At 54.7% G+C, this 288,358-nt stretch overlaps 2 protein-coding genes and 1 long non-coding RNA gene across 9 annotated transcripts; 1 reads left to right on the top strand and 2 right to left on the bottom strand.

The window, feature by feature from the left end:
* The first annotated feature begins 72,973 nt into the window (after positions 1-72,973).
* LOC133349799 (zinc finger protein 385D-like) lies at positions 72,974-207,191 on the top strand. Of its 6 annotated transcripts, none has more exons than XM_061563565.1 (9): positions 72,974-73,215; positions 159,746-159,885; positions 182,788-182,895; positions 191,766-191,967; positions 193,367-193,776; positions 194,536-194,752; positions 196,288-196,466; positions 199,409-199,510; positions 202,324-207,191. In XM_061563565.1, the coding sequence occupies exons 1-9, from the start codon at positions 73,200-73,202 to the stop codon at positions 202,528-202,530; spliced, it is 1,581 nt and encodes a 526-aa protein (XP_061419549.1). In that variant the 5' UTR covers positions 72,974-73,199; the 3' UTR covers positions 202,531-207,191. The 6 variants fall into 6 exon arrangements, with proteins under 6 accessions (XP_061419549.1, XP_061419548.1, XP_061419547.1 ...); XM_061563564.1 differs by having other exon boundaries at positions 193,364-193,776; XM_061563563.1 differs by having other exon boundaries at positions 193,361-193,776.
* On the bottom strand, positions 121,494-144,879 carry LOC133349800 (uncharacterized). Its single transcript, XR_009755983.1, has 3 exons — positions 144,730-144,879; positions 142,892-142,984; positions 121,494-121,628 (listed from the first exon to the last, which is right to left on the bottom strand). It is a non-coding gene; the product is annotated as an uncharacterized LOC133349800 (long non-coding RNA).
* A 4,020-nt stretch (positions 207,192-211,211) lies between the features above and the next one.
* On the bottom strand, positions 211,212-286,796 carry LOC133349798 (basal cell adhesion molecule-like). Of its 2 annotated transcripts, XM_061563561.1 has the most exons (16): positions 286,542-286,796; positions 238,536-238,651; positions 228,303-228,501; positions 228,095-228,162; positions 226,842-226,932; positions 225,517-225,699; positions 224,731-224,858; positions 224,082-224,241; positions 223,446-223,561; positions 221,042-221,183; positions 220,391-220,506; positions 220,063-220,198; positions 217,910-217,948; positions 215,760-215,898; positions 213,673-213,769; positions 211,212-212,633 (listed from the first exon to the last, which is right to left on the bottom strand). In XM_061563561.1, exons 1-15 carry the CDS (start codon positions 286,597-286,599, stop codon positions 213,688-213,690), a joined length of 1,773 nt encoding a protein of 590 aa, XP_061419545.1. In that variant the 5' UTR covers positions 286,600-286,796; the 3' UTR covers positions 211,212-212,633; positions 213,673-213,687. The 2 variants fall into 2 exon arrangements, with proteins under 2 accessions (XP_061419545.1, XP_061419546.1); XM_061563562.1 differs by lacking the exons at positions 238,536-238,651; positions 286,542-286,796 and adding an exon at positions 228,955-229,133.
* Between the last annotated feature and the right edge of the window lie 1,562 nt (positions 286,797-288,358).

Here is a 288,358-nt window from a genome sequence, read left to right as displayed (position 1 = left end):
TATTCGCCTGTGGAGGACGCGGGGATCGATCCCGCGACCTTTGGCATGGGAAGCGAGGGCGCTACCAACTGCGCTACTCCGCCACGGCCTGTGGAGGGGTTACGCTCTGGGCTCCTATACTGTGACGTTCAGCCAAAGCCAAGAATGAGTTCTTTTGAATATATGTAAAATACATTTTTTTTGCCTAAAAAGTGTAAAATTTTGGGAATTTTTTTTCACGAACATTAATTGTCTGGCACAACGAGTCTGTGTGGAAAATGTCAGCTCGATTGGATCACGGGAAGTGGGTTAAAAAACGACCGAAAGATTTGCACGGTCCTAAGCAAGCAAGCAAGCACGTGAACTTAATATAAAGGATTTAAAAACAAAGTTTTTAAATCCTTTATATGCGTGGCGGCTAGATTCCTCTCGTCCTCTGGCTTGAGATGGCTGCAATTATGGGTCAGATGATTGTCTGCCAGTATTAAGCAATTGGTAATTAAATATTTAATTTCTTTTCCCTAAACAGTGTAAAATTTTTGGAAAAAAATTTCACGAACATTAATTGTCTCGCACAACGAGTCTGTGTGCAAAATGTCAGCTCGATTGGATCACGGGAAGTGGGTTAAAAAACGACCGAAAGATTTGCACGGTCGTAAGCAAGCAAGCTAGCACGCAAGCAAGCAAGCAAGCGAACTTAATATAAAGGATTTAAAAAATAAATAATTATGAGTTTTTTTCATTTATTTTATCTTTCATTTAATATTTTTACCTACGTGACTTCACCGAAAAAACCAAAGAGTATCCATTCCATTTTTTATTTAAAGTTTTCGTGACTGCAGGGATTCATATTTTTTGTTATGTCGGTAAAGTCACGTAGAAGGGAAATAAATAAAAAATCCACAACAAGAAAAATTTCTTGTTGTGGATTTCACACCTGATGATGATTGCTTTTTTGCAGTCGAAACGTCGTGAGAATTTTATTGTTTTATATATTTTTTATTCTTTTATTTCCCTTCTACGTGACTTCACCGAAAGAACCAAGAAGATGAATCCCTGCAGTCACGAGAGCTTTAAATCGACACATGGTATCCATTCCCCTTCGTTTGTGTGTGGCGATGGCCGTCCGTGGCCGCGATGTCCCGGCGACTTCAGCCCGAGCTGTACGTTGGGCAAAATGCTGGGACCCGCGTTTGAGGTGTTCTGCTGTTGTCTCATGTTTTTACTGTTCACTTACACCACACATTGGGATTTTTGCACACTGCGTTTTAATACGGTTTTTTTGTGGGGGGGATATTTGCTGATTTATTCCAGGATGTTCCTGTTGCGCGTCGTCGCTTTAAGATGTTCTGTGTTCATATTTTGTTTGTTGCGGTTGCACTCGACTTAAGAGCCGCATGGCTCACAGGGCTATACCTAATAAATAAAACTTGAAACTGTCGTCAAAGAGGGTTCAGGCCGAGCGGCAAGTGGCGCCTGCACAGCGGAGAGGGGGGCTTGATGCGCGGATTGCCCCCCGAGAATGACATTGCCCGCGTGGAAGTCATCTCGACGCGTCGACGGTGGTGCTGTCGCCACCATTTAGTATCCATAATAGTTCGCGTAAATATACATGCGTCGTTATATCCGCCACCACTCGACAGCCAATCAGTAGGATTTGTCACGTGAACAGAACGTGCTAATTCGTTACTAGTGCAGCGTTGGAAAGTAAACTCACAACATTTACAATTCGAGTACTGTGACGTTTCGCCGGTTAAATTAAAACAACAACAACCACAACAACAACCACAACAACAACAATCATAACCACAACAACTGGCCTCATCGGGCGACAGCCACAGTTGTGGACAACGCCGGGTGATGGTGATGGGGAGCGGTGGCGGAGCGGTTGGCGCTGTGAATGCGGCGACCAGAGTTCGAGTCTCGATCGCGGCCAACACCAGTGACGAATATCTGAACCGGTCCTGGGCTTCCCCTAGGTCGATTCAGCATCAAAGGCGGCCAGGCGTGGTGCCGACCACACCACCTCGTCGTGTGCCGTTCCGTCCTTCATAGGTGCTCGCTAACAGCACTTGCCCCAACAGTCTGTTAAGGCTATACGGGGATCTTTGTTTTGTTTATTTGATAGTGGTGGTGGTGGTGGTGATGGTGGTGATGGTGATGGTGGGAATGGTGGTGATGGTGGTGATCGTGGTGGTGGTGAAGGTGGTGGTGATGGTGATGATGGTGGTGATGGTTGTGATCGTGGTGTGGTAATCGTGGTGGTGAAGGTGGTGGTGATGTTGGTGGTGATGGTGGTAGTGGTGGTGATGGTGGTGATCGTGGTGGTGGTGAAGGTGGTGGTGATGTTGGTAGTGATGGTGGTGGTGATGATGGTGGTGATGGTTGTGGTGAAGGTGGTGATGGTGGTGGTGGTGATGGTGGTGGTGGTGACGTGAAGACACGAAGCTAAGAGGCGGCAGCAATATCGGCCGAGTGTTGGCGCGTTTCCCGGGGCCGGCTACTGCGGCCTCCTCCGTCTCCCTCTGTCACCGCTGCCTCTGCCGCCACTCGATCCCCCCCCCCCCCCCGTGTGCCCTTTTCCATCTTCACGGGTCTCAATTCTTTCTCTCTCTCTTGTCATTTCCTCGGGGTGTCACCGGTCTGTTCGGCATTAACCCTGCCTTCTAATTCCCTTTCTTTCTTTCTTGCAGCAGCAGCAGCACCAGCAGACCAGTGGGAATTGTCCCGATTGTTGTTGTTGTTGTTTTTGTTGTTGTGAGTGAGCGATGTGGCCCAACGTCTCCATCAAAACCCGACAGCAGCAGCGGCAGCGGCGGCAGCGGCGGCGAGGTCTTGCTCGGGTTTCTGCGGCGTGATGTCGGAGTTTAAGGAGGCGCACACTCCAAGCTGGAGTGCACGACGACTTGGGCCATCGGGAATGTCCCGTGGCTTGGAGGAGAGAGTCAACGGGAGCACAACCGGCAACGGTGCTGATTGTACCGGAGCTCGGCTGCTGAGAGCCTATTCTGCGTGTTGTATGTATATGTGATGAACTTCTTTCGCCCCGTACGTAGCCAAACCAAGCAGTTCTAAAGAAATGCGTCTTCAAGCGAGATACGCGCCACGTGAGCCGCCACGGTCCAGGTTGAGAGTGCCGGAGTGGAGTTTGTGTGACGTTTATCCGGACAAAGTGAGAACAAATCCCAAGTGAGGCCGCGTAACAGCAGGAAGCGAGGCTCACACTCCCTAGGATGAGCAAACTCGACTCTCAGAGACGGCCACTGCATGGCGCGCTTCCAAATGCGCTTCTGCGGCCGTCTGGAACGCTTTTCCTTCCGATACGAGAAAGCCACTGGGAGCTTACACACTTTTAAATCTCGATTGAAAACTCAATTCTTTAGAACTGCTTTTCGCGTTTAGTTTGTAGCCCTTTCCCCACACCTCCTATTGCCAGGGTTCGATACGTACGGTGCAAAAGAAGTTCTACATAGACACATGCACGACGATTCATTCAATGCAGCACAACAACGGCATTCAATCAATTGCGAGGTCTCGTCAGGGAAAATCTCTCCGCGCTCCACCAGCCGGGGTCGATGGGTCCCCAGGAGAGCCCGCGATGAGCTGAGAGCCCCCTGAGGTGTCTTTGCCCCAAACTTATCAGCACATTGGCCACGCAGGCCCCACAGCGGCCATCAACTAGCAGCTAGGGGGCCCATCCAAACACACACGCACGCACGCACGCGCACACGTGGCGACGCACTCGGCCACAAATGCCGGTGGAGCTCAGCGAACAAACTCTGGTTCCCGTAGACGACAAAAGGTCGCCACTCGGCACAGCCCGCGGGCCACTTGTTCGCGCGCGGCCCTTGAGTCGACGGCGGCTGGCAGGAGGCAGCGTCCGTGAGAGGGAGCGGTGGCGGTGTCGTCGGGAGAGAGAGAGAGAGGTGCCCGGAGGTGGAAGCTCCCCCATCGCTGGCACGGCGAGACCGACGGACGTGGATCCCGGGAGAGGGGCTTTCAGTCACGGGCGGGACGGCTGTAATTTATGAAGCGTGCGTCGCGGGGCCGGCGAGCGGCGCTGTCAAGACGCCAACCCCCCCGTGCCGCCCCCGCGTCCCCGTCAATAAACTGCCACGATGAGAGAAGTTGAGATCAATCCTCTTTGAGACGGAATCAAACTTTCGTGCGGCTCTAGGGAAGGCGCTGCCCTGGCAATCAAACGTCAAAGGAACCCCCGGTCTGCTCCTCCCCTCCCCTCCCCTCCCCTCCCCTCCCCTCCCCTCCACTCCCCTCCCCTCCCCTCCCCTCCCCTCCCCTCCCCTCCCCTCCCCTTCACTCCCCTCCCCTCCCCTCCCCTCCCCTCCCCTCCCCTTCACTCCCCTCCCCTCCCCTCCCCTCCCCTCCCCTCCCCTCCCCTCCCCTTCCCTTCACTCGCCGGATCCACGATCCGAAGTCAGCCGCTCCCAGGGGCTACTTTAGCATCCGTCCGTTGCCGGAATAACTTTCGACCCAAAGTGGAGCGGAACGCACCTCGTGTTGACTTCTGTCACAACGCTGCCAGCGGTGAACTGCGATGCTGGCTGCAGGCCCGGCCCACGCGTGCCTCTCACTTAGGCTGTTGAATCGAAACGTCGCGCGGTGATTTCTCGTTCGAGTGTTCTTCGAGGCAGTGCTGAGCTACACCTTTTACAGCGCTGAGAGAGATGTGGAAATTCCACGTTCATGTGGCGGGGTCGGGCATCCGCTGTTTACTTCTCGCACAGGTGGTACCAATTTATCGAACCAGCTTTGTCGAACTGCTTTTCGTGTTTAGTTTATTGTCCTTCTTCCGCACCGCCGATTCGAATGGTCGACTACTTGCGGTGTGAAAGAAGTTCAACATGCATCCTCGATAGACGATGGGCTCAGTCAACCCCGCACCAGGATTTGAACTTACGACCTTCCAATTACGAGCCGCTATCTTTTTTCTCTCCGCTGAATCACCTGGCTATTGAGTGCTTTCCCTCGCAATGAAGGTCAAATGGTCATTCTGCTGCGTGATGCCCAAAATGGGGTCATCCAGTTATCGTTCCAACGCAGCCGCCGATTTGGAGCCTTCATCCGCAGCTCATCCAGAAGAGGGCCCGGCGGCTGGAGACGCGACTCCCGCGTCGCCTCGCGCGTGCCAAGAGGACGACGGTGGCGGCGGCTGCACCACGCGAGCGAGCGGCGCGCGTCCCAGCGGCACCGAGACGTCCGCAAGCAGCGGCCGGCGCCGCTTGTGGCCACGTGCCTCGCTCGCTTCCCTGCTGGGCTGGCACGGGGTGATGCGGGGTCACGTGGGGTCACGACGCGAGGTCGCGACGTGGTTCTCACGGGGGAAATTCATTTTTTTAGAGATAGGGGCACGACGCTCCATTCGTTCATTCATCGCGCACAGTCGGCGAAGAACCGTTGCGCCAAACGTGTGTGCACGTGTATGTTCAACATCTTTCGCGCCACCGTACGTAACCAACCATGCTCATCGGAGGTGCGGGGGAAGGGCAACAAAAAGCGTGACCTCTTGCGACAGTATTTGCATAAACTGCTCTTGCGGCCAGACACCGGCGTCTCGAGCGATTTCTTTGATCTACGGATCACGGGCGGGCGCAGGGGGGGGGAGGGGGCGGAGGACGCGGCGTGGTGACCACGCAGTTATTAAACTGCGATTGTCGTGGCCGCGGTGAACACCCGGCGAGGCCTGCGCCGGGCAAAGAGGCGAAGAAAATCCAAGCGGCGGTGGCGTAGCCGGGCGCTGGGGAAGGGGATGGGCACTCGCAGGGTCAACGGGCCGGGCAGCGTTCACGTGGCGCACAGCGTGGCGGGGCGCTTCAGCGCTGTGTTATCTGGCTGTCGCTGGGCAAGGCATGTCCATGTACAGAGTGGGCACCGCATTTCTGTTCGAGTCGTGTTCCACTTTTATCAATGTTTCTGTCTCATGTATGTACCCAGGAAAGCCGAAATGAGCTCTTCTTCAAGAGGGTCTCGCTAAGTTGTCTTAGGAAGGGGGTGACAATTGTTAAGTGTTTTCCCAGCTAAATAAGTTGTTTTGATATATTTTCTCGTCAAAAATTTCCAATTGGGAGCATGACGCCGGCACACGTTTCCTCATCTCTTTCAAAGAACGCCACGGACTCCGTTCAACCACCAAACGAATGAAGAATATCTTCATCAAACTTCCGAGTCTTCTGGAACGATCTATTTAACCAGAATTGTTGCAGGCTGGCGTCGACATTCTGAATTCCATCAGCGGCGGCATTGCCTCTCCACGTGACCAATGCCTCTCCACGTGACCAATGCCTCTCCACGTGACCAATGCCTCTCCACGTGACCATTGCCTCTCCACGTGACCAATGCCTCTCCACGTGACCATTGCCTCTCCACGTCACCAATGCCTGTGACCGCCACGGCCACATTTCTGACGCATCAGTTTGGCCCCCTCTGCCACATCCCCCCATCGTTGCGTGTGCAGCAGCGATATGTTTGGGCGCCGTGGTGGTGATATATTAACTGTCCCGCTTGGTATGAAGAATATCGTTGGTTCGATCCCGACCCTGACGTCTGCTGTCTATTTTTGAGTTTGCATGTTCTCTCTCGCAGAGGTTGTGGATTTTTCTCCGGGTCCTCCGGTTTGTTCCCTCCTCATTTGGAATCAACATGCGTTCAGAGTATTTGGTTTGATGTGCATTTCCACATGCTGCAACGCCACTTCGTTGAGCTCTCATTTGTGGCCAGGTTGGTCGCTTTTGAAAATTGAGCTATGCAGTTCAGTGGGCCTTGCCTGGTAAAACTAAAAAATAGTTAAACGTTTTTATAACCGGCCGCGTCTCCTACACGTCCTGGACTGTGTGGATGGAATCGCCGCCCCCCTTTTAGCGCTGGGAATGGACCTGGGGGATGTCCTGTTCAGCACCCGCTGGGCACGGCATCTCATTACTTCGCTTTGGCGTTTTGTGTGAAGGGCTTGTGGGAGAGATTCCGCGTCAATATTCAATCATTTAAAACACTTAAGAGAAAGCGAGATCGCCGTTTCACAATTTAAATTGCGGCCAAATGCCACGGCTGTTACCGCGGTGAAAATACGATGGCTGACACCGTAGAGATGATACCACGGTTGGGACCACAGTACATGTACCATGACTTGGACAATCGTGAATGTGCTGGGGATATAGTACACGTAGCACAGCTGGCACTGCACGGAATGTAGCACATTTTGAAGTGTAGCGAATGTACCACGGCTTGAATTCACAGTAAATGTGGCATCGCTGAGAGACCGGTGCTCGGCTTCTGAGAGCTCTTTGCACGGTGTATGTTTGTGTGTTGAACTTCTTTCGCACCGTCAATAGCCAACCGTGCTAATCGGAGGTGCCGGGGAAGGACAGAAAACTAAACACAAAAAAAAGTGTTCAAAAGAAATCACTTTTCAATCTATATTTAAAAAGTGCTTAGCTCCAATGGCTTCCTAATATTCGAACGAAGAGCATTCCAGACGGCCGCAGATGCCAATAGCTAAGTGGGCTTTACCTGGTAAGATAAAAACAAAGTGTAATTTTATTTGTGTATTTTAAAAAGTTATTTGTTTCCCTTTCCTATGTTTTTCACTGCTATTGTGTTTTCGTGTTGTCCGTTGTTGTGACGTTCTGACCCCATGCCCATACCGGACATCTGCGAGAAAGAGCTTTATAGCTCATCGGATTCCTCTTCCAGTATGAAGACACATTTTGATTCCGATGCTTCTGCATCATCTGAAAGCGCACGATTGCGGCGATCTTTTGCGCTGAGTTCACGATTTTGGGGGGTTGGAGCGAACCGGTGCATGCGTGTGTGTGTGTGCGTGTGTGTGCGTGTGTGTGTGTGTGCGCGTGTGCGTGTGTCCGTGTGTGTGTGTGTGTGCGCGTGTGTGTGCGTGTGTGTGTGCGTGTGGTGTGTCCGTGTGTGTGCGCGTGTGTGTGTGTGTGTGCATGTGTGTGCGTGTGCGCGTGTGCGTGACCGTGTGCGCGTATGTGTGCACGTGTGTGTGTGTGTGCGCGTGTGTGTGTGTGCACGTGTGTGTGTGCGCGTGTGTGCGCGCGTGTGTGCGTGTGTGTGTGCGCGTGCGCGTGTGTGCGCGCGTATGTGCGTGTGTGTGCGTGTGTGTGCGTGTGTACGTGTGTGCGCGTGTGTGTTTGTGCGTGTGTGTGCGTGTGTGCATGTATGTGCGTGCGCGTGTGTGTGCGTGTGTGTGCGTGTGTGCGTGTGTGTGCGTGTGTGCGTGTATGTGCGTGTGCGCGTGTCCGTGTGCGTGCGCGTGTGTGCGTGTGTATGCGCGTGTGTGCGTACGTGCTTGTGTGCGTGTGCGTGTGTGCGCGTGTGTCCGTGTGTGCGTGTGTGTGTGTGCGTGTGTGTGTGCGTGTGTGTGTGCGTGCGTGTGTGCGTGCGTGTGTGCGTGTGCGTGCGTGTGTGGGTGCGTGTGTGCGTGTGTGTGCGTGTGTGCGCGTGTGTGTGTGCGTGTGCGTGCCGCCAGCTCCGGCCGTAACGAGCGGCGCGTTCCGCCTCGGAGCGGCGCTCGGGCTGCTGGGGCCCCGCGGACCGTGAACGTCGCTCGCTAACGAACCCTGGCACGCGCGTGACACGATGGCCATGCCGAAAATAAATAAATAAATAAACATCTATTTTTATATAAATATCTTTATAGGGCACGCGGGAGGCCCCGCGGAAAAAGAAAAAACAACACATTGATTTAAACGCCCGGCTAAGAAAATGTAAAGTGAATTAAACATCATTCTGTCTCGGTGATAATGAAGAGATATTGTTGATAATCTGTAACGATGCAAATCCGGTGACTCTGGGTGCGAGAACGGCTCATTGAGATTGATTGTAATGGATTGCCGCTGACGATTCACACCTCGGTGGCCGCTTCACTAACAACACCAATAAGCGTGCACAAACAAACCCCCGGCCATGTAAATCAGACACCGGGATGACTCGAGTGACACTTCTTTGCTGATGAAGCAAAAGCCATCGTCCCCCCCCCCCCCTCCACGCCCTCTCCTCCCCCGCTAAAAACTGGAAATGTTCATAATAAATTAAGCGAGTAACGATAATTTAGTATTTACAAGGCTTCACCCAAACACCGTAAACCACGATGACAGGGAGACGCGGGTGGGCCGGGCTGCCGGGAGCCTCTCCGCGTCCCCACGATCAACCCGACACGCGCTGAGCGCAGGCCCCCAAAGAGACGGAATGTCAGCGGCCAGCCACAATCAGCACCGTCGACGTACTATTTGGGGAGGAGTGGAACATTAGAATTAGAATATTTATTTTTACTGGAGGAATCCGATGAGCTGCAAAGCTCTTGTTTCTACTCTGTGTATTGTTATTAAGAGCTTGGGGAAAATAGATAGGAGGCAATTCCACTGTTGAGCAAGTGTTAGGAAATCAATCTGAGAAGCCTTACAGGGTGGTAAGTGAGCGGGTGAGTGAGTGGGTGAGTGAATGAGTGGGCGAGTGGGTGAGTGAATGAGTGGGCGAGTGGGTGAATTCGTTGTTGTGACCCGCAGTGTGGTAAGTGAGCGGGTGAGTGAGTGGGTGAGTGAATGAGTGAGTGAGTGGGTGAGTGAATGAGTGGGCGAGTGGGTGAATTCTTTGTTGTGACCCGCAGTGTGGTAAGTGAGCGGGTGAGTGAGTGGGTGAGTGAATGAGTGAGTGAGTGGGTGAGTGAGTGAATGAGTGGGCGAGTGGGTGAATTCGTTGTTGTGACCCGCAGTGTGGTGAGTGAGTGGGTGAGTGAGTGGGTGAGTGAATGGGTGAGTGAATGAGTGAGTGGGTGGGTGAGTGGGTGACTTAGTGAGTGTGTGAGTGAGTGGGTGAGTGAGTGGGTGAGTGAGTGAGTGAGTGGGTGGGTGGGTGGGTGGGTTAGTGAGTGAGTGGGTGGGTGGGTGGGTGAGTGAGTGGGTGGGTGAGTGAGTTAGTGGGTGAGTGGATGAGTAAGTGAGTGAGTGGGTCGGTGAGTGAGTGGGTGGGTGAGTGAGTTAGTGGGTGAGTGGATGAGTAAGTGAGTGAGTGGGTCGGTGAGTGAGTGGGTGGGTGAGTGAGTTAGTGGGTGAGTGGATGAGTAAGTGAGTGAGTGGGTTAGTGAGTGAGTGGGTGGGTTAGTGAGTGAGTGGGTGAGTGGGTGGGTTAGTGAGTGAGTGGGTGGGTGAGTGGATGAGTGAGTGAGTGATTGGGTGGGTGAGTAAGTGGGTGAGTGAGTGAGTGAGTGAGTGGATGAGTAAGTGAGTGGGTGGGTGAGTGGATGAGTGAGTGGGTGAGTGAGTGAGTGAGTGGGTGAGTGAGTTGGTGAGTGGATGAGTGAGTGGGTAGGTGAGTGAGTGAGTGGGTGAGTGAGTTGGTGAGTGAGTGGGTGAGTGAGTGGGTGAGTGGATGAGTAAGTGAGTGAGTGTGTGAGTGTGGTCGACGACCCAGTCCTCACCGAGTGCCGGGGGTGTTGGGGCCACGCTCGCTGTGAGCCACGCGCGGCTGCTGTGGCCGAGGCGACGTCGTCCTCGCCGCCGCTCTTCGCCTCCCCCAGATGTCTCGTTGACCGAGGCGCTGCCTCCTCCTCCTTGCACCGGAAGTTAGTAATCAGCTTGACAAGCAATAGCTAGCTGCTGCATAATATATACGGGCCTATCATAAGCACATTTGCAGTGCACGATGTGCCTATATTCTAAAGGCGCATCAACACAGGCGCTTAAAATGAAGATGCGGTGTCATTTAATAGAGCTGGACGTGCGTATGCTGAATTATTAATAATTGCTTGTCGAGTCCCATAGCACATTCGCACCGCTCCTGCCATCGCGCCGATCTGAACAGAGCGCGGTCATCACCGCACCGCGAGCGTGGCCCCGTTGGCAGTCCACATCAGAGAGGGCCGCGTGAAAGCGCCACCGCTTCGTGGTGTTTGCGCGCAGCGCGGTACACACTTTGCCAGATTTGTTTTGTACGCCACGGATTGTTGTAGGAGGGCATTTGACAGAAGCCCGGAATTTTACACTTCAGGGATTTAATTGGGAAGGGGGATGGTACGGGGGGAGGGGAACGTGGGGTGTGCGCTGAGATGATAATTATGTGACAATGATTTTTACCCCACCACATTTACAACGAATATCATCGTCGTCGTCATAATTAAGGGTTCGCGGCTGTGTGTAATTTTTTCTTCTTCTTCTAACGTGTGCTGGCAGCGAGTTTAAGCGACAAATGATCATGTATATTTTAGGCCCTAATGCAGGGCTACCCATTCATGAGATTACAATTCATGTATTATTACCCGCAGATCCGTGGAGGCCCAGGGCAGAATGCCACTCGAGGTGTCCCCTCAATCACGAGCGACGGGCCACATCCCCGTTGTGGGGGGGGGGGTCCCCTCTTTAGTGCGAGCCCAAGAGAGAAAATTGCCCATTTCGTAGTCCCCTATTGCTGGTCAGCCTCCCCGCCCTGCACCAAAGAGTATCAAACAATTACGCGTCATTTGTTCAACCGTAAACATTAAATAGAAGTCGTCTCCTGTGAACGTGGCCAAATGTGCCCCCATACACCGTTAACAATTCACAATTGTCGCGAGCGCTAATAGCTGAGTAAAGTGCATTGTTAATTTGATAACAGATAGTAGTTGCTGCTGCTGCAAGTGAAACTGTCAAAATCGCTGTGTTCTTGTTACTCATTTTCAGCCGCAGACAGCTGCCCGCCTCGAGTCAGACCTGTGGACCGCCCCGTGAGAACCGACCTTGGTTGTGCGTTTGACATTTCTAGATATTTTTTTGGGAGTGGAGGCGTGACTTGAATCCAGAGCGAATGCGGGGTGGGGGGGGGCAAATGCGGTCCGCGGTTTGCGAGGGTCCGTGCCAGGCGAGGTGAGCGGTGAGGGGTGAGTGGTGAGGGGTGAGCGGTGAGGGGTGAGCGGTGAGGGGTGAGCGGGTGGGCGGGAGGAACGCGGCCACGACGCCCACGGGGGAGGCGTGCGGAGGACGGACGAGGCCACGGGCCCAGCCGGGGCCCAGCCGGGGCCCAGGGCACGAGGCCTTGGGGGGTGCGGGACAGACCTCGTAGTTACTCCACTCGGCGTCAGCGATTGTCAAGAAATTCGACGGACATGCAGAGCGTTCCAGCAGGGCACCGGTGAATTCCAGCACGAACTTGGACGAGGTGGGGCATGGGCTCAAGGCCTTTGCAGTGCCATGCAATCATTTACTTGCTCACCCCCCCTCTCTCTCTCTGCAGACATTTCTGGAAATGCATTATCTCTCAGGGTCATGTGAGTTCTCGGGTAATTTTATTATTTTCGTTTTGGTTTATTCGTTCAATATTTATGGTGTCCATATCACAACAGGACCTGTCCTGTAGTGATCAAAATGTGTTATAATTGGATCTTAAAAGAAGACAACTAAATCCCCCGGGGAATTTAAAATGTTTTAACGATTTAAACTGTAAATTTTAACTCTAAGCCCTCTTAACTCCCCAAGCCATATACACCTCGCTAATCCGACGCTCTCTGCCAAATACTGAAATCAGCGCAGCACGCGCAGCGATTAATTGTACCGCTCTCAACGATATTTTGACTTTGCCTTTAATTATTTCCGCTCAAATAAATGAAAGTCAACGATCGTGACCGTCCGGACACTTATTTGTGATGAATATTATTGAGTCGGTGACAGTCAGAGCCATCGGCACGGTCAGACCCCTGCCTCCATACTTCACCGCGATCTGGTCCACGGCTGACGTCTCAGCGTTTTATCCCCGAGCCTCTTAATTAGATTCCCTCGCTCCAAATAATAGTATTAAATCTGTTATTACTCCGGTGGCTATCCGGGCTCGCCAAGCAGTGCCACCCCCACCACCGCCCCCTCCTCTACCCGCCTGAATTCGCGAATGAAATCTAATTTACCTGCGCCGCCTCTCTGAAGCATCAAACCGCTGCTCGTTGCCGGGAGTCGCCGCGCCAACGACGGCGCCGTCAAGAGGCAGCGGCTCCGTGGACGGCCACGGGCATTTGTGCCGCCCGGGAACAATTTTTCGTGCAAAATTAACCTGCGACGGAATTTACTATCCCCCCCCCCCCCCCAAAAAAAAATAATGAAAAATAAAAAGCTAATTTAAATGTAAAGCATTCATAAGAATTGTAAAAAAAAAAAAACAAAGAAACGTGCAGAAATTACCCATGAAATGTACCGTAAAAGCATATAAATCCGTTCCTTTCTTAAGGGTGGTAAATGAGATGCGTTCTGAGATGAAATATGCTGTGAATGTCTGTAATCTGTTGGGTGGGTGCGTGCGTACATACACACACACACACACGCACTGGCCTGCGTTCACACTGCTGCCCTGCCCAGGTCATCCCAGCCGCTCATTCCCCCCTGCCCCCCCCTGTGAGGGTCGTCACGTCACGTGTGTGTCTTTGTCTTCGTGCGTACGTGAGGGAGCGGTGGTGCAGCGGTTAGCACGCTGCGCTTCGAAGTCGGCGTACCCGGCGACCAGGGTTCGATTCCCGCTCACGGTCAACACCAGTGAGGATTGTCTGAGCCTCTCCTCGGTCGACTCAGCCACAAATAAGTACCTGGCGTGGTGTATAAGCATCGCTACTCGGAAGACAAAGGTGGTCGGGCGTGGTGCTAGCCACCCACCCCCTCGTGTGCTGTTTCCGGCCTTCATAAGTATTCACTAACTTGCCCTTACAGTTTGTGAAGGCTATGCGGGGGATCTTTTGCGTACCTGTGTGCGTGTGGGGAGCGGCAGCGCAGATCATCAATCGCTGCACTGCAACCCGGCGAGTTAGATGTTTTTGAACCGGTCCTGGTCCTCCCCTAGGTTGACTCAGCCTCAAATTAGCATCTGTAGTGGCGTGTAAACTTCAGCATCGGGGAGACAAAGGCAGCCGAGCGTGCTTCTGGCCACACGACCTCCTCAATCGCCGTCCCGGACTTAATATCGGTCACCCATGAACAGCGTTGTCCCCAACAGTCTGTTCAAGGCTACACGGGGAGTATCTTTGTCTTGTTGGTCGTGTCTGGTGCACAGCCCTGCTCAGTAATTATTGTACCCGGTGGTGGTGTCAAGGCTCACTCAAACGTCACGTGCGCTGGCTAGATTAGACATCACGCGTCAGCCCCTCGTGCGTCCTCGCGTGTGTAGCGTGTGTGTGTCGCGTGTGTGTGTGTCACGTGTGTGTGTGTCGCGTGTGTGTGTGTCGCGTGTGTGTGTGTAGCGTGTGTGTGTCACGCGTGTGTGTGTCACGCGTGTGTGTGTCGCGTGTGTGTGTGTCGCGTGTGTGTGTGTCGCGTGTGTGTGTCGCCTGTGTGTGTGTCGCGTGTGTGTGTGTCGCGTGTGTGTCTGTGTGTGTGTGTGTGTGTCGCGTGTGTGTCTGTGTGTGTGTGTGTGTCGCGTGTGTCCTGTGTGTGTGTGCCACGTGTGTGTGTGCCGTGTGTGTGTGTGTCGCGTGTGTGTGTGTCGCGTGTGTGTGTGTCGCGTGTGTATGTGTCGCCTGTGTGTGTGTCGCGTGTGTCCTGTGTGTGTGTGCCACGTGTGTGTGTGCCGTGTGTGTGTGTGTCGCGTGTGTGTGTGTCGCGTGTGTGTGTGTCACGTGTGTGTCGTGTGTGTGTGTGTCGCGTGTGTGTGTGTGTCGTGTGTGTCGTGTGTGTGTGTGTCGCGCGTGTGTGTGTCACGTGTGTGTGTGTGTCGCGCGTGTGTGTCTGTGTGTATGTGTGTGTCTGTGTGTGTGTCTGTTTGTGTGTGTGTGTCGCGTGTGTGTGTGTGTCGCGTGTGTGTGTGTGTCGCGTGTGTGTCGCGTGTGTGTGTGTCGCGTGTGTGTGTGTCGCGTGTGTGTGTGTCGTGTGTGTGTGTGTCGTGTGTGTGTGTGTCGCGTGTGTGTGTCGTGTGTGTGTGTCACGTGTGTGTCGCGTGTGTGTGTGTGTGTCGCATGTGTGTGTGTAGCGTGTGTCGTGTGCGTGTGTCGCGTGTGTGTGTGTGTCGCGTGTGTGTGGTGTGTGTGTGGTGTGTCGCGTGTGTCGCGTGTGTGTGTGTCGCGTGTGTGTGTGTCGCGTGTGTCGCGTGTGTGTGTGTGTCGCGTGTGTGTGGTGTGTGTGTGTGTGGTGTGTCGCGTGTGTGTCACGTGTGTGTGTGTGTCGCGTGTGTGTGTGTCGCGTGTGTGTGTCGCGTGTGTGTGGTGTGTGTGTGTGTGGTGTGTCGCGTGTGTGTCGCGTGTGTGTGTCGCGTGTGTGTGTGTGTCACGTGTGTGTGTGTCACGTGTGTGTGTGTAGCGTGTGTGTGTGTCGCGTGTGTGTCTCGCGTGCGTGTGTCGCGTGTGTGTGTGCGGTGTGTGGTGTGTGTGTGTGTCACGTGTGTGTGTGTGTCGTGTGTGTGTGTGTCGCGTGTGTGTGTGTCGCGTGTGTCGCGTGTGTGTGTGGTGTGTGTGTGTCGCATGTGTGTGTCGCGTGTGTGTAGCGTGTGTGTGTGTGTCGCGTGTGTGTCGTGTGTGTGTGTGTCGCGCGTGTGTGTGTCGCGTGTGTGTGTCGCGTGTGTGTGTGTGTGTGTGTGGTGTGTGTGTGTGGGTGTCGCGCGTGTGTGTGTCGTGTGTGTCGCGCGTGTGTGTGTCGCGTGTGTGTGTCGCGTGTGTGTGTGTGGTGTGTGTGTGTGGGTGTGTGTGTGGTGTGTGTGTGTGTGTCGGGGGGGTTTGGAGCGGGCGCGTCGTGGTTATGTGCAAAGCGCTACAAACCCCGGCAACCCGTGTTCGATTCCCACCCACTGCCAACATCAGCGGCAAATTATCTACACTGGTCGTGGGCCTCCCCTAGGTGAGCTCAGCCTCAAATGAGCACCTGGTGCGGTGTGCAAACATCGTCCCATGGGGAGACAAAGGATGGTCAGGCGTGGTACTGCGCCAAGCCAAAGCCTTGTGCGTCGTCGCGGCCTTCGAAGGTGCTTGCTGACAGCACTTGCCGCAACAGGCTGTGTAGGCTCCACGGGGGGGGGGGACCTTTGCCTTTGTACGCGCATATCCCGTGCCTCGGGCATCACGGTGTGAGTTAGTGTCGTGTCGCCGGGTACTGCGAAGGCGATTGACACTCTCCACCCACGGCCGTTTCGCCAGAACGCGGCTCCGGTGGCAGAATTCCGGTCACGGGGCTGCGTGAACACAGTCCGGGCTGCGTGACGCATCGGGGGGTGGGGGGGGGTATGTGCCGCTGCGATGCTGATGTCTTGCGGGCCCGTCGATTCCAAAAGCGGACGCGGCTCATCGCGTGAAACATATTTGTTTTTAGTTTTTTTTTTTCCGACGGCCTAATTGACGCTTCCTCAACGTGGCTCCACGTCAAAAAAAATGTAATCCGATTAACGCGTTGCCGGCTATTTTAAGAGGCGGGCCGCGCCGCCGGTGGCTGACCGCGCGGCGGTCTCGCGGCGAGCGGAGGAGGTGGTCTTCGTCTCGGGACGTTCGTCGGTGCGGCGGTCGAGCGCAGCTGCGACGGGGATGTCGCGGAGCCGGGACCCGGCGCGATACGAAAGCGCCGCCGTCGCCGCCGCCGCCGCCACCTCGAAAGCCGCTGACATTTTTGGCGACAAGCCCGGCTCGTTGATGAATGAATTCCCGTCCTCGGCGTGCGTCCGTTCACAGGCGAGACCTGCAGCCACCGGCGTTTCGGGATAAGTCATCGTGGGTTGGTTTTTTTGTGCTTGGCCGAGATGGGGAAAAAATGGAACGGCACGGAATTAGGGGATTCGTGGTGAGGCTCGAGGGGGGGGGGGGGCGATCCCAAAATTGTTCGCGTGCTTAATCCAATTTGGCAGTGCAATTAAATTCGAGATGTATTTTGTTGTGTTAATTTCATAATTAGGAACGACATTTCTGGTGGATAAAATCCACTGAGATGCAGTCATCTGTTGTCCCTGGTGTCTGTTCCCCGCAGCCGAGGAACTGATCTGAGAAACGCGCCAGGAAGGGGAATATTTTGGCTCAGATCTGACGAAGCTATTTTGGTGGACGCTCCATGGGCCAACGGTTCGACTCAGTTCGTGAAGCCACAGCATGCCAAATGCTCACAGCATTCACTCTCAATTGCGATGGTGGTACCACGAAAAGGCCCTTATCTTGGGACCCCGTTTGGCAAGGTGGCTTAGCGGTCGCGCAAGTGGCTCTCAATCGGAAAGGTCGCGCATTCAAATCATCCCCGCTTTGACTTGACTCGACCCATCATTCCCCGCCCCGGATCGATAAAGTGGGGGACCATTTTGTGCAGAAGACAACAGTGGTTGTCCTCTGCATAGACTCGCTGCCCCCATCATTGGATGCGGGAATTTCCACCACTGCCTCAGTCCTCTTAACGGGAGATGAGCAACGCGTCGATGCTCATTTGAGAAGAAGGACATCGCCTGGACTTTGACTATTTTTTTTTTACCAGATAAAGCTCACTGAGCTACATAGCTCTTGTTCAGCAGCGACGTAGCCACAAATAATAGGTGAAAGATGTGGCTTATCATGGGGATGCATAGCAGCCAAATCGTCAAAGTCCGTGTTGATTCTAAATGTGGAGGGAAAACCCGGAGGACCCGGAGAAAAATCCACGCGACTGCGTGGAGAATATGCAAACTCAAAATATACAGCAGCAGGCGTCAGGGTGGGAATCGAACCCACGCCCTCCTGCATACAAGGCGAGGGAGTTAACATCTCTTAGCCACCGCGACTGACACCAAGAGGGGAGACGTCCTCCTCTCTGCTCCAGAATCCGCTGCTGGCAGCTAAAGAGATGTCCTCAGCGGCAGCGATGGTCCACGTCTCTTGGTTGAGGAGGCCACAGACGCCACCTCACGTCCTGCAGTATCAGGTGATACCGCGTTGCAGGAGGATCCACTGCTTCACCGAAGTGCGCTGGCAGTGGCTTCACCGTGAGCGCGTTCTCCACCAGACGGGCGCACGCGGTCTCATTTATGCAGCTTCCCACGGGGACCGGTCACGTGGGAGCCCGGCACTGGCGTAGCATCACCACCATCATCACTCGCAGCATTCACGAGGCATCTACGAACTCATCTCCCTGCATGAATAACCTGGAAAAACTGACTGCGACTATGTATGGGTAGTTCTGGACGGCGTGTGTGTTCTGGGCTTCCACTAGATTAACTCAGACAGAAATGGGCATCAGGTACAAAAAAAAGAAGATGGCTGGGCCATGCTGCTCGCAATGCCACTCCTTCACTTTCCGTACCGGTCTTAATAGGTGCTCGCTAACAGCACGCGGCCCTCGATCAACAATGAACAATGTTTATCTATGTTGATTAAAGAGAGAGAGAGAGAGAGGCTGCGTCTCTCCTTCCTCCGCAAGGCTTGGAAGGCTGATGCGAGAGGCTCGCGGATGAATCACAGATCGCTTGCACATTAATTCCAGTGCCGCTGCTGTCTGGCAGCCGCTGTATTTATGAAAATCCCTTGGGCCCCGATGTTCTTTGGAGACTTCAAAGATATTGGTCCCCATATCACATGTAGGGAATATGGTGAAAATCCGAGCTATGGGTATTGAGTCATTGTGTCCGCATCAAGACGGATAAAGACACTTCACTGGTTTTGACCATGATCAATAATGGTATCCTTGAGATGTGTACGAAATTAAATAGAGCTCAGAGAATGCAGCTGCATGGATTGTACGGACCGCTGCTGAGCACGAAGCGAAAACGTATTTTGGCATTGTTATATAACAAGCAGTACATGTTCTACAAAGACAAGGATCCCGCCATTTAGTCTCAACAAGTGCTGATAGCGAGCACATATGATGCACGAGGGTGTGGGTGACCAACACCAGGCCCGGCCGCCGTTGTCTCCCTAAGTGGCAATGATTACACACTGCACCAGGTACTTATTTGAGGCTGAGTCAACCTCTGGGAGGCCCAGGATAGGTTCAGATATTCGTCACTGGTGTTGGCTGTGAGCGGGAATCGATCTCGGGCCGCCGGGTTTGTAGCGCAGCGAACCGCGATGCGAGCACACCCCAGGCATGTTACACACACGCACACACACACGCACACACACACACGCGCGCTCACACGCACCCACGCTTTAGACCCGCTTTGCGAAATGTCACCGTTGGATCCCACCCTTAGTCTGCCGGGCCCTGCCATATTAAACGATACATCGTGGACCGTTGTTGCGCTGGTGCTGGCGGTGGCATTTTCGTTATCATCTGACCGCATCTGCCCTGGCGACGAGCCCTCGTGTATATCCGGATCTTTTCCCGGACCATGAAATAAGTAGTGGAAGCGCCGTTTGTCCTAGGGGTTTTGTAAATTGAAAGCAACAATTTTTTGGCGCATCTTGCTGCCTCGTTTTCCGACAGCTGTGTGCTATAATTGTCAATGGGTTAACAACAGCAACAGCAGCATCAGCAGCAGCATCAGCGAGGCGTCATTTCATCCAATCCCGCAGCCCAGAGAAGGGCTCACGGCGTACGCATGTTTATTGGTAAGAGGTCAAACGCGCGCGCGCGCGTGAGTGTTGTGTGTGTGTGTACGTGCGCGTCTGATAGGTCGCCTGCAACACTTGCACCCCAAAACAGTCCGTTGAGGCTATACGCTTTGGATCTTTGTGTTTCTGAATGTATCCTCGCAGAAGGCAAAAAAAATAAACCACGCACATGGTTACAAAGACACAGTACCCCCGTGTAGCCTCAACATACTGCTGGGGCAAGTGCTGTTCGCGAGAACCTTTGAAGGCATGCACGGCACACGAGGCGTTGGGTGGCCAGCACCACGCCCGGCCCCCTTCGTCTCCCGAGTGGAGATATTTACACACACCGCACCAGGTACTCATTTGAGGCTGAGTCGACTTAGAGGAGGCCCAGAACCGGTTAAGACAATCGCCACTGGTGTTGATCGTGAGCGGGAGTCGAACCCGGGTAGCCAGATTCATGGCGCAGCACGCTGACCGCTGCGCAACCGCTCCCCAAGTATCACCTACGCACATAACAAAGACAAATATCAACCTCTAGCCTTAACAGACTTTTGGGGCAAGTGATGTTAGCGAGCACCTATGAAGGGGGGGTGGGTGGCCAGCACCACACCCGGCCGACGCTATCTCCCTCGTGGCGAGATTTACTACACACCGCACCAGGTACTAATTTGAGGCTGAGTCGACCTTAGGGGAGGCCCAAGGACTGCTTCAGATCATCCGTCACCGATGTTGGCCGTGAGCGAGCGGGAATCGAACTCGAGTCGCCGGGGTTTGGAAGCGCAGCGCTCACCTGCGAACCCCCTCCCCCGCCACCGCGTGTTTACGGGGGACTTGCGCTCGGACACTGTATCCCTTTGGAAATCGAACACAAAGTCTGGGATCCTTGAGGCATTGTGCGCGCGCAGGGTCACCCCCACGCGCGCGCGCGCATGCCGCCACGCGCCGCGAACTGGGCTATTCGTTGCTAGGAAATGTGCCGCGAGAGAGCGGAGCGCGCGGGGACGAGGGAGCCTCTTCCACACACTGCCCGAGCAGCGCTTCCCACTCTCGACACGTTTTGTTTTCTTCTTCTGCTTCTACTTCTTCTTCCTCCGGACGATTCGCAGTTCACCCGGAAAAAGTTGCACATGATCCGCGTTCATGCAGCCTCACGCGTTGACAAATGTCTCTACGATTTAGCGCACGAAAGAAAAAGATCCCCACCCCACCCCCGTACAGCCTTGCCAGGCTGTTTGGGGCAAAGTGCTGTTATCGAGCAGCACCGATGAAGGCCTGGACGGCAACACGAGGGTGGCCAGCACCACGCTCATTTGAAGCTTGGTAGACCTAGGGGAGTCGCAGAACCGGTTCAGATAATCGTCACTGGTGTTGGCTGTGAGCGTGAATGGAACTCGGGACCCCAAGTTCGTAGCGCAACGCGCTCAGCGTTACGCTACGGCTTCCCAGGTCAGCGTACAAAGACAAAAGACAAAGATCCCCCACGTAGCCTGTAGCAGAGTGTTGGGGCAAGTGCTGTTAGCGAGCACCTATGAAGGCCGGCACGGCACACGAGTGGGTGGGTGGCCAACACCGTGGAGCGATCGGCTCGCAATGGAAAAGTTGCGAGTTCAAATTCTGATCGCGGGTTGACTCGGCTCATCATCCCTCCTGGGTCAAAATAAATACCACTTCGTGGGGAACTTAACTGCGGTTGTTCTATTTGCATGCTCGCTCCTGCCATAAGAATGAGGAATTTCCACCACTGGCTACTGACCAGAGATATGCACCTCCTTAATGCTCATTGGAGCGAGGAAACCACTCCGAGTTTACTCTTTGAACTCAACGCCAGAGGAAATGTTCTCGAACCAGGCTTTTAACGGATGTAAACTTTGACGCGTTGAGGAGAGGTCGTGATTGTTGATCTGGAAAAGCACGCAAATTCAAATGCAGGAAATGCCCCAAGATCAAACACACGTGGGGGAAGGGATGATCGCGACGATGGTGCGCTCACGGCAAAAAAAAAGTCTGTAACAAAGCGGAGTAGACATTAAAGCGATTCTCATCAGGAAGCAACTGAATATTTCAGGAAGGCCCAAACAGCATGTATTAGGCCAGTAAATAAATAAGCAAATGTACAGTGGAGATGACGCCTATTTTGATGGCATATTCAACAAAAGCAATGGGACCGTAACGCCCACGTCGAAATATTGGCAGTGTGCCTTCGCGTGAAACACGGCGACACGAAAAGACTGAGACCAGCAGCCTCCCAGACAGCGCGCCCCGCTGACGTCTAAAGCACGAACATCCGCAAGCCACGGAAACATCTCCGCCCATTGATGTCCCCCTTTGTGGCGTGGCAGCAGCTAACATTTAACTTGGCGCGTGGAGTGCGGGAAAATGCACTGATGGCGTAATGAATCGTCCCCCCCCTCCCCCCCCCCCCCCCCCCCGTCGAATAGGGTTAGGGTTGAAAATGCCGGACGGGTTATTATTGTATTATCGCCTCCCCATAAAAGCACCGCCCGCAGTTGTCCGTCCGGGTTCGCTCGGCGGCTCGCGATGTATTCTGAGCTCGGAGAAAGCGGGGAGGGAGGTGGCGGTGCGGGGCTCGAGATTTGGCCGGCGACTGTGAAATCCGCTGGAAGTGATTATTAAATACGAGCCGCGCGTTGCTTTGGGCTGGAGTTCCACGGTGCGAGCGCGTGCGGGTAGCGAGCCGCGCGTGGTAACGCCGCAGATCCGCGCTCGTTACGGGGCGACTGTGCAAAGGCGGCGAAGCCCCATCAATCGCGCGCCGTCTTTCACGGCCGCTCATTAACTTCACGCGCGCCCGCAGCTGTGCCACGTTCCTTTATTTCCATATTTGTCTCGTAATGCGCGCGCAAATATAATGAGTGTGTGCACTGCCGGGATTATGTGCGAGTCTGGGTCTGTGTGTGTGTCTGTGTGTGTGTATATACACACACACAGCGATAGTGCAGCGGTTAGCGCGCTGCGCTATGAACCCGGCGACACGAGTTCAATTCCCACTCACGGCCAACACCAGTGACGATTATCTGAACCGGTCCCGGGCCTCCCCTAGGTCGACTCAGCCTCAAATGAGTACCTGGTGCGGTGTGTAAACATTGCCACTAAGGAGACAAAGGCGGTCGGGCGTGGTGCTGGCCACCCACCCCCTCGTGTGCCGTGCCGGCCTTCATAGGTGCTCGCTAACAGCACTTGCCCCAACAGTCTGTTAAAGGCTATACGGGGGTTCTTTGTTTTTTTGTGAATGTACTGTGAGCGGTAATGTAGCGGTTAGCGCGCTGCGCTACGAACCTGGCGACCCGAGGTCGATCTCCACTCACGGTCAACACCAGTGACGATTATCTGAACCAATCCTGGGCCTCCCCTAGGTCGACTCAGCCTCAAATGAGCACCTGGTGTGGTGTGTAAACATCGCCACTGTGGAGACAAAGGCGGTCGGGCGTGGTGCTGGCCACCCACCCCCTCGTGTACCGTTCCGGCCTTCATAGGTGCTCGCTACCAGCACTTGCTCCTACAGTCTGTTAAGTCTATACAGGGGATCTTTGTCTTTGTGTATATGTAGTGGCGGTGCGCGCCGACAAGGTGGGGGCGTGGGTGTGCGCGCGCCGGGCGTGGCTACATCGAGTGTGGGGGGTGTTGACGCACACTGACAATGATGGATCACGGGGCGGCGCTGGGTGCGTGGTTGTGCACGCAGACACGATATGGGAAAGAGGATCGTAGAGAGAGCGCTGGGTGATTGGTCAACTTGGGTGGGTGCTCTCAGCGACGTCCGCATGGAGGACTATAAAGGGGGACGCGCGAGAGCACTCGGGGAGTTATTACCAGCTGAAGATCGAAGACGGAGTTGAAGAGATAGGGCCCTGAGACCCCTAGCCCCGCTGTCCTTGTAAGGGCCGGGACCCTGTGCGGCTCAGAGGCGAGGCTGTGGGACCCGGGGCCTGGGGTCCGTGTGGAACCAGGTTGTGGGCCCAGAGTCGAGACTAATAACCCAGCCGGGTGTGTCCCAAGAAGCTACGGGGCGTGAGAGCCCGTGTGGGTATAGCTCAGGGGAACCTCGTGGGTTATGTGGCAGTTGCCACCCGTGTAACAGTTTGGTGTTAATAAAAAGGTGTGCTACCCGTCAAAGTCGTCTCCCGCCAAGTGACTACTTTACAACTGGCGTCAGAAGTAAACCTGTCTTCACAAACGATGGATACCAGGAAGACTACCCGAACCCACGACCGAGATCGGGGAGACGACGACGTACCGGAGCCACAAGCATCGGGAGGCGAGGAAGATGAGACGCCACCGATGCAGCACCGCGCGGCGATGGACGACGCTCCGCTCGCCTCCAACACCGGCCTTCAGGAAGCACACTCCCGCCTGGCGGAGTTGTTGCTCGCCGCCGCTTTGATTTTGTCCGAAATCACGGCTTCAGGAGCCGGGACGGCGACTACGAGGGTGGAGGAGGGAGTGCGGCCGCCAGGATCCCGCCAGAACGCGCTTCGCGCCAAAAGTTTTGAAATTGGCGCCATTTTCGAGGGTCCACCTGCAATTGGCGGGAAGCGTGGACACCACGTGCTCGGGGACATCCACTCCACACAGCCCGCGTCATTGGCGCGCGACGAGACTCTCCACCATGCGCCTGCCGACGGAGCCGACATTTTCATTGACTACAGCGGTGCGCGGGAAAATCATTCATCGGGGGACGACGACCAGGTCCTCCAACAGAGACTGCCCGCGCTCACGGCATTCAAGGCCGACGGGGGCGACTGGGGGGCCTTCCAACGAAGGTTCCTCGCGCATCAGGAGATGTCGGGGTGGTCCGACACCACTGCCCTACGCGCGCTGCCGGCGATGCTCGACGACGACGCACTTGCGGCCTTCACATCCGCCCCAAGGTCGTCCTGCTCTACGCTCCAGGCCGCGCTACATCTCATGGCTAAGGTGTTCGGACCGCCCTCGACCTGTCGCCACCAATTTTACGAACGACGTAAGGTTGATGGAGAAACTACACTCGCCTATCGCACATCGCTGCTCGCCCTGGCGGACGCCGCCTTTCCACGCATGGACAAGGAGGGGAAGGACGCCATGGTGACGGAGCAGCTGCTGGCGTTGGCACACGGGCTGGGAGTGCCCATAAATACGGCCGACGAGATGGACATCTGCTCCTTGGGGGTGGCGACAAGTATTCATGCACACGAGGTCCTCAAGCGAAAGCGGCCAGTCACCTGTGCATCGGCGGGGATCGCGACACCAGCCGCGACGGGCGCCGAGCCTCAGACTGCGACGGTTCGGGAGGAGGCCTTCACCGTCTCAAGACCGGGGGAGTGGAGATCGGGGGGTCGTTCGCCCGTACGATCCCGCAAGCTGGAGCAACCGAAACCTACGACGTCCATGGTCTTGTGTTACAACTGCGGCCTCCGGGGTCACGTCGCGTCCGGGTGCCGGGCTCCGCGTCAGCGCGCCTCGGGACCATGTCCGGACGACGACCAAGGCCCCAAGTCGTCCCAGCAAACCCCGGCAAGTCGCGGCACCCCACACGCTCGGTCCACATACACGGCACACTCGGGTCGCCGCTTTGCGGTGGGGGGACCGCGTATGGGTACCGGGGATTCGGTTCGGCGAGGGGGGTTCGTACACGGGCCGGGGGCAGTCGAATGGTCAGAGTTGGCCCACAGGATAGTGGCTGCGTCGGCCGGGTCGTCCGTAGTAACGGGGTTTATTGACGGGGTCGAGGTCCGGGTGCTGGTGGACACGGGTGCGTCGGCCACCATCATTTCGGACCTTATTTATAACATCCTTCCCGTCCAATGCCGACCCCTTCTCCCGGTGGACGTACCGTTTTACGCGGCGAACGGAGGATCCTTGGGAATAATCGGACAGATTCGGGCCACTATTTGTATTGGTGATATCAAATTGGCGGGTCCCATTTTTGTGTCATCGTCTCTGGCGGTTCCTTGTTTACTGGGCACGGACTTTTTGGCTAAAATGCCCATTAAAATTCTCATTGATCAAGCCTGCATTGAACTTCCGTCGGGTCGGCGGGTTGCATTTTTAACGAGTCCTACCAAAATACGCACGGTTTGTGCAACGGTTCAGGCGCTGGCAACTCAGACTGTGCGGGTGCCCCCGGGATCGCAAATGTTGGTACCCCTGCGGTTGCGAAAACCCCTGGGGATCGACGGGGGGGACCAGGGAGTCCTGTTAGGGCCATCTAACAGAGCAGTTGGGGGCCTCGACTTAGCAGTAGCTCAGACCATGGTGCGGGCGGACAGAGATCCGTTCGTGATGGTTCTGAATACGGGGCCGCGGACGGCTGTAATTACTCAGGGCACGGTGCTGGCTCACGCGGCGCCGCTGCCCGTTGACGGAGGGCTCGTTGCGCATGCCGACTCCAGCCTCGATACACACCCTCCATCGGATGAGGGGACAGAATGGCTCGACTCGTTGTGTGCTGGGTCTAGTGACTTGTCTAGTGTGCAGTTGGGAGCGTTGAGGGGCCTGCTACTCGAATTCGCCGACATCTTTAGCAGACATAAGTACGATATTGGCTGCACGGATTTGTTGCGCCACCACATAGCGACCGGTGATGCGGCCCCTATTCGGCAAAATCCCTTCCTGCTCAGCCCGGCCGAGAAGGAACATGTGAGATCGGCTGTTAACGACATGCTTGCTGCCAACATCATTTCGCCCTCTTCCAGTCCGTGGGGGGCTCCCATTGTCCTTGTTAAGAAACAGGACGGCTCCTTGCGGTTTTGTGTGGATTTTCGCCACCTAAATAAAATCTCTATGGCCGACGCGTATCCACTACCTAGGATGGATGAGTCGCTGGATGCCCTGGCGGGAGCACAGTATTTTTCGACGCTTGACCTGCTTTCAGGATTTTGGCAATTGCCCCTCGATGAGGAATCAAAACCTAAGACTGCTTTCCGGACACCAGGAGGCCTATTTGAATTCAATCAATTGCCCATGGGCTTACATTCCGCTCCCGCCACGTTCCAGAGGCTCATGGAATTGGTTTTGTCAGGACTCCAATGGGACACCTGTTTGATCTATCTCGATGATATCATCGTTTTCAGCCGGACTTTCGAGGAGCACCTCCAGCGGTTGAGAGGGGTGTTCCTCAGGATGCGTTCCGCTAAATTAAAATTTAAACCCGCGAAATGTCACCTGCTCCGGGAATCGGTCCGGTACTTGGGCCACATTGTTGGCCATTCAGGGATATCCACGGACCCTGCTAAAACGCACTGTGTCAGCTCATGGCCAACGCCAACCTCAGTCACGGAAGTCCGCAGCTTCATAGGATTCGCCTCCTACTACCGCCGGTTTGTCGAACATTTTGCCACCATTGCCAGGCCCCTACACGCTTTGATGGCTAAAGGGGTAAGGTTTCACTGGGGCCCAGATGAGGAGGCCGCATTCTGCTCCATTCGGGACGCCTTGGTGCGAGCTCCCCCCTTGTGTTACCCCGATTTCACGCAACCGTTTCTGCTTGACACGGATGCCAGTAACACGGGTATCGGGGGAGTGCTCTCACAGGTGGTCGGGGGGGTCGAACGGGTGGTCGCCTACAGTAGTAGAGTTCTGTCACCTGCGGAACAACGCTACTGTGTGACTCGTCGTGAATTGCTTGCGATCGTTTTCTTTATACAGCAATTCAGACCGTATCTCTACGGACGTCATTTTACTGTTCGTACGGACCACGCGGCTCTCCAATACGCAATGCGGGTGGCGCAACCCTCCGGCCAATTGTCCCGATGGCTGGAGGTCATACAAGACTACCAGTTCACGACGATTTACCGAAAGGGATTGCGGCACTCGAATGCGGATGCCTTGTCGCGGTTGCCGCCTCGCTCGGAATGCGCGTGTCTTCTGGGATCGGCGCGGTGTAAACCCCCTGTCGCCGCTCGCGCGGGAGTTTTGCTCACCGCCACTGATGCTCCAGAGGTTGTTTTGACCGCCGCTCCCACGGGCGGGGACTCGCTGCTCGCGTTACCTCTTATCGAGTGGGGCCGTCTCCAAATGGCCGACAGCTCCCTACTCACGCTACGGCGGAAGGCGGAGGCTCCCGAGGGGGGGAGGGGACGCGGGTCAGTTCGTGGGTGGTCAGACAAGGCCTCCTGATGAAGTGGGACAATATGTCCCGGCGCCATACGCTCGTTGTGCCATCTGCTTTACGGGGTAGGGTCGTTCTGGCTGCTCACGAACGCCTCATGCATTTGGGATTTCACAAAACGCTTGCCCTACTCCAACGGGACTATTATTGGCCGGGTATGGGGAGCGACGTGGAGAACAACCTCAAGGGATGTGTGGGGTGCGCTCGAAGGAAACCGCCACAGATTGCGGCTAACCCACCGCTACAATCCATTCAGGTTTCGCGCACGAACGAATTGGTTGCGCTCGACATTTTGGGGCCCTTTCCCGCTACACCTAGGGGTAACAAATACCTGCTGGTCGGCGTAGAGTACTTCACCCGATGGCCTATGGCGTGGCCACTCGCCAACCAGTCGGCTGCGGCGGTGGCGAACGCCTTTGTCCAGGGCTACGTTTTGGACAAAGGCGCCCCAGAACGCTTGCTGACGGACCAAGGAAAGAATTTTTCGAGCGTTTTGTTGCGCAAGGTGTGTGACCTGTTGGGTAAAAAAAAGTGCGTACCTCCCCGTACCACCCGCAGACTGATGGAATGGTTGAACGTCTGAACAGAACGATCACTTCTATGCTGTGCCAACAGGTCTGCAATGATCAGGTTGATTGGGACTTACAGGTACCCGGGGTACTCGCGGCCTATCATATGGCCCCCCATGCGGCAACGGGGTTTTCCCCATTTTTTCTCATGTATGGGCGGGAGGCTGATCCGCCTATGGATGTCCAACTGGGGATTTCCCAGCCACGTGCGAAATCCAAATTGGCCGACCACATTAAATTTAATATCGCCAAGCTGGCTGAAGCGCGAGAGGCTGCAAGGTTAAATTCAAGGTCGCGCCAGGTCGCTAACGAAAGGTTGCATGAACGGAAGGTGCATACACACGATTGGAAAACAGGCGATAAGGCCTGGCTGCATTGTCCACATGCACCGTTGGCCACGTCCCCTAAGTTGTTGAGACCATGGAGGGGACCGGTGGAAATCGTGCATGTTGCGCGACCCCAGTGTATCCAGATTAAATGGGGAAAACGCCGTTGGTACGTACACCCCTCCCGGCTGAAACCTTTCGCGGAAACCCATGACCTCCCTGTGTGCCGTAACGACCGAGCGTGTGATGGGGCCGTCGGCTCGGGGTGGCAGGTGTCGCAGTCTGATCCTCACGTGTCTCCGCCTGACCTACTCCCAGGTGTCGCGGACCTGACGGCGGCTGACCACCGAGAGCCGGAATCCCGAGGCACGCACGGATCTACAATACTTGCCCCGTGCCTCCCTGGACTGCCGGCGCCACCGGACGGTCAACCGCGTCTGGCTCCGTATGACGGACCGGCCAGACGGACTCGTGCTAAGACTAGCCACTTTTCCTGAAGGGGGGGGGGGGCCCGAGATTGCGGCTCAGCGCCACGTTCCCCTTCTGCCCAGCACATTGCCCCGTTCAAGGGGTGATCGGAAAATGAAGGGACGCTGTACGAGTCATTTTTGTATATACGTTTATTGTTGTCTCTCGCCGCTTGTATATATTGTTCTGTTGTTGCGGTGATATGCTCTGCTTACGGTGGGCGGAGTTCTTATTGTGTTGTTGTAATTGTTGTTGATGTTACGGGGCACACACTAATTGGGGGGGGAAATAAAACATTTTTTAGCAGCCGGGTCGGCTGCGAGCTATGTGGTAGGGGGTGATGTAGTGGCGGTACGCGCCGACAAGGTGGGGGCGTGGGTGTGCGCGCGCCGGGCGTGGCTACATCGAGTGTGGGGGGTGTTGATGCACACTGACAGTGATGGATCACGGGGCGGCGCTGGGTGCGTGGTTGTGCACGCAGACACGATATGGGAAAGAGGATCGTAGAGAGAGCGCTGTGTGATTGGTAAACTTGGGTGGGTGCTCTCAGCGACGTCCGCATGAAGGACTATAAAGGGGAACGCGCGAGAGCACTCGGAGAGTTATTACCAGCTGAAGATCGAAGACGGAGTTGAAGAGATAGGGCCCTGAGACCCCTAGCCCCGCTGTCCTTGTAAGGGCCGGGACCCTGTGCGGCTCAGAGGCGAGGCTGTGGGACCCGGGGCCTGGGGTCCGTGTGGAACCAGGTTGTGGGCCCAGAGTCGAGACTAATAACCCAGCCGGGTGGTGTCCCAAGAAGCTACGGGGCGTGAGAGCCCGTGTGGGTATAGCTCAGGGGAACCTCGTGGGTTATGTGGCAGTTGCCACCCGTGTAACAGTTTGGTGTTAATAAAAAGGTGTGCTACCCGTCAAAGTCGTCTCCCGCCAAGTGACTACTTTACATATACTGTGAGGTCTTGGGGGAGGGGAAATCTCTAGGCCTGGAAAACATGATGGGACAAAGTGGGGATGACCCTGCTGAGGCTGCCGTGCCTCAAATATTGGAAGAAGAAGAAGTCATCCCTTTTGTGTGGCTGCTTGAAGTACCATCTGTTGAGGAAGTACGGAAAGCGATCCAGAGTCTGAGACCAGGAAAAGCGCCGGGCAGAGATGATTTTCCAGGAGAAATGTTGAGTGAGGGTGGCGTTTGTGTTCAGACTGTCCTATATAACATCCTAATAGCAGTCTGGAACGCAGGATTCAATGGATGTAACAACTACAGGGGCATCTCCGTCCTCGATGTGCCGGGAAAGCTCCTGGCAAGGATTATTTAAAATCTCCTTGGCAGGCACGCAGAGGAGAGGATTGCGGAGCCCCAATGTAGTTTCAGGACAGGGCGATTCTGCACAGATGCCATATTTTGGTCCGTCTATTACAGCACAGCTGTAGGGAATTCCAACAGGACCTACATCGCTGTTTTATTGACCTGGTCAAGGCCTATGATACCATCAATACGCCTGGGAACTGGTTGTGATTCGTGCTTACGGAGTCCCTGACCCTCTGCTCACGTTCATTAAGGACCTTCATGATGGTGAGCGGGCCTGAGTAAAACTACGTGGCCGGGAGTTGGAGACATTCCATGTTTACCTTGGGATACGACAGGGATATAATCTAGCTCCCGTATTATTTTAAATATTTTTCGACCACGTAGTTCGTGAAGCCTTCTATGGCTGTACCGGAGGAATGTCCATCTGGTACAGATACAATGGGAGGCTGATCGATGCCCGGGTGCGGTCAAAGGATGGCTCACTATTGGTCAACCATGTTATGTATGCTGATTATCTGGTGACAGCTGCTCACTCGGAAGAGAAGTTGGAGGCGCTGCTGCTGAACCTGGAGTGTGCTACTAAGAGGTGGGGTTTTACCATCAGCCGCACCAAAACTAAGCACCTGCCTGGATATGTTGTGCCATCAAACACTCCATCCCCTCAACTCCCCATTGGTGATGAGGTAGTTGTGGAGAGTTTTTCATACCTAGGCAGTGTGCTTGTGACCAGCTCTGGTTTGACAGCATGACATCCCTTCTCTATGCTTGCGAAACGTGGATCCCCCTAATCGAACATTTTCGCAAGTTAGAAATATTTAGGCTGGCCTGCCTACTATCCATCCTAGGTTTAACCAGACTGAATTGTGTGAGGAGCTCACGAATTCTTGAAAGATCTGGACAAAGTCACATCGGTGAACTCCTCCGGCAGGCAAGGCTGCATTGGCTGAGTCATGTAACCCGCATGCCCAGCCACCGCATGCCGAAACAACTTTGGTTCAGCCTGATAGAGGCAGCTAAACGGGCACGGCACGGGCGATAGAAGAGATGGAGTGATGTGGTACAAGATGAGTGGATTTGCCGATGATTGTTACCAGCGGTGTCACGCACGGCCTCTTTGGAGGAGACTCGTGGAGGACGCTATTGGGTAGTTGGAGGCAGTCGCCCTCCAGCAACAAGGTCGAGACAAAGGCGGCCGGACATCGAGCTTGCCACCCACCCCATCGCGTGCCGTACCGGCCTGCATAGGTACTCGCTAACAGCACTTGCTCCAACAGATTGTGAAGGTTTCACGGGGGCTTTTTGTCTCATATACAAATGCGTGCGGGTTGTTCGTCTGGTACACATGGAGTGCTCAACGTCCAATCTGCCCAGGCGCTAAGGGCCCAGGTTCACTCCCCCATTGAAACGACGCAAACCACACGGCCCCGTGGCACTGTGGTGAGCATTTGCTGGGAAACGGGCTCAAACACGTTCCCTTCCGCTTAGCGGAGAAAACATCTGTCATCTCGTTTTCTGCACGGATACTGCCACCCGTGCAGTCAGGGCGCGCATGCGCGTCTCGTGTCCTCGAGGATGTGAACTCCCCCTCCCCCCCCCCAATAATTCTCCCCCCTCCCGAATTTGAGAATTCTGTTCGACTTGCACACAACGTTGGCTCTTGAGCTGCGAGACGGTGCAACACTCTCGGCTCCTCTGCCTTCCGACGACTCCTATTCTCGATGTGGCCCATGTCGCCGTTGGGGAGAGCGAGTTGTATGTTAGGAGATTGATTGGCAGTCTTTGATTGGCAATTGATCGTCGAACAATGTCTCTATATATACGGCTGGAAATCTAAATTCGGTTTTCTGGGTTTATAAAAATAATGTTTAAAGCGGCGCATTTCATCCTTAGATCCCAATGCGCGCCGTGTGTGCAAAGCAGGGAATCAAGAGGACCTGCGGGGTAAATGGGCAGAACTCGGGGGCGAAGGCCAGTTTACAGAGGTGAGTTCTCAAGACTCAAACATATCTTACGACTGTTTGTCTTAGGGGCCGTCCATAAATGACGTCACGCGATTTTGGACGATTTTTGACCTGCTCCCCCCTTCGTCACACGGCGTCACAAAAAGTCAGATTCCCCCTCAAATATGACGTCACAAAGCTCTGCCCCCCCCCCCCAAATAAAAATGCTTCAAATCGCTTTAAACTATTGTCATTGTATTGCGTATTTAATGTGGCGCTGCACTCTGATGTTGTAGGAGAAAACATTGATTAAAAAGTATTCAATTAAGTAGAACGTGTTGTCTATATTTATTTAAAGTTGCGCATTTTGATGTGACGTCACATTTCTCAACCCACCCCAATGTCGCACATCGACACAAATGTCTGACACCCCCCCCTAAGTGCGTGACGTCATTTATGGACGGTCCCTTATGAGCAAAGGCGAAGCGTTCCACGGCATTGGGAGCTGCGCGCTGGCAAAGGCACGATGGCCCGTGCAAGGAACGTGGCCTTGGACTCGGGCTGAACGATTAATCGATTTAAAATCGAACTCGCAATTTGAAACAATGCGATTCGCAAATCGCAAAGGCTGCGATTATTTGCGATTTGAAAAGTCCTATTACTTTATTATTGGAATTGTTTTATTTTTATTATTATTACTTTATTTATTTAACTTCATAATTGTTCTATGTTTGAGTGTTCTATTTCATTTTAAACATTTTAATAAATACATGTTGGAAGCATATTTTAAGTTCTCATCCTTGCATTAGAATATATAGAGCAGTTCATACTATGATGGTATCATGTGGTAATGCTCCATCACATATTTGTAATCTATTACACAGTGATTATTGAACCGAAGCTTGACTTAAAAAAATTAATCGCAAATCAAATCGCAATCGCAATATCTGTCAGAAAAATCGCAATTAGATATTTCCCCCAAATCGTTGAGCCCGACCCTTGACCTCGTGTCGATCGTCTCTTGCTCTCGAACTTTCGCCACGCGCTGCTCGCTTCGGGCATCTCCCGCTGCCGAAGGTGCTCGCGCTAATGAGCGGCGAACGCTTTGACGGAAGCAAAGGCTCAACACGAGGCCTGGAAAGCCGCACTCGGATCAGAAGTGGCCGCAAAGCCTTCGGCGATCAATTTAGCAACGGACTGCTCAGATTCACGCCGTGCGTCACGTGCGCCGCCTGAATTAGATTTCAACTAAACCAGGCGGTTGTTTGACCAGGTAAGGCCCGCTGAGCTACGCAGCTCTTGTTCAGAAGCGACGTGGATATCAGAAATTATCGCTCAGCGAAGTGGCTCATCGTCATGTGGACATGTTGCAGCGGCGCCTATCAAATTATATATATAAACTAGCCTTTTTCCCGTCCAAGGACGGCTGTATTGCAGTAAAAATGAAACTTGCAAGCGAAAAGCAGACCGCGACGTGATATTCATTGCATCAATGCGTGTGCAGTTTGTAAGGGCGCGGTGACACAGACCTATTTCAGTGAAAGGTTATAATCCCTTGTTCATCATGACGTCCTTTTTACTTTGATGTCTCAACAGCGTTAAGGAGATCGCGAGACGTGAGGGTTCTGCCTTTGTAGTGAGGGTTATTAGCTCTATTACTATAGTACTATCCTGCCTTCAACTTTTATGAACGACTGGGTGTTTAAGGTTAACGATTTGTCGTATTATCTGGCTGTATAGCAAATAAACAAATTCAATCACTTTACTATGCAAGTTAAGCATTTGTGTTTTAATATTTACGTTTTTTTTTAATTCAGTGCCCCTTTATAACATCATAATGCTACGGGCCCCGCACTAGCTTGATCCGGCCCTGCACGTGGGAGTTCGTCGGCTGCCCCTGGACGAACGAGAGCGCGGTTGGTGTCCGCCTTTGTTCGAGCGCGTTCATTACACCTTCAATGGGAGCTCGGGCACGGTAATGGGGAAGTGGTTTGCCCCATTGAATAGCTCAGCTCATAACACGATTGCTTCGTATCATATGCGGCGGAAGGAGAAGTTCCCTTTAATTAAGTGCGCTACGGCGTCTTGGTGGCATTTTCCAAAGGCTTACAGATGATGCAAGCGCAGATCTTCCCATTGATATAACCGGCGTCATGGTCTATGATAGTAACTAATGCTCCCCCGAGTGATTTTTATTTTTCATTTGCACAGCGGCGGTAGCAACGTTGACGTTAAACATAAGTGGCTGTGTTCATGCCCGGGCGCACAGGGAACGCGTAATAACAGCGGGGATGTACATTGTTTAGCAAACAGCCGCGGCGCATAAGACACTCGTCTGTGTCGTTGCCAAAATTAAATTAAAAATAAAAATCACGCGTGAGGATTTAGGTCCGTCGGCGTCCGTCAGCCGAAAGCAATTACGAGTAATTTGCTTAAGCGTCGTCTAATTTACACGACCAGATCACCGCGGCCGGGTTCAAACGTCAACGGAGCCTCCGTCAGCACGGATGCTTGACCGTTCCATAAAGATTGCGCCGGTTGTGCAATGTCACCACTTCAGGAGTGCCTCTGTCAACATTCCCAGCGCGTTCTTTGGGTGGCGCAACCAAATAGCGGCGCACAGCGATCGCGCTCCGCTCCCCCTCGGCGGAAGAGCAGAAATAAACACGCCGAGAGGATTGCCAACGTCTCATCACCGATTTAATAAACTCTGACGGCGAGGAGGCGTCCGTGGGCCAGGAAGGTCGCAACGCGCTGCGCTGCGGCGGCCCCCGCTCTGTCGTGGAGTGGCCCCCTGAGTGACGGGAGCGGCCTCGACGGCGTTGGCCACCAAAGTGGCCCCCGGGCCTCCGATCGCGAGGGCGCGCGGGGCCGTCACCCCCCCCCACCGCCCACCGACCCCGGGGTGCGCGGGAGCCGTGGCTGTGACGCGGCGGTTGACATCACCGCGGAAGGCGATGTGGGATAGGGGGTGGGGACGTGGTGGGGGGAGGTGGGGACGTGGTGGGGGGAGGTGGGGACGTGGTGGGGACGTGGTGGGGGGAGGTGGGGACGTGGTGGGGGGAGGTGGAGGAGGGCAGGTGGGAGGGGGGGGGACACAGTGGAGACGCGGGGACTTGGAGCCAAGGCACCGTTTTGTGTTGTTTGCTAAGCGCAGGCATCCAAAAGTGGCCAACAACAACACCATCAACAACAACACCATCATCAACAACAACAACAACATCAACAACAAAAAACACAGCACTGGCAGTGTTGTGCTCGATAAGAGGCAACGAGGTGACCTGATTTGAAGATGGCGATGAGAAGAACGAGGGGAAAGAGACGATGGGGACGGGATCCAGAGTCGAGCGGTGCGAGGGAGCAAGCGGAGAGCGAAATGTTGTGACCAGCAGTGTGGTGGGTGACTGAGTTGGGTGGGTCAGTGAGCGAGTGCACCTAGCCTGGCACAAAGCAAGCGTGGTGAGTAATTGAGTGGGTCAGTGAGCGAGTGCACCTAGCCTGGCACAAAGCAAGCGTGGTGAGTAATTGAGTGGGTCAGTGAGTGAGCGCACCTAGCCTGGCACTTAGTGGCCTGGCACAAACAACTGTCAATGCCATTGAGTGGCGACTGGTGGCTGCTGTTGTTGTTGTTGTTGTGTTATTGTGACGTGCGGTGTGGAGAGCGCGTGAGTGGCTGAGTGAGTGAGTCAGCGGACGCGTGGTTGTGACTCGTGGTCCTCAACATCGGTCGGAGGGAGGAATCGACGAGCGGCGTTCACGGCAACGGAGTGACCGCGGCCCTAGCGACGGGAGAGTGACGAGGAGGCGACGGAGCTCCAGTGAGCGAGTGACTCGAGTGGATCGATTCGCGGTGAATGCGGCATCAATCGCCCCCGCTGCTTTTACGTTGAATTCTATCAATAACGGCGAGGTACGAGCTGGGAGCTCCAGCCCAGATACGACAACTTGGTGTGGCGATGGGGGTTTCGTTTTGCTGCCTGCCAAGGAATGTGTCTGAAAATTGGAGGCAGGGCAGCGGAGGGTGATTGGCAGAGCACGGGGATTGCTCGGCTGCCTTGAAATTGCTGCTGGACAATTTTGTTTTATTTAAACTAAACAATTGTTGATAATTGTTTTTTTTACCCTTCTATCTGGCAACAAAACTGACACCTTTTTTTTTTACAAGGAGTCATGTTTGCATAGACCACAATACCTGCAGTCGTAATGCAAACAAAAAACATAACGACTGCAGGTATTGTGGTCTATGCCACAATACCTGCAGGTTCCAATGGTGTAAACAATTGTTTATTTTACCAGGTAAGGCCGAATGAGCTGTGTAGCCCGTTTTCAGAAGCGCCCTGGCCACAAATGATCGCTCAACGAAGTGGCTTTTCGTGTGGAAATGTCATCATGTTTATCATCACGATCCATGGGCAGATAAGCTCCGTAAGTGTCCACTGCACAGGTCGTGATTTGTTTCAACTTTCTGTCTTGTGCCAATATGCTCAAGTAGTTCTACATCTTTCTGGCACCAACATCTTATCATGTCGTCGTCAAGCCTTTCTCTGTTCGGTCTCCCTCTCTTTCCGGTTCCTTACATTTTTCCAAACCACACACTTTAAATTTTCCTGAAGGACCAGGAGGAAAATAAAACACGCGACCACGAGGAGAGAGAGACATATACAGGGACGGGATCGAACCCACGACCTCCTGCATACCAGGCGAGGTAATTAACATCTCATTGCCACCGACGTGTGTGCTAATCGGGGAACATTTGATTCCGATGCTTAAAAGCAAATACCTTGCGTAATCATCGCGGGGCACTCCGGGATTGTGTACCTTGTTAAATGTACCGCGTGGAGACATCAAACAGCGCTATGTCGATTTACAATAAAAGGTGCACGAAACATTAAAACCTTGCAATGACTGTCTCCAACTTTCCCAAATTAGTTTTTTTGGATTATTGGAGACGCATGTGCCATCGTCCCCTTAAAAAGCCAGGAATTAAAGTGGTCGGAGCTCATTCTCACGCGGCAGGTGCCACTTAATTAACGCGCTCCGCGAAGTTGTGAAAGGGAAAATGCTGCTTCTAAATCTACATCTGCTCACGACCGCTTAGATCTCTCTCTCTTGGCGAGCTTATTTTTGATTTCGCATGGCTGATGATGTTCGATGCAGAGCAACAACGTACGGATTTTAAATTCAGGTGGTCTCAAGCTCAGATAGCCACGGCGTCAGGAGCAGCGGTGGTGGTGCCTCGCCGTTGTGCCGTCTCCTTTGTATTTGTGGATCGAGGCATTGCGTCGTTATATGTTGCACAGCGGTCTCTGTTCTGGACAACCACAGTCGCACCACTACGGCTGGCGAGAGTTTTTAATCTTCTTGCTTCTTTCGGTAAAGTCACGTAGAAGGGAAATAATAAAATAATAAAAATTAAACATAATAAAATACAATTCTCACGACGTTTCGGCCACAACGCAAGCAGCCGTCCTCAGGTGAAGAACAGGGCTGTCGGAAAGACGGCATCATTCAGACGCTGTCTTCAGACACTGTCTTTCCGATAGCTCTGTTCTTCACCTGAGGACGGCTGCTTGCGTTGTGGCCGAAACGTCGTGAGAATTGTATTTTATTATGTTGAATTTTTCTTATTTTATTATTTCCCTTCTACGTGACTTTACCGAAAGAACCAAGAAGATGAATCCCTGCAGTCACGAAAGCTTTCAATCGAGAGTTTTTAATTTTACATTTGTGCATCAGGTATCCGCACCTACTGCCATGCTTTGTGCAGTGCATGATGCGCTTTAGGGTGGACCGTGAGCTTCCTACCCCGCTGTGCAACCATCGCGTCCGTCTCTGCTTTCCTTTCAACTGCCGATGTCACTGTAATGCACTGCAAGAGCTCGCGTCTATTACAATGCGTCTGCTTTCAAGTATTCTACACAACGTAGAGTGCACGCGTGACGTCTCTGTTCAACCACAATGACATCTGACTCATAAATCACAATCTCTATTTCGACTAGACAAATCCGATGAGCTATGAAACAATTTTTTTCACAGTAGGAGCGGGTCAGGACGTTACAACGACAAACAATACAAAACAAAGACGTGAGTGCAGAGTATGGGAAGGCTGAACATGTCACTAAAGATAAATCAAGTCCATGAGTTCTAGATTTGAAGCTTTCGTGACTGCAAGGATTCATATTCTTAGGTTTTTTCGGTAAAGTCACGTAGGTAAAACATTAAAATTAATAAAAGTAAAATAAAATAAAATAAACGTCGTGATTTTTATTTTATTTTTCGGTAAAGTCACGTAGGTAAAACATTAAAATTAATAAAAGTAAAATAAAATAAACGTCGTGATTTTTATTTTATTTTACTTTTATTAATTTTAATGTTTTACCTACGTGACTTTACCGAAAAAACCTAAGAATATGAAGTCCATGAGTACAAATTGCATAATTACATAATTTTTTTGCGATTTTTCAACAGTAAATGCACTCTGGGGCAGGGCAGCAGAAACTTCAACAACAACAACAATCCCAGACCACACCAAGACGTACGGGAAGCTGAGTCACAACGTAGGAGAGGCTGAGTTACACGAAGCGAGAGGCTGAGATACACCGTGCAAGAGGCTGAGTCACACCGCACGAGTCACAACGCCACGTCGTTCACGTTGACGAGACACAAGATACGTCAGAATCAGGAGGCGTGGGCTCCATGGTGAGAACGGGGGGAGGTGAGGGGTGAGGGGTGAGGGGCATCCTCAACATCTGGGAAGGAGGAGGGGGAGCGCACGTGTGAGAGGCGCGGAGTCAGTGCTCTGGGTGGGATTTACAGGAAACGGGGGGGGGGGGGGATATAGAGAGCAAAGCCGCGCCCGGCATCGTTCATTTTTAAAACACCATCAATTGCCGAGAGTCTCAGCGGAGGGAAATATCGCGGCGGAATAAACGAGCAGCACGATGCAGGGAGATGCAATTACGGCGCCTGCAGTGGGCCCTGGCGATCCATCACCAGCTGACGGGGGGGGGGGCGGTGCGGGGGAGTCCGGACTTTGCCCCCCCCCCCACTGCACTCTGGGAAGAGAGCAACGATTGGGGGGGGGCAGCACTTGGAGCCTCTCGTCACGTGAAACAATATTTGTGGATAAATTTTATAAATGTTGTGATTTTCTGTTGCGGGAATGCCAAGTGGCAATCAAATCATATATATACATTTGTAGTGACAAAACCTGTTGGTAAGCTACGTGGTTTGTTACACTTACACTGTTATGCCGGGCTATGTTGTTGTCATCTCGTCGACTGCGAGCTGATTGTAAAATCGTTGAGGGTCTGTGTCCTGGTGGAAACCCCACAAACGCGTGGCACACGAAATAGTCACGATCGTGAATGTCCAAAGCAGTGCAGAGTTCTGCACGTGCTAAACCAATGCGGCTGAAACTATACACATCCAGAAGGCCTTGTGCCTGATCAGACGTGTAAGAAGGACAGATCTGTGAACGAGGAATATTGTCTGCGTATTTTATTTGGTCCGCAATAATTTTGTCGCGTGTCTGAACTAAAACTATGCAATTTTATTTTATTTTACCAGCCAAGGCCCACTGAGCTATGTAGCTTTTTTTCAGAAGCGACCTGGCCACAAATGATAGCTCAACGAAGTGGCTTATCACGTGCAAGTTATTAGCAACCAAATACTCTTATCGGAGCGTACGATGAAAAGTAATCCTCTCACTCAATTGAGCATCGAGGCGGTGCCCATATCTCATTCATATTCCTGTGGCGGAAATTCCACGTTCCTATGACGGAGGCGAGTTTTGACACATCAACCGGCTGCGCGATCAGCAACTGCATTTGTACATCATTTGCTCCTCGGCACGAACGCAGTTTTTGTTTACCGTTTAAATAACGGCGCAGCAACTGGCCCTCTCGGTACGGCGAGCTCCGATCCACACGCCACACGCACGTTCTGCTGCGGTAAAAAATACCAGCCGATGGGGTCCACGCCTCCTCTGTGTCTGTGCGTCTTTCCTTTCGTCCGCCCGATGGCTTCAACTATTACTCAAAACGCGCGCAGACACGGAGTTCGTGCAAAAGACGAGCAGCGTCTTCCCCATTGCAATTGTTTCGCCGTCGACAGCTGCAGGGTCGGCGTTTGCATGAAGACATGTTACACGGCCTGCTGGTTAGAAGGAGAACTCCTTAGAAAAGTCGCTCTCGGAAACAAGGGAGCGCACACGCAGCGGGCACTTCGAGCTGGAACCTGTTGTGGCACGAGCAGCGGGCTGACTTTGCTTGCGAGCCATTTCAGACACGGCCATGCGTGGTGGGACAGACGCTGCCGTGTACCTGCAAGACTGAAATACCCTGCCAGCTGTTAATCTGGCGTTTGTGTGTGCGCGCGTACGCGATGCGCGTGTGTAAATGTGTGCAGTGGGGAGCGGTCGTGTAGCAGTTAGCGCTACGCTGCGCTACGCTGCGCTATCAACCCGGCCATCCGGGTTCGATTCCTGCTCACGGCCAACGCCAGTGACGATTATCTGAACCGGTCCTGGGCCTCTCGTAGGTCGACTCAGCCTCAAATGAGTACCTGGTGCGGTGTGTTAACATCGCCACTGGGGAGACAAAAGCGGTCGGGCGTGGTGCTGGCCAACCCACCTCTTCGTGTACCGTTCCGGCCTTCATAGGTGCTTGCTAACAGCTCTTGCCCCTATAGTCTGTCAAGGCTATACGGGAGATCTTTGTCTGTGAGGAGCAGTGGCGCAGTGGTTAGCGCACTGCGCTGCAAACCCGGCGACCCGAGTTCGATTCCAGCTCTCTCGCATGTCAGAATGTTGATCTCATTTCGCAACGTGCTTCTAGCCTGTTGTTTTTCTCCCGCAACTCCGTAGCCAGCTTCGTTGGCTACGTACGGTGCCAACGAAGTTTAACGTGCACACCGTATATAGGCAGCCGTGCTAATCGGAGGTGCGGGGGAAGGACAACAGACGAGACACAAGAAGCAGTGGCGAATATGTGAACCGATCCTGGGGCTCCCCTAGGTCGACTCAAATGAGCACCTGGAACTGTGCGTAAACATCACCACGAGGGAGACAAAGGCGACCGGGCGTGGTGTTTGTCACCCACCCCCTCGTGTCCCGTGCCGGCCTTCATATGTGCTTGCTAACAGCACTTGCCCCAAAAGTCTGTTAAGGCTATACGGGGGATATTTGTCTTTGAGGAGCGATGGCGCATTGGTGAGCACGCTGTGATACGAACCCGGTGACGAGAAGGTTCAATTCCCTGCTCACGGTCAATACCAGTGACGAATATCTCATCTTGTCCTGGGCCTCCCCTAGGTCGACTCGGCATTAAATGGTTACCCTGGTGCGGTGTGTAAACGTCAGCACGTAAATAACTCTGTACTGGTTTGGACATTCATGATCGTGATTATTTCAGTTCAGTTCAGTTTAATTTATTAGGTATTGCCCTTGAATCGGGTGCAACCGCAACAAACAAAAACATGAACCAGAAACATCTTAATGTGACTACGCGCAACTAAAAAAAATCCAGGAAAAAACAGCAAAGTCTTGCAGAAAAGGCACCGTACATCAACGCTGTGTCACTTGGGAGATTAATGCCAGGCACAGCACTTGCCCCAACAGTCTGTTGAGGCTATACGGAGGGTATCTTTGTCTTTGTGTGTGCGTGTGAGTGGTTTTTCCGTGCGAAGCGTGGGTTTGAGGGATTGTGTGTTCTGAGACTGTTTGTTTGTGTACCATGCGAGATTGTGTGTGCGCGCGCGCGCTTGCGAGCGTGCAAACAGCAGCAGAGTGTCGAGAGTGCGGCTCGCAGGGGAATTTGCGAACAACAGCCTCCCTCAAGGGCTCGCCAGCGGCTCGATTGAACATAATACGGCGATACTGCGATGTAGGTTTCCTCCCCCCCTCCCTCTTTTCGCAAAGACGTCGTCGCTTCATGAGTTCACGCCGCCCAGGCACGTTGCGTCGCCTCGACCCCCACGCTCACGTCAGCGTGAGTCGCCGTCCGTTCCTTGCTCGCGAATCCGTCCCCTCTGAGCCGTCGTCTCCTCCACCGCGGCACTTGAACTGCGCTGCACAATCGCTTTGATTCACGTCGTTTCGATAATCGTCGGCGCACCTTTATGGAACGCATCCCCGACGTAAAACGGGGTATCAGGATGGTCACGTCTATGCGCCGCTTCTCGGTGGCAGCCCCAACAGTCTGGAACGATATCCCTCTGCACATTCGCAGCATCACCTCAGTCGCCTCCTTCAAGATGACACTTAAAAACTCACCTCTATAACCACGTGCTTTCGAGTGACTCTGAGCTTGGCTCCGCGCCTCTGAGTTGCGGCCACTACGTCTGCAAATTTGCGCGCGTTACAAATTGAACTATTATTATTATTGCGCCGTTTTTATATATAAACGTGACCGGCCATGTACATCACCTCGCAAGTTCCATATATGCAGATGCCACAGCCCTTGATACACAGGGCACACACTTAGAGAACATCGCCAATACTCTAATAGCTGATCTCACTTCATTGGTGGGCGCTGGGGTGGCTAGGAGATGTTAACTTCCTCGCCTGCTATGCAGGAGGTCGTGGGTTCGATTACGACCCTAACGCTGCCTGCACATTTGGGGTTTGCGTGTCTCTGCCCGTGGTCGCGTGGATTTTTCTCCGCGTCCTCCAGTTTTTCCCTCAACGTTTAGAAACACGCGTTTCGAGAAATTTGGCTGCTGCTCTACATTTCCACGTGATGAGCCACTTTGTTGAGCTATCGTGTTGTGGAAGGGTCGCTTCCGAAAAAAAAACTACGGATCTCAGTGGTGGGCCTCGCCTGGTAGAATACAAAGTGGAGTTTACCTCCACTTTGGTTCTTTCGGTAAAGTCACGTAGGTATAAAATAAAATACAAATAAATCACGACGTTTCGGGCGCAACACAAGCGTCCGTCATCAGGTGGGAAAGCATGGTCTGCTGATGAGGCAGACTGTTTTACAGTTACGTGCAAATTTTTCACATTAACATCACTAGCCCCGGCCACTTCTTTATGACCCTTGGGCTACACCCATTTCAAACCTTTAAAAGCAGTCTGCCTGAGCAGCAGACCATGCTTTCCCACCTGATGATGGACGCTTGTGTCGCGCCCGAAACGTCGTGATTTTTTATTTTTTATTAAATTTTACACCTACGTGACTTTACCGAAAGAACCAAAGAGTATGGATTCCTGCAATCGTGAAAGCTTCAAATCAAGATAAGTTTATATCGCTGGAGACTCCGAACAAATCATTCCACAACCATCACAAGCGCTCTCCACCTCAACCGAAATGCAGCAGACGCCACCCTTGATGTGCCCTTCTGTCGTAGCCGCAGTGCGCTCTGATCCCGCTGCAGGATACCGAGGGGTCACCGTGGATTGAAGCCCGACCTTAAAGCCTCACATAAAACAGGTCTGTGAAAGAAAAAAAAAGAACCAACAAATCAACCATCGCCCTGCGAGAGAAACTTTGCAGTAACGACCTGGGGCGCCTGGCCACTCTCTCGCCGACCCAGTCCGTGTTGTGCTCCCGTCTGGTCCGCAGAGACGTGCTAACCGCAAGGGAGCTTCACACATTGTTTTGCTAATGACAACCACCATCATCAACCAAGATCGCTGCAGAGGGCACGCCACAGTGGCGAGATGTTAACAACCTCGCCTGGTATACTGGAGAACATGGTGTGTGATCCCGACCCTGACGCCTGCTGTATGTTTGGGGTTTGCTTGTTCTCTCCATGGTAGCGTGGATTCTTCCTCCGCGTGCCAGAATATATGGCTGCTCTAAATTTGCTCGTAATGAGCCACTTCGTTGAGCCATCGTTTGTGATAGCCAGGTCGCTTCAGAAAAATAGCCACATAGCTCAGTGGGGCCTTACCTGGTGACATAAAATAAAAATTGTAAATTACAACGCACCTCCCGGTCCCCCTTCTACGACCGCGCTGTCGACATCCGAGAATTTCACCCCAGATCCAGAAGAACGCCGGCGGGCAAAGCAGAGCAACGCAGACGTCCAGGACGAACGCCCCACGCGCGAGGGCAAACATCGCACCTCCTGGCGTCGACATTCCTCGAAGACACGAGCGGAGTAGCCATCAACTGCATCGGAACATCGACGGGCGAGTCGAGGTGGAGAATTCAAGGCAATTCGCAGTGCGATTGTTCCCATGTGGCCCAAACTGCGGACCCACGCGGTCAACCGTTGCAGTCGGCGCTCCTTCAATGCAGAAGGATGAACTTACAAACGACACGAGGTCTCACTCCTGAAGCCCTCTCGTTGTGGCCTGCAGAGCTCGACATTGGCACTGATCTCCTCAACAGACTGCCGCAACGCAACAATAGAAGGGGCAGCTGTGAAAACGGGCTTCATCGTTACGTCGGATTCCTAAAGTCGAAATCAAGATCGTGAATCGGAATAGGAGAGCGCGTGCGTGTCTCCGAAAGAGCCAAAAGTGAATTCCTGTTCACGGGAGCATCCAGGCAGTGCTCATCTCCTGCTTGAAGGCTAGTTGTGTAAATTCCACATTCCTATGGCGGGGGTGAGTCTCCCTCAGGAAAACCACTGTCGACTTCTCCAGAAAGTGGTTGTGCATTTTATTGACCCATAAGGATGATGAGCTGAATCTAAACAAATTATTTTTTTATATCACCAGCAAAGGCCCACTGAGCTATACAGCTCTTTTTCAGAAGCGACCAGGCCACAAATGATAGCTCAACTAAGTGGCTTATCACGTGGACATTTGTTGCAGCCAAATACTATGACACGCATATTACTAAATGTGGAGAGAAAAACCAGAGGACCCGGAGAAAAATCCACGCGACCACGCGGAGAGAGAGACACGCAAACTCCAAATATCCAGCAGCAAGCGTCAGGGTCGTGTTCGAACCCACGACCTCCTGTACACCAGGCGAGGTAGTTAACATCTCGTCACCATTGCGCGCATCCAGAAGTGGATTGCCCAACGTGGTGTAAATATGAGGCACAACGTCTCGACACAGCGTGCCACCTTTCACGACAAATCTCAACGGGTCTCACAGTCTGTGATACCAACTTGCTCCGCGTAACTCCACAACACGGCCAAAGTCACGACGCTTGGGACGTGCCAACATTCACAAGCAAGCGTCCGATTTATCAGCACGAATTGACTGCGAGTCCCCGATTAACTTGGTGGTGGTGCCTTCCACGAACCCAGGATGATCGTGAACACGACACGCACACACAGAGAGAGAGAGAGCGCAATCCATCACACGAGGCACATGCTCCGTCCACTGCTGTTAAACTTCAGCCGGCGTTGCCCTGAGAGAGACAGGCGCGTGCTGCACGGTCAGCAGCCCCGCTCGCCGCGAGGCTGTTTTGCATTCACTTAGCGGAGCGTTGTCGGCGCTGGCGGCAGACGGGGAGACCGGCGTCAGCGCCTCGCCTTGAGCAGCGCCCCTTCCACCGCGGGCACTGCCCGGCACGGCCACCCCTGACCCGCGTGTGGGGATGTCTCAAAGCGTTCGTCGTTTGAACGCGGTTACAACGAGCTGTGCATTCATTTGGTGAGCCGCGGTGCTAATGGTTAGCACGTTGGACGTTCAGTCCGGAGGTTCACCGGCTCAATTTCATCTCCCGGCCGCCTCAGTTCGAATACGCGGGCAGGTTTCTCATTTGTCCTCTTGCCTCTGTCTGTCCAGCAGTCTGCATGGGCGCTCCGCTCGGTTCGTGGATCAGCGGGTTGGCGTGCGGTGCGGTGAGGTGTGGGTGCACCCACCTCTTCCAACACGTGTGGACAACGTGCAAGAGGAGTCGGAATATCCCCTCGAGTTCTAGTGGGGAGCGGCACGGGGGGGGGGGGGGTCCTTCCACCAGCAGTGCCGTGAGTTGGCAATTGCAGGGCTGCTCCTTTACTTTTTCTTGGGCAAAGATACGCAGGTAATTGTGATGGTGGCCGACACTCGCTGTCGCCTACAGGGCTGTGGGCAGCGAGGGGCAGCGAGCGAGTCGCGTGCTGGCGCGGCAAGGCGAACGAACCCGCGTCGTGCGGGCCAATCAGTTTCACAGACAACGCAGACGATGAGAGCGCGTGCTGGTTTGCGTGTTCTCTATGGGTGGTTAATGCGGACTTGATTCCGAGCGAAATGTTTCTATTTGGTGTTTGAACATCTTACCGCCTGCTGTTTGATTGCCAGAAAGGGTAAATCCCATTTTTATTTTTTTAAAGCCGCAGTGTTTATGAGTGGCATCCCCTGCGAAGGGGAGGCTCAAGGTACAAGCGCGGTTTGTGGAGCGGTGCACAGGGCACAGCCAACAGCAGCTCGGGACGTGTGTCAATAAGGCTGCCTTACACAACATCACAAGGACTTTACCGAAAGAACAAAAGAGTATTATAAACAATATAGAAAGCCATAACAGAGTAGGGGAAGGGGGGAGGTTATAATAACATTTGTCCTAGACGACACACAATCAGAAGATGAATTCACACAGGAGGAATCCGATGAGCTATGAGGCTCTTTTTCACAGATGTCCAGTAAGAGCACGGGGTCAGAGCGTGACGACAACAAACGGTAAAACGAACACGAGAGGAGTGGTGAGTATAGCAAAAGTAAACAAATCACTTTAAACAATATACATCTAAACTCTATTTTTTTTTATCGTACCAGGTAAAGCCCACATTGATGTGCTATGAAGAGAGGCCAGTGACCGGAACGTCGGGCTACATAATCGATCCACTGATATGATCCACATGAACGATTATCTCCGTGACCCCAACACCCGCCCATTTGTGTTCCCTCGGAACGTCACCCCTACCCTCTCGCCCGTTACGGCAGCCCCTCCCCTCCCTCCCCCCTCGGATTAGCCGAGGTATGCCAAGCTCTGCGATCCTACATTTACTTGCAAATTCAATCTCTAGCCCCGCCCACTTACCCTTGCGTTGTACCCATCTAAAACATATTTACCCTCTTGCTGCAGTAGCTCTCTCGCTACATTCCTTCCTGCCTCAGCAGTCCGCCTGCTGTATTTTTCACCTGAAGACGATTGCTTGTGTTGCGATCGAAACGTCGTGATCTATTAGTTATGTTTCTACCCACCTGACTTTTACATAAAGAACCAACGAGTATGAATTCCTGCAGTCGCGAAAGCTTCGAATCAAGATGGTTTATAATACTTTAGGGCAATTGATATGATTGTTTTGACCAGCGGTTGCTCCCACGGGGTTTGTGGACAGATGCGGCCAGGAACGTGTGAGCGCCTCTTAGTCACGTGCGACCAGGTTACACGCGTGCACAGCCTCGCACGCAACGGGACACGCGTGAACGTGCGTCTGGGACCACACGTGGACACGTGCCTGGGATCACACGTGGACACGTGCCTGGGATCACACGTGGACACGTGCGTCTGGGACCACGCGTGGACACGTGCCTGGGACCACACGTGGACACGTGCCTGGGATCACACGTGAACGCGAACGCCTGTGGAGGTCGCCGACTCTCGCACGCTCGGCGCGCCGCGTGCGCTTGGGATCAGAGGCGAGCCCTTCCCCAATTCCCCGTAAATCCGAGGCGGGGTTGTAGCTGCGCGCGAGCGGAGCGGCGAACAGGTTTCGCAAGGTACTCCGTGGCAAGGCACATTCGCAGTAATTGCTTTTATAGGGCAGCTGTGTGAAAAGGGCAACGGGGTTTTTGCGCGTGTGTTTGGTTAATCCGTAATGCCGCACTATTACTTAACGAGCGTAACATTAATGTCCACCGTTCGCATGCAAATGCACGATGACTGTGTATTTAAATGAGAGTCCTTCGTGAACTTTAAATAAAAAAAACACTCGCACGCAAAGTTACATGCAAAAATATGACGAAGTCCCAAAAGGGCACTTCTTAATTTGATTATATCACCTGCTAGTAATAAAAAAAGAAACCTCTCACTTAATCCGCTCTCCGTTTCATAAGGACGTCCAAAGGGAAGAAAAGGGACTGTCTGGTTCAATATAAATTCATGGCGTTCCCTGCAAATCAATGTCTTGAGAACATAAAAGAATTCAAAAAGGCGGCAAGGAATAACAATGTCAACCGAGGATTATAAACATGTCGTGGTGTGGTCCGATTTGCCTTAAGAGCGGCTCTGTGTGGCGGTGAGGCGTATCGACTGGCGCACTGTAATGGCATGCGCAGCCTCCACGCGTGCGACGGAGTGTGTCGTTTTTAATTTACTTTACAGCGTATGGGCCCACTGAGCTATATGGCTCCTGTTCAGAAACGACCTGGACACAAATGATAGCTCAACGCAGTGGCTTATCGTGTGGGAATGTAGAACCGCGGCGGTTAGCGTGCGGCGCCGCGAATCTGGCGACCCGAGTTCAAAGCCCGCTCACGGGCCAAGATCGGTGACGATTTTCTGAACCGGTCCTGAGCCTCCTCTAGGTTGACTCAGCCTTAAGTGAGTACCTGGTGCGGTGTGTAATCATCGCCACTGGGGAGACAAAGGTGGCCGGGCGGAGTAGTGGCTACCCACTCCCTTGTGTGACGTTCCGGCCTTCATAGGTTCATGGGTGCTCGCTCAAAGCACTTGCTCCAACAATCTCTTAAGGCTATACGGGGGATCTGTGCACGTCCGTGTGTGTACCATTGCACGCGTGTGATGATTGTTCGGTGTGCTGTTGACAAGGAGCAGGAACCTTAACATCTCGCGGTGGGGAGATGTTAATTACCTCGCCTGAAATAGGTTACATCCCGACCGTGACGCCTGCTGCTGTATATTTCGAGTTTCCATCTCTCTCTCCCCGTGATCGCGTGGATTTTTTTTCCGGATCCTCCAGTTTTTCCCCTGCACATTAAGAATCAACATGCGTTTAGAGTATCGCTTCTGAAAAAAAAACTATATCGCTCATCAGTGGGCCTTACCTGGTAAAAATAAGTTTTGTTTGGGTCTATGGGAGAACAAAGATCCCCCATATAGCCTTAACAGACTGTAGGGGCAAGTGTTGTTAGCGAGCACCTATGAAGGCCGGAACGGTACACGAGGAGGTGGGTGGCCAGCACCAGGCCCGACCGCCTTTGTCTCCCCAGTGGCGATGTTTACACACCGCACCAGGTACTCATTTGAGGCTGAGTCGACCTAGGGGAGGCCCGAGACCGGTTCAGATAATCGTCGATGATGTTGGCTGTGAACGGGAATCGAACCCGTGTAGCCGGGTTCATAGCGCAGCGTGGCGCTAACTGCTACGCTACCGCTCCCCACCTATGAGAGAACCCCCTTACACGCACAAAGAGCACTCGGGAGCCACCAGACCCGCCTGTGATGTGCCAGTGTTTGGCGCGATGCCCCCCGTGGTTGGTCTGGCGCTCGTTTCGCAGAGTTGCGATCTCTGGACTTCGGCCTCCGTGACCGACCCCGGGTCGACGGTCGTGCACAGTGTCTCCACGCGGTCACAACTCAGGGGCAGGGCTCCTCGCCAACGTCAACACAATGGGCGGTGGGGGTGATGGCAGGTGGTGGAAACTCAGCGATGTAATCGCAGCCGAAGGAGAGAAACACTGCCGAGATTGAGAACGAGCGCGTGCGTAGGGGCGAGATGGATCATTGCTTGGGGGAGGCTTTCACCTAGCAGTGGATACATCATGGTAGGTACGAATGATGGTGGTGGTGGGGATGCAGCCATATTGCTGTCTGGAGCCCACTTAGCTGCAGGAATTTAAACCTTGCGAGGGAAAAAGTACAAAACAATCGGCGCAGCAAAATCCCAGTCCAGTTCGGCACAAACACACTCGCGCGCGCTGGTGGAGCGAGCGACATGCAATCAAACGGGTTGCCAGCCGCCACTGAGCCGTGAGCGCTGTTGTGAGATGGGCCATCAATAAACAATGCGGGTCGCCGCCCCGGCGAGTGGCCGGACACGGCGTTTGTAACTCGCTCGCTGCCCCTCGATGCCCACAGCCCTGTAGGCGACCGTGAGGGCAGCAACTAAAACCAGGCGGCGAGCGTGGTAACCCACGCGAGTGTCGGCCACCATCACAATTACCTGCGTATCTTTGCCCAAGAAAAAAGTAAAGGCGCAGACCTGCAATTGCCAACTCACGGCACTGCTGGCGGAAGGACCCCCCCCCCCGCCGCCCCCCACTAGAACTCGAGGGGATATTCCGACTCCTCTTGCACGTTGTCCACACGTGTTGGAAGACGTGGGTGCACCCACACCTCACCACACCGCACGCCAACCTGCCGATCCACGAACCGCGCGGTGCACCCTTAAGTAGTGACGAACTGGGAGACGGTAAGATTTGGAGGCACCTCTTTATTAACAAGCACCATCGGGGTTAACACTCTGAGCCAGGACAGTCGGTAGGCTGCCTGACCAGCGGTGCCCCGAGACGGTAGAGGCGGAGACGACGACGAGAAGGATGGTGAAGACGACGAGAAGGATGGTGAAGATGACGATAAGGACGGTGAAGACGACGAGAAGGATGGTGAAGACGACGACGAGAAGAATGGTGACAAAGACTTGAGCAGCACGAGGGGGATCCCACTCCAACAACAGCCCCGAGGTCCCCTACAGGGCCCCTCTTATACTGTCACGTGGCCTCGCTCCGCCCCCGGCCACGCCCCCTTTCTAGAACCTACCAGCGGGTTCTTGATGTGCCTCTTCTAGATCGCCCTCTCGTGTATCACGTGGCCTGCTGACGTCAGGGCTGCCGTATGCCGCATACCCCCTTCCCAGCCAGCAGCCAGTGCTATGCCACTACACTTGCACACTGCTGGGCAGACAGAGGCAAGGGGACACATGAGAACCCTGCCCGCGTATTCGAACTGAGGCGGCCGGAAGATGAAATTGAGCCGGTGAACCTCCGGACTCAACGTCCAGCGTGCTAACCATTAGCACCGCGGCTCACCAAATGAATGCACAGCTCGTTGTAACCGCGTTCAAATACGAACGCTTTGAGACATCCCCACACGCGGGTCAGGGGTGGCCGTGCCGGGCAGTGCCCGCGGTGGAAGGGGCGCTGCTCAAGGCGAGGCGCTGACGCCGGTCTCCCCGTCTGCCGCCAGCGCCGACAACGCTCCGCAAAGTGAATGCAAAACAGCCTCGCGGCGAGCGGGGCTGCTGCCCGTGCAGCACGCGCCTGTCTCTCTCAGGGCAACGCCGGCTGAAGTTTAACAGCAGCGGACGGAGCCTGCGCCTCGTGTGATGGATTGCGCTCTCTCTCTCTGTGTGCGTGTCGTGTTCACGATCATCCTGGGTTCGTGGACGGCACCACCACCGACTTAATCGGAGACTCGCAGTCAATTCGTGCTGATAAATCGGACGCTGCTTGTGAAAGTTGGCACGTCCCAAGCGTTGTGGCTTTGGCCGTGTTGTGGAGTTACGCGGAGCAAGTTGGTATCACAGACTGTGAGACGCGCTGAGATGATTTGTCGTTACGTTGTGCCGCATATTTACACCGCGTTGGGCAATCCACTGCTGGATGAGGGCCTACACCTCGCCGCGCTCGTCCTGGGGGTTATTCTGACCATACTTCACCACTGTGATGAAGGTGGTGAGCACACACGCTGGAGCATAGTACAGTACAACAATGTCTGTACCTGCACTGCCCACTGCTGACAAAGTATCCACGCAGCAGCGTCTAGGCGCCTCAACACATTCGTGAATTCCACCGCCATAAAATGAATAAAATGGCGTGCGAATTACAAAACATTGCATTCAGAGAACGCTATGGGTCTGACACGCGGGCTCAAACGTTTGTCAATGCCAAGCTATGGGTCCCGTGACTCGGCCCCACGCCCAACGTGCTCTGTCCTTCCACCAGGGAGCCCTCGTAGGTAGAAAATTAAAGAGATTCAATCACGACGTTTCGAGCGCAACACAAGCGTCCGTCATCAGGTGGGACAACCACAGCAAGAAAATTGCCCACCTCAGCAATTGTTTAATTTATTAAATTTTTTCTACCTACGTGACTTTACCGAAAGAACCAAAGAGTATGGATCCCTGCAGTCACGAAAACTTCAAATCTAGAAGGAACCATCGTCTTCCCATTGACATCATCATCATTCCACACCGTTACGCGGCGTTGAGGACGTTACAATTCTTCAATTCGCTGAGCGTGCCTACAGAGAGCATTGGGCGCCATAGCGGACAGATGTTAGCTACCTCGCCTGGTAAGCAAGAGGTCATGGGTTCGATCCCGACCTCCTGAAGCCTGTAAATTCGGAGTGTGCGTGTTCTCCCCGTGGTCACGTGGATTTTCTCCGGGTCCTCCGGTTTCCCCCCCCCCCCCTCCACATTGAAAATGAACACGCGTTGACAGTATTTGGCTGCGATACAGCCACCATTTGCGATAGCCAGATCTTAGTGAGCCCTTATCTGGTAAAAATTAAACATTCTATTTTAGTGATTTGGCGGCCCGCGGCAGCATTCTCCAAGATGAAGCTGTTAAGGGAGCCGGTCCAGGCGGCAGGGAGCCGTTTGCTCCGAAGACCTCACCTAGGTCGACTCAGCCTCAAACGTGTACCTGGCACGGTGTGTAAAAACATCGCCACCGGGGAGACAAAGCCGGCCGGGCGTGGTCCTGGCCACCTACCCCCCTCGCGTGCCGTTCCGGCCTTCATAGGTGCTCGCTAACAGCACTTGCCCCAACATTCTGTTAAGGTGGTGAACGCGCTGCGCTACGAACCCGGCGACCAAAGTTCGATTCCCGCTCACGGCCAACACCACCAGTGACGATTATCTGAACCGGTCCTGCGCCTCCCCTAGGTCGACTCAGCCTCAAATTAGTATCTGGTGAGATGTTTAAACATCGCCACTGGGGAGACAAAGGCGGTAGGGCATGATGCTGGCCCCGCACCCCCTCGTGTACCCTTGTCGGCCTCCACAGGTGCTACTCACGAACAGCACTTGCCCCAACAGTCCGTGAAGGCTACACGGGGGCATCTTCTGTGCGTCTTTGTTGTGGGTGATAACGCGTGCACGTTAAATTCACGGTCTCGACTAATTCCGCACGCCAATTAATTATTGATCAGCACATTACAATGCGAGCGGGAGGCCGCTTTAACAGGGCGCTGTCGTTGGCGGTCGCGCATGGAAACGGCAAATCCGAGTTTGTGAACTCGGATTTGGCGGCACGGGCCGGCACAGAAGGAACTAAAAGCTACGAACGTGTATTAGTTTATTGTACCAGGGGACGGTCTGCTGAACTATGTAGGTCTCTTTCAGAAGCGACCTGGCCATCACAAACGATAGCTCAGCCAAGTGGCTTATCGCGTGGAAATTTGGAGCCGCCAAATCCTCAAGACGCACTTTGATTTCAAAATGTGGAGGGGACAAAACCCGGAGGGCCCGGAGAAAAATCCACGCCACTACGGGGAGAGGTGCGGACTCCAAATATACAGCAGCAGGCGTCAGGGTCGGGATCGATCCCACGACTTCCTGTATATCAGGCGAGGTAGTCAACATCTCGTGACCACGGCGGACTCACCCAGACGACCGGAGCGAAGTCGCGTGGGCCCCCAGGAGCAGCGTGGGGGTCTCGGTGCGGGGGGGGGGGTCTCGGTGCGGGGGGGGGGTCTTGGTGCGGGGGGGGGGTCTTGGTGCGGTGGGGGGGTCTCGGTGCGGGGAGGGGGTCTCGGTGCGGGGGGGGGTCTCGGTGCGGGGGGGGGGTCTCGGTGCGGGGGGGGTCTTGGTGCGGGGGGGGGGGGTCCTTGGTGTGGTGGGGGGGTCTCGGTGCGGGGAAGGGGTCTCGGTGCGGGGGGGGGGGTCTCGGTGCGGGGGGGGGGTCTCGGTGCGGGTAATCGTTGGCGGGGTTGGGTCCCTCGGTGCGGGGGGGTATCGGTGCGGGGGGTCTCGGTGCGGGGGGGTTCTCGTGCGTGGGGGGGTCTTGGTGTCGGGGGGGGTCTCGTGTGCGGGAGGGGTCTCTGTGGCGGGTGGGGGTCTCGGTGCGGGGGGGGTCTCGTGCGGGTGGGGGTCTCGGTGGCGGGGGGGGTCTCGGTGCGAGGGGGTCTCGGTGCGTGGGGGGGTCTCCGTGCGGGGGGGGGGTCTCACATTGCGGGGGGGTCTCGGTGCGGGGGGGGTCTCGGTGCGGGGGGGGTTCTCGGTGCGGGGGGGGGTCCCTCGTGCGGGGGGGTCTCCGGTGGCCTCGCGTTGTCGTTCCGCCGTGCGGCTCGGTGCGGTCTGTGGGAGGATCTCGGTGCGGGGGGGGGTCTCGGTGCTGGGGGGTTCTCGGTGCGGGGGGGGTCTCGGTGGGGGGGGGTCTCGGTGCGGGGGGGGGTCTCGGTGCGGTGGGGGGGGGGGGTCTCGGTGCGGGGGGGGGTCTCGGTGCGGGGGGGTCTCGGTGCGGGGGGGGGGTCTCGGTGCGGGGGGGGTCTCGGTGCGGGGGGGGGGTCTCGGTGCAGGGGGGGGTCTCGGTGCGGGGGGGGTCCGGTGCGGGGGGGGGTCTCGATGCGGGGGGGGGGGGTCTCGGTGCGGGGGGGGTCTCGGTGCGGGGGGGGGTCTCGGTGCGGGGGGGGGTCTCGGTGCGGGGGGGGGGGTCTCGGTGCGGGGGGGGGTCTCGGTGCGGGGGGGGGTCTCGGTGCGGGGGGGTCTCGGTGCGGGGGGGGGGTCTCGGTGCGGGGGGGGTCTCGGTGCGGGGGGGGGTCTCGGTGCGGGGGGGGGGTCTCGGTGTGGGGGGGGGTCGGTGCGGGGGGGGGGGAGTCTCGGTGCGGGGGGGATCTCGGTGGGGGGGGGGTTCGGTGCGGGGGGGGGGTCTCGGTGCGGGGGGGGGGTCTCGGTGGGGGGGGGGTATCGGTGCGGGGGGGGTCTCGGTTCGGGGGGGGTCTCGGTGGGGGGGGGGGTCTCGGGCGGGGGGGGGTATCGGTGCGGGGGGGGTCTCGGTGCGGGGGGGGGTCTCGGTGCGGGGGGGGGTCTCGGTGCGGGGGGGGGGTCTCGGTGCGGGGGGGGGTCTCGGTGCGGGGGGGGGGTCTCGGTGCGGGGGGGGGTCCGGTGCGGGGGGGGGGTCTCGGTGGGGGGGGGTCTCGGTGCGGGGGGGGGGTCTCGGTGCGGGGGGGGGTCTCGGTGCGGGGGGGGGTCTCGGTGCGGGGGGGGGGATCTCGGTGGGGGGGGGGTCTCGGTGGGGGGGGGGTCTCGGTGCGGGGGGGGGGTCTCGGTGCGGGGGGGGGATCTCGGTGCGGGGGGGGTCTCGGTGCGGGGGGGGGTCTCGGTGCGGGGGGGGGGGGTCTCGGTGCGGGGGGGGTCTCGGTGCGGGGGGGGGGTTCTCGTGTGCGAGGGGGGGGGTCTCGGTGCGGGGGGGGTCTCGGTGCGGGGGGGTCTCGGTGCGGAGGGGGGTCTCGGTGCGGGGGGGGGGGTCTCCGGTGCGGGGGGGGTCTCCGGTGCGGGGGGGGGTCTCGGTGCGGGGGGGTTCGGTGCGGGGGGGGCCTTTCAGGTGCGGGGGGGAGGTCTCGGTGCGGGGGGGTCTCGGTGCGGGGGGGTCTCGGTGCGGGGGCGGAGTCTCGGTGCGGGCGGGGGGGTCCTCGGTGCGGGAGGGGAGTCTCGGTTGCGGGGGGGGGTATCGGTGCGGGAGGGGGTTTCTCGGTGCGGGGGAGGGGGTCTCGGTGCGGCGGGGGGGTCTCAGGTGCGGGGGGGGTTCTCGGTGCGGGGGGGGTGGGGTCTCAGTGCGGGGGGGGGTCTCGGGTGCCGGCGGGGGGGTCTGCGGTGCGGGGGGGGTCTCGGTGCGGGGGTAGGGTTCTCGGTTTGCGTGGGGGGTGTCTCGGTGCGGGGAGGGCTTCCGTGCGGGGGGGTGTCTCGGTGCGGGGGGGGTCTCGGTGCGGGGGGGGTCTCGGTGCGGGGGGGGGGGTCTCGGTGCGGGGGGGGGGTCTCGGTGCGGGGGGGGGGGTCTCGGTGCGGGGGGGGTTCCGGTGCGGGGGGGGGTCTCACTGCGGGGGGGGTCTCGGTGCGGGGGGGGGTCTCGAGTGCGGGGGGGGGTCTCGGTGCGGGGGGGGTGGTCTCGCGTGCGGGGGGGGTCTCGTGCGGGGGGGGTCTCGGTGCGGGGGGTCTCGGTGCGGGGGGGGGGTCTCGGTGCGGGGGGGGTCTCGGTGCGGGGGGGGGGTCTCGCTGTTGCGTGTGGGGGGTCTCCGGTTGCGGGGAGGGGGTCTCGCGTGCGGGGGGGGGGTCTCGGTGCGGGGGGGGGTCTCGGTGCGGGGGGGGGTCTCGGTGCGGGGGGGGGTCTCGGTGCGGGGGGGGGGGTCTCGGGCGGGGGGGGGGGTCTAGGTGCGGGGGGGGGTCTCGGTGCGGGGGGGGTCTCGGTGAGGGGGGGGGGTTCTCGGTGCGGGGGGGGGGTCTCGGTGCGGGGGGGGTCTCGGTGCGGGGGGGGGCGGTCTCGGTGGGGGGGGGTCTCGGTGCTGGGGGGGGGAGTCTCGGTGCGGGGGGGGATCTCGGTGCGGGGGGGGAGTCTCGGTGCGGGGGGGGGTCTCGGTTGCGGGGGGGGTCTCGGTGCGGGGGGGGGTCTCGGTGCGGGGGGGGTCTCGGTGCGGGGGGGGTCTCGGTGCGGTGGGGGGGTCTCGGTGCGGGGGGGGGGTCTCGGTGCGGGGGGGGGGTCTCGGTGCGGGGGGGGGTCTCGGTGCGGGGGGGGGTCTCGTGCGGGGGGGGGGTCTCGGTGCGGGGGGGGGTCTCGGTGCGGGGGGGGGGTCTCGGTGCGGGGGGGGTCTCGGTGCGGGGGGGGTTCTCGGTGCGGGGGGGTGTCTCGGTGCGGGGGGGGGTCTCGGTGCGGAGGGGGGGGTCTCGGTGAGGGGGGGGGTCTCGGTGCGGGGGGGGGTCTCCGGTGCGGGGGGGGGGTCTCGGTGCGGGGGGGGTCTCGGGGTGGGGAGGGTCTCGGTGCGGGGGGTGTCTCGGTGCGGGGGGGCGGATCTCGGTGCGGGGGGGGGGTCTCGGTGCGGGGGGGGTCTCGGTGCGGGGGGGGGGTCTCGGTGCGAGGGGGGGGTCTCGGTGCGGGGGGGGGTCTCGGTGCGGGGGGGGGGGTCTCGGTGCGGGGGGGGGGTCTCGGTGCGGGGGGGGTCTCGGTGCGGGGGGGGGTCTCGGTGCGGGGGGGGGGTCTCGGTGCGGGGGGGGGTCTCGGTGCGGGGGGGGGTCTCGGTGCGGGGGGGGTCTCGGTGCGGGGGGGTTTCGGTGCGGGGGGGGGTCTCGGTGCGGGGGGGGTCTCGGTGCGGGAGGGGGGGTCTCGGTGCGGGGGGGGAGTCTCGGTGCGGGGGGGGTCTCGGTGCGGGAAGGGGTCTCGGTGCGGGGGGGGGTCTCGGTGCGGGGGGGGGGGTCTCGGTGCGGGGGGGGGGTCTCGGTGCGGGGGGGGGTCTCAGTGCGGGGGGGGGGTCTCGGTGCGGGCGGGGGGGTCTCGGTGCGGGGGGGGGTCTCGGTGCGGGCGGGGGGGTTTCGTTGCGGGGGGGGGTCTCGGTGCGAGGGGGGGGTCTCGGTGCGGGGGGGGGTGTCGGTGCGGGGGGGGGGTCTCGGTGCGGGGGGGGTCTCGGTGAGGGGGGGGGGTCCGGTGCGGGGGGGGTCTCGGTGCGGTGGGGGGGTCTCGGTGCGGGGGGGGGGTCTCAGTGCGGGGGGGGGTCTCGGTGCGGGGGGGGGGGTCTCGGTGCGGGAGGGGGTCTCGGTGCGGGCGGGGGGGTCTCGGTGCGGGGGGGGGTCTCGGTGCGGGGGGGGGGGGTCTCGGTGCGGGGGGGGGGGGTCTCGGTGCGGGGGGGGGGGGTCTCAGTGCGGGGGGGGGGGTCTCGGTGCGGGGTGGGGTCTCGGTGCGGGGGGGGGGTCTCGGTGCGGGGGGGGGGGTTCGGTGCGGGGGGGGGGTCTCGGTGCGGGGGGGGGTCTCGGTGCGGGGGGGGGTCTCGGTGCGGGGGGGGGGGTCTCGGTGCGGGGGGGGGTCTCGGTGCGGGCGGGGGGGGTCTCGGTGCGGGGGGGGGGGGGGTCTCGGTGCGGGGGGGGGGGTCTCGGTGCGGGGGGGGGCCTCGGTGCGGGGGGGGGTCTCGGTGCGGGGGGGGTCTCGGTGCGGGGGGGGGGTCTCGGTGCGGGGGGGGGGTCTCGGTGCGGGGGGGGTCTCGGTGTGGGGGGGGGTCTCGGTGCGGGGGGGGTCTCGGTGCGGGGGGGGTCTCGGTGCGGGGGGGGGTCTCGGTGCGGGGGGGGGGTCTCGGTGCGGGGGGGTCTCGGTGCGGGGGGGGGTCTCGGTACGGGGGGGGGGTCTCGGTGCGGGGGGGGCGGTCTCGGTGCGGGGGGGGGTCTCGGTGCGGGGGGGGGGTTTCGGTGCGGGGGGGGGTCTCGGTGCGGGGGGGGGTCTCGGTGCGGGCGGGGGGGTCTCGGTGCGGGGGGGGGGTTTCGGTGCGGGGGGGGGTCTCGGTGCGGGGGGGGGTTTCGGTGCGGTCTCGGTGCGGGGGGGGTCTCGGTGCGGGGGGGGTTCGGTGGGGGGCGGGTCTCGGTGCGGGGGGGGTCTCGGTGCGGGGGGGGGGTTTTCGGTGCGGGGGGGGTCTCGGTGCGGGGGGGGTCTCGGTGCGGGGGGGGGTCTCGGTGCGGGGGGGGTGTCGGTGCGGGGGGGGGGTTTCGGTGCGGGGGGGGGGGTCTCGGTGCCGGGGGGGGGCTCCGGTGCGGGGGGGGTCTCGGTGCGGGGGGGGGTCGGTGCGGGGGGGGGGTCTCGGTGAGGGGGGGGGTCTCGGTGCGGGGGGGGGTCTCGGTGCGGGGGGGGGGTCTCGGTGCGGGGGGGGTCTCGGTGCGGGCGGGGGGGTCTCGGTGCGGGGGGGGGGTCTCAGGTGCGGGGGGGGGGGTCTCAGGGCGGGGGGGGGTCTCGGTGCGGGGGGGGGGGTCTCGGTGCGGGGGGGGGGTATCGGTGCGGGGGGGGGGGTCTCGGTGCGGGGGGGGGGGTCTCGGTGCGGGGGAGTCTCGGTGCGGGGGGGGGGGGTCTCGGTGCGGGTGAACCGCGCGGTCGCGTCGACGCACCTCGCTCATCGCGGGGATCGATGGGTGGTAGCAACCCGAGGAGCGGATTTCGAGTTCCTCCCGTGGCCGTGCACGAGGTGCGGGTTAGGGGTATGGTTCGCAAGGGGATGTTCGCCCACCACCTTTGCGTGCGTGTGTGTTTGCCCGGACAGAGAGGGCTAAACGGGCACGACACGGACTGGAGAAGAGATGGAGTGATGTGGTACGGGAGGATGTGGAGCTGAGTGGACTTGCCGATGACCGGTACCAGTGGTGTCAAGATCGACCTCTGTGGAGGAGGCTCGTGAAGGACGCTACTGGGCAGTTGGAGGTAGTCGCCCTTCAACAACAACGGAGGGCAGAGGAGCGACGCTCACAACAACGAGCGGAGTGCCGGGTGGCTAAAATTAAAACAAGTTGCCACAATAGGGGGTACAGCTGGTGCATCTGCCAGTCATCTCATTCAGTAAATCCATGGCACCTGGGTCTGTCCCGTAACCTCCTGGTCAGCGAGCCTTCGTCACTTCACGTGGCCTCAAAGTGCACCTGGCCTGGCACAGGCGCCGTGGTGAGGTCACTGTCACTTAGTGGCGAATAGCGGGAGTTGATATTGGTGGCTAGTGGGGAGCGGTAGTGTAGTGCCTAACGCGCTGCGCTACGAACCCGGCGACCTGAGTACGATTCCCGCTCATGGTCAACACCAGTGACGATTATCTGAACCAGTCCTCGACCTCCCCACTAGGTTGACTCAGCCTCAAACGAGTACCTGGTGCGGTGTGTAAACATCACCACTCGGGAGAGGCGGCCGGGCGTGATGCTGGCCACCCACTTCCTTGTGTGTGGTGCGGGCCTTCATGTGTGCTCGCTAACAACACTTGCCCGGACATTCTGTTAAGTCCACACGGGGGATCTTTGTTCAGCTGTGGGAGGAAACCCACGGGAGGACGAACAAACGCCACCCAGGAAAGGCGCCCGAGTCGGCATCGAACCGAGACGCGTTGTGCTGTGCGGCACGAGCGTTGCCAACCAAACCAGGCTCCCTGACCTTGAACGCAAACAAGTCAACACGCATAGTAGGAGTACTAACACGAGGACTTTCCAAGGGACACGCACACACCAGCAGTCTGGCCAATGTGGACATTAGTGCTTAACATCGTATACGCCTACGTTACACTTCCCTAACTGTATCCACGCTGTGTGCAATACAGGGCGGGGAGCTTCAGAGGGCAATACATCTGCCATGTTAAACGCTGCCGATGTTTTCATCACATGTCGTGCAGTGACCACGTGGTCAAACATTAAATCCACTATGCGGTGAACCTGTGCTGTGTGCTGTGTGTGTGTCGGTACCAAACTTGTCTGTTAAGGCTATACGGGGCATGTTTGTCTTTAGAGGCCGTCCATAAATGACGTCACGCGATTTTGGACGATTTTTGACCCCCCCCTCGTCACACTTGTCTGACCCCCCCCCCCCCCAGGTGCGTGTTGTGCACGTGGATGTTTCTTTGTGTGCCTTACTCGGGGAGCGGTGGTGTAGTGGTTAGCGCGCTGTGCTATGAGCCTGGCCACCAGAGTTCGATTCCCGCTCACGGCCAACACCCAGTGACGATTATCTGAACTGGTCCTGGAACTCCCGTAGGTCGGCTCAGTCTCAAATGAGTACCTGGAGCGGTGCGTAAACATCGCCACTGGGGAGACAAAGGCGGTCGGGTGTGGTGCTGGCCACCCACCCCATCGTGTGCCGCGCCGGCCTTCATAGGTGCTCGCTAACAGCACTTGCCCCAACAGTCACGGGGGATCTTTGTCTTTGTGTAGAGTCCATGCATAAGCATGTTGTGCATCTGCCAGTCAGCTTCATCGCAGTGAACACGGGACATGTGGTCTCGTCCCGTGACCTGCCAGCGAGCCTTTGCACGACAGCCTCAACGTTCATCTCGCCTGGCACACGGGCAGCGGAGTGGTGACATCACCACCATGAACCGCATGGAGTTCTTGTCGTACGCGTGCGTGTGTGTCTTAATGCATTGCGTGCACTTGCACGTGCGCCTGTATCTGCACATATGTATGTGCACGTGCCTTGGGGTGATGGGGAGGGGTGGGGGGCGTCTGGGGGCTTGCCCCAAGCCCTCGAAGCCCACGCCTTTACGCGATGTTCGAAGGGCGGCAGGGCGAGAAGCGGCGATCGTCACCGGCTGCGTGCTGATGATGCAGTCGCAGCGGGCGGAACAGTTCAGAAGCGCTCCGTGGCGGAGATGACGCGTGCTGCGAGGGTGATTTTAGGGTGGCAGGAGTTGAGAGTTAAAGAGAGACATTAAAACTATGAAAGTAAACTATTTTTATTTTTCATTTTACCAGGTAAGGCCTACCACTGAGCTGCGTATCTCTTTTTCAGAAGCGACGTGGCCACAAATGATAGCACAACGAATTGGCTTGTCACGTGGAACCAAATACTCTAAAGGCGCGACATCGATTCTAAATGTGGAGGGAAAACCCCGGAGGACGTGGAGAAAAATCCACGCGAACACGGGGAGAGAGAGAGACACGCAAACTCCAAATATACAGCAGCAGGCGTCAAGGTCGGGAGCGAACCCACGACCTCCTGTACACCAGGCGAGGTAGTTAACATCTCCTAGCCACCCTGATGATGATGAGAGAGAGAGACACTGCAAACTCCAAATATACAGCAGCAGGCGTCAAGGTCGGGATCGAACCCACGACCTCCTGTACACCAGGCGAGGTAGTTAACATCTCCTAGCCACCGTGATGATGATGAGAGAGAAAAACACCGCAAACTCCAAATATACAGCAGCAGGCGTCAGGGTCGGGATCGATCTCCTGTATTACGAGGCGTGGCAGTTAACATCTCACCACCGCGGCGCCGCTAAGGCGCTACGTTTTACCATTAAGGAGGTGGTCAGGCGTGCGATCGGTTTAACCAGGAGAGTCGGTGGTGGAGTTTGGGGGGGGGGGGGGGGTGCGGTGAGCGGAGGGGTTCTGCCTGGGTCCAGAGGGGGGCCATGACCCCCCATTCAGCTGCTCGGTGCTCATTTGCATGTGGAGAGGACACAACGTCGTGCCCACTGCGCAAACCCCGTTATTTATTAACGCCTGTAAGTCACGGCAAATGTCATGTTTAATTTACGTGGCGAGTTAAATAATTTAGGGTAAAACATTCTAATAATTTCACAACTATACCCGACGTCGTCACTCGGGGGGGGGGGGGGGAGCCTGGCACGGGGAGTTCGAGGGGCGCGGTTTGGGGGGTGCCACCGAGCACACGGCCTCCTCCAGCGCCCACTGCTCCTTGAAGGCCGGCACGGCGTGGGTCAGCCGCGCATGGCGGAACTCCAGCCCACACACCCTGGCTCCGACCAGAGCGCGGAAGATGCCCAAGCTGCTGGCCCGACGTTTCCCCTCCAGGGCCACCTTCCTCGCCCTGTAAATGGCTTCCGTCATCACCGGCCACGGTCAATCCACTGCTGGATGAAGGCCTCCCCAGGCCGCCGCCGCTCGCCGCCTCTCGTGATCCCTCGAAGCAGCGATCCAGCTCCGCAGCCTGCTCCGCTCCCCGACCCTGATCACAACGTGGCGGGAGGGAGCCCTGCTGCATCCGTGGCTCATCACGAGCCCACTCAGCGAGGTGTCAGAAGCAGCAGCAGCGGCGGTGGTTGTGGGACCACACGCAAGTCCCGTGGCCTCCTCAACAATGCCCAGGCGCGTCCACGCGGTTCGCGTGCGAACATTGAACGCGAACCAACACGCACCGCGCGCTCAACGCACGGGCGTTTAAAAGATGTAAAACGCCCGTGCGTCGAGCGGAGTGCTCACAACGCGACACCCGTTCTCTGACAGCCGAGGCGGACAGTGCTGTGAACATCGCAGGAACGTTGTCAACGCACAATGGCTGGTGTGTGTGTGTTTATTTATGAAAGTGTCTGCGTGCCCACGCGCCGCGCGAAATCCGCACTCGAGGGAGGGGAACGGCGATCCGGAGCGTTCCCGAAGGGAGCTCCACGGGGCGCCCAGAAGTGGGATCCCCAGAGACGAGTCAACCCACGCCAGGCCACGTGGTCCCGGAGATCTTCACTTCGCCGTCTGCTAAGGACCCCGAGGTCGAGCCTCTCTGCCCCTGGGGTTATCGGGTTTTGTGCCAGCGCAGCTCGCAGACTGTGGAGGAACGCTTTGCCTTTGGTCACCAGGCAATCAGTCGTGAGAATTTATTGTTGTTTTTAATCTGTCTCAACAAATCTCACCTCTTCAAATTGCCCCTCGCCCTTTTGTTCTTTGGCCGTTTGTCCCGGTTCTGTTTAAATCCCTGGCGCTTTGGGATGTACGGGTGAAAAGCGCTTTACATATTCAAACTATTATTGTGGTGATGATGATGATGATCACGAGTATGGCGGCATCGCAGTGGTAACACTCGTGCCGCAGGACAAACAGCGCCTGGGTTGAATTCCCGACTCGGGCACCTACCTGCTGGGCGTTTGAACGTTCCCCCCCATTGTTGTGCGTGTGGGCTCCCTCAAGAATTGTCGGTTTACACCTACTGTACAACTAACAACAACCGCCATTCGCCACTAAGTAACGGTTACATCACCATGGCGCCCGTGCCAGGCGACGTGCACTTTAAGGCCACGTGAAGTGTCGAACGCCTGCTGACAGGTCACCGAACTAACCCAGGTGGCAATGGGTCGACTGACTGAGATGACTGTTACATAAGAAAAAACACACACGATGTAACCGGTACTGGTCAAACATTTCAATTAAAAAAAGTAACCTGCAAATTACTAAATTTGGGGAATCACACCATACAACGAAACTGGCCCCGACCGCGAAACCCTTGGCAGGACCCTCATGAGCAAGATGCCTTGAGACTCAGCGAAGCTTGACTGGGGTAAGCAAGCGTCATAATAAAACGTCATCGAAATATAATAAATGAACACACGGATCATTTTCTTTAACCGAGGCGAGAGAACCGCTGTCGCCTAGTCCGTGAAAACAAACACATAACAGAACACATAACAGCCGAAATGTAAAGCTGTAACATCAAAATAAATCAAAACATCAAAGTAATTTCCTGCTCAAATGAGCGGTGTTCATCTCCCGCTTACAGCCATGATCCAGTGGTGGACATTCCTCGTTCCTATGGCAGGGGAGAGTCTACATCCACAGGACAATCAACATCAACTCCCCGAAATTGGTACTGATTTTATCGTCCCTGAAGGGATGATGACAGACTGAGTCAACCCCTCCCCCCACCCCAAACTCGGAGTTGGACTTGGAATCTTCCGATTGCGAGCCACTCGCTCTGCCACTGAAGAGCCACTGAGCATGCAAGAGGAATTCGCATTGTAGCGAAACACTTAAACACAAGGGGCATAAGGGGGCGGTTTCAAAAGCACGTGCATCCATAGATCGCCGTACAATGAGTGCAAGTTGCCAATCAAAGCGGACACGGAACGGTGTTTATTAAATTAATCGAGTCGCGATGTTGTCGTCGTTGTTGTTGTTCAAGGTATACACGAGCATCGTGGTTGAAAAGACACAATTCCAAATTTGGTAGGGGCCACGCAGAGAAGCGACTGGTTGAACGACCAAATATGCGACTTGGCACCTCTCGGCTGCAGCAAAGTTGGCTTCAGGCCATCGGGCCAAATAAACTTCCCAGGCATGCCACGTGCCGCGTGAGCGCCGGAGACGGCGGGGCTCGGTGAGGTCTCTGCGGAGGTGTGACCCGCAGCACGAGCGATGGGTTATACTGGTAGGAACGAAGTGGACCAGACCACCAATAGATTATTGTGTCCGTCCGTCCGTCCGTCCGTCCGTGGGAGGGGTGGTGTTGAGGGAGGTGTTGGAAATGAAAGACTACGAGTCTTTAAATCTCACAGCGTTTCTTGTCAAAACAAACACTTTTAATTAACGTTACACTAGAATACAGTAATTTTTTCTTTAACTCCTCTATACCCGGTCAATATTTCTGTACCGGTACTAAGTATTATTCCTACCAGCCCACCCCGCAGGGTCCTGTTTATTGTAAGCGGTGGATACGTTTGTAGTGACTAGCTCGGAGACGATAAGACTTGGAGGCACTTCTTATTAACAAGCACCATCGGGGTTAACACTCTTACAATTAAATCTTGATTTTAAGCTTTCGCGACTGCAGGAATCCATACTCCTTGGTTCTTTCGATAAAGTCACGTAGGTAGAAAATAATAGATCACGACGTTTCGATCGCAACACAAGCAACCGTCATCCGGTGAGACCAACACAGCATTTCCCCTGCTGTGTTGGTCCCACCTGATGACGGTTGCTTGTGTTGCGATCGAAACGTCGTGATCTATTATTTTCTACCTACGTGACTTTACCGAAAGAACCAAAGACCATACTCGTACAATAAGTCCGTCTATTGTCGGCGACGCTCCTCAGTCAGGACAGTCGGTAGGCTGCCTGACTGGTGACGCCCCGAGACGGTGAAGACGAAGATGACGACGAGAAGGATGGTGAAGACGACGACGAGAAGAACGGTGACGAAGACTTGAGCAACACGACGGGGATTCCACTCCAACAACAGCCCCGAGGTCCCCCACAGGGGCCCCTCTTATGACGTCACGTGGCCTCGCTCCGCCCCCGGCCACGCCCCCTTTCTGGAACCTACCAGCGGGTTCTTGGTGTGCCCCTTCTGTGACCTTTCCCCCCTAGATCCCCATCTGGTGTGTCACGTGGCCTGCTGACGTCAGGCCTGCCATAAGCCGCAGATACCCTTCCCTGCCAGCAGCCAGCGCTATGCTACTACCCTATGCCACTACACTACTATTCTATGCCACTACACATGTGTGCAGTGGATAATCTCAGTGGAGGATATTGTAAGTGGTCGATTATCTGAGTGGTGGATATTTTGAAAGGAGGAATATTCCAATGGAGGACATTGTAAGTGGTAGATTATCTGTGTTGTGGATATTTTGTATGGAGGAAGATCTGAGTGGTGGATATTGTAAGTGGTGGATGATCTGTGCGGTGGATAATTTTAAATGATTGTATGTGTTTAAGTGATTTGTTTACCTTGAATATAATTTGCAATCTATTGTGCATTTTTTTGTATTATTTGTTGTAATAACCTTCTGACCTGCCCCTACTGGACTTCTGTGAAAAGACCTTTAGAACTCATCAGATTTATCTGGTATAAATACATATTCTGATTGTGAGTGGTGGGTGTTTTGAATGGTGGATAATCTAAGTGGAGGATATTGTAAGTGGTCTATATTTTTTTAGACGTCGTCTGCTTCAGAGATGAAATGTGCTGTTTATTATGGATTTTGATGTGCTGAATTCACTGGGGAGGTGATGAACTGGAACACGTACACCAAGCTCTGAAGATGAATGGATTTTCAGACTTCGCAGTCCGTCATGCTATCACCCCAACTGTTGGGAAAGAACTATCTGAGGACCCAATCAAAACCATCATCTTGCCATACATAGCAGGGGTCACAAAAATATTTACAAAACCATGAGTAAACACAAGTTCCAGGTTCGATTTAACAGAGTACATAAAATGTGTGATCTGATCTCATCTGTGAAGGATGTAATCCCTGACATGCAATACTCCGGCATCTATAAACTAAGCTGTGTCTGCAGCAGTAGTTACATTGGGGAAACTAAGCGACATGTCTCGGACCGTGTTCGTGAACATAAGGTAGATCTGAAACACGGTAGGACCAATACCTCGGCCGTGGCTGATATTTAGTTTAATGCGATAGACTCACACGAAATTGATTTATCTAAGACGAAGGTACTTTGCAAACCCACTGGCTATCAACTAAGATTCGTTCATGAAGCCATCCATATATACAGACATAGACACAATTTCAACCGAGAAGATGGGTACAAATTGAGCAATCATTGGAAGGACGTTATCAACCAGTATAAGTCATAACTGGCTGTGATGTGCTACCACCTTCCGATGTTAGTTGTTCATTAACAGGTTCACACTAACACAGCCACTTCGCGTGCCGACCTAGAGGTTGCTGCTCTGCGATCTGCCATTAACATGCTAATCTCTCACATTAACACAGCCACCTCAGCGCGCGTGTCGTGGAGGCCGCTCACCGATCTGGCATTAACATGCTAATTTTCACATGGCAGCTCTTTGATTGGTGGAAAACCAACGACCATCGTGGTTGCTGCCCACCACTTACATTAACATTAGCTGCTGACATTTGGGCTACGCCCATTTCAAACCTTTATAAACATTTTGCCTTTACAAGCTAACCCCCTTTTCCTGATGACGACCGCTTGTGTTGCGATCGAAACGTCGTAGTTTTTGTTATTTTCTTTGAACCTATCTACGTGACTTTACCGAAAGACCCAAAGAATATGAATTTCTGCAGTCACGAAAGCTTTAAGTCAAGATTTGTCCAGCAATAGTCTGCAAGCATTGATGGGCTCCATTTGCTTTGATAGCGTTTCTCCATTGTCGCAATGTCCTGGTGACATCGCTCGCCATGCTCGTCGCTCACTGCTCCGCAGTTCGGTGGGAACAAATCTAGACGAGAGTGCGAAAAATGTATCTTTAGTGACATGTTGCAACCAAGGCTTTTGTATACTTTGAGGAGGTTTCCACCAACTCCCTGTAGTTGTCTGCCTTGTTGTTTCCGAGAAAATGTGTTGCCACGAACTGGAAGGCGTTCCATGCCGTCTTTACCTTGCCAAGCAGTGCACTGTCAAATGCATGATCTCGAAGAAGTTCACGAATCTGAGGACCAACAAAGACACCTTCCTTTATCTTATCTTCACTTAACCTTGGACATTTTCCACGGAGGTACGTGAAAGCTGCTTGTGTTTTGTCAGACACAGCTTGATGTGAAAGAGTGGTAACAAAATCATCCTTGATTCAACAAGTGGTGGATGCTGAACACTTTTCCTCGCAGGCTCCAATGACTGTCGAAGTGGCCAATATATCTTGATGTTGTGGGAATCTCTCGCACGACTACCTTATTCGCAGATAAATCAGCAGTACTTTATGTATACAGTCTGCAGACCAAGCAAGAGAGCAAGAACCTTCAAATCGCCACAAAGCTGCCAGTGATGTGGGTCACAGTTTATGCACCTCAAAAGTTGTTTCATGTTACACTATGAGATCTCTTTTACCAGTGGCAAAATATAATAGTAGGTTTTTACCCTTTTAACTGGTACAAAACTGACACCTTTATTATCAACTTCAAGGACAGTGCATATTATCATCCTTATCAGAGTTGCTTCTTTTTGTTTGCTTTTTTGACTACTTGTGTTGTGGTCATTGCAAACATGATGCCTTGAATAAAGGTGTCAGTTTTGTACCAGTTAAAAGGGTAAAAACCTACTATTATTGTTTCATGTTGTCGTAGGTTTCCTTCATATGGACTGCATGACCAACTGTAATTGATGGCAAACATTGCCATTATGCAGCAAAACAGCTTTAAGACCCTTCTTCGATGAATCAATAAACATTCTCCACTCATCTGGATGATGAACAATGTTGAGGGCTGCCATCACACCATCGATGTTGTTGCAGGCTACAAGATCACCTTCCATGAAGATGAATAGGACAATATCCTTTTGACAGCCAAGGAACACGGAAACCCTGACATCACCTGCCGGGAGATCCAATGCTGCAGTCTGGAGCCCAACAACTCTGCCTTACTCTTGGGTAGTTCCAAATCCCTGACAAGGTCTTTCAGTTCACCTTGTGTTATGAGGTGTGGTTCAGAGGAGGAGGATGGGAGAAATTCTTAGTCATGTGACCTTAATGGTTCAGGGCCAGAAGTTTCATCCTTTTCCTCGTCTGACTCAAGTGAGGATGATTCTGGTGCACCAGGAACCGGCAGTCCTTCTCCGTAGGGTAATGGGCGTATAGCTGATGGAATGTTTGGATAATGCACAGTCCACTTGTTCTTATTTGACAAACCTTTCCCAACTGGAGACGCCATGCAGAAGTAACAATTGCTGATGATGATATGTTGGCTCTCTCCAAATAATTGGCACTGAAAAAGGCATAGATTTCCTTGTCCTGTTCAACCACTGGCGAAAATTTGTTACGCAAGTGTTGCCTACATCTTGTCCTGATCTACAAATTTGCAGCCAAACTAAAGCTGATAGTCTTTCTTAACTAGAGTGGTTATACTGCTTTTTTGTGATGCAAAAGTCACTTCATCACAAACATAGCAGAAGTGATCTGCTTTTTTCACACAAGTGCGAGGCATCTCTGCTCACTTTCACTAAACAGAAATGTGTCCTTTTGCAAAATCAAACACTTACAAATGAGAGAGCACGACACTGTATGATTTCTAGAGCTGAAAAGGGCAATTTGTTCAGCAGAAGAATGTAAGGATAGTCATCATTGCATCATCCATGACTTCTCTGAATAACATGCCACAATTCATATCATGTATGACACAATACCAGGTTCAAATTGCATCATTCATTGTTTTGCTCAAAAAGAAAGCACTGCCCAGACCCAGACATGGATTTATTCATAGATCCCTTCCCTCTATAACTCACTTATCCTCCGCCATTCCCAAGTCAAGGGTCGTATATACTGACCCAGTAGCATAGATTAAAAACTAGAGCCAATCAACAATTGTAAGCATCATTTTCATTCTCGGTGACCCAGAATGAGTAAAATTGGACTACATTTATTTCGGAAGCATTTTGGCTGCAGACCAGTGTTATCTAAGTAGTGGATATTTTGAATGGCGGATGGTCCGAGTGGTGCACATTCTAAGTGGTAGATTATCTGAGTGGTGGATATTTTGAATGAAGGGTGATCTAAGTGGAGTATATTGTAAGTGGTAGATTATCTGAGTGGTGGATATTTTGAATGAAGGGTAATCTGAGTGGAGTATATTGTAAGTGGCAGATAATCTGAGTGGTGGATATTTTGAATGAATGGTAATCTGAGTGGAGTATATTGTAAGTGGTAGATTATCTGAGTTGTGGATATTTTGAATGTAGGGTGATCTAAGTGGGGGGTATTGTAAGTGGTAGATTATCTGAGTGGTGGATATTTTATATGGAGAAAGATCTGAGTGGAATATATTGTAAGTGGTAGATTATCTGAGTAGTGGATATTTGGAATGGATGATCTGAGTGGAGCACATTCTAAGTGGTAAATTATCTGAGTGGTGGATATTTTGAACGTAGGGTGATCTGAGTGGAGGATTTTGTGAGTGGGTAATGGGTATTTTGGATGATCTGAGTGGAGTATATTGTAAGTGGTAGATTATCTGAGTGGTGGATATTTTGAATGTAGGGTAATCTAAGTGGAGGATATTGTAAGTGGTAGATTTTATCTGAGTCGTGGATATTTGGAATGGAGGATGATCTGAGTGGAGCACATTCTATGTGGTAGATTATCTGAGTCGTGGATATTTTGAATGTAGGGTGATCTGAGTGGGGGGTATTGTAAGTCGTAGATTATCTGTGTGGACCATATTACGAGCGTTCGATGTTTACATCATTGCACTAGCATGTTTTTCTTAAGGTTGCCCCGCGACACTGCTGCGCTTACGATTCCACACAAACCCACTCCCTGGCACCGCTTGCTGACATTTACGATCCCACCAGGGAGAAGAACAACAACAACAACAGACAGTCGCTGCACCAGGGCCTGCCGCTCGTGTCGCGTCGCCTGCGCTGTCCTCCACAGCACCGGCAGTGGCCAGGGGGGAATGGCTGGGCACCGCCCGAGGCATGAATTTGGCAATATCTGTGGGAAAAAAAAACGCAAATGCATCTGAGCTGCGCCGAGGTCTCCAGACCTCTGCACGGAATTATTATCCACAGACTCTCTGCCAGTACAAATAATCAAATCCAGACCCCGGGGGGCTCAGCCTCCATTGTGTGTGCGAGTGGTGTGTGGCGGCACACGTGAAGGCGGGCATTTGTCTACGTGTGTGTGTGTTTCTTCGTGTGTGTGTGTGTTAACATGGGGAGCAGTGGCGCAGTGGTTAGCGCACTCCGCTACGAGCTCGTCGACCCGCGCTAGATTCCCGCTCACGGCGGCCAACATCAGTGACGACCTATCTGAATCGGTCCTGGGCCTCCCCTAGGTCGACTCAGCCTCAAATGAGTACCTGGTGCGGTGTGTAAACATCAGCATTGTAGAGACATAGGCGGCCGGCCATGTATCTGGCCACCCACCCTCCTCGTGTGCAGTGCCGGTGATCATAGGTGCTCGCTAACAGCGCTTGCCCCAACAGTTCGTTAAGGTTTTACGGGGAATCTCTGCCTGTCTCTGTGTGTGTCCGTGTGTGAGATTAGCGTTGTGTGGTGGTTCGCCCACTGCGTTATGAACCCTGCGACGTAATTTCACTTCCCGCCCATGGCTAACATCAGTGGCGATTCATACTTGAAGTGGTTCTGGGTCTCCCTTAGGCTGACTCGGCATTAAATTAGTACAGTGCCTCCTAAGCACTGCGGAGACAAAAGTGGACCGGGCCACAAGCACCCTTTCACGTGCTGTGCTGCCTGTAATAGGTGCTCGCTAACAGCACTCGCCCCCAGCATCCCATTAAGGCGATGGACTGCAGGTGGCTTGTTGTCGACCACGTGTCTGCATGTCTGTAAATGAACGTGCGAATGTATGGGTGAATGCGTCTTGTGTATGCGTGCGTGTGCGATCTGTACCCTGCGTAGTCCACGTTTATGTCACCCAGCAATTCGAGGGTAAACACGACGATATAAAAACAACTCGTTGAAAACGCCGACGAGTCGTTTTGCAATTACTTGGAACGGCGTCTTGCTCAGGGACACTAAAAGAACACAGGCTGATGAAATGTCTTGGATTCTCAAAGCCCTCTCAGCAATACGAAGATGAGACGTTGTAGCGACAGGCTTGCGTGCCTCTGTCTCTGAGTGGCCTCTGTTCTGAGCCCAGACAACGCTGCACCAAGACCCCGCCGGTGCATGCATGCGCATACCTGGACTTCTGCATCCACGTCCGTGCATATCTGTATGCGTCTGTGTGCTTGTCCGCATTCGCCAAAAACGTGCGTCTTTCTGCCTGCAGTGCGTGCGTGCGTGCGTGCCCGTGCACGCATGAGTTGCGGGGAGCGGTGGTGTAGCAGTTTAACGCGCTGCACTACGAACTCGGCGACCCGAGTTCCATTCCCACTCGCGGCTACCACCACCGGTGACGATTATCTGAACCGGTCCTGGGCCTCCACGAGGTGGACTCAGCCTCAAATGAGTATCTGGTGCGCTGTGTATAACACATCGCGACTAGGGAGACAAAGGCGGTCGGGCGTGGTGTTGACCACCGACCCCATTGCGTGCCGTTCCGGCCTTCATGGGCGTTGCTCGCTAACAGCACTTGCCCCAACAGTCCGTGAATGCTATACGGGGGATCTTCGTCTTTGTTTTGTGTATGTGCGCGGGGAGTGTAACGTGCCGTGCCCATTATGCAAGTGATTGGGCGAGGTGGCGCGTAAAAGGCACGGCATGCGGGAGCATGAGCAAAGGCCATCCTTCACCGTGCACCTCACACCCGCTTTCCACGATAAAATATTCTCGGTCATGGTTTTCGAATTTCCATAACGGGGGTAATGCATTTTTCATGCTGCGGCTTTGGGCAGCGGGGTGCTTAATAAGTAAGGCAGTGCAGCCCCATCGGTGATCATAACCGAGCAACAGAATGCAATAGTAGTCCGTGGCTAAGCTGTTTCGGGCGATGATGTGGCGATTAAACGCGATATTTGTCAGCAACGCGCGGCCGGCGCGCGTGGCCGCCCGGCGGCTCTGCGAGCGGCGCGCTCCGGGCGTCGTCGCAAGCGGCGTGCGGGTTGGCTGCAGAGGCATCGCTCCCTCCTCCTCCTGCCTTCCTGCCCAGCCCCCCTCCACTCCATCCCTTGATTTAAAGCAGCCAGGAGGAGGGTAGGGGGGGTTGGAGCAGGGGAGATCCGCGATATGCTCTGTCTGCTGTTTGCTTAGTGCGATTGACTGCGACTAATCGGCGGAGCGAAGGAGGCGCGCGAGGCGTGAGCGCTTCCACGGCCGCCGCGGAATCCGCCGAGCGCCGGGAAGGGGGAGAGGAGGAGGGAGAGGAGGAGGGAGAGGAAAGTCGCCGGGCTCCGCTGCTACCACCGCCGTCTCCCGCGGACGCGCGAGCGGCATCGCGGCCGCCGCGATGCCGTTCATCCCAGGTACGAGATCCTCCTCCGCGCCCATTGCTCTTCCGCGGTGACCGCACCGCGGCGCGACCCCTCCGAGCCGAGCTCGGGGCTGCGGGCTATCTGTGTGTGAAGTGGGAGGAGTGGCAGTCACGGACATCCCCATCCCGGCTTCTGTCGTTTGAAATGTGCGTTCCACCACCTGATTTCACTGGGACGAGGCTGGCGATCGCGACCTCTGAGTCCCCATCGACAGGTGATGCGCTCCCGCCGCGGGGAGAAGTGGTAACTTCGCCGTGAGATGTCGGGAAGGAACAACACAGCAACAGGTGTCGTTTGTTTGCAGTGATTGTCGCGTTGTTCATGTTCGGTTGTCGAACGCGATGGATGTGCCAGTCGCTGGCGATCCTCGACCTGTCCGTCGTGCGTCCCTGGCACTTTCGGGCGACGTTTTGTCGTCCCCTTCATTAGCGACGGACCCAAGGGGTGCCCAAACGATGCTGAGTGTTTATCCATCGAGACGTTTTGTTGACACAAAACAAGCATACAAGCGCTATTTTTCTTTTTTACAGCCACTTAGTGAACGTCGTTGTTTTATTGTACAAAGGGCTCTCGGCTGAACTCAATTGAACTCGACCAAGAATGAACTTTGCACACATCGACTCTCGCGTGAAGCCCACTAAGAACACGATGTGGGCTCGGTGCTGACCAACACCGGGACGGGGCAGTGGCCGCGTGGGTCGCCTTCAACCACCGGCGTGGCAGGCAGCAGCGGTAGCAGCAGTAATCGCAGCAGGAGCAGCAAAAGCAGCAGCAGGAATAGCAGCAGGAGCAGCTTAAGTAGCAACTGCAGCAGAAGTAGCAGCAGTAGTAGCAGGAGCAGCAGAAGCAGGACCAGCAGCAGCAGGAGCAGTAGGAATAGCAGCAGGAGCAGCAAAAGCAGCTGCAGGAATAGCAGCAGTATTAGTAGCAGGAGCACTAGAAGAAGCAACAGCAGCAGAAGTAGCAGCAGTAGTAGCAGGAGCAACAGAAGCAGGAGCAGCAGCAGCAGCATGAGCAGCAGCAGCAGGAGCAACAGCAGCAGGAGCAGCAGCAGCAGGAGCAGCAATGCTCGAGGATTGCTCTGCCCAGAAATGAGAGCGGCGCTCTCCGTGCGTCACCGACGCACCGCACCCGTCGGCACGCGTGTGCAGGTCGTGGGCATTTCCCGTCGTAGAATTTAATTTCATTGACACAAAGGAAAGACAATCTCTTGATATCATTAAAGGGGGATTGTGGTGGGGGGGGATTCTTCTCTTAAACTCTGGTGGGGGCTGGCACGAGCCGCCACTGCTGCCTGGTGAGGAGTGTTCGCTGACGCGGCGCTATCTCAAGTGGCGCATTTGTCGCCGTGAGTGTCGCTTTTGTCACCACGCGCGCGCGCGCGCCTCGGTTCGCGTCGCATTCCAGAGACTGCGAAGCTGCCGCGATCTCGCCAGAGATCACCCGCGCCCCCCTCCCCCCGCTGCCTAGCCGGCTCAAAGCCCCCACCCCACCACCACCCCCCCCCCCTCGGGGCAGGGAGCCTTAACCATCATCCCCCACTCCCTCGAGAAGTCCTCCGATCAGTTCTCATTGCGCTCACACCCCCCCCCCCCTTCAGCTAGACCAGAGGAAGAGAGTGATGGATGATGTTAAGCGAACCATCCTATAAAATATGAACGACTTTGTAAACTCGCATCCTGTAAATACGCCTCGGTCCGCGCGAGCGAGTGAGTGAGGATGCGAGCACGCGAGGCTGCGCGCCGTACATTGCCGACTTTTGCTGATATTACGAAACAACAGCAATCACCAACACACACACGCGCGCCCATATTGTCTCATACATCGCTGATATTGATCGGTATGCAAACTGCAGCGTTACAGCGAGGCGCACGGAGAACGCGATTTGTTGAAGGAAGGCGCGACGGGACGGGTGCCGCTCATGATCAGCAGAGATCAGAGGCAGCGCGCGGAGGACCAAAGCGCGAACGAGGCTCCTCGCAGCGCGCCCCGGCGCCCGCATCACTCACGCGGCAGAGTCCCCGCTGCGTCTCCTTCCTCCACCCCTCCACGTCCCTCTCCCAACCCCACCACCACCGCCGCCGCCGCGCCTGTTTGATTATCTAATCGCAGTTGAATTTCTGATATTCGGAGGCAGGGCAGGCGCGGGTTGGCGGCTGCGTGGGTAAACCTCCGAGCCTTCGCCCTGTCCTCACATCCCCCAACCCACCACCACCCCCATCTCGGTGGCGCAGAGGAGGCGCGGGTCACCAGGAACCGACGCGACCCCGGGTGAACCCGACGCGGCGCGGCCCCACCGTGCCGCTGCCCCGCCGGCCCGAGCGTTCGGCCCCAAGGTCCCGCTGCTCGTCGTCCCGACATTGCGGCGACACGCACGAGTCCCTCTGTTCCCGAACGCGGTTGTCGAGGCTTGAGACCACGTGAATGTGAATTCGCAATGCCGTTGCTCTGCATCGACGCATCAGCGGCCGTACGACGAGACGACGAAAACGTTCTCGATGGAGCCGCCGCCGCCACCTTTGAGAGCGGATCCCCCCCCCCCCCGCCGCCTCACCCGACGCCTTGCGCCGTGGTGTTCGAGGTCACGCGGAAACATTCCCCGTCGCAGTGTTCATTGCGAACTCGCGCACGCGCGTCACCCCCCACGCGCCTCTCTTTACCTGCAAAAATCTCGCGAAGCCGCGCGCACCTACGCCGCGCTCGCCGTGAACCACTACCAGGACGCCTCTCTCCCCCCCTGCCCCCCCCCCCCCCTGTGAGCAGGCGAAATGAAAGGCGTTTGTTCCTCTGATTACCCAGGAGGAATTCGTGCCCGCCCGACCGCTCGCTCGCTCGCCCGCCCGCCGGTCGGTCGGGCGGGCGAGTGGCGATGGGGAAATCCGTTCTGGTGAAAGTGCGTTGCGAGTCGCGCGGCGCTCTGACAGGGTCTTCATCACGGTGTTTATTCCGGCTCTTTAGTTATTCGTTTAATATGCAACCTGCTGAGATGCGCTGCGGGGTGCCTCCGCTGTGCCCACGTTTCATTTGTTGATGTTAGAATCAAACGGGCCTGCTGCTCGTTCTTTTGTTTTGACGTCCAGTGCAGCTGCCTGCAGCTTCTTTGCAGCTGAGAAACTCAGAGCCCCTTGCCATCAAGGCCGGACAAGGCCCATGAGCATCAAGAGACGAACGAGGAGGTGATGTTGCACCAGCCTCCGTCTCCACACCATCATTCCGTCCTTCGGTTTGCAAGTAGGCTTACTGGTATGATTGTGACTCTCCACGCCATAGTAATGATGGTGGTAGTCGTGGTGGTGGTGGTCGTAGGGGTGGTAGTCGTGGTGGTGATGGTGGTAGTCGTGGTGGTGGTGGTAGTCGTGTTGGTGGTGGTGGTAGTGGTCGTGGTGGTGGTGCTTTCGCGGCCAATATTATCTATAATAAAGGGTTTCTTTGGGGGGGTTACATCGATAAAAATATGAATGCGCTGTTCAAGCTGCCACCACCCGACGCAGCCAATCAATACGTTTTGTCACGTAAACAAAGCGTGCCTATTGGATACTACTTCAGCACACCGGTCGGTGTGTGTTGGAGACTCAACCCCCGACATTTACAATCCCAGTCCTCTGCCGTTCCGCTGGTGATTACAACAACCAGCTTCATCAGGCGATGGCCAGAATGGCGACGCCGTCCTCCTGTTTCGGTCTTCTTCTGAAGAAGTTGGGTGAAATATCCCATCTGTCCCGCAGCACGACGGATATAAACGAATGTGTGTTTTTGATTGCGGGGGAGGGAGGCGTTAATAATGCAACGCGGTTATTTTAATTATTTCAAAGTGTTTACGTGCTGGGAAAACATTTTGAAATGAATATTTAAAATTTGAAGGCCATGCCTGAGCTGGTCGAGTTTCTAATGAGATTAAGGCAACGGATACATCTCGCCACGGTAGCTAAGAGATGTTAACTACCTCGCCTGGTATGCAGGAGGTCGGGGTTTCGATTCTGCCCCTGACGCTTGCTGCTGTATATTTGGAGTTTGTATGCTCTGCTCGTGGTCACGTGGATTTTTCTCCGGGTCCTCCGGATTTTCCCTCCACATTTAGAATCAACATCACGCGTTTAGAGTATTTGGCTGCTACAAAATTCCACGCGCTCAGCTACTTTGTTTCGCTATCGTTTGTGGCCAGGTCGCTCTTACAAAGAACTCAGTGGGCCTTAACTGGTCAAAAAAACTACGTAGTTTTTAGTTTTGTATGGCCACTAAACCTCATCGCTTCCCACCAGCCGTCGGTGAAGCCGATAGATTTTCGCCCAATCGTAACCGCTCTGTGGAGATTGTAATAATTGGGATAACGTCGGCCGTGGGACTTCATCAAAGGCCATTTTTTAACATCTCTCCAGATCACAGCATCGTGCCGCTTCAAGGCTGCGACGTGTGGGAATTTTGCTAAATTAAGTCGTCGAATTGCGCCCATGAATGGTTAAACAGGGGTCGTGGTATTTATTTCAGCACATCGAACGTGTCTCGTTTTATTTTGTGAAGACCGCTTGGTGCCAGCGCTTTATGACAATAATACACATGTACAGCACGTCACAGCACGACGAGGTGATGTACGTGTTCCTCACTGGTACCGTGCACAACACCGTCAACTCAACGCGTTCGTCAATAGGCACCACGTGGCCCTCATCGGACGAACGCAAAAATATCACGGGTGACATTTCAGGCAATGGCTCTTGTTCACCGTAGATCGTTCTATCGTAGGAGACACAGCCGAGTAGCGAGTGGACCCGACAGGAGGGTGTCTGACGGACTTGGCAGTCGCGTCGGACCTACAGCTTGCGAGCAGCAAACCCCACTCCCCCCCCGCTCTCACATTTACAGCATTTATTTTTCTTGTCGCTTTTCCACCATCGTTCGGTCCCCACGGGGCTCGAGTTGAGAGAGCAGGCGAGCTTGACACGTTCCCCACGTCCGCTCAGCCACGGCGCCGTTTCACCCCCTCCACCACCACCACCACCCGCACCCCCACTATGCTCAGAGCTCTCCACTGCGCAGCGTGGGGCCGATCGTTGTGTCCTGCGTCCTAATATATAACGGGGATGTGGGACGTGGTGTAAACTTGGGCGCTTGTGTTAGCGCCGCGGAGATCACTTGCACCGTTTAATGTCTATGACCCGGGTCATCATTTGAGGCCAAAATTCCCGACATCGAATATATGCGCGCGTACAAAGACACAGATCCCCCGTGTAGCCTTAACAGACTGTCGAGGCAAGTGCTGTTAGCGAGCACCTATGAAGGCCAGAACGGCACACGAGGGGGTGGGGGGCCAGCACCACGGCCGGCCGCCTTTGTCTCCCCATTGGCAATGTTTACACCAGGTACTCATTTGAGGCTAAGACGACCTAGGGGAGGCCCACGACCGGTTCAGATAATCGTCACTGGTGTTGGCCGTGAGCGGGAATCGAACCCGGGTCGCCGGGTTCGTAGCGCAGCGTAGCGCTAACCACGACGCCACCGCTCCCCACACGTGCACACGCACATAGACACGCGCTCTCGTCGCTAAATATAAGTCGTGGCGATGAAACAGCGAGCCTGTTGGGCTGGCCACGCTCCAGATTTCCATGTCTACCAATCAACAGATATGTTTAATGTGCGATACAATTAACATATGAAGATTGCCCGCCAAGAAACGCCGACAGGTGGACACCCAACGGCTGAAGTTTGCCAGCGCTCTACTCACCGCCGATAAATATAAAAGGAAGCACACAACAAGAACACGCGCAAGTGCGTGCGTGCGTGTTCACACATCTCGGGCAGGTTGTTCGGTCGGAACGTTGCGCTGACAGGAGTTGCTCTTTACGAATCGTCAAGTGCGGCGGGAGCGAACGAGCGACGCGCGATCAAACGCCCCCCCCCCCCCCCCCGCATCTCCTCCTTGACCTTTAGACGAGGTTTTGGCTTGAGACCGTCGGATGTGTCCAGGCGGGGCACGCGGGGCAGCCGTGGCGGGATCTTTGCCACCCTGCGTGGAGCTCGGCAGGAGAACCCCCGTGTCGCATTAGGAATTCAGAATCAATTAATTATGAAGGAGCCGTCACCGCGGACGCTCTTCTGCGATCGCGCCAATTGTCACCCCTCGTCAAACGCGACCCACATGTTTTACTTCATATCTACAAGAAACGTGTTGCAGGGCGTGATGCATCGAGCAACATTGATTTTTCGCCGTGGTTGAGCCGCTAATGAGCGGCGGAGCTGGGAATCTCGCTGCCCAGCTTCGTGCTCGGTCGGAAGCGCGCTGTTCCTCCTGAAAGGGATGTTGTCAAACGATAAACGGAGTGCGCCCTGCCGCGGAATGCCTCCCGTGCGAGTGGGACCTCGTCAGCTCGCGTGAGCCACGCGGGGCCCTGAGCCGTGGCTATTGCTTGGGATGGGTGACCACGGGGCGCAGCTCGTCTTCGGGTTCATCGCGGCTACGTCGCGAGCAGCAGAGGGCGATGCACCACCAGCGATTGTTGTACTACATTTCTATGCTCCCACCTTACACTTTCGCCCAACCGCATTGACCGGATCAATAACCCCCCACGCGCACCGCGGGGAGGCCCTCATCCAGCAGTGGATTGACGCGAGGGCCGTGCACGTGGGTGTGGAGGCAGCGAGGTGTTGTTGTGTGTGCGTGTGTGAGGGAACGCGGGAGCGAGTCGGGCCACCGAGCGGGCGGTGTGCGGGGTGACGCCGGTGGACAAAGTCAACGCCTTCGCTGCGACGCGCGGGGGAGACTCGAAACGCAACTCGCGTTGCACACGCGCAGCGGCACGCGCGCACGCGGCACGTGAGCCGCCACTGTGGAGGCAGCGAGGGTTGTCGGATCAGCGCGCGCACGTTGTGAAACTCCCTTTCCTGTGGAGGGGGTGTAGAGGGGTCCAAGTCGCCATGTCCCCCCCAGCTCACCAGGAAATGGCAGTAGAGCAAGTGAATTGATTTCCACGTCTTTCCATCCGTACGGGGATGGAGGGTTGTCCCCGTCGCTCGGGGTTTTCCTCCCACCCATAGAAGTGACTCGTTGTACGGAGTTGGGACCGCACGTCGCACGTTGGGGCCACAGCGCTCACCGGGAATTGTTGGTGGCACCGGGGCTTGTGGCTGCTGTGCTCTTCGCGCTCGTCGTGCGGTGAAAGAGAAGCTGCAGATTTGTAACTTCAGCTGTCTTTCCTTGTTGATGCGGAGTCCGTTCCCAGAACCGTGGTGATGGACACGATTGCTGAGTGACAGAAAGTGGAACCCACTGACACGTGCACTGTAAGATTATTTGGGGATTGAGGGGGAGGGGAGCAGAGGGTTCAGCCTGATGAGGGAACCCAGGGTGAATTAGAGTTTGCGGTGTCTCTCTCCCCGTGGTCGCGTGGATTTTCCTCCGGGTCCTCCGGTTTTCCCCTCCACATTTAGAAACGCGCGTTTAGACAAATTTTGCAGCTGCACATTTCCACGTGATACGCCACTCCAATGAACTATCATTTGTGGCCAGGTCGCTTCTGAGAAAGAGCAGTATATACTCAGTGGGCCTTAACTACTAAAACAAATAGTACTTTAAAAACGATGTGGAAGAGCGATCGTATGCTTTACCAAACGCTCAGATGTCACTCACAGCTGCTGTTAGCCATGGCCGGGATCTGTCACCGGCTTCGTAGCTCAGGGCACTGACCACTTCGCCACCTCTCAAAATCACGCACGGACTGCGTGGTGAAGTTCAGTCAAACACAACCCCCAAATCACCAACACGGAGGTGGGGGAGGGGGGGGCAGACCTCCATCCGTCAGTGAATCCTTTGAAAAGGGCCGACAACGTTTTGTTTAATGGGCAAAGAAGCAGAGACTGAGATGGACGGACAGTGTCGAAACACGTAACCGGCAAGACAATGATCATACAAGTGATTCGAAAACCCCAGAATCACGGAGAGAAAGGAGTCTTGGTCGGAGCTTCGCGAGTGATCGTTCGTGAGTAGAAGGAGGGACATGACAAGTTGGGAGGGAGGGGGGAGCGAGGAGGGCACCACTTACACGCACAGAGCTGCACCAACAAGGCAGCCCGTACCACGGGGAAGGCAACATTCCGCTGTGGCGTCAGCGCGTCTGGTTCCCATCGAGAAGCCGCGGGGCAAGCGCCTTGCTCGCGAGCTCTGGTGATAAACGGGGATGATTCTGGATGCCATTCCACGGAGTGCTAAGTGCTCATTAATACCGGCGTCGTAAGCAAAGGGCAGTTTTGGAACAGAGGGAGAGAGAGAGAGGCCTTAAGGTGGCCCCCAGGGTACAGCACGACACGGCGCGCGCGAGTTGTGGTCGCTACAGTTAATAAGACAGAAAACTCCATCCATGGTCTCGCGTGTGACACAGCTGGCACGGGTAGCCACACCGCCTCGCGTGTGGCACAGCAGGCACGGGTGGCCACACCGCCTCGCTTGTGACACAGCTGGCACGGGTAGCCACACCGCCTCGCTTGTGACACAGCTGACACGGGTAGCTACACCGCCTCGCGTGTGGCACAGCTGGCACGGGTAGCCACACTGCCTCGCTTGTGACACAGCTGGCACGGGTAGCCACACCGCCTCGCGTGTGGCACAGCTGGCACGAGTAGCCACACTGCCTCGCGTGTGGCACAGCTGGCACGGGTAGCCACACCGCCTCGCGTGTGGCACAGCTGGCACGGGTAGCCACACTGCCTCGCTTGTGACACAGCTGGCACGGGTAGCCACACCGCCTCGCGTGTGGCACAGCTGGCACGGGTAGCCACACCGCCTCGCGTGTGGCACAGCTGGCACGGGTAGCCACACTGCCTCGCCTGCGACACAGCTGGCACGAGTAGCCACACCGCCTCGCTTGTGACACAGCTGGCACGGGTAGCCACACCGCCTCGCGTGTGGCACAGCTGGCACGGGTAGCCACACTGCCTCGCGTGTGGCACAGCTGGCACGGGTAGCCACACCGCCTCGCGTGTGACACAGCTGGCACTGGTAGCCACACTGCCTCGCTTGTGACACAGCTGGCACGAGTAGCCACACCGCCTCGCTTGTGACACAGCTGGCACGGGTAGCCACACCGCCTCGCGTGTGGCACAGCTGGCACGGGTAGCCACACTGCCTCGCTTGTGACACAGCTGGCACGGGTAGCCACACTGCCTCGCTTGTGGCACAGCTGGCACGAGTAGCCACACCGCCTCGCTTGTGACACAGCTGGCACGGGTAGCCACACCGCCTCGCGTGTGACACAGCTGGCACGGGTAACCACACCGCCTCTGGTCCTAATCGAGCATTGTCGTTATGGATGAGGATGGCTGTGGCTTGTCTGATGTTTCATGGGAGCCGGCATCCTCGGCAATCTGTGTTTGTGTGATCTTACACGAGTGAAGTTCGAGACGGAAAAAAAACGTTCCAGCGAGCGTCTGCGATTAAACAAAAAAGAGAAGAAGGAAATTGTATACATAAAAAACATATGTATACATTTTAAGATGTGTGCCAGGGGCCGTGAGCCAAACATAGCATTGTCAGCAGGGAGACACCGCAGCTGAGACGCTTTTCTTGGGAACGTGAGCGAGCGAGGAGGGTGAAGGAGGCGAGGGTCCGCTGGAGGTTGGGCGGTGAGTGGCGATGCAAATCGGCAGGTTCGGGCAATGTCAAATGTCACGGGGGGGGGGGGTGGCCTTGGATCCCCCCTGCCCCACGTGGCGAGCCCTGCGTATAAATGATGAAGCCGCGCCGCGTGAGGGTTGGGGGGATGGGGGACATCCAAAATGTAATTTTAACACTCTTAAGATGTCACCAAAGGCCCGCGCGTCTTTTAATGTGTGGAGCTGGTCTCGCTCATAAAATATGCATGAACGTTTGTAAATGATTACCGTACTTTTTAATTATTTATTCGGCTGCTAGAGCCTCTCCTTTTGCATTGTTGAGTTGCCGCCACGGCGATCGCGCGAGAGTTTGGAACCCGTCCGAGAGCGGCTCGGCCCCGAGAGGTCCCCACCTCGCTGCGCTCGACACAGATCGCTCCACCGCTCCGCGCGGCTGCGTGCAGAGCCGTCGAGCCCAGAGCTGCCTCGGGGCGAGGGCCGTGCCATCCACCGATGGCACCGCGTCCGACCTGGCTGGAGGAGAAGGTGGCAGGCGCGCAGGGGGTGGTTGCTGTTGCCTCATTGCCAGCAACAGCAGCACCACCACCAACAACAAGCTCACGACTGCAGCTGTCTTGCACCGGAGTTTGCTCGAGCCGACACCGCAGCTGACGCCTCTGCTTCCCACACGAAAGCCCCGCAGCAGAACGGCTTCGGCAGCTAGAGAGAGATGGGGCGGGCCGGGGCGGGGGGGGTCGTGGCACGTTGTGGGAGTCTGTCTCTCGTCGCCGTCAGTCCAGAATCTCCCCGCGCCTTGTGCTGCCTCCTCTCTCTCCCTGCCTCCCCCGCCAGGCCAGACGCGGCATGCCCGGGCCCCCACCACCGCCCACCATCACCCGCCCCGCGCGCACGCGGAGACGGCGAATTCTCACGACGCAGCCGAGTGCCGATGATTTGCCGCTTCGTGAAAACAACCGAATAATAGCAGCACGTCGTGCCAAAAAGCAACGTGTGTTTTTACGCGAATTAAACCTGTGCCAAGGATAATGGATTTTAAGCGGCTCGGTTTATCTCAACTTGAGCCGAGCTCAAGCCCGAACCATCCCCGTGAGCACGATTCCAGCCTCTCATCCCCGGCAACACGTCCGCTCAGCACCACCACCAGCACCACCACCAGCACCACCACCAATACCAACACACCCGCCATTCGCCACCAAGTGACGGTGGCGTCAACACGGCGCCTGTGCCAGGACAGGTGCACTTTGAGGCCACGTGAAGTGTTGAAGGCTCGATGACCAGAAGGAGATGCACCAGCTATACCCCTACTGTGCCAACTTGCTGCGTTTTAGCCGCCCGGCGCTTTGCTCATTGTTTTGAGCGTCGCTCCTCTACCCTCAGCTGTTATTGGAGGGCGACTGCCTCCAACTTCCCTATAACGTCCTTCACGAGCCTCCTCTATAGAAGCCGATCTTGACACCGCTGGTCCCAGTCATCAGCAAGTCCACTCAACTCCACATCCTCCTATACCGCATCAGTCCATCTCTTCTCCAGCCCATGTCGTATCCGTTTAGCCCCCTCTATGCAGCCAAACAGAAGTTGATAGGGCATGCGGTGGCTGGGCATACGGGCTACATGACCCAGCCAACGCAGTCTTGCCTGCCGGAGGGGCTCACTAATGGGAATGTGTCCAAATCTTTCAAGGATTCGTGAGCTCTTTACACAATCCAGCCTGGTTAAACCCAGGATGGATCGTAGGCAACCCACCCTCAATTTTTATAACCGGCGCAGATGTCCCATTAGAGGGATCCACGTTTCACAAGCATAGACAAGGGAGAGCGTGACTGTGGCCGAGAATACCCGAAGTTTCGCGCAAAGTGACAGACCAGGAAGCTTCCACACAGCATTATGCAGCCGATGAAAAGATAATGCTTCTCGGCTGATTCTGAGTTAAACCTCTGCTGTCAAATCGGAGCTTGTCATAATCACACTGGCCAGATATGGGAAACTCTGTGCTCTCTCCACAACTGCTCCATCACCAATGGGGAGCTGATGGGGTGGAGTGTCTGATAGCACAAAATACCCAAACAGATTCCAAAGAACACAGGATGAGATGTTACTATCCTTTGTGCAAGCACTTCCAAGAGTTCATGAACAGTGAGCCTGGTGAAATTTGGGGAGCGCATCGTCAGTAGTGAACCTTTGGGTCCTAGGGTGTTTCGGCCTTTCATACTATACACCCTCCCCAAAGGCGGCCAGCGACAGGGTGATCAATCCTACGCTTGCGTCCCATTCCCAATTAGTCATAGGAGTTGCCTTGTTGTTGATAGCCAACATCCCATGGGACTATGCATGGCAGGGGCGTCCTCCTCCCTGAGTCAAGCATTGTTGACTGCATACCTTAGTTTGGTGGGGCTGATGGTAAGACCCCACCTCTTAGTGGCACACTCGAGGTTCAGCAGTAGCGCCTCGAATTTCTCCTCTGAGTAATCAGTTTTCACCAGATCATCGGCATACATAACATGGTTAACCAATAGGGAGCCATCCCTCGACCGCACCCGGGCATCGATCAGCCTCCCATTGGATCTGTAACAGATGGAAATTCCTCCGGTATAGCCATGGAAAGCTTCTCGAACTACGTGGTCAACGATAATGCTAAATAATGTGGGAGCCAGAGGACATCCTTGTCGCACCCCAAGGTGAACAGGGAATGGCTCCGACTCCTGGCCGTGTAACTTTATCCAGGCCTGCTCACCATCACGAAGGCCCTTAATGATTGGGACTCCGAAATAACTGCCCATAGCCCTAGCCTGTTGATGGCATCATAGGCCTTGACCATGTCAATAAAGCAGAGATGTAGGTCTTGTTGGAATTTCCTACACCTCTGCTGTAGCACCACCACCACCAGCACGATCAGCACCACTACCACCATCACCACCAGCACCATCACCACCAGTACCACCACCAGCACCACCAGCACTACCACCATCAGCACCACCAGCATCACCAGCACTACCACCAGCACCACCAGCACTACCACCACCAGCACCACTGCCACCATCACCACCACCGGCACCACCACCAGCACCACTGCCACCATCACCACCACCAGCACCACCACCAGCACCACCAGCACCACCACCACCAGCACTACCACCACCAGCACCACTGCCACCATCACCACCACCATCACCACCACCAGCACCACCACCAGCACCACCACCGGCACCACAATCAGCACCACCACCAGCACCACTACCAGCACCACCAGCACCGCCGCCGCTTACTGCCGAACGCAGCAAGATTAATTTTTCATTCGCGCAGACACCTCAGCCTCCCCAACAAAATGTCACATCCCCCACGGGCCGAGATATTGCGCGAGCGCGAGAAGGTGAGGGGCCACCCGCGGCGTTTCCGGCAGCGTCCGTCACGGCGCGATCGATCCGCATCGGCAGGCTCCGCTCAGATATCGAATGCTGTAATATTGTGATGGAGTGGCCACTCCGTTGGAGCGAGCGAGCGAGGAAGACATTACGGAGGCAGCCTCCGCCTGGATTAAGGGCCACGGAGCCAATAAATGTCTCTCTGCCGCCGTGGGGCAGTGACGCGTCGCACGGCAAAGCCATTTCCGTCGAGAGGCTCTCCACGAGGCGCGGCCCTCTCGACTGCCACAAGTGGCCGCGCGCCGCCAACACTCGCGGGCGGCTGCCACGGGGGAGGCCGCTCGGCGGGTGCGGAGAGCGCCCTGAGTGGCACTGCCACGAGAGGCTGCGGGGGAAGGGGGGGATTGTTGGAATTGCTGAGTGCGAGGCTGGGGAGTGGGATGAGGCTTCTCGCTACAGCCCAAGATCCACCCCACGCGCGCACACGCTGAAGGGTGGGGGGGGGGGGGGTCAGAGCTCAGAGGCGATCAGAGTGAATATTGAACCCAGGCAGAGATGCTGGAGGGTATTGTTTTCCTTCCAATTCTGGGTGTAGCCACTCTATAAAATGTCAGATCAATTTTGTTGTCTGAAGATATGATTAAAAAAGGAGAAGTGAGACCTTTGAGTGCGGGTCTGGCTGCCAGACGCAGTGACTGAAGGCCGGTGCGAGGTGGTGGCGCGGTGGGGGGGGGGGATGGTCACGAGCTGGTGGTGAGGAGGAGGATCCGTGGCAAGTGAATATGAAGAGGAGGGAGTGAGAGGGGGAGGTGGCCCTGCTGAGGAGGTGGCAGTAACAGAGAGGGGCCCGCGAGACGTAGGATGTTTGGAGTTTACCGCTGCAGTGGCGATGTAAATGAAATCTCGCGCAAGGAGGACAACCGTGGGGCACTGCCAACACGCGCGTGTAATTAAACAAACCCAGTGCTGTGTTACAGATGGACGCAAGATACATGATGCATGCGCCTCCGTGGTATTGCTCATCGGACAGGCAGCGGCGAGAGGGGGTGAAAAAGCCATTAGATGGGGCTGACATTACGGCTCTAAGCTCGTCTTACTGATGAAGGCCTCATTTGTTTATTTATTGGCGTCCGCTTAAAATGAAATGTCCTGCAATGTGCCTCTCCCATGGGCGGAGGGGGTGGGTGGAGGCGCTCGGCGGCCGCCGCTGCCCCCGTGTGTGGAAGACCCCCTGCTGGGAGCCGCCCGTCCTCTTCTTTATTGCGCTGGGGGCCGCGGGGGGCTTGGGGCTCGCATTTGTTTCAATCAAAAACAAATTCCCGAGCGCAGTCACAGCAGGGACATCGGTTCGCTCTGCGCCCCCCTCCCCCCCCCGCGTCGCCACTCGCAGGCTGCAAACAAAAAATTCCCCAATAATCGGTGCGTTCTGGCCGAGCTCTGAATGCTCGCGATCGCTGTGGGGGGTGGCGGTGGGGGGGTGGTCGACTACAGGGGAGCGCCGCCGACGAGGCCAACCCACGTTGTGCGTTCGTGATGTTGTTGTTGTTGTTTGTTTGTTGTTTTTGTTGTAATTAACAAACAAACGGCGAGCGCGGGAAAGTTGGTTAAACATGAGTTGCGCTGTCATCATCAGGTCCCCGTGCCGTAATTGCCGCGCACGATGGCTTCCTCGCGCGCCCTTTAAAGGTCGCCGATGATCAATCTCAGCGAGGGGTTTCTATCCGAGACCAATCATGTTCAAATGCTTCACCTGCATAACAAGGTATCGATCGCCGCACTCATTTGTTACCAGATTAACAATTAGATGAACATTTCAACCTTCTGGCAAATTACACCGTGGGCCGGGTGTTGCTTGTGGCCGGAGACGGTCACGAGAGATTCTCATTTCGCCTCCGGCGCGCGCCGCTGTTGGGGCCAGACCACGGCGGCGCGGCTCTGACTTGGCTGGGCTTGTGACCGAGTTCGCTCGCTGCGATGGGCGTGGGCCACCCGTCGTTTAGGCCCCGTGGGCAACGCTTCAGCAGGCCACCGTGCACACGGAATCGCTCAGCTCGTGCAAGTGGCGGACGACACCGGCACCGCGGGAGGGAGGAGGGGGAGGGCAACGTGAAACTCAAATCCAAACAATAAAACACGCAGCCCTAATCTTGATCATTGTTAATGTCAGCCTGAGACAATTGCGGTAAACAAACCAGACCAATTTCACACCAGACTCTCTTTGGGAGTAGATACTTGTTTTGTTTAGCTCACGTCTTTGCAGCTACAGACCCGGGCTGTGTCCCAAAGCTGTCTGACATTAACATGAACCGTCATTAATGGATTTATAAAAGAAAACTACTTTAAAGTTACAGAAAAGTGGCCTCGTTCTACCTTTGTTGCATGGTGGAGGGTCGAACAAAAGTTGCCTCCACGTTTTATCGAGGTCGGTGAGTGGGCGGCTTTCAGGAGGAATGCGCAAATAAGCAGTGGGCAGTGGTGGTGTCGCTACTTCCCGTGACGCCGAGCAGGCGTTCCGTGCCACGTGACGTCCCTGGAGGCCGCGTGTTTTGCGTTTCTGTGGCCGTCTGGAACGCTCTTCCTTCCGATATTAGGAAGCCACTGGAGCCGTGCACTTTAATATCGTCATCAAGATTGAACACGACTTTCTTTATAATTGCTTCTTGTGTTTAGTTTGTTATGCCCCCCCCCCCCGCCGCACCTTCGATTAGCACGGTTGGCTATGTACGGTGCAAAATAAGTTCAACATACTGTACGTGCGTTTTCACGGCGGGGGGGGGGGGGGTTGGAGGCACCGCCAAACGGGACCCCGCGTGACCCCGTGTGACCTCTCTGCTCTGGTGACCGCGAGCGGGAGACATCGTGCCGCCATGTGACTCTAACGTGGCGTTTATGTATCTCTAACGTGGTGTTTATGTATCTCTAACGTGGTGTGTATGTATCTCTAACGTGGTGTTTATGTATCTCTAATCTGGTGTGTATGTATCTCTAACGTGGTGTTTATGTATCTCTAACTTGGTGTGTATGTATCTCTAACGTGGTGTCTATTTATCTCCGTGCTCGTTTGTTTATTTTACCCAGCGCACGGTGAACCATCGCGCTCGCAGCAATTAACTCAGTGGCGGTGTTTACAGATGGGCGCCTAATTTGAGGGTAGAAACACTAAATATAACCACGAAACCAGCACCCCACGTAGCCAGCCATAGCAATCAGTTTCATTCAATTAGCGTTCATTACAGGAACTACAACATATCCGGCAATGCCTCAGGGTTTAAGCCCAAGCCTGGGTTGAAATCCAGATATGGGCTTACATATAGACCAGTATTTAAATCCAGACCAGTGTTTAAATTAATCGAGACGAGGGTTATAATTCTAACTCTGGTTAGAATCCTTGCCGAGATTTAAACGCAGACGTGGGTTTAAAATCCAAATTCGACCACCAAACGATCATCGTTCATGCCCAGACCAGGGTCTAAACCCCAGACTGGGAGGCAAATCGCACTTGGCCCTCCTCCTCAGTGACACCATTGTTTGTAGGAAAACCGGAGGGTTGGTGCGACACGGGCACGTTAATAATGTTTGGATCAAATAATAAATTAAGCAGTTTCGTGCATCAAATGTGATAATTACACAGCACCCAGTGGGGCACATCGAAGACCATAATTTCAGGAGCTCAGCGCTTTTCATGAAACATAAACCACGGCCACAGCCCTGGGCCAGCTCTCGTGCGCCTTCTCACCGGAGCTCCAATTAAAGCTCCCCTCCCTCCACTGCTGTCATTAGCGTGGCCTGCTGCACGGCGCCGAGCTGCGCAGAGGCAGCCCCCACGGTGGAGCGGCGTTCCGTGGTGGTGGTGGTTGTGGAGGAGGGGGAGGATGGGGAGGGGGAGGATGATGAGGGGGAGGAGAGGGAGGAGGAGAGAGGGAGGAGAGGGAAGAGGAGGAGGAGAATAAGGGGGCAGAGAAAGAGGAGGAGGGGGAGGATGGGGAGGGGGAGGATGATGAGGGGGAGGAGAGGGAGGAGGAGAGAGGGAGGAGAGGGAAGAGGAGGAGGAGAATAAGGGGGCAGAGAAAGAGGAGGAGGGGGTGCGGAGGAGGAAGACGACGAGGAGGAGCCCCAGGGCGGAGCTCACCGAGGAAGAGGTCCCCACCACGGAGCTCATCGAGGAGGCTCTTCCGTTGGCCAGAGTGCGGCAGTGTGCCCGTCGGCGTTGTGCCGTGCAGGGCACGGTTAGCGCCGCGTCAAGCGAAGTGGTGGGGGGGGGGGTCACTCGGGGGCTTTGCCTCTCGAGCGCCTCCTGAATTATTAATGGAACCATTGTCTGCCTCGGGAAAATGGAAATGACTTTTGTTAACGACGAACAAAGACTCGCGGTTTCAGCAGAGAAGACGCGTGCACCCTCTCCGCCCCCCCACCCCACCCCCCCCCCCCCCCCGTGTATGTGGCGCACCTGTTTCTGTTGCGGTGTTTTCTCGCGTGTTGCTATCAAGCCATCGCGATCCTCCGCGCGGATCCCTCCGGTTTGAAGGCAGAGCACGCCGGGGGAAATTAGTGTTGCTGAGTAAAGGTCACGGGGGGGGGGGGGGGTGGGTGGGGTTTAGCTATTCCGGCAAAAATATATAAATAAAAAACTCCTCCTTTCTTCCACGGCTCGCTCCGTGTCTTGAGACGCCCCGCGCGGATGATGTTCGCGCGCACACGAAGATCCGCGCGTGCGCGTGAAAGAAAATAAACCCACCCAGCGATTTCTATTTGCGCGGTGCACGATTTTTTTTAATTTTGCCCGTTTGAAAATGTTGTATCCCCGGGCGAGGCGACGCGCTAGCGCTTGGAATGTTCCGCGAGCCTTCAAGGAGGGCGCTGCACAGCGGCGGTGGCGACGCGTGGCCCCGGCCGGCGCTCAACGCCACCGGTCGCCTGCGCGGGAGGGACCCAGGGCGGCTCTTTTCTCACGAGCCCACTGGCACCACCACCACCACCGCGAGACGGGCACAACATTACGTATTTATTGTAGCAGATAAGGCCCACCGCTGAATAACTAGAACTAAGCTATAGTGTTACATTTGTTTTACCAGGTAAGGGCCCGCTAAGTTACATATCGGTCTTTTTTTTCATCATCATCATGGTCATCGTCATCGCCATCTTCATCGACGTTATCATCATCGTCGTCGTCATCATCATCATTCCAGACAAGGACAACACAAAGCCACGAGTGTGAACGATAATTTGGTCAACGCTTTTAAAAAGCTATACAACTCAAAACTATTATTTATTTCACCAGGTAAGGCCCACTGAGCTATGTAGCTCTTTTTCAGAAGCGACCTGACCATCACAAACGATAGCCAAACGAAGTGGCTTATCAAGTGGAAATCTATAGCAGCCGAATACTCTGAACGCGTGATGTTGATTCTAAATGTAGGGGGGGGGGAACTGGAGAAAAAAATCATGCGACCACGGGGAGAAAGAGAGACACGCGGGACTCCAAATATACAGCAGCAGGCGTCAGGGTCGGGATCGAAGCCACGGCCTCCTGTGTACCAAGCGAGGGAATTAACATCTCGCCCCTGTTGGTGGTCCCGCGAGTGGCGAGCAACGTCACAGTGGCGGTGTCACTGCGTGCTCCAAGGGCTGAGATCGCGAGTAACTAGCGACCACACCTACAGGTGTAGGCAGACTGCCCTCGCTTGCATTCTGAGACCAGAAGCGTCACTTTGAAGGAAGACCAGCGATAATGTGAACGCATCAAACGGAAAAAACAGAGGGCAAGAATTAAACGAGATTATACCAGATCGACAAAGTAAGGAAATATTCCAAATGTAAAGCGAGAAAAAGACGCGAAACATTCAGCGAAACGGGTAAAATGCAATACAATCTGAACTAAAAATAATAAGCGGAGCTAAAGACGCAGTGAAATAAAGTTCGGAATGAAATGCAACAGCGAAGGTCAACACGTTAACCGTGCCGCAGGTGAGGCCCTGGCCGTTGTCCGAGGCCACGAGAGGTGTGGAGTGGACGCGAGCATTCCCCTTGTCCACGAAGTGGCTTATCACGTGGTGTCCAAGGGGAACGTCCGGCAGCCCGATCTATCCAGATCCACTTAGATCTACCCCGATCTACACCGATCTACACCCATCTACACCGATCTACCCCGATCTACCCCGATCTACACCGATCTACCCCGATCTACCCCGATCTACACCGATCTACACCGATCTACCCCGATCTACACCGATCCACTTCTATCTACACCGATCTACACCCATCTACACCGATCTACCCCGATCTACCCCGATCTACACCGATCTACCCCGATCTACCCCGATCTACACCGATCTACACCGATCTACCCCGATCTACACCGATCCACTTCTATCTACCCCGATCTACACCGATCTACACCGATCTACCCCGATCTACCCCGATCTACACTGATCTACACCGATCTACCCCGATCTACACCGATCTACTTCGATCTACCCCGATATACACCGATCTACACCGATCTACACCGATCTACACCGACCTACACCGATCTACACCGATCTACACCCACCACGAGGGGGGTGACTTCGAGTGCCAGGCGGATGCGATGCTGCTTCCAAGTGCGGGGAGCGTCCTGGGTGAAGCCGGAGTGTCTACGCATTTGGCTTGGCCCGTTTTTAAAGTTCTTATTCGGAACTTGACTAAGACACCCGCATAGCCTGGGGCAAGTGCTGTTAGCGAGCACCTATGTGGGTGTAGGTGGCCAACACCACTCCCGGCCGCCTTTGTCTCCCCAGTGGTGATGACATTTGAGGCTGAGTCGACTTAGGGGAGGCCTATGACCGGTTCAGATATAATCGTCACTCGGGTCTGCGTGTCCATAGCGCGGCGCGCTGACCGCTACACTCCCGCTCCCCACGAGCAACTTGACGCACACACACAAACAGCCGTGGATCGCGATGTCTGCCTCCAGGTTTAGGCAATTAGAGGCAACCCAATCATTAGAACATCCCAGATGCTGCTGCAGCTGCTGCTGCTGCTCCTGCGCTTCCGTCGTTCTGCTCTATGTAAAGTGGGAGTCGGAGTGGCAGGAACCCACCACGTCAACTCTTGACCCACCGCGCCCCGCGTGGTCACTCAGTGCTGCCGCTCGTCAGGGGGAGATGTTTGTCTCGCATTATTGGTCTGAGGGAGGCGACGTAGTCCGCCCCAGGTTTCCCAGTCTCAGGTGATGATGTGTGCAGGTGCGTGCGTCCTTCCGTGTCTGTTGTGTGTGTGTGGGGAGCGGTGGTGTAGCGGTTAGCGCTACGCTGCGCTACGAACCCGGCAACACGAGTTCGATTCCCGCTCACGGCCAACACCAGTGACGATAATTATCTGAACCGGTCCTGGGCCTCCCCTAGGTCCACTCAGCATCAAATGAGTACCTGGTGCGGTGTGTAAACATCGAGGAGACAAAGGCGGTCGGGCGTGGTGCTCGTTACACACCCCCTCGTGTACCGTTCCGGCATTTATAGGTGCTCGCTAACAGCACTTGCCCCTACAATTTGCTAAGGCTACCCGGGGGATCTTTGTCTTTGTCTTTGATCTTTGTGTGTCACAGGGACGCTACGTTGGTGAGATGTTAACTTCCTCGCCTGGTATGCAGGAGGTCGTGGATGTGATCACGACCTTGACGACTCTACTGTATATTCGGAGTTTGCGTGTCTCTCTTTTTTTCCGTGATCGCGTGGATTTTTTCCTCCGGGTCCTCTGGGCTTTCCCTCCACATTTAGAATCAACATCACGCATTTAGAGTATTTGACTGCTATAGATTGCCACGTGATCAGCCACTTCGTTGAGCGATCGTTTGTGGCCAGGTCGCTTCTGAAGAAGAGCGATACAGCTCAGTGGTCCTTACCTCGTAAAATATATTAAACATTGTTCAGTTTGACACTGGACGCGAACTAGATGTTGCATATCGATCGATGTCTAGGTAAACTATTTTAATCAAATAATTTTTTTTGAAAAATTTGAAATGTGCTGGCAGTGGCTTCATCATCAACGCTATGTCGCATAAACACAAATAGCCTCACACAGATACCCATAGACTCACAAAGAGACCCATAGACTCACACAGAGACCAATAGACTCACACAGATACCCATAGCCTCACACAGATACCCATAGACTCACAAAGAGACCCATAGACTCACACAGAGACCCATAGACTCACACAGATACCCATAGACTCACAAAGAGACCCATAGACTCACACAGAGACCCATAGACTCACACAGATACCCATAGCTTCACACAGATACCCATAGACTCACAAAGAGACCCATAGACTCACACAGAGACCCATAGACTCACACAGGGACCCATAGACTCACACAGAGACCCATAGTCTCACACAGGGACTCATACACTCACGCAGAGACCCATAGACTCACACAGAGACCCATAGACTCACATTTCGATCATAGACTCAACAGTTACTCCAAGAGTTCGCACCTCCGATTATCACGGTTTGCTATGTAGGGTGCGAAAGAAGTTATAATACATACCAGAGGTGGGACAAAGTCATTGTTATGCAAGTCCAAGTCGAGTCTGAAGTCATCAAATTCATGACTCGAGTCTGACTCGAGTCCAAGTCACATGACTCGAGTCCACACCTCAGAGGTGGGACAAAGTCATTGTTATGCAAGTCCAAGTCGAGTCTGAAGTCATCAAATTCATGACTCGAGTCTGACTCGAGTCCAAGTCACATGACTCGAGTCCACACCTCTGATACATACACATACATACACATACATACACATACATATGACGTCCATAGAAACCTCGAGGCTCACATAGAGACTCAATGAGTAACTGGAATGCACTGGCGATGGCTTTATCATTCGCACTTTTTCAAACAGACAGCACAGGGCCATCACCACCACCACACGTTCTCATCACCACCCTTCACCACCACCACCATCACCACCACCACCACACGTTCTCATCACCACCCTTCACCACCACCACCATCACCACCACCACACGTTCTCATCACCACCCTTCACCACCACCACCATCCCCACCACCACACGTTCTCATCACCACCCTTCACCACCACCACCATCACCACCACCACCGCACCTTCTCATCGCCACGCGTTGAGAGGCTCAGGCGGTGGAACTTGGAGCCACGGGGTGATACCGCTCGTTACGTGGACCCAGTGCCGGATTATCCCAGTAGTAAAAGTAGCTACACATGTAGTAGCTACGGGCCCCGCACTTTCAAGGGCCCCGCGCTAAATGCTTTCAAGCTATCAATTCCGGTTCAGTGATTCAGCATTTGCTCTATTACTATAGTACTATACCGCCTTCAACTTTTATGAACGACTGCGTGTTTAAAGTTAGCGATTTGTCGTATTATCTGACTGTATAGCGAATGAAAACAATACAATTACTTTACTATGCAAGAAAAACATTTGTGTTTTAATATTTACGTGTTTTCTTATATTTAGGGTCCCTTTATAACATCATATGCTACAGGCCCCGCACTAGCTTCATCCGGCACTGCGTGGACCCACACTCTCTCGCGCGATCTCGCGTCTCCCCCTGGGAGCAGAGGGCGACGGAACCAATCAGCCCTCACTCGGTCGCTCTGGATAAATCGCGGGGTCTTCACCCGGTGTCCACTCACGCACCATGCGGCTTAAGGTTCAGGGTATGAGGCAGTGAGGAGAGGGGGAGATGGGGGGGCGGAGGAGTTTGACATGAAGAGCAGCGAGAGATTGAGGGGAGGGTGCCATGGAGGGGAGGGGCGATGGAGGGGAGGGAGCGATGGAGGGGAGGGAGCCATGGAGGGGAGGGGGAGATGTAGGGGAGGGAGCGATGGAAGGGAGATGATTGATTGAGGGAAGAGAGAGACGGAGGGGAGGGAGAGAGGCGAGAGAGCACGGGGTGAGAAGCGAATGTGGAGGGAGCGGCTCGCGCGCACAATTGGTCCTGGGAGACCAAGTCTGACGATTTCATCTCAGCTGCGTACCCCGCCCGGGGCGCTGCGTCTCGGCGAGTGGAACCCTTCCCGTTGCTCAGGTGACTCCTTCATCCGAACATCTGAACCTCTTAACAACAACTGCTCCAAGCGCGCAGGAGCCGGTGCTGCTGAACGCTTCTGGTTTGTTTCTCGTTTTGTTCTATATATATATATATAATTATTATTATTACTACAGCATCGGTCACAATGTGTGGGTTAGAGACGGCGCGCCACCACGTCTCGGAAGCGGCTCCCATCCCCGTGCTACGATGCCTCTGCCAAGGAGGAGCGGCGAGTTTGGGCTTCCTGGGGTCATCGGCAGGCAGCACGAACAGCTGGATCTCGTCTTTGTTTCCGTCTCCCGATTTTCTCACGGCAAGGCATTTCAGAGTCATTTGCGGTTTAATGTGAGCGGGGAGGGAGGGTGTGGGGGGTGGGCGGTGGGGGGTGGAGTACACTCGTGGGCTGTGCGCGCAGTGAACACCGGGCTGTGCGCGCGATGAATGAAATTTGCAAGCGATGGCGATCGCCTAACGCGTGTCGGCAACATCTGTTGGCGTTGAAATTGTCGAGCATCGTCACTGATCATCGTCGTGGTCGGCCTGCACCTGAGACCAGAGCGCTCATGTGGCCAAGCCCCCACTGCTCGGCGCCATCGACGTTGCAAGAGCAAAGAGTGACCCACCCACGTGTCTTGAATTAAGCGAGGGCTTTGCGAGAGTTTTGCGCTGCTCCAGAGTTGAGCGGTGCGGAGGGAGGTGCAGCGTTGTGACCTGCAGCCGCGGCATCTGTGGGCCCTTTTTTTGTGTGCCAGTATCAAAACAATGAAAAAATATATAATAATAATAATAGGGGTTTACCCTCTGTTGGCAATTAAAACAGGAGGTGTGAAGATTTTCAAACACCAAATATGCACACTTATTGCAAGGCATCAAGTCTGCATTAAGCACACATACGTGTGGCAAAACATGCAAAAACATGATCTGGTAATTATATATGCACAGTGTTTGCAGAAGCGTGGTGGTTGAAGACAGTGGATCTGTGAAACTGCACCATTATAACGTTATTCAGTTTAACACGTAGCAGGATTTCGCGACCAATATTATTCATAATCGAGGTTTTTGGGTTAGAAGTATAAATGTGTCGTAACCCTCCACCACCCGATGATGTTGGATGTACTTACCAGCGAAACGTCGTACTACTCAAATTGTCAATGTTGTAGATTTACTCTCCAACACACCGATGTGCTGAAGTAGTAACTAATTGGCGTTTTGTATACGTGACAAATCTCTTACTAATTGGTTGTGTCGGGTGGTGGAGGGTTACGACACATTCATACTGACGCGATCTAACCCAAAGGACCTTCATTATGGACGTTCCTACCCCCCCCCCCGACTGGACATCTGTGAACAAGAGCTTTATAGCTCATCGGATTCCTCCCGCGGTATAAATACACATTCCTATTCTGATGATTCTGAGGGTGGTGCAATGTGGGGGAAAATATCGGGGGTAGGGTGTGCCGTCTCAGCCTGAAATGAGTACCGGGTGCGGTGAGCAGTAAACATCGCCACTGGGGAGACAAAGGCGGTCGGGCGTGGTGCTGGCCACCCACCCACCCCCTCTCGCGTGCCATGCCGGCCTTCATAGGTGCTACTCGCTAATAGCACTTGCCCCGAATGTCTATTTAAAGGCTATACGGGGGACCTTTATCTTCCGTCGGTTGGCATAGGAGATGGTGACAAGGAGGGTAGCTGCGGCGGTCGATCCTCCCCACCACGAGCCTCGGGAGGCTTCGCGCTGCAGTTCGACTCCCGCCCCTGGGCGGTGGGGCCTGACGCACCGGCTCCTGGCCAAGTGCCCCCCCCCCCCACCGCGAGCGCCCCCCCCCACCCCCCGGGTAATTAGCGATGATGACAGCGCGCGTTGCGTGCGGTGCGATTAGTGCAGCGAAACAGGCTGCCGCCTTTTCAATTGTGTAATTAGGCAAGAAAATTAGGGAAAAGAATAATTAACACGATCACAGGATCACAGGGCTGTAACTCGACAACGAAAAAATTATGTTATTATTGCAATTAACGTAAGGGCTACCTCGCATCCGTCGCACTAATTACGTCGCTCTCAATGCAACAGAGTTGCTCGCCCTTCTCAACGCGTGTAACAGATCTCATATTCACCCGCTGGTGAATGCCCCCCTCCCTCCGTCACCAGATCTTTTGGGCGAATGCAAGTAAAAAGTCTCCAACACCAATACAATGTTTTACTAAATGCCAGGGAGCGGATTTTTTAGGATTTTTGTTAATCTCTCAAACGTAAATTTGGCCGCAGAATCACAAATCCTGCCCGAACCCCACCCCATCCCGAATGGGAGGATATGGAGAAAAGGGGCAGATGCCATCCAAGGATGTTGCACAAAGGGCGGACTCCGATGATAAAGGCGGATTAGCTGCGATTTCCTTCGTCGGAACGAAAGGTCGATGAGCGATTTTCTTAAAGTCGCATCATTGCGAGATGCTCCCCCTGTGATTGGGTGGCAATGGATGGCGACGCGTCACTGCTCTCATCCGGGCCCTGTTCGACCACCCCCATTGCACACTGCTCCACTTTGGAATTCCCTCCCATTGTCTCCCCCCTCCCATTGTCTCTCCCCCCACCCCCATTGTCTCCCCCCAGCCCATTGTCTCCCTCTCCCATTGTCTCCCCCCCTCCCATTGTCTCTCCCCCCACCCCCATTGTCTCCCCCCAGCCCATTGTCTCCCTCTCCCATTGTCTCCCCCCCTCCCATTGTCTCTCCCCCCAGCCCCATTGTCTCCCCCCAGCCCATTGTCTCCCCCTCCCATTGTCTCCACCCCTCCCATTGTCTCTCCCCCAGCCCATTGTCTCACCCCCTCCCATTGTCTCTCCCCCCACCCCCATTGTCTCCCCCCAGCCCATTGTCTCCCCCTCCCATTGTCTCCACCCCTCCCATTGTCTCTCCCCCCAGCCCATTGTCTCACCCCCTCCCATTGTCTCCCCCCCTCCCATTGTCTCTCCCCCCAGCCCCATTGTCTTTCCCCCACCTCTCCCCCCATTGTTTCTCTCCCCACCCCCCACCCCCAGTGTCTCTCCTCCCCCCCCCCCCATCGACTGCCCATTTGTTTGTCCCCCCACCCCCATTGTCTCCCCCCCCCCATCCCCTTGTCTCCTCCCTCCCATTGTCTCTCCCCCCACCCCCATTGTCTCCCCCCCACACCCCCATTGTCTCACCCCCACCTCCCCATTGTCTCTCTCCCTATCCCCCTCTAGTGTCTCTCCTCCCCCCCATCGACTCCCCCATTGTTTGACCACCCACCCCCATTGTCTCCCCCCACCCCATTGTCTCCCCCTCCCATTGTTTCTCCCCCCACCCCCATTGTCCTTCCCCCTCCCATTGTCTTTCTCCCCCCCCCAGTGTCTCTCTTCCCCCCCATCGACTCCCCCATTGTTTGACCACCCACCCCCATTGTCTTTCCCCCCACCCCCTCTCCCCCCACTCCATTGTCTTTCCCCCACCTCCCATTATCACTCCCCCCATTGTCTCTCCCCCATCCTCATTATCTCCCCCCCCTGCCCCCCATTGTTTTTCTTGCTCCCTGCCCGCCCATTGTCTCTCTCCCATGCACTCCCCCACGTCTTGTTTATAATGTTGCCGTGCTCATTTCACGGTCCGTGCTAACTCGTGTCTACTGCACCCACAGTTCGCTTCCAGCTGCTCCACCGTTTGAGCCTTTGGGCCCTGTGCCCAGCAACCAAGCAACCATGAACACATTATATATAACTATTTATATTTATTTATCATGAGCGGAGGTTGGGGAGAGGGCACGGTGGGACAACGCCCCCCCCCCCAACTGGACGCATTTATACAAAAGATTTCCGTAGTTTACAATGTAGAAAATTTTTGAATTATATGTGCAAGATTTAGAAAAATAAATATTTAAATTCACTCGCGATTCCTAATGTGAGAGACAAAGCGACGCCCCACCCCGACACAGATAAGTCAAACTCCGCACTGTGAGTGTTATCCTGCGTTCGCAATTAGCCGCAACCTCAATCCGTTTCTATAAAAACAAACAAACAAACACAAAAAAACACAACCGATGTGATCCGCGTCAATGCTGATCATGAGGAGCGCACGTCTGTGCGAAGGAGAGATGTTTACACGTTATTTACCAGTCCTGTCCGTTTCGCGTTGTGGTGTTTATTCAGGGCAAAAAAAAAGGAAGTGACTTGGAAGCCCACGGGGTGTGTGCTGTCAGAGGCCGTGCCGGGCAGCCGAGTGGTCTCTGCGGGTTAGTGAGTCGGTGCATCCCGCGACCTCCAATGCGCCTCTGCGAGCAACTTGGGCCAGCGTCTGTGGTGCCCAACCCACCGTGGACTTGGTGATGATCGGAGGACATTGACCGTCGCGTGCCCGGTCCGCTGTGAGGCAGATATGGAAGATGAAGTTATGTCGCTCGCACATCACAGACGGGCAAATATGATCACAAAATAAGCGACGGGCTGGCTCGTGACTGGACACCCAAACGCATCTCGTGTTTCCCTCTTTCAAAGGAGAAATTGATCTCATGAATGCACTCTGCTGCGGTGTTTTCATAAGGATAGTGATTGACTTTCATTGATGGATCCCACCCATTCCCGTAAAATGTTACGAGCCGCGCGCCGCCTCTTCCTCCTCCTACACTCCCTCCACCTCCACCTCCACCACCTCCTCGTCTTCCACCTCCCCCACCTCCTCCACCTCCTCCACCACCACCACTACCACCTCCTCCTCCTCCACTTCCTCCACCACCACCACCACCTCCTCCTCCTTTACGTCCTCTTCTTCAACCTCCTCCACCTCCTCCACCACCTCCACCATCTCCTCCTCTACTTCCTCCACCTCCTCCTCCACCTCCTCCACCTCCTCCACCACCTCCTCCTCCTCCACCGCCGCCGCTGTTGCCTCTCCCGACACTGCGGGCAGCGTGGGCCGTCCATAATTCCAGACGCCCTCCGCGTGCCACAGCGCGCCCAAAACAAATGCTGCAGCGAATAATTTATCAGGCGGGGGGAGTTTTTTGTGTGTAAATAAATAAATATTATATTAGATATAAAAGTGCTAACGCTCGGGAGATGTGAGACCAGAGCACTCGCTCACTCGCCGCATAGCCGGGGCCCTGGGAGGACGCGCGGTGCTCGCAGCGGCGATTGGGCGCGGGGGGGGGGTGGCGGGGGGGTGGTGGTGGGGGGGTGGTGGTGGGGGGGTGGTGGGGGGGCGGGGGGGGGGTGGTGGGGTGGCGGGGAGGGGTGGCTATTTTTGCTCTGCACGAGTGAGACGCTGCGCTGACGTCACGCCGGCCTCGCCACCTTCGAGACGCGTCGCGACCGCCGCCTGGGATTCTTCTCGCGGCGGTAGCGGCGGCGGTGCCCGCAGTGCCCCTCAGTGCGGCAATGAAGGAGAGCGCGCGCCCCGTGCACCGGGCAAAGCGAGTGAGCGGTGACGCGCAGGGCAGCATTGGATCTCCAGCAGCCCGGGTTTAACCCGGGGTGGCGGGAGAGGGGGGTGGGGACAGGCGTGGTGCGTGCGTGGGTGGTCGACTCTATCTGAATATTTGAAACCGGTCCTGGGACTCCCCTAGGGCGACTCAGCCTCAAACGACTACCTGGTGTGGTGTGTAAACATCGCCGCTGGCGGCGAGAAAGAGGCCTTCATCGGTGCTCGCGAACAACACTTGCCCCAACAGTCTCTTACAGGCTATATGGGGGAATTGCCCGATGATGCTGGATGCAATTACCAGCGAAACGTCGTACTCAAATTGTAAATGTTGTGGTTTCGCGCTTCAACACACCGGTGGGCTAAAGCAGTGAACTAATTTGTCTTTTGTCAACGTGACACTTTTTTTACTGATTGGCCGTGTCGGGTGGTGGAGGGTTACGACGCATTTATAAATAACGCGATCAAAACCCAAAAACGTTGATTATGAATATATGGGGGATCTTTGTCTTTGAACGCATGCATTGCCTCTGCCCAGGAACCTGTATCCTAGGTAGGCGTCTGTGCGTAAATCAACCTTCCACATCCATCACCGGCGCGCAGGAACAAGAGAGCCCAACGATCGCACCCCCAATTATCCGGCTGTAATGTCGCGCGTGGTGGTGGTGGGGGGGGGGGCTGCATCACCGTGGAATGTGTTCCTGGGAATTTGAAAATGACGTGGGAGTCACTGGCCCTGAAACATCTTACAAATGAGTCACGAGCATTTCTAGAAAACATAATTTAAATACGTTAATCATTTCACATATTCGTGTGTGTGTGCACTGTATTTAAAGTTGTCGCAGTCGTTAAGCAGAGCGACTGCGCTAAAATCGTAAATAAATCACGGCAGCAACGATGGTTTCTGATTTGAAACTTCTCTATTTGATTCTGGCTCTGACCTCCTCTGTACTTAATTACCCCTCCTTAACCCCCCCTCCCCACCCCCTATCGCAGAGATTTAAAACCTCCCCGTGCGCCGCTCTTTTTGTGTGCGGCTCACAAAGGGCGGCAGTGACCCGGGCCGGATTAACAGTGCCCGTAATATCCCATTACCATTATGTGACGACATGATTGCCTTTCTCTCTCTCTCTCTCTCTATCGCCGGTGCAATCTGGAAAATCCGTTTGGTATTTTGGCAATGGTCACATCAGCGGCAGTCCCGGCAGGGCCTTTGGGTGGCTCTCAGGTTCAGTGGCTCGGAGCCCAGAGCCGCGGCGCTCGTGAGAGTCAAGCACGAATGGCAACACGCGGGGTCCACGTGGAGGCCACTGTGACCAGAATGGACCCAGGCATTTGTAAACACACGGGCCCAAATTCGGGCTATGGGTATTTTTTTATTTATTGTATTTTTAAAATTGGTTGTGCCACAATTGTGGCTAGATTTGCCATGTGCCGACGTATTGGAGTGGTCCATTTGGTCCTGGGTCATAAACAAAATGGGGGGGGGGGGGGCGGTGAGGAAGAATCTTTGGGTGCTGCCGAATCTATGGGGACTTAATGCCAACTGAGAGCGTAAATAAGCAATGAAGCGTACATGTTATAGGTAATAAAATATTTTAATTATATTTTTTTTTTTACCCTGATCGCATTTGCAATTTCCCCCCACACGGACCGGCCCACCGGCCCTAGAAATGGATCGGATTGCTTAAGGCCAGTCCGGCCTGCGTGGAGGCCACTGTGGGCCCTCCTCGCCCTTTGCGTCGCACACTTCCTCTTCTCTCGCATGGCGGGTAGACGATCAGCAGCGTTTGTGTGTTTGTTTGTTTGGTTGTTCATGACGAGGCTGGTGAAGTGAGTCGGTGAAGAGGCTTGCATCGAGTCCCATAGACGTACGTCAACACGCGCAGACCCACACGGACACACCTGGTGAATGTTTGGAAAGGCTGCTGGCGAATGATTAAGCGGGCAGGGGTGTCGTCCATATGGCTTAGAATAGAGGCGACACGCGTGGTGGTTCAGAGACCGATAGAGACCCGCGGACTTTTATAGAAACCCACAGCCTCACGAAGAGACCCATAAACTCAAGCGCAGTGGTGTTACTCCGCTGTCCATAACTTGAGATTGGTGACTGCAATCACAGTGTGGCATCTTTTTTTTATATGTGAGAGCTCCAGGCCGTGTGATCGCCAGGCCGTGAGAGCTCCAAGCTGCGAGGGCTCCAGACTAGAGTAGCTGCAGGCTGTAGACACGAGTTACCATACTTTATCCCGTGAGAGGCGATCCAGGAGGCTGTGTCATGGCTGTACGAGGGTGGAAATTACTGCTGGGGGTGGTAATGCTTTAGCTCTGTAATTAAAATCCAGGCACGGTCCCAGCCAACATCTAAACATTGCCCCCGTGAGCAGCGTGAGCAATTTAATTATACCTGGCCACATTGCTTTTTCTGGTCGGCTTCCTCGTGGATAATTGGAATACGCAAATCTTTGCACAATGTAAGCAGGAATGCTCCATGCGTGATGTGTTTTTGCCCTTAGCGTGGCTCTATTGTCCGTTCGGCACGGTGGGCGAATTCGCTATGAAATGGTTTTTACCTTTTTTTTTCTTTTTGGAGACCATACAATATTATTTAAACTTGTTCTGCAATGTCTTAAAGCACGTGACATAATTTTTTTTAATGTAGTCATCCCAAAAATATATATATATACACGTTGCAGGGGTGCACATAAAATATTTACCCCGTCTCTCGGGGGCTGGCGGTTTATTGGGCTTCTAACCGATGGAGGACGCCATCAGAAAAATGCTTCGGTAACAAGGCTCAGAACGCGCACTCCACAAAGGTGCGCATGGATTCCCACCCAGGCCGGCGTGGACACGGGAGGTTACGGGTGGAGCCCTCAGCGCTCGCCCCAGCACCCCTCATATCGGGTCAAGGTGAGGGGTGGTTGACGTGACGGGAACAACAGCGCCTCTGTGCGGTCGATTTGTCCGGCGGGTTCTGTTTCAGTTGGTTTTTGCGCCGATTTCCATTCCCAATCTCACTCGTTTCATTCTTGCGCTTGTTCTTGACGTTATTCGTTTTTTGTTGTCCTCTTGGTTGACCCAGGACATTCTTGCAGATGCGATTCTGTCCCCTGCATCGAGTGTTCTCAGCCGGCTAAACAAAATCATAAACCATCATCACGAGAACTCTGGTGGTCATCCTCGCAGCAGCGGTTGTTGGCTAACAGTCGACCAAAGACGGCCACTGCATCGCGCGATTTCAGATGCGCCCGTCTGGATCTCCTTTCCTTCCTATATTAAGAAGCCACTGGAGCTATGCACTTTTAAATATCGATTGAAAACTCATTTCTCTATAACAGTTGTTTGTGTTTAGTTGGTTAGGCACGGTGCGAAAGAAGTCCCACATACATACAAACAACTTGCAACTTCATCCTCACCCGACAGGCAAAGGCATTGGGAGTTGTGCAAAGTCTGTGCAATGGTGCTCGTACGTTGTGCCGTGATGTGATGGTGTGTCTGCTGTGTCGTGGTGAGCTGTTATCGTCTATATTGTGTTTTGGTATGTCGTTGTTCGGGTGTCTATAATGTGGCGATACCACAACACACCTATATACACTGTTTAACAATTTAGTTTGTGACTCATAGCACGTGCATGATAAGCATCAAATATTTTAAGGCTGCGATGGTTATAGACGCCGCGGTGGCGAGAAAATGTTCACTCCTTCGTCTGGTATGCAGGAGCGCGTGGGTTCGATCCCGACCCTGACGCTTGCTGCTGTATATTTGGAGCTTGCGTGTCTCTCTCTCTCTCTGTCTCAGCCGTAGTCGCGTCGATTTTTCTCCGGTCCTCCGGGTTTTCCCTCCACGTTTAGAAACATGCCTTTAGAGTATTTGGCTGCTGCTATAATGTCCATGTGATCGGCCACTTCGTTAAGCTATCATGTGTGGCCAAGTTGCATCTGAAAAAGAGCTGCGTAGCTCAGTGAGCCTTACCTGGTAAAATAAAAAAAAATTGTTTAGTTTAGACTCACAGGAAATGTATGTTGAGTGATACACCACTGAGGTTTCGTAAGAATTTTTATCCAAAAAAGCAATGCTAAATACAATCATAAAGGTACGGGAAATTGATATCGCGGTAATAGTCATATCATGGAAATGCATATCGTATCGTGAAACGATATATTGCGGCAATCCTAGTTGTTCTGTACGTTATGTTTTGGTGAGCTTCGATTTCATTAGTTGTGTTTTGGCGAGCTGCTGCGATGAACGTGTTGTTGTGATGAGCCGCTGTCTGTGCCACCGTGCTTCGCCGCCCTGAGTCTCAACCCCTGGAAGGGACTTGCCACGGACTCAATGGGGAAATAAAACATCGTTCTCGGTGCGACCGACCGTGGCCGCCCAACTCAGAACCATGGATCGCCTCGTGACGCGACTGCTCGCCTCCTCCGGCGTCGGATGAACACGTGGTAGGCTTTCGCGAGCAATATCCATAATAAATGTGTTGTTGGGGGGTTAGAGCCCGTAAATATAGCAGTGCCCTCAACCCACCACCACCCGACACGGACAATTTGTAATGTTTACCTCGTAAACAAAACGTGTCGATTAGTTACTCCTTCAGCATACCACTTGTGTGTTGGAGAGTAAACCCACAACGCGTACAGAGTTGGAGTACGACGTTTGGCTGGTGATTGCAACCAGCTCCATCGGGCGATCTGCCAGAATTGTGAAGAAGCTTTCCTGCGTCGTTCGCTGGCGACGTTTCAGACGAATTCGCCCGGCCACCGCCGAGACCATCCGCCGTCTCGCCAAACTTGGGACGTGAAGCTGCCCATGCCGCCGGGCAACTCGTCGCCACGCGAAACGAGGAGACACCGCCAACTTTGCCCGGCACAAGGTCTGTGGGCCTCTCACGGTCGCCCGGCCACGGATACGTCCCTTAATTCACTTCTCTGAGCCTCAGGCGTGTCCAGCAAATCCTTAAAAATCCTAATTAAGCCTCACGCCCAAATGAGTGGGCAGCGCATTACGTAGCCGTTAACGCGTAGAGCCATTAGTAACGCGACGCGTCGTGTGAGCTTTAGTGCTCTCGATGCGTTCTGTTTTAATTTGCAGTAAAACTACGGGCGCGAGAGATGTGGCGCACGTGGGTGGCCAGACCGGGGGGGGGGGGCGAGGCTTGTAGCACGGGGAGCTCAACCGGTCCTCCTCCTCCAACGCGTTGCTCGTCCACTGCCGCTTGGGATGCAGACAGTAATTGCCGATCTCCGCTCAAAAATATCCAGCGTGGGTGTCATCAGGACACGGACTTCAAGGAGAGTTGCCCTTGGGATGCTGTCGCTTCTTCTGCCTCCCTCCCTCCCTCCTCCTCCATCGTGCTGCTTCCCGGCTGCCCCTAGACCCGTCAGCTATAGGCAGGAGCCCGGCGCAGAACCGCTGGCTGGCTCTCGCTCGCTCGCTCACACGCGGTGGTCTCGGTGAGCCTCTCAATATTTAATCTGACAACTTCCAAACAAGACCAGTGTGAGGTTCAACAATTCAAACGAGCATCCCCCTCTCCAGGAACACTCGTGCAAATTAATGTGCGAAATTGCTTGCCCGAGCGCGCCGGAAGCTCCCTTCGTTCAACGTGGGTGGAGGTTTTTGTGTGTGCGCGTGTGTGTGCGTGCGCGGAGTCTTAAGCGCACACCTCATCATTGCGAAAGAGGTGCGGCCGTAATTGCCGAAGCGTGGGACGTCACCCGGGGGGAGCTGGGCAGGCTCAAGGCAAATGAAAGTGGGGTCGTCCACCTTGCTCGCGCGGGAAGCCAACGCGCAGCGTTCGTAATTAAAGAGCGGCGAGGGTGCTGGTGTGCGACCTGGAAGGTAGTGTGGGTGTTCGGGTGGAGGGGATAACCAAGAGGGGGGGGGGTATCCCCTTCGGAACGCTCGCTACCCCTCACCTGCTCAACCGCGGCAGAGAGGAGGATCTTATTTGTGCTCGAACGCAAAAAGATTAATTCTTGTGATTACGAATCCTCGGGGAAATATACGAGACTCGCCGCGCGTCCCGATCACGCTGACGCGCGGGACCGTGGCCCCTGCTATTGCCCGCTCTCTTTATTGCACGGCTGCCGCATTAACTGTGCTGTGAGCCCTCCCCCGACCGCGCCCCCTGCGCCCTCTCCGAACCATCAGCCCCACAGCAACAGGAGGGTCTCCCGTGGCCAAACAGCTCAGTGAGCTCTGCGAGCAATTACACGAGGCTGTAGCGGACGCCATCGCAGCCCGAACGGCGATCCACACACTCACACACAGACACAGCGGGCGCACGGTGGGTGCACGCCCAGATTCGCAGTGCAGGTAATCCTCGCCAATCGATGCGGATAATTCACACGAACGCACGCGCACACACCGTGAGTTGCGAGTGTCTGTGCGTGCGTGTGTGAGAATCGTGGGGAAGCAGTAGTGTAGCGATTGGGGGGCTTCGCTATGAACCTGGCGACCCGGGTTCGATTCCCGCTCACGGCAATCACCAGTGACGATTATCTGAACCGGTCCTGGGCCTCCTCTAGGTCGACTCAGCCTCAAATGAGTACCTGGTGCGATGTGTAAACATCGCCGCTAGGGAGACAAAGGCGGCCGGGCGTGGTGTTGATCACCCACCCCCTCGTGTGCCGTTCCGGCCTTTATAGGTGCTCGCTAACAGCACTTGCCCCTGCAGTCTGTTAAGGCTACACGGGGAGATCTTTGTCTTTGTTTGAATTATGCTCACAATCGGGGCGGAGAACGCACGCGCGCACGCTGCGCACGATCAGACGGCACCTCGAGTCACGACGCGGACGACCCGTGCCGTGTGAACAAACGCGCGCACCCCCCACCCACTCAGCCCCCCCCCCCTCGGTGCGCGCGGTGGCGTCTGCGGTGCGCACACGCGGGACAATGGGGGGGGGGGCGACTCTAGGCTTGCCGCCCGCACTCGCCGCTTCGTTGTCCGTGAGATAATCGGCCGCTGCCTCGCTAATCGCCACAATTTGACGATGAATATTGAGTCGTGGCGACGTCACGTGGAAGGTCGATCCGGGGGTGATGCGTTTGTTGTGAGCGCCTCGGCGCGCTCTTTTACTCCACTTTGCTTGGCCACGCTCGCGCGAGCACGTGAGGACTTCGCTGCGGTCGTGATTTCTGTGTTTTTGTTGCGTGGAAGGTGGCCGCGAGTGCCGTGTCGGTGCGCAGTCTCCGGCAGTTGGGTGCAGCGCTATGATGCTAATCGGAGTTGATTAATGTTGCCTTCCCGTGCACCGCAGTAAGACAACATTTAAATTATTTAATCAGCCGTGCGCGCTCGGGCAGCAAGAGTGAAAGTTTGAATTACTCCGGCAGAAATATGCGGGCACCTGCCGAGAGCAGAGTGGGTGGCCACATTCCTGCGCTTTGCAGTGCGCACTTAATACGCTATTGAGCCCATCATCGCGTTTATTTATACAGGCATTCATTTATTTATCCGTGTTACTTATTTATAAGAAGTTCTCTTGAAAGCGAGCGGTGGGTGGCACGGATTAGGTGTCGTGGTCGACGTAAACAGCACCGCCCGCGTGCGGCCTGGCGCTGCTGGAACGGCATCTCCCCCCTGCCCCACCACGCCCGTGCTGGCTTCCCCGCTTGCCGCCGTACTTTGTGTCTCTTCGACCGTGGCCGCGGGTCTCGTGCAGGTGGTGGAGGCTCCCCCATGGGCAGGGATGCAGTGGAACACCGTGGCAGCCGCTCACCCCCCTGCGCTTGCGACGGGGGTCCGGAGGCACTATCACGCGGCTTTACCTTGGCTGCGTTCCATTTCATCATCAGGGAGATTGTTCCATCGAGCGACACCGCTAGTCCCGGGAAACCAGTTTCCGAGCTTGGGTGTCTGTAACAAGAATTCATCACGGGGAGGCTGACAACTTCAGGGTGTGTGACCTGGCAGAGGCGCGGCTCTGCAACGGTGTGTGTATCGTTTTACACGTTTTTTCTTCTGCTGCAGAAAAAGAACTGAAGTATTTTCCATCCCTTCGAGAGCGTATATTTTAGCAAAACGTTTAAAGGAACGTTTTTCAAAAAAAAAACATTCGTGTTGCGTAATGTGATGACATTTTGAATGGCGCTTAAAGAGGTTATCGGTGTACACTTTAAATATACAACAGCACGTTGTATCACACTCCCCTGAGCTCTGAATTCGAGGTTTGCTCCAGAGCCATGCCCCCCGTGTGTTGGAGTCTCTCGGCGCTTGCAGTGTGCATGGTGTGCAGTGAGGGGTGCAGCATTGAGGGGGAGAAGGGGCACTCACTCTGTCCGCAGGGGCATATAGAGCCGCCACCAGCCACTCACATTCACCTGGGTCACTGATCCAACCACTCACAATCCACCTTGATTAATAAGCCAGCCACTCACAATCCACCTGGATTAATGCACCAGCCACTCACAATCCACCTGGATGGCTGCAACATGAGTGGCCGGTACAGATACGATTCAGAAGTAATCCGAAACACACTTCCTTTTCCTCGGAAGCGCCCGTGCATTGGTTTAGAAGTGAGAATAAATGAAAAATACCAAGAAATAATACAACTCGCAGCCATCGGGTTTTTCTTTGCTTTTGTTTTTTTAAATTATTATTATTTTCACGGCTATAGCCACGGACCAGGAGATGTGCGTTTTCATTTATTCCGGAGGAGTGAGCGATGATCCAGGGGGCGGCAGGGGGGGGGTTAGGAAAGCCTCTTTCTAAATGTCATCGCGAAGACAGGTGCCGCCACGAAGGGACCCAACAGAGACCCTGCTCCCCTCCCCCCGCTACCGCCACCTACGCCGCAGAGCTCGGACACGCGGCACGCCGCGCTCTGGAGGTTGTCGTCCCCAGCACCGCGGCTCCTCGTTGTGGCTGCTGGACTCACGGATCAAGGCATGGGAGGGGCGGGCGGGCGTGTGAAGGTCGCAGGTCACGCAAGGTTCCTGCCGATTGTTCTTGAAATGCGCCGCCGTGGCCGGCTGGTTACCTATACGCAGAACAATGATGCACCGGTATAGAATTGATTGGGATGCCCACGGATACTCGCGCTGACAGGCGTGAGAATCAACTGTGTACGATTCACGCTGATATGCAAAGTTGCTCTGCTAATTCCACGTGATGCGCATACAAAACTAAGCAAACGGTTCAGAAGCAGAGTGCTGGTACCACGGGCAAGGTAAACGTTGCAACAAATAATAATCGAATCGTGACCCAGATTCTTTGGGACATATGTGTGTATGTTGAACTTTTTTCGCACCGTACGTAGCCAACCGTGCTATCGGAGTTGCGGGGAAAGGACAATAAACTGAAGACAAAAAGCAATTCGAAAGGAATGAGTTTTCAATCGAGATATGAAGGTGCGTTGCTCCTGTGGCTTCCCAATATCGGAAGGAAGAGCGTTCCAGACGGCCGCAACACATCTGAAAGCGCGCACTGCGGTGACCGTCGTCTTTGTTCAGTGGTTAAGTCACTGCTGCTGCTGCTGCTGCTGCGGCTGCTGCTGCTGCTGCTGCGAGGATGACCAGCGGAGTTCGCGTGATGATGGTTTATGCTGCTTGACGAGATCAGCGCGTGGGGGATTCGTTACACAGCGCAGCCCTGACCCCAACGGCACTCGAGTTGGCCACGCGCAGCGGCAGCAGCAGCAGCAGCGGGCTGGAGGCAGCCTCCACCCTGCGGACACTCCCCTGCCATTTCAACTAAGCGGAAACTCTTTATGAACGTCTGTGGTCAATCCCGAAGGCATTAAACATACTTTTTTGGGGGTGTTGTTTTCAATCAAATACAACGATTGTTTCCATTCGTCTTCAATATTTAATTGTTCTATACATTCTGTATGATATCACTGTTACTGTAGACTTGTTTTTGCTGCAATAGTCTTGCAGGAGTTGCTTGCAGTGGGTATGTTGTATCTTCATATCTTGTGAGTTCGCTTCTCCTGCAAGACACGCTCCCGCATTCCAAGCGCACGCGTCTGCCAACACGCTTCTGGAGTTTACGCAAAATAAAAAATAGATATCACATGATGACGATGAGGAGGAGAGGGAGGAGGAGATATATGAGCACTGTGGCATCTCATCCCCTCATGTGACGATGGCCCTGAGTGAGAGACAGGGTAGAGGCCACAACATCTACTGGACGTCTGTGCAACAAAGAGCTTAATAGCTCATCGGATTTCACCAGGATAAATAAAAGATTCCGATTCGCTCCACAAGATCAGGAATAGATTGGAAAATGTGGGTCACATCAAGCGCACGAACTCCACCGTGAATCTACCCCCCGCCCCCCCCGCCGCCCCCATCAAAGGGAAAAGAATCGTGTGACCTCAACATTTTCCACAAACTGTGAGAAAATTCCACACCAGTGTGAGGGAGCGGAGACCAACAGCATTGCTCTCGCTTTCCTCCCCCGCCCCCCTCCTCCCCCTCCCTCCCTCTCTCTCGACACGCGCACGCGCGCCCGCGCGCACACTCCATGGGCACGCGCGCGCACGAACGTCTTTTCCTCCCCTCTCCCAGGCACCCCCCCCCCCACCACCTGTAGAGAGGAATTCCATTTTTTTCTTCACGAACAGTTTGGGGGGAAATAAAAAAAAACGCGAAACGTGGCATTTGTTTTGTTTTTATTTGGAGCCTGGGGTGGGTGTTGGGGGATGGAGGATGGCTGAGGTGGAGGGGTCTGACGGCGAGACCGGCATTGCTCGTCGAGGGCCGGTGGTCACAGACGTTTGTACAAGCGCTGCAAGCCCGACGCAGTCGTCCGTGCAGCGCACGCCGGGGCCATTCAAACGACGCACGCATGGATGAGTCCCGGCAGAGCCGGCCCAGGCACACTATGAAGGCAAATACAAAGATCCCCCCCGCGCCCTCCCACCCCCATAGCCTTAACAGGCTGTTGGGGCAAGTGTGTTGTTAGCGAGTAGCACCTATGAAGGTCGGCACTGCACACGGGCGGGGTGAGTGGGTGGGTGGCCAGCACCACGCCCGGCCGCCTTTGCCTTTCCAATGCTGATGTTTGCACACCGCAGCAGATACTCATTTAATGCTGAGTCTACCTAGGGGAGGCCCAGGACTGGTTCAAATGTTCGTCATCAATGTTGGCCGCGAGCGGGAATGGAACGCGGGTGGTCGGGTTCGTAGCACTGCGCTAACCACTGCGCCCCACCACTGCGCTAACGATGAGCCCAGTGCAACATGACAGGCTGCACGGCCCTTGGCTACTACACAGCCCCCCCCGCCCCCCATACGAGTGTCACGCTGAGCCTCAGGTCTGGGTCAAGAGGTCATCACAGCCAATGCTGATCGTGGCTTGCCGTTGCTTCCTTCCTTCTGCTAGAGTGCAAAAAATTTACAGCGGTGGCCTTCAAAGGTAATTTACATAATTCCAACCCCTGGTTGTAGGTCGCACTCTTGGTCACGGACATCTGGGTGACACTTTAGTGCCGAATAAACTACTCGGTCTGTCTATTCCTTATTTGGGCATATAGATGGGCTCGCATCAGCAAATATGTTCAGCGTTAGAGCTGGGCTTACGGTTCGGGTTGTCATGCTTTGAATTATGGTCTTGGATTCGTATGTAATCCACGTGGCACTTTCAGGTTGTTGTTTTTCAGTACGGTACACTGTATATAGCCATGGCTTACAGGCCCCCGCTAGAGGCGGATAATTACGCGGCGTTACAAGGCAAGCAGTGCCTTACTCCAGATAAAATATTGAAGGGTGAAATGTAATTTAAAGATGGGCTGTGGAGAAATGAGTTGTTGTTGTTGTTGTTGGCTGTGCACAAGAACTCCCAGGAACTTTCATGGCGAGAAGCTCCGACTTGGGGGAAGAATCTGACATTTTTTTGGCAGCTAGTTCCACGCACCGGCGCATCTGTAACCAAACATTCCCCTCGCTTTGCTTGGATTTTAAGTGAAAGGAGACAGTGGTATCACTTGGCCAGACAGGCGCGTGAGGCGCAGTTGTCAGGAGGAGCGCCATCACAGACGCACATGGAGTCGGCGAACACGAGCAGCTTCTCCTGCCAAACATTTCCCAGTGCAGCTCTCGCATCTGGGGGGGGGGGGGGGGGGGGTTACAGAACGCTGGACGCTGCATTAAAATAGGAGAGCCGGCGCGATGAATAAGAACCTGAGGCAGTGACAGCGAAATGGGCTTGCAGCCCACAATTCTCCTCGACTCTGGCCACCTGCTCACGGCAGCACGGGTTGAGGATTGAGCTCCGGCGGGTGAAGCGATGTGGACTTTTTTTTTGTTATTTTAATTAGCCTCGCGTGCGGCCCAGCCACCCGAGTTGCCGGCGAAGCGGAGCAACTGGACGCGAAGCGACTTCCCCAGTGCCAAACGATTGCGAGCGGGGAAAGCAATCGGCGGTGGAGCCAGCTGGGCTCTCCACTCGCTCGCACACGGAAGCGATTCTGACATCAGTGCAGTGCATTCACTTTCCCCGTGCGGGTTTTAGGGCACATCAGCGGATGTGGGTAAGGAGTAGGGCTATTTATGAGGCAAGTTTAGGTCACAGTGTTGGGGATGGAACTCGTCTAGGGGGTGGTGTGAGGATTGAATGAAGCCCATCAGAGGACATTGTTTGTGTCCATCTCGGCGTGGGGTTTTGACATCTCTGGCGTGCCACTAAGAGGCCCTGACTTCCCAAAGAAAACCAACTTCTCGATTCGCGCTGCCCTTCCGCGGCGCGCTACACGGAGCGCGTGTAAGATACGATCGTGGGTAAGGAGCTGGAGGAGGCCTAAAGAGAGCTGCTTACAACGAGACGTCTCTCTCTCTCTTCATCCCGGATTACCGCGAGCAGCCCCCCCCGTCTTGACGGAGTGACAGCTCGCTCGGCACTAGGGGGCCTCGTGGAGAATCTACGCGCGGACCGATCAGCGCCCGAGCGCTTTTAATGAACCGCTAAAGGGGCGCGACAGCGCCTCGCGGGGGGAGCCCGCTCATTCATTCCTCCGCTTTAATCTCACCCTCGGCGACCGTGGCCCGGCTTCACGAAATAAAATAAAAACTCGCGCTTTTAATCCTGCGGCTCTGGGACTCTCTCCGCTGGCGCGGCTTTAAGGGCGCGTCGTAAGGCCAGGCTCGACTCGGCTTGGGAGCCCTGGAATTGCGTGGCGAGGCTGCCAATCTTGTACCCCTCCCTGCCCTCTGGGCATCACGGGCTGCTGCTGCTGCTGCTCGTGTCGCGACCGTGGGGGTCAGAACGGGTCGAGCGAGGCTCACGGGAGCTGGTAGACCGATCGGCAGCACCGTGATCACATTTGGGGGTTGAATGTGGGGAACAGAAGTGATCGGTAACTGTATTCTCTAACAATAACCACGCTGCTTGTAAACACGGGCGGGCCGCAACACGGGACCTGGTCTTGCTTGAAAGCTGTGATTAAGTGCAGGATTAAAACCTCCTGTGCTGGGACCTGTCTCCAGGCCAAAGTGACATCTAATTCCAAGTGCAAGAAACATTGTTTGTGCCATGAACCGGTGCTTGGTAACTGCACAATGAGGCTTTCCCAGCGACGGCCTGCCACGTGCTCTGCTCTCGTTCCTGGGCAGAGCCGTGGCCTGAGAAGCCCTAGTCCATCGCTCGCTGCTCTCCCGGGGCTCACACGCACTGCCCAAAAATGGCAGGGTGTCTGGAATGCGTGGAGGATTTCGGCGTTTTCAGTCAATGCACAAGATCTAAAAAAACGATAAGTATATTCCTTGGGTCTTTCGGTAAAGTCACGTAGATAGAAAAAAAAATAAAGTGAATAAAAAATAAAAAAAACATCACGACGTTTCGATCGCAACACAAGAAATGGTCATCTTTTTCACCTGATGACGATTGCTTGTGTTGCGACCGAAACGTCGTGATATTTTTATTATAATTTTTATTCACTTTATTTTCATTTTTATGTATTTGTGTCTCTGTGTGTGTCTCTCTTTGCATGTGTCTCTCTATGTGTCTCTCCTCTCTGTGTATCTCTGTGTTGTTTGTCTCTCTCTGTGTCTCTCTCTCGATGTCTCTCTCCGTGTCTGTGTTTGTCTCTCTCTGTGTGTGTCTCTCTATGTTGTTTGTCTCTCTCTCTCTCTGTGATTATCTCTCTATGTCTCTCTCCGTGTCTGTGTTTGTCTCTTTCTGTGTCTATCGCTGTGTTGTTTCTCTCCTGGTTCTGTGTGTGTCTCTCTCTGCGTCTCTCTCCGTGTCTGTGTTTGTCTCTCTCTCTGTATATGTGTCTCTCTCCGAGCTTGCATTTACATACAGTTCTCACCTGATGACGGTTGCTTCTGTTGCAATCGAAACATCGTGATCTATTATTTATTTCATATGTTTTCTTTCTACGTGACTTTGCCGAAAGAACCAAAGAGTAATTCCTGCAGTCACGAAAGCTTCAAATCAAGATTGTCACATTAACTGCTTTCCGAAATAAAATAAAATACTTTGGCCCTCGATTCCATCTTGACAAAAAACTGTTAAAACTAACAAAAAATGCAGCTGATTTTACTCACAATTGACAAGGGAGGCAACTGCCACAATTTCTCGCAACATCTCCGTTGCGTGCGAAAATGGAGGCCGCTTTAAAGCATCGGCTGCCCGCAGTGGCGTCTACGCGAGTACAAAGAAGGCGTCTGGCCAAGCGCACGGACACGTGTGAGGAGTCCAAGCGCACGGACACGTGTGAGGAGTCCAAGCGCACGGACACGTGTGAGGAGTCCAAGCGCACGGACACGTGTCAGGAGTCCAAGCGCACGGACACGTGTGAGGAGTCCAAGCGCACGGACACGTGTCAGGAGTCCAAGCGCACGGACACGTGTGAGGAGTCCAAGCGCACGGACACGTGTCAGGAGAAGTACGCGAAGCCGCTCCGCGTGTCCAGGAGCAGCGCGGGGAGCAGAGCAATTAAAGCGCTCGCCGCCGGGTTTCCCCCGTCCCGTGCCATCACCTGGCTCCGATATTGCGAGCGTTAAAGCTTCTAAAAGCATTTCACTTTGACGAGCGGGGGTGGGGGGGGGGTCTTGACACCACAATGAATTTCCGGGGCCGCGAGGTTTGTACCGGCGCTGCAGCTCCCGAGGAGACGCGCTTTCTGGAGGTTGTTCGCAAACGAAAGATGGAGCACATCGCTTCGCGTACTTCCACTGAACTCCGCACAGTTCCTCCCCCCAGGATCCACCGTGGTGGGTCTCGCTTAAGGGGGGGACACGCTTCTTTCGCGTCCCGATTCTTGGAGCAAACACGGCCCCGGCTGTCGTCATCCGCCAAGAAAAGGAGGGGGGGGGAGCAAACCACCAAAGTGGAACGCTTTGATCATTTCGACAGAAAGCGAATCTAACCCATAAATACACACGACGAGAGAGAGAGAGAGAAAACGCACAGACCGAGAGATCAGTTGCCGTCATGATGGATTAAATGAAACTGTGGTGGAGGTTGGATTGATTCCAGGTGTCGGCTGTCACGCTCCCATCGACATTTCTCTTCTTAAATTTGGGATTTGCGGATTAAAGCAGCCTCTTGGACTTTGAGTGCACACGCACATGGCCTTACCAGTGATTGTATTTTTGAACAGTTTTTCCAGATACCGCTGTATAACGCTGCCGGCTGTGGGTAATGTTGATACTGTGTGATGGACCACACTGCTCAACAGGACACGCGCATGCAGACCGGGAGATCTCTCTGCCTCACACTCCCTCGTACAATCAGCCCCTAACCGGTGCTCGGCGGTAGCTTCTGGAACGCACCAACTCTTTTCCCAACATGTAGAACATTTTACAAGTGCGCAAATGGAGTTGATAGTAGGCAAGCGGCTGTAATGTTGGCCGCCAATCTGGGCTGTTGTTATGTTGTGCGTTGTTAGTAGCCGCTCAGAGGCCGTTAAACCTTTGCATGGGAGCCCATCTCGAGCTGACGGGCCACGATGGAGTAGCTTCGGAGAGGAGCGGCAGGCATTGCCCTGGCTCAGAGCCACCACAACTGCTCATGCCCCCCGAGTCAGGCTCAGCCCTCCTTCAAAGTCTCCCCAAGTGCAGCCACTGCACACGCAGCCTTAACGCCTCGCCTCACGCGTACCTCGCTAGCCATGGGCGAGTTTGGGGGGGTGGGTGGACTATGCCGACCCCTCCAAACTGGATACCTTTATTCATTTATTTTCAGTACTTTACAATTTAAAAAGAAGGTTAATGAATTATATGCACCCGCGATCCCGAATGCGACGCCCTCCCCTGCCCCCTCCCCCCTCAATTTAGAAATCAAACTCCGCATGTGTCTCACACATTACTTTTACTCCTCACCACACCATGCTCACCACGCTCGTGTCCCTCACCACTCACTACCTCACCACTCACTGCCTCACCAAGCCCGTGTCCCTCACCACTCACTACCTCACCTCGCCCGTGTCCCTCACCACTCACTTCCTCACCACGCTCGTGTCCCTCACCACTCACTACCTCACCACGCTCGTGTCCCTCACCACTCACTGCCTCACCACGCTCGTGTCCCTCACCACTCACTACCTCACCACGCTCGTGTCCCTCACCACTCACTGCCTCACCACGCTCGTGTCCCTCACCACTCACTGCCTCACCACGCTCGTGTCCCTCACCACTCACTGCCTCACCACGCTCGTGTCCCTCACCACTCACTGCCTCACCACGCTCGTGTCCCTCACCACTCACTGCCTCACCACGCTCGTGTCCCTCACCACTCACTGCCTCACCACGCTCGTGTCCCTCACCACTCACTGCCTCACCACGCTCGTGTCCCTCACCACTCACTGCCTCACCACTCACTGCCTCACCACTCTCGTGTCCCTCGCCACTCACTGCCTCACCACGCTCGTGTCCCTCACCACTCACTGCCTCACCACGCTCGTGTCCCTCACCACTCACTGCCTCACCACTCACTACCTCACCACGCTCGTGTCTCTCACCACTCACTGCCTCACCACTCACTATCTCACCACGCTCGTGTCCCTCACCACTCACTACCTCACCACGCTCGTGTCCCTCACCACTCACTTCCTCACCACGCTCGTGTCCCTCACCACTCACTACCTCGCCACGCCCGTGTCCCTCACCACTCACTACCTCACCACTCACTGCCTCACCACTCTCGTGTCCCTCACCACTCACTACCTCACCTCGCTCGTGTCCCTCACCACTCACTACCTCACCACGCTCGTGTCCCTCACCACTCACTACCTCACCTCGCTCGTGTCCCTCACCACTCACTACCTCACCACTCACTACCTCACCACGCTCGTGTCCCTCACCACTCACTGCCTCACCACACTCGTGTCCCTCACCACTCACTGCCTCATCACTCACTACCTCACCACGCTCGTGTCTCTCACCACTCACTGCCTCACCACGCTCGTGTCCCTCACCACTCACTGCCTCACCACTCACTACCTCACCACGCTCGTGTCCCTCACCACTCACTGCCTCACCACTCACTACCTCACCACGCTCGTGTCCCTCACCACTCACTGCCTCACCACTCACCACACTCACTGGCTCACCACTCACTGCCTCACCACGCTCGTGTCCCTCACCACTCACTGCCTCACCACTCACCACACTCACTGGCTCACCACTCACTGCCTCACCACGCTCGTGTCCCTCACCACTCACTGCCTCACCACTCACTACCTCACCACGCTCGTGTCCCTCACCACTCACTACCTCACCACGCTCGTGTCCCTCACCACTCACTGCCTCACCACTCACCACGCTCACTGCCTCACCACTCACTGCCTTACCACGCTCGTGTCCCTCACCACTCACTGCCTCACCACTCACTACCTCACCACGCTCGTGTCCCTCACCACTCACTACCTCACCACGCTCGTGTCCCTCACCACTCACTGCCTCACCACTCACCACGCTCACTGCCTCACCACTCACTGCCTTACCACGCTCGTGTCCCTCACCACTCACTGCCTCACCACTCACTACCTCACCACGCTCGTGTCCCTCACCACTCACCACACTCACTGCCTCACCACTCACTGCCTCACCACGCTCGTGTCCCTCACCACTCACTGCCTCACCACTCACTACCTCACCACGCTCGTGTCCCTCACCACTCACTACCTCACCACGCTCGTGTCCCTCACCACTCACTGCCTCACCACTCACTACCTCACCACGCTCGTGTCCCTCACCACTCACTGCCTCACCACTCACCACACTCACTGGCTCACCACTCACTGCCTCACCACGCTCGTGTCCCTTACCACTCACTGCCTCACCACTCACCACACTCACTGGCTCACCACTCACTGCCTCACCACGCTCGTGTCCTTCACCACTCACTGCCTCACCACTCACTACCTCACCACGCTCGTGTCCCTCACCACTCACTACCTCACCACGCTCGTGTCCCTCACCACTCACTGCCTCACCACTCACCACGCTCACTGCCTCACCACTCACTGCTTCACCACGCTCGTGTCCCTCACCACTCACTGCCTCACCACTCACTACCTCACCACGCTCGTGTCCCTCACCACTCACTACCTCACTGCCTCACCACTCACTACCTCACCACGCTCGTGTCCCTCACCACTCACCACACTCACTGCCTCACCACTCACTGCCTCACCACGCTCGTGTCCCTCACCACTCACTGCCTCACCACTCACTGCCTCACCACTCACTGCCTCACCACGCTCGTGTCCCTCACCACTCACTGCCTCACCACTCACTGCCTCACCACTCACTGCCTCACCACACTCGTGTCCCTCACCACTCACTGCCTCACCACGCTCGTGTCCCTCACCACTCACTGCCTCACCACACTCGTGTCCCTCACCACTCACTGCCTCACCACACTCGTGTCCCTCACCACTCACTGCTTCACCACGCTCGTGTCCCTCACCACTCACTACCTCACCACGCTCGTGTCCCTCACCACTCACCACACTCACTGCCTCACCACTCACTACCTCACCTCGCTCGTGTCCCTCACCACTCACTGCCTCACCACTCACTGCCTCACCACGCTCGTGTCCCTCACCACTAACCACACTCACTGCCTCACCACTCACTACCTCACCACGCTCGTGTCCCTCACCACTCACCACACTCACTGCCTCACCACTCACTACCTCACCACGCTCGTGTCCCTCACCACTCACCACACTCACTGCCTCACCACTCACTGCCTCACCACGCTCGTGTCCCTCACCACTCACCACACTCACTGCCTCACCACTCACTGCCTCACCACGCTCGTGTCCCTCACCACACCTCCTGCAGTCTAAATAGACATTCTCATTCCGCACCACTCACCTCACCCCCACTTTTACTCCTCACCTCGCCTCACCCTAACACTTGGCTCCTTTGCAACAACACAAGACAGAAATAAAAAAAACCCAGTTTTAATTACCCCCATCAGTGCCATCGTCATGTTCTATTAGCGCTCGTGCCAGCGTCAGTGTCATTAAGATAATCACGGCGGTGGCCACGTTAACACATGGGGACCGCTCACCACTGACGATGCTCATGGAAGCTTTGCGATGGCGCCACACAGAGACGTCGACATACAACTATGTACACAACAACAACAACAGCAGCAGCAGCAGCCGCCATTCACCACAAAGTGACGGTGACGCCACCACGGCGCTTGTGCCAGGCTAGGTGCACTTTGAGACCACGTGACGTATGCATGTACTTTGAACTTCTTTCACACCGAATATAGCCAATCGGTGGTGCTGGAAGTGTCGAAGGCTCGCTGACAGGAGGTCAAGGGACAGACCCAGGTTCCAGGAGTTGACTGACTCAGATGATTGACAGATGCACCCACCTGTGCTCCCTTCTGTGACAACTTGCTGTGCTTTAGCCACCAGGCGGTCGCTCCTCCGCCCTCCGCTGTTGTTGGACGGCGACTGCCTCCAACTGTCCAGCAGCGTCCTCCATGAGCCTCCTCCACAGAGGCCGATCTTGATACTGCTGGTACCAGTCTTTGGCAAGTCCACATCACCCTGTGCCACACCAGCCCATCTTTTCTGTTGCTCGTGCCTCGCCCGTTTACCCTCTTCCACCCGCGCAAACAGAAGCTGCTTGGGCATGCTGTGGCTGGGTATGTGGACTACATGACCCAGCCAACGCAGTCTCGCCTGCCGGAGAGGAGCCCGCCGATGGGACTGTGTCCAGATATGTCGAGGATCTGTGCGATCTTCTCACACAATCCAAGTGTAGTTAGATCCAGGACGGATCGCAGGCAGGCCAGCCTGGAAGTTTCCAAACCCGCGCGCAAAACGGCTCCCCGTTTCTCGAGCATGGAGAATGGAGGGAATCATTGTGGCCGAGAAGACCCGAAAATTTGATACAAATATACAAAGAAAATAAGCACGCATATGTATAGTCTTTGGTTCTCTCGGTAAAGTCACGTAGGTATAAAATGAAATAAATTAAATCACGACGTTTAGATTGCAACACAAGCAATCATCATCAGGTGGGAAAACGACAGCATGGTTTGCCCACCTGATGATGATTGCTTGTGTTGCAATCGAAACGTCGTGATTTAATTTATTTTCTACCTACGTGACTTTACCGAAAGAACCAAAGAGTATGGATCCCTGCAGTCACGAAAACTTCAAATCAAGACTATCACGCACATGTAACCACATAACAATACAATACTCACCATTTGCCACTAAGCGACGGTGACGTCACCACGGCGCCTGTGCCAGGCCAGGTGCACTTTGAGGCCACGTGAATTGTCGAAGGCTTGCTGACGGGAGGTGACGGGACAGACCCAGGTGCCATGGGTTGACTGACTGAAATAACTGGCAGATGCACCAGCTGTACCCCCTACTGTGCCAACTTGCTGCATTTTAGCAACCCGGTGCTCCTCCCCGCTCGTAACATAACAACACACACACGTAAACGTACACACAAACATGCGTGCACACATACAAAGACAAAGATCCCCCGTATAGCCTTGAAACACTGTTAGGGCAAGTGCTGTTCGTGAACACCGATGAAGGCCGGCACAGCACAGAAGGGGTGGGTAGCCAGCACCACGCCCGGCCGCCTTTGTCTCCCGAGTGGCGATGTTGACCCACCGCACTAGGCACTCATTTAAGGCTGAGTCGACCTAGGGGATTCCCAGAACCGGTTCAGATAATCATCACCGGTGTTATCCGTGAGCGGAATCGAACTCGGTTCATAGGGGCAGTGCGCTCACCGCTACACTACCGCGCGCGCACACACACACACAAACATGCGAAACAGATACAAACAGACGACGCGCAACACACAAGCACGAGAGGGCTGACATGCCGAGCCACTCATTCTCAACTCAATCCTGGCGGCGCTAAAGTGATGTTGCCTCCGAGGCACAGGTGGGGAGAGTCTGGGGGCGTTTTTTCAGCGGCGAATGGTTCCTGTGTGCCATTACGTGCTGTCGAGAGGTAATTACAGCCGGTGTTAATTAGTTCATTGGCAGGAATAAATAATTAAAGCAAATATAATTAAGCTTGCGTGCGGTTGCCTGAGCAAGCGTATCGGCCTTACGAGTTCCTCCGCTTGCGACCCTGTGGGGCCACTACCGCAGGTTCATTGCACGAGTCAATTTTGATTTACTTCAACCTATTAAGCACTTGCATTAGCATCGCGTCCTCGGGGGAGGGGAGATTACCGCTCGATCACCGATGGTTGTAATCACGGATATCGCGCCATCGGCGTGCTGGTGGCGGAAGTTCAGCGACTGCCGCTTCCGCGTGAACCGCACTTGGCAGGGCCGGCCCCCGGGGCATCTCCAGCAGAAGAGGGGCCCCGAGGGCATTACCCCCCCCCCCCCACTCCTCCCCCGACCAAAGTGAGAAACGATGCATTTAGCAGAGTAAGATCGACGCGTTACACAGGGCTCTTCAAAACTGCCGGCTAATACGTGACTTCGTTTGTGAAATGCAGCTTGGGTGTGAAATGTCCCATTATGAACATATTTAAAACACACATTCACGAGCTAGCCTTAAGACGTCTTACTCAGTGTTCTCTGCGTGTTTACGAATTATGTCATTTGCGTGTCATTTTTTTTTAAACGTGGACCATGACACCAGCATACATTTACCGCCAATTTCTTTTTGAAGAAAGACGTCACGAGATGTTTACCATAATGCTGCGAATCAGACGTGGGCGCGAAACCTTACGGTGACTACGTCTGCAGTATTAACCAGTGCGGCCTTTGGGAATTCGAACCACGAATCCCTCGCACCAAGCGGCGCCCACTCCACCACGGGCACTCATCTCTTCATATTTATAACGGCGTCTTTTATCCACGGCGCTTTACAAGGGCTATATGAGTGCCACAACGAGGGTCGCTAAAGGTGATACGGTGAATCGGGATGGGGTATGGGGGAGGGCGGTGAGTGGGTACGGGATTTACGGTGGGTACCCTCGGGATATGGAGGGAAGGATGGGCCAGAGAAGAAGAGGTGGTCTTGACTTAAAGCTTTCGTGACTTCCAGGACTTAATATTCTTTGGGTCTTTCGGTAAAGTCATGTAGATAGGTTCAAAGAAAATAAAAATAAAAACTACGTCGTTTCGATCGCAACACAAGCGGTCGAAACGTCGGAGTTGTTTTTGTTATTTTCTTCGAACCTATCTACAAGACTTTACCGAAATTCCCAAAGAAGCTGAGGGGGGGGGGGTCTTGAAGGAGGAGCGGGCACGAGACAGGGAGGGTTGCTATTTGCTTCATCCATAATAGAGGGGTTTTGGGGGGGGTTCGATCGCGTAAATAATAAATGTGTCGTTAAACCCGCCACCACCCGACACAGCCAACTAGTAAGGTTTGTCACGTAAACAGAACGTGCCAATTCGTCACTAGTACAGCACACCGGTGTGTTGGAGAGCAAATCCACAACTATTTACAATCTGAGTACGACGTTTCGCCAGCAATTACAACCAGCTTCATCAGGTGACAGCCAGATTTGTGGATAAATCCTCCTGTTCCGTTCCTTAAATCGAGGGGGGAGTTAGATGTGATGACGTGGATGATATTGGTTGCGAAAGCCTACCTGTTAAACTACTTGCTTTCACGTGGAGGGGAAGCTTGTTCCAGTACAAGGGCGGGCAAAATTATGGATACCATTCCCGTCGTGAGGGACGTCAGTCACTGTAGTTTCATCACCAGCCGTGATCGATCCACTGCTGGATGAGGGCCTCCCCAAGCCGTCGGCCACCTCTCACGACAAATGGACTTCGGTTCGATTACTTTGAACGATAGATCCGCGTTTGTTTGTTTTTCGCTCACGGTCGTAAAACGTACACAGGCAGGCCTCGCTTAGCGCGGCCTGCGTGTTGAACCGTCACAGCGTTCTTTGTCATCGGGGTGGGAGGGGAGGAGAAGTTGACAAAAATTGTAAATCACAAAAATCTACAAAGCGCTCACGAGTTCGCGAGAAGTCCCAGCGGTGCCGACGGAGGAGCCGTACCCGCCCCCATCGTCCGCTCAGCCAATGAGAGCGACGGACGCTGTGAGCCAATCAGACGGCGCCCCCTGCCCCAGTCGCAGCCCAACATTCGATTATTATCACGACAACAACAACCTTGAAAAACAAATAATCGATTTTTGTTGTTATTGTTGTTGCGTTTCTGCCTTCTTCCAATGCCACTTGTCACACGTGCTCTCCACCGCGGGGCCAGGGTAGAAGCCAGAGAGAGAGAGAGGGTCTCAGCAGGCTCCACGTGACAGAGACCCCCCCAGCACGTGAATGTTGTTGGACCGGGAGGGCATCGCTCCGACTGGGAGAGCTGCAGCAGCAGCAGCCTCATCTCATCAGTCATCATGCCACGCCGTCTCATTGCAGGAGGAGCAACATGAGAATGCTGCACTCGTGATGGGAGAGTACGTAGCCACGTATTGATATCACGACAAGAAAAATGTACGAATGAAATGTACTACTCCTTGCTATTTCTTATTTTAGGTAAGGCCCATTGAGCTGGATACGCTTTTTTTGTTTTTGTAGAAGCGAACTGGCTCTCACTAATGATTATTCAAGGACGTGGCTAATCGCGTGGACGTTGATAGTAGCGGCCGAATACTGTTAAACGCGTGCTGTTGATTTCTAAATGTGGAGGCAAAAACCGGAGAACCCGGAGAAAAATCCACGCGACCACGGACGGAGAGAGAGAGAGAGACACGCAAACTCCCAAATACAGCAGCAGCAGGCGTCTGGATCGGGGTCTCGAACCCACGATCGTCCTGCATACCAGGCGAGGCCGTTAAAACATCTCGCCACCGTGACAAGTAATGTCTCTTCATCATAATCGATGTGGCAGATAAGCCCGTTGGTGTCCACTGCACATTTCGTCATTTGTTTCCACTTGCCTCTGGCTTGGAGCGCACTGCAGTGGCCACATGTTCCTGGCACCACTCTCGTATGATGTCGTGAAACCATTCTCTGTTAGGTCTTCATCTCTTTCTAGTTCTTCATGTTTACCATTATTATTAGCGATGTTACCGATACCCTAATATTACAATAGCTCTCATATAATGCTCATACGAAAGAAATAACACCATCGGGAAGCATTTCCACATGCATGTGCCGGTTAATAAGTGAATACGCGTTCCTCCAACAACGTATCTTAAGCGCTAAGCGAGGTCTGCCTGTATATATTCTTAAGTAAATCTCATCTTGTGACGACAACCTCTGCTGGTATTTGCCGCTTGTTTGAACCTCACCTTGGTGCGCGTGTGTGTGTGTTTACGCTGTGTGGGTACACGCTGACGTGTGCTGTAATGAGACACGTAGTATCTGTGAAACACACTGACCCCCCCATAATCTTACTGACACCAACACTCATGCTGTGGTCCCTCGAAATTTCAGAGCAGTTGCTCAGTTGCTCTCTCTCTGGAGGTGGAGCTCATCTCAGCCGGGGCATGAGCGGGCCACTTGCGAGGCCACGCGACTTTAATTAGCGCGGCATTTGATGTGGAAAATAACCCCCAGTGCGTAAAACCCTCCGCTTGAACGCTCATTGGAGATTCCACAGCTAAGACGGCGTTCCTCAAACTTAGTTTTTTGTCCGGTGGAACACTCGGCCGCGGACTGCCCAGCCACAGCCACCCTCGCACGCCCCGGGTGACGAAACGCGTTCACTTCTCTCTCTAAATACCGGTAATTACGGGCGCCATGGTGGGGAGATGTTTAAACACCTCGCCTGGTATACAGGAGGTCGTTAGTTCGATCTCGACCCTGACGCCTGCTGCTGTATATTTGTAGTTTGCGTGTCTCTCTCTCTCCCCGTGGTTGTGTGGGTTTTTCTCCGGGTCCTCCGGTTTTTACCTCCATATTTAGAACCAACATCACGCGTTTAGAGTGTTTGGCTGCTAGAAATTCCAACATGATAAAACAAACACTGCGTTTGAACTATCATTTGTAGCCAGGTCGCTTCTTAAAAAGAGCTATATAGCTGAGTGGACCTAACTTGGTAAAATAGAATACAAAATGTATCATGTTACCAGAACATCAGGGTAATTTGCCTAACTTATTTTTTTTGTAATATATGTCAAATATTAATCAGTTGTCCGAAAGATTGTCATTTTTTCCGGATCAACTTGCGTTTGCTTCACAGCCCCACGTACCACCTGGCGGACCATCACAGACCACCACAATTTGAGAACCACTGGCCTAAGAGAATGCAATCGTCATCCATGCAAAGTGAATGTTCCCCGGCTGGGCTTCAAGAGAAGCACAAAAAGCCCAAGCGGCCCCCATACAACTTTTACCGACAGCCCAGAGCATCTGTACCGAGCAATATTTGAATTTCAATTTAATTCCGTATATAACATTTTCAGGATTTTGCACGGTTATTTTTAGGGGATTACATTTCCCTCCACCTCTTTTGTGTGTGAGAAAGTTTCTGTAAGCCACTGCGCGCGTATCGAATGTAAGCCCCATGCGCGCGCTGCTAAAGAAACCGATTGTACAATTGGCGGCACTAACCCGAGTGTAGCATTACACAGAGGCGTTTTATTACAGGGCAGGGTGGGGAGGAGGGGCGGGGAGGAAAACAAATCTGCGCCAAAGTGTTAGGAGCAACGTTGCAATGCCACACGCCGAGATTAGATTTAACTCTGATGGATTAGGACGCCGTCTCTGCGCGTTGACGTCTGCGGCCGCGCGCGTGCGCCCCGGCGTCCTGCCCGTCTGCCAGAGCTGGTTACCGCGCGTCCTTCCCCGCGGCGTCACGCACTCCCCCTACACGGATCGCGTGTGGGGGTCCGCACCAGGACCCCCTCCCCCCCACCCCGTGGTCCCCAGATGCAGCCACGGCCATGCTGCCCCGGGGGGCCACGGGAGGGGCGCAGGGGGGTCACTCCCAGTCCCCACCGCTGTGTTTCCACGTGGTGGAGAGAGAGAGCGAGGGAGGCAGGGAAATGAGACGCAGAGGCAGGGGAGTGAGCGAGGTGGAGGATAGAGTGAAGAGAGACAGGGGAGTGAGCGAGGAGGAGGATAGAGTGAAGAGAGCCAGTGGAGTGAGCGAGGCGGAGGATGGAGTGAAGAGAGGCAGGGGAGTGAGCGAGGCGGAGGATGGAGTGAAGAGAGACAGGGGAGTGAGCGAGGAGGAGGATAGAGTGAAGAGAGGCAGGGAAGTGAGCGATGAGGAGGATGGAGTGAAGAGAGGCAGGGCAGTGAGCGAGGCGGAGGATGGAGTGAAGAGAGGCAGGGGAGTGAGCGAGGCGGAGGATGGAGTTAAGAGAGGCAGGGGAGTGAGCGAGGCGGATGATGGAGTGAAGAGAGGCAGGAGAGTGAGCGAGGAGGAGGATGGAGTGAAGAGAGGCAGGGAAGTGAGCGAGGCGGAGGATGTAGTGAAGAGAGGCAGGGGAGTGAGCGAGGCGGATGGAGTGAAGAGAGGCAGGGGAGTGAGCAATGAGGAGGATGGAGTGAAGAGAGGCAGGGGAGTGAGCGAGGCGGATGGAGTGAAGAGAGGCAGGGGAGTGAGCGAGGCGGAGGATGGAGTGAAGAGAGGCAGGGAAGTGAGCGAGGTGGAGGATGGAGTGAAGAGAGGCAGGGGAGTGAGTGAGGAGGAGGATAGAGTGAAGAGAGGCAGGGGAGTGAGCGAGGAGGAGGATAGAGTGAAGAGAGGCAGGGGAGTGAGCCGGAGAGGCAGAAGAGCAAGAGAGCAGAACGAGGCAAGGGAGTGAGCGAGAGAGGTACAGGAGAGGGTTGACGGTAGAAAGGTGAAATAGCCTAGTGTGTGCCCAGTGCTGTCTAAACTCATGCAAAAGTTAGTCCAACAGGGCCAATGGTCGCTGTAAGTGAAACATCCCACGAGTTTCCCGTCTGCATCGGTGTGCGCGTTAATGGATGCTTTCACTTGTGCCATTTTATGCAAGCGGCCAAAAACATTTGTTCTGGTCCGCCCGAGTCTCTGGAGCACCGCGAGCGTGAGCCTGAGCTCGGCTCACGGAACCCACGGCACGCGCGCCGGTCTCGCTCGCACCTGGAGAAGCTGCAGAATCGGCCCCAATGAATTTCAATTACGAAACCGCTTAATGAATATAAATCACTGGTGTCGAGATATATAATGCTTTCAAAATATTTATGTGCGATGATAGTTTGCTCAAACAAAGTGTTGACATAATTGATTCAGCTGTAATTAACTCACGCTGGCTTGCCTCCTAGCTCTGCTCGTGCCTCCCTGTCTGTGCCTCAGCACGGCGCATCTCTCCTCCTCTTGTTGTTGCAATCGTCTCCAGGGGCCATGCCTCCAGTGGCGGGTGACGGGCGTCATCTGAAGCGGTGCCGTTTCACCGGCGTGAAGATAGTGTTTGTGGTTGCTACGTCTTTTGAGGGACAAAACAAAATTAAGACATTTTGGAGGCAGAATATTTCACATTTACTGCTCGTGAATGTAGGAGTAAAGCGAGGACTTGAATGTTTCCGAAATGTTTACACATTGCTCAGGACAGCTAGGTAATAAAAAAAAACATTATTTGGCGATGTTGTGTGGGCAATAGTGCACAAGTATAATAAAACAAAAATTGAATAAATGTATCCATAGCACTGCTTTCAAAGGAAAAAAATATGTAGGCAATGTATCAGGCAATGGCCCTCTTTTTTCATAGCACATGGCAATGCCAGAGGAGTAGAGTGGAAAATAAAATTGTAGAATGCACTTTACACCATGGGCCCCGATAAGCATTACATTTTAAATCTGTTTCCTGATGAACAGTTTTTACATTGGCATTGGAATAGTTACCTTGTAGTAGCTAATGAGTAGGACTTCCAAATACAGGATGGTCCTGGGATCCTGGGAAAAACAGGACAAGACTAGGTGGCAATTCTAGCTGGGCTTTCTATCGTGGGTGGATGCTTTTTGTGTGGCTATTCTGCTGGCAAACCGTAGCCTTCTGTGTTGCGAGAGTGATGTAGAGCTCTGGAGTAGTGAGAAGCTGCTCTGCCCCCGTAAACTCAAGACATGATTTACGTCAACAACATTTTGGGTTTGAAAGTGTTCATGCGAGGTGACGGCTCACTCACAACAGCGCTTCCCCGGCGCGATTGATCCTGCCGTGGGCACCACGGTAGCGGGATGTCAACTACCTCGCCTGCTACATGCGAGGTCGTAGCTTCGATCCCGACCCTGACGCCTGCGTATATTTGGAGTTTGCATGTCTCTCTCCCTGTGGGCGCGGGGATTTTTCTGCAGGTCTTCCGGTGTTTCCCTCCATATTTAGAAACACGCGTTTATAGTATTTTGCTGCTATAAATTTCCACATGATAAGGCACTTTGTTGAGCTATCATTAGTGGCCAGGTCGCTTCTAAAAAAGAGCTATATAGCTCAGCGGGCCTTACCTGAGAAAATTATTTTTTATAGTTGAGTTTTTAGTTTAGTTTTAAATCGATTAGTTTAACAAATTAGTTGATCATATCAACAACAGATGCCTTTGGCAGGGAGTCTGTGAGTCGCGAACATTCCTCGCTGAGATGTCTTCTTTCCGTACCGGCACCGCGTCAAAGACCACGCGTTCCCGCGGCACCGGCCTGCAGATCTCTGAGCGCGAACGAGCTGGGAGCTTGGCGTTTCCGCTGTCACTGGGTTTTTGTTTTTAATTGAAAGTTGCTGACGACAGGGTGACCGCCCCAAGTCATGTGCCGGGGGACGCCGCATGTTGGGATTCACCGAGAGGGACTCAATGCGGATCGATGAGAAGTAAAACACCGCGGGTTGTATTCAGGAGGGAAAACAGAGGAGGGTAATGAGTTTCGGAATTTAGTGAAGGCACACGGCCGGCGCTTTCTTGCGCTTCTTGCGGCAGCATCGACGAGGAAACGGGTGGACGGCGTGACAAGAGACTCCAGAATAACACGGGCCACAAACATGTTGGCAGGAGGGGCAAGGGGAGGCCGCAGAGTGACAAGGAGGTAGATGCAAGGCAGGTCGACATGGCAGGATCATCAAGGACACGGCTGTTGAATTTAATTGATTCGAGAAGTTTCTGGTGTTTGCTTGTATTATCCCACCCCAGATGCAAAAACAGTACTCCGTTCAGGCATGGACCGATGGCCCATTCATCGTTTCTCCCTCTGGAGCCTGGTGGGTCCGCGTGGACTCGCGTGGGGCACACTCAAGAGGGGGGGGGGGGAGGGGGCTAATGGGCAGCAGAGAAACGGACTCAACGCAAGGCCTCGAGAAGCACTGGAGGTAATTTTGGGGGTAGAATTCGCATCAGTGACAGGACGAGTAATCATAGATATTGGTTCGTTCAAAAGCCAGCGAGATGGCGAGTGAGTGTGCCTGGTTAGCTGTTCGGACAGGTTATAGTTGGGGTAGAGCTAGCACGAGTCTCTGGTTATGTCGGTGGTTAGTTGGTTGGTAATTGGCTGTTGTTAGGGGTGAGTATAGTACTTGGCTGGCTGTTGTGCTCCACACCGTAGCCTGCTCACCTCTGCTGCTATCTGTAGCGCACCGCCTCTCCGGTTTTCATTCCGTGGAGATCTCAGCGCGGCGACGACGTCACCCAGGAGACCCAGCACGACCCACACGCGCGCCGGGCGGCCTCCCCGCCCTAACAAGTCAAGCAGGGTGGAATTTCAATTTGGGCTCCTAGATTAAAGCGTGCGCTTTGTGATGCATTCTTGCCGATAGAGACTTAATGAGCAAAGCAAAAAGTGTCGTGTTGACGTCGAGCAGTACGGCTCTGGAAGCCGTGGGGAATTGAGGGCGGTGGGGGGGGGGGGCAGCAGCAGTGGTGGCCGCTGGGAAACTCTGGGAAAAAACTTTGCAGGGTGCTCCTCCCGCGCCGATGAATCCCGACGATTGGAGGCAAAGGCCCGCCCAGCTTCTCGGCACTTACACGCAGCTTCCCCCTCCCCCCCCTACATGCTGGGCGACTCGGAGGGATTTTCGGCGATGTGCAGACCCGTGCACAAAGAAGCCGCGTAATAATAAATACAAATTATGCGTCAACCCAAAGCTGGGGTTCTCTCAGCGAACGTGGCGGCTGCGTCTGGTTGTGAGGGGTGCGATTCGGGTAAAGGTAAATATGGCTCCGGTCAAATCACTCGGAATGTGCCCGATCTCATCAGATGAGCGAAGCTAAGCAGTAACGAGCCTGGCGAATGGTGCTTGAGTGGGTGACCATCACACAACATGCAGGTGGCTTTAGGCTGCCGCTGTGCCGGGCCACACTGTTAACACAGAGCGGTGCAACAAAATCGCCCGTCGTGCTGCCCTGTGTTCCAACATCCGTGCCCTTCACCAAGCCGCCCTGACCAGCGGCGGTGGAGTACGGTCAAATGACCGGCCACGACCCTTTAAACAGGCCCTTGTGGATCCACAAAGGGGCTGTAACGCGTGGCCGCCGTGAGGATGAAACCGCGCGGGCAGAGGAGCGCCCGAGGCCGCCGCCACGCGCCGCGAGGCGATGGAGAGGTGCGAGCCGAGTAATGAACGCGTCTCGCCTATTGATCGCTTGATAGTAATTCCCTGGCAGTGCGCGGTGTCACTGTCGGGATTCAGTCCGCCGCAGCCGCCGTCATTGGCGGCCGCCACGCAACTTTAGCGCCTGCAAATAAGGCGGCGGCGGGGGGTGGGAGTGGGGTGGGGGGTCTGTGCCGCCACACGCGTCTCGTCCGCGCATCGCAAACGTCCACCGCGGTCTGCTTACTCACGGAAATTTGACAAATTTTGTCAACCGACAAAATGTTACCTTCACTCACACCGCCTCATAAAAAAAACTCAGCATCGGGTTGCAATGTTGCGCCCGAGTTGAACGTCGAGCGGGTACGTTTAGTTATTGCTTTTATCGCACACTTTCGGCAGTTGATAGTTTTCAAACAATATAGTGAACGTGTGAGCCGTGGTGTCGCGGTTATAACGCTGCGCTACGAACCCGGGGACTCGAGTTCGATTCTTGCTCGCGGCCAACATCAGTGACGATTATTTGAACCGGTCCTGGGCCTCCCGCTAGGTTGTTTCAGCCTCAATTGAGTACCTCCTGCGGTGTGTAAACATCGCCACGAGGGAGGCAAAGTCGGCCGGGCGTGGTGCTGGCTACCCCCACCCCTTCGTATGCTGTGACGGCATTCATTTGTTCTCGCTAACAGCACTTGCCCCAACAGTCTGTTCAGGCTACACGGGGATGGGTCTTTGTGGCGTGCGCGTGTGAGCCAACAAAGAGACAGCTCCAATTTGAGGACCTCATGCGACAGGCCGCTCAAACTACACTTGCGTAGTTGGTTATATTTTTATTTCTTCTTCTCCTCTCCAGTACATGTTTTCAAGATAAACAATGCCAGCTTTGATGTGTGGATTGGTGTAGACGTGAAGCCGACCTAAAGGTGAGTGTCTGGGAAATGAATGGCCTTTGACATAATAACACGGGGTACCGGGGGGGGGCGGGTGAACGCGTTTGCCGAGTGGGCCAATTGGGCTCCATCAATTGGCGCGGAGCGTGCAGACAGGTCAAGTGACCCACAGCAGGCCGTAATGGGGTGGCCGCTGAGATCTCCATCCGTCACGGGCTTGGGATTACCACTCGAGGGGTAATTTACACGATGGATGTTCCCACTTCTTTATTTTCTGATCTCGGCGCGCGGCCCGTGGGCCGGTGTCGCGCTGCCGAATCGATGAAGCGGCGATGAAACGCGCGCCGCCATAATGTGAACGCGCGACATTGCCATGATCTTCAGGTTTTTTGATGGCACGATTTGAACCCCCCCCCCGCCCACGGCAACAATTCCGCGCCCGCCTCGAGGACACGGAGGCCACCGCCGCCGCGCTTGCGGACAAAATACGTGCGCCCACGAGTTGGGGAGTGAGAAACCACCGGCGCTGAACGCTGGTGCTTCGATGGTGGCATGTGTCCGATGAGTCATCAGCTTAAGTGGAGTCGAGAGGGACATTAAACGCTGCCCTGATTTGTCTACGAACACAGCTCCTCCAAGCGTAGATCCGAGGCTTCATGTAACCACAAACATTTGAAAATATACTTAAACGCGTACGGTTTTAACCATCAATGGCATTTTATCACGGTGAAAAAGTTTTTGGTATTTGTTGTTGTTGATAATAGTAAAGATAGGCGACTACGACTCCTTGTACTTGTGGATAGATACACACCCCCACAGAGATGTTATATCGAGCTAGGTGGCTTAGTGGTAGAGAGCGGCTCCCAATCAGAAGGTTGCAAACTCATATCTGGGTTGGGGGTTAACTCAGCCCATCATCCCTCCGGGATCGATCAAATGAGCACCACCTTATTGGGAGGTAAACGGTGCTTGTCCTATGGGTAGCCTATCATATGTGGCCAGGTTTCTTCTGAAAAAGAGCGATATGGCTCAGTGGGCTTTACCTGGCAGAATAATAAGAGTGAATTGACTTGCCTCCGCCGTAGAAATGCGGAATTCTCATCCATGGTGCAGAGCCGCAAACGGGAAATGGGCATCACCCACAAACGCTCATTCGACTCTTTCGATTTGTAAATTCCGAGTTTGCGAACAGCTCTCAGCCACCGTCGTGAGTGATCGTACCGCTGACCGCAAGAAACCCATGTGGCTGGAGTTGCGGCGACGAAGGGGTGGCATCAGTGCAATATTATTCTAGTAGCAAAGGGGGCAAATGCTACGGTCCCTGCACTTTCAAGGACCCCGCACTAAATGCTTTCAAGCTATCAATTCCAGTACAGTGATTCTGCACTTGCTCTATTACTATAGTACTATACCGCCTTCAACTTTTATGAACGACTGGGTGTTCAAGGTTAGCGATTTGTCTTATTATCTAGCTGTATAGCAAATGAAAAAATACAATTATTAACGTGTTTTATTTATTTATTTAGGGCCCCTTTATAACATTTGCTACAGGCCCCGCACTAGTTTCACCCGGCACTGGGTGGCATGGGCCGATGGGATGGGGTGAAAGCGGGGGGTGGGGGGGGGTTCGTCACCTCCCACGTGCCACGCTTACAAGTCCGGCAGTCGCTTATTTCACCACCAATTTGCGTGCGGAATATAGAGCAGCAGCGGCTCTGGGCGAAACGTCTTTGTGTAACGCTGACGCTAAATAGTGCGCCGCGTGCAGAAAGCTTTGAACGTCGTGCTACGTTTTGTAAAGTCACATTAGCGGTATTAAAACGAAGGCGAGCGGTGACGATAATGTAATGGACTCCGCATACCTTGCGCAGTGCAGTAGCAACGCGCAAGTGGAGCTACTTTACTTCAAATTTTAATCAAGTCTTTTAATTAAAAGCCATACATTTTCATTAGCAACTTCCGTTTCATTAAACAAGCACGCTCTCGCGTGCAGTCCAATGCGTGTCGCCCCTTCTCGTGGAGCGGCATGCTCCGTGGCATTTAATGTGGTTATTTGGTAATTTAAACAAATATCAAAAATAATTAGATCTGTCTCACGCCTGAACAATGCAATCACGCTAAGCTAAGCGCTAACTGGGCAAAATTAAAGTGGGGGTTTTTTTATTGCATTTAAAGGGATCAATTTTCACAAATCCTTCGGAAATTACTTTTACAGTCGCCTGCTTATTCTGTTAATAAGACCGAATCTTTAATTGCTTTAAAGATGACGATTATTCCGAGTGAGGAAAGCAGGCGGGAGAGACACGTTCCGTGATTGCCGAGACGGGGGAGAGGAAGCCGATGGTTCACGCTAATCACGAGACTCCTGACAGAGGCGAGAATTGCCATGGTGGTAGCGACGAGATGCCAACTTCAGCTACTCACAGGGGCAGGGAGCCCTCACAGGGCCAATCAGGCAGAGTGCGGTTTCTGCGCTTGCATTCCAGAAACCCAACGGATGCAAACGTGCTGTTAGACAGAAGACAATTTGCGAACTCTTTATCGCGGGCGGCCCCGTTTATCGGAGCTGCTTTTTGCGTCTTGGAACTGCCCCGCGCATCTACGATGAGCAAGGTTGGCTATGTACGGCGCGAAAGAAGTTCAACATACGCACGTGTATGGAGCTGCTGTTGGGAGTGTTAGTATAGTGGTTAGGGTCCTGCACTACGAACCCGGTAAACCCAGGCTCAATACCCACTCATGGCCTGCATTATTGGTGAGCGATATCTGAACTGGTTCTAGACCTCCCCCAGGTTGACTCGGCCCTGAATGAGTACCTGGTGTGCAAACATTTCCACTGGGGAGACAAAGGCAACCGGGCGTTGTGCTAGTCACATTATATCCTCGTGTGCTGTGCCGGCCTTCATAGGTGCACACGAACAGCGCATGCCCCCACAGTCTGTTAAGGCTTTACGGGGGATCTTTGTCTTAGTCTCTTTGGAGCTGATGTATGCTGACTCACAAGTGATGCATCGGTCTGCTGAGGCGTTCGCTTGATTCTAATATTTATGCCGTGGGAGTTTTTATACATCAAGTAATGTTTATCAAGTCCTGTTCGACATTTGTTAGGTCGGAGGTCCGCGGAGCACGCGCGCATGACGTTAACGGTAATCACGTACAATTAGGCTTCACGAAAAGGTCACACGCTGAACATTCACAACAATTTCTGAAAACGAACGAAAAGGGGCGATTGTCCTTCGGAGTTGTTTAAGAAATCAGCCGACGCCGCGCAAAGCTGGGACGAGGTTTGACATGCGGCGCCGCTGCTGCTGCCCCCGCTGCCCCCGCGATCGGGAACGCTGATCACGTGGCGGTGGGGTGAGACGGCAGGGATTAGGGCGTGTGGGGTCACCGGTCTGCCTAACCCCCTGACCCCGACCCCTTTCTCTCCGCGCCACCCCCCACTGCGAGCCGCGGCCACGCGCGAGCGGCCGGCCTCGTCGGTCTGGCCGCTCGCGGCTCCGAGCTCTCGTTGCGTCCCAGGGTAATGGGCTTCCCGGCCACCCAGGAAACGTAACGAAGTCAAACACGCGCGCTCGCTTGATCACCACGTGTATTCAACGTGTGCGGGAAAAGCGGGGGGGGGGGGGGGGGAGTTGGGCCGGCGGACGGTAGTGGAGTGGGGGGGGCAGGGGGTATGGACGCTTTGACCTCGGCACTGCGTCATGGACTCATTTGAAGCTAAATCAGCTGCAGGTGTCGAGGGCCAATTGAACGGCAATTCTCCGAGTTCAAGACATGATTGGGGCAGTAGGCTGCAATCTGCCCATGAATTTTAAAGTGGCGCGGTGCAAGGAGGAGGAAGAGCCGCCCTCGCCCGCGGTGGTTCCTGGAGAGCCCAGGTCACCGGCGTGGGCAGTTGAACAGGTGTGGCATCTTGCAAAGAGAGTCACGTAGACTCGCTGCTCAAGAGCGCGTGTCGCGGCCGAGGGAATCATAACCCGCAAAGGGGAAGGCAGGAAGCGAGGCCCTCTTCAAATGAGCACTTTCCTGCTCGGTGGGCCCTCGTGGTGGGCCCTCGTGGGCCCACTATGCTCGGTGTCTGTGAATGAACGGACAAATTTATTATTGACACTTAATTTCACTGCCTTCATAATCACCACCCGTGTAAAGAGTTTCATGGGGCCTTTTGGACTGCCGCGTTTAATCTTTATTTCATCGGCCGAACATGTCAATGAGAGATATCTATTCTTATCACTTAAGAGAAAATTAAAGGAACAATTACAGCAAGGTGGGGGGGAGGGAGTCGTCATGAAGTTGGGAGTGCATGGGTGTGCATCTTCACAGCGCACCACCCCCTGCCGAGCCCCCCCCCCCCCAAGCCCCATGGGTTTTTCGGTAATAAAACGGCGGAACTCAAGTGCTTCATTCACCTTGGCTCTGGGCTCCGTGCAGCTCCACGCCCCTGCTGCCGTGCTAACGGTTTAATAACGGGCACAGCAACATTAAGAAATCTACAAAAAAAGATTCCAGTTACCATGGCCGTCTGGGCTCCTCATTACGGAGAGGCTGCGTCGGGCAATTATCACCGTGGTTATTGTTAGATTTGCCCTAATGGCTGGTTTGACAGCCGTGTACACAAGGGCAGTGGGACAGAACATCCTCCCTACGGCTCCCTGAAGCCAAATTGGTCATTTTGTTAAATGTCATTAACGGCGCCTCTTTGACAGACTTTAGTCGAGGCGTTGCGATCAAGGTCGTATGGACCTGCGTGTAGCGCTCCGACGCCGACTTGGCGCTCGTTCCGCTCGCCGATCAGCACCCGGCGCGGGCGACGCAAGAGGAAGCAGATCCAACGACGACTCCGCGAGCCGTTGACTAACTCGTCGAACGCACCCTCCGTCCCAGCTATTATTTGCGGGGCGGGGTTTTTCCCCCGCTTTGCACGATCGCGCGCGCTCGCCAAAGGCCCACCACCCCTCTCCCCGAATGTCCCGAGCGCGGACTCGGTTCGCTCGGGTCGCGTTTCCCCGGCCGAACGACCACGAGCGAATCGTGTGGGGCCGCTCAGGTTAAGCTCGGGGTGGGCGGGGGTGGGGCGGAGTGCGATCGGCGTCCGCCTCCGTTGCTCGTCGCTGCCCGTGGTTTGACACGGCGATCACGTAAACCTTTTTTAATAAAGCATTGTTTGATCCGCCGTTTCAGGCTGTAAAAAAAACCTCGTGCTGTCAAAGAGTTGGAAGGTCATAATGGTGGAGTAAAATAGAAAAAAAACTATTGCTGGTAAATTTTGATCAAAAGAAGAACTGACTTTTAATCTCGTGCAATCCAAAAACGCAGCCTCGTTATTTCAACCTCTCTCTGTCTGCGATCGCGTTATTAATAGACGCGTCCTGCCGTCGCGCGCCAGCTCACTCGTGGTGAAATCCAGCACGATAATTGTAATCGCGTCCAGAATAGTTATCGTTTAAATACTTTGTAAAAAATACCTAATAACTTCATAACACGTTGAAATGTAATTATTGCTTTATCTAATTATGATCATGCACGTAAATGAAAATAGTCTATTGTTTCCTCCAAAATGTCCACGTTTATATTTGCACGGGGAGCCACTTTCCTCAACGTATAATTTGTAACGAAAATATATATATATTTGGCGTTAAAATCTAGCGTTGAGGAAACCGATACGATGTTGTTATTTGGGGCGCGAGTAGAGTAAATCAGGCGGGCGCGCAAGCTGTCCTCGCTCATTAAGCCGAAGCGATCAAACGTGACTCAACCGCTGGGGCGCAGAGCCAGACTCCTCGTCCCTCCCCAGGGAGCTCACGGGGAGCGCAGCCTGCCCCACCAGGCCGAGCCTCAGCGGAGCCTTTGTCTCAGAGCCTGGCAACGGTGGGGGGTTATTTTTTATTTCACCATGAATTCTCGTGATCCGAACTGCCTTCCTTCCTTCCTTGAAATTGGTCCCAGCAGATAGGTTGGGTCATCACCGCTCTCGCTTCTAACCCCACCCAGAAGCCCCCTGGTCGATGGGCCATCGCTAACGACCCCCCCCCCCCCCCCCCGCGGTCACTAATCCGGGTGTCTCCACGATGAGCGGCTCTCACGAAAACCTTGCTTGAGGCGCCGATGGCATCAAGCAGCGTGGTACCGCTGCGCGACCCGCCGGGGTTATTCATGGCCCGCTCTCCCCTCCCATTGAGTCGCAAGCTCGAGGACTCTGATTCATAATTCTTTCTGCGAGCTGGTCAACTCCCATTTATTCAAAACATTTTTATTTTCACATTTGCATTTTTATGTACATGCTCGTTTGTTTCAACCTCAAGGGCTCGATCTGCGGTGCTGCGGTGTCGCCCGATCGGCGTGTTTGTTGGTTGGGTGTTTTTATTCATGCCTTCATTGCTTCGGTTATTTACTCCTTGGGTTTTTCCGGTGACGGGAGCGGGAAGCGAGGGAGACGGCCGCGGTAGCTCCTCCCGCGTGGACGGCGCAAATTTAATCTGCGCGTAATTTCTGATGCATGATTTAAAAAATAATAATAATGAGCATTTAATTTTGTTCAATTAAAAAAATCTGTTTCGATTTTGCTGGTTAACAAGAAATGAGTGTTGACAAAGCCGGTCTCATACTGGCAAGAGAGATGACCGCTCTCCAGAGACAGCTGTGAAATTCATGAGTGTGCACACAAAGCCCCCAGGATAGCCTTAACAGACTGTTGCGGCAACTGCTGTTAGCGATTACCACCTATGAGGGGGTGGGTGTCCAGCACCACGCCCGGCCGCCTTTGTCTCCCCAGTGGCGATGTTTTACACATTGCACCAGTTAATCATTTGAGGCTGGGTTGACCTAGGGGAAGCCCAGGACTGGTACAGATAATCGTCCCTGGCCATGAGCGAGAATCGAACTCGGATCGCTGCATTTACAGCGCAGCACACTAACCATTTTACTACCTCAATTACATACATAGTACAAAAAAACATGAGGATCTCCTGTAAAGCCTTAACAGACTGTTGGGGCAAGTTCTGTTAGCTAGCACCAATGAAGGCCGGAAAGGCACAAGAGTAGGCGGGTAGCCAGCACCATGCCCGGCCGCCTTTGTCTCCCAAGTCGTGATGTTTACACAACACACCAGGTACTCATACTGTTAGGTTTTTTCGGTATAGTCACGTAGGTAAAAAATTAGAATTAATAAAAGTAAAATAAAATAAAAATCACGACGTTTCGGAGGCAACACAAGCTTCCGTCTTCAGGTGGAACCGTCACAGCCACGACAGCTGTATCAAGTAAATGAGAGATTACAAGAGTGGTTTTTATTTTATTTTACTTTTATTAATTGTAATTTTTTACCTACGTGACTATACCGAAAAAACCTAAGAGTATGAATCCTTGCAGTCACGAAAGCTTCAAATCTAGAACCAGGCTGAGTCGACCTAGGGGGAAGGCCCAGGACCGGTTCTGATAATCGTCGCTTGTGTTGGCTGTGAGCGGTAATCGAGCTCGGTTCTCCAGGTTCGTGGCGCACGCAGCGCGTTAACCACTTCACTTCCACTCCCGACCATAGTACAGGTACAAACACAAGCAGGCACCACAACAATACGGAGCCACACACACACACAAAGACAAGATGCACATAGACGCATGCGTACAAAGATGCACAGAAAACAAGCACAAACACACAGAGTCCCACTAAACGCAGACATGTGCACATGCTTGCAACCCGCTGTGCGTGCATGCGCACATGGAAGCACACAGGTGTGCAGGAGGTCCAACTGCAGTGGGTGACGACGATGGGAGAGATTAGGCAGGGGCCCTCATTTATTTTTATGATAATGATTCAGCCTGTAACGCACTCCGCATTCACCCACTCTCAGAGGCACGAGAAGGAACCACACACGTGGGAAGGCAGCAGCCAGGCGGGGAACAGGTGTTACCAGCAATTGCCCAAGCTCTGCGGTCCTCTATAGATGAAGATGTTTTCAGACGATAAATCAGTGTCTCTACATTCCTTGCACCAAGGCCCATGCCAACCAGTCAACGCCGCCCCCGCCGCAATGGGAGAGGCCGAGCTATGAGCACGGAGACCTCCTCATCGTCCTCTCCCATGAGCGAGCGTCTCTTGCCTGTGACCCCCCCCCCCTTCCCCGATAGAGCCCCCGTTACCCCCACCCTTACAGGGCACGCGACACCAAAACGCCCATCCACCGGGCCTCTAACCTACATCGCTTTCGCAGTCGTTTATCCAAGCTGCACGCATTCCACGGGGTTGTTTTTTTTGTCCTGCTGCACATGCCCGATGTCACGGAGCAAGCCCTGATGTGGGGAGTCTATAATAACGGGCAGATACGAATACATCATGGCCACGCGGGCCTTCCTTAACACACGACGCTGCGTGCGCCCGCTCGCTGTGCGCCCGCCCGGCATACCCCCCCCCCCCCCCATCCATCACGCCGTGCAGGGCCGGGCAGGGCCGGGCAGGGCCGGGCCGTCAATCACGCGGCCGCTGGGAGCCCCATGGGGCCGGCGTTCCTCGCGTGCCTCGGCATTAACCCCCATTCCATGCGGAGTGCCGTGCGTACGTACGCACACACACTCGTGCACACGACGTTCGCCCGTCGTAGGTTTGCGTCGAGTGTTCGCACGCGTGTCAGGGCACCCGCACCAACCACGCTGTCCAGCCGCACAGACACCCAACCAGCCATACATCCACCCAGCCACACATCCACCCAGCCACCCACTCATTCACCTAGCCACCCAACCACTCACTCGGCCATCCACCCACTGCAGCCTGTTGAACTTTCGCACCGTACTTGGCCAACCGTGATAATTGGAGGTGCGAGGTAAGGACAATAGACTCAACACATAAAACAGTTAGAAAGAAATAAGTTGTCAATTTAGATTTGAAAGTGCATTGCTCCAGTGGCTTCCTACTATCGGAAGGCAGGGCGTTCCAGACGGCCGCAGATGCGCGTCAAACTGTGAACACCAAAACTGAAGTGATCAAAAACGCACAAGGGGTCCCTGCCATAGCAGCAGCGGTGAAGGAGCTTGGCACGTTCTGTTTGTGTGGCAAACCTTACTAATTGGTGGTGGCGGGTTTAACAACACATTTATATTTACGCGATGTAACCCCAAAAAAACCCTGTATTATGGATATTCGTCGTGTTAAACTGGTGAAGGAACTGTTTGGGTGGTTGTTTATAGTGGCACGGCTGGTACCCGTGGGCAGGTGGCCAGTTGGTCGGGGTGAGTTCGAAGTTGGGTTACGGAAGGTTCGGTGCGAGCGTTTGGCTCAGTCGGCTGTTCTGTCCATTCACTGCTTGCCACTCCTCCCTGTGACCGATCTGAGTTTCTGGCATCTGCCCTTATTATACATCTATGTATCTCCTCTTGCGTAACACATCTTTTGTGGTTGCAGATGATTTGGTCAGGGATTATGATGATGATGAAGTGCCTTTGTGTTCATCGTGCCCTGCACTGCAGCTTTATGTAAAAACTCACCTTCAGCCTGACACGATGTTTCCCCGCGTAGTTAACGCAGCGCTCACACAGACGTCAATCAAGAAACCCAGCAGAGCTCCACGGGACTGCACACTTCACATCAACATTCATCGTTGTATTTTGAATTAGTCGATAACGTTTGGCTTCCACTGGCCACTACCTTGCCATGGCAACGAGGTCTGAGTGCCTTGTAGGCCTGAATCAACGTCAAAATAATTTTCCCGCTTTAATTAGCATTGAGGTGCTGCACCGTGTACAGCTTTGAGTCAGTGGTGGAAATTCCACGATCCTCTGGTGGGGAGTATATTCATAGGACAACCATTGCATATACTTCCACTGCACGTAAAGTGGTACTCATTTTATCGACCCAGGAGGGGAGAGATGAGGGGCTGAGTCAAACCCCCCAACCAGGATTTGAACTCGCAACTTTCCGATTGCGAGCCACTGGCTCTACCGCTGAACCAGCAGAACGGGATAGGGGCACCCGGCGAGGCGCTTGTGGCTCTCGACACAGGGAGCTCGGGCAAGCGGGCAAGGAAGGTCCCGCCCTAAGAACCGGTCTGGGTTTGTTTTGACGGTCGCGCCAGAATGCTCTCTTGCAGCGCCACGCCTCACCCCCTTCGTCGGCTACTTAGCGTCGCCGGCACGAGGCGGGCGGGGAGAGGAGGAGGCCTCAGCCGGGAGCGCCGCTGCCATTCAACGGCCGCCGTGAGAAATGAGGCGGCGACGCCCGAAGCTCTCTCCAAAGACCGTGCCGCGTTTTACGGTGATGAATTGGGGAATTTTCCCATTGTCATTTCACCAAATTGCCCGGGCTTCCTCTGGGAGTTCACGCCCGGGAAATGTATGTAAGAGGATCCATTGAGCTGGCGGATCACAGGGGACATCTCGAGCTGACAATTTGCAACACAAACGTTCGGGTGAGCTGCGGAGAGCGGTGAACCCTCCCCGTCTGCCCCCGACACCTCCGCAGCGTGGACTCGAGCGATGGGTCAAGGGCAGGCTTTCGAGCGAGAGATGGCGGTCTCCCCATGTCCACGAGGCCCAATCGGCCGAGAGGGAACGCAGCCGATCAATGGCCAAAGGGCCTCGTTCTGACGCGGCATTGCTCTCATTAGAAGCCCGCGACTTTGTGTCTGTGTGTGTCTGTATGTGTCTATGCGTGTCTGTGTGTGTCTATGCGTGTCTATGTGTGTCCGTGTGATAACGCGATGAGGAGCTTGGCCGGGCAGTGCCTCCAATGACTCACAGTGTCACTGAAAGACCGTATGTGGTGCGACGCTTTCCGTAAGGACGCAGCCATGCCGTGAGAGAAAACTGACAGTTATAATAAATACATTGTTTTATTGTTATAATAATTGCGGGGCACTTCTGCTTTGGGTTGCAGCAAACCGAGAAAGGACCTTTTAAACGGATTTATGTTGAACCTCTTTTGCACTGTACGCAGCCAACCGCACTCATCGGAGGTACAGGGGTAGGACAGCAAACTAACCACAAAAAGCACTTCCAAAGAAATGAGTTTTCAGTTTAAGTCAATGGGCCTTCGCAGGGTAAAGGCCCCGTGCCTCGTGCCTCTATGTGGCGGTGATAGCCTCTACCACAAACACGCAAGCTCAAAACGTATAGACCCTGCCACGTCGCTTTGCACACTCACAGCACACGCGTGCGCCTGTGCACTTCTCCATTATCGCCGTCACAACGCTGGCGCCAGACGCACGCCTGTACGCATGCATGCACGCGCGCACGGGGAGGTGACTATTTTTTTGTGCTGCTCCTGTGGAGCCCTCGCCACGGCGCGGACACAGCCGAGAGCAGAAGCGGACACCAGGCACACTCACCGTCGCGGCCAGAGCCGTGCCGCGAAAGGCAGAGCCGTGACACACTGGAGAGAGCAGTGCCAAGCCTGCCAGAGCCGTGTGGCGCCGGCCAGAGCCGTGTGGCACTGGTCAGAACTGTGTCAGACCGGCCCGAGCCGTGCCGCGCCGGCCCGAGCCACCACCGTTACTCTGCACGCGGCCCCCCGCTCTGAGTCTCCGTCCCCTGGGAGTTCATTCGACTGAGTGACGGGAGCGAGTGGCGAGGCAGCGAGGAAGCACAGACACTATTTTTAACGTGAACCGAGTGAATGCGTGGCCTCCCCGGCTTTGTGCAGGGGCGTGGGGCGGGAGTCATCGCCACGTTGGGGCTTTTGCTGAAAGAAAACATTCGCAACACTTTCTCCGTCTTAAGCGCCTTAAGCCCACAGCACTCCCAGTCCCAGGGCTTCCCCTTAAGCCCCCACAAGCAGCCTTGTGCCAGGGCGGTGCTTGTACGACTCTGCCTGTTAATAGTTCGGAGAGTTTGAGCACAAATACCATGAAACAATGTTTTCATTTAAATCGCATAATCTCTAAATTTTCCACCGCTCTTAGCACGCGGCGAATGAAAAATAAACTCTTTAAGGGGAAGCGGAATGCTTGAACGCGACGGAAGCCAATAAATTGCAGTCAAACAAGTCTTCGAAGCTTTCGGCGGCGCAAATCCGGGGAATTTGTTCGCGGTTGCCTTGCGCTCATTTATTCACCGTGTTCCCTCCGCCTGACGGAGCAGAAGAACATCGGGGTTTGAGAACTCCGTTCTTTGCGCGGTCCTCTTGGTGGGGGGGGAGCGGGGGGAGTGGGGGGGGGGGTCCAATCAGCCGCGCAGCTCGAGACTCAACGTTCGCGGGCGGTGGGCGGGAGACAACGTGTGGCCACACGTCGCTGCCGCCCCCCCCCTCTCCTCGCCCGCTCGTGGTGGCACCAGTTGCGAGCCCTGAACCCGAGCTACCGCGTGGCACGGGGGGCCGTTGCCGCGTGTTCGGCTGGCGGAGGGAGGGAGACCACGTGGCCGTCATCGCTCGCCCTCGATATCGGTGTCGCGTTGAATTACCGCCGGAAAATCTCCGCTGTCAACGTTTTCACCTGCCGCAGATTTATTCTGTTGCACGGCTGCCGCAGCCGCCGGCGCGCGCGCGCGAGAGACAGAGGGGGAGAGAGACGCGCGTCACGTGACGCGAGAGAGACGTCCGCACGCACGCGGCGGAACGCAGCGGTCCAGGTGGCGTGGCCGTCGTTCGATGGCCGAGTCGCTTGCACGAAAACATCTCGGGCGAAATGCCCCACCCTCCCCCCTCCCCGAGTTTCCTGCCCAAATGACGTTCGCGTCCGGTGTTTTGTACAACTGGCCACCGAAGTCGGAGGGCACGGGACAAACCGCCTGGCCACCGGGTGCGTAGATTTCTCTAAGCCGTGTTCCCTAGTCTCCGGGGCGGTGGATGGCACGGGGTCGCGCGCTACCCGGCGTGGAAGAGAAGGGGGCCGTGCAGTGCCGAGGCCGGGTTCACGACCTGGAGAAGTGTTGCGCGCGTTAGACGATGATCTGGCTTCAGGGTGGCCTGCGGTTGTGTGGCACGCCGCACGACCGGCTGGGAGCGGATTGCTCGTCGCCCCGTGCTCCAGCTGCCAAGATTGTACTCTCAGAGACTCTTTATCTCGTTTAACCTCACTCATTCCCTCGGGGCGCCACAGGTCAGTGGAAGCAGCATGCTGCGAGCTGAGCCGTGGGTATTGCTGTTGTGGCGTGCCTTCTGGACCAGAGCCACGTCTACGCACTCCAAAAGACAAAGGTCCCCCGTATAGTCTTAACAGACTGATGGGGCAAGTGCTGTTAGCACAGTCTCATGCACAGCCTCACAGACAGCCGCACACACAGCTTCACACAGTTTCACACACAGCCTCACACGCAAGCCACACACACAGCCTCACAGTTTCACACACAGCCTCACACGCAAGCCACACACACAGCCTCACACAGTTTCACAGACAACCTCACACACAGCCTCACACGCAAGCTTCACACAGTTTCACACACAGCCTCACACGCAAGCCACACACACAGCCTCACACAGTTTCACACACAGCCTCACACGCAAGCCACACACACAGCCTCACAGTTTCACACACAGCCTCACACACAAGCCACACACACAGCCTCACACAGTTTCACACACAGCCTCACACGCAAGCTTCACACCTTCGCACAGCCCGCGTGCTGCTGCCACCTGCGTGGTCTGACACCTGAAGGCAGCAGAGGTGACCCAGGTGGAGGCGTCTGTTGCTCGGAGAGCTCCGTGTTCGTTGCAGGCAGATTTTGCGACTGGTTCTCTCGTCGTGTGCACATTTGAGTTATTGTTATTGCCGTTGAGTTATTGTCCGCTTCAGAGTCCTCCCCCTGTCTCACGGCTCGTGTGCCACGCCGCCTTTGGGCGTTTTTCAGCGTCGGCTGCTTTAGCTGCTCAGACGTCGGTCACGGCGGTTTAGTTATTCGGCGTCATAGATGTAAGCTTCAAGGGATACCGTGTAATTCGGTGACTGTACCACAGTGGTGTAATGTTTTATAATATTGTACTTTAACGGAAATTAATTGCATCTCTTATAGCAAACCGTATTTACAAATATATATTTTTAAAAGTCCTGGATAAAGCTGTTAAACCGCAAATTGAACACCCAAATCTCCCGCGCGAAACGTGGATTCGGCACGCGTTTTTGAGGTTGCGACACGCTCTGTGTGTGGATGCAGCCGTGTGATATCAGCCGTGGCCTCCAGGTTCCAGTGTAGGACTTGACACCCCGGGGCCAGGCATTGCCCGTTCCAGCGGTATAGCAAGCGGTGCTGCGGCCACACTGCGGGGAGGCCTCAACCCTCACCGCCACCCCAGTGGCCCGTGGCCAGGGCTTAGCGGGGAGTCTCTGCCAGCGCTATTTTTACAGCTGCTGGCTTCACACGGAGCGGTTGAGGTGCACAACAAACGACGGGGGTTTCGAGCTGTAACCCAAGAGTTCCAAAGGCAACAAGAGGCGTGCGGTGCGACACCCCGGCTCCTCTCTCGGCCGTGACATTAGGGCTGGCACCATTCGCGCGGCGTGGTGAGCCTGCCAACACCAGGCACTGCCACGTTGGGCCCATCCCCAAAATACAAATAAACTTGTTGCCATGCTCGGCTAACGCCATGAATGTCGTGAGATCATTGTTTCCCAAAAAAAAAGTACAACGGTCAAAATCGGAGTCAGAATATTTGTACGGGAGGAACCCGATGAGCTATAAAGCAATTTTTCACAGATGTCCACTAATTTCAAACTCATTTTGCAGTTCACAGATCTTAGGCCAGTGGTGGACATTCACATTTTTATGACGGGGGGAGGGGGGTATGTTCTGGGGGGGGGGGGGTATTTTCTTGGCTTCCCCCACAATGTGGCACTTCGCCTAAAAGTACCCACACAGTGTGACTGTAGCGGGAGGCCAAGCTGAGTGACAGATTGTAACGAACAGCCGACCTGTGACAACCCCAACGTTGCACGCGAGCCCCGGCTAGGCCTTTAAGCGCTTTTAATGAGCTCATCGTACTTCGCGATGGAGTTTCAGCGAATGGATCGTGGACCCCGTGTGAATGAGCCCTGCAATATTATTAGCCATGGTTTGACGGGGGGGGGGGGGGGCATCATTGCCCCACGCGTAAATGCCAAAATGCCAGCACGGAGAGATACTCTGTAATCACACACGCCCTTTCCAAATTAAAACGCTTGCTGAACTCTTGTAATGTGGTCACGAAAGCATTCTGAAAGGCGCTGCCAAGGTCTGATGTTGATACAGCTGGACATTTTATTGGCTATTTTCAGGAACTAGTTTGTTATATATTTTTTTTTATTTGACGATGGCTCAGAAGCACCGGGGTTGGTGTGTGAGGTCTTAAAAGAGGCCCTGTTTTTGTCGGCGTTTATGAGACGCCTCGCAGGCTCCGGGGAACGCCTGCGGAGCGTGTGATGACTGGCTCGATAGATTTCTTTTTTCCCTGTGATTTCAAATTCCCGCGTCGCTTCCTCGAGACTCAAATTGACCGATCTCTCAAAACGGCGCGCTCGGCGATGATTCTGTTTGTATGCGACGCGGCCGCCGCTCGTTGACAACGGCGCATCTCCCGTCGTTGTCGGCCGTTGCCGCCGCCCCCCCCCCCCCGCCGCCCTCCGGGAACGCGTCGTTTGATCTCCGCCGGGTACATTCACCCGAGCCGCCATGTGCGCGCGTAATGTCACGGCCGTAAACATGCGCTATCCGATATTGGCGCTCGCTCGGGAAATATTTTTCAAGTGCGCACACTTGTGGGTTGTCATGGCGATGCGGCGCTGTAAGTTATGGGGGGGGGGGTGTTTCCCCCCCGGAAACGTCCACCTGCACGGTGTGCGAGCAACAGGCCCGCGAGCCTTCGCGTGTTTTATTGATCGCAGAGCGGAGGGGGGTGTAGACGGTTATCGCGCGCTTGCAGATCGATGGTCTCACCTGCCCGCGCGACGCGGGGATCGGAGCGGCGCGGAGGCCTCGCTCCCCCGGGGAAGGGGGGGGGGGTCCTCTGGCAGCGTTCCCCCCCAGTTCACCGAGCATCGCGGTTATCGAGAAAACAATTAAAAGCTTAACCATCCTCGCAGATGTTGGAGCTCGGACGCGACGCCGCGAGTTTATTAAGTCGGATGTTCGTGACAACGATGCGGGGAGCTGCCGGCATTTTATTTAATAAGTGAGACATTTCGACTAACAGGCAGGAACGGTGCAGTGACCGTCCGTCTGAATTTCCCCACCGCCGACCCCCAACAGCCTCAATCAGGGACAGGGCCAGTGGAGAGGAGGAGGAGATGGGGGGAGGGCGGCAGACGGGAAGAGCTGTTTATGCCCACGCCTCAAGTCGCAATCTGACCCAAGAATCAATACATTCCAGATGCGAGTCTCAAAATACGCCCATGACCTTTTGCGTGATACCTGACTTTCCGTGACGTGACCGTGGAGAGATTTCACCACGACGACGGCGATCGCTAACGCCCTAAGCGGGAGCAGTCTTGACGCGTCAAACTAGAATAATAATAATTATAATGATGATGAGGGGTTGCCACGCCACAATGTCGTCGCGGATGTTGATATTTTCATCTGCGCTCGGGGTGTTGATTTAATAAAGGCGAGTTTTCAGCAGCGGCAGCGGCCGGTGGTGAGGGAGGGAGGGAGACCGCGCCATGGTTGGCGCGTCCGCCCCTGCGTGTCCCTCGCTTGGTGCCTCGACTTCTTCAGCGCCAATTAAAATCTCTCGCTCGACCCAAGAGCGGAATTAAGAGGGTTGTGCGTCGGGGGCAAACGAGGGCACACGTCGCCGCCGCCGCAGTGAGAGTCGATGGCACTCGCTTGCGTCCGTGGCAACTCTTTAAGGGGCTCGTGAGCCGTTTGCAGTCGTGAGCACAACGGCAAATTGGTTTCCCGCTTATGCCAGCGTGCACCAGAACTCGCCCCCTCGTGCACGACACAAGGCCCTGTTGGAAATTCCACGTTCCTCTGACATGAGTATGTTTAATGCGTGCACAGAGAGTTGTAATATGGCTCGGGATATTGCACATTGAGTGTCGCACGAGCTAAACAATCATGACATTTCACGGAGCACGTATGCGAATCTGCTGCTGGATGAGGGCCGTGCGGGCATTGTTTGACCATACTTCACCACGCTGGTCAATACGGGTTGGTGAAGGCAAGGAGCATAGCCACGTGGGCACGGTACAGCACAACACGAGAAGTTGCTGCACTGCCGGCTGGTGACAACGTAGCCCCCCGCGCCGGGCCGTTCATTTTTGCGGCGAAGGTCGCTCATCTAAGCGCTACCCCACAGGCTCAACGCCCGCTTAGCTTCTCAGACCTGACGAGCCCGGGTGCGTTACCGGCTCTGGAATGGGCCGCCCCCTTCTCGCAGGGGTACCCGTGACGGAGCACGGGGCGCGCCTTGAGGCCGTGTTGTCGCTGGCGACGCCCTGGGTCCGCGTGCCCTGCCCGAGAGGTCTCTGGGAGCATCGGGCGGCGTGCGGACCGACGGGCTCGGGAGCTCCGGAGGGTCACCCGCGGGGTGAGCCGCGTGCCCCCCCCCCCCCCGCGTGCCCCCCCCCCCCCGCGTGCCCCCCCCCCCGGCCCCCCCCCCCGCGTGCCCCCACCCGCGCGCTCCGTGGCACGCGAGCGCGCCGTCGCGCGCGCGTTTGTTGGAGCGATCTCTCGTAAAACGCCGCGACCCTTGCAGCGTCAATTATCCGACATTAGCAGCGGGGGTCGAAGGCTGGTGCTGTAATTATTTAATTACATTTCCACATGAGGGACGTTTCTAGTTAAAGGTTAACAAAGAGGGTGACGCCGCTTTGTCGCGCGCGGCGATCTTATCTGCGCGGGCATCACACGATCGCGCTCAACGCCGTAGACAGCGACCGCTAATTAGACACGCTGGTGCATTAGGGGCAGACATTCATAATTGTTAGCGCCGATGAACGCTGGAAGGGTGGTTCTGCGCGCTGGCGAGGGTCTCTGCCAAAAGGACGTGGGGTATATTTAGCGTCAAAGAAAAGTTATCCGGCTCGATCCCTTCTCAATCCTTTTTCAATTCTCAATGCTTCTCATTTGTCACTGCTGAGACACAACTTTTCCGCTGGCCAAGCCAAGATGTCCAATTATATGAAGATAAAATTGGGAGGGGGTTGAGAAGCCTTTGCAGAATACTGGTGGAATATAAATTCGCAGTTAATGTATGGACCGGAGCTTGTGCGGAGACAATCCAAGGGTGACGGGCAGACTGCTCGTGACAGCGGCGCACAGTTTGCCCACCGCCGTGACAGCGGCTGCACCCACCGGGCCCTCCACATCGCCTGGTATGCGGGAGGTCGGGGGTTCGATCCCGACCCTGACGCCTGCTGCTGCTGAATATTTGGAATTTGCGGTGTCTCTCTCTCTCATCATCATCACGGTGGCTAGGAGATGTTAACTACCTTGCCCGGTATACAGGAAGGCGTGGGTTTGATCCCGATCCTGACGCCTGCTGCTGAATATTTGGAACTTGCAGTGTTTCTCTCTCATCATCATCACGGTGGCTAGGAGATGTTAACTACCTCGCCTGGTATACAGGAAGGCGTGGGTTTGATCCCGATCCTGACGCCTGCTGCTGAATATTTGGAACTTGCAGTGTTTCTCTCTCATCATCATCACGGTGGCTAGGAGATGTTAACTACCTCGCCTGGTATACAGGAAGGCGTGGGTTTGATCCCGATCCTGACGCCTGCTGCTGAATATTTGGAACTTGCAGTGTTTCTCTCTCATCATCATCACGGTGGCTAGGAGATGTTAACTACCTCGCCTGGTATACAGGAGGACGTGTGTTCGATCCCGACCCTGACGCCTGTATATTTGGAGTTTGCGTGTCTCTCTCTCCCCGTGGTCGCGTATACAAACATGCATTGAGATTATTTAGATTATTTTGGTGCTATAAATGTTCAAATGATAGGGAACTTTGTTGAGCTATCATTTGTGGCCAGGTGGCTTCTGAAAAAAAAGTTAATACCTCAATGGGCTTCGCCTGGTGGGATGGGGATGGTTTAGTGTTATATTTGTATGTGTTTGGGTTATTTGTTTACCTTTCTTGTACTTTGCACTATAATCATGTTTTTGTACTGTTTGTTGGTGTAACATTGGACTCACCCCTTACTGGACATCTGTGAACAAAATGAGCTTTATAGCTCATCTGATTCCTACAGCATAAATAAATATTCTGATTCTGGATAGAATATTCTGACATCGTGGCTGTTCAAACGGACACCACGTGCAAAATGTTTCCACTTCCCACAGAAACAAGCTCTACATTTCACAAAATGAGCTCTTGATCTTGTTAAATACACTTTAGTTTAAAAGCCCCCATGATGTGGGAAGCCAAGGTGTGGAGGGGTGTTAGTGTGTAATTCAAAATCAATGCCAGAGAGAGGGGTTCCTGAAGCCTCGGCCTTGCCCTCTCCCACGCCCGCTCAGAAAGAGCGGCAGCGGCAGCAGCAGCAGCTGCTCAGCGCTGACAAACGCTCGCTCCACATTTATAGATAAAGGGGCACAATTTCACAAGAGAATTGTTTTATTTGTGGCGAAATTGAACGTCCGGCGCATGAACGTGCGTACCTGCTTCTGCCTCTAAACGCCGCGGCCTTGCACCGTTTGTTTCCATGCGACGAGAATCGTTCCCGGCTCGTGGCTGGTCGCTCCGGAGACCGTGACGGCGTTGGTTAAAGCATTCGGCAAGGGAGTCGCCTCCCCCCCGAGCCTCTGGGAACTCATTAGGAGTGGCCTCAGCTGGGCCCTCTGTATTTTTCAAACACAATTCATGCGCGCTCGAGTGAATTAATACAGTGCAATTTAAAATCACAATTCTGCCACCAGAGTCGTGCACTATAAATATACCTTTTTTGGAATAGCTTCAAATGCACGTGAAGATTCTAATACCCGGCCGGGTGGCTGAGCGGAAGAGCGAGCGGCTCGCAAGCGGAAAGGTTGCGAGTTCACATCCTGGTTGGGGTTTGATTTAACCCATCATCTCCGTAGGGTTGACAAAATGTGCGCGACTTTTCTGGCGAAATCAATATCGGTTGTCCTAAGGTTCGACTCATCCCTGTCATAGGAATGTAGATTTTCCCACCGGTGGCTCAGGGCTGTTAAGAGGAGATGAGCATCGCATCAATGCTCGTTTGAGCAGGAAACCACATGGACTCGTTTTATAATTCATGCTCAAACCGCAAAGTAAATAATCTCAAGGAGAACTTGGGATGAACATTTTTTTTATGCACGAATGAAGTGGACTGATCACGCGAGGCTGCGGCCAGACACGAAGGCCCGGCCCCCCGCATCCTGTGGCAGTTTTATGGAGCAGCCTCCACCCCTGTCTGCTATTTTGTCCAATGTGAGTCACACTAATGAAGGATCATCAATATGTGAGCGTTTAATACCCAGCAATGAAAATGTCCACGCATTCCCGGTGTCGGAGCAGCGGTTGGGGGCGGGAGTCGGAGGGGGGGGGGGTGATTCGCAAGCTGCGGTAATTGATGACACCGCGGCCGATGCAATTGACTCAAAATCAGATGAGTCCCGTTTTTTAAAGAGCCTCAATTCATCAATATATCCCTGGTGTCGGGAGAATGGCTCTAATCCGGCCGAATCAATGCACGCGGTGGCTAAGCACGGCGAGCAGCTGAGTGGTTCAGGATAGCAGCGGCGTAAAGATGTTACGAGGTTTTTGGAATGAAGCCGTTCAACTGTCAGAGCACATTGTAAATAGAAACGCTCTCCCCGGCCAGGGTCAGGGTAATTCCTTGCGTCGCTCAGATTAACTGCAACACTTTGTCACGGACACACGGTATAATTAAAGGAAGGTAATTGGATCCGGGCAAAATAAGAGCCCCGGATCAAGTGCAAAATGTGTTTTTGTTCATCGCTTACAAAATACGGTCCAACGATGGAACGCGTTCCACTTGCGAGGCTTGCGTGGCCAAAGCGCCGGCGTTGCCGGGCGTGCGCCGAAGGCTCACGAAGCGGAGCACGACGCTCGCGGAGTGGAGCGCGCCCAAGGCTCGCCTAGCGGCAGCCTAATTAGGGAATCGGTGGACGGGCGGCGATCATCCGTGGGCCGCTCGGCGACGCTGACAGCTCTGGAGTGAGCGCGGCAGCTTCTGTCCATCAAGCGGCGGAGGCCGCACGGAGCGAGGCGGCGGCGGCGGCGGTGTCGCCGCGCGATGGAATCAAAGGGGGGGTAGAGATAAGCAGAGGCAGCTGGGCTGCCCCCTGTGGGCCCCATGGGGGCTCATCACCCCGGCACCCACCGTCGTCGCCCTTACCTACCCCGCACAGCCTCGGCAGCAGCCGTCAGTGAAGCCGCCGCCGCCGCCTTAACGGAGGACCTTTCACAGATTTATCTTCTCGGTTTTGAAATTGACTGGTGAGTTCATCCGATCGTAAACGGGACTGGACATCGTGTCCGAGATGTTTACGTGTTTTTCCAACATCTGTTGTCTATTGTCGCGTGCTGACGGTTCGTTGGCGGCATGGGCGCCGGGTTCTTTTTCGCACGGCAGCTCGGTCAGGCCGAGGCCCCCACCGCCTGTGTCCACGCGGCACGCTGGGGGCCCCTCGCCGCGCGCGCGTCGCTGCGACCACGTGATTCACGCCCGTCACCCCGCGGTGCCACAGCGATGACATCCGCCCGGCCCTCTGCACGCGAGGGTCGGTGCCGCCGTGTACTCCAGGGGCTCAGCGAGGACAATTGAAGCGCAAACGCCAACTTCGGTGCGACCCTGAGCGCGATGAGCGAGGGATGGGGGGGGGGGGGCATGCACTGCCCGACCTCTGGCTTGGAGAGCCCCTGTCTAGGCTCAGGAGGCGGCATCGGATTTTTCCTGCGTCTCCCCGGGGGGGTTGGAGGGGGCAGGAACCCGGGACCTCTGTGGGCTGTTGGCTCAATACTCTGACATCATCGCGAGTTAGCCCGCTAAGCCCGTTGAGCCCCCCCCCCCCCCTCTGTAGCCACATTTTCGAATTGAATAGCGTGTTTATACATGGCAAAGTAGCCGAGTTTTTGCTGTTGTCTTTAATTATCCGATCCGTGTGACCGCGTGGCGTGATAATCGTTTTGCTATTAAGTCGGCGCGATTTTACATGCACAGTTCCTCCGCTTTCAGTCTGCTCATAGCTGACTACGAAAACACACGAATGGAGGGAAGTTAAAGAAGGGTGCAGTGGCCAGAGCACATGGCTCACAACCGGGGATCCACTCGGCCCATCAACCCTTTCAAACCACTCTGTGGGATGTCAGCAGTACTGAGAATAGACTTTCCCCAACCAGAGGATAGTGGAATGTCTGACACCTGCTCAGCGCTGTGAGTATTAAATGAGCACCTTTGCGATGCTTGCTTGATCGGCAATGGACTTTGGCTCAGGACACGGAACGACCCTGACGGCGGTCGCGGTTGCGCAGGAAACTCCGAGGGCATCTGAGATGTCAAGGAGCCTCTGGAGGCTGTGAGGCGTTGCTAGGAGGCGATGAAGTCCTGTGACCCAAGCGGACGACGCGGTCTTTAAACAGCCTCAGGCTCCCTGTCGGTCTTATCGGATTTTTTTTTAATTCATCAGTTAATGAGAACACAGTGCGCAATGGACGCGGGGTGTTGAAGTAAATTAACACTCTTCTGCAGCGTGGGTCGGCCCGCGAGAAAGAGAGGACCGGCAAATGTCAACTTGTCAGGGCAGGCTCTTCCCCTCCCCGCTGCTGGGAACGCGACATTTAATCCCTCACCATCTAAACTCGGGAAGTTACGAGGTCACTCGACGTTCAAAGTCAAGCAGAGAAACTGAAACAAAGGGACTTTGTTCATGCGGGAAACTCCAGAAGCCTTCGGCGCGAGCACGGCACTCACAACGCGATCTCGTGGCCATGTGGAGGAGACGACTTGCCAATCACGCGCATGGGTATCGCGCATGTGATGTTCAGGGGTGACGTGGGCAGACGATGTGCTGCTGCTGCTGCTGCTGCTGCTGCCCTGAGTGAGGTCAAGCTCTGTATCCTCTGCGCGCGTCTGCTGCTCGCCGTCTCGTGATATCTCTTAAAGTGGCGGCGGATAGCGCGCCGTGGAGGTGCGCAGGCGCTTGGCAAGGACGGTGCGTTGCATCCCCTCGCTCCGCTGAACGGATTCTGCGCGGCGCCTCACTCGAGCGCATCTCGTTGCCCATCGACCAATGACCTCGTGACCCTACCGGTAACCGGGCAGCCCTCTCTCTGTCGCAGGGTGGCTTGCTGCCGACTTCTCTGCAGTGGAGGCAGCGAAAGCGTCGCGTCCTGCGCCGCGTGGCGTGTTGTGCGTCGTGACGAGGAGCGCTCTGCGAGGCTGCCCCCCTCCATCCCCTATATCTGCGTGACATCTGTGAAAAGAGCTTCATAGGCTAGTGATATTTCTCTAGTGTCAATAAATATTCCGATTCTGCGTGAGCTCGAAGCGGTGGCAGCCCTCGGCGGAGGAGGCGGCGTGGCAACTGAGTCGGCGAAGGTGGCCACGGTGTTATCGATTTCTCAGATTCCTGATGTTGCCTGGATGATGCATATCGCTGCCCCGGTGTTTTTCACCACTTTGGCACGTGCGCCATTCAAGAGAGAGCACGGTTTTAATGGGCTGCGTAAGGAACGAAGACTCAACCCCGCAGACTGAACAAGACCGCGCGCGGTGTGCACCATCATGACAACTGCACTCATCTGGTCTTGATCCACTGCTGTTTAATGACCTCTGTTGCTGATAGGAAGGAACCTTCACGAACACCGCTTGGCTCATCCCTGTGCCGTGCGATTAAAGCAGAGATGCCGTGCTGAGAACGCACGCGCGGTCGTTTTGAATCCGCTCTGGGATTTCTTGAAGCCGAGGACAGTGCCGGAGCGCGAAAGCCACAATTATCAGCGAGCGGCCGTTCCAGTTGGCGTCCGTCCCCTTTCACCCTCCGTCTCGCCTTGGCTAATTTGAGCTCGTGGCAGCCTTGATGCGCGTGTGACTAAACGGCATGAAAGCCTCACCTCTGCACGGCCAATTAATCCTCGCGTAATCCTCGTCCTGCCACGCAGCATATTCACGGAGCGGCAGCCAGCGCAGCCGACCCCGGTCTCCTCCTCCACAATTTCGGATTCACTCAGCGCCTACAAATAAGTATCTCAAGTTGCTCGAGCGCATGCATTTGTGATTAAAACATTAAATACACTCTTACGCTCGTATGATCCCGCAACAACATTCTCGCCCGTGCTTTGTTCCCGCGAACTGAATAGATTCTTCGTGCACGTGCATTTTCACACATTTGTGAGCAATTCGTAGCTCTCTGTTGCGGCAACTCTGCCTGCACGTGCTCTGCGGGCCACTGCTGCCGCGCACGCCCGCAAGAAGCGCTTTCGCACGGGTTGTGTTACCGCGCGGTGGGTCGTCCGCGAACATGTTTTTTACAGTTCGCAGTGGTCTGTGGGGTCCGCAGACAGGTTGGGAACCACTGTCCTAGGCCATTACCGCAGAGACATGATGGCCGAACCCAGGGTGGTCGAGTTTGGCCTTCTGCCAACCAGTTTACCAGCGACCGTCACCCATGGCAGCAGCAGCCACCGTCACCGGCGCCCTGGCGGCCGCTGCCACCACCCGCGTGAGTGGCCGTGCATCCTGGAGACAAAATCACGGCTCCTTTCTCTCCCTGCCGCTCTCAGAGTCAAGGTCCACCCAGGCCACGAGTGCCGCCGCTACCCCCCCCCCTCCCCGACGCCCAGCCCCCCCACTCTCGACTTCAACTCACCCTCCCTTTGTCTCCCGGGCCGTGCGAGCGCAGCAACCCGCGATGCCGCCGTGGCGACGGTGTCGTCTTTGAGCGGCCGAGCAGCGCTAACGTTCCCTCCCACCTCACGCCGACGCCGCGCTCGCTTGATGAATTACCAGGCGCAGAGCCGACAGGCAGAATGACTGATGACGGCTAAAAACGAGATATAATCCAGGCGGCGCAGGCAGATGGAAAATTGTAAGGGCCTCGTTCAAGGAATGCGCGTGCATTTTTTTTATCTGTTTCATATTTTTTTTTATCGGTGATGGGAGGAGAGCGCTTGAGATCCGTGGCGCTCGTGGAGAAACGGCACGCAGAGGGTGCGTGGTGTCAGTCAGGCACCGTGGTTGTTTACAGTGTGTGCTCGCTCACCGCCGTCTCTGCTGTTTATTTCTTAATCAGCAAGGAGTGGGGTGTTTTTCGTTGTTTGTATTCCAGGCATTATTGGGAGGCGCCCTGAGCAACCGCAGCGATTGTCATCAATCGCCGCGCTCGCGGAAGACACTCAGGTCGCGTGCGTCTCGTTGGCGACGTCGAATAAACGCGTGGATTTTGTGTTTATGCTGCACCGAGGCTAAAATTAATGTCGTCCCAGCGCCACTGTCTATTATTACATTTCCCAATGTGCAAGCATTGACATTCGGGGTTGGGCAGTTGCTTAGCAGCCAGCGCGAGGTCAAGCCGCATGCCGCACTAGCGGCACGCTCACACTCGGCAGCCTCGGCCTCCAGCCTCAGGTGGCCAGGGGCCTCCAGCCCCAACCGCCCAGGGGGCCTTCAGCTTTGGGTGGCCAGGGGTCTTCCAGCCTCAACCGCCCAGGGGGTCTGCAGCCGCAGGTGGCTAGGGAGCCTCCAGCCTCAATCGCCTCGGGGACCTTCAGCCTGGGGTGGCCAGGGGGCCCCCAGCAAGCCAAATGGGCACCGTGCACTCCGGCGCGAAGGTCACGGGCCACCAATCACCGCCATCACCCCCTGCGCTCACCGGGGTGACGTTGATGGGTGACTTGGGGGACCGCGCTCAATGCGAGTCGCAAGCCAGAGCAGCTCCGCTGCCAAGAGTCGCAGCCAAAAAAGTCCGGGCTCATTTATTTTGTTAACTTTCAAAGTTAATTAGGGCCGAGGGGAGCAACGATCCGGTGGTCCCAGGATGGCACCTGGTGGCCCCGTGTCTGGGCGTGTGGTGACAGCAGAACGACCTCCCTTGGCCAGGCTGCACCCGATGACACAGACGTCCATCAGCGGCTGGCAAATGCAAGGCACCATGGTGCCAGAGTCTCGGGTTACACGTGCGGGTCACAACCAAATGCGTCTCTGTGTGTATACGTGGGTATTAATTTCCCCACTAAAAATGTGCCTGTCTGCATGCGTGCGTGTCTCTGTGCGGGCGTGCGCGGGTGTGTATCTGTACGCGTGGTTGTCTGCCGCATCCCTGCGCGTGCGTGCATGCGCTCGTGTCGCCGTACGTGCGTGGATGCCTGTGCGCGTGTCTTTGGGTGCGCGTGTGGGAACATCTGTTGGTTTGCGTGCGTGTGTGTACGCGTCAGCGCGTGTGTGTTCCTGTGCTCGTGCGTACGTGCGCTTGTGCGTGGGTGTGCCCGGCCCCGCTTGCGCGTGCGTGGCCTTGATGTGGCAGGGAGCCCGTGCCCAGCCGGACCCCTGCACGCGCCGCACGTCATGCAGCCCACCCTGAGCCTCAAGCCCTTCCTGCCGTTCCCCCTGGAGGCGGCCGCCACGCACACCCACGCCCTGCGCCTCTTCTCCGCCTTCCCGGCTGTGAGTTACCGCTCGCCTTCCGCGCGCTCTGCGTCGGCGCCGTCGTGTGTCGTGGGACAGCGCGGGAGGGGTGGTTTTTGCGCCAAGGTAAAGCGGCGGTGCCGAATTGGACAGAGGCAGTGCCTGGTACCGGGCAGCCGGTGATCTCTCTTATCCCCGTTGAGCCCCCGCGAAAACAGTTGCGGCCATGGCCTAGATTCACCGAGCCGCACGAGGGTTCCCGCGGTGATGGGAACCCTCTGCACCGCGGCTTTACTGCCGGAGCTAGGACAACGCAGACCATCAGGGACGCGGGTAAAGAGCGGGCAGCCGATTGGGGCCTGTGACCCGATGGGGAGCTGCCACGGTTTTTAACGAGGGGAGCTGCTGCCATAACAATCTTGGTTCGTGATTTTACTCCAGAATTTGATCACAAGTCTGTGGTAGAATTTAGATGTCTTCGAAGTGGATTCTCGAGGACGTCACTTGCAAGAACACGTGCTTGGCTTGCATAAAAAAACAACTGCCTCCCCGTACATTCTGAAACTTTTCAGTGGAGGCATCTTGTGTATTAACCGCGTGAAGCCGTATTAATATGTGGTCGGCGTGGTGATTCATGCACTGCACTGTGAACTCAGCATTGCTCTTCACAGCCAGTATCAGCGTTGAGTAACATCCGAAACCATCCTAATAACCCCCTTCATCAGCCCATGCTGACCAACATAGTGAAGTATAGTCGAACGTCCTCGAGGGATAAAGCATTGCGGAGGGGACCGTCATGAATTGGTGAATTGACAACTGTCATTGATTATACAATTCGTTAATTGCCATTAGGCTCTTTTAACGGAGCCGTTCATTCCAGTTGTTCTTTGAACCCTGGTCTCACTGGCAAGAGAGTTTCCAGGTTTCAATGAGATCCCGCGTTGTTATAAATACACATGATCTAACCGCCCGAGGCGACGGGCGCGTCAGCCCCGCGGTTAAATTTTCACATCCAAGTGTGTTAATAATTGCAAAAACATTTTTTTTAAACGCGCAAACACTTTCCTTGCTTTCGCTGCTTGTGGCCCAAGCCAGTGTTGACAGAGAGAATGAGCGCCGCCGTGCGTCTCCTCGTTTAACACCGGGGCCCGGCGCTAACCCAGTGCCCCCGGTGAACGTATTTCACTTTCGCACGTCGGCGCCGTCGCATTTCGCACCACGCCCGCTGCCAGCGTTCGCCCCCCCCCCCACTCCCCACCCCCCCCCCCTCGTGGCTTTGACACCGCGAGCACCCCACGCCACTTTGTACGGCACTTTGCTGGGTTGGGGGTGGAGGGGGTCTAAAGAAGTTAGGGGGAAAAAAACGTATCGATGTGCACATGTATTCCGTGACGCTTTCCCAACACAAGTTTTGTCTTGAACAGGATATAATTAGCTGCATGTATGTGTACGTATGTGTGTATGTATGTGTGTATGTATGTGTGTATGTGTGTATGTGTGTGTGTATGTGTGTGTGTATGTATGTGTGTATGTATGTGTGTATGTATGTGTGTATGTATGTGTGTATGTATGTGTGTATGGTTAACTTCTTTTTCACCGTACGTAGCCAATCGTGCTCATAGGAGGTGCGGGGGAAGGACAACAAACTAAACACGAAAAGCAGCTTTCAAGAAATGTGTTCAGCACCAGTGCAAATAGCATTTAGTATATTTTCAAATGCATTGCGGTCTCAAACTTTTTTTGGCGATGCTGCGGTCAACGAGGACGAAACTCCCGAATAGCGATGCCGCTGTACACTCGAGGTTCGTCCACGCCAGGTCATCTTCACAACGGTTCCAGTGCACCCCCCCCCCCCCGTTACTGGGCGGGCAGACGGACAGGGCTTTAAACCTTGGTCGGAGAGCTTTAAAGAGTAATCTGAACCCCACCCCTAGCTTTTAACCCGAGCCCCTATCTCGGCATTCCGCAGGGCAGTCTGTAGACGGCGCTGGCTGTCGGAGGCAATCTGTGTGCGGGCGCGTCCGTCAGACCGCGGCCAACCCGACACTCCACGTGGGACCTCGTGCAAAGTCGGTCTCAACGTGCATCTCCACGGCTAAGATCGAGCCGTCTCTACCCGTTGTGGCCTCTGGTTTTAACAGAGCTGGCTGCAGCGTTCCGTTGAACCCCTCGGGGTATAGCATGCGCTCGTCCCGAAACACGGCGTGTTTGGGGCCGCGGCGCCGAGCCCCGTGCCAGTGCCGTGTCAACTCCGGCGCGTTGTCGCGCCGTGCCGGGTAAATAAATAAATCTAGCACGAGGGGCTGGGCTTGTGCTGTCTGCTGACATGACGCACCTCAGTTTGGGAGGGCCGTCAATTCTTCTTCTTCCCAATATTTGGGGATGGATGGGAACCAGCCATATGCTTTGCCTTCTTAATTAAGAGCCTACACGGGTCCCCATGGCCACTTCCCCCCCCCCCCCGCCCCTCAACTTAACAAGTGTTCATCCACACCTGGATACCCATTGATTACTCATCGCCCACCTGTTGTGATTCATTTACATCATGGATGTCAACAGCGGTGTACCTGCCATGTTTCTAATCCCTCAGCAACTTCCGAGGGCACCCGTGCATTCGCTTTTGATGACAACATCTATCCCGAAAGGTGGAGACATAATTTATATGCAGAGAGGCGAAGGAGAGTTGTGGTGGCTGAGCTGCCTGCTGATTGGGCCTGTGTCCGGGCCTTTGATCACGTTACACTGCCCCCCCCTCCATCACTTTTCCACTCCGGCGTCACCAATTCCCCCCGCTCGTGGTTTCGCCGACTGCCGAGCGATGCGGTTTGCAGAAACTGGAAACATTCGCACCGCTTTGTTTACAATGCCGCAGCCTCGCGAGTGGCACCCCCGTGCCCTGGCACACGCCGTGGAACAAAGCGCGCGTGCCGCGGTGTCCTGTGGACGCCCGACTCTCTCTCTCTCTCTCCGTGCCAATCATACGGGAGCAGTGTTGTGCTGCTGCCAATATATTAAATCCTCTGGTTGTTTTTAATATCATGGTTTACCCCTGTGCCTCTCCGTAACTCTGTATTTGAATTCATAACCCGCTGCACGAGTCCCGCTATTCATTCAGTGCACGTGTCCGTGCCATCCTAATCCTGTTTGAACCACTCTCTGAAATTGCTTCCAGGACTAATCACTTCCTAATGTTCCCCCGTAATGTATCCTTCCTCAACGCTGCCGGGCCTTGTTTACTCCTCTCGTTGGACCTCCGCCGCCCCGCATGGCTCCACCGCTCGCTCAGCTACCCCCCCACCACCACCACCACCACGACATAAATCAACCCCGATCCAATCAACCCTTTTCAGCCACCTCGCCTCGCTTTGTTGCCCCATTTTTACACCCGACACCACCGGAGCCACCCGTTTAGCAAGCACTTATGCCTCTTGAATCTAGTGGCTGCCGCTTACAGCAGTCGAAGATGGCTGGAATGCTGCGCCGTTGCCAGACGCGAACGGCGCTATTGTTGCGCCTGCAAACGCGCCCTTGAATGGCGCGTTTGCAGGCGCAATTCACACGCCATTTTCAAGTCGGCGCGTGCTCTTTGGAGCTTGTTAACACGTATTAATTGCGCCGCGGTTGGCGTTAACGGCGTGATTATCCCAACCTCGACCCTATTGGAACCGCGGCGCGGGAGGTGCGTGGCGTGGACCGGCAGAGTCACGCGGTGGCGACCGCAACAGAGACGTCGACGGCAGAGAAACAAACTGACGGCGCGTGGGAGCGACCATGCCCAGCGATCGGTGGCAAGCGCGCCGCGCGGTCGGTCCCGCGGGGGCACGGGGCATTTCTGCGCGATTACGGTGACATCGCGTTCATCACGGGAGTCTCCGCCGCTCAGGCAGGCACGGTGTCCGATTCTGGAACCCGGTCAATATTTCCCGATGCCTCTAATGCCGAGCTTGGATTGCGCGTCGTTGGAACGTCGTCTTCCATCAGTTCAGATTAAATCCGGCCGCTTAACAAAAGAAACATTTGTCATCCGGACGGTTTTAATGTCCCGTTTTGGCCCTGAATTATAATAGCCGAGGCCGCCTTTGAAGAATGACGGGAATGTGTGGAGCTGTCCGCGATGGCAATAAAAGAAAAAAAACCCACCGAGATATATCTGGTGTCAGGCGCAGCCAGCTGACTTATGTCTTTGATTCCCATCGCCTGCCCTTTTTAAAAGCACTTATGTACATACCACCTGATAAAGTGGCGATTTGATAGGAGCAATGAAGACCGTCACCGCACAAACATGGAAACAGACAGCGCGCGTCTCAGAGCGGCGATAACGCCGATTTGTTCTGGTGAGTGATTCAGTGCCCAGTGACCCCGGTACAGTGGCCACAAGGAGACCGAGTTTGCTTGGTAATTGACCCCAACACAAACCATAGCAGCACCAGGCCTTGAGCTTTGTGCTTCTGCGGCCATCTGGAACGCTGGTCTGATATTAATAAGCTACTGGAGCTATGCACTTTTCATCCTCGATTGAAGACTAATTTCTTTAGAAGGGCTTTTATGTTTAGTTTGTTGTCCTTCCCCCGCACCTTCCATTAGCATGGTTGGCTACGTACGGTGCGAAAGAAGTTCACCATTCATACAGGCCACATCTACTCGGTGCGTCTGCTGTACCTGCTTTGTGCCGTATGCGCTATGTATGCTGGATGTATGTCCGCCCTATGTGCTGTGCCTGACAATACATCAACACAGCCGTATCAAGGCTCGCGCAGCGTGTGGTAACCTCGGTGTAATTTGTAGAAGCGGCTACCTGCAACAAATGGCCGGTGCAATTCCTGCGGTGCATCTCCCATCCCGGAAAACGGTTGCCTCCTTCACGATCGCAGGAGCAGCCGGTGGGCGAGAGGTCGGCGCGCGCCTCGTAAAGCGGCTCTCAATCTGCTGAAGGATCCGTGGTCTGCGATCGTCTCTCTGAGGCAGGATGCGATTGAGCGACGGGGGGTGTGGCGGAGGGGTGGGGCGCAGCGCGATAGGTCGTGGCGCAGCTGCGGCACGGGCACCGCTGTGAGGCCCCGGGGTCGCCGTGAGCCGGAGCCGGGAGGGCCGGCCACCCGTGCGGTCCCTGGGTGTCGCCGGGATGCGGGGACGGTCCCGGGGACGCGGCCGCGATTGATCATTGGCGAGCGGGTTGATCCGCGAGGTTGGCCGTCAGTCACGCTCGTCACATTTATTTATTTCATTTGTATTCCCTTTGTGCCGGCAGCAGCGGCTGGGCTTTAATTTAAAAGACACTATTTCTCTGGCAGCAGTTCACCGGCGCGATTTTATTTGACAGCCCCGGGATCAAAGCGGCCGCACGTTGTAATTGAATGGGACGAGACCCTTTCGCTCCCGACCTGGACTTTGCCACCCCGAGGCCTCGTCCATCCTCGAGGAAAGGCCTCGTCTGCAACCCCACGGCATGAACCACAAACACCGCCCGCCCGCCCACCCGCCACCCCGCCCGTGGCTCCACCACAAAACCCCGGCGTGGCACACGGTGACGTGGCAAGCCGAATCGTACACGGTCCTGGCCGTGCGAGCAGTCGGAGCGCACCACCAAATGTGAGGCCTGCAGAGCCCCTTAATCCTCGTGGGGTGAAATGCAAGCGGTGCTGGTGTTGGCACAGAAGTTACCATTGACCAAGTTGGGGGGGTTTGGGGACTAATCTCTCAGCCCCGGAAGCGAGTGGCCCAGGTTGGCCGATGCCTAATCCCAGGTGTCTGATGTCCTGGCGGGGATTTGCCGTTGGCCTCGGGCATGCTTCGAGGATTGGAGTTCATCTTCCCGAGCCACCGCACATCTGTGCCGTCGCATGCAAATGCACTGCTCAATAATTAACCGCCTGGAAGAACTGAATCATTAATCAACCAATTAATCAGGCGTTCATGATTAATTAAAGGTAAAAATGCTGACAGTATACTCATCCCAGACAAGCGTGTGGCACAAGTGGAGTTGCGCGGCGTTAAACGCACGCAACCCTGTGACGGCATGCGCCGGTCTGTCCGCATGGGCTCCAGTTGGCACATGAGCGGTCGGCCGGCGGTGTCAACACGCGGACGCGCTCGCTTGCCGCAGCCAGTCTGGGGCGGCACGGCGCGTGTATGGGTCCCGGCCCTTTGCGTGTCAGTGTCGTTGACGCTCGCGCCAGCGGCAGCGTGCGGACGGTAATCGCTGAAAAAAGCAACCCTTGTTCTCGGCAAACAAGCCGTGTCTGGCAAAGTGCCACCGTCACAGCCATTTCAAATGTCCGTTTTGGAGTCACGAGAGATTCCAAACACTAAACGGGTTCTAAAGGCGCGTTGTGTAATGTTGGAAGCGCGCGCAGTTAATGAGACTTGTTAGATTTGTCAAGTACGTTTCAGCAACCTGTACTGCGTTCCTGGGGCACTGGCACGGCATGGTTGGCATTTGCCAACGGCACCATGACATGGCGTGGTTGAATGAAATGGGACTGCCAATGCCCCTCCTGCCCAAGTGTGCTAGTGCAGGTGGCTACACCACTACGGGGGGGATTCGAGAGGTGACACCGCTCAGTCTCGGATATTTGATCAGTTTCACTGCTGTGAACATTCAACCACTCGTGTCTGCGTGGATGTCAAGTTCGATGTGTCACAAGCGCTCCCTCCGCACCTCATCCAGCCTCTCATCCCACCCCTCGCTGCATCGAGCGGCACTCGGTGGTACTGCCTCGGGCTGCCTCCTGTCCGGGTTTCACCAGGACAGTCTGGGAATTGACGTCTGTGTTTGGGTGGCAGGAACTGATTTGTACCAAGATGTGGTGGTACTGTATTGAAATTTTGGGCGCCACAGTGGCGAGATGTTAATGACCTCGCCTGGTAAAATAAAAAAAATAGTAAGCAGTAGTGGTAGAATCAAAACTCGTTGGGAGTATTTGGCTGCGATACATTTCCACACGATGATAATCCACTGCATTGAGCTATCATTTGTGATAGCCAGTCCGCTTCTGAAAAATAGCTACATAGCTCAGTGACGCATTACCTGCCGTGGTGGCGAGATATTAACTTACTTGCCTGGTATGCAGGAGGACGTGAGTTCGATCCCGACCCTGACATCTGCATATTTGGAGTTTGCATATTCTTCCCGTGGTTGCATGGATTTTTATCCGGGTCCTCCAGTTTTTCCCTCCACATTTAGAATTAACATGAATTTAGACCATTTGGCTGCTATACTTTTTCACATGATAAGCCACTTCGTTGAGCTTTCATTTGTGACGGCCAGGTCGCTTCTGAAAAAGAGCTACGTAGCTCAGTGGGCCTTATTTGCAAAAAAATTGTTAAGCTTTTTTATTTTTTGCCACGTACTCTCATTTTCATTTTCCTAGGCAGACTGAGACACATTTAATTTGACAGCCCTGGGATCAAAGCGGCCGCACGTTATAATTGCATGGGGCGAGATGCTTTCGCTTCCGGCCTGGATTGTGCCACCTCGGGGCCTCATCCAGCCTCGAGGTCCGTGGCCCTGCGTCACGAGCCACGAAACCCCCGCCTTGGCGCGCGCCGGCGTGGCACGCGGTTTGCTCCGTGGAAAAGGCGGCGAGCCGAGCACCGCTTCCACGTGGTGACGAGGTGGCCTGTGGGTAGACGGCGTGGACGTGGAGACCGTGACTCCGGACCCCAACATCATCCCTCCCTGTAAAACTCCGAAGTGGAGGTTAGAGAACGCGCATCGGCAGCCAGGTCGCACAAGCCATTCACTCCGACGCCGCAGCGGGCGTGGCGGGGGTCGCGAGGCAACTCAAGCATTTCGTCCTTGAGCTGCAGCTTTTGTTGGCTTCAAACCGTCGTGCAGGCAGACATGCGCCCGGAATTGCTTTGTGAGAAATTGTATAACTGGGGTCAGCTAATAATGTAAAATATTGGCTAAAGGCTTACATGGTAATTTAATATATTGTCAGGAATGATTAGGAATGTATTTTGGCGTATGTCTTCGCTCTGCTTTGGAAGCTGGCGGTTGGCATGGGAGTGAAATGGCAGGATCCACGCCGTTACGTGCTTGGTTAGGATTCTGCCTCGCTGTGGCTGATCTCAAATGCAACCAGCAGAGTGCAAAATACCTTGCAATCCCTTGGAGGCTGCTCGGCAGCAGCGGAAGCAATGCTCAGTTGCCAAGGACAATGTGAAGTTTAAGAAGCGCAAAACGAGAATCTGCCAACTCGTTAGGAGAGGGTCCTTGAGAATATCACCAATTAGCGACGACTTGTTTGAGGCTATTCAAATGCAAACAGCTTCCCCTGTTTTAGCCACAGAGCATAATTGCGATGAAAACTGATCAGGTCCTGGGCAAGGTTCAAAAGTAAAATCATTTAACCCTGATAATTGAAACATATGTTACGCTTTATTAGAAATAAAACGCTTTGCTGGCTGACTGGCTGCCTGGCTCGTTGGTGTCGCAGGGGACGTCACCCGCCTGCCACAGCGCGGAGCCGAGTTCGTGCGTCGTGCTCACGTCACGCGCGCCCCCTCCCGCCACCCATCCACCCCCGGGGCGTGGATCTCGTGCAAAATGAATGGGCAGTGCTCGTGTATTAACTAAAATAGAACATTTGAACTTTATGGTGGTACACCGGGGTACCATAGTACCCCGGCTCTCACACAATGTCCGTGATGCAGTCATTTTTAGTCCGTCGATGGTCGGCGATGCGGCAATCGACTCTTCTCGACGAGCTGTACACGATGCATTAGTCAAAGTTGATTTTTTCGATAACGGGTTTTTGATGCTGATGTTCGGCGTTTCGACATCGCGGAGTGGCACCGATTTCGGATTGATTGGTACCCCAGTCGCGGAGTTAAGTACACCCCTGGAAAAAGTAGTGTCCCAGAAATACAACATTTAATTGCCTCGGCAATTTTCTACTATTTGTTACTCCGGGGTACCGCCACGAGGATCATTTGCAGCATTTTGTTTTCATTCTACTGCTGGATAAAGGCGCCATCCTGCTGTGTCGGCCATGGGGGTTGTTTGACCAATACTTCAAACCAATCCCCATAAATTCGTTTTAGAAAACGAATTGGTTTTTGAAAACGAATTTCTTTGGAACTGCTTACTTCGTTTAGTTTGTGGTCCTTCCCTCGCACCTACGATTAGCACGGTTGGTCACGTAGTGCAAAAGAAGTTCAATATACATACAGTGAGGGAAAAAAGTATTTGATCCCCTGCTGATTTTGTACGTTTTCAACTGACAAAGAAATTATCAGTCCATAGTTTTAATGGTAGGTTTATTTGAACAGTGAGAGACAGAATAACAACAACAAAATCCAGAAAAACGCATGTCAAAAATGTTATAAATTGATTTTCATTTTAATGAGGGAAATAAGTATTTGACCCCCTCTCAATCAGAAAGATTTCTGGCTCCCAGGTATCTTTTATGCAGGTAACGAGCTGAGATTAGGAGCACACTCTTAAAGGGAGTGCCCCTAATCTCAGCTTGTTGCCTGTATAAAAGACACCTGTTCACAGAAGAAATCAATCAATCAGATTCCAAACTCTCCACCATGGCCAAGACCAAAGAACTCTCCAAGGATGTTAGGGACAAGATTGTAGACCTACACAAGGCTGGAATGGGCTACAAGACCATCGCCAAGCAGCTTGGCGATAAGGTGACAACAGTTGGTGCGATTATTTGCAAATGGAATAAACACAAAAGAACTGTCAATCTCCCTCGGCCTGGGGCTCCATGCCAGATCTCACCTCGTGGAGTTGCAATGATCATGAGAACGGTGAGGAATCAGCCCAGAACTACACGGGAGGATCTTGTCAATGATCTCAAGGCAGCTGAGACGATAGTCACCAAGAAAACAGTTGGTAACACACTACGCCGTGAAGGACTGAAATCCTGCAGCGTACGCAAGGTCCCCCTGCTCAAGAAAGCACATATACATGCCCGTCTGAAATTTGCCAATGAACATCTGAATGATTCAGAGGACAATTGGGTGAAAGTGTTGTGGTCAGATGAGACCAAAATGGAGCTCTTTGGCATCAACTCAACTCGCCGTGTTTGGAGGAGGAGGAATGCTGCCTATGACCCCAAGAACACCATCCCCACCGTCAAACATGGAGGTAGAAACATTATGCTTTGGGGGTGTTTTTCTGCTAAGGGGACAGGACAACTTCACCGCATCAAAGGAACGATGGACGGGGCCATGTACCGTCAAATCTTGGGTGAGAACCTCCTTCCCTCAGCCAGGGCATTGAAAATGGGTCGTGGATGGGTATTCCAGCATGACAATGACCCAAAACACACGGCCAAGGCAACAAAGGAGTGGCTCAAGAGGAAGCACATTAAGTTCCTGGAGTGGCCTAGCCATTCTCCAGACCTTAATCTCATAGAAAATCTGTGGAGGGAGCTGAAGGTTCGAGTTGGCAAACGTCAGCCTCGAAACCTTAATGACTTGGAGAAGATCTGCAAAGAGGAGTGGGACAAAATCCCTCCTGAGATGTGTGCAAACCAGGTGGCCAACTACAAGAAACGTCTGACCTCTGTGATCGCCAACAAGGGTTTTGCCACCAAGTACTAAGTCATGTTTTGCAGAGGGGTCAAATACTTATTTCCCTAATTAAAATGCAAATCAATTTATAACATTTTTGACATGCGTTTTTCTGGATTTTTTTGTTGTTATTCTGTCTCTCACTGTTCAAATAAACCTACCATTACATTTATAGACTTATCATTTCTTCGTCAGTGGGCAAACGTACAAAATCAGCAGGGGATCAAATACTTTTTTTCCCTCACTGTATATGCGCACATACTTCACCACGCTGGTCAATGCGGGTTGGCAGAGATAGGGGGGCCCAGAACTAGTTCAGAATCAGCCTCCCACTGCTGTTAACCATGGCAGTGACTTAACCACTGTCCCACTGCTCCACACCTTGTACAACACGGAATATATTTGCGCTGCATTGGGAAACTCGTATAGGTCACGTGTGGGGTGCCGTCATCGTCATGGCACCCACTTGCGACATCGTGCACACAGCCCCCCCCCCCCCACCTTCATGGACCGACTTGTACAGCTTGTAATCTTTTAATGTCCTAGGGGGTATTTGTCTAAAGCTTGATCATTTACTGAATAAAAAAATATTTAATAAGGCCACAACTTAATCACAGCGTTTATTGAGCTTTGTTGATTATGGCTTGGCGCGCCCGCAAATGAAATGCCACCGCATTATTTATGCCCACACTCCGTCGCTGGGCGCCTTGCGCCAGGGCCTGCGTGTGTGCGCGCCACGCTCAGCGCCAGGTCCACGCGCTACAACACACGCACACAGGGCCTCTTCCCCGCTTCTTTCACCGCAATGGCCGGAGGCTGTCTTTTTTCCGTAATCGCGGGTGGCCGCCACTGATCTTGAAACGCTTGTTTCAGCTGGCGGGGGCGGTGATGTCCAGCGGGGCGGCGGATGGAGGCACCTGTCATGTCGGTTGTGTCATCGTCCCGCTCGGTCCCGTGGGGATTTTGCTTTCCGGCAGCAAAACATTTGCGGCGTTTTTCCCCAGGTGTTTTTGGCGACCGCTCGCCGTGGCTCACGGGGTTGGTGGGGTGGGGAGCCTGGCGACACGTCTCTCACTTCACCCTTTCGCCAGCCCCGTCAGGAAGACGAAGCTTTAAAAGTGTGCCTCATCTATTTTTAAAGTGTGGTTATGACCCCGAGTTTTGAGTTTTCACGCCCGCCGTCCTACGCGGAGCGTCGACCGCGAGTCTCGGGGAGCGAGTCTCTGCATGGACGAGGAAGGTTTTTTCGCACGTTCCGCGTGAGCGTGCGCAACCATTGCCAGGTCCTTGTCCCAAAGAAAATAAAAAATACGAGTGGAAATTTACCAGGAGTGGTCCCTATAAGGTGTAGTAAACATTTATGGCCCACGAAAAAAAAACCCACGTAAAAAAACTGTGCGAAGCTTAACGCAGTACAGTGCATCGTGTGTGTTTTTGCTAAATCGAGGCCGTAAGGTCGGCAGGGGCAGTGCCGTTGATGACACCACACCTCAGCGATCGCTTATACGCTCGGCGAACGAATGAACACCACCGCGCAGTGGACGGTAATGTGGAAAGAAAGGCTAAAAATAAACAAAGCGGTTTGAAGGACTCCTCCAAGTGAAGCAGATGACGCGGAATGTTCTTGCCAAATTGCATTACAGAAATTGCGCCATTTCCCTACGTGCGCTTGTCTCAGATTTCATATCCTGCGTGCCAGATAACTCTGCCGCTAAGCAGTTTTCTTGCATAAAAATGAAGGCGCATCTGGCATTCGCCCGCCGTGGGGATCGCGGCGCGGAGAAACAATGGTTTTCCAACGCGGCGCGCTCATCGCATTTCACTCGGATGCGAAGCAAGCCCCGGCTCGGCGTGCATGTGTGCGCGTGTGCGCGTGTGCGTGTGTGCGCGTGTGCGTGTGTGCGTGTGTGCGCGTGTGCGTGTGTGCGCGTGTGGGGCCATTGCTGGCAGGAGAGTGAGGCCCCCACGTTCGAATCGCGTTCACGAGTGCGCTCCCTCTCTCTTTCCGTTGCGGCGGCGAGAAACGCGGCCGTGGGAAGCGCGGCCGAGGCGCTATTGTTCAGCGGTGCGAAGCGCGCAGCGTGTTGACGAATTACCCCCCGCCCCCCCCCCCCCCCGAGATGGCCGTCACTTCCCATTCCGACGCCAACGTCGACGCCAAACACGCACCTGCTTGTGCGGCGGCGTGCCGCGGAGGGGAAACCGTGTGCCCCGCCTCTCCCGGTGCTCAGCGGGCGGAGGGAGCCGGCCCAGGACCGGGCCTTTCAGAAGCGTCCAGAGCGAGGCAAATTTTGCAAGCGCCTACATTTGGTGTTTCCCGTCCGAAGGTCACCGGGGCTAGAACACGTGCAGGATTTCTGGTTCGTGCCGAATTTCATCTCTGCCTTCTAAGCTAGCGGGCGTGAATTGTGGTTGGCATTGGGCCCCACCACAGTTTTCCTCTTCTCCTCGTGGCCCGGTGCCTGGGCCCCCCTCCTGGTGCAGTTATACCGCCTGCACACTTGAAAGCTGCGCACCCACTTCTAAGCGCCGCTCTCAAGGAGATGTCGCCGCCGCCTCGGCTGCCAAACGAATCGGGCTCATCCCTTACCCAGCCGCGACATTGACATTGTGAGAGAAATGGGCAGTGCCTCCCTTTGTAACAGAGAGCGAGAGAGAGAGAGCGAGCGAGCCCTGTGGGGGCTGGAGACGAGCGCTAATTGTTGAGAAGAACGGCGGACAAGTTGCCCACACCGGCAACTTGTTTGGTTCATTGTTTCCACGATATAAAAAAAAACTCCTTTATGCAATTCACTGAAGCCTTATAAAAGCCCTCTGTATGAAATTAACACTTTGTTACTTCCTGTCATTGAAAATACACTTTCCCTTAGTTACACTGCATCGTCACGTATTTATAGCGCAGCTTGCGCTAACACGACATCCTCCATAAACCACGATAGTGACTAATTTCACACGGTGTTCATAACGACCCAATTGATGTACTGTACCGCAGAAACACCCGATTTACATAATTAGTTTCCAAGGTGCGCTCGAGTGTTTTATTTATGCCTGCGATCCGTGTGCCGGATGTTGATGAGTGAGCACCGCTGCCAGGGTCACAGCGAGCGGCCCGGCCACCCTCGGAGCTGGGCGTTTGAGGAAAAGGCAAAACACCCGTGCGGCTTACAAACACAGGGCCAGATTCATCGTTAATGCCCCTTGATTTTTCCAAGTGGTTACGGCGCAAAAATGGGCCTGCGCGGATGGGACGGTCGGGCGGGCAGTCGAGCGAGGCACCTGCGGTTATCGCAACGAGTGTCTGTCGTCCTTCCCACCGCACCTCAGATTAAGCACGGTCAGCTACGTGCCGTGCGTAAGAAGTTCAAAGTACATACGTGGCGTCTCCACGCCGGTCTCCCTCCCACCGCGACTCCACGGGCTGAAGCAGCCCGTGGCGTCGGGCGTCTCGCCGTGCGTCGATCATCGACCGTGCGTGCTGTTTTGAACACAGCAGCCGTGCGTTGGCAAGCGGGGGGGGGGGGGGCACTACTGCCCTCGTCCTAGGGTGGCGCTGTCACCTGTGCAGAACGACAGAGGACTGGCCGACGCGACCATCATTATTATTTGCTGCGCGAGCCACTCTCGCGCTCCTTGTACTGTGGGCCATCCTCAGCTGTGGTGGCTGGGACTCGAGAGGCTCCACAGAACAACCGAGATTCGCTTTCAGCCACGGGTCTTGGCTCTGGGGCAAGGCCTCCTCTGACAAAGGGGAAGAGGATTATTTCTAGCATGGGTAATGGATCCAAAGGTCCGCTCCGGAAAATCACAGCAGCGTGGCCACCTGCACTCGAGTGCGGGTTGAGGTTTCCACTCGGGGGGGAGGGGGGGGGGGAGAGAACCGCCCGTCTCGGGTGACACGAGCGTGGCGACCGATAAACAAGGCCCCTCGCCTCGAGTTGGACCTGGTCTGGGCCAGAGGCTCACGTTCACCATCATCCCACCATGCTCCCCTCTGCCCACTCAACATTTTCCAGTGATATTTATAATGTACGCTCCCATATTAAGTATGTTCCAGTGGTCTCATGGGCACGTGCAATGAAGCTTTTTAAAAGAGTGGTCACCGTAAAGTTGCTGTAATTTCGTGTTTGTTTTATCAGTGGAGCTGAATGAATAGGGGATGTAATACCCAGCTTGGGGTTGGGTGAAAGTGAGGCCCTCAGCTTTTGGACTAAAACGTTTCACATCGAAGCTTTCATGACCAAGATTGGGATGCATGGTTAGTTTTCTTTCGGGGTGAGGTGGTCGTGTGGGTACAATGCCATAGTTTTAGCCATAATCCTCCGTCACGTTGCGCAAATATTCCACTTGATTTGGTTCTTTCAGCAACACTTGGAATGTTCAGAAGCAAGCAACATTTTGACAACTTTACGTAGATTGTCAAAACGTTGCACACGTGGCAACTTGTATTTGCTTGGCTCTGTCGGTGGGTGGTGCAGGATTTTGTCAGAAATTCGCGTTGTACCTCCACGACAATCTGGCCCCAAAAATAAATAAATCGCAAACCGTTTAATCGAGATTTCTTACATTTTACACTTTTTTGGGGCCTTGGAAAAAAACAACTAAACTTTAATCATTAAAATCCTTTTATAAAACCCATTGCATGGCTTAACTTACTGTAAGTCAACATTTATTTAATAAATTAAGTAAAGAACATTTTAATGAAATAAAGTTTTCCAGACACTAGATAATCCATTGTTTGGAAAGCCTCATTGACTAGCTATCACTCTATGCAAGATTACATTATTTTACGGAAATCTCAACATTGCGACTTGCTCAGAAGTGGGATTGCAGAGCACGACAATCCCACGCGCATTAACGCGCAAAGAAGAAAAAAACATTCCCCGGATTTAATGCGAAGCTTGGCATTGCTCGCCGCAATAAGTCATCTATCGATGCTGTGGGATGAAGCGATGTCAGGTCCGTTTGTCCACCCGGCACAATTCTGGCTTTAAGTTTACGAGCAAACTGGGAGCTGCGCGCGGAGAAGCCGCCGCTCGTCACCACACTCCGTTTTCTCCCCGTCTGGTTTCACCGTCCACATGGCTGCAGCCGTCGCCGGTGTGCCACACAATGCCGGGTGATGCCCCGAACGATATCCAAACGAGCGCGGATCGCATTCACTGTCACATACCATCTACTCGCTCGTCTACGCTGACACCTGACCCCGTGCGAGCACTTTAAGCTTTCCCTGGGATGGTGGGCGAGCCCCAATACAGATTTCAGGGTCCTACCGCTCGCTCGCCCGATCACCCACCCGCCCACCCAATCACCCACCCGCTCGCCCGTATGTGCGATCACGCGCCTGCTCGCCCACTCGATAGCCCCTCATCCGCCCGCTACCTACCCGATCACCCACTCGCCCGCACGTGCGATCACCCGCCCGGTTGTCTACCTGATCACCCGCCCGCTCGCCCGCCCGATCGGCTGTTTGCCCGCCCGATCACCCGCCCGCTCGCACGCCTGACCACCCACCTGGTCGCACACCTGAGAAACTGCCCGCCCGATCACCTACCCACTAGCACGCCCGATCACCTGCCCACTAGCACGCGCGATCACCCACCCGCTCTCATGACCGATCACCCACCCGCTCGCACGCCTGATCACCCACCCCGCTTTTTGCCACTCCACTCCCTGGCAGGCACACCGTGTCTGAGCCACCGTGAATAATTGAGGAGGCGCGCCGTGGTGAGCCAAGCGTGTGTGACGCTGCGAGGAAACATCGCTGCGCTTGTGACCGGGAATCCGGTTCGTGTTGGGATTACGGAAAGTTTCAGAGTTCCAGCAGCGACATTCTAATCACGGGTGTTTTTTAATCTTGTGAGAAAAGCGGGAATATGTTGTGTGTGAGAGGCTCCCGCAGAGTCAGCCAGCTGACAGCATGCAGTACGTTTATGGCAATTCGTACCCTGGTGCATTCAGCTAAATAGTTTTCCTGTTGTTACAGAGCACTTGCTAAATTAGTTTCTTCATTGACTTATTATTTGTCATCTTTAAGAACATTTAACATTTAAATTTAACAAATTAATAAAAACTTAAGGCCGTGATTGAGTCAGTAAGGGATGTAATTGGTTTGGTTGAGGTTGTGAATGGGTTGGGATGAGGAGTGTTGGGTTCGGTTTGAGATTATGTGATTCCACCTGATATGGAGATGAGATTCAGTCTGGGCCATGATGGGTTTTTTGTCGAGGTTGTGATGGATTCTGACTGGCAATCGGGTCTGGTCTGGGACAGTGGTGTGATGTTGGTGGTTGCGCTTGGTGCTACGATGGCGCGGGGTCGGGCGGGGTCACAATCTATTGGCAGCACGAAGCGTCGTCGGCGGTCGTAACGCATTGATTTCCAGACGCAGAAATGACGCGTAATAACACTTGGACAAATAAACTGCTCCATTTGGCCAGGGGCAGGCCACAGCTGCAGTGTAAATAATGGAAACCCTCAAAGTTACTGCTCTGAGGCCGGCACGAGGCTGCGCGCGTCAGCGGAGAGCGTCGACTTCGCCCCGGCGTGCCGCGGCGAGGATGGAGGGCCCCAGCCACTATAAGCCATGAAAAAGCCCATTATGGAGCCTCTCACCTGGGGAGCCTCAACAGCACAGGCCCTAACTCCTGCAGAATGTGCTACCGCGGCCTCGTAACCCTTCGCTTGACAGGATTTAATCTAGCAGCTCTCAAATCAGAAAAAAATAAAAACTCTTAACCGATTCACAAATGGAAATCTAAACTCGCGGCACATTCAGCCAAACACGGCGGCCTCCAGGGCCATTACCGCACGCGGGTCAGGCACTGCGAACCTCAGTCAACTTCCGCTCTGCAGTTGTGAGCGCTGCCGTTCTCGCGGCTCAGGCGGGTAGACCGGAGAGACTGAAACGTGCCGTCGGCCCCCCGGTGGCTCTCCCGCGCCCCCCCCCCCCTCGCTCCCATCTCAATGCAGCGCGCATCGCCATCGCTCCGTGGGCAGGATGTGCGCTCCGTGTTTACACTCGAAGATCTTATTAAAACTGGGCCGTGAGAGCAGCCTGTCCCCACACCCCACAGCTCAATCCGCACGCTCTTAAGAGTGGCTCCAGCTCCCTCCCCCCAACCCCACCTCACCCCACCACCACGCACAGCCGTGCTGCTTCGCAGGGCCAGCAGCGAGCAGCGGGCACCAGGTCCCCGCGCACAGTGGGCGCTGCCCAGCGGAGCCCTGCGTTGACGCCCGCTCGGAGCGCAATCGCGCCATGGCCAAGCCGCCAGCTTGCCGCGGATCAAAGTGGCTCGTCCACATTGCAAATATACCCACAGTTTGTTGGAAGAAAAATAAATTATTGAATTATATTGTTTGTACGTACGTCGAACTTATTTAATAATAAGCGTGGCAACAAAGTGTTTGCGAGATAGATCGGAGCCAGCCAAGTAATCCCATCATCGTGAAATAGCAGCCGCATTTACAAAACTCAAGATTATCATTAAAGCGGGCCCATGATAAATATTCACCGGCGGTAATTTCCCAAAAATGTGAAATATGCGTAATTATGTAAGCGTAAGATGACACGTTCCTCACAAAGGAGCTTCCCTGCGTTCAGAAGTATGGCACGAGAAGAGACGTGACGGGAGAGGGAGAGATTGGAATAGAAGCGTCAAAGCGAGTCCAGTTAAACTGAAAGGGCATTCTTATCAAGAGAACTCCAGATGCATTCATATGGAGCTTTGTTGCACGTTTCAACGTTGTGCGCGAACGCAAAATGTTCTCTGTTTTGGAGTGGTGGTCTAACCAGGAGACCGTCTCAAACCAATTTTCCTTGGCGAGTTCACAAGGCTTTCGTTTTGCCTGTCGCCATGTCGATGACAGATGAACACGCTTTACGGTAAACGCAGCGTTATGAACGAAACTTGTTTAATGTCGGACTGAAGCGCGTGCTGTGATCGCCCCCCTCACAAGGATGAAAGAAGTGGCAGCAGCATCAGCAGCAAAATCTTCACCCTTCAGCTCAGCCCCACAGCCTCAGCACGAACCCTGACCCCGTCCACCCTGAGCACACAAACTCTGACTGACCACACCGGCCCCAACCCTGCCAAACTGAACTCCACAATCCCACCACACCAACGCCTCCCAACCACAACCCCGCCAACGCCCAAACCCCTCCATCTCTGACCCCACAAACCCTGACAGTACCAACATCGACCCCATGGACACAGAACTTTACCAACTCATGCCCACAGCCTCGATTGTCCGGCTCACTTGCCCTCAGAGCAGTCTCGTTTCCCAAGCCATTCCTCAAATCCCAGTTCTCTTGCGCCCGCAGGTGAGATCCTGCCCACCGACATCCACAGGCAACTTGAAATTGTAATCAGAACCCACGTGGAACATCAACCACCATGAGCCCAGGAACATAGACAGTTTGGTGGGCACCAGGCTGCCCTCGGGGCCTGCCCTCTGCCGTGTGCCCCTGCCCTCTGGTCTGCTCTCAGCATATGGGCTGCCTCTCCCCAGCTCTAATTAATTAGCGCACCACTGCTGCCAAGCGCTGCAGAGCACACTGCCAGCGCTGCCCAGTCTGTCACGTCGCCAGCGGGGATTTGCAGGGCTCTGCTGCCCTTCCCGGCGGCCGCTGCAGTTACCTCCGGTTTGATGCACACTCCGTGTCTTTGTCACGTCCGTGTATTTTTCCACGTTACTTTGCGCGCGAATCGCTGCAAGCGGACATCTCGAGAAGGACCGTCGATTCCGGGCACCGTGAGCGTGGCGAGGAGACGTCAGGAGTCGCTTCTTGGCTTCTGGCCCGCGAGGCACGGCCTATATTTAGACGCCGTTGCGTTCAAAAGTTTTCGCCTCTTCCCTTATCGTCCGGAAGCGCGGATGCGTTCCGCGCTGCAACAGACGGGCGTGCGGGTAGCGGTGAGGAGAACTCGCAGCGTGCGCAGTTGCGGGCGCCACAGAGAGACAAAATGGGGAATTACACACACACACACATATTTAACGAGTCACCTAACACGGAGAATTACCGTTGTATAATGGGCTTTGCATTGTTAAGCAGTTTAGAGATGATTACCACTACATGATCCAGAATTCATCGTAAAGCCTCCAGGGCACCTCGCCAACAGCATGAGCTCACGGTCTCCTCCGATTGGCACAGTTTGCTTGAAAAGCACGCGGATATCATCGCAGTCCTGTGACCGGAAGTTGATTTTGGCAAAGCAGTGGCCGTGTCACCGCAAATTAAAAATGTAATCACCATCCAGTGCAGTTCTGTCCGCAACCACCTCTATGCCCACTGCACCTAAGCCGCAGAGGAGAAGTAGCGTCTCGCGCTAATTAAAATCCTCAAAAAAGTATTTGCAAGAAGCGTCGGGGAACGATTACGCTTTAAATAAAACGGGGGGTTCATCCGTTGCTCCACCCTCCCCCTCGCTCCCCCCCCCCCTCGCTCCACCCGGCTCCCTCGCTCCAACCATCCCCTCGCTGCATCCACCCCCTCGCTCGCCCCCCCCCCTCGCTCGCTCCACCCTCCCTCTCGCTCCACCCTCCCCCCCCCTCGCTCGCTCCACCCGGCTTCCTCGCTCCACCCTTCCATAAGCTCCACTCTTCCTGTCACTCCACGCGACTCGCATGCTCCACACTCCCTAGTCCACCCTTCAGAATCAGAATCTCTGCAGGAGGAATCCGATGAGCTATTAAACTCTTTTTTCACAGATGGCCGGTAGGGGCGAGTAAGAAGGTTACAATACCCAGCCCCACCCGTGCTCTAAGTCCACCTGGCCCTACCCAGTGCCATCACTCCATCCCCTGCCTCCAGGCTCCAGCAGACCCCCCCCCCCCCCCTGCTCTTTCTCCACAGCTCCACACACCGAGCAATCGAGCAGTAGCTCATCCCGAGGTTTTAAAACGGAGGAACAAGTAACGCTTTGCTGCAATATGACCCAGTTTTCATAAACCCCGTGGTTACATAACACGCAGATTACACGAGTTCAGCATCTTTGCTGTAGAAATGTATGTCTGTGCAGTGTTGGAATCCGCGGAGAGTTGAGCGTACAGGGGATGATGCCGTAAGAATTTTCTCGCACATTGCACGCTTTTCTGTAATTTAAAAAGGTCGAGAGCTGTGTGCGGTAGCTGCGGCCGGATACATAAATTCGTCTTGCTGGATGTTTTATTGATGAGCGTGTGATGAATGTGGAATCAATGCAGGATGTGTTGTGTGTGTGTCTCTCTCTCTGCCCGTTTAATTTTCCATTAATAATTAATGCAATTAAAAATTAAGGTACTCATTTTGAAATATTAAAGACACGCTCTTCTTTTTTTGTGAGATTAACAAATTCCAGCTGTATTCTCGCTCTCTTTTTCCTCTCCATATATGCACACGGTATAGATTTATTCTGAGGTCACCAATATCATTGCCTGGGCTCGCTGTCCTCTTGTAGCGGTGCGTTGTAGGTCATACCGAGATAGGTCATGGTGGGGGAGGGGGCGTTTGTGTTCTGTGCGGGAACAATATTTAACGAATTTAATTTTACACAAATCCATGGGAACCGCATATGACAAAAAAAGCACACCTGAATGTTCATTTTTCTACTCCGAACCCAACCTGAACTCTTTGCAACATTGACATCGTTGGTGTATATCACGCACGGCGCTGCGTAGTTTACTAAACCCACCACGTGCCATTTATATGTTGGGGGATGGACTAATTTACATTGGCACAACGCCAGAAAACTGAAATGCGATTACCCCAGGGGGGTCACATTAGCCGGAAAACCGGGAGAGAGGGGGGGGGGGAAGAAACGGCAGTTTCTAGATTGCCTGCACGACGCGCATGAAGTCGTTCATAAGTGACCCCCTCCCCAGAGCAGAGCCAACTGAGGCACCGCCACACGAGGCAGGAAGCCACCGACACGGAGAGGTAGAGACCACGCAGACAGTTGGGGGGCAGGGCCCCCTCCCCCTGCCTGTGTGAATGTTCAGCTGTCAGAATCTTCTGGAAACACTGACACTTCCGGACACACGGTTCAATACGCCCGGCATTCGATCACTCGGCTCTCGAGTTGCTGCGTGCTGCGTGCATAACTACAGAAGCCACCGCTGTACAACAAAATAAAATAAAAACAAGTGATTGCAATAGGGACGGTACGAGGGGGATGCTGGGATGGGCCCTGCACCCGCCGACCGGCAGCAACCGGAGGAGGGCTTGGATTGCAGGCGCGCCTCAGAATCTAGTCGCTGACTTTGCGTGCCCTAATTACCAGGTGCATTCACCTGCGTGGCGCTTGTGCTGCATTAGCATACGGCCTTAATTGCTCGCTGATGTTGCCATCAGTTAAACAATGCTAATGTGCCTCTCTCGTCTGCTGATTATGTTGCCCGCAGCACCCCGGGGAGACCCCACACAAAACAGCAGAGATAACAATCCGCCCAGCGGATTACATTATATTTATTATTGATACTTTGCAGAGCATTTAGCCCAAATATTCTCCGTACAAAAGGTTAAAAACACAGACATGAATCTTCGTCAGGGACGCACACTTTTTTTCTACTTGCCATGATCCCTTTTTTTTGTAATGCAAATGCGCGGTTATATATTTATGCGGCAAATAATTAATATATCGTGGTGTCATGGGCCGTGTGCGTATATATAATTCACGTGCCATCCTCCCATGGCGCACGACTTGCAGACGGCTGTCACGAACGATCAGTGAGAATCGCGAACGTGAGAGGGCGGAGACGCCACGAGTGCCCGCGGCGCCTGCTTGGTGTACGCCACGACGACAATGCCGGCGGCATTTGCGGGTTGGCACCGTGGTGTCGGGTCAGTGGCTCGGCGGGGTGAGGAAGTACGCTGGCACGGGGCGGGCGGACGCGGGTGGGAGAGCGCCGGGTGGAGCCTCATGCGTGCCACAGGCCCCCTGCGATGGCAACTTTTACACATCTCTTGCCATCCCCTACCGATTTGTAAACTCCTTTTTTTTTACCGCGTACCAGTTTTCTAAGCAACTTCTAACACTTTACACAAGGTTGTAAATATATATTATGTATAATACACGTGGGTTTTTTGTGCGTTGCTTAGAAAACTTGTACGCAGTAACAAACATTGGCAGCCGTGCGAGCAACAGTGGCAATAGCCAGCCGCAGGCCGGCCATCAGCTCTCCTTCTCTTTGCCGATCCTGCCAAGGCCACCAGGCCTAGGCAAAGAACCCTGAAGATCCATTCCTGGAATGGCCCTTGCTCCCCCGGTGCAGATCGGATGTGAAGGTGACCACGTCTCAGGGCCCCTCACCCCCCACCCTCTCACCCCCCACCCTCTCACCCCCCACCCTCTCACCCCCCACCCTCTCACCCCCCACCCTCTCTCCCCCCACCCTCTCTCCCCCCACCCTCTCTCCCCCAACCCGCAGATGGACCCCATGCAGAAGGCGCTGCTCGCACCCTTCCACCTGCATCTCCCGCCGCGCAAGCGCCACGTCATCTCGTGCAACGTGTGCCAGCTCCGTTTCAACTCCGAGGTGAGGGCGGCTCGCGCGGGCCACAAAGGTCTCGGAGTGCCTGCCCCTTCCCCCTCCACCCCACTCGCTACTGTTCCCAGGCGCACCGCTACTTCTGACACAAGCAACCCCCGTGCAGCTCCGCTGGAGGCATTATTGCTACGCTTGTTCACTTAGGAAAGCCTCATCCGAGTCTCAAGACTCTTTTTCAGGAGGGTCCTGCCAGGTTTTTAGGAATAAGTGGTGAGGATTATATAGCGTGTGTTTCCAAATCAGAAGGTTGTCCTGGCAGACGTTATTGCTGCCATGAAAAAAAACGTATTCAGAGTTAAGAACCTGACCATGCAAGCAGCGAGGAGTACTAAGGGAGGACCACCGAGCGTATTCAACTCTCAACGCAGGCTCCAGTGAACAACCCCAGGCCCCGCTGGCGACCTCTCCTGCTTCATGGTCCTAGAGGCCTGGACAGGATCTTTCGTCCCAACCTGGCTTCCCTGACATTCTCGTAAAGAGCTGAATTGGCCGGTGCCCTGATCTTCAGCTGACCTGCAGCACTGCCAGACAAAGACCCCTGTGGAATCCCTCCCACCCCTGCCACCCGGCATTCTGCAGGATCGAGGTCCTCCTCGCACCACGCTCGGAAACACCTCCAAGGAGAGTTATACACGGTCTATATTGAGGCCCCCCCTCTTTGACTTTAGTCGATCCTGAACTTCAACATATAGACCCCACCCACTAAATCAGGCCCTCTCAATCACCAGGCCATCAAGTTCAGTGCCAGGCCTTAACACCACGCACCCCTTTGGCTGAGCAGGTGTGCTCTCAACAGGAGCTGCCAGGCTTCTCCCACCGTCATGGCCAAGAGGTCAGAGATCTACTTCGTCCTGAGCCAATTCGGCGTGGTCAAAAAAATCACCTCTGCTCCTTCCCTCCTGACCTTATCCAAAATCAAAATCTTTGGAACGAGGGGGGGGGGGGAGGCGGGAACACATGCCTCAACTGTCCCGCTCACTCACATTGCGTCCATCACGATGGCCTCCCGTTGCCAAAAACCTGGACGCAAGCACACGGTCGTCTTGGCGTTCTCCTCAGAGGGAAACCAGTCCACCGTCGGGTGTCCAAACCTGCGTGTCACTTACTGGCACTCGCGTGCCCACTCCCCCAGGGCAAGCCTCCCAACCGGGCCCATGGAGCCACCTCCACCGTGGCTGCCTTGTAGCCGCAGGTCACAGGAACAGTCTCACATGCCCCCGCCACCCATCTCCGGCAACCTGCCGAACACTGCCCTCCAGTGATTAAACTTTTCGTGAACACCCACCCTTGCACAGTGTTGATCAGTCAGGTTGTTGTCCTTTCCCCGCACCTCCTACTAGCACAGTTCAAGTTCATTTATTAGGTATAGCCCTGTGAGCCATTCGGCTCTTGAATCGGGTGCAACCGCAACAAACAAAAAGCAAAAACATGAACAAGAATACATCTTATAGTGACTATGTGCAAACAGAAAATCCAAGAAAAGGCAGCAAAATATTGTAGAAAAAGCACCGTACACCAACATTGTGTGCAAATATCCCAGTGGGATGCAAGTCAAACAACAACAACCACAAGACAACTTAGATTTAGGCCATCAGTCTAACTCTGTACTACAACAAACAAACATGGCCAAACCAAAAAACTTTTCGAAAATTACCTAAATAAAGCCATAAAAGCAATGAAACAGTGGTTATAGGAACTGTGACCGAATATTCATAATAAACGACGTAAACAACATGTACTACCAAACTCTGCAGCCATAGGTGGCTGCATGAGTCACTCCACAACAGTAGGAGCATGTCGGAGTATCAACATTTTTCAATGCACCTTTAAGATCAGCACACAAAATCAAAACACAGATCATACTTTGCAGCAATCATCCAGAGTGAAACATTGTATTTTAGGCCACTAAATTGCAGTGGCAGCTAGGGGTGTACAACTCCTCTAGAGCAATTTTGAGTGAAGATCTCATAGGTAGTGATTCAAGTTGCAGTGTATTGGCAATAGCATTCCAGACCCTGGGGGCATCAATAGCAAAGGCCCTTCCTCCAGTATATGTATGGCAATAGGGAATATGAAGCTGGTAAATGAGTGTAGACCTTAGGTCAAATTTGTTCTTTGAAACAGAGAGGAGATCCAGCAGGTAATCTGCGGATTTTTTTGTAAGCACATCATGAATAAATAAGATCTGATGCACAAGCCGTCGAACATTGAGAGATGTTAAGTTTGACCCAATGTAGAGATCATAGTGATGAGTCCTATATGGGCAGTTCAATGCAAATCTTAAGGCCGAGTGATACATTGAGTCAAGCTTCTTCAGTACAGTACTTAGGGCTGATTTATACACGATGTCACAGTAATCAAGTAGTTGGCTACGTACGGTGCAAAAGAAGTTCAACATATATACATAGAGTGCTCCTCAGTGTTTTTTCTTACGTCCATGGAAACATGCAGATATGTGTCCTTGAGATCCACCAAGGAGAGCCAATCGCCCGGCTTCACGATCGCTCTTAGGGACTCCATATTGAATTGCCTTCATTGTCATAATCCCTTTTAACCATCTTGTCCTGAAGCCACCAATGTCCTTGGTTACCATAAATAGATGCGAGTAAAATCCTTAGAACGTTTCATCCCTTGCGTACTATTAAACAAAAAATAGCCGCCCACACACTTGCAATACACCGCAAATGTTGCCTTAATTACCAGAGACGTCTCAACGTCCATTTGGCGCTATTTTGAGCACTGTAGCCCTTTCAGTTAGCCGAGCTGCAGCAGTGCCAAGAACAACACCCAGAAAACTTAAACACCAAATCAAAATGGAGGCAGAATGGTCATGTGTGGAGAAGTAGGGGTGGAAACCCTCGCCCAACGTTACAGTTAAACTATTAAATTGATATGATGAGTTTTCTGGGTGCTCTGCACAGGAAGTTGTTCGGGTGCGCCGGCGACTGCCGTGTGAACAACACCCACGATGTTGTGATGAGCGCAAACAATCCCGTCAACCGTAAGAAATGTTTCCTTTGTGCCAACGCGAGCGGGGAGAGAGTCGTGCCCATGCAAGTCTGCGCCTGTCGGCGTCTGCCCTACAAAAATATCTCTCCGTGTGCAGATTGTTTATTCAAAGACCACCCATTCTCCCGGGCACCGCTAAACGCACACGATCCACAAACACCCCGGAGCGGTCCCCGCGTCGTCGCAACTCTCAAAACCAAATAGTCGCCCGCGCAAAGCGCGTCTCCCCATCCCCCCTAGCCCCTGGCACGGACGCTCTATACATGTTTGAGATTCCTGCGGTGGACCCCTAATGGATAAGGATTTTTAACGATCGTTAATAGCGATGTGGTTTTCATCCCAGAGCGTGCGCGCAATGCGGCCAGGTGTGTGCACAATTCATTGCGGCGAACTCCCACCGGGTGCACGGGCGAAGTAATGGATCGTCCTGCCCGGCCCCGTCGTAATCCACGAGCCTTCGTCAGAACGGCGGCCTGCGTCGCCCGCAAAGGGAGGGAGGTAGGGAGGGAGGTCGCCATCGGCGCTCGCTTCCCCCATGTGGCCTCTCTCGACGTACCACAACCAAACCCTCTCCCGAGACGGCGAGACGTGTCTTTTTTACGTGAATAATTAACGAGTGTGCTCTTTCGGTTTGGCCAGCAACGGAACAGATTGAGGCACTGGGTTTTTTACGCTGTCGTGACGCTCGCAAGCATTTAGTTCCAGCCTGACATTGATCGGCGGGAACATGGGTCAACGGCGCGTGTACCCGGGAAATCGCGCTCAACGGCCTCGGAGCAAAATGCGATTCACCTCTCCCGCACGGCTCTCACCTCGCATGCGCGTGCCCACTCCCGCGTGAGGGAGAGGTTGCACCCGGCACACGAGCTACAAACCGGCCACAACTCGTTTGGCCACATGGCCCAAGTGCGGCCACACCACCCACTCCACAGCCACGTGACACCGGTCTGCCAACACTTCCCATACCCGGCCACAATACACTCGGCACGCTTTGCATACCCGGACAACAAACCCGCAACCTGCCACGGCAGGCACGCCACACACGTGTGGGCCACAACGCGCACAGAACGCTGCGATGAGGGTAATGGAAAGAGTGGGATTATACCGATGAGATCCGATGAGACGGTTCAAATGAGTAAAAAGACAACCGACCTCTGACCCCAAGTCATGACCCCCGAATCGGGACAAATCCTCGATTGACTCGTACGTGATCCCAGCATCAGATAGTGCGCATGATTTGATGCTAAAATTGATCAATAACCTATAACTATGTTTATTTTGCCAAGTAAGGCCCACTCACTGAGCTATATCGCTCCCTTTTCAGAAGCGACCTTGCTATCACAAATGATAGCTTAACGAAGCGGCTTTTCACGTGGGAATCTTTAGCAGCTAAATACTCTAAACGCGTGTTTCTAAATGTGGAGGGAAACCCGGACGACCCGGAGAAAAAAAATCCACGTGAGAGACATACACATTCCAAATATACAGGTATCAGGGTCAGGATCGAACCCACAACCTCCTCCATAATATAGGGTTTTTGGGTTGAATCGCGTAAATATAAATGTGCCGTCAAACCTGCCCAGCACCCGACACAGCCAACTAGTAAGGTTTGTCACATTAACAGAACGTGGCCAATTCGTTACTAGTGCAGCACACCGGTGTGTTGGAGAGCAAATCCACATCATTCGCAATCCGAGTACACAACCTCCTGTATACCAGACGAGGAAGCTCACATCTCGCCACCGTGGCGCCCATGCGCATGACCAGGGTACAAATGAATGAACCGTGAATGCGGAGTTGAAGCTGAGCGACAGTCGGGGGGGGGGGGGGGGGGGCGACATCTTTGTACCGTTGACGTGGGGCGTTTGCGTTGGTGGCAGCGGGAGGCCAACCGGTGCTCGCTTTGCTCTTCACAAATGAAAAGACAGCGTTGGTAACATTTGATATTCAATTCAGGAGTTAATTGTATTAAATCCCCCGCCGGGGATGGCTTGCGTGCGTGGTGTGTAGGTTGGCGTGTACTTTTTTTTCGGTTCAGCGAAATTATGTAACTGTTTGACATGTAGTAATGGTAAATGGCAATTTAATATTTAAACACACTTTTCATGAAATGATGAAAAGTGAGCACGCGGCCTTTCAAAAACATTGCCGAGTTTCAGAGTAATTAAGAGTTTGTAATTTTGCCGTGTCTTGGAGCCGTGTTCGCACAACACACGGGCCACCATCCACTGTTCCCTTCACAAGAATCGCAGAAGCCGGGTTACCTAACAAGCCCCTTACATTACATAAACACATGCTTCAGGTCACCAGGTCGGAGTTAGACATTCAAAATGTTATTTTTAGTTGTTATTTATTTTTTCAACCCTCATCAACCGAAGCTTACATTCCATTCACATTCTCAGAATTACTCTTATTTTTCATGGTGCGTCACGATGTGCAAGATAATGTTCGCTTTGATTTGCCAACAAATCTGGAATAATATATATATTTTTTAACCCAAACATGAGCCTTGTTTCCACGAGATGCCTCTGCATCATGCAGGGTGGTTCACTATCTCTAGGTGTATTGCCGTGCACTGTAAGGCGATGCCAACTTTGAGCGCCTGTTTCTGTGTGAGTATGTGCGGGGAGCAGTGGTGGAGCGGTTAGCGCGCAGCTCTACGAACCCGGCGACCCAAGTTCCATTCCCGCTCACGGCCAACACCAGTGACAATTATCTGAACCAGTCCTGGACATCCCCTAGGTCGACTCAGCCTCAAATGAGTACCTGGTGCAGTGTGTAAATATCACCACTTGGGGCCGGGCGTGATGCTGGCCACCCACCCCCTCGTGTGCCGTGCTGGTCTTCATAGGTGCTCGTGAACAGCACTTGCCCCAACAGTCTGTTAAAACTTCATGGGGGATCTTTGCCTTTTGTCCGAGTCTGTGCGAGCATTTGTCCGCGCGTCTGTAACGATGCGCTTGTGCAACTGCATGGTTGTGCGTCTGCGCGCAGCTGCTGTCAGATAAGGAGCCACGCGACTCTTCGTTGGATGGTAACCATCGTGCGATTTGGTGGGGCGGGTGGGGGGGTGGGGGGGCCTCCGAGCGGCTCCTGTGCCCCCTCGCCACACACGGGAGACCACGGCGAGGGATGCCAGATGAACTCGACCTCCCCCGACTGTGCTTCTGCCGCGGTATCGAGCTCCGTCACAGTCGAGCGTTCGTTCAAACTCGATCACCGCTGGCACAACTGGGTTAAAACGGGATATTCTGACCTCGGGATTCGGAGGGGTTGCCGTCTTAAACGACTACACGTGTCCCCGCATTCATCCATGTATTCGTTGACCTCATCTAAATATAAGCCTCTAATTAGGAAACATCACAACGCGGCCATCGCTGCTGGCGCCAGCGCCATTAATGCGCCCTCGCGAGCTGCGTTTTGGAAGCGGCGTCCCCTTAACGTCCCACGTTTCATCGAATGCAATTCTGCGATGTAAATTGCCAAGTGAAAGAAAACGCACCAAGTAAATAAATAAGCAACCCCCCCCCCCCCCCCCCCCCCACTGATTGAACCAATTGACCAATCACCTCTGGCCTTCCTGTGGGACTGCGATTAATACATAGAAATGGATCAGTGCGCGAATGCTCACGCCCAGCGAAGCCCCAGCATCTCGTTCCTCAGCGCTGGTAATTGCGCTCGGCCAGGCCCGTTTAATTGGCCGCAGTAAATCTGCTCTGCATACGCGTGGCGTTCATGAGCAGAACGGGGCTTTTAAGGGTCTCTTCATCACCGCTACCCTGGCCCGTAGTGCTTCGGGTGCATGTCCAGCAAGACACCAGTGGTTCCGGCACTGCAGACTGCGTCTACAATGACTGCAGCACAGGCGTCCTCGTTTTAGATCTCGTGTGACATCGGAGTTTCGGGGACCTTCGGGAGACGAGGTTCAGAAATGTCCTGCTTAGGAGTCATGTTTTACTGGACTGTGTGCTCCCAGGAGACCAATTCACGTCGTCCTCAGTGTACGTTATCACAGCGAAGTGGCGTCGATGCGGCTTTATTCCCGCATTGATTATCAGACATCGCACTAAATATTCCGCGGGCAAAACTGGGGGGGAAAAATGTCCGCTCGTCACAGCGCTATCGGAGAAGTGCGGATTCTGGTTGCGTTCACGTCCACGCAAGTGCTCCGGTAATGGCCTTGGTGAAATGATTCACAAGCTCACCCATTCACTGCACACCATCGACTTTTGAATTCAAATCACTGGAAAGAATTCATAATGATCGGTCTTCACGTTTTTTGTTCAGCGAACATAATGCCGTCTTGCGAATAAGCTCCGCGCAGACATCTGCGCACGCATTCTCTCTGGAGTTGAGATTATTCGACAATAACGGTGCTTTTTTCACGCAGAAAGATGGAAATTTCCATTAAAATTGTAAATTTTTAGAATTCTCCAAACAAAGGAGTTGAGACGGCTCCTTTGGAAGATGCGCGCCGTTGGTGTCAAGTGGCACCGTTCTCCCAGTGTCCTTGTCCCATCTCTCGAGCTTGCACGGGCGGAATTAAAACTTCGAAACCCACACAATCAGGAGCCGGGGGGGGGGGGGGGTGAGTGGTGGGGGTGGGTGGGTGGAGGTAGGGGGTTGGTGGGGGCGGGGAAGAGATTGCAAACAGAACCAGGCCAGCAGCATTGGGTCTGGCCGTCCAATACTGAGGCCCTAATCACTTTCCTTAATGCGCCGGCATTGACGGATGGCCCACCGGCAGCATCAGACCGCCTGCTTGAAGAAGTCGGGAGACGCACGCAAGTGCGCTAACGGACATATCGACGGACCACTTTTGGGATAATTAAGTATTGACGCACATTTCCCCTGGAGGTCCTTGTGGGCACCGGAGACGAAAGAATGGCCCAAACTCTGAAAGGGCCATGCCACGCAATTTGGGGGGTGGGGGGAGAGGCGAGCGGTTTGATGGCTGAGCACATCAGCCAACCCGCCAACCCGAACCAACCAGCCAGCCTGGCACTGGCACTAGCCCCTAACCATAGCCAATTAGCCAAGCAGCTTCTGTACGTATGTATGCTGAACTTGTTTTCTCGCACCATACGTAGACAATCGCACGAATCAATTAGTACTAGCTATACCCCGACCGCAAGTACCAGCCCTACCCATAACCAACTCGCCAGCCACAAGTACCAGCCCTACCCATAACCAACTCGCCCGCTTACATACAGCAGTGATATCCGCCCATCAATGCCAACTCTACCTCGATCCCCACCTCTTGATGTTCACTACGACCCCTTTCAACGTTTTGGTTTTTTTTGGTGTTGACGCTGCCCGGATTCGGGTGTTTTGAAAAAAGGTATGGCAACGCAACGAGTTTGCCACCGCTGGGCTCCCTCCTTCCCGCGGCCGGCCTGCGGGATGCTCCCTGCCTTTCCCACGGCCGAACCCGTGCGTGCATTCTGTACGGCGACTCCGTAGACTCGACTCTGGCGCCAATAAAACTGCCAAGAATCAACAGGGTCCTGGAAACTCCCGCGAGCGCATAACGATTGTCTCAGGAAGTCCACAGCGAGTTTAAACACCACGGCCCGAGTGGTCGTTTTCCTACGACTCCGGTAGGAGTAGCTCTCGGTGCTCGCGGGAGATGCCGGTGGGAGGCACACGCCTTGATTTGGTACGCACATCGTGCTGTTTTCGCGAAACGGTCTGTATTTCACTCTCGCCCGTTCATTACTGTCAGTGGGGGTTGTACATTTCCCATGGGCGTGCTCCCTGCGTAGCCATTAATTCACGTTTAACACCTCGCTGTCCGCCCGGTCTCGCCGTTAACGCGTTACCCGTCACGCGCAACCTCCACTTCGCAGAGCCAGGCCACGGCACATTACAAGGGCGGGAAGCACGCCAAGCGCCTCAAGGCCCTGGAGATCAGCAAGGCCAAGCAGGCGGGTGACACGGCCGACCAGGCCGAGCGTGAGCCAGGCAAGGACGGGACCACCCCCGCCCAGCCGGCCTGCGCTCCGACCGCACCCTCCCGTGGCGATGGGAGCGACCTCGCGCCCACAGAAGGTGGCCTGCGCCAGCGCTCGGACACACACCCGCACGCGAGCGCCCGGCAGCTGCTTTTTGCAAAGGGTGTCATCACCTCTGTGTGGGGTCACGTGACTGTCAGGTTCTACCTCGACTGGTATAATACAGGAGGTCGTGGATTCGATCCCGACCCTGACGCCTGCTGCTGTATATTTGGAGCTTGCGTGTCTCTCTCTCTCCATGGTCGTGTGGATTTTTCTCCGGGTCCACATTTAGAACCAATATCACGCGTTTAGAGTATTTGGCTGCTATACATTTCCACGTCAAAAGCCACTTCGTTGAGCTATCATTTGTGGCCAGGTTGCTTCTGAAAAAGAGCTGTATTGCTCAATGTAAAATACAGTTTGTTTTTGGCTGGGAACCAAAATGTACGTGAAATTGAAGATGTTTTCACCGTCGCCGTGAATGTATGATTGTAAAATGGCACAGCTGACGCTTGTGTGGCGATAGTGTTTTCCCGAGCGTTTGCGTGTGATTCAAAGCGCCCGTCCATCCCCTTGAAGGGCAGTGCAAGCGATTCATATCCAGCGAGGTGGAGGCCCCGTTGAAGATGTAAAAGCTGTCGTTGTCGAGCTGTGAGCAAGTTCCTGCAGTTGCGGAGAAAGCGCCCGCACCAGTCCGGTGACAAACGTGTGCGGTTAACAGCGAGAATTCCTCTCATGTGATGATGATGATGCGAGAATGCAGTCTCCCGTCCGTGGAGAGGCATTTGGAAGGAGTAACGAGGAGAGGTCATTACTCAGCCAGATCCTGGTTCCAGAGCCAAACTCATCCACGATGGGAAACATGTGCAACACTGTCTGGAAATGGCACCGAGAAGGAAAGTTGCAAGTTTCACTGGCCCAGAAGAATTCCTTCATGGTCAGGATAATAATAAAAAACACTCCCTATCAGACGCATCCTGACAACGTAACCGATACAGGCACCCCCGGCGATGCCGCGAGCATGGGGGGTGAGCACGTTGCCATGAGGCTCGATTCGCGCGAGAACGTGGATCGGAGCGTGCAGTGACCTTGGCTGCTCCTGTTTCCAAATCGTAGAAGCGTTTCATTACGACGTGCGCACGCTTATCACCAAACGGCGAACTGGCTCAGCAGTGGCAGCGAGCTGCAAGCAACCGGAAGGCTGCGAGTTCAAATACTCGTTGATGATTGACTCGGGCCATCATCCTTGCGGGGTGGATAAAGTAATAAATGTGTATTGTTCCATGGGATAGACTCACCCCTGCCATAGATATGCAGAATTGCCACCGCTGGCTCGGGACTTCGAACGGGAGACGAGCGTTACCTCGACGCTCACTTGACCAAACAAAACAACAACGCAACGACCGTAACCCAGCGGCTTCTCAGACGTTTTTCGCTGATGTCGTCAGAAGCAGACGGGGGACCTCTGTTGGCGGAGAGCGCCTCCGCCAGCCTCCAAGCGCAGCGCTCGGCGAGCGACGGCGCCGACCCGGCACCCGGCGGCGGCGTCGTCTCCGTCGCGGCTCAACCCGGCGCGTGCAGCGTCGCCCGAGGACCCCTCGACTGCTCGGGCGCCGCGAGCACCAGCGGCCATGCCGACGAGCCTGCCGAGCAAGACTTTGCCGGCGCCGTGCCCAGGCAGGCGGCTCCGAGCGGAGCCGCCGCCGCCGCCGACTCCGCGGTGGCGCTGGGAGTCGCGCCTCCGGGCCCGGACGACCTCGGCTCGAGCCGGGAGGGCGGCTATGGCGGCCTCGAGCGCAGCGGGACGGGCGCCACCGTGCCGTGCTGCGGTCCCACTGAGACGGATGGAGCCAAGCCTTCAAAGGTGATTAATGCCGTGCATGGTATTCAGCCGGCGCTTTCATTTTTTTAGCTTTTCCCCTGAAAGGATCATTTAAGCCTAATCCACACAGCCTACCTCTGCTGCGTTATTAATCTTACAAGAAATTTAATTTTTGACTTTAAAAATGTATATGCTTATAAATATAATAACGGTGGATGAGAGATAAAATACGAGCTGCCGCTGATGGCCATGAGCAAAATGATCTTTTTTTTGCAGCTTTGAATGTAAAGCCACGCTTGAAATAATTTCCTTGGCCTGGAAGATTACAGGCATTAATGACTTACGTTCAGTGACTCTCTCAGGGGTGCGGGTTTGCAAATGCGCTGATTATAATTACATCACCATTGCTACTTACGAACCATACAAAGGACCACGCCACTTTCTGGTCACAATGTGGGCACACGCACAAGCATGTGCCGCGCGTCGCCGCATTTGCTTATATTTGGCACTTGCCGAGACTGCTATCTTGCAACGACATGCAAGCAGCCGAAGCCACGGCTCCCATCACGCCTTTCATGCCCATCGTGTGACCACCACATTATAATTGTTTTCAGCGCGATGATTTCCCCATCAATTGCAGAAAGTGTCGAATTTGAACGCCCCAACTGTGCGTGGAGCACACAGCCGCACCCATGCGCTACGGCGGGGTGAGTGTCCATCGCCGGTGACTCGGCAGAGCGCCGGTGACATCGTTCTGGCCGCGGGGCCTGACCCGGCGCTGCGCCCGCTCTTGTGTTACAGCTCAGCCCGGCCCTGCCCAGCAGCACGCGCTCCGGGGCGGCGAGCAGCGGCCCGGCGGAAGACGCCAAGGCGTGTGGAGACGCGGCCGCAAAGGACGAGGAGGACAAGGGCGGGGACGCCAAGGCGGAGGGAGACGAGAAGGCCAAAGCGGCGTTGTTCTGCTCCCTCTGCAAAGTGGCTCTCAACTCGCAGTCGCAGATGGAGGCTCACAACAACGGTACGGCTCGCGGCAGAGGGCCCCAACTCTCCGTGGGGTACCCCTGTGGGCCCACTCCGATCGCGCAGCCGTGGATCCGTTAGCCTGCGGCATCCCGGGTGCCGCACGTGGGGTCCGGGCTTCGCCCCCGACGGGACCACCCACCGGCTGCGAGGGACCAAGGCTCCGTTTCGGCAGCGCCTGCGTGCCCCAAAGCGCGGCCAGACGTCGGCTACAGAGCCCCGCGGTTGCGAGTCTTTAATCACGGCGGTCTCCCGCCACGCGTTACGCAGCGGCACCACCTGCGACACTTCCCAAGCCGAGAATGTTGGAAAGTAAACGAGACGAAAACCCCGTCAAACAGCGGTGCCACTCGGAGCCGTGGGCCGCAGGACAAGTCTTCATCACGACGGCCAGCGTCTCCGCCGCCCCCCGAATTTTACGGCCGAGAGACGACACACGACGTCACGCCACTTGGGACTGTCCACCGCTGCTCAATATGCTCCCCCCTTAAAAAAAGCCGATCCACGCTGGATTTTGTAGTCCAGGTTCCTAATAACCTCTGCGAGGCACGGCACGGTTATCCCGTTAAAGCTGGCACGCTGCGTGCCGTCAGGCTTGGCGCTTTAACAAGCACCTCCTTAAGCTGCTCGGCTGAGTTAATGTACACGTACAGCTACGTTAAAATAAATACAAAGGCTAAATTGGGCCCTACACAGAGGCACCACCAGTGGCAGGACTAGTAATGGCGAGGTTCATACTTTGCCAGACAGCGCAGAGCTCCAAAACGCTCACCGCAAATCCACGTCGGGAGCGGTTTTAAGTGGCCAACAGATTCCGTCTCCAGGTGCAGCAAACGCGCTAACTTTCAGAAATCAAATTAGAACGTCGCATTGCAGGGCAGGCATGACGAACGGTGGCGCGTTACAGAGGAACCGCGCGGAATTTCAATTCGCAGTCGGAGCTCGACTTTTGAGGAGCGCTGTCGGTGCCGTGTGCCCGCGCATGACGATCGCGTGATTAGGAAGGGTCCCCGGACCGCGTGCGAGCCTCTCACGCTCGGCCCTGTGCGCGCCTACGTGTCTGTCCCCGTGCGTACGTGACCGCCGGTGTCTGCGTGTGTGTGTGTCTCTCCATTGCCGGCGTACATCTCTCGCATCCCTCTGCGTGTCTCTCCATCTCCCCTCACCCCCATGTGTGTCTACGTGTCCAACAATAATCATAATATGCTTTCGTTTCATACAGCATCATTCATGCTAATTGCGTCCAATGAATGCTGTACGTTAATTATATATGAGGACCAAATCCTATGTACAGCTACGACCAAATGTAAAAATGAATAAACAAATAAAGAAATGGCACCAAAGCAAGGGCACAAACAACAATGACGTCATCACAATAGGGAAATCAGCGTCATGTTCTTCTGTCCCCGTGCGTCGCAGCGTGTCTGCGTATTCCGCCCTCACCCCGCGTGTCCCCGTGTCCCCGCGTCCTCCCTCTGCGTGCCTACGGCTTCGTCCCCGCGTGCCTCTCCCCGTGCGTCCCGGCACCCCCAGGCTCCATGCACAAGACACTGCTGGAGGCACAGAGCGGCGGCGGCAGCATCAAGGCATACCCACGGCCCGGCTCGCGCAGCGCGGGCCCCGGCACGGCCGACCCGTCCGGCCTCCAGAACAAGGTGTTCCACTGCGAGATGTGCGACGTGCGCGTCAACTCCGAGACGCAGCTCAAGCAGGCGAGCGCCGCGCACCACCGCACCACCGCTGCATCGCGCCAGCGCACCGCCACGCCGCACAAACGCCACGTCGCACGAACGAGTCGCACCACTGCAGCCGCACCGCCGAGCAGCACCGCCGCGGATGTGGTTTGGGTTCCCTTCCTGTGCGGCCTGCGCCAGCCGGGCTCCTGGCCGAAACTCAACACCGGCGCAGCCCGAAAATCAATAGACATCGTTTTAAACCGCAATCTTTAGGGCTACACAAATGTTTTGTTTCACGCGGGGCGATTTGGGCCGGGCCCACGTCTCGACTAAACATCCAAAAACGCATTGCCTTGGCAAATTGCCCGCAGTGTTTTTTTTGATGAAGAGGGAGATTCACCCAACGTGTGGTTTTCGTGTGGAGATGAAGCTGTGAATACTTTTGTGCCGTGATTTGCAGTCCTTGTCACGCCACTGCCGGATGGAGGATGCCTTGAGTACCGAAGAACGAAACAGGAGGATTTCTCCGCAAATCTAGCTACCGCCTGATGATGCTCGTTGTAATTACTGGCGAGCATCATACTCGAATTGTAAATGTTGTGGATTTGCTCTCCAACACACCGGAATTGGCATGGTTTACTTAGGTGACAAACCTCACTAATTGACTGTGTCGGGTGGTGGCGGTTTTAACGACACACTTATATTTACGCGATCTAACCCAACCAAAAACTTCTTAAGAATGATCCTTGAGTAGTGTGGGGGGGGAGGGGGGGTTGTTGACTATACTTCACCATGCTGGTCAGTGCTGGTTGGTGAAGTGAAATGGGCTGTGGTGGGGTGCCAGCAGCGGTTCACAGTCTCCTCGCCGCTCACGTCAGCCACGCCTGGGAACTGAACTCTGACCATCAGGTTCCCATCTGCAGTGTGCCAACGTGCTAGTGCCATGGCTCCATGCTGCTTCGCATGTACAAAAAAACAATCCTTACCTTCGCTCTACTTTTCCCTCCAATTCGGTGCCACCCTATTAAGCACCAATTGTGCAGCAGTCGAAATGGGCATCTGACGCCGAGATGAGGGCAAAGCATTCGGAGTTTGACGTGTGTGCCGGAATTGCTTACACTTGACAAAGTTTCCCCCCTCCCATAACCCGCGCTAAAGTGGCAGGTTTGATGGATCGTATTCCCAGTCGAGGCAGCCAGCGAGGCAGCCAGCAACGCAGCGATCATCCGTCTTGCTAGCAGGCGCGACGGCGGCAAAGAGAGCTTCATCCGCAGGCTCGGACCAGATCCTTGGCGTGCGCGGCGTTTGTTTATCGGCGCACGCGCGTGCAGGCGGCGAAACGCGTGCGAGCGAGCGAGCGAGGGGTTCACGGCGGATCGTGAGCATCTCGAGCGTCCCAGAAAGCGGACCACTTAAATGGGCCCGACGGCGCGTTGGCACAAAGCTCGAGCGTGGTAAACTGTGCCAGGCTTGCGGTATCAAAGGGCGTCTGCCCCCCCCCCCCCGCCTCTGCTCGTCACCGCAGCCACTGGCGCGCGCTGCACGTGCCGCACATGCAGCGAGCGAGCGAGTGAGGTCCGACGCGAGGGCCGATCCCCTCGCGCGATTATTTTACGCTGCGGCTGCACTCTATCTGGCTGAGTGCAGCAGCGTGGTGGGGGGAGGGGGCACACGGCCTCCAGTCAAAACGTCGAGTTCACGACTCGGTCGAGGAACACCCTAACCGTTCGTCCCTTAAGGGCGCGCGGTTGATAAAAATAAAAAATCAATTATACAACCGAACCGCTGTGAGGACGACACGAGTGGTTCTCCTGCGACAAGACACGCCCCTCATAGGAATGTGGAATTTCCATCAGTGCTGTCCCACACTCAGTTGAGTGGGAAACCGCTGACTTTCGCTTTCCACGAGGGTTCTTCAGCCGACTACCCTCTTGAGCCCGTGTGACCCACCGAAGACTCCGGGAGTGGCCCGCCAAGTTACGGCCCTCTGAGATACGGCTCGCCGAGGCACAAAGACATACAGATTCGTGGGATTTGAGACGCCAATGCCAGAGCCGAAGACGAGAGCGCTGAAGATGAGTGGTGTGATAAGGAGACGACGCCAGTGCGGAGACATTCTCACGCCGTGTCACGACATCTGAAACACGCACCGCCAACAACATCACGTGGCTCACAAGCATGCGCCAATTTTTTTACGTGGCCCACCAGTAGAGTCGAATATTCCCGCCGCCCCACGCTCCGTGCAAGAGCGGATGACCCAGCAGCGTTAGAGGCTGCAGTGCCATCTAGTGGATTGACGAGGGCACCCCTTCTGTTCCTGCTCCTCGCGGCGGACGCCTCCATCTGAGTGGCACCGCGAGCAGCCAGGGCCACCTTGGCGCTCATCGCCGGCCTGGCTCGGCCGACGACCGTTAAGGGTCAACTCAGCCCATCATCCCACCGGGGTAGATAAAAGCAATACCACTTTGTTGGAGGAAAGTCAACAGTGGTTGGCATTTGGATCGACTCACCCCCGCCATAGGAATGTGACATTTCCACCACTGGCAGGGGGGGGGGGGGGGGGGTAAACAGATGACCACCATCTCGGTGCTCAATTTAGCAGCAAATCGCCGGAATGTAACCACGGGCCTGGCAGAGTCGACCGTCGCGCGCACCGAGGAGGGGGGGTTATTTCCTGAGCCTGACCACGGCCGGTGCTTTGCGAAGTGCCCACACGTATGGGTGGTGCACGTCGCGAGGGAAGCGGGTGAATTTGTGGAAATGCCTGCGGTGCCCCCCGCGCCAACCGCTTGATTACGCAGCTCATAAGGAGCTCTCTCTCTCTGGGGGTAGCCGCCAATGCGCGTAGCGCACGCCTGCCAAGTTTCCAGTCAACGACAACTGAAAACAGCAGTTATTTTTAACGCAATGCATCCCCCCCCTCTCCACATCGTAGTAACCCGGGTTGTGCCCCCCCCGCCCCCCGTTGTCACCCACAGCACATCACCAGCCGTCGGCACAAGGACCGAGTGGCGGGGAAACCGCCCAAGCCAAAGTTCAGCCCTTACACGCGGCTGCCCTGCACCGCGGGCATCATCTCGGTAAGAACGGCGCCCCCCCCCGCCCCGCGCCCCCACCTCGTGGCGGGCTCGGTGCACGTGGCATGAACTCGCGCGGCCGTGAAGGGGCGGGGGGGGGGGCAAGGGGGGGGCGGCAAAACGTATCAAGAAAAGGAGCACATCATGGGACCTTTTTTGCCAGCATCAAATTATAAAAAAACAAGAATAGGTTTTACACTTTTTGGTGTTAAGATGTCCAATTGACCACACAGTACTTGTGGTGAACATGCAACACAGCATTGCTCTGATAAAGACGGCTGTCTGGTGTAGGCTAATCAGTTTGCATGTTCACCACAAGTGCGTTGTATGGTCAATGCAGACTTGATTCCTTGCAAAAGGTTTCTATTTGGCGTTTGAACATCTTAACACCTCTGTTGAATTGCCAGAAAGGGTAACACTTATTATTAATAAGAAGAGGACATTTCAGTTTGTTTTTCTGTGCCCAAAATATCCACATGACACAGACCTACTTGTCCACAAACACAGCAGCAAGGATACAGCAGACGACAAACAAATTCTGACTTCAACAAAATTGGTGATGGAATAAAAACTGCGTCTATTTACTCTATGGGGACCTCATTTGCCAGTAAAAATATGATAATTGGTTCTTTACCCTTCTATCTGGCAACAAAAAAGGTGTCAGTTTTGTTGCCAGATAGAAGGGTAAAGAACCAATTATGCGTCTATTTAGTTTTACCCCCCCCCCCGTTTCATTGTTCCTTAACACGACAGTTTGACTGTGGAACGCGTTGTCGTCACTGAGACATTCCAGATTGACCCATTCCTTTGTCATATTGAATCAATTATCTTGATGATAAAACATTTTAAGATTTAAGTTATTTTTTTAATGGCTGCCCGCAATGGGGCAGCCAGAGCCATAGGGGGCAGCCAAAGAGTCACGAGGGGCAACCAAAGAGTCACGAGGGGGCAACCAAAGAGTCACGAGGGGCAACCAAAGAGTCACGAGGGGGCAACCAAAGAGTCACGAGGGGCAACCAAAGAGTCACGAGGGGGCAACCAAAGAGTCACGAGGGGCAACCAAAGAGTCACGAGGGGGCAACCAAAGAGTCACGAGGGGCAACCAAAGAGTCACGAGGGGGCAACCAAAGAGTCACGAGGGGGCAACCAAAGAGTCACGAGGGGGCAACCAAAGAGTCACGAGGGGGCAACCAAAGAGTCACGAGGGGCAACCAAAGAGTCACGAGGGGGCAACCAAAGAGTCACGAGGGGCAACCAAAGAGTCACGAGGGGGCAGCCAAAGAGTCACGAGGGGCAACCAAAGAGTCACGAGGGGCAACCAAAGAGTCACGAGGGGGCAACCAAAGAGTCACGAGGGGCAGCCAAAGAGTCACGAGGGGGCAGCCAAAGAGCCGCATGCGGCTCCAGAGCCGCAGGTTGCCTGGACTCGGGGTGGTTAATCGTTCGATCGTCACCGGTACTAAATCGCCACTGCGTGCCCCATTGTAACAAAACGTAGTTGCGCAATCTGGACAATGATCATTACGGCTTCCCACCCCCTCCCCCCACAACGTGGGAAAGGGGGATGACAACGCAGCGTGATCGCGCCCCGGTTACACCGTGTGCTCCCTCAACCATTGCTTATGAAAACGCGCTGTTCAGCAAGCGGTTTACGTTGGCTGAACAGGCCTCGATCACTCTGTCACTGTTGTATCAAGTGGCCATAGCTGTTCAAAATAAATGTCCTAGCCGGTGACAGTTGCGCCGAAGTTGTCGTAAATCGTCCCAGCGAGTCACGGCCTTCATATGGGAATGGTCGCCGTTGGCACAGGCCCGTGCATCCCCGAATAGAGACTCTCCCTGCGACCGCTTGAAAGCCACCAGCCGTGCCATGCATCACACACGAAGGTTTCCCAGAACACATATATATATAAAGTTTCACGAGGAAGTTTTATATTTGGAGGTCACTTTTTTCTTCCTACAAATGACGACGGCACGAAATTCATCAACTTTTAATATCTGGCCTCCAAATACGAAAAACGTGGGCAGCGTTTGAGCCCACGCTAGATTAATTTTTTTGCTTTTTTTTTTTGCACCACGAGCGACAAAAACCAGTTAGGTTTTGGAAAATGAAAAATACATAAAATTCCACAAAATTGACAACCTACTCGTTTAAAAAAAGCGTCACTTTCGCTGGCCACATACCAACAGAAAGTGCCCCATTTTTTTCCACCTCATGGTGGCGGCAATTTCCGCTCTGTCAGTAAACCTGCGGACGTGGGAATGAACTTAGCCGTATACATCACACACATAACCCAGACATTGGTTATCAATCCTGGGATGTAAAACTGAACTATTAAACTACTTGTATTTTACCAGGTAAGGCCCACTGAGCAATGTAGCTCTTTTTCAGAAGAAGCGATCTGGCTACAAATGATAGCTCAACGAAGTGGCTTGTGGAAATCTAAAGCAGCCAAATAAACGCACGTTTCTAAATATGGAGGGAAAAACTGGAGGACCCAGAGAAAAATCCACACAAGCACGGGGAGAGAGATAGAGATGGAGACATGCAAACTCCCAATTATACAGGTGTGGGGATCGAGCCCACGACCTCCTAGATACCAGATGGGGCGAGTTAACATCTCGCCACCGTAGCACCGTGACCGCAGAGAACGGGCAGAGCTCGAGTGAGTGCTGCACACTGGATTTATTTAACCTCTTGCCCCTCCGCCGAGCGCCACGCGAGCCGCTACCAGCGAGCGGTGTTGGCAACGCGTCCAATAGCCGCCGTGTAAGGGACCGCTTCGTGCCACGGGGCATTCCCTCTCTCCGCGCAGGCCAAGCTGGCGTTCCCCAAGGACATCGGCAAGGCGGTGGCGCCGGGCTTTTTCGCGACTGCGGCGCCGGCTCTGACCCCGCAGCTGACCCTGCGCCCCTCTCCGCACCACCACGCTTCCCTCTTCTCGGCGGGGCCCGCCCTGTTGCGCCCGGCGCCCGGACCGATGCGCACGGCCCACGGCAGCATCCTCTTCGCCCCCTACTGAGGCCCCCGCCGCGTGGATCGTCCGCACGACGGGGCGCCGCGCGGATCGCTCCCATGGGGGAGAGAGACGAGCGCCGTGCGGGACGGAGACCCGGGCGAAACTGGACACCGCTCGTCACCGCTGGGATGCTGTGCGGCAGTGGTGGCTGGTTAATTGCCCCTAATGCTTCAAGCTTAAAGAAGTGTTTCCTATGAAGCCTGTTTGACTGAAATTCACACGACTAACATTGGAACAGTATGTTTGTGGCGTAACGGCGGTGCGTGAGGCGGGGGGGTGGCGATACAAGCAGTGTTAAATTTTAACAACCTAATTATTATTGCTGTTTAAGTGTCGCACATTAACATGGCTGTCCTCGTAGTCAATAATGCGGTGCCGAATTGCAGCTTTACACCACAACTCGACTGGCAATCGTACAAAACACATCGCAAGAACTGTGAATCAACACGAATTAACTTAAAATCTTCTGCCTTGACAAGACAAGGTGTCGCCGTTAGAGAGCAACGCACACTACGACGAGCGCACGGCGATAACTCGCGGACACACAAGCACACCCACGGACATGAACTCGCATGCAATGCGCATTGGATGTGCGTAGCAACAGCGGTGCACAATTAAACGCCCGCACGAACACACCGGGTATGCGACGACACCGCGTGCTGCTGCACAATGCCAACCGCGGTCGGAGGAGTGCACACTTGCCACCCAACCCAACACCCCGAGATCTTGCCCGAACGTAACCCAATCGCGCCGTCAGCGCCGTAATCGGCACCGCGCCGCGCCAACCCCTGGGGCGGGGCCGCCGCAGGAATTTGGCCGAGGGGCGACGGAGTGCGGCGCGCCAGCCCGCGCCTCAATGCACGCCGAGTCCCTGGATGCGCCCGATACCTCCCCCATCGGCACGAGCTCAAAGTACAAACTGTGGGGGTCAACGCGTAGGGTCCCCCGAGAGGGAGGGGCGGGGACTTCTAGACCCCCACGGGCCCCGGCACTCGTTCAGACTCCTCGTCAGACTGCCCCCCGCCCCCGCTTGATCGATCGTCTTCGGTGGCCTTCTTCCCAGCGAGCCCTGGGCCTCGTGCCAGGAGGCAGCGGACGGAGCAGACAGCGTTGAGAACCACAGAGCAGTGGCAATGAGACGCGGCATCGACGGAATGAAAGAGCATGAGAGCCCAGCGCCTGGACCAAAAAAAAAGGGGCAAACCACGACACGGATCGGCGGCGACACTCAACCACTATATCATCACCACCACCAGCACCAGCGGCAGGAGAGTCGTCACCAACAACACCAGTGGCATCACCAACACTTGCACCGCCGGTCATACCAATGGGAGCTGCACCGCCGCCACTGAAACCCCATATGGTACCACCACGACCACCAGCGGCACTGGCCGGGGGAGGCGCCGAACGAGATCCGCCGCTTCGAGCCACGCTCACGCGGCTCGAAGCGGCGGCGCTGGTTAATTAACGATTGCGGGGGGGGGGGGGCGTGCCGAGCTGCCTCCACGGGGATTGGTCGCCCCCGGGGGCTTATCGCTGATCTCTATTGAAAGGGCTGGTTATGGTGGCGATGGTGACGACGACGATCAATGAGCATCGGTGACGAGGCGCGCGCGGCGCCTCCTGTCCCTCATCGCTGTGGTGCCGCCGTCGTGGCCGATGAGTTGTGTTTGTATTTTGATGTTTTCGCCCAATTATATTCCAGAGCGCGCGATATCGGCGTCCTCGCCACCATGAGACAGCTGGCGCGAACGCGCGCTACACCGCCCCCCCTCCTCCCCCCTCGCAGCGAGTCCGTGTGCCACTGCGGTGGTTTCAAGAGAACTGCTGATTTGAGAAAACAAAAAATGTTCCCCATGCCTCTTTTGCAAGCACTGCACGTGCCCTGCAGGCGGTGTTCTTCCGCACGGCGATATTATTTCGACAGAGCTGAAATTATTTTAATGAAGCCAATAAAACAACTTATTTAATTCGATTGGGGAGCGGGGATGAGTGGGGCAGGTGGTGGAGTTGTACAGTGGTCACCTGTGATCAGGCTGACTCAACTCGCTAATAATGCTGGATTATTCAGGGGTCGGCTGAAACCATGATTCGAGCACAGGTCCTCACAAGTCAGCTGTGACCGGCGGGTGGGTTGGCGTCTCTGGCACGCCGCTATGAACCCCTTGCCACCCTGCCCCAACTCGTGTTGTCCACGTGCGTGGTACGATGGCTCAGAATTATCTCGTCGACGGTTTACGCTCCGACACGAGCGGCGAACCAAACCCGTGGCCGATGACTCCATATTAATATGGTTCACTTCTAAGCAAAACTTTGGACGCTATTTTTAAAAAATTGAAAACATTTTAATGGCATTTCACCTAATCAACGCTGCCGACGAAAATTGACGCGTAAACCTTGGACCTCCCCTGCGGGTTAACGAGCCTAACGTGATGATTGAACCGGTAGCGCGGTGCATTGGTTTGAAACGCGTGTTAACTTGCGATGCCGAAATCGTACGCTATCCCACAAAATGAATCGATGCTAATCGGGCGTCGGCAGGAGAGTTTAAGAGTGCACATTCGCAAGGTCACCCTCGCTAATGAGACTCCCGATGGGCTCTTGAGATCTCACCTCGCTCGACAAATGGACTCGATCGGCAGTGTCCCCAATAGAGGCGTTTTTTGAGAGAGGGGTTAGAGCGCGTAAATATAAATGTGTCGTTAATCCCGCCACCACCCGATGCAGCCAATTCGTGAGGTTTGTCACGTAAACTTAACATGCCCATTCGTTACTAGTTCCGGTGTGTTTGAGAGTAAAACCCACAGCATTTACAATTCGAGTGCAACGTTTCGCTAATAAATTGCAACGAGCATCATCGATGATGCTAGCTATAATTACTGGCGAGTTGCAATTACTGGCGAAGCGTCGTGCTCGAATTGTGAACGCTGTGGGTTTTACTCTCAAACACACCGGTGTGCTGAACTCGTAACGAATTGGCACGTTATGTTTCCGTGATACATCTCACTAATTGGCTGTGGTGGCGGGTTTAACGACGCATTTATATTGACGCGATCTAAACCTCTGTTATAGCTAATATTGGTCGCGAAAGCCTCCTGCGTGTTACATCGATCGGCAGTCTCCACGTGCACTGCTCGCTGGAACCTGCCCAGCCCCGACTGCCAGATCGAGCACCACAGCAAATCGGGACAATTCCCACTCGCCAGCCCCGCAGGGTGGGCGGGGAGGGATAGGCACCTGGGGTTACCTGAACCAGTGGCATCTACATCTGCAGGAGATTATGCAACTTTGAAAGCCATTCCCCGTGTTTAGTGTACACGCCGTACAACATGTTTGGAGTCGACAGGAGTAAAGTTGGACTTGCGAATCAATCGAGTTACGAACAGACCTCTGGAACCTGACTCGTTCGTAAGTAGAGGAGTCTCCAATTTCAAACGAAACCTCGTCAGCTGGACTGCACATTCGCCATGTCACCTACTCCCACCTGAGCTCGCCTGCCCCCCTATCGAGCTCTCTCCCTCTCTCTTTAATCTGGCTCTCATTAACCCCCGCCTGAAGTTATACGTGCTCAAACTGGACCCGGTTCAGCTTGAACCCGCCTGCATCAGAGCGGAATGCGTTGATACACGATGGACGCCCTTGCCACCGTCTTGATCACGCAAGGCCCTTGGGAAGTAATTACTGACCACGCTCAATGGGCTGGCCTGCGTCTTCGGACTGCTGCAGCACACGGTCCGCACACGTGCACTCGCTCGCGGTCAGATCCATCCCCCACGGGGTGCGCATGCGACGAAGGGCGGTTTAACCGTGACGATGACACACACACACGTACACACGTACACCCATACACAACCTAAACACACAAAAACAAAGATCCCCCGTATAGCCTTGGCAGACTGTTGGAGCAAGTGCTGTTCGCGAGCACCTAAACACACACATACACCTAAAACAGCAGCCGTCATTCACCGCCTAGTGACGTTACCGCAGCGCTCGTGCCAGGCTAGGTGCACGCAGCGCTCTGCCCGCGGGGCGGGGGGGGAGTCGTCACGCGTCCCCACACGCCCCTGGCATCTGCACCCACGCGGCCGCGCAATTTGGGGACCCTCTGCCCCCCCCCCCCTTTGCCCTGGTTGGGTGACGGGTCACGCCCGTGAACCGTAGCGATGCTCGCTGGGAACGCGACGCGTGGGTCGGGAATGTCGCTCGCGTGACCCTCGACTGGATCCGCTCGTCGTCGTCGTCGGCAACGTCCGCGCCGATGACTTGGCGACGGCCCCCAGGTGCGAGACGGCAGCCGAGCGGCAAGCGCCGCCGAGTGTTCCGTGCGCGTTGTCGATCGGCGCGCGCGGGGGTGTTACGCGTCGAGCGCTGTGGGCGGCAGCCGTCTGCAAAATCACGCGGCGCTGCCAAGAGGCCGGGGGGGGGGCTCCCGAGTCCCGAGTGAGGGGGAGGAGGAGGCCCGCGGCGAGGGGGGAACGAGAGGAGGCGTCGATACCGTTCGTGCGGGGCTCCCGTGCGCCGCTGAGCTCACCACCGCGCGCCCCTCGCATCCCGTCCGCCCCATCCCGCGGCGATCTTCATCCTGTGCGGTGCTGTGAGCAGTATTTTGATAAACGTGTTTGATTGGTGTGAAACGCGGCCCCTACCCCTACCCACGGCTCTATTAAAACCGCAACACGACGTGTGCCGCCTGCTCCTCGTGGCTCGTGTCGGCGCAAGGGCGTCATTCGTGTGTCTGGACGTTCGACTTCTTTCGCACCGCACGTGGCCGAGCGTGCTAATGGGGAGGTGCCGGGCGGGGTAGGACAACAAACCAAACAGGCAGAAAGCAGAAGTTGTCAAGAAATTCGCTGTCAATCGATCCAGAGGACGGCGCGCGTGCAGCATGGGTCCATCACGAGTGAGTGTTAAAGCGGTGGTCCCTCTGTGGGGAGCGGTGGCGTAGCGGTTAGCGCTACGCTGCGCTACGAACCCGGCGACCCGAGTTCGATTTCCGCTCACGGCTAAGACCGGTGACGGCTATCTGAACCGGTCCTGGGCCTCCCCTAGGTCGACTCGGCCTCAAACGAGTACCCGGTGAGGTGTGTAAATATCGCCACGAGGGAGACAAAGGCGGCCGGGCGTGGTGCTGGCCACCCACCACCTCGTGTGCCGCTCCGGCCTTCAATATTTGCTCGCTAACAGCACTTGCCCCCGACAGTCTGTTCGAGGCTATACGGGGGATCTTTGTCTTCGTCACACTCGTTCTTCTTACGAGGCAATCATTGCTGTTGGAGCAAGGTGGCCGGCAGGTTGCCTCGTTCTGCAGAGCCACCACGGCCCTGCTGCCTTCGTCGCGAGGTCAGATCCTGGTTGGGGGTTGACGCAGCCCACCAGAGCCCTCTGGAGTCGATAGAATGAGTATCAACCTCGTGCAGAACGCTACAGTGCTTGTCCAGCGGATAGACTCGTCCCCGCCATTAGAACGGAGGAATTTCCACCCACTGGCTCCAGGGGCTGTTTAAAAAAGAAAATAGATGCGGCAACCGCTACACCCATTTCGAACCTTTTAAAACAGTCTGCCTCGGCAGCAGACCATGCTTTCCCACCTGATGATGGACGCTTGTGTTGCGTCCGAAACGTCGTGATTCATTTTATTTTCTACCTACGTGACTTTGCCGAAAGTCACGAAAGCTTCAAATCAAGATTGAACCGCCTCAAGGCTGGAGATCGACTCTTCGGCCGTTCCGCACTGCCGCCTCTCGGCCACCCTTCCAGCATAGCACGCCAACAGCTAGAGACAAAGATCACCCGTGTAGCCTTAGACTGTTGGGGAAAGTGCAGTTAGCGAGTAGCAGCACCTATGGAGGACGGTACGGCACACGACAGCGTGGGTGGGTGGTCAGCAAGCACTCACACATCACATCACCAACACAGCATACCAACAGCACGCATCCACTACACCACCCATCCCACACAGCATACCAACAGCACGTCTCCACTACACCACCCATCAAACACAGCATACCAACAGCACGTCTCCACTACACCACCCATCAAACACAGCATACCAACAGCATGCCACCACTACACCACCCATCCCACACAGCATACCAACAGCACACCCTCTACTACACCACCCATCCAACACAGCATACCAACAGCACACCACTACATCACCCATCCCACACAACATACCAACAGCACACCCTCCACTACACCACCCATCCCACACAGCATACCAACAGCACACCCTCCACTACACCACCCATCCAACACAGCATACCAACAGCACACCACTACATCACCCATCCCACACAACATACCAACAGCACACCCTCCACTACACCACCCATCCAACACAGCATACCAACAGCACACCCTTCACTACACCACCCATCCAACACAGCATACCAACAGCACACCACTACATCACCCATCCCACACAACATACCAACAGCACACCCTCCACTACACCACCCATCCCACACAGCATACCAACAGCACACCCTCCACTACACCACCCATCCAACACAGCATACCAACAGCACACCACTACATCACCCATCCCACACAGCATACCAACAGCACACCACTACATCACCCATCCCACACAGCATACCAACAGCACACCTCCACTACACCACCCATCTCACACAGCATACCAACAGCACACCTCCACTACACCACCCATCTCACACAGCATACCAACAGCACACCCTCCACTACACCACCCATCCCACACAGCATACCAACAGCATGCCTCCACTACACCACCCATCCCACACAGCATACCAACAGCACGTCTCCACTACACCACCCATCCCACACAGCATACCAACAGCACACCCTCCACTACACCACCCATCCCACACAGCATACCAACAGCACGTCTCCACTACACCACCCATCTCACACAGCATACCAACAGCATGCCTCCACTACACCACCCATCCCACACAGCATACCAACAGCACGTCTCCACTACACCACCCATCCCACACAGCATACCAACAGCACACCCTCCACTACACCACCCATCCCACACAGCATACCAACAGCATGCCTCCACTACACCACCCATCCCACACAGCATACCAACAGCACGTCTCCACTACACCACCCATGAGTGTGACGTGGTGAGTGTGAGGTGGTGAGTGTCACGTGATGAGTGTCACGTGGTGAGTGTGAGGTGGTGAGTGTCACGTGGTGAGTGTGACGTGGTGAGTGTGAGGTAGTGAGTGTGAGGTAGTGAGTGTGGGGTGGTGAGTGTGAGGTAGTGAGTGTGAGGTGGTGAGTGTCACGTGGTGAGTGTGACGTCGTGAGTGTCACGTGGTGAGTGTCACGTGGTGAGTGTGAGGTGGTGAGTATGAGGTGATGTCACGTGGTGAGTGTGACGTGGTGAGTGTGACGTGGTGTGAGGTGGTGAGTTTGACGTGGTGAGTGTCACGTGGTGAGTGTCACGTGGTGAGTGTGAGGTGGTGTGAGGTGGTGTCACGTGGTGAGTGTGACGTGGTGAGTTTGACGTGGTGAGTGTCACGTGGTGAGTGTCACGTGGTGAGTGTGAGGTGGTGAGTGTCACGTGGTGAGAGTGAGGTGGTGAGTGTCACGTGGTGAGAGTGAGGTGGTGAATGTGACGTGGTGAGTGTGACGTGGTGAGTTTGACGTGATGAGTGTCACGTGGTGAGTTGTGAGGTGGTGAGTGTGACGTGGTGAGTGTGACGTGGTGAGTGTCACGTAGTGAGTGTGAGAATTTGCGGGGGGGGGCAAGGTGGGTTGCGAGGTCATCTCGGGGCAAGCCCGGGTCGCAGCAGGTCAACCCAACTCCACAACGCGACAGGACCATTGCCTGACCCCATCACTTCACCCGCCCATGGGGTCAGCTTGCACCCAGCTCGGTGGCCCATGTCGCGCCCTGTCAGCAGGCACGACCCGCGGCCTCGGCCCCACCGTGCTCCTGCATGTGCTCGGCTTCAGGTGAGGGGCACCACGAACGGATGCTGCCAACTCGATGCGCGTGTCTCCTGCGCTCGTTCGCTCGCTCGCGTCCGAGAGCACACGTCCCCCTCGCTGTCGAGCGGCGACGATACGCAAACCACCGTAGCACACACACACACAGAGCTTTCACACACAAAGCCTTTATCTTGACCCTCGGAGATTCCCATCAGCAGCGGCAGAGCGTATTAGCAGTGGCACGAGACACCCATATGCATACTCTCGTAGGCCGGGGCGATCAAAACGTTTTGGTACGTGGGTGATAAGGAGGTCCTTGCTTGTGTCGTGGGTCAATGCTTAGAGGTAGGGATTCAGAATAAGTCTTTGGTGCTGCTAGGATCTCAGGACAATATCCTCAAAACATTTTGATCACCCCTCATAGGGGCCGTCCATAAATGACGTCACGCGATTTTGGATATTTTTGACCCCCACCCCCCTCGTCACACGGCGTCACAAAAAGTCAGACCCCCCCCCTCAAATATGACGTCACAAAGCTCTGCCCCCCCCCCCCAAAATAAAACATGCTTCAAATCGATTTAAACTATTGTCATTGTAGAGGATATTTAATGTGGCGCTGCACTCTGATGTTGTAGGAAAAAACATTTATTAAAAAGTCTAATTAAGTAGAACGTGTTGTATATATTTATTTAAAGTTGCGCATTTTGATGTGACGTCACATTTCTCAACCCCCCCCCCCCCATCGTCACACATCGTCACAAATGTCTGACCCCCCCCCCAGGTGCGTGACGTCATTTATGGACGGCCCCATACCATTACCTTGCAGGCACGAAGCTGTACGTGAATGCCATGGCCATTTGTATTGAGCGATAAATCATTTACTTGTGAATGCACAGGTGATGCAAAAAACAACACGGATGAAGCCAGAGTGGAAAGTTCGAACGACAACACAACGGGGAGCTGCCTTCATAAATAGCACACGTGCACGGTGTCATTGTGCAGTGTCTACGTCGGGCATTCTCAACACTGATTCTTGTTGGTTTTTTTGGTGTTTGGTTTTGATTGGAAGCTTTCGTGACTGCAGGAATCCATACTCTTTGGTTCTTTCGATAAAGTCACGTAGTTAGAAAAATTAAATTAAATAAATCACGACGTTTCGTGCGCAACACAAGCGTCCACCTGATGATGATTGCTTGTGTTGCGCCCGAAACGTCGTGATTTATTTGATTTTATACCTACGCGACTTTACCGAAAGAACCACAGAGTATGTTGTCTTGTTTGTTTGTTTTAAAGACAGTGGCGAGAAGCAAAAGACGCCACTGGCCTGGCAGGGCCGGCCGCCGTTGCCGCGCGGTCGGTCGTGGGGGGGGGGCAGAACGGCGCGGCGAGGACTCGACGAGGGAGCTTCCTCCGCTCGTCGAGAGCAATCGGCCACCCCAACGTACCTCGTCTCGTATATAAAAAGACCCTGCGAGAAAAAAAATTATAATAATGTTACGGTGACCATGTACGTTAAATACAAAACCAAAAAAACATCCCAAGTTTATATAAAAAGTAGTCATAAATTCTTCCCCAAGCAGGAGGAGGCTTCGTGGCGGGGGGCGGGGGTTGGGGGGGTTACGTGAAGGAACGCGCCGGTCAGTGGCGACTTTTGCTTGCGGCGCCTCGATCGAGCCGAGCGTTTGAACTCGAGCCGCCCAAATGTGTCGGGCGATCGCTGCTGACCCCGTGAGCCCGGGACGCGGTCCGGCGGCCCCGCCCCCCCCCGAGGAGGAGCGTGGGGTCGGTCGTGTCCGCGCCCTCCAGCCCTCTGCTCGTGCTCCAGCGCTTCCGCGGCGACCACCCGGGGCCCACGAGCGCACGGAGCGGGACCCCAGCGGCAGCCGCGGTGCCTCCGACGCCGCACGCGCGAGACGCCTCTCCCACCCCCCCCCACCACCACCACCCGTCACTTGGCCAGTCGTATAATCTGTACATGTCACATCGGCGCACCGATCTCATTTACAACTGTCGTAGGAGGATATAGAATAGAGATTTTGTTTTTTTAGACGGAAAGGCGATCGCTGAGCAATGATGACAAGCGTATAATACAGTAGGATTTCCCAGAAAGCGACTTGATTCAGATCTTGCGATGGTTACGCCCGCGACGACCCGCGGCGTCCCTGCGACGATCCCTGCGAACGCAGAGCGGAGCGGGTCAGCGTCCCGCGCCGCATGGGAGGAGAGACACCAACGCGGCTATCCATGCCGGGGCAGCAGGGTGCTGCAGTGGCAACAACGCTTGTGCCTCACAGCAAGAAGGACGTGAGTTCGACTCCCCAACCCGATGTCGGCCAAACATCCCAATGATGAAAGAAAAACCTGCAACGTACTCAATTGTGATTTAAAAAAAAGGAACAACATTGCCCCCTGGTGTGACAAACTTGACAGGACTCTCCTGAAAAAAATATATATATTACAGGTAGGATCAGCAGTTCCACACTGCCCACCAGGGATTATTTGTCTGTCGTGCATAGCCCCTCCCAAACATGTAGTACGCTCCCGGATTGGTTGAAGTGCATCACGTGACCGCGAGCTTTCTGTCGTGCACGAATGCGCTGCCCAACCAAGTTCCTGCCTGCCCACTCCGAAGGAACGTGTTTTAAAACACTTTTTTTTTAACACGCTTTTTTAAATATATATATTATTTTGTACTTTTCAGTGTCATCAAATATTGTAACCAAATTTTATTTTATCCAGCAGTAGATCGATCGTCACATCGTAAACATAAATGTACTGTAGTAATGGCAGAACTCCACGACTCCAGGAAGTGGCCCCGAAGCTTGCCATAACGTAAGGGACCATGGTGATTTACAGCCAACGTGATTTGAACGTGGACAATTAGACCCAAGCCGAAACATAACATATACATAAAAATGTTTAAATATAAAAATAAATTATTTATTATGATAGAATATAGTATTGTCATCAGTATGACATAAGTATACCAAGTTTGTAGTCGATACCACATTGGGAAGTGGGTTAAAATCGAGTTACAAGATTTGAGGATACAACTACAACAACCACAACACAACGGACAGAGTGAGTTAATAAAAGCGTGTAATAATAATAATAAAAGAGCCCTGAGACTTGGGCCTTCCTGGGTCAGCAAGGCGAAATCATCAATGGCACCCAGGGGGATGGTGGGAGGACTGGGGTTGCCGTGCGGGTCACCTGGAGAGGTCGCGATTAAGCCTTGAGGTCCTGGTCGGGCGGCGCCATGTACGTGTCGGGTGACGACCCCACAGAGCTCTGCGTTTGTTTCCGTGTCCTTTTGGTGAAGAGGGGGGTGGGGGACAACGCACGCTTTGTCAACGCCACGTGAGGGGAAGGGGCTTTTGCGGGCACAAGGGGAGAGAGAGAGAGAGCTCTTCTTCAACTAAAAGGAAGATTCTAGATTTCAAGCTTTCGTGACTGCAGGACCGGATGTCTCAGTAGAAATAAAAAGAGGCTGATTCTAACTGGAAACATTACAGGTTACAAGAGAGACAATTTAGTTACGTAAGCAAATTGAACAATTGTATATAACTTTGATTCGTTAATGCAAAGCTCTTGCGTGTGAAAATCATGGACGGAGCCGAATGGAAAGCCACGATCGCCACGACGTGTTTGGCGAAAGGACACCACAGCTCGTGAGAGAAACGTTGGACAGGAGCAGTGCAGTCACGATGTCTCTCGCTGGGCTGCCGCACAGCAGTAGCAGCCTACAACATGTGTGTTTTGCACATGTTATAAGCCGCTACACGCGGCGTGTTTTGCACGCGTGTTGTACGTACGCATGCTGAACTTCTTTCGCACCGTGCGTAGCCAACCGTGCTTCATCGGAGGTGCGGGAGCTAATCGGAGGCGTTAGGTCACCCATCCAGGCACGACCATTGCTCACCGCTGCTTAGCACAGATCAGGGGCATTCGAGGTGATGCGGTCACCGGGCAGGCACCGACGCATCTCGCGATTTATTTTTCATTCGTTTCAACTCAGGTCAGAGTCCACCCCCGCTCCGCGAGACTAAGGGTCTCCGATTATCTCGTTTGGCTACGTATGGTGCGAAAACAGGACCCTGCGGGGTGGGCTGGTAGGAACGAATAACCAAAGAATATAAACATAATGTATTATTACACTTGTTTAGCCAGGAAAGCCCCACTGAGTCTAAAGGTTTTTGTAGGGTCCTGCCAAGTGTTTGCAGTAGGGGGCGATGTTGCTACACCGAATCGGACGATACGAAGGGAGAGTGTGAGGCCTAGTTCTAGGCTTTAGGCCTAGCTGTAGGCGTTAGGCCGCTGTGAGTTAATTTTTAATTAAAATGTTTTAATTATTTATGTAAAAGCTTTAAATGTAAATGTTTCTATTTAAAAACATCAGGGAATGTAACATTGTTAAACATTAACTCCCTTGCACATACGCGGGGGTACGATACGAAGGGAGAGTTTGAGGCGTAGTTCGAGGCTTTAGGCCTAGCTGTAGGCTTTAGGACGCTGTGAGTTAATTTTTAATTTAAAAGTTTTAATTAAAAGCTATCTGAGGGAATTATAAGGGAGTGTTACACTTGTTTAGCCAGGAAAGCCTCATTAATTTAAATGTTTTAATTAAAAGCTATCTGAGGGAATTATAAGGGAATGTTACACTTGTTTAGCCAGGAAAGCGTCACTGAGCCTATAGGTTTTTGTAGGGTCATGCCAAGTGTTTGCAGTAGGGGGCGATGTTGCTACACGGACGGACGGACGATATAATCTATTGTAGGCTGGTCCACTTCGTTCCTACCAGTATAAGTTCAACATACATATGTGGTGGAGACTTGGGTTACAGAGCAATCACAGCATGCACGTTGACAAATCAACGCACTTTGAGGGTCACGGTATTTAAGAACATATTTTAAAAAAATGAATTAACAGAAACAATCATTGAGACGGTTTACAATTCAACAAGAAACGACTTAAACATTTAAAATTTTATATAGCTAAACGTTTAAAGTGAGATTCAATAGGCTGCTTGCTTTGGAATCTGGTTTAAAAACATTCACATTCATACTGTTAATAAAATATATTTTAATGAAGTGCTGACTTGGATATTAACATCATTTAACTTATTTGTTGGAGCTCGCTGTCAACGAGGATTTGGTTTCTCTTTACAACTTGTTTTCACTTTTAGCGAACAAACACGATACAATTGTTACGCTCTATAGTTTACACAGCAAAGGCTGACGCTCTGATCGACCTTGTGCTGTGGTTCTGTTGGCTGTCCAGTGGCGTATGTGGTCACTTACGGGCTGTACCGATTCTTGAAACAGAGGTTTTTCTTCTTGCAAAGGCAGAAGATGAGGGCGCAGATGAGGAATAAGATGCCCAGCGCGATGATGATGGCGATGATCACCGTCTTGCTGCTCGTGTTGGTGGCCGAGGCGTCTGGACGGCGACACGGAAACGCGGCGTCACTCGCAGGGCCTCTCTGAGCGAAGAGAACGACGGGAGCGATCGGCCGCTCGGGTTTTGGCCGGCGCCACAAAGTTTGGAGATAAAAAAATTGGGTCCAGGAGTGGAAGGCAAACGTCCCGGCGATGCTCGCCCCGTCTTTAGCAAGCAGCATCTCAGCGTTGCGCCACCGGAACATCGAGCGCGCTGGACGCAGTCCCGGGTCCTGCACTGCGCAGCGACTAATATCGCAGCGGACCACTGTGTGAGTTCCACAATTGGTTGTGATTATTTAAGGGTTTTGCTATCGAAAAAAAACCTTGCTTTCGTATTGTTTTAGTTTTATATTTGGATAATATATGTGGCACCCCCCCCTCCTCCCTTTATTTTAAACCCTTTAAAAGAATAATGTACGTATGAATAGTTGGAACTAAACGCAGTCCAGTGATGAAGTAGCCAGAGTGAGACTAAGTATGGACTATTTAAACAAATATTTTTTATTTTACCAGGTATGGCCCACTGAGCTGTGTAGCTCTTTTTCATAAGCGACCTGGCACAAATGATAGCTCAACGAAGTGGCTTATCACGTGGAAATTTACAACCGCCAAATACTCTGACACGCATGTTTCTAAATGTGGAGGGAAAAAACGGGAGGACCCGGAGAAAAATCCACACGACCACGGGGACAGAGAGAGAGACACGCAAATTTCAAATAAACAGCAGCAGGCGTCAGGGTCGGGATCGAACCCGCGACCTCCTGCATACCAGGCGAGATAGTCAACATCTCTGAGCCACTGTGGCGCCCGGGGCTGTGCCCACAGCACGCGTGGCCGCTCTCTCGACCCACCGTGGGCACCGCGCGGCGTGGCCACTTAGAGCCGAGCGGTGGCGCTGCGAGACGGGGAGAGCGCCAATGGGGATGGAGGTCCCGGTTGGAGGAGCCACTTATCCTGTGCTCATGAGCTGCCTGGGATTATACACGGCCTTGGGGTGCGGTTACATCTCACAAAAGCCCCGGAGGAACTGCCCAGACACGGCTTTCCACTCTGAAGGCTGCGTGCATTAACACCACTGTGGCACGGCTCTTTCAAAACGTTTCCTGAGCACACAAAATCACCGGTATTTACCTTGTCAAGAGGCATAAGCCATCACGCGAAATCCGGTCGTCCTCGCTGCCGGTTTTGGCTAGTCATCGAACAAAGGTGGTCACTGCTTGGCGCGCTCTCAGACGCGCTTCTGCGGCCGTCTGGAACGCTTTTTCTTCCGATATTGGGAAGGTGTTGGAGCTATGCAATTTTAAATCTAGATTGAAAACTTATTTCTTTAAAACTGCTTTTTGTTTTTAGTTTAGTGTCCTTCCCCCGCACTTCTGACTAGCACGGTTGGCTAGGTACGGTGCGAAAGAAGTTCAACATACATACATAGTGTTCGATGTCTCAGAGTTAACTTAAAGTTCATCCCTAAAGTTTTACGTTTAACGAGGAGGGTCGTAAACAGCGAGACAAAAAAACAGCCTGTTGGCTCCTGAGATGCCAAGACAGGTGGCCCCACGGGAGCCTCAGGACGGTGGCGGTGCGACTGGGGGCTGCGAGAGGAGTTGGCGGCCCCCAGCAGGGCTGTGGGTGGCCGACACCACGGCTGCTTCCACCAGGCGCAGCCTGATCCGTAGCTTCGTGACGGGAGCGAGCTTCTTTGATGGGCGCGTGGACTTGTGCGAGGGCGTTTCAATACAAAGAGACTTTCACTCATTCCGTCACCCCCTTTCAGTGCAATTTCAATTAAATGTGCATCACAAATGAGCCATGGACCCTGGTACGATTGTTATTTTTTTCTCTCCAGATTCTTTGCTGCTAAATGGCAAACGTATCATGATCACAGACGGCGGTGCCCTTGCACAACCGCACGTGGGCGCGATAGAGCGAGATTCATCAAAGGACGCAGCCACAATGCGGTGTCAACCGTGCGAGTTGATTGTGGGGGTCAACGGCGAGAGCGAAAAACTCACGGGGAGACGGAGGGGGGCTCTCGCTGACGGGCGGCGGCACTGTGAACACAAGGAACACGACGCGGTCGCGTTAATCAGGAGCGCGAGTGGTCAACGTTTTCCCGCACTTCCGATTAGCCACGGTTGGCTACGTACGGCGCGAAAGAAGCTCTATATACGTACACAGTTAAACTGTCAGGCAACGAGGGACACAACCAAATGGCACTCTTGCAGCTAATTTGACCCACGGTTTGCGATGGAGACATCAGGAAGTGTTTTGGTTGTTTGTGGGTTTTTTGTTTTCCCCAAAAATCTGACAAAATTGACTTCCGTTGGGCTGCGGCTCTGGACCTGAGTCCAAGTCACAGCAACCCCTGCGAGTGACGCACCCATACTCTTAGTTCTTTCGGTAAAGTCACGTAGGTAAAAATTTAAATTAAATTAACAAAAAATAAAATAATTATAATTATTATTAATTTTAATTTCATTTTTTACCTACGTGACTTTACCGAAAGAACTAAGAGTATGAATCTTTGCAGTCACGAAAGCTTCAAATCTAGAATTAGTGACGCACCCAGTTCGTGACGCTGGGTGCCTCTGCCCCCTACGCGCGCGGGCGCCGAGCGCGAGCGCCCTCTCGTGGAGACGGCATGGATCGGCGCTGCCCCCACCCCCTACACGGGGGGCGGAGGAGGCCACATCGGGGTCGGGCCGCGCCCGCACGGATCGCTCGTTCGGTGCCAACGTCGGCCGGGCGAGCCACGCGCCACAACTTCTCGGGAGCAAATGGAACGGTTCATCGGCGCTGCTTCGCTCTCGATACTCTGCCGGTTTACGGGCAGCGGGAGCTCAATGAGCCACGGGTCCCCCGCCGCGCATCCCACCACTCGTCTCACGCCTGTCGCGCCTCCGATGAGCACGGTTGGCTACGTACGGTGTGAAGGAAGGTCAGCGCACGGTACATAGCTCACAGCCGATAACAAGTACCGTTTATTTGGCAGGGAAATCATTCGCTTAAACGTCTTGAACGTCAACGCGTTCGTCAATAACCACGTGGCCTTAAAAAGAAAAAAATTGATATGTAATTGGCAACGTTTCGAGTAGCAGCCCTTCTTCAGAGCACAACATGTCACTTCTTGCATATTTTACCTTTTTAAGGTCACAGTGTTATTGATGAATGTTTTGTGTTATTTGTTATGTTTGTTTATAATGTCGCTGCCAACGAAGTAATGCTGGACAAAAAACTAAATTTGACGACTCTTCATGGAAGAACCTAAATAAAAAGGGTTTAACCAGGTAAGGCCCACTAAGTTATATCCCTCTTTTTTAGAAGCGACTTGGATATCTCAACTGAGGGCTTATCTTGGGGAAATGTATAGCAGCCACATACTCTGCATGATGTTGATTCTAAATTTGGAAAGAAAAACTGGAGGACCCAGAAAAAAATCCACGCGACCACGGAGAGAACACACAAACTCCAAATATACAGCAGCAGGCGTCAGGGTCGGGATCAAACCCACGACCTCCTGCATACCAGGCGAGGTGGTTAACATCTCGCAACCGTGGTGCCCCCTGCATTGGGATGTTTGGTAATTTCGATTTATGAGCATTTGGCCTCGGCAAGAAATCCAGAGTACCCAGAGAAACCCCACGTGGACGAGCGGATGACGCTAAAAACTGAGTACAGATAGACTCAATAACCCAACGCTGTCCGGCTACCTCCTCAAAGGCCAAGCTGACAGCACCTCCACCTGCAGACAGCACCGTGATACGAACCGGAGTTGGACGGACCTAAGAGCCACGTCGTAGCTGTCACATGCGAACGCAAGAGGCCACAAGGAAGCCATCTTGAAACTTTCTGCGATTGTAAGGCCGCGTGTCGCAGCGCTCTGTTCGACTTGTAAAGCGCCCGAATGTCACAAATGCCTCGCAGTGCAGAAGCATAAACGAGGGGGGAAACAGGAGGGAATGGGGGGCGGTGGTAGAACTGAGCAAGGGAAGGGAAGGAGAGAAGGAAGCGATCAAGGAGCTCTCTAATTGGCCAAGGAAACTTTGGGAAAAGGAAAGTTTCGAGGAGAGGCCGGAGAGCAATTGGGCGGGGTGGGGGGGGGGCTCGACGGCTAACGAGCGGCGACGGTGACGGTGGCCGTGACGAGAGGGAGCGCGAGCGTCACCCGTGGGGCCGAGCAGCGTCTCCTTGGCGGAGCCGTGCGCGTTGCGAGCCGTGCACGTCGCCTTCGCCTGCTGCGTGGCGCCGCGGGGCAGCACCACGGAGCTCCGCAGCTCCCAGGGCGTCACGCGAACCTCCACCTGCGGCACACGGCGGTGGGGCCGGAGGGGGGGGGGGGTGGCGGTTAGGGTTCAATTGCGAACGAGCGAATGAATCGAGCGTGATATCACGGGCCGGCTCGGAGGTGCGGAGACCACGCGCGTCGGGCGAGGAGGCCGTGCGGGCTGGAGGGTGAAGGAAGTGGGGGCGGCGAGGGAGTGCGGGTAACTCACGGGCGTCTGCGGCACGCTCCACTTGATCTCGGGCAGGGGGTTCCCCGTGGCCGTGCACACCAAGGTGAGCCGCTCGGGCTCCACCAGCACGTCTGAGAGCGTCACCCGCGGCTCCCCTGCGCGCGACACGAACAGCACGTGTCAAGGGTGCAGCCGTGGCACCTCGCCATCGCGGCGACCCCCGTCACCCGCAGTGCGCGATGACCTCAGCCGAGCGGCGGTGCTGGCGTCGGCCGGGTTGCTGATTGGGGTCGGTTTGAATGCGGAGGTGACGTCAATGAGCATAACCCATCTTCACGCAAACTCCGGTCATCCTCGCAGCGGATTGTTGGCCTATCTAACAAAGACGGTGGTCACCGCATCGCTCGCTTTCAGATGCACTTTTGCCGATATTAGGAAGCCACTTTGAAATCATCTAGATTGAAAACTAATTTCTTTAGAACTGATTTTTGTGGTTGACATTGTCGTCCTTCCCCCGCATCTCTAATTATCACAGTTGGCTAACGTACGGTGCGAAAAAAATCTCAAAGTTCATACATACACACGGAGGTCCGTCCTTCGCGTCACCGAGCACACGCGAACGAGCACCGCCGCTCCCTCCGAGTCGCAAGGGGCGCGAGGCGGAGAAGCGGACGAGGCGGGGCACCTCACCTTCCACGCTGACGTGGACGAGGCGGCTCACGCTCAGGCCCGGCACGCTGGGCATGGACACCTCGCACGCGTAGGCGCCGCTGCTGCCGAAGGTGACGGCCGACAGCTGCAGCTGGCCGCCCTGGGCGAGGCGCTTCCCGTCCTGCGTGCACAGCGCCAGCGTCACGGGGGCCCAAACCCCCTCTGGTGGCGAGTGCCACCGCGACCGATGCTCTCCGCTCGGCGGTCGCGGTGGCGAGTCGCCGGTGACAGACGGGCACAACAAAAAAAGTCGGCCCAGGCATTTGGAAACGCACCTCGGCCCAAATTGGGCCGTGCGATTCTCATTGGCCCATTTGGCGCCGGGTGGGGGCGGCGAGGGAGTCCGGCCCCAAAGGAAGAATCTTTGGGGCTGCCGAATGTGGGGGCTTAATGCCAACTGAGAGCACAAATAAGCAATGAAGCATATAAATTTGAAGTAATAACGTATTATCATAAAAAAATGTTTTACTCTGATCATGTTATTTAGCAATTTCCCCACACAGACCCGGCCCACCGGCCCTTGGAATGAACATGTTTGCCCCATGGCCTGCACATTGCACAGTTACAACTCCTCCGGCAGAGTTTCTGCTCACCATATATCAACATTGAATTTTAAAGGTAAGGCCACCACTCTCTCGTCTGTTTCCCTAATTTCATCCCACCTGTGCCAGCGGTGCCATGGGCAGCATAATCCATTCGGATCTCTCAGAGAGGCATGCAGCCACCTGCCTTAGAGAATATCGAGGGCCTCCGTCTCATCAAGTGACCGCTGGTTCACAAAGTAGCGGGCAGCACCTTCCCACCCACGCTGCCACTAACAGCGACGTTCGTCGTATGAGAGTTAAATAATAATTTACATTTATAAGGTGCCATCTCGCGACACAATAACCACTTTGTGGGGGTTCTGGTTTATCTTGCGTGTCCGTGAAGCGTACTTAGCACGTAACAGATTTGTGCAATGTTTGACAGCGAGCGAATTTAAGTTCATCAGCGCTCACGTCACGCTAATTATCTCAGTGCAGTGACATCTCGCACGACAAGCATGACACAAATGGGGCGTGTTACCACCGCTGCTCGATTTTGCTTTTCCACTCATCTCCAGCACTGGCTGCGATCTTCCCCGGGGCGTGCGATGGGGGGAGGGGGGTGGGAGGCGGCGGGGGTGGTGGGCCGTTCAACAGCCGCCGTTGCGTTCCGTAACAGCGGTTGGGGGCTCTCTGCTCCTGCGACAGAGCAGCCCGAGCGCTGAGCTCCACGGCCGGCTGGATTGGTGACCGGAGGGATTCCGGGGATGGGGGGGAGGGAGGGGGTGGTTCTACGGACACCACAAGCTCCGGAAGATGACGTCTCGCGAACAACGCAACAGAATACGCAGCACGGCGAGCGTGAGAGCATCGACGGGGAGGGACGCGGCCGGAGCCGCCGCGCCCAGCAGGTCCACGCTGCGCTCCAGCACCGTCACGAGTCTGGACGTGAGCTCCACCCAGCGGTCAAAACATTGCTCCAAGGACGATTTGCAGCCGCGTGTTCGTTAGTGATTACTGTTATTCCGCTTGTTTACCCAGGAAAGCCTCTCCGATGCACAAGACACCTTTTCACGGCGGCGAGATGTTAACTACCTCGCCTGGTTTACGGGAGATCGTGGGATTGATACCGACCTTAACGCCTGCTGCATATTTGGAGTTTGCATGTCTCTGTCCCCGTGGTCACGTAGATTTTTTACTCCGATATTTTCCCCTCCACATTAAGAATCAACATCCCTCTTTTAGAATATTTGGCTGCTACAAATTCCCATCTGATAAGCCTATTCGTTGAGCTATCATTTGTGGCCAGGTCACTTTCTAAAAAAAATCTACATAACTCAGTGGGGCATTAAGTGGTCAAGTAAAAATAGTTTTAACAAAATAGTTACAGGAGGGTGCTGCATTGCTTTGTTTGGCCCGCTCAAGTTTAACGAGAGAGGACATCTTACGTGGGAAGAAGCCAACGCTATTCAAAGACGAGCCACAAAAACAAGTTCCCAACCCAATCGCTGCACTATCTCCGGGCCACATCGCAGTCCAGCGATCCAACAACCCTCGCCTGGATGTTGTGCTGGATGTTGAACGCTCACGAGCGTGCAACATCCAGCACATGGGGCGAGAGAGAGGCGGCGAGCGCGCCGGTGACGATGCGACGTCCGCGCGTGTGCGCGTGTGTGCGCGAGTGCGTGTGCACGTGTGCGTGTGTGCGTGTGCGCGTGTGCGCGTGTGCGCGTGTGCGCGCGTGTGCGCGTGTGTTCGTGTGTTCGTGTGTGCGTGTGTGCGTGTGCGTGTGTGCGTGTGCGCGTGTGCGCGTGTGTGCGTGTCCGACCTGCAGCCGGTGCCCGCCCGGGGCTGCTCACCTTGCTCCACGAGATGGAGAGCGGTTTCTCGGAGCGGCCGCCGCACTCCACGGCCAGCGAGGTCCCCGCGGCGACCGTGTGGTTCCCCGCCGGGGTCACCGTCACGTCCTCGATCCCTGGCACACGGCCGCCCCCCCCGTCCCAGCCGCACGGATCACGACCCGCAAGCCTCGCCAGCTTATTTAAGCAAGTGATGCCCGCCACTGAGCTATATAGTGGCGTCATTTTCAGAAGCGACCAGGCCGTCACAAATGACAGCTGGACGAAGTGGCTTATCGCGTGGAGATGTTACGGCAGCCGAATGCTCGAAACGAGCGTTTGTTTCTAAATGTGGAGGGAAAACACTGGAGGACGTGGAGGAAAATGCACGCGAACACGGGGAGAACGTGCAGACTCCAAATGAACAGGCATCAGCGTCGGGATCAAATCCACGACCTCCTGCACAACCAGGCGAGGTAGTTAACATCTCGGCATCGTGGCGCACTTGCGCACACCGAAGCGACACCAACGTTGCCGATCTCGTGAACGGTGAGTCTGGTTCTGCCCGGCGGGCCGTGGAAGCCACCGAGGTGCGGCACCGCCTGCCTAGCGCGCTCCGACTCCCCCCGGCACGGCGGCGTGTCGTGAACCACTCACAGTTGACCTCGACGTAGGTGTCGGCCGTCAGCATTTCGGCCAGCGGCTGGTCGAAGTCGAACGTGGTGCAGCGGTAGAGGCCGCTGTGGTCGCGCGCGACGCCGCTCAGGGTGAACGTGGACTCGGCGCCGATGTGCAGGTCCTCCACGCTGCCGTTCTTCTGCACCGCGTCCACACGACACGACCGCCGCAGCAGCAGCAGCAACAGCAACAGCGCATCAACCACATCGCTTCGACAAAGACGGCATCAGCCCGCAGCGCGTCCGTGGCCGCGCGTCGACCACAGCACTATCACCGCAGCGACCGCTGTTTGGCCGCAACGGCAATATTGCATGCATTGCTGCCTTCCGCGAATAACTTGGCGGGGCCGTCGTGATGAACTCACGAGACTGGGGTCAGACTTTCCTGGGTGAAATAGCGAAATAATAACAACAACAAAAATAATCACGGAACAACCGGCACCACACTTCAACCGCAGCACGTCCACCAGCTCACACCAACCACACCACACACTTGCTTGGGGGGGGGGCTCCCCTTGGCTCGAGCAAAAAAAACATTGGTAATCACTGAACTTGTCTTTACCTTCACACGCCCCCCCCCTCCCCCTGGGGTGAAAGGCAACGTCAGAGTGGCTGTGAAGGGCTTTTACCTGAACCCTCTGGAAGGTGAACTCGGGCTCCGAGGTGCCGTCCACGGAGCACTTGAGGGTGACCTTGTCGCCCTGTTTGATGGGCGTGAGAGGCGACTCGACGGTCAGGTTGACGTGCTCCGACGGGTCTGGGGATAAAGTCAAAGGCAGCAGCGGCCGTTCGCTCCCAGTGAGCTCTCTGTGCGACTAGAAGCCACGCTCGCTGGCGGTCGGTCCCCGTGTTCCAACTTCTACGGAGACGTTGGGCAGCGCTTAACCGCATCGGCCCAAGAGCACGGGCGAGATGCGGATGACGGACGCGAACGTGGACAAAGGCTCCCCTACGCGCGACCGCGGCTACGAACTCCAAAGCACGCGTCGCGTAACTCCGCACTGCCCCAAATGCACGCGGAACGCCAGGGTATCTGCCATGCGCCAATTCTCAGACAAGGCAAGTGAATGGCTACATCACCTACAACTGAGTCTCTCATTGTTGCTCTAAAAGTAAACTACAACGATTTTTTTTATCTTACCAGGTGTCAGGTTAATTTAACTATATCGCTCTTTTTCAGAAGCGAAGGGAGGGAGCGAGGGTAGGAGGGATGGAGCGAGGGAGTGAGGGATGAACGAAGCAAAGTGCCGACTACACCGAGCATCTTCTTGTTTCCTCTGATCGTAAAAAAAAGGAGCCGAGGGAGGGAGCGAGGAAGGTAGGGAGCGAGGGAGCGAGGGAGCAAGTGAGGGAGGGAGGGAGCGCGAAGGGGAGGGAGGGAGCGTGGGAGTGACCCCCACGGTGCAGGCCCTCACAGGTGAGCAGTATCTGGATGTCGTCAGACTTCATGCGGCCGAGCTGCCCCCCCGGCTGGCTGTACTGGACCTCGCAGTGGAACGACGCCTGCTTGTCCTCCATCGTGGGATTGTAGAAGAGGTGCGCTGTCACCGAGAAGACGCCGCTCGACTCGCGCACCACGTGCTTATCCACGCGCACGTCTGCGGAACACACACACACGTGCACGCACACGCACAAACACACACGCATACGCGCACAACCGCGTGTTAACAAGCGTCCGTCCACGAGAGAGGCGGCTGCTCACGTGCCAAAAAGTTCACTCCTCTTTGGAAAAAAAAACTAAACGCGGTCGTCAGTGACACTGCGCTAGATGGAGAACATGAGCAATAGGTGACGTTTCAGGCAATTGGCCATTCTTCATGGCAATTAGGAAAGTGGCAGCTACCCCAAAACCAAATTCAGAAAACGTTAATCACAATAAAATGATCATTTGTAAAGGTCGACGAAATGAGCGTTCGCACTGAAACCACGATCACGTTTCATTGTTATCGCCAAGTTGGCTTTCTCTCGTCTGTGGCCCACGGCTCCTTTTAAAGGTATTTTACAACGCTCCGTGTCCACGTCGGGGCATTGGCGAGGACCGCGGCGCGTGTCACGGGACGAGACGCCGACGCCGTGACCACGCGCTCGGCTCCCCCTCTGCGATTCGGGATTTCGGCCACCGAGCGCTCCGTGCCAGAGCTGAAACTCTGCTGAGCGCTGAGCGCAGCCTGCGCCGGGGCTGTCGGAGTCATCGGAGCCCGTTACCCGACTCCTGTCAAGCTGCTGAGATGACTCGCCAACAGCTAAGGTGGAGTGAGTCGTAGCGACAGCGGGGCCGAGCCACCACTGGGTCTCTTGAGCAGCGTGACTTGTGCAGCAATGCTCCCCACCACCCCCTCACACAGCACAGCATCCTGTGCCTGTGCTGCCCAAATAATCTATCAAGTGTGTGTTCCCTGCCCCCCCCCAACGAGTCGGCCGAGCACCGCTACGAGTTGAGAGGGAGGTACGGACGCCTCGACGCCACCGCTGCTGCGAGTGTGGTTTGTGTCGTGAGGTCAACACGAGTGGCAATTGTCTCCAGCCGTCCTGGGCCTCCCCCGAGGTACACCTGGTGCGGTGTGAAAACATCGCCACTCGGGAGACAAAAGGTGGCCGGGCGTGGTGCTGGCCTCCCCTCCACGTGTTGCCGTGCCGGCCTTCATTGGCGCTGCTACCCGCTAACAGCACCTGCCCCAAAAGTCTGCAAAGGCTACGCGGGGGATCTTTGTCTTTGTGTGGCGAGGCCTCGCCGCCTTACTCTGCGGAGACTTGTTGAGCAGGGCCTGGCTGTTCTTGTACCACGTCAGGTTGGCCTCGGGGTAGCCGCCGCTCGAGATGCACGTGCCGATCTGCAAGGAACGCCAAGCGGGCCGCGTCACGCACTCTGCGAGGAAACGGGGCTGAACGTTGCGCTGGGGGAACGGTCCATCGAGTCCCCACGGGCGTGCGTCGGCTCGCCCGAGAGAGGAAGCGGCGATGAAGCGATGGCAATCAAAGTCGTGGAACAGCGTGTTGGCGCGACAACGCGTCTTCGCCGTGACGCGGCTCTTCCATCAGGGAATACTTTTCGCACAACGCGGAACGCGCGCCCCGTTATAACGTGGAATGCGCGCCCCGTTATAACACGGAATGCGCGCCCCGTTATAACGCAGTTTCTGAGCGATCAACAACAAACGACATTATTGAGCTGCGTGGCTGAGCAGTGTGGTACAGGACGCGGAATGAGTAACACGGCGGCATACCCTGAGTTGTTTGACTCGCCATCGCACGACGTGTGCGTTCATCGTATCTCACTAAACTTTTATCGGGACGTTATTTATGGGGAAATCGTTTTCGCTTGATGCGGCACTTTTCTGGAATGCATCTACCACGTTAAACGCCAACTCCGCTATTCGTCAGTTTAAGATCAAATAGTGAATGACTCGAATCAACTGGACAGACATAAGACGTCTCAAGCAGTTTCACCGTTATGCAGTCTCGTTTGTTGCGTGTATCTCACAACTGCATTGTGATGGAACGTTGTGTTTGGCCTTCAGTCACTTCCTTGCCGAGTGATCATCTCAGATAACCCTTTTCTCTGGTGCCTTTAGGTGTAGTGCTTTGCATGAGCGCTGTGAATGCTGAATTACGATTGTCAGATTAGACTATGAACAACTATGTTTGATTTTACCAGGTAAGGCCAACTGAGCTATGTAGCTCTTTTTCAGAAGCGACCTGGCCACAAATGATAGCTCAGCTAAGTGGCTTATTGCGTGGAAATGTATCGCAACCAAATACTCGAAGCGCGTGTTTTGAAATGTGGAGAGAAAAACCGGAGGACCCAGAGAAAAATACACGTGACCACGGGGAGAGAGATAAATGCAAACTTAAAATATACAGCAGCAGGCGTCAGGGTCGTGATCGAACCCACGACCTCCTGTACACCAGGCGAGGTGGTCAGCATCTCACCACCGCGGCGATTAAACACGCCGCAAAAAATGTACCGCTACTACGACGGGCGCACGGATTTACCAGCTGCTTGCCCAAGCCGAGAACAACGGAGGAGGGACTCCTGGTGATCACCAGCTTCTCCGGGAACGCTGCGGAAGAAGGAGAAGGAGGAGAAGGAGAAGGATGAGAAAACGCCCGGGCTCAATTACAGGAGCGGACCGCCTTACAAGCGGGGGGCGCGGCAATGGGCCCCCCACTCTGCCCGCCCGCCCACCCCGTGTGATCTCACCGTAGACCTCGAGCTTCGTCTTCAGCTCGCCGTCGTGCGTGACGCATACGAAGGTCGCCCGGTCCTGCAGCAGCACGCCCTGCAGCGTCAGGGCCGTGTCGCCGCCCAGCTCCACGCGGCCCTCGAATGCCGGCGCCGGCCACAGCTGCCCCGTGCCCTCGTCGCGCGTGAACACTGCCGAGCGCCTGCCTGCCCGCTCCTGGCCGACGGCAGCGAGTGGGGTGGGGTGGGGGGGTGGGTGAGCTTTGTCGAAGCGGCATTTTCGCCGTGTTCTAGGTGCGAAGTCTGCTCGAGAGGAGTTGTACACCCCTAGCTGCCACTGCTAAATGTATCATTCCGGATGACCGCTGCAAAGCATGGTCTTGAGTTTTGATTATAGTGTGCTGATCTTTAAAGGTGTATTGGATTTTTTTGATTCTGCTACTGATACTCCTGCTGTTATGGAGTGACTCGTGTAGCCAACTATGGCTGCAAAGTTTGGTCGGACATGTTATGTATATCGTTTATTGTTAAATTAGATCAGAGTTCCTATGATTACTGTTACATTGTTTTTATAGCTTAATTTTGGTGATTTTTTAAAGGTTTTGGTTTAGCCATGTTTGTTTGTTGTAGTACAGAGTTAGCCTGATAACTTTAATCTACATTGTCTTACGGTTGTCATTGTTTGACTTGCATCCCACAGGGCTTTTTGCACGCAGCGTTGAAACACGGTGTTTTTCTGGAAGACTTTGCTGTTTTTTCCAGGATTTTTCTGTTGCGTGTAGTCACTTTAAGATGTTTCTTGTTCATCTTTTTGTTTTGTTGCGGTTGCGCCCGAGTCAAGAGCCGCATGGCTCACAGGGTTATACCTAATCAATGAAACTGAAAACTGAAGTCAAAGGGAGCAGGGCAACACACATCGCGAATTAATAAAACAAAAATAATTTATCAATTAAACTGCTTAGTTTCTTTGTCCAAACTTAGTTATTATTTAACACTACATTTAACACTACAGTTTGACAACATGGGACCTTTTTTGCCAGTATTAAAGTATGAAAAACAAGAATAGGCTTCATATTCTCTGGCAATAATGTAGACATGCAAGGAATCATGTCTACATTAGCCACACATGCGTGTGGTGAACATGCAATCACACGTGCTCTTATAATTTTTATGCATTGTCTTTGAAACTGATTGGCCTACACCAGAGACAGCCTTCTTTAAGGCCTCGTCTCACCAGTGTCAGACCAGAGAACGCCCAAAGGCAAACAGGACCGAGACATTATTATATTATGACTAGCTGTACTACCCGGCTTCGCCCGGGACTTGTATCCACCACGGCCGGCCGCCTTTGTCTCCCCAGTGGCGATGTTAATACGCCACACCAGTTACTCGTTTGAGGCTGAGTCGACCTATGGGAGGTTCAAATAATCTTGACCGGTGGTGGCCATGAGCGGGAATCGAACTCGGTTCGCCGGGTTGGTAGCGCAGCGTAGCGTTAACCACTACACCCACCGCTCCTCACACACACAGACGCACAGACACACACACAGACACACGCAGAAACACACAGACAGACACAGACAGACACACGCAGAAACACACAGACAGACACAGACAGACACACAGACAGCACGCTAACCACTACACTACCGCTCCCCACACACCACAGACACACACACAGACACACACACAGACACACACAGACACACACACACAGACACACACACACAGACACACACACACAGGCAGCACGCTAAGCACTACACTACCGTTCCCACTACACACCACACACGCACACACACAGACACACACACAGACACAGGCAGCACGCTAAGCACTACACTACCGTTCCCCCTACACAACACACGCGCGCGCGTCCATAGGTACACATACACGCGCTTGCTGCAGACATACACACACATACATACACGCACATACACACAAACACATACACACGCATACACACAGACATACACATACATACAAACACACACATACATACACACAAACACATACACAATACACACACATACATACAGACACACACATACATACACACAAACACATACAGACACATACATACACACATACATACAGACACACAGACATACACATAAACACATACACACATAGTCATGACCCGGCTTTGCCCGGGACTTGACGCCCGGCCGCCTTTGTCTCCCCAGTGGCGATGTTAATACGCCACACCAGTTACTCGTTTTGAGGCTGAGTCCCTCCCTCGCCACTCTGCCTCCCTCGCCACTCTGTAGAGGACGTGAAATTTGTATGAATTTACCTCAGAGTGGCGAGTTGGGTGTCGAGGCCTAGCACCGTGCAGAGCCTCCAGCCTTGCCTGATTTTCCCACCCGGCGAACGCTGGGTACGGGTGCCGGTCCCCCCCCCCCCCCCGCGCTATTAAAAATGGCGTCCACCCCGCGGAGAAAAGTTGCTACTCGTTGCCAGGGGCAACCGCCGTCCAATGAAAGCGGCGAAGGCGTCGTTAGCTGTTGCCAGGGGCAACCGCCGTCCAATGAAAGTGCGTATGGTCCGAAATCCGGGACTTGTATCTACCACGGCCGGCCGCCTTTGTCTCCCCAGTGGCGATGTTAATACGCTACAGTAGTTAAGTTACTCGTTTGAGGCAGAGTCGACCTAGGGGAGGTTCAAATAATCGTCACCGGTGGTGGCCGTGAGCGGGAATCGAACTGGGTTTGCCGGGTTGGCAGCGCAGCGTAGCGTTAAGCACTACACCCACCGCTCCTCACACACCACACACGCACAGACACACACACAGACACACACACAGACACACACACAGACACACACACACAGACACACACACACAGACACAGGCAGCACGCTAAGCACTACACTACCGTTCCCCCTACACAACACACGCGCGCGCGTCCATTGCTGCAGACACACACGACTTTCAGGGTGCATACGGCAGTAAACGACTGAAATAATAAAGCGGCAATGCTGTGTAAGGAACGCCTTAGACCCGCATTATACATTTGTGTAATGCGAGCGTAAACACACAAACACACACAAACACATACACAATACACACACACATACATGCAGACACACAGACAGACACATAACACACATACATCTATATATATAAAATCGTTCATGTCTGTCTGTCTGTGTGTGTGTGTGTGTATTTCGGCCCATACGCACTTTCATTGGACGGCGGTTGCCCCTGGCAACGGCTAGCCACGCCTTCGCCGCTTTCATTGGACCTGGCAACGGCTAGCGACGCCTTCGCCAAGGGCTGCAGTTTCATTGGACGGCGGTTGCCCCTGCCAACGGCTAGCCACGCCTTCGCCACTTTCATAAGCTCCGTATTTAATTAAATAATAGCCATTACACAGTATTGTTGGAGCGCTGAGGGGGGGGGAAGGAACGCCACCCGTACCCTGCCTCTTCCAAGCCGACAATTTTAGGCGAGGCCGCAGGCTTTGCACGCTACTAGGCCTCGACACCCACCACGCCACTCTGAGGTAAATTCATCAAAGTTTTTCCTACTCTTCACTACACCCCCACCACAATGTGTGCTATTAATATTACTTTTAAACCCAACGCGCCAACAATCGATTACTTTAATGTTCACTGTACAAATACTCATTAAGCTGGGTGAGCGTACTGCCAGTCTATCATGTACACTGTAGCCTGCTTATTAAGCTCGGTGAGCGTACTGGCACTCTATCATGTACACTCTAGCCTGCTTATGAAGCTGACTGCGTGTACTGGCAGTCTATAATGTGGACTGTAGCCTGGTTATTATAATCGATTCTTTATATGTTCTTTGTACAAACAGTCATTAAGCTGCTTGAGCGACCCCAGTTCGATTCCAACTCACGCCCACCACCGCTGACGATTATTTGAAACGGACCTGGCCCTCCCCTAGGTCCACTCAGCCTCAAACGCGTAACTGCTGTCGTGTGTGAACATCGTCACTGGGGAGACAAAGGCGGCGGGGCATCGTGGATCCAAGTCCCGGGCGAAGCCGGCTCATGTGTATGTGTGTTTGTGTTTATGTGTATGTCTGTGTGTCTCTATGTATGTGTGTATGTATGTGTATGTATGTGTTTGTGTGTATGTGTGTGTGTATGTATGTGGGTTTTTTTTATGTCTTTATGTGTATGTCTGCGTGTCTCTATGTATGTGTGTATGTACGTGTGTGCATGTGTTTGTGTGTATGTATGTGTGTCTATGTATGTGTGTATGTGTTTTTGTGTATGTGTGTGTATGTATGTGTGTTATGTGTCTGTCTGTGTCTGCATGTATGTGTGTGTGTATTGTGTATGTGTTTGTGTGCATGTATGTGTGTGTTTGTGTGTATGTGTATGTCTGTGTGTATGTGTTTGTGTGTATGTGTGTGTATGTGTGTGTATGTGTTTGTATGTGTTTGTGTGTTTACGCTCGCATTACACAAATGTGTTGCTGGTCTAAGGCGTTCCTCGCACAGCATTGCCGCTTTATTATTTCAGTCGTTTACTGCCTTACGCACCCTGAAAGTCGTGTGTGTCTGCAGCAAGCGCGTGTATGTGTACCTATGGACGCGCGCGCGTGTGTTGTGTAGGGGGAACGGTAGTGTAGTGCTTAGCGTGCTGTCTGTGTCTGTGTGTGTGTGTGTCTGTCTGTGTCTGTCTGTGTGTGTCTGCGTGTGTCTGTGTGTGTGTCTGTGTGTGTGCGTGTGTGGTGTGTGGGGAGCGGTAGTGTAGTGCTTAGCGTGCTGTCTGTGTGTCTGTGTGTGTGTGTGTCTGTCTGTGTCTGTCTGTGTGTGTCTGCGTGTGTCTGTGTGTGTGTCTGTGCGTGTGTGGTGTGTGAGGAGCGGTGGGTGTAGTGCTTAACGCTACGCTGCGCTACCAACCCGGCGAACCCAGTTCCATTCCCGCTCACGGCCACCACCGGTGACGATTATTTGAACCTCCCCTAGGTCCACTCAGCCTCAAACGAGTAACTGGTGTGGCGTATTAACATCGGCACTTGGGAGACAAAGGCGGCTGGGCGTGGTAGATCCAAGTCCCGGGCGAAGCCGGGTCATGTGTATGTGTTTATGTGTATGTCTGTGTGTCTGTATGCATGTGTGTATGTATGTGTGTGTATGTGTTTGTGTGTATGTCTGTGTGTGTATGTATGTCGGTTTTGCCGCCGTGGTGGATCCAAGTCCCGGGCGAAGCCGGGTCATGTGTATGTGTTTATGTGTATGTCTGTGTGTCTGTATGCATGTGTGTATGTATGTGTGTGTATCTGTTTGTGTGTATGTCTGTGTGTGTATGTATGTCGGTTTTGCCGCCGTGGTGGATCCAAGTCCCGGGCGAAGCCGGGTCATGTGTATGTGTGTATGTGTTTATGTGTATGTCTGTGTGTCTGTATGCATGTGTGTATGTATGTGTGTGCATGTGTTTGTGTGTATGTATGTGTGTGTGTATGTATGTGGGTTTTTTTGTATGTGTTTATGTGTATGTCTGCGTGCCTGTATGTATGTGTGTATGTACGTCTGTGGATGTGTTTGTGTGTATGTATGTGTGTGTCTATGTATGTGTGTGTATGTGTTTCTGTGTTTGTATGTGTGTGTATGTATGTGTGTTATGTGTCTGTCTGTGTGTCTGCATGTATGTGTGTGTGTATTGTGTATGTGTTTGTGTGTGTTTGTGTGTTTACGCTCGCATTACACAAATGTATAATGCGGGTCTAAGGCGTTCCTTACACAGCATTGCCGCTTTATTATTTCAGTCGTTTACTGCCGTATGCACCCTGAAAGTCGTGTGTGTCTGCAGCAATGGACGCGCGCGCGTGTGTTGTGTAGGGGGAACGGTAGTGTAGTGCTTAGCGTGCTGCCTGTGTGTGTGTGTCTGTGTGTGTCTGTGTGTGTGTCTGTGTGTGTGTCTGTGTGTGTGCGTGTGTGGTGTGTGGGGAGCGGTAGTGTAGTGGTTAGCGTGCTGTCTGTGTGTCTGTGTGTGTGTGTCTGTCTGTGTGTCTGTGTGTGTGTTCTGTGTGTGTGTCTGTGGTGTGTGGGGAGCGGTAGTGTAGTGGTTAGCGTGCTGTCTGTGTGTCTGTGTGTCTGTCTGTGTGTTTCTGCGTGTGTCTGTGTGTGTGTCTGTGTGTGTGTCTGTGTGTGTGCGTGTGTGGTGTGTGGGGAGCGGTAGAGTAGTGGTTAGCGTGCTGTCTGTGTGTCTGTGTGTGTGTCTGTCTGTGTGTCTGTGTGTGTGTTCTGTGTGTGTGTCTGTGGTGTGTGGGGAGCGGTAGTGTAGTGGTTAGCGTGCTGTCTGTGTGTCTGTCTGTGTCTGTCTGTGTGTTTCTGCGTGTGTGTGTGTCTGTGCGTCTGTGTGTGTGAGGAGCGGTGGGTGTAGTGGTTAACGCTACGCTGCGCTACCAACCCGGCGAACCGAGTTCGATTCCCGCTCATGGCCACCACCGGTCAAGATTATTTGAACCTCCCATAGGTCGACTCAGCCTCAAACGAGTAACTGGTGTGGCGTATTAACATCGCCACTGGGGAGACAAAGGCGGCCGGCCGTGGTGGATACAAGTCCCGGGCGAAGCCGGGTAGTACAGCTAGTACACACACATACAAACACAGAAACACATACACACACATACATAGACACACACATACATACACACAAACACATCCACAGACGTACATACACACATACATACAGGCACGCAGACATACACATAAACACATACAAAAAAACCCACATACATACACACACACATACATACACACAAACACATGCACACACATACATACACACATGCATACAGACACACAGACATACACATAAACACATACACACATACACATGACCCGGCTTCGCCCGGGACTTGGATCCACCACGGCGGCAAAACCGACATATATACACACACAGACATACACACAAACAGATACACACACATACATACACACATGCATACAGACACACAGACATACACATAAACACATACACATGACCCGGCTTCGCCCGGGACTTGGATCCACCACGGCGGCAAAACCGACATACATACACACACAGACATACACACAAACACATACACACACATACATACACACATGCATACAGACACACAGACATACACATAAACACATACACATGACCCGGCTTCGCCCGGGACTTGGATCTACCACGCCCAGCCGCCTTTGTCTCCCAAGTGCCGATGTTAATACGCCACACCAGTTACTCGTTTGAGGCTGAGTGGACCTAGGGGAGGTTCAAATAATCGTCACCGGTGGTGGCCGTGAGCGGGAATGGAACTGGGTTCGCCGGGTTGGTAGCGCAGCGTAGCGTTAAGCACTACACCCACCGCTCCTCACACACCACACACGCACAGACACACACACAGACACACGCAGACACACACAGACAGACACAGACAGACACACACACACACAGACACACAGACAGCACGCTAAGCACTACACTACCGCTCCCCACACACCACACACGCACACACACAGACACACACACAGACACACGCAGACACACACAGACAGACACAGACAGACACACACACACACAGACACAGACAGCACGCTAAGCACTACACTACCGTTCCCCCTACACAACACACGCGCGCGCGTCCATAGGTACACATACACGCGCTTGCTGCAGACACACACGACTTTCAGGGTGCGTAAGGCAGTAAACGACTGAAATAATAAAGCGGCAATGCTGTGCGAGGAACGCCTTAGACCAGCAACACATTTGTGTAATGCGAGCGTAAACACACAAACACATACAAACACATACACACACATACATACACACACATACACACAAACACATACACACAGACATACACATACACACAAACACACACATACATGCACACAAACACATACACAATACACACACACATACATGCAGACACAGAGAGACACATAACACACATACATACACACACATACACACACATACATAGACACACACATACATAGACACACACATACATACACACAAACACATGCACACACGTACATACACACATACATAGAGACACGCAGACATACACATAAAGACATAAAAAAAAACCCACATACATACAGACACACATACACACAAACACATACATACACATACATACACACATACATAGAGACACACAGACATACACATAAACACAAACACACATACACATGACCCGGCTTCGCCCGGGACTTGGATCCACGATGCCCCGCCGCCTTTGTCTCCCCAGTGACGATGTTCACACACGACAGCAGTTACGCTTTTGAGGCTGAGTGGACCTAGGGGAGGGCCAGGTCCGTTTCAAATAATCGTCAGCGGTGGTGGGCGTGAGTTGGAATCGAACTGGGGTCGCTCAAGCAGCTTAATGACTGTTTGTACAAAGAACATATAAAGAATCGATTCTAATAACCAGGCAAGAGTCCACATTATAGACTGCCAGTACACGCACTCAGCTTCATAAGCAGGCTAGAGTGTACATGATAGAGTGGCAGTACGCTCACCGAGCTTAATAAGCAGGCTACAGTGTACATGATAGACTGGCAGTACGCTCACCCAGCTTAATGAGTATTTGTACAGTGAACATTAAAGTAATCGATTGTTGGCGCGTTGGGTTTAAAAGTAATATTAATAGCACACATTGTGGTGGGGGTGTAGTGAAGAGTAGGAAAAACTTTGATGAATTTACCTCAGAGTGGCGTGGTGGGTGTCGAGGCCTAGTAGCGTGCAAAGCCTGCGGCCTCGCCTAAAATTGTCGGCTTGGAAGAGGCAGGGTACGGGTGGCGTTCCTTCCCCCCCCCCTAGCGCTCCAACAATACTGTGTAATGGCTATTATTTAATTAAATACGGAGCTTATGAAAGTGGCGAAGGCGTGGCTAGCCGTTGGCAGGGGCAACCGCCGTCCAATGAAACTGCAGCCCTTGGCGAAGGCGTGGCTAGCCGTTGCCAGGTCCAATGAAAGCGGCGAAGGCGTGGCTAGCCGTTGCCAGGGGCAACCGCCGTCCAATGAAAGTGCGTATGGGCCAAAGTCCACACACACACACACAGACAGACAGACATGAACGATTTTATATATATAGATTTGAACAGCATAAGACCCCTTTTATTGCCAGGAAGGGTAAAATCGATTCTTCTTTTTTTATACTAAAGTTTGACTCTTTTATATTTTGTCACCAAGACATTCCACAGTGACCCCACTCTCCTGTCACATTTAATCGATTATATTTACGTTAAATTACGTTTTAAGTTTTAATGTTTTTTTCCCTTTAAACTGCTGCCCGCGAGTGGGCAGCCAAAGAGCCGCCTGATGTCTACCGTTGGTCTGGAGCTATGGTTCTTCTTCTTAACCTGAGGTGCACGCTGCACTCCCTGGGGATGCGAGATGCCCTTTATGGGGCTGCGAGACGTGGACTTTTGGCGTCCTCTGGTCGATGGCTACAGGGTTTGGTGGTACATGTTGTTCATGTCGTTTATTGTGAAATTTCGGTCACAGTTCCTATGATCACTGTTACATTGCTTATGGATTTATTGTGATTTCGAAAAGTTTTTTGGTTTGGCCATGTTTGTTTGTTGTAGTACGGAGTTAGAATGATGGCCTTAATCTAAGTTGTATTGTGGTTGTTGTTGTTGATTGACTTGCATCCCACTGGGATTTTTGCACAGCGTTGGTGTACGGTGCTTTTTTTTCTGGAAGACTTTGCAGTTTTTTCCTGGATTTTTCTGTTTGCGCAAAGTCACTTTAAGATGTTTTCTTGTTCACGTTTTTGTTTTTTGTTTTGTTGCGGTTGCACCCGATTCAAGAGCCGAATGGCTCACATGGCTATACCTAATAAATGAAACTGAAACTAACACCGTTTGAGACTAGGCTCTAAAGAAAGCTGTCTCTGGTGTGGACCAATCAGTTTCAAAGACGATGCATATATTATCATAGTGTGTTTTTGTTTGGATTCTGACCACAAGTATTGTGGTCAATGCAGACATGATTCCTTGTAAAAGGTTTCAGTTTGGTGTTTTAACATCTTAACACAGCTGTTTTGTTGCCATGAAAAAAGGGGAACCCCTATTCTCACGTGGATGACATTGGTCGCGAACATCCTCCGCGTTCAACTGGTACGCCTCCAGGCCGCGTCAACGCAGCCGTGGAAGCCACGCGGCTGCGTTCGCCCGGCTCACCGCTCGCCCGTCCAATCTGGACGAGTGCGGCGAGTTCGGAGGCCTGACATCGAAAGTCGAAGACTGGGCGCGTGGACAGAGAGGAGCGACAGGAGGGACTCACCACAAACCACTCGGCGGCCCCATCGCGCAGCTTGGGCTGCGTTCCCCGCGGGGAGTCGCAGATCATCTGCACCGTCTCCCCCAGCAGCGCCAGGACCATCTCATCACAGCTCACTCCTGCGGGACATCGCACCGTGTCACGCGGCGCACATGGGAGACCCCGGCGTAATCGTCACACCCAGAGGACATCGCACTTCCCCGGTGTCTCTTGCAGGCAGCAAGGAGCAGCCAGCAACAGACAGCAGCAGCACTCAAGAGGAATGCGGGGCTGCTGCTGCTGCTGTAAGTGTGCGTCCCAGCCCCGCAGTGTTGAGGGGGGGGGGGCTGATAGGGGTTGATCCCCACTCCCCTCGGAGCTGTAGGTGCAGTCCTCCCCTTCTAAATTCTTGAGAGTCTGGTGATGTCTCGATCCCACGCGTTATAGTGACTGTAAACAAAGATAAATATCCCCCGTATAGCCTGTAACAGACTGTTGTGGCAAGTGCTGTTAGCGAGCACCTATGAAGGCTGGCACGGCACACGAGAGGGTGGGTGGCCAACACCACGCCCGGCCGCCTTTGTCTCCCCAGTGGTGATGTTTACACACACCACCAGGTACTCATTTGAGGCTGAGTCGACGTGGGGGAAGCCAATGACCGATTCAAATAATCGTCACTAGTGTTGGACGTGAGCGGGAATGGGGTCGCCGGGTTCGTAGCGCGGCAGGCTAACCACTACACAGGGTGATGACTGCTCGCACAGACACACACTGCGGCAAAGCGACAACGCCGTCTGCCGTGCGGCGCCATGCTTTCACTTCACCTCGTGGTCAAGTGAAGGAGGGGAACCGAGCGATCATTTGGCGTGCACGCTGCCCACACGCTCGTTGGAGGGAGGGGTGCTGGTCCCATGTCCTCGTGCACACAAGGAGGCTGAGAGTCACAGCGAGAATGCGTCATCATCGTCATCATCGCTACTCGTGCACTACCTCTGGACTGATGGGCCAGGGGCTCCTATCCAGTTTCCACACAGCTATGTATTTGTTACTGGTAGGAACCTCCTGGTTACACCAGTCCACAGGGGATTATTGTGTCCGTCCGTCCGTCGTGCATCCAAAAATGGGAGGGGTGGTGCTGGGTAGAGAGGGGAGGGTGGGGAGGGGCTGGGTGGGGAGGGTGGGGAGGGGCTGGTCACCCCGTGGTGCCCTTATAAAACTCAACGTTTAACCTACTTACGTCGGCTTGTGCCCGCCCTCACAGTCGGCCATATTTGCGGAATACACCACGCCGCCGTTGACCCTGGCCATTGACCGAGCAACCCAACGTTCCTACCAGCTCTCTCCGCAGGAATGTGTTTTAAGATGTGTTGCCCCAAATGTTTCCCCGAATGTCGCGGTGCCCTCCAACCGGGGCACCCCCACCCCGCTCCATTGGCGCTCTCTCCCCGTGGCGCAGCACCGCCACCGCTCGGCTCTGAGCGGCCACGCGCGCTGTGGGCACAGCCTCGGTCGCCACGGTGGCCAGATGTTAACTACCTCGCCTGGTATGCAGGCGGTCGTGGGTTCGATCCCGACCGTGACGCCTGCTGCTGTATATTTTCAGTTTGCGTGTCTCTCTCTCTCATCATTATCACGGTGGTTAGGAGATGTTAACTCCCTCGCCTGGTATGCAGGCGGTCGTGGGTTCGATTCCGACCCTGACGCCTGCTGATGTATATTTCTCTCCCCGTGCTCTCTCTCTCTCCGGTTTTCCCCTCCACATTTAGAGTCAACGTCACGCGTTTAGAGTGTTCGACTACTGTACATTTCCACGTAATACGGCAACTCCGTTGAGCTGTCATTTGAAAAAGAGCTACACAGCGCATTGGTGGGCCTTACCTGGTTAGAGAAAAAAAAACAATAGTTGGTTAAACAGTTAATAGCTAGTCTCACTGCCTACATCATCGCCGTACTGTGTTTATTCTCAAATACTCACACGTTCATTATTATTTTAAAGCGTTTACAATTTGTGCGGGGGGGGGGGTGGTTTGTCGTGCTTAGTCCTGATTAAAGTCACAGTGCCACCTACGGCGTCCTTTTTGTCACCGAGGTCACGTGACAGAGGTCACGCGACAGGGGTCACGCGACAGGGGTCACGTGACAGGTCACGCGACAGGGGTCACGTGACAGAGGTCACGCGACAGGTCAAGCGACAGGGGTCACGCGACAGGGGTCACGGGTTCCACGGGGGGGCGGCAGAGGACCGACTGCGCAGAAGCCGCGCGTCTCCTCCTCGCTGGCTCCACCCTCGGTCCACCCCTGCTCCACCATCCCCCCCCCTCCTCTCGACGAACAGGGCCACATTCTTCTTCTGCGCGCGGGTCACGGTGGGGGCTGGGTGGAGGTAGATGTGTGTGGAGGGGTCGTTGGTGGGCTGGGTGGAGGTAGATGTGTGTGGGGGGGGGGTCGTTGTTACGGCTGGGTAGGGGTAGGTGTGTGTGGGGGGGTCGCTGGTGGGGATGGGTGGGGGTAGGTGTGTGTGGGGGGGAGTCGTTGGTGGGCTGGGTGGGGGTAGGTGTGTGTGTGGGGGGGGGTCGTTGTTTGGGCTGGGTGGGGGTAGGTGTATGTGGGGGGGAGTCGTTGGTAGGCTGGGTGGGGGTAGGTGTGTGTGTGTGGGGGGTCGTTGTATGGGCTGGGTGGAGGGAGGGGGGAGGTGGGGTGGATCTCGGGAGGAGTGCAGGCGAGGGAGAGATTCGCTGGAGCGCATGAGGCTGACGCGCGGATTTGGCGCGGCCACAATGGGGCCCATTGAGACGCCACGCGCACCGCGTTCATTGTGTTCACATCCACGCCCCACGCCCCACGTCCCCACGCCCCACGTCCCCACGTCCCAGTGCCCCACGTCCCCACGTCCCCACGCCCCGTGCCCCACGTCCCAGTGCCCCACGTCCCAGTGCCCCACGTCCCCACGTCCCAGTGCCCCACGTCCCCACGTCCCCACGCCCCGTGCCCCACGTCCCAGTGCCCCACGTCCCAGTGCCCCACGTCCCCACGTCCCAGTGCCCCACGTCCCCACGTCCCCACGCCCCGTGCCCCACGTCCCAGTGCCCCCACGTCCCAGTGCCCCACGTCCCCACGTCCCAGTGCCCCACGTCCCCCCCACGTGCCCCACGCCCAGTGCCCCACGTCCCAGTGCCCCACGTCCCCACGTCCCAGTGCCCCACGTCCCCACGTCCCCACGCCCCGTGCCCCACGTCCCAGTGCCCCACGTCCCAGTGCCCCACGTCCCCACGTCCCAGTGCCCCACGTCCCCACGTCCCAGTGCCCCACGTCCCAGTGCCCCACGTCCCCACGTCCCAGTGCCCCACGTCCCCACGTCCCAGTGCCCCACGTCCCAGTGCCCCACGTCCCCACGTCCCAGTGCCCCACGTCCCCACGTCCCAGTGCCCCACGTCCCCACGTCCCAGTGCCCCACGTCCCAGTGCCCCACGTCCCCACGTCCCAGTGCCCCACGTCCCCACGTCCCAGTGCCCCACGTCCCAGTGCCCCACGTCCCCACGTCCCAGTGCCCCACGTCCCCACGTCCCAGTGCCCCACGTCCCAGTGCCCCACGTCCCCACGTCCCAGTGCCCCACGTCCCAGTGCCCCACGTCCCCACGTCCCAGTGCCCCACGTCCCCACGTCCCAGTGCCCCACGTCCCACGTCCCAGTGCCCCACGTCCCCACGGTCCCAGTGCCCCCGTCCCCACGTCCCAGTGCCCCACGTCCCAGTGCCCCACGTCCCCACGTCCCAGTGCCCCACGTCCCCACGTCCCAGTGCCCCACGTCCCAGTGCCCCACGTCCCCACGTCCCCAGTGCCCCACGTCCCAGTGCCCCACGTCCCCACGTCCCAGTGCCCCACGTCCCCACGTCCCAGTGCCCCACGTCCCAGTGCCCCACGTCCCCACGTCCCCACGTCCCCACGTCCCCACGTCCCAGTGCCCCACGTCCCCAACGTCCCAGTGCCCCACGTCCCCACGTCCCAGTGCCCCACGTCCCCACGTCCCAGTGCCCCACGTCCCAGTGCCCCACGTCCCCACGTCCCCACGTCCCCACGTCCCCACGTCCCAGTGCCCCACGTCCCCACGTCCCCACGTCCCCACGTCCCCACGTCCCAGTGCCCCACGTCCCCACGTCCCCACGTCCCCACGCCCCACCCAGCGCCCCACGTCCCAGTGCCCCACGTCCCAGTGCCCCACGTCCCCACGTCCCAGTGCCCCACGTCCCAGTGCCCACGTCCCCACGTCCCAGTGCCCCACGTCCAGTGCCCCACGTCCCCACGTCCCAGTGCCCCACGTCCCCACGTCCAGTGCCCCACGTCCCAGTGCCCCACGTCCCCACGTCCCCACGTCCCACGTCCCCACGTCCCAGTGCCCCACGTCCCCACGTCCCAGTGCCCCACGTCCCACGTCCCAGTGCCCACGTCCCACGTCCCAGTGCCCACGTCCCAGTGCCCCACGTCCCACGTCCCCACGTCCCCACGTCCCCACGTCCCAGTGCCCCACGTCCCCACGTCCCCACGTCCCCACGTCCCCACGTCCCAGTGCCCCACGTCCCCACGTCCCCACGTCCCCACGTCCCCACGTCCCAGTGCCCCACGTCCCACGTCCCCACGTCCCACGTCCCCACGTCCCAGTGCCCCACGCCCCACGTCCCCACGTCCCAGTGCCCACGTCCCCACGTCCCAATGCCCCACGTCCCCACGTCCCAGTGCCCCACGTCCCCACGTCCCAGTGCCACCACGGTCCCAGTGCCCCACGTCCCAGCCCGTCCCCACGTCCCACGTCCCGCCACGTCCCAGTGCCCCACGTCCCCACGTCCCCACGTCCCCACGTCCCCCACGTCCCGTGCCCCACGTCCCCACGTCCCCACGTCCCCACGTCCCAGTGCCCACGTCCCACGTCCCCAGTGCCCCACGTCCCCACGATCCCCACGTCCCCACGTCCCAGTGCCCCACGTCCCAGTGCCCCACGTCCCCACGTCCCACGTCCCCAACTTGCCCACTCGCTGGCTGGCATGCGGCAGCACAGTCCCCGGACAGGCCTCGCTCGCCACACAACATCATAGCGGCTACATTTTGACTTAAAACTTTCGTGACTGCAGGAATTCATATTCTTGGTTCTTTCGGTGAAGTCACGTAGATAGAAAACTAAAATAATAAAGTAATAAAAGCAAAAAACCCACGACGTTTCGATCGCCGATCGCAACACAAGAAGTCTTCATGCGATCGAAACGTCGTGAGTTTTTTTATAGTATTTTTATTATTTTCTATCTACGTGACTTTACCGACAGAACCAAGAATATCATAGCAGATGCTGCTCCTATGCCGTGCATCCTTCCGCCAAAATACGCGTGAACGCCGAGGTTATTTTGCTGATAACGATGCCTCTCTCGCTCTCCTGTGCTGCCAGTCACTCGTCATTGCGATGCTCAGATGCTCTTGGTCAAATGTGCGTTGGGCAACCAACGCCTCGTGCTCCAAGTCTCTCTCGGACGGCTGCTGTGGTGAGGAAGCCACCACGGAACGACGAGAGACATCGCCGCAGGGGAGCCGTGCCTGGTGGTGCAACGCCACCAGGCAAACCCCCCAGCGTCGTCCCTGATTGTGGCGGCGCTCCGAGCAGGCGTGTGTACATTCCACGTTCCTATGCAGGCGGAGGAGTCTCACCCCATGAGGAATCGCACGCTCGTCACATTCCGGAGGTGAATGTTGACAAGTGAAAACCCGGGGAAACGCACCCGCGCCTTGACGTTTCAAAGCGAATTGTTGCTGCACGAATGTTGATTCGAAGCTTTCGTGAAGAGTCTGTTGCTGCACGTTGAACATTTCAATGACGTCGACGGGCGAGTTGGGCGAGTTGACTCTGTGCGCGTGGATTTGGGGAGTCGTGAGCCCCTCCCCCCCCCCCCGGGATCTCGTTACCCCCCCCCCCCCAGCACCTTGAGAGAGCGGCGTGACTATGGGGGCTGGTGGCACGGCGAGGCACCGCGCCGCGTCGCCCGCGTGTTGATTTACAGCGCGGCGTCTCTCGGCGCCGTGCGGCAGGGGGAGGCGATTGCCGCGCGCGCGACTCTGCAAGTCGATTGTCCGACGATCCGGAGGAGGGTGCCGTTGGCTTGCGCTGTCACTCGCCGCCTCTCCCGAGTCAGAATCGTTATCAGTACCGGAGCAATCCCGATGAGCTGTGAAGCGCTTTTACTCACGCCTGGCACGGGAATTCTGTCGGCATGCCCCCCCCCCCACCCCCCACTTCCACAGCCCCCCACCGCTGAGTGACCACCACGGGGCCAGCGCCGAGTGCGTGCGATGAGCGCGGTGCCAGGCGCGGTGCACCAACGACGTTCGGGCAATCTCACAACCAAACGACCTCACAGCGAAATAGCCTCATAGAGCTCAACCTTCACAACCTGATACCCTCACAGCCTGACACCCTCACAGTCTGACACCTTCACAGCCTGACACCCTCACAGCCTGACACCCTCACAGCCTGACACCCTCACAACCTGACACCCTCACAGCCTGACACCCTCACAGCCTGACACCCTCACAGTCTGACACCCTCACAGCCTGACACCCTCACAGCCTGACACCCTCACAACCTGACACCCTCACAGCCTGACACCCTCACAGCCTGACACCCTCACAGTCTGACACCCTCACAGCCTGACACCCTCACAGCCTGACACCCTCACAGTCTGACACCCTCACAGCCTGACACCCTCACAGTCTGACACCCTCACAGCCTGACACCCTCACAGCCTGACACCCTCACAGTCTGACACCCTCACAGCCTGACACCCTCACAGCCTGACACCCTCACAGCCTGACACCCTCACAGTCTGACACCCTCACAGCCTGACACCCTCACAGTCTGACACCCTCACAGTCTGACACCCTCAAAGCCTGACACCCTCACAGTCTGACACCCTCACAGCCTGACACCCTCACAGCCTGACACCCTCACAGTCTGAAACCCTCACAGTCTGACACCCTCACAGCCTGACCCCTCACAGTCTGACACCCTCACAGTCTGACACCCTCACAGTCTGACACCCTCACAGCCTGACACCCTCACAGTCTGACACCCTCACAGTCTGACACCCTCAGCCTGACACCCTCACAGTCTGGCACCCTCACAGCCTGACACCCTCACAGTCTGACACCCTCACAGCCTGACACCCTCACAGTCTGACACCCTCACAGTCTGACCCCTGACAGCCTGACCCCTCACAGCCTGACACCCTCACAGCCTGACACCCTCACAGTCTGACACCCTCACAGTCTGACACCCTCAACACGCCTGACACCCTCACAGTCTGACACCCTCACAGTCTGACACCCTCACAGTCTGACCCCTGACAGCCTGACCCCTCACAGTCTGACCCCTGACAGCCTGACACCCTCACAGTCTGACACCCTCACAGTCTGACCCCTGACAGCCTGACACCCTCACAGTCTGACACCCTCACAGTCTGACACCCTCACAGTCTGACCCCTGACAGCCTGACCCCTCACGGCCTGACACCCTCACAGTCTGACCCCTCACAGTCTGACACCCTCACAGCCTGACCCCTCACAGTCTGACCCCTGACAGCCTGACCCCTCACGGCCTGACCCCTCACAGTCTGACACCCTCACAGTCTGACCCCTCACAGCCTGACCCCTCACAGTCTGACACCCTCACAGTCTGACACCCTCACAGTCTGACACCCTCACAGTCTGACCCCTCACAGCCTGACCCCTCACAGTCTGACACCCTCACAGTCTGACACCCTCACAGTCTGACCCCCTCACAGTCTGACACCCTCACAGTCTGACACCCTCACAGTCTGACCCCCTCACAGTCTGACACCCTCACAGTCTGACCCCTCACAGTCTGACACCTTCACAGTCTGACCCCTGACAGCCTGACCCCTCACGGCCTGACACCCTCACAGTCTGACCCCTCACAGCCTGACACCCTCACAGTCTGACACCTGACAGCCTGACCCCTCACGGCCTGACACCCTCACAGTCTGACACCCTCACAGTCTGACACCCTCACAGTCTGACCCCTGACAGCCGGACCCCTCACGGCCTGACACCTTCACAGTCTGACCCCTGACAGCCTGACCCCTCACGGCCTGACACCCTTACAGCCTGATACCCTCACAGTCTGACAACCCTCACAGTCTGATACCCTCACAGTCTGACACCCTCACAGTCTGATCCTTGACAGCCTGACCCCCTCAGACAGCCTACAGCGTGACGTCTGCAGGCTGTACACGAGACAGTGAGATGAGAGCCGCCCCACCCTGCACATTCCTGCGAGTGACCTCTGACGTGTGGACATCGCAGTGTCTCTCTCTGTGTGTCTGTGTGTGTGTGTCAGTGTGTGTGTCTGTGTGTGTCTGTGTGTGTGTCAGTGTGTCAGTGTGTGTGTCTGTGTGTCTGTATCTGTGTGTGTATCTGTGTGTGTGTGTCTGTGTGTGTGTGTCTGTGTGTGTGTCAGTGTGTGTGTCAGTGTGTGTGTGTCTGTGTGTCTGTATCTGTGTGTGTGTCTGTGTGTGTGTGTGTGTCTGTGTGTGTGTGCCTGTGTGTGTGTGTATGTGTGTGTGTCTCTCTCTGTGTGTCAGTGTGTGTGTGTCTGTGTGTGTGTGTCAGTGTGTGTGTGTCTGTGTGTGTGTGTATGTGTGTGTGTGTGTCTGTGTGTCAGTGTGTCAGTGTGTGTGTGTATGTGTGTGTATGTGTGTCAGTGTGTGTGTCAGTGTGTCAGTGTGTGTGTCTGTGTGTCTGTATCTGTGTGTGTGTCTGTGTGTGTGTGTCAGTGTGTCAGTGTGTGTGTGTCTGTGTGTGTGTCTGTGTCTGTGTGTCTCTGTGTGTGCTGAGGGCGAGAGCCCCCGTACGATCACAGCCCAGAGAACAATAAAAGAAGAAGAAGACACGACCTCCATTGTGAGCTCTAGAGCGTCAATGTCGACAGAGGCTGCCACCCGGCCCCTCCACTTTGCTCTGCGCAAATAGACAGGAGCCCCCCCCCCCCCCCCCCCCAGTGGCCGCGTGCTTTGTCGACGCCGTCAACTCAGGAGAACAACCTTGGCTCGGAATTGAAATCACCGCCCATTAAAACTCAGCTAATCAGCCTGGACCCCGTGCCAGGGGAGAGATTGACCCCGCATTTTTAACTTCAAAATCCGCGAGCGGAATTTCTACACGCAGCCCCCCCCCAAATCCCTGCACCGCCGCCGCTGTACTGTGCGAATAGATACGGAGCGTTGCAAAAGCAGGGCTTCATTTGAGACGGGGTCTGGCTTGGGTTCGGAGACCCCCACGAAATGTTTCCACACCGGCATGCCGCTTGCCTCCTCTCGCTGTGGATATTGCTTCGAGTCGCGTTGCCCACTCAGCTCTGCCACCAGGTCGAGCTACCCTGCCACCTGGACAATATTCAGTGGGAGATTAAGCCTAAGGGGGTGGTAGGAGGGGGGTACATCTCTACCTTGTCTGCCCACGTGTTTTCAATGTCCTCAGGAGGAGTCGTATTTGGTCACAGGAGGGAAGAGCGCGATTTCTGCTGACGCCATGCGGGAAGGCCACCGTGAGCCCTGAACGGCACACTTATTATTTTTAAAGATATTTGTTTTTTCACTGAGCTACGTAGCTCTTTTTCATAAGCGACCTGGCTATCACAAATGATAGCTCAACGAAATGGGCTTATCGTGCGGAAATGTAGAGCAGCCAAAATACTCTGAACGTCTGTTGACTATAAATGTGGAGGGAAACCCCGGAGGACCTGTAGAAACATCCACGCGGCGACGGGGAAAGGGAGACGCGCAAACTCTAAAGGTACCGGCGTCAGGGTCTGGATCGAACCCACAACTCCCTGTATACCGGGCGACGTAGTTAACATCCCACCACCGTGGCACTTAATCAGCCACTGCAATTAGCAAGTCCATAGCAGTTAACGAGCTGCTGCAATTAGAAAGTTAACGAGCCGTTCCGCCGCCGCCTCGTCAAGCCCGCGTCCACCGACCGCCCACGAGGGAGACACTCGCACCAAATCTGACTGACAGAATATTTGCAGAATTCCATTCCCTGCATCGCTGGCCCTTTGCCAGCGAATCTTTCGTCCGGCCAAAGCGCGGTGTGACACAAGACCCCCTGCCCGCCCACCCCACCGCCACGGACTCGCCGCAGCGACACGATCCGGAGTCAGCCTTTACCAATTAACGCAGGGGATCTGGTTTCGGAGAATGCGCGGGCGTTTCGCAATATGCCCCCCCCCCCTTCCGCCGCTCAGCGAGATATGCGCCACGCGCATCCCCTCCGCAACTTTTCCCCTCCATCAGCGCTGGCACCGGGAGGTGTCGGGCGCAAGGCGCGGGAGACGCAGGGGGGCACGAGGGGGCCGCGTGGGGGCTTCGCGGCGTGGCAGCCGCTGCCGTTTTGGCAACGCGAGCTCGCGGGTGGCGTAGTGGATAAATGAAAGACACGCGCGCCATATATATAGAGAAAGGGGAGAGGGGGGCTGGGGCCGTACAGTACAGTTGCACGTGGCCGCAAGTCGTCGTCCGTGCCAGAGGCACTCGCTCTCACCCGGCTAGGAGGAGAAAGGGCTCCAACCTGTTCATTTGTTTTATCTGGGGGGGTGGGGGAGGTGACCCTTTGAGTGCGGAACAGCACCGCCACCCCCACCAGAAGGCAATTCCCCTATAAACCTCACAAATAAAGAACAGCCTTTTTGTATCCACATCGTAAAACTCAACTCAACTTTATGACTGCCCTTCGTTCCAATGAAACAAAAACACATAATCGCTCGGTACCGCAGCGAGGGAATGGCAAGGTTTAACCCAAACATAATACAATACGCAAACTCAACAGGAGACCACGTGCGCGCGCACGCATGCAGTCAACGTTAAGCCGCGCAGGATGCGATATCGATGAAGCTTTGATCGCACTGCGAGAGCGACGGGCTGAAGAGGCCGCCGCTGCCTCCCGACCATGTACGGCGATCGGCTCGCCAGGGACCGCGCGCGCCACGCGAACGCGGGGGGCCCCTTCGGTTAGAAATTAATGTATCTGCTCGCATTCTTGGCGACTGAAGCATGCGACGCTCCTCCGCGGGTCGCACCCCGCCCGTCTGGTGTCGCGCGGTTCAGCGAGCAGCAGGGGAGCGAGCGCGGGCGCAGACTCGCTGCTCTAATTAAAGGTCGTACATCACTGGGGAACATTCACCGTCGGGAACTGAGAGCGACATGCCACGGTGAACTAAGGGTGCTCAGCAGTTCGTCTGCGCCACGTGGTTCAGCTGTCCCAGGCGCCAACGTGCGGTGACCTCTATTTATCAGTGCACACAACGACGGCGACGATGATGATGATGATACTAATAATAGACGTGACGATGGGGTCACCAAGGGTCACCAAAGATTAGCCAGCAAAAACAACAAACTACTGCTGATCTTGCAGCGACAGTACTGGGCTGTGTGTTAGTGGCGGTGGTGGTGGCGACGGTGGTGGCACTGGTGGCGCAGGAAGTGGCAGTGGTGATGGTGGTGTTCATGGTGGTGATGGTGGTGATGGTGGTGGTGGCAGTGGTGATGGTGGTGTTCATGGTGGTGATGGTGGTGTTCATGGTGGTAGTGGTGGCGGTGGTGGTGGCGTTGGTGATGGTGGTGGCGGTGGTGATGGTGGTGGTGTTCATGGTGCCGGCGAAGCGGCTTCGCGCGGTGCAGCCGGGCTGCTGGTGGCATCGCGACAGCCCCGACCGCAGTTGCAGGCGGAGCAGCGGCGCTGCCCAGCAGCCGCCCGATCGGGTTACCGGCAGAACAAGGGCAGCTCCAGAGCGCGGCCGAGGGGCCGAGGGGTGGAGGAGGGTGGCGCGACGGCTCGCCTCTCCTCCTCCATCGCTCGGCCACGCCGAGTTGCAAAATCGAACGTGTAATTCGGTCTGACAATGATTAAATTGCATTAATCTAATTATCGTATGTTTCGCAAACCAGACGCAAACGCCAGAAGCGGTCGTAACTAAAACATTCGGACAATTCGACTCCGCGTTTACGAATTCGGGAGGCTTCGGAGTGCGCGCGTCCATCCGTGTGGACCGTACACCCGACTCCATCTGCTTGCCAAGGTTATGGCAGTGAAACGTATGTGGGTGGGTGGGCGGCCGCACGCCCCTTGTGAGTGCAAAACAAAACGGCCGCTCTTAAACATCGACCAAACACACTCTCTGATAGATCCAAAAAAAAACCCAACGCCTTGGTGCGTGAAGGTATTCGACGAGACCAGACCACCCCGCAGATGAGTCGCGTGCGGCTCGAGAAGGCGGCTCTCGATTGTGTCAACAACAACTACGTCCAACAGAGACGCTCTAATAACGCCACACTGCCTCGACACATGGAAGACTCTAGTCACAAAATAGGAATGGGACGTTCATCCCATCTGGCTCACATGCACATCCTGAGACAAGCAGCCCAACTGCCCCTGCTCCCCCCATTATGCACTCGCACACACTCACACGCACGGCCACATGACAAAAAAATATCAAAGACAACGATCCCCCCGTTTTTCCGTAACAAACTGTTGGGGCAATTGCTGTTAGCGAGCACCTATGAAGTCCGGCACGGTACACGAGGGAGTGGGTGGCCAAAACCACGCCCGTCTGCCTTTGTATCCCCAGTGGTGATGTTTTTACACACCGCAGCAGGTGTTCGTTTGAGGCTGAGTCGACCTAGGGGAGGCCCAGGGCCGGTTCAGATGATCGTCACTGGTGGTGGTTGCCGTGAGCGAGAATCGAACCCGGATTGCCGGGTTCGTAGCGCAGCGCGCTGACCGCTGCGCCACCGCTCCCCACATTACTCACAGACACAAACACAAACACATTCCGTCTCCGCCGAGCTGTTGATCCACTCACTGCCGAGAGTCGCGTCCCTCCACTGACAAATCGTCGTGGTTGTCCCACCACGAACGGTGGCCAGACGCGTGGCCATGGTGGACATGGGCCCTGGTGCAAGCAATTGTCCCAATGTCCCCCCATAGGCTGGCCCCAGGGCCTCCACGGCCCACGTTCCCCCAGCGCAGTTGCACCGCCTGCGCACTCGACGGCTCTTCCACGAGCGGCGATGCCTCGTCGTCCACGTGCCCTGCCCGGCCCCCCCCCCCCCGGATTTGTGCCCCCTCTGTTTGCCTCTAGGCTCCTGAGCTGACACCGATGGGGCGTGTGCGATCGGGGTGGGATTAATTTTCATGCTCCCAACGGAGAAACACGCGGGGGGGGGGGGGGACAGGGAGGGGATCACGGAGACTCCGAGCCAGCGGCCCCGTCCCGTCACTCGGAGGGCACTTTTAGGATATTTCTATAGGCGTGTTTATGCACATGTTGTTCGCAGCGAATGAATGAGCGCCTTATTCCCATTGCAAAATGGACTCATTATTTAACCCTGATTGGATGCCAGAAAATACTACCTTGTAGCCAGGGCTTGTGCTCAATGCAATGTGACGTGTGCCCGTGTGCATGCAGGCACACCCATATATATATGGAGACGGTAAACTGTGTGCAAGTGTCAGTGCTGGTGTGTGTGTGTGTGCCTATTACAGTGGTGCGTTTGTGACAGCATGGGGAACGGTGGCGAAGTGATTAGCACACTTTGACTACGAACTCGGGGGTTTTGTTCGATTCCTGACCACGATGAACGTCGGTGCTGATTACAGAAATATCGGAGGTTCTGCCGGTTGGCACTCCTGCTGTTTGGAGGATCAGGTGTGGTGGTCACAGACTCCAGCATTCAGTTTCCTACTCATCGAAAAAGCCTCGGTGCATTACTCGACCGGAATATGTCGTTAGATCACCGTGTGCCAAATAAAATTCAGCTCCTGCAGTTTTCATATCAGGGTTCTACGACACATTCGACCACTATTGAGTCGTGGCACAGCCAACACGGTGTCATGTAGCATAGTATATCGACAAGGCTCGATTGTTGCAACTCACTACTCTACGAGACGTCTGGTAAAGAAGAAACATCACCGAGCTGCAGCGAGTACAAAACTCCGCGGCGCGTGGTCGTGACGGGCGCTGCACGATCCCACACCGTGTCCGTCCAAGTGCTCGCTGAGCTGCATTGGCTTCCGGTTTGCTGAACGAATGCCTTGTAAGGTCGCACTCTCACAAAGTGCCTGCCACAAATGAACCACAATACCTCGGTGATCCTGTCAAGGAGCATGAATCACCAAGCAAACTCCGGTGGTCATCCTCGCAGCGGCTGTTGACTAAGCCATCGAACAAAGACGGTGACCGCATCGCGCGATTTCAGATGCGTTCTACGGCCGTCTGGAACGCTCTTCCTTTCGATGGTAGGATGACACTGAAGCGATGCACTATTCAATTTGATTGAAAACTCATTTATTTAGAACTTCATGTTGTGTTTAGTCTGTTGTCCTTCCCCAGCACCTCCGATTAGCACGGTTGGCTACGTACGGTACGAAAGAAATTCAACATACGGTCCTGGGCCCCCTCAAGGTGGATTCCGCCCTAAATGAGTACTAAGCACATCGTGTGAACATCAGCACTGCGGACACAAAGGTGGCCGGACATGCAGCGCTGACCACACGAGGGGGGGGGTCTTTATCTTCACCCAGGTGCACAGGTGGCAGGAATGCAGTGGTGAGTGTGGGCGCGAGTGATCGCAACAGCGAGTGGTTGCCGAGGTCGGCTCGTGACTCACATTCTGGTCACATCGATCCGGAAAGCGTCCACCGAGCCAGGGGCGGCGGCGGTCGCAATTTCGCATTCCCTGGCCCCACGTTGTTGCCAGGGCGCTGCCGCCCCCGCGGAGAGATTGGGGCTGCGCTGCCCTGGCAACACCTGCACTTTCATTTGTCTCAGATCGCTCAACTGCGTCCCAGACGCCGTGGGCAAGGGGCGGGGAGGGGGGGAGTTGTCCCGTGAATCGACCACTAAATGAGGTCTCTCGCTGTAAATATTAGAATTAAATAAAGTGCCCCGTTGCCTCGGTTTCATCTCCCCTCGTGGCAACGGCCAGAGCCCGAGAGAGGCCGCGCTGCGAGGTGGCTCCCGGGAAACAGCCGCACCACCAGCACGCCCCCCCCCCCCGCCCGTGGGGGCTCCACATTCTCCCTGGAGAACGTGGAGCACCGACAGAGCGCGGCCGTGGCCGGAGCCAAGGCGCACACGCTGGAGCAGCCCCGAGACGCCCGCGCCACTCGCAAGGCTCGAGCTCCTGTCACTTTCCAGGAAGCTCGCCCATGTCAAAGACTCGAGCCAGACACCATCATTCCGCCCCCATCCCGGCACATGCACAATGTTACACCCTGGTTTTTCCTTCGCACGAGCACTGGAAATGCCACTTGCGTGGGTTCCTTTGCCATCAATGGGCTTGGAGAAGAAGAAGAAAAAAAACGTCAGTTAAAGGACATCCATTGAAGCGTGACCTAGCCATAACCCTTGCAAGCAAAGCCTCGCCACGCACGGATGTGAAAGAAGTCCCTTTCCAGGACCGAGCTCGTCCAGCCCGAGGCGGCGCGCGGATTCCAGGGATTCTTGAAATGCGATCGAGTCGAGAGGCGCGAGGGAGCCCGTGAGGGGCGAGAGGACAAGACAGCGAAGGTAACACGAACCCCGCGTAAAGGCAACACCGGCGACGAGAGAAGTGAGGCAGAAGAATACGACGCCCCCCTGTCACCCCCCTCGCCAAGCGTGCACGCGGCTGTGACTTCAATGTGCCGTGCTCGAGTCTCAGGACGAGGTAGACAACCGACAGAGGCAGGAGCCGGACTGATGCGCAGACGAACGCCAGGCCCAGTCGGATTGTTCTCATAGAGGGAGGCGCACTGGGTGCACACAAACAGTGGACTCGGAGTCCAACAGAGACACTGAAATAATACAACACGGATCGGCAACTCTCGAACATCGGACCCACGGGACCTAACACCGGACCTGTGAATCAAAACTGAACTCATTAACGCTGCTCCAAATACGAACAAAAAGGATTTACAGACTGAACCGATAGATTAACATTGGGAGCCCCTCCTAAGCCAACACTGCAACCACAGTCCGCCATAAACCCCCATGGAAACCGGAACATTATTTAATTTGGTGGCTGGCGACTGCAAATGTTTTCAGAGGTGAACACATTACAGCATCCAAATACAATTGTAAACCTTTCAAAGTGCTCTGTGTACCAGCTAATACGATTTCACATCGCGCTGGAAATTGGAATCGGGTGCCAGGCAGAGACACGGACAGGAACGCAGACGAGGCGCAGGCCTCCCAGGCCAAGCGGGCAACGATCTGTGCCCAGCGCTCGCACGCAAAGCGGCGACCTTGCCACCAGACCCGCGCAGTCCCACGGTCAGCCGACCGGGGAGGCAGCGGCGGGAACGCGAGGCCACCGAGGAGGGATGGCTGGCGATGGAGCAGAAGATTCGCGGAGAGGACATCTCGCCCGCCGACTGGAGAGGAAAAACCTGAACGGCGACATTCTCACGGGCTCCGCGCGAGGCCACGGTGCGTCTCCGCGCTTTGTTCCGTTGTGTGAATGTTTCACGCGCGCGCAACGAAAGGACACTTCAAAGAAATGATGAAAGTTCGTGAAACATCTCCCCGCCTTTGTCATTAAAATGAGCAACAAGGAAAAAACGCACGGTGAAAATCAATCGAGCCCCCCCCCCTCCTTTCACACCGGGGATCACGTCCTTGCAAAACGTCGGAGTTGTTCTTTAACTTCGAGAAACTTGCGGAGAACATTCTGGGGGTTTTTCTTTCTCTCTTAACAGTGCTCATCGGCAGGGACCCTGTCATCGCCTTTTGTTGTTGGGGCCCATTCATGTTATCATCATCATCAGCATCAGCAGCAGCATCCCTCCTTCATGCCACTGTTAATGTTCTGCAAGTAACATCGAACAAATAACCCCTTGCATTCCATGCGAATCTCGAGCACGACATCTGTTTGAGTCGATGGACTTGTACTGGTGTCCGCTCGAGCGCATCCCGTGGCGTGATCGGCATTGGCCTTGGTGCAACTGACCTCCCCCCCTCTCCTCTTCATAGCCTAGCGCCTGGGACCTTCCACATTTGTAGCCCCGGGAGCAGTTGCACTGCCTGCACACTCGACAGCGGTGCCACTGAATGCATCGGTGTCACATAGCGTGCACGCTAAGTGCAGCTCGTGGTCACGTTGTTTTCGAGTTCGCATGCTTCGTTCTCACGGTCAGTATCTCCGCATTTTTTAACTTGGCGACTTTTTTCTTCTTCATAACTGCCGACTGATAATGAAAGAAAAACAACACCCACTAATTGATCCCATGCCGCGAGCAGTCATCGTCGCGGCAATTATCTGGATCAGATTAATCCGGCAAAATTGCGCTATTTCGGTGTGTTCTGCAGACTCCACGGTGCACTGCTTGTGCAAGAGCCACTCGGGCGAACCGTGAGGTTAAGCGGGCCGTGTCAGCGGCGGCGCAGTGGTTTCCGCGCACCACTCCGCCACGCACCCAACTCGGTCACTCCCCGAGTTCAATTCCCGGCCGGAGCTACTAACGGCAGTGGCGAGTGAATCAGAAGCGTTCACGCCCTCCCCCGTCCGTCCGTCACCAACCCGCACTGACCAGCGCAGTGAGGCATGCTCAAACAACTCCCATGGCTGACACGCCATGGGGGTGGCCTTCATACAGCAGTGGATTGACAACGCTCTGTGGATGATTAAGTGGAGCTGCTGCGATATCCGAATAAGTAGTTTGCGCACGCGAACGCTCGCCCGTCGTGGACACAGCCCCAATAACCCCCAACAACAGCTTCAGGTGCCGCTGATCACGGAGCCACTGTCCCGTCCGCCCAATGTGCCCCATCTGTCCTGTCCCCCCCCCTCCCCTGCTCCCCCCCCCCCCCTGCTCCCCCCCCCCCCCATCTGCCCCGTCTGTTTCTGGCCGTGCCCATATCCTCACGACACCAGTCCAGGGAAAAGACGCCACATTGTGCAACGTCTCAAAGCAAACAACTGTCAACGGTCATTTAATCGAACTCCCATGCACTTTCTGTTGGCTCCTCATTAGGCGGTGACTGCTGCTGACTTTCGGCTACGCAGTTTCTGTGGCCAAGGTGTGGCCATGCAGAGGACGTCGAAAGGCGCCTTGGCTCAGCGCAGGCGGTGACGGCTTTCGGAAAGAGAGGCTTTGCCTTGGCATCTGCCGTGCTTCGGCGCGTTCAGCCTCACCGTTGCCTTATAAAGCTACGCGCGTTGGCTCGGGCACGCCAGCAGCGGTATTTTGAAACTGCTCGGCCGCTTTTTTAAAAATAGTTCTGTTTCCCCGTTTCTGGTAAACACAAGTCGCACACGCAAAAAAAAATAGACTGACATATTTGGTTTCTCGCTCACGGTTCACTGTGGCGGCGGCGGCGCGACTCCCACCTGCTTTACGATGTTTGTGCAGCCAGGTTCGGGCCCGCACTCTGTCCTTGTGTTTGCTGAAGCTGAGAAGCTCAGCAAACAGAGGGCAACACTCACGACCCACGCGCCTCTTCACCCACCGCTCGGAGGCTCGTGGTTGAAATGAAGCTAACGAAACAAAGCGATGTTGGGTTTTTTATTTTACCAGGTAAGGCCCCGCACCTGCAAATGGAATCTCAACGAAGTGGCTTATAACGTGGACATGTTATATCTGCCAAATACTCGAAACGCGCGATGCTAATTCTGAATGTGGAGGGAAAACCCGAAGAAACCGAAGAAAAATACACGCGACCATGGGGAGACAGAGTGAGAGAAATACATGCAAACTCCAAATATACAGCAGCAGGCGTCAGGGTCGATATCAAACCCACGACTTCCTGCATACCGGGCGAGGGATTTAACATCTTATAGCCACCGCGGCGCCCTTGTTTGTTGCCAATGAGTAAAGGGAATCGTAAAACCAAGCGCATGATTTTACGATAGTGCTCGAGCGGAGCCGTAACGGTAGAATAACACACAGCGTTTTACGAATGAAAACGCACACTGACGCCTGTCTGAATGCAGAGTCACAGCATCACTCCGCACAGAAGTCGTCTCTAGTTGAGACGCTCATACATCGGGCTAAGAAAGTGTCAGATGATGAAAGTCTGAGGAGTGAGATTAAACATGTTCAAGAAGCGCTTGCAATTTAACGTTTTATAATGATGCACAAATCAACAGGGCACTTAATGCCAAAACCAAATAAAATCGCACAAGCGTTTAAATTGATCAAGCAAACTGAAACTATTAAAATACCGTACATTGTGGGAGTAACTGATAAAATCGCCAGGTTTTTGCAAAAAAAAACATCCGATTAAGATTTGGCACCGTACAATAAATACAAAAAAATATCTGGTACTAAAGATGTATACCGAAGCCGTGAACAGAAGGTGTGCATCAGCTTCATCGCGTCGCGTCACGAGACGAACGACTCGTTCGGAACTCTCGCAGAGGAGCGCCACAACTTGGCGCGACAGAGCTACCGGCGAAAAGCGGACATCACAGAAGCACTTGTGAGATGCTTTCAAGTGACCTCCGATCCACACACTCGGTGAGGGGTGGAGGGGGGGGGGCAGCACTTCCCCCCCCCGGCCCGCTGTGCGACACGGAGGCGATGTTTATCGCGTGACTGGTTGAAACGATGGTTTTGATTTCAGAGCAGGAATTTTACAGATCGGCGTTTAGCTGGACGAGCGCCCGCACCCTGCGACTTGGCTGGGAATGTTTCCCTGGGCCAGGGCTGAGAGTCGCGGGGCGGCCGCACGGCGCTCCCTGCCTGCATCGCGGCATCGACGGCACGGCGGCGTCACTCCTCGGAGCGCACGGCACTTTAAAGGTCTTGGCCCCGACACCGAGACTTCTCGTATCACCTTTACAACATCTCAACACGTGTGTGCCTAAGCGCATCCGCAGACTTCTCAAGGGCGAGTTTCCACGCCCGCGAAACGGCATTAGCGGGTTTAGCGCACTTTATGTTTTAAAGAAAAATCAAACACGACTACTGCAATTATACAAACAGACACACTTTAACTGGAGCATCGCAGCCGAAGACCGGATATGCTTTTCAGCAGCCGGCCCTGCGAGACCGGGAACTTTTCAAGAGCGCGGATGAAAGCGCGGCCCTGACACCTGGAAAGTGGCACGAAGTCATCAGCGTCAGCGACCGCCACCGCGAGCGCACAGCCGGTTACGCAACCGCGGGGCTCATCTATCACTCACAGCGGCCAAAGCAGCTGCTGCCTGGGCAGTGGTGATGGGGACTGTTCGAGTGCCTGTTACGGGGAGTGGTGGGGTCTGTAGGGTCCCTGTTACGGGGATGCGGGGTGGGTTGGAGGGGGGCGTGATGAAATATTGACAGTCCCCGTTAGGGCGAAGGACCGGTACCGTGAACAATGTCACCTGCAGTGAGCAGGAATGAGCAGAGGCGAGAGGCGAGAGGCGTGGGGCGCGTGGGGAGTGGGGAGTGGGAGACCTGAGAGGCACGAGGGGGGGGGGGGGGTTCCTTCCTCGAGTTCACACGCAGCCCCGATAGCATCACGGACACGCGGAGCACAGGGCTCATTCCCACGCTCACACCAAGAGAGAAAGATCCCCCGTGTAGCCTTGACAGACTGTCGGGGCAAGCGCTGTGAGCGAGCACCTATGAAGGCCGGCACGGCGCAGGAGAGGGTGGGTGGCCAACACCACGCCCGGCCACCTTTGTCTCCCCAGTGGCGATGTTTATGCATCGCACCGGGTACTCAATTGAGGCTGAGTAGACCTAGGGGTGGCCCAGGACTGGTTCAGATAATCGTCACCGGTGTCGGCCGTAAGCGGAAATCGAACTCGGGTCGCCGGTTTCGTAGCGCAGCGTAGCGCTTACCGTTGCACCACCGCTCCCCACGCTCACACCGCACGCACACGCTCGCGCACGTTCCACCACGCAACTGCAAAGATCCCCCATATAACCTTTAACAAACTGTTGCGGCAAGTGCTGTTAGTGAGCACCTATTAAGGCCGGTACGATACACGAAGCGGTGAGTGGCCAACACCACGTCTAGCCACCGTTGTTGCCCCAAGTGCTGATGTTTACACACCACACTAAAAACTAATTTAAGGCTGAGTAGACCTACGCGATGCCCAGGACCGCTTCAAATAATTTTCATGCTGTAATTATTGGTCGTGAGTGGGAAGCAAAATCGGCTTCGGCCGGTTCATAGCACAGTGCGCCAACCACCGCACTGTCGCTCCCCACAGACCCACACAGACACGCGCGCGCGCGCACACACAAAAGCCAAAAGCCCGATCACACTCGTGCCGTGTGACGGCTCCTGGGGGGCGGTGGGGAAGTGTGTCGGAGGCAGCAGCATCCTCTGCGCGAGCCGCGTGACAACTCCCAGATAAGACGATGGGGCCACCGCGTTTGCCCGCATCTCAGCGCGCGAGAAACGACTCATAGGGACGGAGCGACGAGTGGAGGAGGTTCGCCCCCCAACCCCCACCACCCCCACAATCGCGAGGCCCCAAGACGCGGGGCCTCAGAGCCAGGCACGCATTTTTGTATGGGGACCAAGTGTCCATACATGGGCAGGTGAGGCGGTGGGTCGGGCATTGGCGCGGTGGTGGTGGGGGGGTGGATGGTGCACGCGGGAGGCAGAGCCTCTCCCCACGCAGACCGAGAGCTCTCGAGCAGGGCGCCGAGGAACGCGAGCGGGCGGCCGTGGAGCAGACGGCGTTGTGAGCACCGCCAATGTGTTGCCCATTAGCGAACCACCTGCCCCTGACGGCCGGCGGTTCTGGGAATGCCGCGTGTTCGTCCTCGTTCCGAGACCGATGCGGGGCTGGCCGCGAGCACACGTGCTCCTGTGCTCGTGAGCACGTGTCGTCGTCACTGTCATCGTCGTCACTATCATCAGCATTATCATCGTCGTCATTGCCATCGGCGTCATTGTCATCGTCGTCATCATCATTAGTCATCGTCGTCATTGTCATCGTCGTCATTGTCATCATCATTATCATCGTCGTCATTGTCATCGTCGTCATTGTCATCATCATTATCATCGTCGTCATTGTCATCGTCGTCATTGTCATCATCATCATTATCATCGTCGTCATTGTCATCGTCGTCATTGTCATCATCAGCATTATCATCGTCGTCATTGCCATCGTCGGCATTGTCATCGTCGTCATTGTCTTTGTCCCAGTGAACTCATTTTTATTGAGCGAATGCTTTCACGTGTGACTTTCACACAGCGTGCCAGATACACAAGGAAATGTTAAAGAAAGTTATTACACATGTTTTATTAATTAAAGGAAACGTCAATGTTACACGTGAGTGGACGTCAGCCCCACGTGGCCACAGAGCCATGCGACAGCCTCCTCCTCCAGCACGTGCAGGGCAACAACAACAACCACAACAACCACAACAACCAGCACGCCCTGACGGACTCTATAGCCGGAGACGTAGCGTGCCACGGTTCCCCTGCTCCCCGCACAAACTTCGCTCCTGTCACCGCCATCACCATTACAATTGGAATTAAAATGTATGCACTGGACAAAATATAACGCGTCGTAGCGGGCTTTCGTGAGCTAACAAAAAAACATGCTTTTATTTTACCAGGTTTGGCCCACTGAGCACTATGAAGCTCTTTTTCAGAAACGAACTGGCCATCACAGCTCAACGAATTTGGCTTATCGGGTGGAAATTTGTAGCAGCCAAATACTCTAAACTCGTGTCTCTAAACGTGGAGGGAAAAAAATCAACGCCACCACGGAGAGAGAGACACGCACACTCCAAAACATACAGCAGGCATCAGGGTCGAGATCGAACCCACGACCTCCTGTACACCAGGTGAGGTTGTTAACATCTCGCCACCGTGACGCCCAAGACTAACACTACGATCCATAATAGATTGCTGGGTCAGATCAGATCGGCGACATCGCGCTACCAGTTTAAGCGTCAAGACAGGAGGATTGGTTTTAAAACCAATCCTTATATTTCATTATTTTGTATCCTGGCGAAAAGGTCCCATAGATGGTACTATCATCGTCAAATGTCGTGTGGATCGCTCTCCAAAAACAACACGACTGCTGCTGCTGCTGCTGAAACAGCGATCCATTGGCACTGTGATTGACGTGACAACTTTATTAAGTGTCGGGTGGAGGAGGGTTGAGGAGGGTGGAGGAGGGTGGAGGAGGGTGGAGGACACGCACTTTACTTACACGCCGATTTGACCCGAAATTCCATTACGAATCATTATTTATACCCATGTTTTGTCTGAGTAGAACATTCCTTCAAATTGTTTCCAGAAAGTTCTAACGCTGAAGTTGATATCATAAACAGCGTTAAGAGACGTGATAAATTGCAATAATGAATGAAGCAACGCAATTTTAGGTAATCAACCCTGACCTTGAGCGCGGGGGGAGGGGGTGAGAGAGTCGGCGTTAGGAGATGCTATCCATAACCTCCCCCCCACTATCATCGCCACCAGCGTCATCATCAACTCCTCCTACTACTTGTGATCAATCCTAGGGCGCAGTACGAAGACTCTCCCAGAAGCACGATCTATTTTTAGAATCCCAGCCAATATATCTAAATAGTGTGCCATCATTGCAGAGCCTTCCACAATAAATAAACAAAAACGTATTCCCATCTGAAGCCAAGAGCTACCAAATTATTTCTGCCTTTCCCAAGGATGTTTTTTTTTCTTTTCCTGTTCATATGTATATATAACCAATCCGTCTGTTGCGTAGATTTATTCATCCGGCAAAGTCTCAGGCAAAGCAGCGTGACATCTCGCTACCTCATATGGCGCGGGTGTCTACGAGTGTGGGGTCAGTGTTGAGTCATCACTCACCCTGATAATGCCTCGCTTCCCACTGGCCAGGGCTGCATACCCGCCCGGAGTAAGAATCCCACGGCCACCCGTGGCCATCGGAGCTGTTCACAACTACCCGCTGAGAAAGCCTCTAGGCGGCAAGGGAACACACGGATGCGACGCGCGACACATATGGAGAGTGCCTTTGCAGAACGCATGGTGGGCAGGCATGAGACATGCCGAAATCCCCGTTACCTATCAAGAAAACGAGCTCGGCGCCGGTTTGAGGTCACGTTGCCAAAAAAAATAGCCTCACACTCTGATTGGCTGCGATAGAGAAGTGCTTCCAGGGGTCACACGCGCGCGCAGGGCCTCGATCGGACAGGCCCGCACGGACGCAGAGCGAAGGCGTGCGCACGGGTCATCGTGAGACCACGCCCCCCCCCCCCCCGGAGTTGGGGCTGTCCCCAGGCCACGCAGCTGACCGTAGCGTCACAACCGCGGTGCGTACGGGAACCCGACGGGGTGCCACGGTGGCTAGGAGATGTTAACTCCCTCGCCTGGTATACAGGAGGTCGTGGGTTCGATCCCGACCTTCACGCCTGCTGCTGTATTTGGAGTTTGCGTGTTCTCCCCGTGGTCGCGTGGAATTTTCTCCGGTTTCTCCCTCCACAATTTAGAAACATGCGTTTCGAGCATGTGGCTGCAATGCATTTCCACGTGACGAGCCATTTCGTTGAGCTGTCATTTGTAGCCAGGTCGTTTCCGAAAAATAGCCGCGTAGCTCAAAGGGCCTTACCTGGTAACAAAAAAAATGATGGAAGTTTAATAGTAAATAGAAACTTCCCCCGGGTGTCCCGTCGGTCGCCCTACTGCCCTTGTGCCTCTGGCCGCGAGTGTGAACCCGCGATGGCGCCTCACGGCATCGCGTCCTCGCGTTTAGCGCCCCGTAACAAATTGGCGTTCATTCAATCAGCGCCAGCGCTGCACGCTGGTAATGTCCTGCGCGGTTCTCCCTAATTCACTTACGATCTCCGCAGATCGATATCGTCCGTGGCACCTCATTGGCCCGCGTTCACCCGCCACGAGCTTCCAGCAACAAGTCTGCCTCGGTCACAAGGGCTCCCGTACCGCTCACCGCAAACGGGACCCCTACAGGATTACAGTTTTAAGACGACCTAAGTGGCTTTTGCGAGAACTGTAAACATGGAGAGGTGCAACATCAACCTCGTGCTGGCCACCACGACGCCATTCACACGAGCATCATCCTCGTGCCGTTACCATTACACAGCAAGACTCCCGGAATGACCCTCATTTAATCATAAATCAGGAGCTAATCCGTGTCGAGCCTGAACAGTGCTAGGATGATGGGTGACCACCACAAAAGCAAACAGGTTTGCCGTAGGTGCCGCAGTGCTTTGTGGTGGGCAGCAGCGAGCGGTGCAGGAAAATCTATTGTTGGACTGCACTTCAATTCCCCCCTAGTCTATGCTCGCCGAATTCACCAACCCTCAGTGACCTTCGTGGTGAATTGTGGTAAAATGACCTCCACCACCAGCACAGCGTGGGGGGGGGGGGGGGCTCATCCAGCAGTGGATTGACAAAATTAGCCGCATACGATTCCAGAATATTTATCCTGGAGGAACCCAATGATCTGTGAAGCCCTATTTCACAGATATTCCACACCAAGACAACACACAGTTAATACAATGGCAAGTTAAAATCTAACTTATCTATACATAGGGTAAGGATACAATTTACAAATAACAGCGGCTAACGTGGTTGTATCCTGCACTAATATTCTGCTTCACGATATTTTTTGAAGGAAGATTTACGATGTCAGGGATGAACCAAGGTTGTTCCAAAACGTTTGTGCTGCAGTGGCAAAGGCTCCCTCACCTATTCCTATTCGTCGATAGGTTAAAGGCAATTATATGGACGTCTTAGGTTTCTTGGTTTTGACGGTGGGCTTAATGAATTAGCGAAATAGAGCGCAGATTTGCCAATAAGGATGTTACGGATGAACAGGGCCCAATGATGTGAGATTTGATTTTAAGTAGAGGTCACAATGATGGGTCCTGTATGGTACATCCAGTGGAAATCGAAGAGCAAAATTATAAAGCGAGTTCTGTTTCGTGTTTCATTAACAGCGAATCTGTAAGCAGTGTCACAGTAGTCAATCAGTGGTATAATGGTTGGGAAAACAATGTTTGTTTCTATATAAAAGTCCCGATGTTCTTATTTATTTATTTTTTAGATGTGATCAATATGGAGTTACTTTGTATCAATCAGTAAACCCAAGTATTTGAAGCACTTCGTTTGTTCAACGATGTTGTTTATGATATCCGTAATAGGTGACGGGAATGAAATTTTATATTTTTATTTCAATAAAGGAGCATGATCTTAGTTTTTTGGGGGATGTCGGAGCAATTTTAGTGATAACAATTGATAATGAATCAAGTCGAAATCGTGTTGGAGATTCTGTTTCGCTTCACTCGGAGATACTACTGAGTGATTTAAGCTTAGTCCAAGATTGTTTAAATATAAGAACAGAATTGGACCCAGGATGGAACGTTGTGAAACGACCTTTGTTATTTTAACATTTGTTGACGAGATTGTATCACTACGTACCTTATGAAAACAGTCTGAGAGGTGGCTCTTAAACCATTTTATTGTCCTGTCTGAAAATGTTAGTGAGTCGAAGATCATCTTCTTGGTTCTTTCGGTAAAGTCACGTAAAAGGGAAATAATAAAATTCTGAAAATAAAACATAATAAAATAAAGTTATTTAGCGTCAATATACTAAATTCCTCTGTTGATATGTAAACTCTGCCTTTAACATAGCCACTTCCGTGACCAGTTACATGCTAATTCCTCACATTAACATCATGCTGATCTCCCAGTTACATGCTAATGTCTAACTTTAACATCATGCTAATCTCTCACATTATCATAGCTTCTTCTATGCTAAATGCCTCTGTTGATATGTAAACTCCTTTGTCAAGGCGCTCTTCCCCTCCAACCCAGCTTAAACACGCTGCCAAGCTTAGCAGTGTTCATTGGAGCGCTGTCTTTCCGACAGCTCTATATCTTCACCTGAGGATGGCTGCTTGTGTTGTGGCCGACACGTCGTGAGAATTGTATTTTATTATGTTTTATTTCTATTATTTTATTATTTCCCTTCTACGTGACATTACCGAAAGAACCAAGAAGACGAATCCCTGCAGTCACAAAAGCTTTAAATCGAAATTTAGAATATCATGGTCAACAGTGTCAAAAGGCTTTTGGCAAGTCGAGGAATAGTGCACAGTAGTGACCTTTATCCAGGTGACTGAAGAGAACATGTAATACACCCACCAATGCTGTGGTGGTGCAGTAATCCACTTCAATACCGAACTGCTTACTGTGACACTTTAGGTTGCAGTTTATTCGTGATTCATGCACTTTTTCGAATAATTTAGTAATCGGCAAAAGAATAGAGATTGGTCTCTAATTATTAGGGTCTTCTTTTTGGAGCCATTTTTATATACTGGACAAATAAGAGCGGATTACCACGATCGTGTAAGTGTACCTTCGGTAAGTGAGAGGTTGAGAATGTGTGCGGGTGGTTTAGAGATGAGATCTGTCCGAGGCACGAGTGGAAATGCAGTCAACTCGTCCGCTCCCGTGGATGACGATGTCTTAGTTCCTATTCGCTTATGCGGTACGTCCATATGGGATTAAAATGAGTAGTAGGGGACGTTGACATTTTCACAAACAATTGTAGGGTTTGGTGTGTGTGAAGGGGAAGCGGCGAGTGATGTGAACGGTGGTGCATTTGGAGAAATTTTACTCTGGCGCGTTGTGTCAAAGATACGTCCTGCTGATCCAAAATGAGAATGCAATCTGTTGACAAGGTCTCGTTTTGTGAACAGTGCTTTGCCATCCAATCAGAGTGTTTTTTGGAAGAATATTTATCTCTCCGTTGTTTTCCACTGAAGTGAATGTTTGCCAGAAGAGTGTTGGGTGTTTTTGCTGTGAATTTAGACTAGTTTGATTATAATATGAAAAGTTAGCGTTTCTTACTTTGCCAAAAGACTGACAGTTTCCGCAGGATATAGGTGAAAAGTCAAAGTCAGCATTAAAGTTTGGACAGAAAATCGGAGAATGGTTCCCGACAAAAAAAGGTATGAGACAGGGAGATCCGTTATCGCCAAACAACTTCGTTACATACTCGGAAAGAACGATGGATGCCCTTCAGGACAATGGCACAGGAATATGTGTGCCAGGAGAAATACTAAATAAACTGAGATTCACCGACGACATACATCTGATGGAAGGGAACTGCGTCATGGCTGCAGGAAAGTGTTCATGCACTGACTAAGTCAGGAAGGGATGCAGGACTGAGGATTGACGTTGACACAAGACGGAGGAAAGTGGAAACGAAATGAGGAAATGTGCATTGGACACCTGCAATGGTGGAGCCAGGATTTTCAGGTAGGGGGGGGCAACCCCTCCAGCAATGAAAAATGATAGAGGAGTTGTTAGTAAGTAAGGACTTGTCACTTGCTTTTTGTTCGACGCGTGTGCGTCGATGGCGCAGCCATCGGTCGAGGGTCGAATTCGAACCGCGTTGTGTGATCGTCATCGCGCTCGCTGAAGGTGAATGCCTTTAGGGAAGTCGTGTACTGTGTACGCAACTGCGCACAATTCTGAGTCACTTATAACTGCTTTGCCGTTACTTATTGCCAATTATGGACCCAGACGATTGTCCTATCATCTCATAGAGTCCCTGGCACGTAACAATATGCTACACAGTAGCAGTGGGGGTTGCAAAATGCCGATTTATTACTAATAAACTCCAATGATCCGATCAAAATTAGGGATTTTGACCGGATCATTGGGGGGGCACGTGACCCCCCCCCCCCTTACTGGCTCCGCCAGTGGACACCTGCAGGCTATGATGACTTGGCAAGTACATCTACTTCTGAGTGGTTTATATGTAATTCAATCGGCGAGGTTATTTTATATTTTTTTACATTGTTCCAGGCAATATCTCTCACTCGTGTATGCGTGAGCGGGCGTGCACATTAGACCGCGCGAGAATAACTCTTTCGCGGCCCGGGCGAGCGACCTTTGCCCAGAAACAAATTAGAAACATCGACGAGCAGAGAGCCGTTTGTCTTTCCCGTAGAGACGCACTGAGAAATTATGAAATGCCCCGCTGCAGCGCCCCACCTCAACCACGCTCCGCGCTCACCGCCGCCTATAGATAGCACTGCCGCTGTGTTTATTTAAAAGCGAATGCGCCAGCCACGGGAGGCTCCAGATGTCGCACAATTTGTCTTGTGTTGCGCGTTCATGGAAAAGCTAAAACAAGCAATGCGTGGGCACGGGGAATTTTCCGAATTTCAGCAGCAGTATCAAGCCCGGGTTTAATTGCCCAGGGAGACCGCGAGTGGACGCAGTGCAGCCCTGCCCCCTGCCCCCCCCCCCCCGCCACCGCCCCGACTCGCACTGCGGGGCGATGCGAGCAGGGCGAGCTGCCACGAGGCCTCGCTTAGAGCTTCAGCTCGCGGGGCGATCGTGAACCAAGCCCCCCACGTGACCACGCGTTGGGGCGCCCTGCGCGAAAAGTAACGGCAGCTTCTAAAATAAACTAAATAGATTTTTATTTTATCAAGTAAAACCCACTGAGTTGTATAGCTCTTTTTCAGAAGCGACCTGGCCACCAATGAGAGCTCAACGGAGTGGCTTATCGCGTGGACATTTATAGCAGCCAAATACTCTGAACACGTGATGTTGATTCTAAATGTGGAGGGGAAAACCGGAGGACCCAGAGAGAAATCCACGTGACCACGGGGCGAGAGAGACACGCAAACTCCAAATGTACAGCAGCAGGCGTCAGGGTCGTGATCGAACCCAGGACCTTCTGTATACCATGCGAGGGACTTAACATCTCTCCATCGTGGCAACTTCACCGTGGACGTTCCTTTGACTCCACTAATGAGGCCTCAAGCACCTGCCGAGTCAGACTCGTGGGCCATTGACCCCCGGCTCTTGCACGACCACGAGAGACCCCGCGCAGTTGCGGTCTCTTGCCGAGCTGTTGGCAGACGTCAATTAAAACCCTTTTAGTGGCCCCAAGCGGTCTGCCCGCCACACTTTGCAAAGGGGCCAAAGCACCCCCAGAGCCAGTTGTGCACGTGACTTCTACGATTCCTGCACGGCCACCTGCATTTCCGGAAAGAGTTACCGAGAGATGAGAGGAGCGGTGGATGGGAGATGAGTGATTGGGAACTTGGAGTGCGAGGGACTCGGGGCCTCTCAGAAGAGGAAGTGACGGGAATACCTTTGCTTTGTTCCCACGCTGTGTAGAGAGGCCCTGTGCGAGCATTGGCGAAGTGAGGTGGGATGGAAAATCGAGGCGGGGCATTGCGGGCATTCGGTGCTATGAGTGGAAAGCCTACGGCTTATTTTAAACTATTAAAAAATACATTAAACTATGTTTCATTTTATATTATTGGTTCTTCCGGTAAAGTCACGTATTTTTATTATTATTTTATTATTTCTCTTCTACGTGACTTTACCGAAAGAACCAATATGAATCCCTGCAGTCACGAAAGCTTTAAATCTAAATGTATTTTTTATTTTACCAGGTAAGGCCCACTGACCTTTATGGTCATTTTTAATAAGTGACCTGGCTATTACAAATGATCGCTCAGCGAAGTGGCGTATCGTGTAGAGATGTATAGCAGCCAAATACACGAAACGCATGAAGGTCATTCTAAACGTAGAGGCAGCGGCCGGAGAAAAATCCACACGACCAAGGGGGGAACATGCAAATGACAAAAATACAGCAGCAGGCGTCAGGGTCGGGATCAAACCCACAACCTCCTACATACCAGGCGAGGTAGTTAACATCTCGCCACCATGACGCCTCAGCTGGATATGTCCAGGCCAGCAACCCAAAATAACATTTCCGCACCCGACTCACCACATTCAGTATTCCTCTCGAGATAGCTGCGGCTACGAGCACGTGCCTACCCCAAGCCTACCAGCGACCTGGAAACTATTCAGTGAGAATTTGAGGCCGCCCGCCCCCCCGTCAAAGAAGCAAATGTGTTTAAAGTTGTCCACAGCTGGGCTCGGGGGCTCAGGAGGCCGGCACGCCGGGGTGGCGAACGTTTCAGCGGGACCGGTGCTCGGCAAGGAAAAAGCGTGAGCCAGCGGCGCGCTTTTGACAAAACAAATGTCTACGGCGCGGCACCGCTAACGGCAGCACGGGGGACCCCATTTGTGAGCGGGCGCCCAAAATAAGCAGCGAGGGCTCTCGCTTCGGTGGGCCGACACCCGCTGCTCGATTTAACGGCCCGTGGCTCCCACAGGAGCCAACCCGACACCACCACCACCTCTGCCTCCCGAGCCGCCGCGGCCTCCATTTAGGGCGCCCGGCGAAACAGACGTCAGGGTTTCCACGTCCCCAATGTCAAGTGTAGCGTCCGGCAGCGGCGGCGGCGGCGGCGGTGGCGGCGGAGTGTAACGGACAACTGTTACGTCGCAATCTCTCAGCGCGTGCCATTAGCCGCACCTGGCGCGAGGGGCCCTTCAAACATCTCCTCGTGCCGCTCTTTCCCAAACGCCCCCGCCCCCCGCCGCCCGCGCAGACGAAATGGAGCGGTGACTCGCCCACTCACCGCCACCCGCACCACGTTTAGAACAGGAGGCGAGGCACGCCTGCTCCTGTCCCCAGCGACCGTTCCCAAAGTCAGCTGTTTCGATTCGACAGCTGGCTTCATTGTAAGTGCCGCTCACTCGCTCGCTGTTGAAAACGGTCGGTGTTCGGCGGTTACAACGGCGACAACATTAGCGAGGACAACGTGGTGATGTTGGTGGTGGTGATGGTGACAGGCTAACTCTCATCGTCGACAGCATCCCACGCCAGAGAATGAGGAGGCTTACCGCAGCCTTTGCTCGGAGGTTCGGAGAGCCGTGAGGCGCTGCATGGATGGGTGGTGGTCACGGGTTACTAAGGAGATGGAGTCTGCCTCAATGGCCCGCGATCACAAATCGCTATTAAACTTTATCAAAAAGTATCCTGCAGTGCCACACCTATTACCATCATTAGGGGAAAGAACGGTGATCCAATCTGTGACCCCTAGGAACAGGTTTGCAGATTTGGTGAGCATTTCTGTGAGGTCCTGTGGGAGGGGAAATCCCTCAGCCTGGAAAACATCGTGAGACAAAGTGGGGATGTCCCTGCTGAGGCTGCGGTGTCTCAAATATTGGAAGAAGAAGTCACCCCCTGTGAGTGGCTGGCTGACGTGCCATCTGTTGAGGAAGTACTGAAGGCGATCCAGAATCTGAGACCAGGAAAGGCACCGGGCAGAGATGATCTCCCAAGCGAAATGCTGAGGGATGGTGACGTTTGTGCACAGACTGCCCTACATGACATCATAACAACAGTCTGGACCACTGGACAGGTTCTGCAGGATTGGAAGGATTCCCTGATGATCCCCCTCTTTAAGAAGGGAACCGCACAGACTGTAACAACTAAAGGGGCATCTCACTCCTCAGTGTGCCGGGAAAGGTCCTGGCAAGGATTATTCAACATCGCCTTGCATGGCACGCTGATGAGAGGCTTGCGGAGCCCCAATGCGGTTTCAGGAAAGGGCGGTCCTGCACAGATGCCATATTTTCTGCCCGTCTGCTACAGCAGAGGTGTAGGGAATTCCAACAAAACCTACATCTCTGCTTTATTGACCTGGTCAAGGCCTATGATACCATCAGTAGACCTGGGTTCTGGGTTATTCTTCGTGCTTTCGGAGTCCTTGATCCTCTGCTCATGATCATTAAGGACCTTCATGATGGTGAGCGGGCCTGGGTAAAACTATGTGGCCGGGAATTGGAGCCATTCCCTGTTCATCTTGGAGTGCAACAGGGATGTTCTGTGGCTCCCACATTATTGAACATCTATTTTTCAACCACGTAGATTGTGAAGCCTTCGATGGCTGTACCTGAGAAATTTCCATCTTGTACAGATACAATGGGAGGCTGATCGATGCCCGGGTGCAGTCAAGGGATGGCTCCCTATTGGTCAACCACGTTATGTATGCCGATGATCTGGTAATTGCTGCTAACTCAAAGGAGGAGTTGGAGGCACTGCTGCTGAACCTGGAATTTGCCACTAAGAGGTGCGGCCTTACCATCAGCCCCACCAAAACTAAGCACCTGCCTGGGTATTTTGTTCCATTGGAAACTCCACCCCCGCAACTCGCAATTGGTGATGGGGCAGTTATGGAGAGAGTGGAGAGTTTCCCATACCTGGGCAGTGTGCTCATGACCGGCTCCGGTTTGACAGCAGAGGTTTCACTCCGAATCAGTCGAGCGGCATTATATTTTCATCGGTTGCGTAATGCTGTGTGGAAGCTACCTGGTCTGTCACTCCACACAAAGCTTCAGGTCTTCTCAGCCACGGTCATTCCCTCCCTTCTCTATGCTTGTGAAACATGGACCCCCCTAATGGAACAACTTCGCCAGTTAGAAATATTTAGGCTGGCCTCCCGATAACCCATCATGGGTTTAACCAGGCTGGATTGTGTGAGAAGCTCACAAATCCTTGAAAGATCTGGACAAAGTCCCATCGGTGAGCTCCTCCAGTAAGCAAGGCTGCGTTGGCTGGGTCATGTAGCCCTGCATGCCCAGCCACCGCATGCCTAAACAGCTTTTGCTCGCCCGGATAGAGAGGGCTAAACGGGCATGGTACGGGCTAGAGAGGAGATGGAGTCATGTGGCACAATAGGATGTGGAGCTGAGTGGACTTGCCGATGACTGGTATCAGTGGTGTCAAGATCGGCCTCTGTGGAGGAGGCCCGTGATGGACGCTGCTGCGCAGTTGCAGGCAGTCGCCCTCCAACAATAACGTAATGCTGATGATCGACGCTCACAACAACGAGCGGAGTGCCGGGTGGCTAAAGCACAACAAGTTGGCACAGTAGGGGGCACAGGTGGTGCATCAGCCAGTCATCTCAGTCAGTCGACCCGTGGCACTTTGGTTTGTCCCGAGACCTCCTGCCAGCAGGCGTTCGACACTTCACGTGGCCTCAACGTGCACAAAGCCTGGCACAAGCATTGTGGTGACGTCACTGCCACTGGCGAATGGCGCTTGTTGTTGGTGATGGTGGTGATGTTGGTGATGTTGGTGGTGGTGGTAAAGCACCGTCACTTGACACGTTTGCCTTCCAGGGTGATGAGAAGCATGAGGCCAAGGCTGGCACGAGAGGACGCGTGCCTTCCCTCGTGTCTTCAGTTCGTTTGCCAAACAAACTTTCCTAGTGAATCACAAATTAATGTAGGGCCCGTGCGTCACAGGCCACCACGAGGGCGGGCGGGCGGCCGTGCATAGCGAGGCTCCGTTCGTCCGCAACAGAATAGTTTACCTTGGTTGGGTGGGGGGTTAAAGAGGCTCACTCAGGACGCCGGCGCCTCGGGCATTCCACAAGGAAGAAGCCGCTCGCCCCTCGGGGTCAGGGGGTTCACCGGTTTGGAATCCAAATCCCGGCCTAGAATCCACGGCGCTGGGGAGGAGCGTGACAGGCGGCGGGCGGCAGGTGAAACGCGCACGCCGAGCGAAGAATCGTAGCAGAGAGAGAGAGAGGGGGGGGGGGAAGCGTGGCGGGAAGGAGATGACCGCGGGGCGTTGATTGCCGCTCACGTACTTCTGCTTTAGGCAGGCGCTGAGGTGCTCTTCACTGTCGGCTCTGGTGGATTGGCGGGGCGGGGGGGGGCGGGGGGGGGGCGGGGCGAGACGGGGGGGGCGGGGGGGGCGGGGGGGGCGGGGCGGGGGGGGGCGGGGGGGGCGGGGGGGGCGGGGCGGGGGGGGGGCGCCTCAGAGGAGTGCTCTGAGTGTGTGGAACATGAACTCGGACTGCTCACGAATCCCGAATCGCAGCCGTGTCACCGCACGCGGAGTGCCCATCGTAGCCAGCGTCATCACCATCGCGATCGGCCGTTAAAGGTTGAACGGCAGGATGCAAAGCGCGCACCCCAATCAGCCACCGCAGGTGAAGACTCGAGGACTGGTAGCTAGTCGCAGGCAAACAGGCCACACGCTCAGTTCTGTTGAGCTGGTGGTCTGAGTAAGGCTGAGGAGCTATCAAACGTGCAATTCGGCATACCCGTGCACGTTTTGTCAGATGTACCTGAAGCTATCCGGGGCGTCGTTCTGCTTCGCGTCCGAAGTTCCCACTCCAAGTGCTGAGGGGAGCTTCTTCAGGAGAATCTACGCAGCGACGTTACTCAAGAATCGGGCTCCCAAGGCTCCGTCGTCACCCCGCTCGGCGCGCGGGCCAAAGTTTCCCTCCAAAAACAATCACCGTCTTCTTGAAGTGAGGCAGCGGCGTGCCGCTAAATTTAGCCCAACGGTTGAATATTTTCCATAAAAGTGCGTAATTGTACTGGCACCGGTTTGAAGGGCCCGAGGCCACACCCGAGGCGAAGAATGGTGAAATATAATTTCTAGAAGCGGAAAGAACACGGGCCGTTCCGTCGTATCACGCCAGGCACGGCCACGCTCCCCCACTCTCGGGGTCTCAGCTTAGTTCGCTACTTCACGAGGTGAACTGGGTGCAATTTTTTTTTCTACGAAACTTAAAACTTGCCTATACGTTCGCAACGTGTGTCCGAGTCCTAAAAAAATAAAAAATAAAAATGTCAAATCCATGTTGTGGGCGTATTTGGACACGGTAATCGAGGCACGTATGGAATAACCAAGAAGAAATGAGGGCGCGTTGATTTTCCTTACGTGCAGTGTGAGGTGACGCATCAACTCAGCGGCTCAGTCTTGCGGAGTGAGCCAACAGGCACGTGCCGTGGACCACGAATCGACAAACCAAAATAACAAGAAGAGCCAATTTTTGTCGCATTTTTTTTTGTTAAACCCCCTTAATATTTCAAGAGCCCCAATGCAATGTGACGATGAATAGGGGGCGGCGGTCTTTCATAAACAGCGTCACGAAGCAGCCGCAGGTTGCCACGACGCATTCAGCCCAGCGTAAACAATCTGCCGGGTGAGTTGGAGTTGACGTCTACAAGCCGGGCCGACAGTGCGATGCCCCCCCTCCCCCCCCCAACTCACGGCACGGCTTATTTCGGGACACATCCCCGGTGGCACAGTCCCATCGTTCCGTGGCTTGTCGGTGCCACAGAGCACTCGTGGCTTCAGCGCGGAGCAGCTGAACGTATATATTGTACGTTGAGTTTCTTTCGCAGCTTACGTAGCCAACCGTGCTAATCGGAACGGCCAAACCCCAGGCCTGATAGGGGGACACGAACGCTCTTTGCAGCAGTCAGTGAGGGCTAACAGTGCGAACACTGTGCTCTGCAATGCGTCACGGGGCCCGTGGCGGCGCTTGTGCTGGTGTCAGGGAGACTGAGCACGCAGGCCTGTCTTGTGCGCTCTCTCCACATGGTCAGGAGAGAGAGAGAGAGGGGGGAGAATCACAGAGAGGGAGAGGGGTGGGATGAGAGAGGGGGCCACATGAGCTGCCTGCTATCTCCACGAGGAACGAGTGAGAGAGAGAACAGCGAAATGTGATTGTGAGAGCGAGCGAGCGAGCGGGAATGAATGGGCGGGGAGAGGGACAGTGAGAGATAAGGCGAGTGAGAGGGGAGAGGGAGAATGAGAGAGGTCATGAGCAAAAGTAAAACAATTGGTACCCAAGGTAACGCAATGTTAATAGTACTGATTTATTTACGTGGCCAATAACGATGAATTGTTCCATTGTAACCGTTACATTTATTCCACCTCAGGTAGTACCGAGGATGGCTCATGGACTAAGAAAGTGAGTGAGAGGAGTGATAGAGAGAGAGAGTGTGGCGTGAGAGGGGAGTGTGAGAGTGAGAGAGGTGGGGGAGTGAGACGAGAGAGGGGAGTGTGAGAGTGAGAGAGGTGGGGTGGGGGGAGTGAGACGAGAGAGGAGATTGTGAGAGTGAGAGAGGTGGGGGGAGTGAGACGAGAGAGGAGATTGTGGAGAGAAACCGCACGAACCACTCCTGCGGGCGCCTCAGCGCAGCAAGGCCGCGGGGTGGAGGGTGACGGGGCGAGTTGGGGGGGGGGGAGATTCTGCACTCGTCATTCGCTCTGCTCAATTTGTATCAATTTCCACCGCATCCCAAACCGCCCCCCCCCTCCCTCCCCCGGCGACGGTTAAGACGCGCGCGCTGGGGAGCGCAAATGTGAGAGGATGCTGCTCGCTGCGCCATCAATCCTCGCGTAATCGCCGCAGAGCAGAGGCTGAGCCCACGAGATGGGGGCGCCCCGCGTCGCACCGCGGCACGACCTGGCCCCAGGTGCTGCCCGAAATGAAACGCGCACGCGGAGCTCACACGCGGGGGACGGGGGGTGTGGAGGCGGCACCGGCAGGCGAGCACGCACGGAGTGTGATGCCGCGCGCAACCGGTCTCCCCGACCCGTGCCAGATTCCGACCCCCAACCGCTGCCGTCCCAACGCGGGGAAGGGGACAGCGCGAGCGACGAGCGCACGAATTTGCACTCGTGCACGCGCTCTGGCACGGGCCCAGTGAGCGTCGAGACGATGGCCGAATGGGGGTTCGTCCTCCGCGCGACGGGCGTCGGGGTGTTCCGTGTTGGCATTCAATAAGAAGCGACGTTGAGGGCAGTCGAGGCCGGAAGCAACCCCCCGTACAGGCGAGGCCCCCACCCCTACGTCGCGATGCGGATCTCACGCCACGCGGCACGGGTCCGTTTGTTCGACGTTGGGCTCCTGCCCCCCTCCCCCCCCCCGACCGTGCATTCTTCAGGCAGAGCTCGGGGCAAACAACCGCAGCCGAGACACCTGCGAGCATCCCGCAGCCACCCACCCACCCAGCTCGCCGAACGCGTCCGAACACCCGCGCCACGCACGAGAGTCGGCGCGCAGAGCCCCCCCCCCCCCCCCCCCCCGAGGAGCCAATCACGTTGCGGCACTATCTCGAAACGTCAACAACTTTGATGAAGCAGACAAAATAGGTGCCGAGTCCAATAAAAGTACAATCGGGCGGGGAGGAGGGAGGTGGACCCGCATTTAGCTTTGTGCGAGTGGGCGACGCTTCGCTTGCGCTGCTGCTGCTGCTGCCAGCGGTGGTGGCGGCGGCGGAATGCCGCTGCGCGTTATCGAGTGGCACCATCGAGACCAGCGCCCTGCCTGCGACACTCAGCCACGCGGTTCCCACCAAACCGCTGCCGCCAACGCGGCACCAAAACACGGCGAGCGCCGCGCGCCCCACGCGCTTTTGAAGTCCATGCGGGGGGGGGACATGCGGGGGGGGGCATGCGGGGGGGGGAGCGTACGGGGGGGGGCATGCGGGGGGGGGCGTACGGGGGGCGTGCGGAGTGGGTGTCGTGCGGGGGGGGGCCCGCTCCCAGGCTCCGCTTGGCGCTGATAAGGAGCGTAGGGAACGCGATGAGTAAAGATGTAAGAAGGAGGCGCGCTCTGATCACCGTGCGAGCTGCAACCCTAGACAGCTCCCCCACCAGCGCGCCTGCTCCCCACCCACCCACGCCGCTACACAAACAGGTCCGCTGTGCTCTCACGACGAGACGCGGGGAGCACATTGCCGCGCGCGAGCCCCGCACACTGTACATCCATCCCCGTGGCCGCGTGTTCCCGGGACCCCTCGGCGGCTCCCTTTGTTTTACGGGCAGCTTTTTAATGATATCCGCCAAGTAAAGTCCATTGTGCCTGCGAGCGGAGCGAGGACTTTAAACAACCCAAACAAAAAATATCGCAAGACAAAACCACAATAGCGAAGGGGGGCAGGCGGGGGGGGAGGAGACACCTTTATTACCGCCGATTCTTCTGTTACTGTTCAACAAAAACAAATCGTGTTTATATACCGCTTGTTCAAGACTGTTGAGAGTGCCCTCTGTTGCACTGGGCGGACGGGAGGGGCTTGTTTTTGCTGGCGCCCCTGGGAATCATCATCAGCCACTTACGCCATCACCATCATCAGCCACTCACGCCATCACCGTCGTTATTGTCAGCGGTGGCGCTTCCCTCCACGTTGTGCCCGCCGGTCAGGGCGGCAGACTCAGGGGAGAAGCTCGCGTCTCAACTCGGTAGCCGGGTGCGAGGGCGCGCCCGTCCGTGATCCAGAACTTTGGGTATCAAGCGCTTAGTGGATCAAGCGCAGCCGTGTGACACTCCCAAACCCGCTGGGCTGTGAAGTCGCCAAGAGGTGGAGTATAAATTCAGTGGAATCGTGACCACCAATCCGCGTGGTCCATTCAGTGTCATCCCTCGATATGCGTGGTTGAAATCGGTGCCATATCCTCGTGCAGGGACCTCCAGAGAGCGAGTCTCGGGACCCGGTGTGGCTAAGTAAATATCATCATCCTGCGTGTGAGTGACCATCAACGATGACATCCATACAAACCGTTGCTTACAATTCCACACGAAAGAAGACGAATCGATGGGGTGCTGTGGCAACTCTAGAAACGGGCGCCTGCCTGAGCCCACATGGCGGTCAGCCGTGGCCGAGACCAAACCCCAATAATCTCCCCTTTGACAACAAAGCCGCGAACCCTCAGCCTCCTGCAATTCGCGGATTATAGCGACGGCGAGGTCACAACTCCCCCCCCGCCCCCACCACCACCTCGATGCGAGTCACTGAAAGACGCCTTGAAAAGCGTTCCCCATCCCACTCCTCACTCGCTCTCTGTCTGGGGACGCGGCCCCCGCTCGCGAGCCCGCTGGGTCGACGCCGCCCTTGAGCAAGGAGCACGTGGCGACGTGCTCGAGCCCTGTCCATCACTCGGCAAACGTCCACGCGCACGCACACACAGAACAACCCTGCAGGAGGAGTCGCCGCTCAGGTTTGTTTTACAAGCGTCGGGGACAAAGATCAATTGGATTTGCACGAAACGCCGCACCCGTTGCCCTTAAATGGAAGAAGAAGAAGAGTGCGCTTTTTGGAACTTTTTGGACAACGGCTGTCGTGTGCGTAGCACGAAGAAGAGTCTTGGTCCGAGATGTTGCCTATTGGGTAATTGTTATCGTTTGCCTCTCTCAGCATGTTTAGTGGCGTTGACGAACCCGTTGGGGTTTGTGCTGTTTGTGTTGTTTCACCCCCTCTCCCTGCGAGCGCACGCGACACGGTCACCGCACGTGGTTTCACCTTGTTGGGCAAAGTGCTGTGAACAAGCCCCTATTAAGGCTGGCACGGTACACGGATGTGGTCAGCAATACACCAAACCGCCTTATTTGCCCCCGCGGTGATGTCCAAGGTACTCATACCGCAATGGGGGGAGGCCCAAATCAAGTTCAGGTATCACTCGCTGCTGATCGTAGCCGCGGTGGGGAATCGAACGGAGGTCATCGGGATCGAAACGCGGTGCGCAAACCCGCTGCGCCTTCACTCAGTACAGCTTTGGACCACAAAGACAAAGATCCCCCGTATAGCCTTACCATTCTGTTGGGGCAAGTGTTGTTCGCGAGCACCACCTATGAAGGCCAGAACAGCACACGAGGCAGTGGGTGGCCAGCACCACGCCCGGCCACCTTTGTTTCCCCAGTGGCGATGTTTTTTACGCACCACACCAGTTACTCATTTGAGGCTACGTCGACCTAGGGGAGGCCCAGGACCGGTTCAGATAATCGTCACTGATGTTGGCCAGTGAGCGGGAATCGAACTCGGGTCGCCGTATACGTAGCGCGCCACGCTAACCGCTACACCACCGCTCCCCCCACAGGCTACACACGCAGGCAGGTGCCAGGAGTCGCATGCAGGTGTCCACGGCAGCGGGCGCGTGCAGTCCCCGAGTGGCCCCTTCTACCCGTACCACCACTGAGAGCTTGACGCAGACTACGTGGTCCACGAGCACCAGAGCAGCTGATCTCACGCGTCAGTACCACCCAAGATGGTACCACCTAGAGCGAGTTCCAATTGTTTTTCCACCAACAGTGAAGCACCGTTTGACGTTGGTGGCCTATCAAATAAACGTCCTTTTATTGGCCACTTAAATAAATAAAGTATTGCAACCTTCGGCGGTAACCAATTTCTGCTCTGGACCATGAACTAGGACGAAAGCCGGGTTCCCAAATGAACCTCACAGCCGCATTCGCCGCGCGCACGACCGTTCAGGGTCTCGCTAAAAGCCGGCAGCCACCGCAGCCTCGCTCGTTCGCTCGCTCGCTCACTCACACCGCACACACGCATTATTTATTCACTAGTAGCGCACACTGTAATCGCAAATGTGCCTTTGCGGGACCATTAAACGTCTGCTTAGAGATGTATCGATTTGACTGGATCATCCCGCGACTTTAAAGAAGCAGGAGCGATTTCGCGCACGTGCCGCGGAAGATCGCACGAGCTTTTGTAAACACAGTCAACGTCGCTGACCCTCGACCCGCAGAGAGAGGCGTGGGGGTTCACAAGGACCGACCCGGCCCGGCCTGGCCCTGCGTAATGGTGAAGACGCGGGTGATGCTTACACTGCCAAGCACAGCGCTTCGGAGGGGCGATCATCACGGGCACAGCAACGCACCCCGCCCGCTTTGAGACGTTCTGCTCAGGAGACGGCAGGACAGCATCGAGAGTGCTGGTAATAAGCTGCGACGTCACCTTTCCCCTATTTAATACCGAAACGCGACGACTTGTTAGCAATTCTGGCAAGTTGCCTGATGAAGCTGGTTGTAATCAAAAGCGAAACGTCGTACTCAAATTGTAAATGATGTGGGTTTACTTTCCAACACACCGGTGTGCTGAAGTAGTAACTAATTGCCACGTTTTGTTTACGTGACGAACCTCACTAATTAGCTGCGTCGGGTGGTGGCGGGTTTAACGACACATTTATATATTTACTCGATCTAACCCAAGAAAAAAACCTCTATTGTGAATGAAGATACAAACCCCAACACAAAACGGGCGCCCAGGTCGGGAGTCAACTCCATGCGCTTTTTTTGTTTGGCTTTGAGACAGAAGCGTCACCACGCGGCACCCCTGCCGCTCCATTGAATTACTGTACCGCGGAGCTTCGCTTTGGCCAAAGCGCAAGGAATGCGCCCCGTCTCGTGTCCAATCTCGCCAGATCTGACAATCTAAGCAGCCTTGAGCCCGGGTGGCGGCACGTGACCAGCACGCACACAGGGTCGCCACAGGCTGCGCTAGATCGGTGGGCGAGCGGGTGAGGGCAGTGAGGAAAACTCAACGGTTGTACGACTCGATGCACGAACAGACGCTCCCCGCTCATCACGAGGCCGCTCTTGAGAGCCGACGTGGTGACGCGTGCTCAGATAACCCCGCCCGCTCAGCCCGCACGGCGTGTGGGGAAGGCCGTCATCCAGCAGTGGAGTGACTAAGACGGCACTGCACGTGTACACGCGTGGCTTGCCCTGCTCGGACCCGGCTCTACCGACCCGTCAAGTTGCTCTCAAATGGACCGCGCGTTAATGTGGATATCGAATGAGTCAATCGCAATGATATTCTTGGTTTCTGTCGGTAAAGTCACGTAGAAGGGAAATAATAAAATAATAAAAATATAAAACAAAAAAAAATTCTAACGACGTTTCGACTGCAACACAAGCAATCATCATCACTTTTTTATTGTTTTATATTTTTATTATTTTATTATTTCCCTTCTCCGTGACTTTACCGAAAGAACCAATAATATGAATCCCTGCAGTCACGAAAACTTTAAATCAAAATTTAATCGCAATTATGTTATTTGCGATACAACAAAATTAACTCTTGACGTACGTCAGGATGGTTTCCTGTAAATTGAACTCTGGCTATCTGCGAGATTAATTCAGTCAAATATATCCGTCAGCGGGGTTTTAGTTTCACGCCAGGTCTCACACTGACGACGAGCTGACGGGGTTTGTGACGGAGCGCTGCGGCATTGCCCGGCACGTATCCCGCTGCGGTCTGGGGTCACGTCACGCCGTGCCTGCCACAACGCTAAGGTCACACCGTCTCTGTCCCACCACTCGTTCGCCACGGCACCTGTGACGACATCACATTTAATCCTCTCGTTCAGACCGAAGCGACGTGGATTTCTGCACATCTCTGGCTGTCGCCTGATGATGCTAGCTGCAATTACTGGCGAAACGTCGTACTCGAATTGTAAATGTTGTGTGTTTACTCTCCAACACACCGGTGTGCTGTGCTAGTAACAAATTGGCATGTTCAGCTTACGTGACAAATATTCCGAATTGGCTGTGTCGTGCGGTGGCAGGTTTAACGACACATTTACATCCACGCAATCTAACCCAACCACCTCTATTGTGCATAATATTGGTCGCGAAAGCCTGCTACGTGTTCAACTGAGCAGCAGATTTGACTGCCAACCTCCCCGTGCCCCACCTTGTATGTTTGTTGAACTTCTTTCGCACCGTACGTAGCCAACCGTGCTAATATGAGGTGCCGGGGGGGGAAGGACAACAAACTAAACACATAAATCAGTCACTAAAGAATGTTGTTTCTCAGTTTAGATGATTTCGAAGTGCAGAGCTCCCAGTGGTTTCATAATAACACGATAACTTCCACACGAGCTCACGTCTGGAGCCCCGTGACCCGCGCCTCACCGCCGGTCAGTCACACGAGAACAGAGGTTGGCAACCATTAATGCCAGAAAGGGTGAAACCTATTCTCATTCATACTCTTTGGTTAAATCGGTGAAGTCACGTAGGTATAAAATAAATAACGAAGTTTCGGGCGCAACACAAGCGTCCGTCATCAGGTAAGAAAGCATGGTCTGCTGCTGAGGCAGATTCTATTCTTATTTGTCATCGTTATGGATACCGGCAAAAAGGTCCCATAGATATAACTGCTGAAATCCAGCTATGGATACTTTCATACATGTGGCATTACCTTTGTGCTGTTCGCCTTTTGGCGTTCTCTGGTCTGACACTGGTGAGACGAGGCCCTCTCTGGTGTAGGCCAGTCAATTTCAACGACAATGCATTTATTAATCAGAGCATGTTTGTTTGCATGTTCACCACAAGTACGTGTGGTTAATGCAGACTTGATGCCTTGCAAAATGTTTCTGTGTGGTATTTGAACATCTTAACACCTGTTTCATTGCCAGAAAGAGTAAAACCTCTTCTTATTTGTCATCATAACGAGAATAGACATTTTTTTCCCGAATTCGGTATTTTTAAAAACCTCAATATTTCCAGAGCCTCAATGCACGTGAATAACGTCACAAATCAGTCCTTTAAATGGCCACGTGCATGCGGCTCCTCAGCCGCAAGATGCCGACCCCTGCAACGAGGACGACGTTGATGTTGGATAGGAGGGCATCGCCTCTCAAGCCCCCCCGGGGGGTTTAGTCTCCCGCCTCGGCCAAAGGTTCCCCCCGCCGCGTCTGGCGTGTGGTGCCACGTGAGGCCAAGCCCGGAGTATTGAGGCCTCGTCGCAGTGGGGCCGCGGGACGACCCCCTGCGTTGCGTAATCTCCCGAGGCATCGCGCGCGACTTCACCGGGCCGTACATAATCAGGCATGCGCGGACACACTGTTCCACCCGAGTGAATGCGAGCTCTGTCAGCCCGTTACCAAACTCGACAGAGTCCAACGTCTCAAGAGTAACACAATCGCATCGACTAAAAGCTTTGTCCAGCTTCCGTTGCGCGAGCACGACTTTGTGCGTTTTGTTTTAAAGGATGCAGGTGAGCCACCGATTTGCATCAAGATTCCCACAGGTGTACACCGCGTCCGACATCAACATCCCAATTAAAGGTCAAAAAACACCCACACAGAGGTTGCGGGCCAAGTCTCGGCATACACCTCCCCCCCGCCCCGCCCCAGATCAACCATCAGCACAGACACTCAGCGATCGTGCATCTGAAGTGACGGAGGAAGGAAACGTCGCCGTTCCGTACACGGGTGACCCGCTGACCCATCAATGTTTACTCGCGCTGGCAGCCGGCTGTGGGCAGTGGCATTCTTCAGTGCGTGGTGCCAGCGGCCCTGCGGCCACATGTCACACATTCTGGCAAACAGCCACAATTTCACTTGACTTTGAGACTGACTGCGCCAATGACAACTGCCCTCCTGTAAGCCCTAAACATTGGAGCCGGCCACTTGTCCTCCAGCCAAACCACCATTTCGTCAATGCCAGGGTCGGCCGGCTTAGCCAATTCAAACACGATCCGATCGCAAGACTGGCAAGGAGTCGCTTCACTTGTGCCAGCCGCACCTGCTGGCTGACATGGGCACCCGGAGAGCGACGCCGCCTATGTGGGTGTCCACGGCGCTCCGGCGCGCTTTTGTATTGCCCCACGGGGTCGCTCGCCACTGCTGCGCCGTTCGCTCCCAAGCGCTGAAGAAGCTCTTGGCAGTCGTGGACGTGGGCGCGGCATCGCCGCCGCTCGAAAGCAAATCGTCACGATGGGACCAGCGACAACTGTTGACGGCACCCCGCGGTAGCGCGTTCACCCCCTTGTTGCAGGGGTTTCGCGGTTCGACTACGGCACTGCCCTGGTTAACATTAACACTGCGGTGGGTGTATTAACCGTAGTAGTAATAATACTACTACGCACCGTCTGCTTAACGGTGAACGCTAAAGATCACGTGATGTCATTAACAAGAGTCGGGTCGGCGCCATGGTCCACATTTGCCTATATTTGAAAATTGTCACCGCAAATTACTCAATCAGGGAATTCACACCAGTAACCATCGGCCACCTACTGCGAAAACTTGGCAGGACCCTCCTGAAAAAAGTCGTGAGACTCGGTGAGGTTTTCGTGGGTAAACAAAGCTAAAAAAATGAAACAACTATCTAAATAATAATATCATATTGCCTTAGAGGGTGGGGAAGTGGGAGGGTGTAGAATCACACGCGCGTCCCACCAGCCCCTGAACTCGTAAAAGAGTCGCTTGAGGTGCACGGAGCTACAGCTGCAGATGCGATTCCACGCCGCTATGAATGGAGCGCCTCGGTGGGGAGACGTTACCTCTATCGCTGCTATAAATTCCCACGTGACGATCAGCCACTTCGTTGAGCTGAACGTTTGTGGCGAGGTCGCTTCTGATAAAGAGCCTGCCGTGGCTCAGTGGTAAGATAATAAAAATTATAGTTTCTAGTTGAGAATGCGCTGGAGGCTGGCCGCGATGCGTTTCGAGCGATAGAGGCCCCAGTGGAGTTTAATGAGGCACCCCCCCCCCCCCCCCAGGCATTGTGTTTGCACGGGGAACCAAGTAACGAGCGATGTCTGACTGTTGACACCGTCCGTGTTAAGTGGCCCCAGACTAATTAGCGTAGGCGTGTCTCGGTCCTGCGGGTTTGCTTTGAACACGTAGACAAATCAAACGCAACGAAAGCTGAAAGAGTGTTTTGTGTGTGTGTGCGGGGTGTGTGCAGAGCGGCGTGAAAGAAATGCGTGCTCGCAAACGACGCGGAGAGAGTGGAAGAGGAGGGCAAGGGTCAGGGGACAAAGCACAAAGCTTGGTCGTCGCATCACCACAGAGCAGGGATGGAGTGATGTGTGTATGTGTGTGTGTCGAACTTCTTTCGCACCGTACGTCCACAACCGTGCTAATCGGATGTGCGGGGAAACGAACAACAAACTAAACACGAAAGGTATTTCTTGAAGAAATTAGTTTTCAATCTAGATTATTTAAAGGTGCATAGCTCCAGTGGCTTCCTAATATCGAAAGGAAGAGCGTTCCAGACGGCCGCAGAGGCGGATATGATGGACACGGGCTCATGCGCTGGAGTCGGCTGGATTGTGGCTTCGCAGAGCTGTGTAGGCTGGCCATGGCTCGGGGAAGATATTAATCCAGCAGTGGACGAGACCGTGGCTCACAGTGAGTACACTGAACATGAAAGTCATACGGATTCTCGACGGTGGCCTTCCAGTGTACGGCGGTCGCGGGGACTTTCGACTATAGGGGCCATCCATTGAGTAGGTACGCAACAATCTGTTCAAACTTGACCCCTCCCTGTTGGCACGCGTACTTGTTACACCCCCCCCCCCCACCTGCGTGCGTACGCCTGACGCACCCCCCCCCCCCCCCCACCGAATCCTATAGAACAGCCGGTATTTAATCCACGCAGAAACCATCAAGGATTAATAATATTAACGTGTTTAAGTAAACAGATATTCCACCGCCGAACTATCTAACTAATTTGAAGGCCAATGTAGACAAATTATTATCGATGCTTCACCGCCCCCCCCCCGTTTTCTATGCGTACGCACATTGTCAGTAGACACCCCATACGCAAGCGTACGAATTTGAGTTAACCCCCCCTCCCCTCCATGCGTACGGACTCAATGGATGGCCCCATACTTCAGTCAGCTGGTGAGTGCGGGTTGGGGCGGGGTGCGAGGGGTGTCGCCCAGTCTCTCTCCTCGCCCCCGTGCACTGGAATTGACTGTTCTTGCACGTCAAAAAAACAATCACCAACCTCTCGCTGCCTCTTAAACCCCCACGTGTTATTCTCCATTGACCACCCTCACTTCTCCCCTCGCTGTCCTCCCTACTCGTGCTGACGCCGCTTTCCCTGTCCCCAACTCCGCATGTTCAACGCCACCATCAATCCACTCGTGTCATTTTACATCAACCGCTATTCCACGCACCGTCACCACCACCACCACCAACCACTTCATTTCACGTGGGTGGCCAGCACCACGCCCGGCCGCCTTTGTCTCTCTAGTGACGATGTTTACTACACACCGCACCAGGTACTCATTTGAGGCTGAGTCGACCTAGGAGAAGTCCAGGTAATCGTCACTGAAAGTTGGCGGTGAGCGGGCATCGCCGGGTTCGTAGCGCAACGCGCTAACCGTGACGTTACAGCTCCAAAGACAAAGATCCCCCGTATAGCCTGTAACAGACTTTTGGGGCAAGTGCTGTTAGCGAGCACCTATGCAGGCCGGCACGGCAAACGAGGGGGTGGGTGGCCAACACCACGCCCGGCCGTCTTTGTTTCCCTAGTGGCGATGTTTACTACACACCGCACCAGGTACTCATTTGAAGCTGAGTCGAGCTAGGGGAGGTCCATGCCCGGTTCAGATAATCGTCACCGGTGTTGGCCGTGAGCTGGAATCGAACCCGGGTCGCCGGGTTCGTTGCGAAACGCGCAAACCGCTACACCACCGGTCCCCACACCTGTACACACACACACGCGCGCGCACCTGTGCACACACACATACACGCGCGCACGTGCACACCTGTACACGCCACGAACTCTCACGTCTGCGCACCTGCACGGCTCTGCATACCACGCTCTATCACGCCTGTGCCAACCTCACCTGCGAGCGAGACGACGAGAAGCGCCACGCACGTGTTCACCAGCAGCTGCCCGGCCATCGTCGCAGTCGGTGCAGCGCGCAGAAGTTCTCTCCCTGCGGAATTTATCCCGGGTGGAAAGTGAGCCCCGGTTTAGCAGGAGCCTCGGCGCGACGTTCGCGTTGGTACGTTCGCTGCCGACTGCGCACGGCTCCACCACCGCGAGGGAGCGCGCGAGCGAGGGATGGCACAGTGGTAGTCGAAGGGGAGGGAGGGAGAGAGAGAGAGAGCGAGGGAGGAGATGAAGGGGTTAGGGTGGGAGAAAACTGAATAGAGGGAGGGGGGAGGGTGGGAGGGATGTGATGGAGTTGCGGGGGGGCGAGGAGCGGCATGGGGAGGGGGAGAGATGGAGCCGCTCGAACCGAACTTTACACATTTGGCGAAGTGGCGCAGCGGGCCCCTCCCTCCCACCTCCGATCCCCACTTAGGGGGCACTACCCGATGCATTTAGGAGGGAGGGAGGGAGGGGCAGACATTCATTACCACAGCCTCAGTGGGGGTGAGGCTGACGGGGCCTCCTCGTACGATGGCCATCGCCCGATCAGCAGCTGCAGGACCTGGCTGCGATGCCATCGGCGGCAATGACCACGTAGCTTCTTCGGCTTGAACTTGAGTGCCTGCTCAGCACACGACGTAGGGGGGGGGCGGGGGGGGTGCGGGGGGCAGTCATTGAGGGGCACGGGATTTCGGGTGCCCCCCCCCCCCCCATAGAATCGCGACGTCGTGGGAGACTCGAGCTCAGGTCCTGAAGTGGCGTGGAGGTGACATCTGCGACCGCACACGATCCTGATCCCTCTGTGGGTCAGCCACCCCCCTCCTCCAACCCTTAAGCCAAACACAAGACCTTGGCCATTGTCCATTGTCCCGCGTTCAGTCAGGAGTGGCTGGATGGAGGAAGTCCGGATCCTGTGGCTCTGGGGCGCACGGAGGTAGCGCAACACACGGCCAGTCGTGACACAGACAGACAGACAGTCGCACAGACAGTCAGACAGGCGGTCACATAGACGGACAGTTATGAAAACAATCACGGCGACATGAAAGACCGGCTGGGATCGGACCGGCCCAGCGACATTTCTAGGCGGTGAGTGAGAGGCGAGGGGGGGGGGGGCGAGACAAAATGTAGCGGTGGGAACGAGCGGACGGAGCCACCACGCACACAAAGATGCCCCCTGTAGCCTTAGCAGGCTGTTGGGGCAAGAGCTGCTGGCGAGTACCTATGAAGGACTGCACGGCGCACCTATGGGGGAGTGGTGTGGCCAACACAACGGCCGGCCGCCTTTGTCTCCCTCGTGATGATCTTCAACACACCGCCCCACGTACTCGTTAAGGCTGAGTCGACCTAGGGGAGGACCAGGAGCGGTTCGAATATGACTCGCCAAGAGCATGATAGCGACAGACATAATGACAACAGTTGCCATTCGCCGTGGCGGCAACGTGACCACGGTGCTTGTGCCAGGCTAGGTGCTCTTTGAGGCCACGTAAAATGTCGAAGGCTCTCTGGCAGGAGGTCACGGGACACACCCAGACATGCCCCTCCCCCCCCCAATGATCATTGGGGTTTATTATTAATAAAGCGACATTTTGCGACCCCCACTGCCACTGTGTAGCATATTATTACGTGCCAGGGACTCTATGAGATGATAGGACAATAGTCTGAGATCCATAATTGGCAATAAGTAACGGCAAAGCAATTATAAGCGACTCACAGAATTGTGCGCAGTTGCGTACAACGACTTCCCTGAAGGCATTCACTTTCAGCGAGCGCGATGCCGATCACACA

This window comes from Lethenteron reissneri, chromosome 31 (assembly GCF_015708825.2).
Source record: "Lethenteron reissneri isolate LAM-NWPU_2019-01 chromosome 31, ASM1570882v1, whole genome shotgun sequence".
NCBI classification, from domain to species: domain Eukaryota; kingdom Metazoa; phylum Chordata; class Hyperoartia; order Petromyzontiformes; family Petromyzontidae; genus Lethenteron; species Lethenteron reissneri.
Note: the sequence above shows the minus strand (reverse complement) of the source record. Positions and strands in the feature narration are given on the sequence as shown.

Coding starts and splice junctions, on each gene's coding strand:
- LOC133349799 (XM_061563563.1), top strand. Junction 191,968..193,360: donor CGACCTCGCGCCCACAGAAG/GTGGCCTGCGCC, acceptor TGATGTCGTCAG/AAGCAGACGGGGGACCTCTG. Junction 196,467..199,408: donor CCGAGACGCAGCTCAAGCAG/GCGAGCGCCGCG, acceptor TGTCACCCACAG/CACATCACCAGCCGTCGGCA.
- LOC133349798 (XM_061563561.1), bottom strand. CDS start 286,599: ATGGCCGGGCAGCTGCTGGTGAACACGTGCGTGGCGCTTCTCGTCGTC. Junction 228,502..238,535: donor GGGCCGCCGAGTGGTTTGTG/GTGAGTCCCTCC, acceptor GCCGTCGGCCAG/GAGCGGGCAGGCAGGCGCTC. Junction 224,859..225,516: donor CATCCAGATACTGCTCACCT/GTGAGGGCCTGC, acceptor CTTTATCCCCAG/ACCCGTCGGAGCACGTCAAC.